At 47.0% G+C, this 288,358-nt stretch overlaps 1 protein-coding gene across 2 annotated transcripts; it reads right to left on the bottom strand.

Moving 5' to 3' along the window:
• Positions 1–65,931: 65,931 nt before the first annotated feature.
• On the bottom strand, positions 65,932–268,795 carry MED27 (mediator complex subunit 27). 2 transcript variants are annotated; one of them, XM_035015557.1, is made up of 8 exons: positions 268,544–268,795; positions 266,154–266,298; positions 204,847–204,977; positions 130,863–130,956; positions 96,388–96,495; positions 86,052–86,093; positions 68,730–68,807; positions 65,933–66,512 (listed from the first exon to the last, which is right to left on the bottom strand). In XM_035015557.1, the coding sequence occupies exons 1-8, from the start codon at positions 268,744–268,746 to the stop codon at positions 66,378–66,380; spliced, it is 936 nt and encodes a 311-aa protein (XP_034871448.1). In that variant the 5' UTR covers positions 268,747–268,795; the 3' UTR covers positions 65,933–66,377. The 2 variants fall into 2 exon arrangements, with proteins under 2 accessions (XP_034871449.1, XP_034871448.1); XM_035015558.1 differs by lacking the exon at positions 96,388–96,495 and having other exon boundaries at positions 65,932–66,512; positions 268,544–268,783.
• Between the last annotated feature and the right edge of the window lie 19,563 nt (positions 268,796–288,358).

Genomic DNA, 288,358 nt, shown 5'->3' with positions numbered 1-288,358 from the left:
ATAACTCTGGGGTGCAGTGGTGTTGTGTGGGAGCCCAGCCTCATGGGTCAGCACTCCCACCATGCTGAGGTCCGCTGGGCCATCTGTGATGGCTCAGGAGACTCCCAGCAGCAGACAGAGCTCACTGTCCCGGGCTTCTCGCCCAGGGCCCAGGCTGTCTGCTTTGTCACCGTGGCCACCCCAGTTTCTCCTGGAGAGAGATGACAGAAAGAATGACAGCCAGGAGAAGGCCGGCCGGCCAGCTGGGCCCCGGGGACCGGCCAGGGAGGCCTCCAGCCCTCTCTGAATTCAGTCATCTTTCCAGGAGGCCGACCCCTCCCAAGTGTCAGGGCTTGGTCACCAGACCACAGATCTAGGCAGCTGGGCCTCTTGCCCAAGCATGTCCTTTTGTGGCCCTTTTGTGAGGCCTCTTCCTTCCTCTCAGCCTGAATATCTGTTGGAGCAAACATCTTTCAAAGGACGATCAATGCAGGCAGAGGGATTTTTTTTTTTTTTTCAAAAGTAACAATGAGGTTCTCTAATTAAACCCTCCATAAGCTCTTAAATCCAGGGAGCTTTTCTGGCTTATCTGAACGTTGGGCCCAGACGTTCAGAGGAATGACCGCTGGCCTGGGGGCAAGAATCACCTCTGTTCTGGGACCTGCCCTCACTGTGGTGGCACTGGCCGTCTCTCCTGTCCCAGCCAAGCCTCGCTCACCTCCCCACCTGCAGCTGCACCTGCTTCTGCCCACCGGTCCGTACAGGGGCGGACTGTTGGCTGGGCAGGGGGGCAGGATGGTCCCACCTTCCAGAAGGCCACAATCTAGCACCACAAAGAGAAGGGACGGGAGAGTACCTGCTAGCACAGACCACCGAACTCAGAGGAACTCGAGAGACCCTTGGGACCGCTGCCCCTCCCTCTTCTTAAGGGAGAGGGCCTACCCCAAGGCTGCCAGTGAGTTCCTAGTGCCAACCTTGACTAGGAGACTGACTGGTCAATTTAATCATTTCATTAAGCACCATTTATTTACCAAGCACTTACAACACGCCAAACACACTGCCAGATGTGGTGATCTCATTTAGCCTCACAGTGACCCTGGGTGGTGGGTGCCCCCTTCATGCAGATGAGAAAAACGGAGTCTGTAGCTCATGCCACTCACCCAAGGTCGCTGGCTAGCAAGCCAGAGAGTAGGACTTGAACCCAGAGCTGTTAGGTTCCCAGGTGCACGCTTTGAAGGTTGCCCCACTCAGCTCGCTCTCCAGGGGGATGAGAACCCCGTAGGAACTCAGCGAGCACACCCTGGGAGTCCCCCACCGGCCTCTGCTCTTGCCTGGCCCTGGACAAGGACAGAGTGTCCGCACTTCCCCCACAGAGTGGCAGGATGGCGCATCCCCACGGGGTGCCTGCAGCCTTGGGCCACAGCCACGGGGTTGGTGCCAGCCTTACTGCGAGCATCATTTGAGAACGTCGGTGAGGCCTGCGCTCCCTGCGGCAGCTCGAGGGCTGTTCATGCCAGTATTCCTGTGGGGCATCCGCTCTGAGCCCAGAGTGCCAGCAATCCGGTCCAGGAAGACAGTGTGAGAACCACGAGACCCCTTTAAGAAATCAAGGAAGAGCCCTACAAGGCAGAGTGGCGAGGGGCCTTAGACACAGTCTGATCCGTTCTGCTCCTTTCCAGATGGAGAGCCCAGGGCTCAGACATGGGGTGGGGCTTGCCCAGGGCCACTGTCCACCATCAGGTACGGGACATGGGTCTCAGGTTTCAAAGGGTGCGGCCCGGGATAACTTCCAGGACCCTGGGCTCCCCTGCTCTCCCCTAGCCTGGAGGGACTCACCTGGAGGTTCCCCCCCACCTCCTGGGCATCAGCCCCAGATGTACAGCAAAGCAGGGGGGTGGGTGCTGCTCCAGGAGCCAGGCCCTCTCCCCCGGGGAGAAGCAGTACCCATGGTCAGGTGGAGGGGAAAGAGATGTGGAACCCAAAACCCGGAGAGAACCCAAAACAAAAGAAGGGAGTCTGCAACAGCCCAGGGGCATCAGAGGTCAAAGGTTGGACCACAGTGCTGACAGGTGTACTGGGGGGGGGGACGTCACTTCTCCTTCTCCCTCTCCCCTTCCTCCTCCACCTCCTTAGAGCATCCCTTCAAGGAGGAACCTTCAGTTCTCCAGAAAATGCACCCTACGAGGCCTCTCATTTCTCAAATAGTCCATGTCCCCAAAGCACTTTTTCATATCTGCAATCAAATGATTATGTGCTTCATCCCCATCTCTCCTGCCAAACCACCAGCTCTCCCCTGGGCGTGGGCCCCATCTGCCAGGCTTACAGCTGTGCCCTGGGGCATGGCGTGGGGCCTGGCCCAGAGCGGGACTTGATCAATATGTCTTGAAGGAAGCAGGGAATGGTACTCCACCATTGACGCACGGGCTGGGGGGCAGATGCGTGCCCCCTGCCCAACCCCAGAGTCCTCGGCACTGTCGGGGGCCAGTGAGTCAGACTCAGATGAGGTCTCCAGCCCAGGGGTGGGGGGTGTAGGGACAGGGAGTGCCGGGTTCCAGGCCCCAGCCCCTCTCCCAGGAAGTGAACCCTCAGGGTTGGCAGGGGGTATGTAGTCGATAAAGGCCTGGCCCTGACACCGGAGAACTATCATTCCAACCTCGGAGGTGGGGTCAGCAGGATGCGGGGTACCAGCTCCCCATCCAGCTTTTCCTGAGCTGCTCCTAGAGGTCTTCAGCAATTGGCTTCCTGCACAGGCTTTTCCAGCCTCTCAGTGGGACCTGCCTGCCCTCAACCTGAAGTCAGTGCTCTCTAAAGAACCCTCTGCTGTTGATCTCCTCGCCACCCCTCCACTTGGTGAGGACAAATGGCCTTTGCAGTGTGGACCGCTATGGGGGATAGAACAGTGCTCCCTGAAGATGCCCATGTCTGGGTCCCTGCGACCTGGGAGTACGTGACTTGATATGGCAAAGGGACACCGCAGATGAGATGAATTTATAGACGACCCTGGGTTACCTGGGTGGGCCCAGTGTAATCACAAAGATCCTTATAAGAGGGAGGCGGGAGGGCCAGGAGGTGAGGTCAGAGCCCCAGCAGAGGTCAGAGATGGGGGAAATGGCTCTGAAGACAGAGGGAGGGGCCGGGAGCCAAGGTGGGCAGATGGCCTCCAGGAGCTGGAGGAGGCCAGGAACAGATTCTCTCCCGGAGCCTCTGGAAGGAGCCAGCCCTGCTGACACCGGATTTTAGGACTTCTGACCTCCAGAACTGTGAGATAACAAATGTGGCTGTTCTAAGCCCCCAGGTTTGGGGTAATTTGTTAGAGCAGCATCAGGAAACGGATATGATAACTCTCCCGCTTTGTACTTGCCCCCCCCCTTAATTTCCCTTTTATGGTCGAGTCCTAGGATGGATCTCCCCACCTTCACATCGGAACCCTGGGTCATCTCATCTTAAAATTCTATTTCTGCCTTCTCTTGAAAAGTGGGCCCACTTCCTCTGTTGCCAGGGGGCCAGAGCATCCTTTGCAGACTCAGGCTGTGGTCTCCTGTTTGCCACAGTGACCGCACCCCCTCCTGTGTCTCTCATTTATATGGCCCGGCTGCTCCCATGAAAACATTCAAGTATGTGACCCTCTGGCTGCTATGTTCTCGGATTCTCGATCTTTGCCCACTGTGATCGTCCATGAACACAGCAAGGAGCGTGTGATCTTGCATTTCTCAGAGATGCCATTTCCCTGAAGCGCTTTTTAGAACTGCTTTAAATGTAAGCAAGTTAGACTCCTGTCTAACTCGTTGCCGAACTGGAAGCCCCACAAGGGCACTTGCCCCCACACTAAATGGCCCCAGATGGCTCTGCTTCTTCACTTCTTGCCTCTTCACGTTCCACCCCATTCACCCCCCCCTTCCTGTCTGGCTACCTGCTGCCCAGTGGTGCTTTGACAAAGTCTTACCTCCCCTTCACCCTCTCCAAGTATCACCATTTCACACCTGCCTGAGGAAGAGAAAAGAACAGCCTGTGCTGATTAGAAACCTTCTCGAACAAGAGTCATGGGACCCGAGGACTCCCCTGTGGGTCAAGTGCATGAACTTCGATGCTTGGGTTTTGCAAGCTTGAAATGACTCCTTCTGAAAATTTTTTAGCTTGCATTTTTTTTTTCTTCTTGTCAATATTCTGGATGACTCAAGTTGTTCATCAAGTGATTTCTAGATGACTGAGGTATTTCCAGTATTAATAATTTAAAATCACCAGCTTTGAACTCGCTCCGTTTTGCAGAATGGATCTTAGGGTCCTGGCGTGGTGAGAGATTGCTTCAAGGTGGATGGCCCCCTGCCTCAGGCATGCCTCTCCTCCACCGCCCGAGGCACGAGTCTGAGCTCTCTGGCTTCCTATCATCCTCCCCGCCCTGCCCTGCCTTCCCCAAGCCATGCCATAATTGCTGGCCTGGAAAATGCACACAAAGGGAAACTGAGGCACCCCCCGGGGCAAGTTGGTGAGATGCACCAGCCCCTCCCGACCTCTAGCTCTCCAGGTCTCTATCCTCCTTTCCCCGCACGGCTAGGGTAGGGGGGCAGATGGAGGGGCTGTGGTTTGCAGGTGCTCCTCTGGCTGCAGCCCCAGGGAGGGGGGATTGAGAATCTATCCCTTTAAACACAGATTAGCAGCTCTCTCCCCTGTTCACCTTCCTTAAAAAGAGAACTTGTCAAGGTTTACATCAATAATAGATAATGGTGCATCGCTGTGGCAGGTTCCAGCCGGAGGCTGTTTTGATATTTTCTGGAGAATTTGTCAGCAATCGTGGAGTCAAGGAAGAGTGGGGGCTGGGGGGAGTGGGGGCAGAGGGAGCCCCTTCATTAATTTTTCCTCATCTGCATTCTTGCTGTTAAATAATGTATTGATCCCGCTGTGTCTGCTGTTCTCCCTCCTCCCTGAGCCACCAGGGTCCTCCCCTCAAGAGGAGATGAGCTCGTCACGGGCCTTTGATGGCCAGGGGCAGGGGGGCAGGGCTGGGGTGTCTTGGTGAGACCTCCACAGCCCCGCTGAGCCTGTCCTCCAGGATCCTCCCAGATAGGGATTCCGGGCCACGGAGAATATCAGCATCTAGCATTTATCTAGTCCTTACCAGGCACTGGCCCTGAACTAAGTGGTTTATAGGGACAGCCCCCGGAAATGCTCGCCGTGGCCCGAGGCCCATATTGTTACTAAACTCATTTCACAGAAGGGGAAAGTGAGGCTCACACAGGTCAGTGCCTTCCCCATGTCGGTGTGGGGTGCTGGGACTTGGAGTGGTTTTTCTCCTTTCTTTGTGTTTTCCTAATTTCTTCTGAACATGTATTTCTTGTGCGATTAATAGGCGAGTAAACTGACTTGCATGTGAAGAAGCTTTGGAGGGTCCACAGGACAGAGAGGACTAATGCCCACAGGGTCCCTGCCTCGAGCATGTGGGGTGAAATCTAGCATTGCGTCTCCGTGTCCCTCTTATGACCGGAGTCACCGTCAGCACTTCTGTGCCTCAGTTTCCCCACTCTGTCAGCACAGAACACAGTCCAGCTGGGACTGTCCTTCTTTTGCTTTTGCAAAGTTCTCATTTCTTCCTTTTTCCTGCAGTCAGGGCAGTTTCTGTAATCTCTAATCTGCTTTTCTTTTTGAAACGTAAATTGCTTTTTAAAATTTAAATAACTGCCTTTCATTAAAAACTATGCCCTTCTAAGGGGCACCTGGGTGCTCAGATGGTTAAGCATCTGCCTTCGGCTTAGGTCATGATCCCGGGGTCCTGGAATCGAGACCCACATTAGGCTCTTGGCTCAGCAGGGAGCCTACTTCTCCCTCTCCTTCTGCCTCTCCCCCTGCTCATGTTCTCCCTCTCTGTATATCTCTCTCAAGTGAATAAAATAAAATAAATCTTTAAAAAAATTATGCCCTTCTAATTTTTTGTACTAAAATGTTTTTTTCCACTTCAGCTTTATTGAAATATGATTAACATGTATCATTGTGTAAGTTTAGGGTCTACAACTTGGTGGCCTGAGAAACTTCTATGTTGCAAAATGCTCCCCACCACACAGTTGGTAAACACCTCCATCACATCACAGCTACCATTTCTTTTCCTTGGTGAGGATGTTTAAGACTATTCTCTTAGCAACTTCCAGGTATATAATACAGGCAATCATAAACTATAGTCACCATGCTGTACATTGGATTTCCCAGACTATATTTGTCTCCTAACTGGAAATGTGTGCCCTTGACTAACATCTCCCCACTCACCCCTCTCCTCTGTGGCTGGCATCTGCCCTGCCTCGCCTCCCCTCCCTGGTATTTGGGGTTCCACCAAGAATCTCATTTTTAAATTAGCCTAGGGCTATTTGGTCTGAGCTGAAAATGCCATTTAAAAAATGTTAATTATTTATTTATTTTAAGTAATCTCCATGCCCAACGTGGGGCTCGAACTCACAACCCTGAGATCAAGAGCCGCATGCTCTTCTGACTGAGCCAGCCAGACACCCCTGAGCTGAAAATGCCCTTTGAGCTGAGAAGGCCCACTGGAGGCCGCCCGGGTGCAGGGATGGTAGGATTGGAATCACTCGGTCTTTGGCTGGGTGACCCACTCACCTTGCACAGCCCTGGGGGACACAAGGGGCTGCCTGGCTGCCCAGTTCCCTCAAGCACCCAGCTAGTGCTTTATACACAAAACCTCACCGGGTCCCCCTGACAGTCCTACGAAGCAGGCGCTAATATTATCCCATTTCACAGATGAGTTAACCAAGGCTGGAGAGAAGTGACTTGCTCAAGGTCGCAGAGCAGTACCAGAAACCAAACCCAGCTGTGTCCAGATCAGAGCCTGACCTTGGACTCCCTGAGCTCTCTGCAGTCTTTCAGAATAGAAGCAGAGCACACACTGGGAAAGGAAAGCTGGGCCAGAAGGACGAGGCCGCAGAGGGTCTCTGGGAGCAGGCAAGCTTTCGGGGAGGCACTGGCAGAGGCGGCCGAGCTGTCAGCCTGCGGGGGCCCCTGCTTACACCTCCCCAGGAGCTCGGGAGGTTCATAGAGAGAGTTAGTGATACAGACGCACTAGAAATTGAGTTTATGGATCGATATGGGTTTAATGGAGATCGATGTACAGAGGAGGTAGAAGTGGGGTTTGTGGATGCAAACCTGGGTCTAGACTGTAGCTACAACCATAAACAAAGACCCAGTGATCATTTCCTCATTTGTTCAGCACACATCTGTAAATACCCCAGAGGCATGAGGAGCGATGCTGGGCTCAGGGAGACACACACAGGAGTAAAGGATCCACAGGGGCGCCCTGAAGGCCGGGGGGTGCCGAGCAACCGGATAGGTGGTTGCCCTGCAGCAAATGCGGGGCAGAGATGCCGACTGGACTGGGAGGAAGGTGCTCCTGGCTCCGCTGGGCTGAGTGTGGGTGGACCTGGGGAAGGGGTCCTGGCGGGGGGGAAGGCCGGGGTACATGCACGCACACGTAGACACATATACACACGTATGTAATTGAGGTATATTCAAGGTACAATCAAGTGTCCAGATCTTATATATTCACTTCAATATGTTTTACTCACCCACGTAACCACCATCCAGAATACGCTAGAAACTGTTCCCAATACCCCTTCTAGCCAACTGCCCTCCTCTGCTGTTCTGATTTTTAAACACCTAGATCTATTTTTGCTGGTTCTAGGATTTCATTTAAACGAACCACGGACACTCACTGAGCCCATCTCTGGAGTCCTCCATGCTGCTTTGTGAGGCAGCGGGTCATTCCATGGCTCGGCAGCATCTCACCAGGATGGACTGTAATTTGCCTAAACATGCACCTACGGGTGGACAGTTGGGGTTGCTTCCTGTTTCTGTCCACTATAACTAAAGCTGCTATGAACATTTCTCAGCAAGTCTTTCCGTGAACATGTTTTCATTTCTCTTGGGTAAAGACCCAGGAGCGGAATTACGGGCCAGAGGGCAGGTGGATGGCGAACCTGACAGAAAACGCCCAGTCAGTCCTCCAAGTGGTTTTCCATCTTACACCCCGTCGAGAACATAAGCCAAGTTCCTGTTGCTCCATCTCCCTGCCAACATTTGGTGTTGTCAACCTTTGGGATTTGGGCCACCCAGTGGGTGCTGAACAGAGTCATAAAGCATGACTTGGAGTTACCTGGGAGATACAGAGAGGCTGGGAAGAGGGCATTCCAGGCATGGGGGGCAAGAAACACGGGATGGGCACTGGATGCGGGGAGTGGTGGGTGGTCGGGACATGTGGTCAGCACCCAGGAGGGCCTTGTGGCCAGCCAGGCCACAGGCTGTGACCTGGGGGGGGGGTCCTCAGGGTGCACCTTATGTGTCTCCCTCCCACATGGAGGACCCCAATGCAGCCCAGTGGTTTGGGCTCATTTGGCTTTGCCAGGGGAGGGAGAGGCAAGGCAGAGACAGGAACCCCATTTATAAAAGAGGCAGTGACGGGGGTGGGGAGCTCTGCAGCACCCACTCCGGCATCTCCTGTCCCATGTGGTGCTGCTCTCAGGCTAATAGGCTCGAGCTCTTTGGACCCTGCACTGTCTTGGGCCCCCTGGGAGACCACAGAGGTTAGAATCAGGGCCCTGCTCTCAAGGTGCTCACAATCCGGGCAGTCCCGTGAAAGCACTGTAGGGAATAATGAATGTTTCCGAGGGCCCAGAATGTTTAAGAATACAATAAAGGTTTCTGGGCCCTGGGACTCAGGGGAGAACAATTCAGATCCCTTCCGTCATGGTGCCCAGGAACTAAAACACATATGGATGAAACAGAACCAGAGCTGATAATAACAGTAACCACGGCTTCCCTGCACCTCCTGCCTCCTTTGCACCAGGCATGGGGTCAGGGAGAGGGAGGCTGGGGTCTGCTGAGCTCTATAGATCCAGGAACAGGGTTACTGGGGGGCACCCATGCTCTGCCTCCCCCTGAGTGAGTCCATGTGGGCAGCTTTGCACAGGGCCTGGCCCAGAGAGAGGGGGCTGGGAACGGGGACTTGGTTATCCTCATCAGTGCCTCATAACCGGAAGGGTGACCAGCTTGCCCAAGGCCAGTCTCAGGCTGAAGCCACATTCAAGAAAACCAAAGTGCTGTGGGTTAACTGTCACCCCTCTGCCCCGAGTGTATGTTTAGGTTGTAACTCCCGAGAACTTGTGGATGTGATCTTATTTGGAAATAGGGCCTTTGCAGATATAATTAGCTTAGGAGAGGTCACGCTGGATCTGGGTGGGCCCTAAATCCAGTGACTGGTGTCCTTATATGAAGAAGCAAAGACACAGGAACACACAGAAGGCCACGTGGCGTGGAGGCAGCATTGGGAGTGATGTGTCCACAGACCAGAGCGTCTGGAGCTGCCAGAAACCAGGAGGGAGGCCCAGATCAGATCGTTCTTCAGGTCCTCCTGGACGAACTGATCCTGTCTACACCTTGGTTTTGGGCTCTGGCCCTCTGGACTGGGAATCATTTTCTGTTGTATCAAGCTACCCCATTTGTGGAGCCTACCAGCCCACTCCCTTGCCTCCTTTGAGACTTTGCTAGAATCTCAACACCACAAAACCCCACACTCCTGACCTCCCCCTGGCCCTTCTTTAGTCTTCTCCCTGGGGCGAATCACCTTCTGAGGTTCACTGACTTATTGATGCCTTCCTCCCCAACTAGAAGTGAGCCCTTGAGGCGGGGCTGTGTCCCCCACGCCCGGTACAGAAGAGCCCTCATCTGCATTTGCTGGCTGGCCAGCTGGCTGGATGCTTGCTTGCCCTCTGCAGCAATACCACGACCCCTGTGAAGTTCAGCTGCCTGTGTTTCTGCACGAGCGTGTGAGCTGGATTTGGGGTGACAGCTCCCCTCTCCACGATGGAGCACAGAGATATTTTTGCTTCAATCGACCCTGGTTCTGCTCTCCCCTGTGTAGGTGATTAGCACGCAGTTTAATTGGCCTTGAAGAGCCCTGAGCTAAGTGAGGGGAGGACAAGCTTGCTCATTACTTCCCTGATCTGCGGGGACACAACCAAAACACAAGAAGAACAACCATCTCTCCAGGGAGAGGCAAGGAGGCTGCAGGGATGCTGGGAGGGGGGCGGTGCCCACTCTCAGGAAATGAGTGTCGGGGAAGCTGTGAGTCCAGGCTGAGTCCCGGCTCAGTCTCTGTCCCGGCTCTCCTACCTCCTTCCTGCACACAGCCTCAGCTTTCCATGAGTCAGGGGCTGGTCTGCCCTGCGCCCAGCCAGCACAGCCCGGGGCGGGGGGGTGTGACACAACCCCAGGGAGCGCGCTTCCCCTCTGCAGCCCTGGTCTCCGGACGCAGCAGGAACTCAACAAATGCATAACAGAGGAGGGAACACTCAGGCCGCCATGCTCAGACCTGCCAACCCTACCCAACTGATCTGTGAGCTTGGGACACAAATGCTTCTCACCTGATGGAAGCTTCCAGGCCCTCAGAAGCTCAGCTCAAATGCCAGTCAGAAAGTTACCTCCCCTTCATGTCCACAGCTACCCCCACTTCGCACGTATACCACTGTGACGGCGGGTAATAATAGCACCCACCCCATTGTTGGAAGAATGAAGTGAGAGGACTCATTCAGGACCCCCATTTTACAGATGACAAAACTGAGGTCCCAAGTGTGGAGCGATTTGCCTGAGGTCACAAGCCTGTAAATGGCAGAAACAAGCTGTGAACCCGGGCCTTTTTGACCCAGACCCACTGTTCTATCACGCTAAACTTCAAGTGCAGGTGGCCTTTGGGGCAGGCTGCACTCCAGCCACGCTGCTGTGGGGTCAGGGGACACTAGGATCATCTTGTGCTCTGGGGGACGGGAGATCTGGAAGTCCCCAGGAGTGGCCCCCCCACCCCTTGGCAGGAACCCTGCTGTTCTTCCAGGCGAGGCTGCAAGGCTGAGGGGTTTCCAGGCAGGTGTGTGGGCAGGGGACGTAGATAAGCAGAAGCCGGGACAGCTGGGGTGGGGGGGCGGCACAAGATGCCCCGTGGTGGCCACAGCTAACAGACAGGTGTAGAGCACGCGTGATGCCCACTTCAGCAACTCCCAGAGACGTGGGGAGCCAGGTAGGCTGGGCTGGCGTCCTGACACTGTGCGGAGGAAGGGGTGGAGAGACAGGAGGCGCCTCTGGCTAATGAGTGGAGAGGCAGAGAATCACAGGTGAAGGGGCAGAGGGGGAAGAAAGGCAGAGATGGAACATGTTAGAAGCACCAAGTTAATGGAACTACTAAGTGGTTCATATTTCCCAGCTAATGAGGACCTCTCTGCAGGGGTGGGGTGGGGCGCTCAGGACCAGAAAGCACCGTGGTCAAATGACTCAAGGCGCTGGAGCTAATGAAGTCACCGGAGACTCGGAATTCCTTGGGCACATCAGACATGGCTCCGTGGTAATGCTATTTTAGTTCAGGCTGAGGGTGACCAAAGGAGAGAAAGTGCCCTGTTAACATGACGAGCGTGGCAGACAGGCATTTGCGGGGGGGCGGGTGACGGGAACCTGGGGGGTTGTCTCACATGGACAAAGGACCCAGGATGCAGGCAGGGATGGGGAGGGGGCTTCCAGACAACGTGTCTGGAAGGGCAAAATAAAGCAGCAGCCTGCAGGGAGAAGCAAGGGCTTGGGAGCGGGTGCAACATGCTGTCCCGGGAGGCGGCATGTATACGACAGACGCACTCATGGCCAACTGCACTCCCCAAACACACACACACACACCCCAGAACCCATGAACTAATATCCCCCCAGCACCTCCTGTGTTGCAGGGCGGAGACCAGCACAGCTCGGATGCCATAGGGCTGAGGTCTGTTGGGCTCCCAGCCGGAAGCAGCACCCTGCTTCTCTCAGCAAGAAGTCCACACTCCACTGGGGTTTCCTCTGCCCACTTCTCCAGACACACCTGGCATCACCTCCTCTCTTCCCAGAGCACCAGCCCTCTCGGTCCTTTCTCGGGTCCTCCTTCCTGGCTCAGGGCTTTGTACCTGTTGGTCCTTCCGCCTGGAACACACTCTCCCACCAACTCCTATACACCTTTCAGGTCTCTGATCAAATGTCACTTCCTCAAGGGACGGTCCTTGACTCCCTAGATCAGAACAGAGCCTCAGACATTGTCTTAGTTTCCTTAGGCTGCCATGACAGACTGCCACAAACTGGGTGGTTTAAAACAACAGAAATGTATTCTCTCCCGGTTCTGGAGGCCAGCAATCCGAAATCAAGGTGTTGGCAGGGCTGGGCTGCAGACTCAGAGCTAATCCATTCTGTGCTGTTCTCCCAGCTTCTGGTGGCTACTAGTAATGCCTTCCCTCCAGCCTTTGCCTCCGTCCTCTATCACCTTCTCCTCTGTGTGTGTCTCTCTCCTTCTCAGTCCCCTCCAGACACTGTCATTGGATTTAGGGCCCACCCTGGTCCAGGATGCTCTCATCTCAAGACGCTTACCCTAATTACATCTTCAAAGACGCTGATGCCCAAAAAGGTTGCATTCTGAGGTTCCAGGTAGACACAAACTTTGGGGGATGCTACTCAACCCATAGCCGGTCTGCAAAGAATCCATCAAAATTGGAAATGAGCAGTTATTGGTTGTCATGATCTGTCGGGTGTCTGTGTTTTTGGTCAGACTTTCAGGTCTGTGAGAGCAAGGACTGGATCAGGCTATTCCTGCTGCCTCCACGGTGTTCAGCCAGGGCAGGCACTCCCACGTCCTTAGCCATCAGAGGTTTCCTCTTGGTGTCTTCAAAGACCTTCAGTTTTCCTTTAAATTTTTCACTTTGCTTAATGATCCTCCAGCCTCACAGCAAGTGAGAGGACACGAAAGATTAAGGAGGGCCAAGAGGACCTTGCATCAAGGCTTTGAGCTTGGAGAGGTGAGGATGTGGGGATGTGGAGGCCGAGGGAACTGGAGTCTGGGCAAAGTTGTTTCCTTAGAGAAACAGAAGTGGCTAAGAGAGTGAGCTCTGAACTCAGACTGGCCTGGGTTTGAAACCCAGATCACCACCCACTGACTCAGGGACTTTGGGTGAATTCTGTATCCCCTCTGAGCCTCATCCCCCATCTGTAATACCAGAAAATAGCACCCATTTCCACAACGTACCGTCAGGATTTTTTTTTTTAAAGATTTCATTTATTTATTTGACAGAGAGAGACACAGCGAGAGAAGGAACACAAGCAGGGGGAGTGGGAGAGGGAGAAGCAGGCCTCCCACGGAGCAGGGAGCCCGATGCGGGGCTCGATCCCAGGACCCCGGGATCATGACCCGAGCCGAAGGCAGATGCTTAACGACTGAGCCACCCGGGCGCCCCACATACCGTCGGGATTTTTTGAGAGCATAGCATTGTGCCTGGCACATGACAAAGGCTCAGTATTAATGATCTTACACAATAGAGGTCAGAAGAGTGGGGGGAACTCTGGAAATAAGTGCAGAACCCCTAATTCTGAATGTCTCTGCAAGTCCGTGAAGGCAGGGCCACATCTGTCCTGTCACTATAGTACCAGTCCCAGCCCACAGCACAGGTTGCCAGCACACGGAGGACCTCTGTGAATACAGACTGATTGAACAAAAGGTTGAATGAATGAACAAATGCCACCAATCCTTTTTTTCTCCAGCTGCAAAGGCAGATAGGTGATTTCTCATTCATGCAATTCTCTCTCAGCCTGGCTTTTCCTGCTTTCTGGTGTCCTCGCCCAGCCTCCAGACTGTGTTTGGACCATTGATATTCACAGAACTTTTTCCAGCATTGATTGCTGGCATGAAATATCCTCCGTACCCCCAAACCCTACCACCTTCCTCACCCCTTCCCACCTCCGGCGATGCCACTGAGCTTCATGATTAATTCCCCTCCAGAAACGTTCTGATGAAGCTGCGTGCTCACACCAAGCAGCCTCCCAGATCAAGGATTATTTCACAAAGCTGCTTTTCTCTTTGTGACCTGTGTTCATTAGCTGCTGCAAGGGTCATGCAGTCTGGCTGGTTCAGTGGGGCCACCTCTGAGCAGAGAGTTGCCCTGGAGGAAAAGCTCTACCCAGCCTGCCCACAGAGGGGAAGTGTGCTGCTGGGAGGAAGCAGACACTTGGCAGGGGGAGGGATGTCCTCAATGGGAAAAAATTAAGGTGATATTTCTGATATTCAGCCATTTCTTGACCCATAAGAATGAATGATGGGCATTTCAACTCAATAGGACCATCTGAAGTTGCTCCTATAGAGAGGGAAGAGAGGAAAGAGCCAAACTTTGGAGCCGGAAACTGGTGTCCCATCCTGCTCTGCCCCTTGTTAGCTGTGTGGCATGGGGAGAGTGACCCAACTTTCTGGGTACACTTGTCAAGTGTAGGTAATCAGGATGCCACCTTGCAGGGAGGGCATATGGTTTCTATGCAGCTGTGCCTACCTTAGTGGCCAGGGCAGTAACAGTGCACTCTCAACAGCAGCTGCTTCCACATTGACTAATAACTCATGGGGCACTGGGAGGGTGCAACTGTCCTCTGACTGGTGCCCAGCATTCACTTCTTTGAAGTTGTGCCTCTGGCGAAGGTACTCAGGGGCCTCAGGAGATCTTAGGGAAGTGCACATTAGTTGATAGCAGAGAGGCCCTCACCGGCCCCCACTCCCATCGGAGATGAGCCTAGATGTTATGTCAGTACAGAGACTGGCCCAGACAGGACACTGGGAAAGGCTTATGGGATGAATGAGGCACATGTATCAGCTGACCTCTTGGAAGATAGAACTAGGCTTTAAGAATATGAGGTACAGGGCACCTGGGTGGCTCAGTTGGTTAAGCGACTGCCTTCGGCTCAGGTCATGATCCTGGAGTCCCTGGATCGAGTCCCGCATCGGGCTCCCTGCTCGGCAGGGTGCCTGCTCCTGCCTCTGACCCTCCCCCCTCTCATGTGCTCTCTCTCTCTCATTCTCTCTGTCTCAAATAAATAAATAAAATCTTAAAAAAAAAAAAAAAAGAATATGAGGTACAAAAAAAAAAAATAGGCAGGAGTGGAGATCTGAGAATGGGCACAGCAGAAGAGCAGTAATTGCTACCCAGAGGAGAGGAGGGTTTTTATGGGAACATGGAAAATCACAGGCCTTTTGAGGCTGAAGGTGCGGCGGCGGCCCGTGGCGCCGTCCATGGTGCTGAATCAACCATTGCTGGCTGGGAGCCCAGCCGTCTCACTTCTGCCTGCGCTCAGTGAATCCTGGCCATCTTCTTTCAGGGATTCTGAGCCAGGGAAGAAAAGAAGCAGTGGAGATGGGGCAGAGAGTGTGAAGTGACACCAAACAAAGGCTTCTGGTCAGACACAACCATTGCCAGACTACTGGAAGGAGAGACTTTTGTTTTCACATTATTGCAGTCACCAGGCAATAACTCCCCCAGTGGGAAGCATGGGCACCTCTCCCACACAAACTGTGCTGCTGATGCCACTTTTATGGTGAAAGCCAAACTCACCACATGTCTCCAGACCTATGATCTGTGCTCACACCCCTTCCTCTTGTCCAGCAGCTCTTTGCAGGCATTGCACACATTCCCTTCCTTTTAGCCCCAGGCCTTTTGCCCCTCTCCCCATCAGCTCATCATCTGATCCACCCCTCACATGCTTCAAGGCTCATCCCCATATCTTCTCCTCCAGGAAGCCTCTCTTGACCATTTCCGCCCACTCTTCCCTCTCACTCCTCCGACCTCCTACCAAACTTAGAGCCAAGTTTAGCAAGCAATGCTTCTCTAGTTCTTCACACGCTTTCTCTGTCTCCCCACCCAACTGTGGGCCCACAGGGGACATGGCTCTTGCTTTTTCTCATCTCTATTCAGCAGAGCCAAGCCTGGACTATGCATGAACATCGACATCAGCATTAGCACCACCACCATGAAGAAGCACTAATGCTGTGCTAGAGCTGTGTTGATCCTTTTCATGCTTTGTCTCACTGAGAACACAATAAATCTTTGAAGCAGGTCATATTATTATTATCATTTATAATAGGAGGCTCAGTGGGATTGAGTAGCCTGCCTGAAGCCATACATACGCCAGAGCCAGGGTTCAAGCAAAGGTCTGTCTGGCCTCAGAGTCCAGCTCTTAACTGCCAGTCTAACTGATTCATAGCAATGACCCGTAACTGAAACAAGCCCAGCTCTGCTGCTTGCTATGGTGAAACTTCCAAAAGAACCAGTACTAGAAGAGTCAGAGACGGCAAGGTGTTTTTGTTTTTTTTTTGTTTTTTTTAATGGAGTGGAGCAGAGAGCACTGCAATCTTCCTCCTTATTCTAAGAACATTCTCATCACTTAGAAATGACATTCATTTCTACAAACATTTATTGAGCACCCACTGCATGCCATGCAGCATGCATTACAATGAGCACCGGGATAGACAGTCATAATATAATGCAAGCTGACACTGTCACCCTGTGATTAAAACTTTTAGAGAAAGAATTAGAAAAGGATACAGTGGCCCAGCCCTGTCTCTCTTCTGGGGGCCCAATCAATAGGTGACACCAGCTTCTATGCTTTTAAAAAGACCCTGTCATAGTCTGAAAATTGCATGGGCTCCAAGGGAGAAAAGAAGGACATTTGAGGCTGGATCTCTAGAGTTTTCAAGAGACAGCGAACCAAAGACATGCCTTATCTGGTGGCTGCTTTGCTTTGTCAGGCTATTGGATAACATCAGACCATCCAGAGAGCCAAGCTGGTCCACGAGGATGATTTTCTGTGTGTGCATGTATGTGTTTGTGTGGTGATGGGTGCACATGCATGCCTATGCACTCCTGCATTTTTATTTTCAATTAGAGACATATCAATGCTGACAAACAACAGGAGCAGGAACAGGATGAACTCATAAGGTTATTGGAGCATGGGTGCACGATGGGGGAAATAAGATAAGTGAAAATCGATTTTCCTGTGTGTGTGTGTGTGTATGCGTGTGTGTGTGTTAAACCCCAGCCAGTGAAAAAAAACTGTTGCTTCCCTTGCCCTCAGAGCTGATGGTGGGCAGAGTAGGGGCTCTCTGGGGAGCTCCTGGAGTTGCAAGGCTGGGGTGCACAGGGGCAAGTAGGATGCTTGTGAAGGGGCCTGATCAAGACTCTCTTCCCCACCATCCCCCAAGATGTTCCTCTGGGCACTGCCTTGGCCTCAATTTGTCACATCCTGGCTTGTACCAAGCAGCAACTTCCCTGCTCCGAGCCTACCCCTCGAGCTACATCCTGCACCCTCTTCCCTACCTCTTTCCCAAAGGGGCTCTCATCATGTCAAAAGCCCAGTGCTTTTTAAAGAACCTTTCTCTCCTTACCTTTTGATTCTGCCCTGGTTTCCTGGGCCTTCTAGAGAACAAAGTGCATGATTGAGTGGTAACGTATCCCTAGTGTTGGCCTTGATTTCAGGCTCCTGTTGATGGAAGATTTTGATTGCTGGTTCAATGGCTTCCTTCTCTCCCTGCTGTAGAAGAGTCAATGCCCTCATGTGTTTCCTGAGAACAAGAAGGGCCTCTCGGTTGCTCCCACTCAAAAGAATTTGTTCACTCACTGGACAAATCTTGGCACCTACTATGTGCCAGACACCATTATCGTTGAGAGGATCAAGCAGTTGTTAAATCTTTAGACAAAAGCCTTGGCTTTCATGGAGCTATTTGCTCTAGCAGCAAGAGCAATGGTTAGACAGATACAGGGGCAAACCCAGGCTCTGCCACTTACCAAATGCTGAACCTTGAGAAAATTACCTAACATCTCCTAGCCTCAGTTTTCCATCTTCAGAATGGAAGGAACAAGAGTGTATCCGTTATCTACTGCTGCAGTGATGCCCCACAACAAATAACCCCCAAATCTCAGTGGCATGCAACAATAAGCACTTATTTCTCACACCCCTGGAGTCAGCTGGTGGGCCACAGGTCTTGCAGCTCTGCAGGCTTCAGCTGGGCTCACTCTCATGTCTGGGGCTCAGGGGACTGGCAGCTGGGGTGGTTCGGGAGGCTTGGCTCTGTCTTATGTGGCTTTCATTCTCCACCAGGCTAGCCCATGCATGTTCAGAGTGCAATGGCAGAGTGCCAGAGTGAGTGCAGACCCCGTTACATGAGAGATTTTGGAGCTCTGCTTGCATCAGTTTGCTAAAATCCCTTTGGGCAAGAGACAGCCTCTTGGAGATTTCAGGGTGAGTGTGGAGAACTGCCAGGTTGCATGGCAAAAGATGTGGATGCAGGGAGAGGGGGAAGCCTTAGCTCCATTTTTATGATCTATCACAGACTTCCTCCCAGGAGATAATCTACGAAGGACGTGAGGCCCTTAGCCCAGCTCCTACTTCATGTGAGGGGCAATAAAGGAGCTTAAAAAGCAAAAAAAACCACACAGGTTTTGGGATGGCAGAATCGAGTAGCTGCCACTGCATGGCCTACGATGTTAAAATATTTACTATTTAGCCCTTTACAGATAGAAGCTTGCTGGCCCCTGCTCTGGGGGATGGTGGAGCCACTAGTTGGAGGGAGCCTGGGTCCCTGGATGACTCCATGGAGCACAGTCTCCCCCTTTGCAATAAGCTCCACTGGACTGTGACATGAGCGGACACCTTCATTCTGTTGAGTCACTCAGACCTGGGGGCTATTTGCTATTGCAGTCTATCTGCCCTGAGTATACACTGCACAAGGAGCTATGATTCTGGGACCAGCAGAAACATGGCTGCCAGTCCATTTCCTCACTCTGTGCCCTGCACACCCCAGGAAGCAGGCCTGTCTCCCGGGCAGGGTCCATGCGGGACCACAGTCACTCAGACCCTGTGACCTCCAGCAGTGATCTGGGTGTTACTTTTACGGAGCGGTGGGGGCCCTTCTCTCCTGAGGGGGTGATGAAGGAGTAGGGGAGCTGGTGGTAGGGAAAGGGGAGCCCACGGGTGGCCCACACTGGTGCCAGCCTGCTGGCCTTGGAGAGACAGCCTTGCTCTCAGGATAGTCATCTTAGGAAACTTGATCTTGAGGGTTTGTCAATCACTGGCTGCACAATCCTAGATAAGTTACTTGACCCTCTCTCCAAGCTTCAGTAGTCTTATCTATAGAACAGAACCTCCAGCCTAGGGTTGCTGGCGACAGGAAGGCTCCAGCAGAGAGGCACTTACATAATGTTACCTCTCTCTGGCTCTCATTGTCCCGGCTCTGGCTCCTGGAAACATGTCCCCTCCGAGGAAACCCCCAGCCCACAGCCCCGATGCCCTGGGCACAGCTGCACAAGGGACCCAGGGCTCATCTGCAGACTGGGCTGAGCCCCCTGTGGCTGCTCTCTCGGGATTCTGCGAGGACGGAAATGCTGTGGGTGGCCGCGCTGGGCCACGCACCAGAGGCGCAGACGGGAGGATCCAACCCACGGAAAGGAAAACCCAATGTCCCTGGAAGACACCTGTGAAGTTGAACCTTCTGAGGTTCTGCGTCTGTACCTGCCTGCTGGGGCGGACGGCAGGTCCCTGGGCTGCAGCCTTGGTTCCCAACAGGTGGCTACTGAGCCCTTCAAGGGCGATGGAGGATCGGGATTTTGCACTTCAGTTACTTGACATGGGTTTAAATTTGATTCACATGTATTTCATTACTTTTAATTCAAATATGGCCAGTGGCCCTTGTCTTGGCAGTTCTAGAGCTTTGCCGCCAACCCCTCCAGGCCTCGGCTGCAGGGGGGCTCTCTCACCTTTCCTAGCCCACGCCCTCTGATGGAAGCCACCCCAAGTGGGGTTTCTCCAGAAACCTGGAGCTTCAGGGCCCAGGTCCCGCCCAGCTTGGCGTCCGGGGCTGCACCTGCGGTGGGACCCAGCGCCAAGCCGGAAGGCAGGCCATGCGGGAGAAGCAGATGAGGCCCCTGTTTTCTCCTCCGTGGGTGTGGCCTTGAACCTCAGTTTCCGCCCACAGTTCCCACCACACAGAGCTCCTAACAGCAGAACTTCCAAAACGAGCTGTTCTGGGAATATGCTTCCCAGGCCATGAATTCCTTAACCAGAATCATTTACCCTGTTCCTCCTCAGAACAGCCCTTCATTCTGCTTCTCCATCGGGATTCTTTGGAGGTGGCAAAGAGCGAGGGGGAGCGGAGGGGGGCTCTCAGGGTTTGCAGGGTGCGGGGCATGCTGGGGCAGAGCCATGTGCTCAAGTGCTCTGCCATGTTTGCTGGGTGACCTGGGCAAGTGAGTTAACCCCTCTGGGCCTCAGTTGACTCATCTGTCGAGAAAGGCACGTGAGCCACAGGAAGGGCCTTACAGGGGGCGAGGGGAGAGTAGCTGGGTCATGCCACACATGGCCTGGGTCATGCCACACATGGCCAGAGACAGCCAACAATTCACTTAGCATTACACAGCCAGTAAGGGACAAAAGGCTAAATTCCAACCTGCCATAACCTGGCGCCTTCACACTCTGAAAACAGGATCTGGATCCAAAGCTGACCTGTAACCGGGAAAAAGCTGCAGCGGGTGATGGGGGCTGAGGAGTTGCAGAGATAGGGGCAGCATCAGGGCACCCCAGAGCGGGAGGAGGGTGGGGAGGGGTAGGGACAGGGTGGGGATGGCCCTAACCAGGACCTTGAAGCAGGAACCACCGTGGGGTTCCCCAGAAGAGAGTTTGGAGGCCAAGAGGCTGTGTCTCCCCGCTCCCAACTTGGCTGAAATGTTGGCAGATTCCATGATCCTGACTGAGCCTTAGTTTTCTTGCCTATAAAATAGGCATAATCATAACAACTAAGGTGTTGTGAGAATCCAGGGCGCTACTGTATCTAAAGCTGGTGCACAATCGGGTAAAGAACGGTAGTTCCAGTGGGGGCACAGGAGGGCTGTTCAGAGAAAGGACCAGGAAACGGCCATGTGCATCTCTTATCAGAACAGCCCCTCCTAAACCAAGGCTGAGAGGGAGCCTGCATGGGAGCTGTAGTGGGCGTGAGGGCTGATGAAAAAGCCTCTGCCCTGCCTGTGACCTTGGCCGGCCTTTCCATCTCTAAAAGGCAGGACCAGAGACCTGAGGTCCTCCGGGGGGAAGGTTTAAAAGCCCTCCCTCCCAGCCTGACCCCAACCCTCGCCTCTGGGGACGGGGAGCTGCGAGGCGGGAGTGCAGGGGAGGGAGAAGTCGTTTGGCTTCTCTCCACCCAGACTTGCCCTGGGCTTCCCGACAGCCTTGAATTCATTAGTGGCTATAGCTCTGAGCCTTGATTAAAAAGATGCTGTCTTTTCCCCCCCTTTTTTCCTTCCCTCTTGGTTCCTACCCGAGCAGTGATTTCAATTTGCAGCTGGCTCTCCGGGGTGGGGAGGAGGCAGGGCCCCGAGCTCAGGGCCCCCACGTGCTGGGGTCAGGGCTGGGGCCTGGGCGCTGCCCCTCCCTCCCCTTCCTTTCTGGCTCCCCTCCCCTCTCCTCCTTTCCCTCCACTGGCGCTCCACCCCCCCACCCCCAGGCCAGGATCGGACACACCTGCAGTGCACATTGATTGCCTGATTAAGGGGGAGACTGATTGGTCCCTGCTGTCATTAGCCTATAGTTAGCGATGACCCCTCTGCTTGGCCTCTGCTCTGACCTGAATGGATCAGTGAGCAAGATGGGAAATGGGAACCCAGTGAGAGGAGGGGCTAGGTGAGGGGCAGGGGTGGGGAGGCTTCCCAATGTCAGGTAGGGGAGGGGGTGGCAGGAGGGAGAGTAGGGGCCCAGAGGCCCCCTCGCCTCACTTGGCCCAGAACCTTCCACTGGGACCAGCAGACCTGGGAGAAGAGTTTCCTCTCTTCTAAATGGGGAGACTGGATGCAATGCTTCCTAAGAAAGCTTTGCTGGAGTCAGAAGAGGGGGGGCCCTTGCCTCCCCAAAGCCTTCATCGTCTCCCCACCCTCTCAGCCCCTGTCTGCCTGGACTGGAAGCCCCCTTAAGCTGAGCTCTCTCCTTCCTGAGGACTCTCACTTCCAAAGTACTTTCGCCCTCATTGTCCCATAGAAGCAAGCAACCAGCTGCTCACCTCAGGACTTGGGACTAGGATGGCTGTCTCCTTTCTACATCGGAGGCTCGGCACAAGTGTGGAGTAGTGGGGTCGCAGCGAGGTAAGGGCTACATATCCACCCCCCAACCCTCAGAGGAAAGCGAATTTGAAACTGTCAAGAGTACATAAAACTAGCTCCATACACCATAAAATGAAGCCATAGTTCTACATGCTCGGCAGCAGTAAAAATCGCAACTTTTTCATAAAGCAAAACCCAGAAGCACTCTGTGCTCTGGGAGAGGTTGGGAGGGACACCCCCAGAGCCCCAGCCCCGTCCCGGGCAGGGGGGAGTCGCCCAGCCTGGACAGGGTCCCTGCTGGTCCTCAGAACAACCCTGTGCGGGGCGTGTGGGCTGGGTCTGGAGACAGAGTGTGCCTGGTGGTCTCAGCATCCTGCTTGGTCACTTAGCAGCTTTGTCACCCTCTGCAAGCTCACGCCCCCTCATCCCTGAAATGGGATGATGTGGTCTATCCTAAAAGGATCCTTGAAAGGCTCCCATGAGATCACTGGCCCAGGGGGCCTGGAGCAGGGAGCGGTGGGCCGCGCAGTTATATATGCTTCGTCCTGTGGTTTCCTTACCGAACTCCTGAAAGCACACGCTTTGAAAACCAGTGTAAAGGATTATTGAAAGCTCTGTAACCACAGGGAACACATCACCTGCATCCTGGGATCATCGATGGTGCGCACAAAGCCCAGGACATAGCAGGTATGCAGATGTTGGGCGAGGGGACGCATTCAGACTTGAGCTGCCCCTGGGCTCAGTCTAGGATGCTGACACTCCGTGACCAGCGTTCTCAGAAGATGACATGGCTGAACGAAATCAAGCCTTGACCACCCGCTCCAGCTCCTCGGAAGGGAGATCCGTGGAGCGGTGGATGGTCGTGGGGGCCACGGAGGGGGCCAGGCAGGACAGCAGGCCTGGTGAGCAGCAGGCTGGGCTGGGCAGATGTCCGTGCTCACTGCGGCATCGGCAGCCTCCGGGGTGAGGTCACGTAGAGTTTGCTGGGGCTGTTGTGACAAAGTACTACAAACCCAGTGGCCTAACCAATAGACGTTTATTGTCTCTCAGTTCTGGAGGCCAAGAGCTTGAGATCCAGGTGCTGGCAGGGCTGGCTCCTTCGGAGGGCAGTGAGGACCCGGTGCAGCCTCTCTCCTGAGCTTGCACACGGGCCCCTTCTCCTTGTGTCTCTTCCCTTTGCCTTCTCGTTGTGCGTATCTCTGTGTGCAAGTCTCCTCTTTTTGGAAGGACAACACGTTGAATTAGGGCCCACCCCAAAGACCCCACTATAATTCAGTTACCTTCGTCGAGACCCTGTCTCCAAATACGGTGACATTCTGAGGTGTTTGGGGTTAGAATGACAACATATGAATTTGGAGGGGCCACATTTCAACCCAGAACAGGTCACTCTGAGCTCAGAGCGGGGATGCGGCCGGTGCCCCTGGGAAAGGAAGCAGCAGCTCTGGGGATGAGAACAGGCTGGCGGGCGCCTGGCTTGGGGGGGGCCGGGGGCCTCCAGCGGGACCAGGCAAAGCCAGGGGTGCCAGTGAGGGAGGCCGCCCCAGCTGGGCTGGGCCAGAGAAGCTTCCTGTGAAACCACAGTCCTTTGAAACATTGACTAATAAGGTTTTCTTCTCTTTCGAAGTTGAATGAGTCAGTAGCTTCATATAGGATCCCATCTGTCCTCTCCATCCCTGCCAGTCGGATTCTAGGCCCCTGGCCAATTGAAAACACCAAACTAGCTTAGTATGAATCTGCTCAACGCTGAGTTTTGGTGAATGTTCTGTTTTCCCTCAGTGGAAGAGAGGCCTCTTGACTGCCCTTCTGGGTTGGGTCCTGCCTCCAGGATGAATCTAGAATCCTGCAGCCAAGGAGCCTGGATAGCGTCTGAATTAGTCATAGGAGGTGGCAAGTGACAAGGAGATGGAGGAGATGAGCTGAATGTACGGGAGGCGTTTTTCACCAAGGTGCTCAGGCAGGAAGGGAGGACCCGCAGCAGTCTTAGCCCTTGGCTCATTGTGGGGTGAGCCTTGCTTTGCCTGGACATCTCCCTGTGGGGACTCCGCCCCTCAAGGACAGTGCCAGACACAGGTCATTAATAACTGGAATGACCCAATAGTGCCCAGTGGGCCAGGGGTGCTGGGGCATTGGCAGAACGGGTCCCCCGTGGGTTTGCAGCCTCTCGGTGGGGCTCCGGGAGGGCGTCTGCCCCTCAGCTGACAGGCAGCACTGGACAGCGCCCCAGGCTTCACGCAGGCTGCTGCCGGAGGGGGTGCAGAGGGGCATGCTTGCTGCTGGCCGGACACCTCCCTCTCCGAGGGACGGGGTGTGTGTGAAGATGAGAAGTTCATGGGGGCGGGCACCCAGAGGCCAGACTTCAGCAAAGAGCAAGCAAAACCCCTCAGGGGGTCAGCAGAGCGGCCCCGAAGTCCGGGCGCTTTGCTCAGGTGGACTACTACAGCGATCAGCAGACATGCAGGGTCTGCGTCCTGCCCACAGTGGAGCAGAGGAGCTACTGAGAAGGCGTCGGCTCCTATTAGGTGCGGCCCCTGGGCACAGAGACAACAGCTGTTCACAAAGGAAGTGGGCAGAGGACCATTTGGGGGTCATTTATGCAGGGGAACCGCCTAGCAGACCGCTCAGTTGTCAACCAATGCCCTCGTCACGTTGTGCACCCCAACCTACTCTGACAAGCACCCACCACTGTTCTCAGGACCCTCACCGTTCTCGATCGATCAGAGACTGGCCCTACCCGTCTCCATCTCCCTCTGCCCCTGGCCACCCTGGCCTGTGGCTCCCCAACTCCTCCGTGCCCTGCCCCCATCACCACACACGGTTCCTTCTGCCCCAGGGCTCTCCCTGCTCTCCCCCCAGCTGCTGACCTCTCTCTTCTTATGCCCGCTGACCAGATGTCAACCCTAGGCTTCCTTTCCGGCCTTCCCTGACCCCCAGGCCGGCCCGAGGCCCCGTGTCCTGGTTCTCATCGACTCCCAGCTTGAACTGCCACATTAGTTCCTGGGACTGCCCCGCCTGACCGCAGGAGGCCCGGAAGCAGAGCTGTTGTCTTGCTTGGTCGCTGGTTCATCGCCAGACGCCGGCATGGGGCTTGGCTCATAGAGGTGCTCACGAACCCTCGCTCAAAGGAAAGAATGAGTCCAGATAGTTCAGGATGCTTATCAGAACAAGAACCAGGGCTATGTGGAGTGGCCAGAACGCCTGACAAGGGGATTCAATCATCTGGAGGGTTTCTAGATCCAGCCCTGGGTTCGAATTTCCATTCCGTCATTGAGTGGCTTAGTGGTGGCCTTGAGGAAGCGGACATACCCTCTCTGGGCAGGTGTTGTCACCTGTTCCTTGTACAGGGAGGAGTCAGCAAGAGGACATCGGGACAGGGAGCCCTAGGTGCAGAGGCCGGCACAGGGTGGGCTCGGTAGGCAGGGGGCCAGCCATCCTGCCAGTCCTGTGTTCTCCAGGCCGGGAGGCCACTCACCCTTGCCCCAGGACGGGGGCAGGGGGAATCTTCTCTGGCTGGCCCCGAGACGTCCAAAGCAGCAGTTGCCCTGAGCTGGCAGGGCTGACGGGGCCCTGCCAAGGTCTGGAAGGCATCGGGCTGCAGACATAGCTGGCGGCAGCGGCTCCACTCTGGCCCCGTGACTCTATGAGGCACTGCCATCACCCCCACGGCCAGCAGAGCCTTCAGGAGAAACCAGGGGGACTGGGCTTCTTGCAGGACACCAAGCCCTCCCTGTGCGCCGGCCGCCTACACCTGCCGGGAGCTCTTCCCGGGGACCCCGGGGCTTCCCCACAGGTGCTCTCCTCCCCTCATCCGACCCCATGAGACACCCGGCTGGCTCACCCACCAACAGCACAAACTCAAGTGGCTCACTTACTTGCTGGAGACTCAGTTTCCGCATCTGTAAACTGGGGTCGTGATCCCTACCGGGCACAATGAGATGTTCGTGAAACTGCCTGGCGTGAAATGGATCCCAAACAGTCCTAGCTCCCTTGTCTCTGCGCCCAGCATCCCTGCACTTTCCCCCTGGGGGGTTCCCACCCCATCACCCACATTCTAGCAGCCGAAGCCTCCTCTCCAGGCTTAGGAAAGAATTCCAGTCCCCTTGCGAGGGCAGAGCGAAGGCACAGAGGGAGCAGGCAGCATTGGTGAAAGAGAAGCCATCGGCCCAGGGAACTGAGGGACAATGGTGACATTTCAGGACTGGCATTTGTTGCAGGAGATTTTCAGGCTGAGGCTGCTCTGCCCGTGAGGCAAGGGCTTTGGTGAAGAACGAGTTGGTGGGAGGCAGGAGAGGAAGAGCCGCTGTCCCCTCAAGATGAGGCGCGAACTCCCAGCCTCTCCACTCTCGGGCTGCGTGACCTTGGACCAGTCTCTCGACCTCTCTGAGTCTCCTCCTCTGTAAGACGTGGGTGAGGAGGAGCGCGGACTCCCACCCCACAGGGGTGCGCCGAGGCCCGCGAGGGCTCTGCACGGGAAGGCTTTAGCGCAGTGCCCGGCACGTGGCATGAGCTCTGTTCCTCTTAGTCACCACCGCGATGTTCTTATTTTCATTACCAGGAGCCGGCCGTGTGTTCGACAAATTCATAAGCCTCAAGCCCTTGTCTCCCGAACAGCAAGGCTGAGGGAATACAGTTTGCAGCTTGGGGACCGGCAGGCATTTCCAGACTGCTACCAACCTGATTCCTTTGAAAACATACATAATTTTTTGCCCTTGGACTGGCTCACCATGTCCACAGATGGACTGGCTTCCAGACGGAGTGGAGGCCCGTGAGGCCAAGGGACTTGGGCAAGGTCACTGTGTTCCACAACCCCTGGTCCCCCCATAAGCCAAGCTGCCTCCTCCCAGGGCCGCCCTGGCATTCCCGAGGGCCCGGCCAGTGAAGACAATGTGAGCTGAGACTGCAGCAGGAAACAGGCCAGCCGGGGTGGAGAGTGGGGGTGGGAGGCCTCTCGGGATAGCTAGCACTTGAGGCCAGGGAGGGCTGGAATTTTCCAGGACCTCCCAGCAGGAGCGGCGACCCTGGCCAAACTGCCAGTCTGTGTGGAAGCTTCTGGCGCTGACCCAGAGGCAGCTTCCAAATGCTTTTAGACAGAGGGCACTGGAAGCCAGCCCAGGCTCCCCTGGTTCCTAGTCTGGGGGCAGCAGCGTTGGGGGCACTGGGCTGATATCCAGTGGGAGGGAGCCAGCCACTGCCCACAGGTGGAGGGGGCAGGCTGAGCAGGGCCTGGGCTGGAAGGGGACCACGAGAGCAGAGCTGGGTGAGAAAGTGTCTCTGCACCCCATCTCCCATGCCCACAGGCAAGCAGAACAAGACGAGGAGGGAAAGCAGCAGGGATGGAGAGGGGAAAGAAGGAAGGAGAGACAGGAGGTGGGGGGAACTCCACCGTGGCCATTAAGTATGAGTGAGGGAGGGGGCCTGGCTATGCCCCCATGGGTGGCATCCCATGCTGCCATGGCCAGGGAGCAGATCTTTTCCCATGAAATGGCCAATGTCTCCTCTCCCCTCCCTTGAAACCATTTCTTTCTGGGGTTTGCCATCATCCTGGTGGGAGAAGTAATGAGGTGAGCAACTGGCTACTGTCATGCTCCTCTGACCATGTTCCCCCATCCCCTGGCCATGTCTCTCCCTCCTCCTCCAGGAAGCCTTCCTGGATTTCTCCCAGCCCCAATGAGTGTGGTGGGTCATTTTACATCTACAGAACAGCCAGCCCTTCACAGTGAGCCAGGTCTGAGGGCCTGTGTTCGAGAAGCTTCCCAAGCTCCCGGTCAGCATCACTGATGGGACTAGCCTTTCTTCTGCACGCATCTGACATGTAGGGGGCAGGGAGGGGCTGGAGGGGAAGGCAGGGGCTTAGGGTCTTTGTTGTAGGCTGACTGAGCGACATGAATGAGAGAGAGCTTTTCTCTCCACCTCATAGGCCAGAAAATGGAGCCCAGTGAGCTCAACGACCACCTCAAGGTATCATGGTGACTGGGCAGAACTGGGGCTAGAGCCGGGGTTCCTTCCCACCAGCTGGGGATGGCAGACATTCCACTGGTTAGCTCCCATGAGTCTGTCTGGCAGACAGGGAGCCCTGCGCTAAGAAGAATTCAGAAGCCTTGCTTGGGCTCAGTGGAAAAGGGCACTGGGATCGATTAGCAATGTCTGCCATGGGTATGGGTGGGGGAGCAACAGCCTGCCTGCTACCTGTTGCCTCGTATGACTATGCCCTACTGGCCCTGAGCTGGTAGGTGCCTTCCTGCCCTAGAAGTTGAAAAGTCCATTTGATTTCCCTGAGGCCTTACAGGCTCATTGGTCCTAGAGCTGCAGTCTGGGGGCTTCACAGAGGGGCCCAAGGCACTGTGAGGACCTAGCTGGTACGTCCCCTGGGCATTCGCAGTGATGCCCCAATGCTCAAGGCTTTATGCATTTTGGATTTTGGATGGAGCCCACAACAGGGAGATTGCTGGGGTTTTTAATAAACCTTTCCAGAGAACACCTTTTGGAGCTGGTCTATATTATTGTAGAAGAACTCCCCTGGGATGTGGATATGAAGAGGGCCTTTGGAATGTGGTGCACCACTTTCATAAAAGCCAAATGAAATGCAAGCTCCAGCAGCCTTTGGCTCCCATGACCTTGGCTGCTTCTGCATCTCAAAGCTGCAAAAATAAATTTTCCTCCGCGGAGCCTGCAGAGGTGCTTCTCATCAACCTGCTGTGGGTGCTAGGAGCAGCCCAGGCCCTGGTAATAGTGAGTGTGGACTGGGTGTGTGCTGGAGAAAGAAAGGAGTGAGTGAGCAAAAAGCGTGTTGTACCCGGTTAGCTGTGTGGATCAGGTTGCTTAAAAATTAGTTCATCTGAGAAATTGGTTTTCTACCCTTGTTTGGTGAAACTTAATAAAGGAAAAGCTCACTAAAATGAAGTTAGGAGGCCAGAAAGGAGAGTTCTCATGCGGTATCACCAGATGTCAATTACAGGAAGAACCATCACTTAGAGACCCCAGCAGAGGCCCCCGCCACAGGAGGGAATCATGACTACAGACCCAACAGGGAAGGACGGACGCTGCTTCTCCAACGAGAAATCCACGACCCCAGCAACTCAGCCAGTGAGGACCCACCCTCGCCCTGAACTCCTGCCTTTCTCCAGTGGACTTCGGTTTGGGACAGCCCCTCTCAATGTCCTCTACCTTCTCCATAAAATCACTCTCCTCTCCTTTCTTTGTTGGACTTGCCTGTGGTTTTGCCGTAGCTTGCATGTCCCGAACTGCAATTCTCTGCTATTCCCAACTAAACCCATTTTATCGGTAAAGAAACTGGTGGTTTTATTTTGTAGGTTAACAGTTTGTATTACCTTCTGGGTCTGAGGGAAGGAAGGGGAGTGCACAGTCCTCATCCAGAATGATGACATCTAAAGTGGAAATGAACAGAAGAGTAAGAAAGACAACAACGATGGTTAACGACAGTAACAATGGCAGGTGCCACCTGCCAGGGGCTGGCCTTGTGCCAGGGTCTGTGCTAAGTGATTCCAATTAATTTCTGCAACAACCCCACCAAAGAGTGCTATTGGTCCCACACTGCAGATGAGGGAATGGAGGTCCAGAGAGGCTCATGCAGTCAGTAAGAGTCAGAGCTGGGATTAGTGCCGTTCTGCTTCCGACCCATCCGTGGTGGGATTGGGCTGCCATGGCTTTGGTGTGTGGAGGCCACAGTACCAGGCCCTGGTCAGGTCAGGAAGGGGGCTGGGGCACCTACCCCAGGGGAGACATGGGCATGGGCTTCCCAATCCCTTCCCTTGGTACTTCTTGGACTCCTGGTCTTGGACCTGGACCCTGAGCCAGGGCTGGGTCTCACCCAGGAGATTTTAGACTTTCTGAATTGCTAGAACCTTTATAATTTAGCAAATAACAATGGCACTTGGATCCACTGGTAACATGGTATTGACTGGCTTATTGGCATGATTCTGGGTTGCAGTTGAGAACAAATACACTCTATTGGAGGCCTCATGGGGCAGGGTAGAGGAACCTTAGAGGTCACCCAGGTTAGGGGTCACAATGCCAAATGAGGAAGAAGGGCCCTGGTGGGGTATGGTAAACCAGGGCCATGCCCCACCTTTTCTTTCCCCAAATTTTTGTTTACTCTTAAGGAGATCACACCTAATAAAGGGCCCATGAGGATACAGGAGTATATGAGTTAGTGCCCATAAGCATATGAATTTTCACAAACTGAACACCCATGTAACCAGCACCTCATGTCAATCCAAATTGAACAAAAGCATTAGAACCTTTTAGAATCTTTAAAAGAAAGTGAGAGAGTTTCATTCGAGCCCAAGTTGGGACAGCTGCCTGGGATATACAATCTTCACAAAAGATGCTCCAGAGAAGGAACTTTGGTGCAGGGTTGTATACATGCTTTATATAAAAAAGTTACAAATCAGAGGACATTTCAGAAAGTTGCCGATCTTAAGTTTCTAGTTCATGCAGGGCTGTATGACTTTAACCTTATGGGGATTAGGGAGGTTTCTTTCCTTTTTCTTATCTTTATGTTTGGAATGCTTTTTGGTTATTTTTTAAATGAAGCAGATGTACAATGTGTGCTCGGGGCAGAAATAGAGCCCATGCATTGAGGTTGTGCCAGATCATTTTGACCTTGGTAAATGTTCAAGTATAGCTTCCCTGGGAATCCAGGAGCTGTGCCCACAGACATTAAAAGTTGAACATTTCTTTGATTGTATCACTCAGAAGTCCCCTCACGTCTCTGGTTGCACTTTGTGTAAGTGGAATTACACAGCGCGTGGTCCCTGTGCCTGGTTTCCAGCCTGCGCCATCATGTTTGAGAGGACTCACCCATGTTGCCGCCCACAGTGGCAGATGGGTACGTCGCATTGCTGTATAGTATTCCTTTGGCTGGGAATCCCACACTTCACCCATTCTCCTGTCGTTGGGTTTCTGGGTAGGTATACACGGCGATGGAACGAACATGCTGGTGCATGTCATCTCCTGAGCGTGCTTGTACATTTCTGGTTGGGGCAGACTTGCTGGGCCATTGGGTATGTATATGTTATTAGAGATTGGCACACAGTCTCCCAAAGTGGTGTTGTGATCCCCATCCTGCTGCAGTGGAGGAGGGCTCGAGTTGCTCCACATCCTCGTCAACTCTTAGTATTCTCCACCTTTTTCATTTTGGCTGTTCTGGTGGGGGGGTGGGGTAGTGGCATCACATTGTGGCTTGCCCTTGCATTTCCCCAATGGCCAATGTTGAGCCTCTTGTTATATGCTTCTTGGCCATTTGAGAAGGCTGTTAACCCCTCTGTGAAGTAGCTGTTCAGGCCTATTTTTCTCCCAGGATGTCTGTCTTTTTCTTACTGGTTTGTAGGAGTGTTTTGAACACAAGTCCTTATATAGCAAATAACTTTGACTCTGTGGATTACCTTTTCCTTCTCTCAGTAGGCATCTCTGCTGAGTGGACATGCTTACGCTAGTCCAATCTATTAATTTTCTTCATGCACAGATAGTACATTTTGAACCCTATTTAAAACATCTTTGTCTCTTTGGGGGTCACAAAGATGTCTCCTCTAAACGTTTTACTGCTTTGCCTTTCACATGTAGATATGCAGTCCATCTGGAATGTAGTTTTTTTAATAAATTGTGAGGCATGTTTTTGAGAGGACCCTTCTATCCTCACTGTCCAGGGCTGGCCCTGTTGACTGTGTTGTGGGTAGGGGCTTCTGCTTCTGGAAACTCTGCTCCATGGGTCAGTTTGTCTATCTTTGTGCCAATCCTGTGGCGTCCTAATTACTGTGGCTTTATCATGGGTCTGATATCTGGTAGCACAAGTCTGCCAGCCTTGCTCTTTGTTTTTATGATCTTCTTGGCTATTCCTTGGCCCTTTGCCTTTTCATATAAATTTTATATCAGCTTCTCAGTTTCCACCAAAAATAAACCTACTGTGATTTTGACTGAGATTACACTGAGTTTAGATACTAATCAGGGGGAAAGAACATGGTTTACTGTATTATAGTTTTCCAACCCATGAACATGGTCTATTCTTCTATTTGTTTAGACCCTTGCTAATTTCTCTAATGTTTTGTAGTTTTCAGCATGGAGGTCCTGCATGTCTTCATCAGACTTCTTCCTACTCTGAAACCTACAGCTACTTTACAAGATTAGAACGATGACCAATTGTAGCCCCTACCTCTTGCCTTAAAGATGTGGCTGTTCTGCCCCAGCTGAGCAGGCCTGTGAATGAGAGGCCCATGGTGGCCAGATGTTTTGCATTTTTGTTTTAAATCTTGGGCCTTCAAAATCCTGGACTTTAGGGTGCCTGGGTGGCTCAGTCAGTTAAACATCTGCCTTCAGCTCAGGTCATGATCCCAGGGTCCTGGGATTGAGCCCCGAATTGGGCTCCCTGCTCAGTGGGGAGTCTGCTTCTCCCGCTCCCTCTGTTGCTCCCCCTGCTTGTGCTCTTTTGCTCTCTGTCAAATAAATAAATAAAATCTTAAAAAAAAAAAAAATCCTGGACTTTGGTGGTATACACCCAGAAAAGAGTTAACACAGGAGGCTTGAGACAGCTCTCCTTTGAAAGGCCTGCCTGCAAGGTGGGCTTTGGACTGGCATCTGGGAACCTGGATTTCGGGAGAGCTCCCACCATTCCCTAACTGCTAAGAATGGCTCTCTGTTGTTGGTGCAAACCTCGTGGTTTATGCCGAGCTCCTGCTTTCCTTCGAGGAGTCTGGATGTTTGGCATGTGTCAGGCAGAGGGTGCCTAGGTGACCAGCCTGTGATGAAGAGCTTCCCTGGCAGACAGCACCTCACATGTGTTGTCTCAACACGCTGGGGAGAAGGCTGAGCATGTCCTGTGTGACTGCATTGGGAGAGGACTCTGGGAAGCTCGTGCCTGGCTTCCTCTGGGATTCGTCCCAGTGCCTCTTCCCTTTGCTGATTTTGCCTCATATCCTTCTGCTGAGGTACAACTATACGTTGAGTCCTGTCATCCTTTCTAGTGAATCACCGATCCTGGGGGCGGTCTTGGGGACCCCTCCCAGCCCCCCACAGGGGCCCCAGGCTTCCTGCTCCCAACCCAAGGCTGCTTCCGGGAGGGTGTAACTGGTGGGAGAAGTGGAAGAAGCTATGTGTCAGTTTCTGATGGGAGAATGTTTTCAATCTAATGTTGTATGAAAAACTAGTGGGTGCAGAGCTGTCTGTACCACGTGGGATAATTTTAGTTCACACGCAGGGTATCTCTCTCGGCCTTGAAAAGGAAGGAGATTCTGTCACCTGCCACACCATGGATGAACCTGGAGGACATTATGCTACATGAGGACGAATTCCGTGTGATCCCACACATGGGAGGTACCTGGAGTAATCAAAGTCGTAGAGACAGAAAGTGGAACGGTGGTTGTCAGGGACCGGGGGGTGGGGGTGGGGGTGGGGGAGACAAATGGGGATCAGGGCTTAATGGGGACAGAGTTTCAGTCTGGGGAACATTACAAGGTTCTGGAGACGGATGACGGTGATGGAATGTACTTCATGCCACCGAACTGGGTACTTAAAAACGGCTAGAGTGGTAAACTTTGTGTTAATGTATATTTTAGCACAATAAAAAAAATTACAATAAAATAGGATGTCTCTGTGTTCACATCGGCAGAGTCCTGGGAAGGCCCAGACCAACACGCACAGTGTGGCCATCATCTCTGGAGGGAGGGATTGTGGGAGATTTTGATCTCTTCCTGCTTCTCTATTTTCCATGTCTTTTGGCATGAGATATATATTGCTTTTTTTCCACGCTAAAAAAGTTACAGAAAAGCATGAAAAAAAGAGAACAAACATCTACATAAGTATTACTTTTGCAATTGGACAAAAAAAAATCCATCAACAATAAATACTATGGGGGAGGGGGAAATCAATGTCCTCAACCAAACAGAAATATTGGGAAAACAAGGACAACCTAATTGTTTTGCAAAAACACCTCAAGCCATGCTCCAACTGGAAAATACTCTGCAGCGGTCCCAGGGCCTCTTCTGGGTGAGGATCCGGAGGACTGATGGACTCCTGGCCGCCTGCACCCCCGAGCTGGAGTCCCCGGGGAGGCCCAGGTGCTGCCCTGTTAAAGCCCTAGGTGGGTCTTGGGAGCCCATATCCCCGGGTTCTGAGAAACTGCGTTTGAAAAGCCTTTCTCCACCTGCTGCTGGCTTTCTTCCTGTTTTGTTGGGATCCTGCTCTGTATATCCAGTCCAAGTGTGAACCAGGTTCTGAGGGCCCGCCTGTGGCCACGCTCCGGGAAGTGGGGCCATCACCCCCAGGGAGGCCAGTGGAAGACCGGCACGATGTGCTAGAAGATTCGCCTCTACCAGTGACCACCCCACACGCTCTGATGCGGGGGGACAGCGCCTTTTGCCTACAGCATGTTATCACCGTGCCTCCACGGGGACGGGGCTTGGCCCGGGCAGGCTGAGTGACCCGCCCAAGGTCACCCAGCTAGTTGTGTCTGCAGGACGGTGGGCCCCTCAGGCGCTGCAGCCCCTACCCTGTAGGCCACCCGGATGGGTGTGCTCAGGCCACCACGGAGGGGAGCATGGGGCATGTGCCCCGAAGCCCTTGCTCCTGAGACGGCAGATCATGGACAGGTGGCTGTCACGTCCGAGGGGACTGCTTTCCCCCAGCCCCAGAGCATCCCTTTAGCTCTTCACCTCCTGATGAAGCTCCTCCTATGGCGACCCCACCCCCTGCGCCCCACTCCCCAGCCCTGCTCTCCGGCCGGCTCTGTCTGCACCGCGGAAAAGGCCTGCTCAGAATTCGCAGCTGCTCGGGGGCTCATGAATTATGTACGGGCGCCAGATCAATCTGTCAGCGCCCTGTCAGGGCGGAATCAAAGGCCCCGGCGGCCGGCGACAGCTCTGTCCGCGAGGAGACACGAGCTTCCAAGGCCCGCCGTGGGGCCGCCGCTGAGAGCCCTTTGCTGGCGAGCTGGCAGGGCCCCACGGGCGCCGAGCTCCCTGCCCCTCCCTGATGCCCCGGCTCTCTGTTTCGCTGCCAGGCGCGGATTTGACAAATGTCTTTAAAGCCGGGGGTGGGGGGAACCACAAAAAGCCCAGGCCCGTATGTTTGGAGCACCTTCTAAGATGCTCCACTGAATAATTGATTCCAGCGCCGGGTTTGTCGTGAGAAGGTCACCTTGGGTGGGGGCGGTCTCAGCCACAGCATCACAAGCTTCCCGTGGAGCTGACGAGCCGGCCCCTCCTTGCCCGGGCCACCATCCCGGTGCCAGGCAAGCTGGCGGTCTGGCTCAACCAGGATGCTCTGCTTCGCTCTGTCCAGGCCCCAACACTGATGGGTGGGGGGGACGGCAGGGCAGAGGAGGGGAGAGGGACCCGGGAGGTTGGTGGAGGAGGGTCCAGGGCTGTCCTGACAAATGACCACAAGCTGCATGGCTGAGGACAACAGAAACGTCTTCTCTCACAGTTCAGGAGGCCAGGGTCCCCAGTGTCGGCGGAGGGGTTCCTTCTGGAGGCTCTGAGGGAGAATCCGATCTGTGCCTCTCTCCTAGCTTCTGGAGGCTAGGCAATCCGAGGCATCCCTCGGTTTGTAGACGCATTGCTCTGGTCTCTTCCTCTGTCCTCGCTTGGTGTTCTGTCCTTGTGTTTCCGTATCTGTGGCTCCTCTCTTTTTATAAGGACACATGTCCTCGGATTTAGGGCCCGCCCTAATTCAAGGTGATCTCGAGAGCCTTATCTTAATTACATCTGCAAAGACCCTTGTTCCAAATAAGGTTGGTTCTGAGGTTCTGGGTGGCCACATCTTTTGGGGGTCACCGTTCAACTCACTTCAGCGCGAAACACAGCAGCACAAGGGACAATAGGGACAGGGCTGCCCAGCCTCATGGCTGCTGTGACCTCCTCCTTCCAGGGCACAGCTGGGTCCAAAGCCCCACTGGGGACAGAGTCCCAAGACCCCGAAAGGGAACCTCCAGGAACCACTACCTGCTTGGCTCCCTGATGCAGGCCACCGTCCCCAGGTTCCAGTTGCTCTGGGTTGGACGGGATGTTGTGGTCCCCAATGAGCAGATCGGGAATGTGAAATTCAGTGGGTCCCATGCCAGGGAGTGGCCGGCTGGGTGAAGATCAGCGAGCGTCGTTGTGACTCCGAGATCACCTTCTCTTGTGCCAGGCTCCCTGGCTGTGCTCTGGCCCCTCAGGAATCCGTCATGTGGTGGAGCACAGTCTGTGATGCTTTTAGCTGTCCCCACCCCCAGCCTCCTCCGTCGCTCCCTCGTGCACACCCTGCAGGCCAGCCATCCCCACCCCTTAGTCTACGGTTCTCAAGCCTGCTGTGCATTTGGATTCCCAACCCTGGAAATTCAGTTAATTTGAATGGGGGGGGATGTTGTAACTGTTAAAAGCTCCCTAAGTGACCCCAATGCATGCCTAGGGACTTCCCATGATTCCTCTGCATAGGCTGCTCCTTTTGCCTAAAATCTACTGGTTTTCATCTGGACCTCTGTTCAGTGGTCACTTCCTTGGGGAGGCTATCCTGACCTCTCTGACAGGGTCTTCACTTCCTATTAAATGCACCATGTACGGCTCCTTCAGTGGATGCAACTCAGCTAGAATTTTTCATTTGTATATATGACTCTTTGTTTTAGTCAGCCTCTTTGTATCAGATAGAATGCCCTGGGCCACAAGTAATAGAATATTCAGTGAGAAGTGGCTTTAACAATAGGGGCTTATTGTTCTCACACAATTAGAGAATTGACATTGGTTCAGGAGCTCAGTGATAGCAGCAAGGACCTAGCATCTTCCTATTTTCCCACTTTCCCAGCATGAGGACAGGACTTTACCTCATGGTGACAAGATAGCTGCTGCAGCTCCAAACATCACATCTTTCCACAATAAGGTCTGTAGGGAAGGAGAAAAAAATGCTCCCTACTATTCCTGTTAGGGATTCAAAACTTTCCCAGAGGCCCCCAACAGACCCCAGGTCCCAAATGACAGAACTGGGCCACCTGCCCATGCCTACATGTAAGGAAGTTTTGGGAGGCAGATATTTGGGCATTTTTAGCCTCTAGTTCGGGATGTAGGCTCTAATAACAAGGAAGGGCATGGGTGCTTGGATGGCTCAGTCCGTTAGGCACCTGCCTTCAGCTCAGGTCATGATCCTGGGGTCCTGGGATCGAGCACTGAGTCGGGCTCCCTGTTCAGCAGGGAGTCTTCTTCTCCCTCTCCCTCTCCCCCTGCTTGTGCTCTCTCTTTCTCTCAAATTAATAATATCTTTAAAAACAACAACAACAAGAAGGAAGTACAGGCAGGACAGTGTCTCGTGGGTGGGTCACCTCCTATACCACAGACCAGTTCTAAATTAGCACCCTTATAACCCAGTGCCTGGCAAGAACCCAGTGTTCACCAAATATGGGCTGAGTTACTTTCCTGGCACACAGCTGATCCTCCAAACAGTCTTGTGTTCCTTTGCAGCAGGGGCATCCTCTGCGCAAGCGCATGGCCCCTTCCCTTGCCCCCCCCCCGGGGCCCTGCACACAGCCGGGGCTACGCGTGCCAGGACAGTGCCCACTCCTGCGGACTCCCCACGGCCCTGTGGCTCTGACGCACGTGCAGTCTCCCCTCCTGGATCGGTCAGGTTCCAGAATGCAACTCTGGCTCATAGCAGGAAGAACACGGAAGGGTTTGCGAAAGGAATGGGGCTCACAGATTTAAAAGTGACAGTAGGCACCTCACACCCACTAGGAGGGTTATCATCAAAAAACCAGAAAGTAACCAGTGTCGGTGAGGACGTGGAGACGTTGGAGCCCTTGTGCTTTGCTGGTGAGCACGGAGGATGGTGCAGCCGCTGAGGAACACAGCACGACGGCTCCTCGAAAAGGAGACACAGACTTGCCATTGGACCCAGCAACCTTACTTTTGGGTGTTTACCGCAAAGTGTCGAAAGCAAGGATTTGGACAGCTAGGTATCTGTGCACCCATGTTCACAGCAGCACTATTCACAGCAGCCAAGAGGTGGAAACGACCCGAGCGTCCATCGGTGAGTGGATAAACATGATGGATAAACAAAAGGTGGTGTACCCGTACAATGGATTCAGTCTTCAAAATTCAGCCTTAACAAGGAAGGCGATTCTGAGATCCTGATGTGGGCTGCAACAGGGATGAGCCTGGAGGACATTAGGTAAGTAAGCTGAGCCAGACACCAAAGGGCAAATGCTGTATGACTCCTCTGATGTGAAGCACCCAGAGCATCATGGTGGGAGGGCGGTGGGCGCCAGGGGCTGGGGCGTCAGTGCACACTGGGGGCTGAGCTCCAGTTTGGGGAGATGAAGAGTTCTGGGGACAGATGGGGGTGAGCTTGCACAACAGTGTGAAGGTACGTAGTACCACTGAAGTGCATACTTAAAAATCGTTAAAATGGTGAATCTTACGTCTACATTGCCACATTAAAAAAAAAAAAAAAAGCCAAGGTGAAGAAGCCAGTGGTGGATGAGACAGGTTGCAGGCGGCTGTGGGGGCCTGGCGGGCCTGAGTGGGGGAGAAGCTGCTCCAGCTGTTCAGCCCTTGGGTCACTCAGCTCAGGGGTCGACATGCCAGGGAATAATGTCTGGCTGGCATGGCATGGATGAGATGGAATTCCAATCTCCTAGACCCAATCTGATCCAACTATTAAATAGCTGCTTTGGGCAAAGGATCTTTCCCATTCCCAGGCCATTCCCTTCCCCCCTGCTCCTCCCCAACATGGCAGCTTGCAGTGCAGGTGATGCGTGGTGGCTGAGGGGAAGGGTGTCTGCAGGCACATGGTGGCCTCATCCTGGCCGCTGTCTGCTGGCCGTGGCTGCCCAGGAGGCTCCAGGACTGAGACCCTACTGTTGGTGTGGCTGTAGGTAACATCCCAGTGGGTCCTCCTTGCCTGGGCCCTGGGATGCTCTTTGGCTGGCTCAGCCCTCCTTCCCCTCTGTGTCTCCCCCATGTCCTCCATGTGACCCCTGGTCTCTACCAACCAGCACAGCCTCCGCTGCAGGGTCCTCATCCCCTTTGTCAGCGTGTCCCACAGACTCTCCACTGCCTCCAGGCATGTGGGGGCCTCTGCAGCCCATTCAGGCCTTGGGGGAGCTTTAGGTGTCTGAGAAAGCTCACTGGACCCTTCACCATGCTGTTGAGTTTCCCCTGACTGGGTTTCTGGATTGGCGGGGTGCTGCCTGGGAGGTGATCTCCTTCCAGAGTTCCAAATGTGAATCTGAACAGAAAGCTTCCTGCTCCCAACTTTCCTTTTGACCTATCCAAAGCAGCATCCCTCCGGGCCAAAGTCTGGAGAGGAGGCATGGGGATACACATGCTCACCTCCTACCTCTCCTCTGTCTCTTTCCACCTTTTGCCCCTCCCTGTCCAGTTTGGAACGAGAACTTCGGCTACTTTGCATGGGCAGGGAAGGCTGAGCTTTGGGCTTCCTACTTCCTAGCACCAGGAGAACATGCAGGGATCGATTAGCAATGTCTGCCATGGACACAGCAGTGCGGAGAGAGGTCTGTGTGCTACTCACTTGTCACCTGGGGCTTATCCATGTCTGGCTCAGACATATCTGGCCACCTCCAGCAGACTTGTTGGGTGGGATTGAGGATCCCCTGGGTGAGAAGTCCTCTGGGAGGGGACATTAGGTGACTAGCCTGACTCAGCAAGTCTCAGTGGCCCGGGGCAAAGATACCATTCTGAATTGGACAGTTACTTGAGTTTACCGTAGGCCTAACTCCTCAAAGATTTACACCCACATCCAGAGGACAGGGAGGCTATGAATGAAAACTGTCAGAGCAGTTCCATTAGCTCAGAAAGATCCCAAGTGTTCGGATGAGATTTGGCTGGGATCTCTCTAACAGAATACAACAAAAAGGAGGGAGATCCTGCTGAGAACCTTGGGGGGGGGCGGGCAGAAAACATGGAGGGTCCCACCAAGAGGCTCACCCTGATGCTGATTCTCCACCAGGTCCCGAGACTATCTCCTGTTTGTCGGGAAGACCGATGCTCATTAATTTCTACTTGCTCCTTTCGATGGCCTCTCTGGGGATGTGAGTTTTGGCATTCTGGCTCCTCTAAGAGAGGCCTAAGCAGTGCTGATTTCCAGATATGGCGTACACTCCGGCCAGCAGAACCATCCATCATCTCGTGCAAAGGGACTGCCTCCTAAAGGCCACGTTATGAGATGCCAATAAGTGTATTTACATTTGCTGTGCTCCATCAGGGCGGCCACGCAGAAGCATCTGCTGAATCTGGACTTTCCTGCCACATCCCCATCTGCTCCTCAATCCCTCTTCATCGATTGTAGATTGAGTCCATCTTGTGTAACCAATCGCCAGAGGGTTGGTGGGCACTTTTTTTTCCCTTTTAATTTTCTGTATCAGGTTTAATTAAACCGAGGTGTGCCTGACCCTGTCAAATCCCCTCAAAATGGGTCTCCCTGCTGCATGAGGAGAAACATCAGCATAAATTATTGATTAATCTTCATTCAAACTAATCTATCAATGACTTTCTCTGGCTGGGTGGACTTGGGGAACCCATAGACATTTCAGTGCATACTGCATCTGGAAGCTTCATTTCAAAGAGATCTGAGACACTCAGTAGCAGTCAGTCATTTTGGTCGCTTTGGGATCTCGGGGGGCAGCTGCCCACTGTGGCCCCGGCTCAGCACTGTCTGTGATGTGTCTCTCTGGACAATGAGCTCCATCTGGTGACCGCTCAGGGATGCGGGAAGGGCGTGTGTGTGTGTGTGTGACCAAAACAGACACATGCACACAACATGCCGATGTAAGTCATCGAGTGCTATGATGGAGGTGTTCTGGAGTAATATTGGTAATCACACAGAAGTGTACCATAATAATATGGAGGTTTAACGTTTATGCTGCCTTGGAGAAGATATCAGGAACAGCTTTATGCTGATAAATTTGAAAATTAAATGTAGTAGAAAAAAATACTTTAAAAACAAATCTTATCAAAACTGCTGTAAGAAAAAAAAACCTTATCTATTAAAGAAATTGAATCCAAAATTAAAACTATCTGACAAAGAAATTTTCAGATGGCTTTACTGGTGAATTCTACTAAACATTTAAAAAAGAAATAACCCCCCAATCTTACACAAGATCTTCCGGAGAATACAGAAAGAAGAGTTACTTCCCAAGTCATTTTTATTAGGCTATCATAACCTTCGTGGTAAATCCCGATAAGGACATCACAACAAAGGAACACTATGGATCAACTGTCCTCGTGAAAACAGACATTAAAATACTTGACAAAATGTTAGCAAGTCAAATAAAACAATGTTACAACCAAGTGGGATTTGTTTCAGGAATGCAAGGCTGGCTTAACATTCAAAAACCAATCATAATAAAAACCAGAAGAAAAATAATCTCCATCGATGCAGAAAAATTATTTGATGAATCTCAGTACCATCCATGAAAAAGGAAGCTCTGAGAAACTAGAGCAGGGGGGAGCATCCATCACTTGACAAAATATAGATATGGAAATCTACAGCAGACATCACACTTGAGAGCCGGTTATAGAGCCTCCCCTCCCCCAGCCAAGACCAGAAGCGAACGAGATTTCCCACCATCATCGTTTTCATACCATGTCATCCTGGATTCCTCACCAATGCGATAAGCAAGGAAAGAAGTATAAGGATCGAAGGGAGAGCAACTGCCATTAGTTATAGACAGTATCATCACATACGTTAAGATTCCAGTAGAATCTACAGCGAACTACCAGGATTAATAAGCAAATTTAGCAAGATGGCAGAAGCAAGACCAATCATTCAGTTTCCTTCTTACAGGAACACAGGAAAAGGAAATGAAACAGAAAATAACATTTGCAATGGCATACAAAGATGAAAGGCTGGGGCATCAATCTATGGAAGAGTATACAGGACCACTAGATCGAATGGAGCTTGTGGACCATGCAACAGCTTCACATCAACGCCAATTTCCTGGTTTGGATCCTGTACTCTAGTTCCGTAAGATGTCCCCACAGGCTCTGTATCCTTTGTGCTACTTCCCGTGAGTCTATCATGATTTCAAAATACAAAGTCTTTAAAACATGTATACCCTTTGATTTCGTAATTGCTGTTTTGTGATTCTAGCCTCAGGAAAGGTACTCAAAGGCTGAATTAAAAGGACAGTGTATCTGTTTCCTAGGGTTCCATCACAAAGCACACAGTCTATGTGGCTTTAACAACAGAAATTTATTTTCTCACAGTCTCTGAGATCAAGGTGGAGGCAGGGTTGGTATCTTCTGAGGCCTCTTTCCTTGGCTTGCAGACGGCCACTTTCTTGCCGTGGCCTCCCACGGTCTCCCATCAGTCTGTGTCACGTGTGTCCCCATCTCCTCCTTATAAGGACACCTGTCATATTGGATGAGGGCCCATCCATATGGCTTCATTTTACCTTAATTACCTCTTTAGAGGCCCATCTCCAAATTGGCACATTCTGAGGTCCTGGGGGTTAGGATGTCACCATCTGAATTGGGAGGGAGGGGCGCACGGCAGTCCACGGCATTCTCCTATCCAAGCATTATCTCTAGCAATGAAACCTAGAAACAGCCCACGTGCCCACTAGTGGGGGACTGGTGGACACATCAGATACATGGATCTGATGGCGCATCAGGCAGTTATTTATAAAGAGATGGAAACGCATGCTTACTAGCAATTCTTGATGCTTACTAGCAATTCACGACTCTTCCAAGATGCCGGCGAGTGAAGAGGAAAATCTGGATCTCTATCTGCAAGGGTTTGCATCAAAGACTAATTGCGCTTCTTTCCATGTGTTGTGATCATGAGGAGTTTTTATTTCTCCTCTGTGGCATTTTTTATTTCTTCCCTTCTAAAATAATGAACATGTAGGGGCGCCTGGGTGGCTCAGTCGTTAAGCGTCTGCCTTCGGCTCAGGTCATGATCCCAGGGTCCTGGGATCGAGCCCCAAGTCGGGCTCCCTGCTCTGCGGGAAGCCTGCTTCTCCCTCTCCCACTCCCCCTGCTTGTGTTCCTGCTCTCGCTAGGTCTCTCTCTGTCAAATAAATAAATAAATAAAATACTAAAAAAAAAATGAACATGTAATGTTGATGTGATAACTTCTAAAAAATAACTTGTTAGAAAAGATCTTTACAGCACATTTTACCGTCCTGGGACCTCACCAGAGAAAACCATGATGAGAAATTCCCACAACCACTGGGGTTCTTATTCGTCAGCAAAGGGAGTAGCTGCTAGCTGATTTAAGTAGATTCATCTACTGGATTCATCACAAGGGCGCTGGGGCTCACGGCCTCGCCGGATAGGGCCTGAGGACCTGGCTCGGAGCCCGGAGAACTGAAGCCAGCAGGACCAGTTCATTGACAAGGTCACCAGTGCCACTGGGGTGAGATGCTGTGGGTGACTCACAGGCACTGCCACGCCTGCTTTGGAAGGTCACTGCCCGTCACCAGGACCCATCTTTGGAAGGTCACTGCCCGTCACCGGGACCCATCTTTGGAAGGTCACTGCCCGTCCCTGGGACCCATCTTTGGAAGGTCACTGCACGTCACCAGGACCCATCTTTGGAAGGTCACTGCCCGTCCCCGGGACCCATCCTGCAAGGTCTCTCCTTCTCACCACTCGCCTCTGATGGAGGTCGGGGCAGATGGGTAGGGTTGGGTCTGGGGCACCTCTGTGTGTTCAGCTCTGACAGTAGAAGGTGGGCTCTGCCTCATTAGGGGAAGCTGTCTGCTGACCCAGAAAGGGGGTTTGGGTGCTGGTGACCAAACAAAATGGCACCCTTCAGCTCTTATGAACTAAGAGCAGGAGTCAGAAAGCTATGGCCCATGGGCTAAATTTCACCAAATGCCTGTTTTTGTACCGTCCATGAGCTAAGAATGCTTTTACATTTTTAAATACAGTAAAAAAAAAAAAAAAAAAAACAACCAAAAGATTAAAACTATTTCTGGATATGTGAAAATTTTATGAAATGAAAATTTGTGTCCATATAGTTTTTTTTTTTTTTAAAGATTTTATTTATTTATTTGAGAGAGAGAATGAGATAGAGAGCATGAGAGGGGGGAGGGTCAGAGGGAGAGGCAGACTCCCCGCCGAGCAGGGAGCCTGATGCGGGACTCGATCCCGGGACTCCAGGATCATGACCTGAGCCGAAGGCAGTTGCCTAACCAACTGAGCCACCCAGGCGCCCTGTGTCCATATAGTTTTATTGGTACACAGCCATGTTCATTTGTTTGCATATCATTGCTTTTGCACGACGATGGCAGAGTTGAGCAATTTCGACAGAAATGTGCAGAGCTGTAAATACCGACAATCCAGCTCTTTACAGGAAGTTTGCTGACCCCTGACCAAGACATCTTGTGGGGCTTGTGCCCAGGGCAGGATGTAAGACGGCTTCGCAGAGACAGAGCCAGGTCTTCGTGTTTCTGGAGCTGCCATGAGCACGCCTCAGCTGTCTTTCGTCTCCGCTTCTCACTCTGCATCTTGTCAAAACTCCTGCTACCAACCCACCTCTTTACCTTCTTCTCTAGAGCTTTCCTCTGTAGCTCTCAGTCTCTGCTTCCTCACAGTTTCTGGTTCCGCATCACTCTAGCCACTCCTGGCCCTTCGCACCCCACACTCCACCTCATGACCTTCTCTCTGCTTCTTTTCAGCTCATGTCTGTCGGGTTGGTCCAGCCTATCCAGGCAAAGCTTCTTACACCAGGGCCCTCTGTGGGCCAGTGACCAGCGAGGGCCTGGCCACTCTTGGTCCCCTCAGCTGTGGCCAAGGCGGGAGCCATGAGATACTCGGTATGGACACCCATGGCTGTCCACCCACAGGGACATGCTTCCCTTTGAAGATGCTGGGGTGTTGGCAGGTACCAACACGTTCAAGCAAACCGTGAAGTGATGCAGATGTGTGATGCATGCCTGAACACATCCAGATGCACTCGGAAGAGGGGAGGAGGGCTACGCAGGGCTGCTGATGGCGTGCCAGCCATCCTTTCCACGTACTGAGCCATTTACTCCTCACATACCTCAAGAGGGGAAATGGGTGGACGGGCCGAGCCTGTCTCCCTTTCCTCCCGGCTTGTGGCCAGACACATTTCCCAGTCTGCCTTGCAGTCTGGTGAGACCATGCGCTGAGTTCTGGCCACAGAATGTGTGTGCAAGTGATAAACGCCTCTTCCAGGCCTGGCTCACAGACCGCCCTGTGGGAATGCTTGCTTTCTCTTTCCCAGTATCTGCCAGCTGGATGCCGACACCAGGACAAGCTTGGAAGCGACACGCAGAAAACGTCAGAGTGCCTGTTTGCCTGGGTCTCTGAGTCACCGTGTGGAGCAGAGCCCCTCTGGGGTGCTGACTGTACTTTTCATGTGTGTGGTAGATTAAAGATGGGTCACAAAATCTGTGACTTCTCCCTCTGAAAGGAGGGGTCTAAATTCCCTCCCCTCCAATGGCCTTGTTACTGCTTCGACCAATAGAATACGGTGGAAATGACACTGTCCATTTCTGGGCCCACTAAACTTCCCATCTCTTGGGACTGAGCTGTCCTGTGCAGAGTGTCCACCCTGCTGGAGAGACCACAGAGACAGGCCATACAACTACAAGGAGAGACCCTGTGAGCACAAAGAGAGGCCCAGAGACCTCCGAGAGGGAGAGGGCGAGCAGAGGCCGGCCCTCCGGGCAGCTATGCCAAGGCACCAGGCTGGCGAGTAAAGCCGTCTTGAATCCTCCAGACAAGTTCAGCCACCAGCTGAATACCGTGAATGGTCTCAGCCAAAGCCACACGGAACACAAGATCATCCAGCCAAGCTCTGCCTGAATCCCTCATCTACAAAATTGTGAGATTTAATAAAACGGTTGTTGTTTTAAGTTGGTTTTCAAAGTAGCTTAAAAAAAAAAAAATCAGTAGATAACCAGAACGTGAATGAGAAATACATTTCTATTGTATTATGGCATGAATATTTTGGAGTTTGGTTACCTTAGGTAATTTGGGAGATGCTGATTAGGCCCGTATTACAGGTGAGGTACAGGATGTCCAAGTAGCTCCCCCAAGCTGACAGATAGGTGGTAAGTGGCACAGTGAGGAATCTATTCCAGGAGGTCTGATGGGGCTGGCTCAGCGGCCGAGTGCTCCTGTTCATCTGGCTGGGCCTGACTGCTGGGTAGATCCAGGTCTGATCTGTGTTCTGGGGCAGCTCCTTTCAAGGTGGATCACCTGAGTGCAGAAGGCAAGCCCCGCTGTGCAAACACACTTCAAGCCGGTGCTCAGGGTCCTCTAACATCCCCCAGCCCAAGCCAGTCCCGCGGCCACGCCCGAATCAAAGGGCGGAGAAGTTGGGCGCCTGGGTGGCTCAGTTGGTTAAGCGACTGCCTTCGGCTCAGGTCATGATCCCGGAGTCCCGGGATCGAGTCCCGCATCGGGCTCCCTGCTCGGCAGGGAGTCTGCTTCTCCCTCTGACCCTCCCCGCTCTCATGTGCTCTCTCTCTCTCTCATTCTCGCTCTCTCAAATGAATAAATAAAAAAATAAAATCTTAACAAAAACAAAAACAAAAAACAAAGGGCGGAGAAGTGGACTGTGCCCACTGTGTGGCAGGCGAGGGTGAGGACACACAGCACCGTCATGGGGAGGGGAGGAATCAGGACCTGCTTTTTTTTTTTTTTAAAGATTTATTAATTTATTGGAGAGAGAGAGAGTGGGGGGAGGGGTAGAGGGAGAGAATCTTTCAAGCAGAATTCCCGCTGAGCGTGGAGCCCGACGCAGGGCTCAATCCCATGACTGATGAGATCATGACCTGAGCCGAAACCAAGAGTTGGACGCTTAACCGACTAAGCCACCCAGATGCCTCAGGACCTGCTCTTAACACTCTAGTCCTTGTGTGACAAGGATCTCCCATCTTGGGTATTTTGTTTGTTGTCCATTCTTCTACATTGTGAGTTCTCGTCCCACTGGGGAGGTGAGCTGTGGGTCCTCTGCCTGGGCCCTGGGTGCAGCTCCCAGCTCCCCAGGCCCCTGGGCCTGGCAGCTCACCTCTCCCCCTGGGCTCCTGCTGGCCACCACCTCACTGTCCCCCTCACAGGCATGAGCAGCCTTTGGCCACCTAAAGATGTGCAGGGGTCCTGGGGGGCAGACAGAAGGTGTCACCGTTGACAGGAAGGTCGGCACAGCCACGGGCCTCTCGGAGGAAGCTCTGGAGAGCAACTCCGGCTCTGGGGGGAGAGGCAGGAAAACCGAAGCTATTTTTAGCTGCAAACTTTATCAGAAGAGAGGCTGTGTCAGGCCTGAGAGGCCCATCATTGATCACGGCCGAGGCCCCTCCGGAAAGAGGGGAAGGAACCCCAGAAAGGCTGGAAAAGCCATCGTCTGGCTGGGGGCGGCTCCCCTCCCAGAGCTTCTGAAGAAGCGAGAATGTGCGGTGGTGAGATTCCCGACCTTCAGCGGCTCGAAGTATAGAACCCTTCTCCCCTTAGTCACAGCCCATCGTGTCTGGACCCTTCTCTCACCCCGGGGCTGTGGAAACTGCTGGGCCGTGGATCCCTTCGATGCAGGCTGCAGACCCTCCCCCACATCTCACAGATTTGTCGATGATGCCAGATTGCCTGCCACAGAGCCCCGGAGCTGGAGGAGACCCTTGGGGCCCAGGGCCCCAGTTCGGATGGCCTCCCTACTCTGAGGGGCGCCAGACACAGGGCTTCTTTGCTACCCTGCCTCCTCTCCATCCTAGACACCCTGGCCTCTGCTGGGAGGTGGGGGGTGTGCCAGGCATGAAGGGCAGGGCACTCAGCCCTGGCCGCTCTCTTCACAGCTTCCTGGACCAGCCTGCGGGTTTCCCACGGATGCTCATATCCCCCAGCTCTCTTGCTCAAACCCCATCTGTCCTTCCAGGCTCATTTCAAATGCCATCACCTCCAGGAAGCCCTCCTTGAGGGCTGCTATCTGTTCCTCTCTGGGGGCCTTGTGACCCCACTGGACCAGATGCATCCTGAAGAAGGCCCCACGCCAGAAGCAGCATAGCTTTGGGGGCACATGGCCCTGTGGTGGAACCCCACCTTCTCTACTTTGTAGCTTGTGACCTGAGGCAAGTTCTTTGTCTGTGGGAGGGTAGGCTCCATAGCTCAGTGGTTAGAGCACTGGTCTTGTATCTGTCTGTGGGCCGTGAGACTGTGGGCAAGGGGAAGGTTTCCCTAGAGATGCAGAGGGAAAGCCGGCCGACCCTGCTGGGCTGCAGGCCAGAAGGACCCGGATTCAGGGAGGGCTGTGGGTACCAGGGTGGGGGTGGAGGACATGCCAGGACTGGGTGGGAGGGAGGAAGGAGTCCAAGGTTCTGGCCTGTTCAGTAGCTTGCAGGCCCCAGGGGGCAGGCAGGCCTTAAGCTGGTGTCGGCCGAGCCCTGTGTCCTGCGCCGACCCAGGCCAGAGCCGAGCTTGGGGAGGAAGGCCTGGCACAGCTTTGGGGCGCCTGCTGCCTGCTTATAGTTCCCCATGAATGGTGCTTCCCAGTGATGAAACCTCCCTGGGAGTGGTCAGGCCCCCGTGTCTCTGTATCTTTTCCTCCTCCACGGCCTCAGGGAGACCCCCCAACCCTGCGCAGCTGAGAAACAGAAGGCAGTTTTGTTAAGAACACCGGCCTTGAAAGGGGAAAAACATTCACAATAGCTTCATGAAAAATTCTGGCTCTTATGACAACTGATTATCCGGTGGACAAAACAGAGATCTGGTATTTCACTTCCTATTTCCCCCCCCTTTCTCTTCGTGAAAAAACCAAAACATCCACATGTTTTGAAAGCCGGGCTCCTCTGGAGGTGGTTCGGGATGGAGCCAGCCCTGTGAGCATCATCCCACATCCCTGGGTAAAATGATGCTGATTTTGCCAAGGACAAACACACTCCTTTCCTTCCCTCTGAAGGACATTCCATTTCAGCCTGGAAACCAAACATGGGGCTGGGCTAACAAGGTGAGCGCTTTGCTGTAAACCAACACCAAAGTATTGTCACAAGCTACGGCCGGTTGGCGGTAGGGATAACAAAACAAGAACAGCTGGCAATCAGCTAACTTTTATCTAATGTGTTTGTTGACTCTGCTCAAAATCTAGGTATCGCTCTTTCTAGCCTGTGCTTGTTTGCCTCTCCAGACAGGGAACTTACTACCTCGAGCAGCTGATCTGTATAAAACTTTGCAGGTATAGGTGTCCAGTGTCTTCCCAGGGGTGCTGGCCATAGTCACACCTCTCTAGCTTTCAGATAGCTAGTGCTCCTAGTGGCAACAGCCTAAACAGACCCCAGCATCTTCTACAGGAAAAGGGGAACTGGAGGGACACCCGAAGCTCCCAGAATCGACGGGAGCAGCAGAGGAGCCAAGCATCTCAGGCTTCACTGTAGAATGAAGACGTGACATGGGAAGGAAGGTGGTATCACCGGCTGGCGTGACCTGCTTTGCGGAAACGGAAACTCAGAACTATAAAACTCTCCCAGAAGGGAGCCAGGAAGTTAGCAGAGCATAGTGTCTGCTCCTTAGGATAAGGGAGGGCCACTCATCTCCATTTCATCTTTAAAATCCCACTATTCGGCCTGAGAGGCAGCGTGGTGGTAGCTGTGAACTTGAACCTTGCAGCCAGGAAGATGTGCAATAGCACTTGAGCCGTGTGACCTCGGGTGAGTGACTTAAATTCTCTAAGCCTGCTCTTTTATTTGCAAAAGCACCTCAGGGCACTGCTGTGAGGTGCAAGCTGGACTGTGGAGATGAAAGGCTTGCCATGGACATGGAGAGGCTCTGTCCCCATCCCCTTCAGGAAGGACCTGCTACCCGGCTGCAGGAGGGCGGTCAGCAGAAGGGCTCCAGCTCTCAGCTCCTCCAGGGTGGGCCTGGGCTGTGGAGACCCACCTCAGCCAGTCCATGTCCTTCGAGGAGAGTTGGCATCCAGAGACTGAGATGTGGGGCATGGACCAATGTGGGACACTTGGACAGAGGGTGCTCACCCTGAGCTCCCGCGCGGGGCTGGCCTGCATCACGGGTCCCCCACCCCTCTGCCCAATCCTGCTTCCGCCCTCCCCTGTTCACGGGTGTTGCTGGCTAATAAACATCTTGCATCCCGTGTCAGCACCTGCTTCCAGAGATCCACCTGCAGTGGGGGCTTCTCACGGTGCCAGGCACGCGGCAGGCCCCCTGGGAGTATCCTGTTACTGCGTTATTACTACTATGACTATGTTATCATTACTATTACGAAGCCTATCCCAACTCAAATGTCAGGTTGGAAGACGAGGAGGTGAATTTGAAATTGGGTGGAAATGAAAAACCAGAGCCCCAAACAAGGTGAGATGTCCAAAGACCAGGTAAAAAGTCCTGTCTGGGCCGGGGGTGCTTAGGGGCATCTGCCCTTAAAAAAGGCGGAGACTCAGCCTGGGAGCCTGCCAGGCAGTTAGAAACACACATACATTGAGGTAAGAAAAAGATCAGAGAAAGAAGTGGTTTAAATGGGAGGTGACGTCATTGGTCACATGGGTGGCTTCCGAGGGTTTGAAGTTAGGGGCACTGGTGATGTCTGCAGAGCCAAGTTGTTCTGAGCTCAAATGCCAGCTTCTTTCCTGGTACTCCTGTGGTGTCACCCGCCCATCTGAGTTCACGGTGGCAGGGTGACAAGTCTCATACTCCCCAGCACATACAACTGCGTGAATCAGGGCTTGGGGGAGTGGGAACTCGGACCAGAATATCTCTTGGTATTTAGTAATGGTGGGAAAGGACACGGAGCGGGGCGGGGGGCGGGAAATCAAAGAACTTTGCCGCAAAATGCCTGGTGAAAGCATTTAGTGGAGTCGGTGCTGTAAGTAAATTCCACTCCGTCCTCCATTAACCCCTTGAAATTGGCCATAAAAGATCTTGCTTGCGCAGGTTCCTCAGGGAGCTGGAGGGCAGGATTGGCTCGGGGCTGCACTTGCGGGAGAGTGAGCTCCATACAGAAATGCAGTGATGGGGAGCCATCAGGGGGTTTGTGGGGAACCGCCTCGGGGGAGGAGGGGGTGGCTCCCCTGAGAACCTGGGAAACAGCTACTAATTATGGGCAAATCGATGGTGAGGCTCTTCTGCTTCTGTGTTTCCCTTTAGGAAAATGTGGGCGATCCAGAATATGCTGGGCTGCCCGGCAAAGCGCAGTGAGTGTGCCTAAGTGCAGTCCCAGCCCTCTCTGCGCCTCTATGTCCAGAAAAGGAGCTGCCTGCCTTAGCATGGACTTGCAGAAGAGTCTCAGAGAGGGAAGCGGGGAGCTGTGCTGGGCCGTCCCCGGGGTGTGGAGCCATAGAAACCCACCAAGACCAACCCTGCCGGCACCTCTTGCCTCCCTATTCCATCCTGAATCCAGGCAGACACTGGGCCCCCCTTCGGGCCCCTCCAGGGAGTTGGGGAGCACATTCAGGAATAAGCTCCTCGTCCTGGTGTCCAGATCCCTCCACACCAGCACCAGTTTCCGTCTCCTGCTCTACTAGGAGCAGATGAATACACATGTAGATTTTACAGGGTGCCCACGGAGGCCAGAGGAAGGCCTCCTTCAGTCAGTATGGACCCACCAGAGGCCAGCCCCAGAGGAGGTGTGGGGGACGCACGGATGACGGTCCCTGCCTTTCAGTATCTGGGGAACACCGGATTGTGCTACCAGGCACTGCCGCGGGCTGGGGAAGGCAGAGGGCAGGATGCACCCGCGGCTCAAGGCGGGGAAGGAGCAACCAGGCCGGGAGAGGGGGAGCCCAGGAGGGTCAGGCAGACGCCCAGAGCTGTGTGTTTGAAGGTGGAGGTGACTGGCAGGTGTCAGGCACACTAGGTGACACCAGGTCACCGTGGGGTCCTGCTTGTTCTCTCGGATCCCTCGCCCCAGGGGAGGCCCGCTGCCATGCCAGCAGGACATTCTAGAAGCTCAGTGGAGGTGCCCACTGGGGAGGAACTGGGGCCTCCTGCTGACAACCGCGTGGGTGAGGGTGGAGACGTATCTCCCAGCCCCAGTCAAGCTTTCCAGTGACTGCATCTGCCATTTTGATGGAAACTTCCAGGGACTCGGAGGCAGAACCATTTAGCAAAGATGCTCCTGAATCCCTGACCCACAGAAAATGTGACATATTCCGATATATTCCAGGTTTTTTCTTCAGCCACTAAATTTTGGGGCAATTTGTTACACAGCAATAGATAATGCTGAATTTTGTTTTAAAGAGGACCCCACAAGGGGATCTTCAGAGGCTTGGTTTAAAAATAAAGCCTCAAAATATTCTATTTACATGACAGGTGCCGAGGACCTGGTTTCTGGTAAGTTCATCTGCTGATTATCCCAACACCACAAAATAAGGGCGGGGGATGCAGATGTCATGGGTGGGTGGGCTGCAGAAGCATCTGCCTGTTGTAACGTGTGAGAGAGGTACACAGGGCAGGGGAGGAAGGAGTGGGGCCCTGGTGTTTGCTGTGCCTTGATGGCTTAATCAGCCGATCAATACTGTTCGCAGGGCAGAGGGAGTGGGGAGCCGAGATGAAAAATGCATGAGGGGCCGGGGCGCGGGGGGGCCTGGGAGGAGCACATGAAAAAGCCAGCTTGCTCTATTTGCCCAACGCTAGCCGAGAAATTAAATCGGCGAGGAAGAGATGGGCAGCTACGGGGCTGACTGCAGCTCAGAGCACACGCGTGCAGCCACTTTCTCTTCATGAGGCAGAAACATGCTCATCAAATCGCTTTTTTGACTAAAGATGGATTCAATAACCTTTAGGAGAGTTAAACACCAGCAGACACCGGAATTGTGCAGGTCTCAAAAGAGGCTGATGGAATCAGGGCGTTAATGATCTTGGGGACGGCAGCCAACAACACACCAGAGGAGGAGACCTCTCAACACGGGCATACAACAAACACCACATACAAGAACAAAACAATGGCAATTAACTGGAACTCTCAATTAGCTCCTCGGGAAGGTAAGAAAGAGACACAGGAAAACAAGCTCATACAGAGGACTGTTTAAAAAAGCCAACTTCCATCAGATATCCTTATATCAATTGGGATCAAATTCAGCTGTGACACAAGAGCCAGAACAATGGTGGCTTCATCAAGGTAGCCTACTTGTCTCTCACCCAAAAGACGACCAGGGATGGACGTCAGAGTTGCCAGACAGCCATCTTGCTGCTCTGCCATCCTCAGGATGTGGCTTCTACCTCATGGTCCATGATGGCTGCGTGCGTGCCAGCCATCATGCCCACACTTCAATCCTGGAGGGCAGGATTGGCTTGGGGCTGCACTTGGAAGGAAGGAAGGAAGGAAGGACGGGGCAGAAATGAGCTCCCTTCTCTCACCACCTCCTCAGGAATACTTCCCAGCAGTTGTACATAACTAGAGTCACATCTCAATGGCCACTCCTAATTGTAAAGGAGCTGGGACAGGAAGTCTTTGTCTCAGGTTCAAATGGGGAGCTCGGTTAGAAGGAAGAATGGAAGTGCGGCTATGGGGAAGGCAGATAGGGGACTCTGGCATGTCCTGAAGTCAGAATACAGTCAGTTCAAATCAAAGCGAGGGCTCAGGTCAGAACACACTACCCTGAGTGCAGCGCTGGGGAGACTGACAATCAGGGAGTGTGAACCACCCTGGAAGGGGCAAAATGTAACATGACAGAGTGTTAAAAGGACATGGAACGAGTCATGTAAATTGTGACATTTCAGTCATGGTGCTATTCACGCTACACAGTGTAAAAATGCTAACCTTTATCTAGACAGAAAACCAAAACCTACCCTGACTGATCCAAGTAATCTGCAGTCCAGTGCGCCCTCAGCACCCTAGTATTTCAGTCTCACTGCACCTAAGACTCTGCGAGGTCCTCAGTCTGGACCCTGGGCTCCACAGCATGGGAAGGATTTTCTATTACTCCTCTAACCCCCAGTTAACCATGAAACAAGCCATAAAAAAAAAAGCTTAGGTTCGTAACATACACCTACTATGTGCTTAGAACCTCCTGGGGTAGGTAGCAGAGTTAGACTCTGATCAAATACTCACAGGAATAGATACATGTCCAGTGTGGTAAGGGCCAAGAATGCCAGGAAGAAGGGTGTGTTAGTCAGGAGGGGGTTGGGCCAGGAGGGACAGAGACAAGGGAGCAGCGACTTACACAACAGACTTCCTCCTCTCGTTCATCTGAGCCTGGAGGTGGGCAGACAGGGCCGGCATGGAGCTCTGTGGGGCCATCAGACACCGAGTCTATTCTATCTTGTTCTGCATGTGTGGCCTCTATTCCCAAGACCACTTCTGTTCCAAGATGGGAGTTCCATATCCCACAGCATGAGGATGAAAAGAGAAGGGTGGGCCCGTCCCGGTTTTCAAACAAGGTCACACATTCTTGACACCCCTCTTAATGAGAGTGGGGGTCTGGGTCCCCTCCCTTGACTCTGGGCTGTTAGTGACTGGATGACTAACAGTGATGCTACGTAATTTCTGAGGCTAGGGTGTAGAAGATGATACGGTGTCTACCTGGTTTTCTTGGGATGCTAATACTCGGGACCCAGCTCCATGTGGTGGAGTCTTCCCAGCTGAGCCTGCCCCCACTGGAAATCAGTGAGTGATGTGGTGGTTGTGATTTTGAGCCACTCAATTCACACACACACACCTTTTTATTGATTTATTTTTAAAAGGACTTGCCGACTCTGTGCTGAGCGTGGAGCTACCACCATGAAATCATGACCTGAGCCGAAACCAAGAGCCGGATGCCTCACTGACTGAGCCACCCAGGCGCCCCCGCACCTTATTTAGAAATAGTTTTAGATTTACAGAAGAGTTGCAAAGACAGTAGACGGAGTTCCCATGTACCCTCCACCCAGCTCCCCGATATTAATGTCTTGCAATAACCACGTTCATCAAAAGTACGAAATTAACGTTGATGTACTGTTGTTAACCCTCAGATGTTATTAGGATTTCTCCTCTTTTCCTGCCAACGTTGGTTTTCTGTTCCAGGATGGGATCCAGGATACGGCCTTGTGTCCTTGGTCTCCTTCCATCTGGGACAGCTTCTCTGTCCTCCCTTGTTTTTCACGACCTTGACACTTTCTGAAGAGTAGAGGTCAAGTATTTTGTAGAATGCCCTTCAATTTGGGTCTGTTGAGTGTTTCCCCAGGATCAGATGGGGGTATAGATTTTGGGGAAGAACCCCACAGAGGTGGAGTGCCATTTCCATCCTGTCAGAGCCCAGCTACACCACAGCTGGTTCTGGTGACCTTGCTGATGGTTAGGGTGGCACCTGCTGGGTTTCTCCACCTTTCCATGTCTTCATTAGCAGCAGGTCACTAAGTTCAGCCCACACTCAAAATGGGGGGATGTACCACTAAATTGGAGGGGTTGTTGAGTGGCAGTAAGTGACAATTGAGATCGTGGTGTCCCAAAGTGGCCTGTTCTGGGAGACAGTGGGCTGGGGGCCATGTGGCAGAAGCCAGAGGGGGCTCGAGGGGGCCCCCGGAGGGACTCAGGAGCGAGGGGAAGGCCACTGGCAGGAGGAGAAAGGGGAGCCCTGCTGTGTATGTGGTGCTGGGAAGCTCAAGTGCTGGGCCTGGGATAACGCACAAACCTGGAAATCTGCCCAGGGGACTCAAATATGCTCTGAAGGAGACTCACAGGCACAGGGCTGAAGAAGCCGCTTCGTTTCTTCTGGCTGCTGACAGTAAAATGCACGAGGGAAGGACGGGTTAAAAAGGAAGCTTTTCAGTTGTTAAGTAAATTGAAAGGAAATGTAAAAGAGCCATATTGCCGGGTTTGAAAATCAAACTGTTTCTCATCCCCAGCCATCGAATCCAGGATAGGAATGGACGATCCTTGGTAATACCTCAGAGGTATCCAACACAGTGCCTCCTTCATCCAGCTGCCAACTGATGGCCTTTCGGTTCCAAATTCATCCGTCGCTGCCTGATCCAGAAGATGGATTGGGGCCCTTTAAATGTTTTTTTCTCTGCTCACTGGTGTGATGTTAAGCACTGACAACAGACGTTGCAAGAAAAGGCATGTTCCCCTTCTCCACCCTGGCTGGAGCCATGCAGGGGTGAGTTAGGTTCCTGCAGAGGGAGGCTACTCCAACTCTTATCTCAATTCCCTCCGCTCAAGCTCAGTGGAAATTAGTGGCCACTTTCCTCTTAGCTCCCCAGGAAGACATAATAGTGTGTCTGTGGCTTGGGTAGATAGCATGCTATCCCTGAACCAATCACGGCAAGTGTGTGTGTTTTTGCGCGCATGCGCATGTGTGTGGAGTGGGGTCTGGGACTGAGACTGGGATTTCCTTCCTCTGGAGTGAGGGGTGGAAAGGGGTGAGTGATGGAGCCAATCTAATGGAAGCACGTGGACTGATGAGGGGGCAAGGGGAGTTTCCCAAAGGCAAGGCGAGGTTTTATTTAATCCCAAGACGGGGTAACACCACCATGGGGTCTGGATTCTTGTAAATCATGTGCTCCCAGGGGGCAGGTGCCAGTCACAACCATGGCTCGTGGTAGGACGGCATCACTGACGTGCGCCTGGCGGCCTCGGGGCACAGAGTTGTCATCAGGCTGAGGCTCGAGAGGACCCATAGCCTTTATGCAGTGAGGTGCGGTTCACTTCGGACAAGTGCAAACTACTTTAACCTCACCCCACTTGCTTCAGGTCATCGGTATTAATATTCTGAGGAAGGAGGCAGCCTGGAGGACTGCTCTTGTTCCCCAGGGCCTTCAGCCCTTTTCCCCTGTAGACTGAGCAAGGTACCCTGGAGCCTGGGCAGATGGTCCAGGCTGTGATCCCTCACCAAGGACAAGTTACACGGCGTCGCACGCTCACCCACTTGAAGGTCGTCCAGGCCTCTGTGCATCAGACCCATGGCTAGGACTTGGCCACGCAGTGAACTGGTTTTCTCTTGCTGGTACGGTTTCCCAGCCCTCCCTTGGCTATAGCCCCTAAGTTTTTGAAAAAGTTTAGAATTACCTGCCTGCTTCCTAATTAGATCCCTACTCTTTTATGCTCAGGAGTTTTCTTAAACTTTGGTGGTTTGCAAACTAATGGAAAGAAACAGGAAGGACAGCAAATTAACTATGGCCTTTTGGCGATCATTAATTTGACCAACTACCCTTCGGAAATGAAAGGCCAGCGCCTATTAGCTTTAGGGGCATTGAGTGCAAAGTCAAATATCAAAAGGCCATGGCAAAAAAAGGGACCCTGTTCTAATCAAGGCAGGGAGGGATGGCACAGTCACAGAAATGCAGATAGGATTGGGAAGTGGGGTGGTGGCCTGGGATTCAGATATTCTCTTCCGAACACTTGCACTTTCTAAATGTGTCTTCAATCTCTTGTGCTTAAGAGATGGTCTCCATGCCCAGCTGAGGCTGCTCTGCCGTGTCTGCAGGGGGCAGGCTATCCCCTGGCACCGCCGTCCTACTTCTGGATTCTTCTCTGAGGCTTTTCTTTAATGGTAAGGAGATATGGGCGGGGTCACAAAGGCATGGCAGGAGACGGAACAGGCCCCGCATGGACGACTTCACCACAGCATCCGCGCTCATGCCTGCAAGGGATTCACTGACAAGGCCGCCTGCACCGTCTGGCCCTCTCCCAATTGACATGTAAACTATCCCTTGTACCCAGTAGGTACACCCAGTAGGCGCACAATACCCATCTGGTGCGGTCACTCGCAAGACTTCTGTACCTGCAAGGCCAAACTCACTGGCCCAATTCCCAGAGGAAGAATCCAGACTCGGAGGGATCAAGTGACTGGCCCAGGGTCACTTGTTTAGGAGCAGAGCAGACTCCTGGGCCTGGCTTTCTTCCTCTCGTCAGTGTCTGGCAGAGATTACCGAGCGCCCACGCTATGCCAGGGGACAGAGCAGTGCCCGAGACAGAACCAGTCCTCGCCCTCCTGACACTCTCGTGGGGGGGTGCGAATGACAAGATACACAGCTCACGTCCAAGGCCAGGGGTGCTCTGACGAACTGAGGGAGGGGACAGGAAGGGATGGGGACGCGCACACTTCCACAGCGAACGGTCAGGGCCTGTCTGATAGGGTGGCTCTTCCCAGCAGAGTGAGACTGCAAGGCTGAGGTGACATTTTAGGTGGTCCTCTTCTTTGCCAAGTGGAGAGGATTTGGACTCAAGCTAATAAATACAGTAGCAGTAGAAACAGTAACCTGTGCCATTGATCCAATACTTACTATCTACAGCCTGTTTCCAGTGTATTTAGATGGTGTTTGGGGTAAATAAAACTAGCAGTTACTAAAAAAAACCACCACCACCTTAAATCTCAGTGACTTAAACACAATGAAAGGTTTGAAAGTTAACTTCTCTCACACTAAATCCACCGCAGAAGCTCCTGGCGGGGAGGCTCACCTGAGCAGCTCTTCTCCAGGTAGGGACATGGGGATTCAGGATCTTTCCCTCATGTCCCACTGCTGTGTGCAGCTTCCAATACCGCCTCAGAAAAGGAAGAGAGAGCATAGGAAACGCGGGCCTTCTTTCGGCTCTGAAAGTGACACAAAACTGCTGCTCACATTCCAGAGCCCCATTAGATGCAAGGGACCTGGGAAATGCAGTTTTGTTGGGTGCTTTGGAGCAGGAGATGGTTTGGATGGGCATACGCTTAGTAACTGGGAAAGGAGAGAGAGTGCGCATGTGCAAGCACCATGTGGCTTTCTGGAGGAAGAATGGGCTGAGAACAAGCCAGTGGCTGGGGGTGGGGGTGGGGACACGACAAGCTGCTGCTCTCTGAAGTGAAAGGATTCTATACTGGAGGATCCTTCCACTCCCGGCCCAAGGCCCCCTGCCCCTTCCGTGTTTTAGGATGCTGTCCGCACAATGGAAGGTGACAGTAAGCTTGAGGCTCGGGTGACAGGTGAGGATGGCCCGTCTTGAGTGTGGGCTCCCAGCAGCCTGTGGGCTGGCACTCCACCCTTCCCTGGAGTCCTTGAGCAGGCTGAGTGCTGCCTGGAGGGCCACGTGCCGAGGGCAGAGGGGTGGGGGGTGGTCTGCCGGTGCAAACAGTTCCCACATCCAACATACTCCCACGCTCCCCTTTCCCCTTCCCAAGGCACAGCCGTCAGCGTGGGGTTTCCAGGTGGCCTGACAGTCCATGAGGCCAGGAACTGTGTGTGTGTGTGAGGCGGGGTGGGGGGGATCTTCCCCAGGAAGCCCTCCTTGTTTTGCCTCCAGCGACATCACACGTGCTTGCTTAAGTATCAGGACTTGGCAGGCAGCTGCCTATCCGACCACAGGCAGATGTCCCCCAGTGATCCCTAGCAGGATCTATTTCATCTTGACGCTGTAGGTCAAATGCTATCCCACGAAGTTTTGGGGAAGGGGAAAACATACAGACAGAGGGGAGTCTGGCTCTGGTCCTCACACTGTCGTTCACCTGCTGGGTGAGCGAGGGCGGGTCTCCAGGCCTTGGACAATCTGACTATCCATCCAGTGCATAGGCAGAAGGCAGCTAAGACCCCTGCCAAGAGATGGAGATGGAGATATAGACTGAGCTACAAATTAAGATGGGGCAAGAGAGAGAGAGAAGGAGGAGGAGGAGGCGGGAGGAAGGAGAGGAGGGGGGGAGGAGGGGGAGGCGGTGGCAACATTCCTAACATTCCCTGGTCACCTGAAACCCACCAGGTTAGACTCGACACAGAAGGCATGATCCACGAATGAAAGAACTGATAAACGGGACCTCGTAAGAACTGAATATATTCTGTGAAAGACCCCATTAAGAGGATGGAAAGGCAAGCTACAGACCGGGACACCACACGGGACATCACGTGACGGACAAAGAGTGTGTGAGGAACTCTCAACACTCAACATGGAAAGAACATCCAAACGGACAGTGGGCAAAGACCCGCGCAAACCTTTCACCTGAGCACACAGTAAGATCTTCAACAGCATTAGCTGTTGGGGAAACGCAGATACGAGCCACCTTTCAAGTGGCTCAAATAAGCAGCAGTGGCAACACCAAATGCTGGTGAAGATGTGGAGAAACTGGGTGAAAGGAAAGGGGCACAGCCACTCTGGAAAACAGCTCGGCAGTTCCTTAAAACTAAAAACGGACTTCCTATACAGCCCAGCAACTGTCCTCCTGGGCACCCACAGCAACAGAAACCGTCTTTCACGCAGGATCATGCATGTAGGTTCTCACGGCAGCTTCATTCCTAGGAGCTACGAGCTGGAAACTACCAAACGTCCTCCCGTGGATAAACGGCTCAAGGGTGGCGATGCACAGCACAGAATACTATTCAGCAACTAAGAGGAATGGTTTGCTGACACACACAACGACTTGGATGAACCTCAAGGAAACTGTGCCAAGTGAGAAAAGCCAACCTCAAGAGCATACACAGCACATGATTCCAGGTATATAATGCTACTGGAAAAGCTGCAGAGATGGAGAACAGATCGGAGGCTGCCAGAGGATGGGGATGGGGGGAGGAGGTGTATGTGGGTGGAATGGCGTAGAACGAGGGGTTCTTGTGGGGAGGATACAGTTAGCAATCTTGACTGTGGCGGGGAGGCGGCTGGCGAAGGGCAGGACCTCCCTATACAGGTCTTTGCAACCTCCTGGGAATGTACAATTATTGCAACATAAAAACAAAAAGCTTAAGAAGCCCAATAGGAGATTCACTGTCTACACTATGGTCGCCAGTGGAAGGAGATCATAACACAAAGGACAAAGCACAGAAACAAAGCCGAGAGGACAGGGTCACTGCTGCCCCACTCCCAAGGCGGGGGGAGGTTCGGGACAGCTTGCAGAGGCTGCAGGCCGTCCATCAGAACAGGCTCTCTTCTGTGTCAGAGAGTTTCTGCTGGACCCTCAGCCACCCCACACTTAAAAGTACGCATGTCCTAGCCGTCCCGGCAGCAAGGTCGGCCATGTGACTAAGTTCTTGCTAATGAAGTTCAAGTGGAACGGACGCGTGCTGGTGCTGGGTCTGGCTCTTAAAACACTGGGCACGTGTTCCTGTCTGTGCTTTCCTTTTAGTAAACTTGGAAGGGGCCTGTGGCCCAGCTTCCCCCATGCAGACCATGTCCTCGGTCGGGGGGGGGGCGGAGTGTAGCAGGAACAGGAGCCTCGAGATCTCTGCGTGGAGCAGAGCAGCCCTGGGGTCTGAACCAGGCCCTCTGGAGCTCCGCGCTGATACAGAAGTAAGTGTCTGCGTTCTTTAAGCCACTGTATTTTGGGGCCTCTGTGCTACAGCAACTTAGCCTTTGCTAAATGGGAAAAAGCAGGTTTCAAAACAGTACACAGTATGCTCATATTTTTGGCAAAAAATGGACACGCACAAACCTATCCATAGGAGGGTCTGGGAAGATAGACGGTAAAGTGCACTGCTCTGGCAATTATCTCTTACTAGTGGGAATTATGGTTATTTTCTCCTTTGCTCATCCACATTATCTAATTTCTATAAACGGAACACACGTACTCCTCTAATAATTAAGAAAGCAAGCTGATGAGAGAGAAGACAGCTAGGAATTGGAGAAATGGAGCAGCATGGTTAAGTAACAAGCCGCCCCACGGCGCAGGGGCTGACAAGGCTCGCTGGCGTCGGCTCCCAAGCTCATGGCCACTGTCCTCCTGGCCTCTCTCATTGCCCCCCTCTTTCTCCCCCCGCCCCCGCTTCCCAGGGACACGTGACTGTTTTGCCTCTGTCAGGCTTGGGCAAGCATGATGCCGATGAAGCCCCCTGCCGGCAGGACCTGCCTGTTCAGCTCGCATCAAACCAGAGATCATATGGTCCCAGAGGATAGCCAATCCCCAGTGGAAATTTCAAACTCAATTAGCACAGAGACAGGCTGGAGCTGTTCTTGAGTAACTAATCATCATAAAGCTGCCGAGACAGTGCTTTACCTGGATGTGCTCGTGAACTTTAAGGTTTATCTCTTCAAGCACTAATGACAGGGAGCAGCCAACCTGCAATTTAAAATTCAACTTGAAAGTGATTTCTGAGGTTCCTTTCCACTAGCTGAAGGAGCTGGGGTGGGGATGAGAGTGGGGGAAGGATGGCAGAGATGGGGAAAGAAACCCGCCTGTCCTAGAAAGTGAAGCCTAATTATTCCCCGAGCAGACACAGACGGACTGGAAGGACTGACGGCAGGCAGGCTGGTCCACAGCACTCTGCTCTGGCTCATCTTCCAGGCGCATTATCGTGCAGGCTTGAACAAGCTCTGAGCAGGTGCAATGGAATTGGCCCACCCTTTCCTGTCAAATGCAGGACAATTAAAGTTCACCGAGATCATCCTCAATAGAGATCATGCCAGCAGAGATGCAGAAGCTGGGAGGAGCTGACAGGCAAGGTGAGTCGTCCTGCTCTGTCCTCTCGTCCACAGACCTGATGGCCTGACGACGCCTCCCGTCAAGTTGGCCGCGGTTCCGGATCTCGTGAGAATCCTGGTGGTGAGGCTGATGTCCCTTCCCCTCCCAACTAGGGTGACCTTCCGAGGCTCTTGATTTAGCATCAGGCCCTCACTCTGACAGTCTGAATGCAATGGAAAGTTTGCACATTAACACTGAAAGTTCATCGTTTCGTGCCTGCGGCTCCCCGTCAGTGGTGTGAAGTAGAAAAATATCACTCGATACCAAAAGGCCAATTCCCAATTTAGTCCAGGAAAAAAATCTGGACAACTCTGCATCGATGTCCTCATTCCACTCTGTCTGTTCCTCGCGGCTGGCCCGCTCATCACTGGTAGCCAGGCCGGCGGAAAGTACAGGTAAATGCGTCACTGCTGATCACGGCAGGTAAGCACCTGCCGGACAGAGGTGTCCGAGCCCGGGCCAAGAGCACTTATCAGCTGACACACCCCAGCAGAGCGGGGACTGGTCCCTTTGCCTCTGTGGAGGAGGCTCTGCCGCTCAGCAGCCACAGGGCCCGATGACGTGGTCAGTCACATATCCAGCCCTCGGGCGTACTGCTGTGTGAGACCCTCTCCTGGTCTATACGACAAGGGGAAATGCCCCGTACCCACCTGGGACAGAGCACCTGGCACAGAGCAGGTGCTGAGCTGTCAGGCAACGATTAAGTCATGTACTTACCTCGTAGGTCTGGTCTATGGGTCATGGTGGACAGCCTAAGTCGTATCTGGGTGGCATACCCAGTGATGGCCACGCTCCTTTCCGTGAGAGGCACCAAAGGACAGTTTGGGGACCTGACGCCTCACTCCCAGTGGTGGCGGCAGGCCTTCCAGCTCCCCTCACGATTTGCCACCCTGGCACTGGTCCTGACCCACTGGCCTCTACTTTTGCTGACTTTGGGTCAACACGTTCTCTGGATTTTAATGGTTGACAAAAAGCCAGTCTCCCTCTTGTCTCTCTCTCTCTTTCTTAAAGATTTTATTTATTTATTTGTCAGAGAGAGAGAGAGAGAGCACAAGCAGGGGGAGAGGCAGGCAGAGGGAGAAGCAGGCTCCCCGCTGAGCAAGGAGCCCGATGCGGGGCTTGATCCCAGGACCCTGGGATCCTGACCTGAGACGAAGGCAGACGCTTAACCGACTGAGCCACCCGGGCGCCCCTCATGTCCTTGAAGCACCAAGCAGTCGTCCTTCCAGCCACGCTCACCTTTCCAGACCTCAGTACATTTTCTTTCAGCTTTTCCCTCTCAAGACTGAAGAACACGAGTGTTAGAGTCGGGAAGGCCTTAATGGTTGACTGGCCCAACCCTTGTATTTTTCCTCCTGCTTTTAATTAGGGAAAGATTTTTAAAAAGTATATAAAATATAGAAAAAAGTATACAGGGGCACCTGAGTGGCTCAGTCAGTTAAGTGTCTGCTTGAGTCTCAGGTCATGATCCCAGGGTCCTGGGATCGAGCCCCGCATCGGGCTCCCTGCTCGGCGGGAAGCCTGCTTCTCCCTCTCCCACTCCCCCTGCTTGTGTTCCTTCTCTCGCTGTGTCTCTGTCAAATAAATAAATAAAATCTTAAAAAGAAAAGAAAGGACAAAAGTATATAAAACATAGAGAACAAAACAACAAGCATCACCTACATACACAATGCCCAGCCGCAGTGAATGATCAACTCGTGGCCAATCTTGTTTCATCTATAAAACCTCACCCTCCCAGCTTGCCTCTCTCATGGTCACTGTCAGCCTTCATCTTACAGAAGCTCAAACAGGGTGATACCAAGGAACGGTGACGTGTCTCGGCCCCCACCACTGGGAGCAGGGGCCCAGAATTCAGACCCTGGCCGTGTGTGTCCCCAGCCACAGGCCCACCCCCCAGCCACTGCTATAGCCATACTCCACCTGTGGTTGTATTAATTTAATATTTTTCTCTAATGGTCCCACTTTTCTGCCTAAATACATTTGTTTAGAATGGAAACTTTATAGCTTCCTGAAATGGGAAACAATCATCATTTGTCACGAATGGAAAGTATCACTAAACATGACACAGAGAAAACAATGTCATTAAGTAGAAACTCCCGCCTGCCCAAGGCTCTGAACTCAAGGCCGGCTCCCTCTCTCCTGAACACGGAGGTTGGGAGGTTGGCAGGAGTCAGACCCCCAGTACCAGTGGGGACCTTCTCAGATCTGGTGCAATCAGGAGGATTCAAACAATTAAAAATCCACATAGCCTTCTCCCAAGGTGATCTACCGTTACCATAATTTCATCAGTGGCCCACCCCCCACCCCCCATTTCAACACCTCTGACAGGTGCTGTCAGCCAGCTGGCAGTCACGATATACTTGTCATTTCCACATGCTCCAACCTGGTCATAGCTGGTCATACTGTCCTCACTGCACACGACAATGCACCCTGGAGTCCCGCGGGGGTCAGTCTATGTACCATTTAAATGTCTTAGAAAAGATGGGCAGCAAGCGGACAAGATGTTGCTACAGACCCTACATCCTCAATTCTGGATGTTCTCACAAAGCAACAAACAAGTGTCTCACGAGACCAAAGAAGGGAAGAGACACGCAAGCCAGTGAAGCCGTGTTCCGGTCTGTTCCCAGGGACCGTCTGTCCCCTGCTTGACAAGGAGACTCCGGCAGGAGAAGTTGCCAGCCTCCTTGGAATAGATGAAAGATGTTTCAGAGCAATGAAAGGCTGGTGTGACCGACTCCCGTGTTACACAGGATTCTCATGAAGGTCTGTGCCGTGGTTTAATGGGCAGCATGTTTTTCTTTCTTAGTGGTTCATGAAATAATGGTGCCTCTCATGAGTGATAATAGCTTGAATGTGACGACTGTGGTATTTAGTCTGGAATCACTGGCTGTACGGAAACATTCTCGCTGCTTCTCATCACACCTCCCCAGACCGGGCACTGGAAGCATGCCCATCTCCTGGAACAGGGGTTCTCACACTGGGGCCCACAGCAGAGTCCCTGGGGGGCTGGACCCCACTTTGAGGGCATCTTTATTGGTTGGTTTTTAATCAGCCCCCATGATGCTCCTGCTGCTGGACCACACCTCAAGAGGCACGGTCCTATCCTTTAAGCCTGGTGGAGGTAGGTGGGGAGGGCCCAAGCCATACCAGAACCCAGGTAGGAACCACCCATTCTTTTGGACATCTCAAGAAGGCAGAGTCTCTCTGGCATCTTCATTGCAAAGAGAATATCTGAAGTGTAGGCTGGGCTGGGAAAGCTCTAGGAAACTCCCCCTTCCTTCAAGACCTTCACCAGGTCAATGCTTCTTCACATAAACAGGTTATGGCTTTCAGTGTTGGGGTCAAGGCTCTGCATGAACTCAGCAGACTGGGCTAGCATCTGTTCACAGTGATATTTAGGACAAAACATGGGACAAACAAGCCAGGTGTCCCTCTCATGCCTGCTTACATGTGTTTTAGCTGGTAACACAGGCAGATTCCTTTCCCTTTGGTACGTATGTGTGTTACTGCTTTAGCAGAAAGCAACATCTGTGTGCTTTTTTCCTCAAAAAGAACAATCCATTTTTCAAACTGCAAAAACGTCTTTGAAATGGAGTATTTGCCAACACTGGCCTCTCTCCTAAAAGCAAGAAGCAAGGAAATGTGTCCCCAGAAAGAACAATGTTTTAAACGCAGACATTACTAAGTGGTTTTTTTCTTCAAAAGGCCCAGACCTGCTCACATGTTCACTCAACTGAATGTAGAAGGTGCTTTAAAAAACAGGAGACAAAGCCTTGTCCGGGGTACAAAAGGTTTACTGCTTATATAAAAAAAAATATATAAGTTACAAAACGAAACAAAACACCCAGCGTGACAATATATATGAACATGGGCTCATTCAAATGATAATGGCTCGTGAAAATGACTTAGAACACAGACCCAGGAGGATCAATTCACCAGCGTTGCTAACATACAAAGAAGAACATGCTGCTTAACTTTCTGAGTTCTAAAAAGGTCTTCTCTGCCTTCCATAAACCAGTTACAGTGTAGAATTAGTCCCATCAACACAAGATGGAATCTGCTCTGCAAGAGGCTCAGCCTTAACGTATGATATGCTTTAGGAATGGGCCGAGTGGCAGTATTGTGTCTGGGGGGGGGGAGGATAGGTCTGAGCCATCTGACTGAGGGCTTGTCTGGGAAGGTGCTGGACGGGGCCCGCAGGCCGGGCTGGGGCTGGGGCTGGGTCACTGACGGCAGGTGTCGTGGAAGGCTTCGAGGGTTCGGAAATCCCTCCACGTCGGGGGAAGGCCATCTTGTAGAAACTTCCCACAGCGCTGGCACGGGGCCTGGAACAGCTTTATGTAACTTCTTAACCAGGTCTAAAAAGAGAAGTGAGGAGAGAAATAAAAGAAATGGGATCCGGGTGCTTCCAATGTCATCCTTCCTGTCAAGCCTAATGATCTCGAGGCCAGAGAACTCAAGTTGGCTGTGACCCAAAAGATGGCCTGTGATTTCACCAGAGTGCTGCATGCAGAATCCACAAGGTCACAACGCTGCTGATTTTCACTTCTGGTGCTCCCCCAGCACCGCCCCCCCCGCCCCCCCCAAACTGAGGGAGTTTTAGATAGAATTCTGGTTCTCAGGGGCAGGAAGTGCTCCCAAAGGAGTGGCCATGCACAGTGTACAGCCTGGGGCTCAGGGCCACACAGAACCAAGTTTCACTCCTGTGTCCCGTGTCTCCTGAAGATGCACAGTGATTCTCGCCTTGTTCGCTACCGAGGAGCGGGCACGGACACGTGTGGAGGAAGACTTTGCATCGATGACAATGTTCAAACTCTCCACTGAGGTCAACATGCCTTCTTTCTAATTTGATTTCAGAGGTCATCATTCACTGTCAAAATGTGGCCCAACGCGCACCTGGGGGAGGGCGGGGACAACCTGGTGCCACCAAATAACATAATAAGCGGCAAATACACACTTGAGTGGTTCAGAGTGCAGAGTTCTCTTGGGCATCATACATAAGGATGAGACTCCCATAACTCAATTCTCAAACTCAAGGAGATTCGCTACCAAAAAAAAAAAAAAAAAAAAAACCCCAACAAAAAACCAACTCAAACCCCACAACGATAGGCAAGCAAGTTAAGCAAGTTCTCACTGTGACAGGGGCACTGAATCTCATCATTTAATGTCCTCCTGCATTACGTCGATAAGAGAAAATTGTTCCTTGAAGAGTAGGTTGAGTTTATTGATACAAATCCTTCTATCACATCACAGCTGCCTTCGTGGTGGCAGATTGTGGCCCATCGATACTGTCCCCCTTCCAAAGGCCAGGTGTTTGAGGCTTTGGCAATAAACTCGAGGAGGTTGATGGATCATTCAGCTAAACTATTTATCCTCCAGTGCTGATCAAATTCAGATCCTCCCCAAATCCCAGAGTCAGTTACCAAAGGGAAACTGGGCATGACAACATGTTAGGTTAAAAAGCAAGACTCTATATCTGTCCAAAAAGGAAGAGCTTGCCGAAGACTGTCAGCTGACTCGTCCTCTCGACACAGGAGACAGACCCTCACGTGCGGCTCTGCCGAGTGCCCGAGTTTGCTAGCTCGCCCTCCCCAGCATGGTGAAGTGGATCAATAAGTCGGGTTTGCGTCTTCCAAGAAATGAACTGCAGGTTTTCTAAGAAGCTCACTTGCTGAGGCAAACCGTGACGGGACGAAGCGGATAAGCACTACTCCGCCTGGCTGTCAACACTGATTTGGACTTGCCAACAGGTAGGTCTTCTGAGTAGGTCTCTAACTGGCAGCCTTCCTAGCATGCACTGAAGAGGGAGTTTTAGCTGCCGTGAAAGATGGCGCCTACCGAGGGGAGAGCATGAAGCCATGTCCGCATGACGTTGAACACACAGCTGCCAGTTCTGCCCGGCAGCATCTAGCAGAGCTGGCCGATGGCCCTGCTTAGGCCAAACGCTGGTCACGTGACAGACTTGGGCAGAGGCGTGCAGAGGAATCAGCCCTAGGGGCGGGCGGCAAGTCCTGACTTGCAGCGTTTGCTGATTTCCGTGGTGCAAATATTCTGGTTCAATTTCAAGCTACCAATGGTTGAACAACCAGGTCGCAAAATTCTCAACATGTAACAAGAGTTGGCAGGAGCGGACTCCAACACACCAGGGCACTGGCTGTCTGGCTGTTTTGGGGTCACTCCCCATCCCGAGCTCCAGCTCTGACAATGTACGCCTTGGGGGGGCACTGCAAGATCTGTCTTAGTCATTGCTACCTGCTCAGCGCCAAGCACAGGGCCTGGCATAGACTAGGAGCTCAATAAATATCTATTGACTAAATCAATGTGGGAAACTGTGTTGGGAGATCACTCCTGAAACCACCATTTGTTCAGCCTGACAGAAAACACCAGTTAATTAAGTGGGAAACGGTTTCTCATAAATCCCTTCCCGGTTTAAAGAAAGCATCAGTTCTACACTGGCCCATCCCCCACTGTGAGGCCCTGGCGGTCCAGAGATGGAACAGCAACCTTCTGAGCTGCCTGCTCACTTGGAGGGAGCCAAGGTTCCCGAAGGAGACTTGACTCTTAAGTCCACTTACCATGAAGGATCTGACCACGACGTCAGGCATCTGGGGCAGCTGATAGTGGAGCAGGGCAGTGGTGGCGTGGTCCGTCACCTGGAACCAAGGATAATGACTGGAGTTAGAGGCCAGTCCAAACCAGCACAGAGAAAACTCAACCAATGCATTCCCTTTCTATGATAAACCAATGTGCTTCTGAATGCCTCTTGGGGGAAAGGGCATCTAAAATAAAATCTCAAGTACGAAAATTAGTTAGCAAAGTTGGGGAACAGGGACAGGGGAAGAGGACTGTTGTAGGCAGAGAGGACGCCAAGTATTCAGGCCTGGAGGTAGGAGGGGTGAGTTCCAGCAACTGGAAACCCAGGCCAGGGGCAGCACCTGAGAGGAGGGGCATGGCCCGAGGCTGGCGGAGAGGGAAAGACCGGCAGACCACAGATGTTTTTTAGCCAAGTCACCGCAGGATAACATTGCATGGATGCAAAGAAGCTTTTCCACCTGTCCACATTCGACTTCCATCTTCACATTGGAACAATGTCCCTGGCAGGGGAACTGATCTTCCTGCTTCCTGTAATTCTCATTCTATCTCACAATTTGTAGTCGTACGAGATTTTATGATTCTGTCACCCAGGATCTGGTCATTTCTGATGATCTTTCCCTTGGGTCTCACAGTTCCTATTACCCTTCAGAGAAGCCTTGCCACTCAAAGTGTGGTCTTCTCTCCCAAAGTTGTGGCCTATTTTCGGCATCCTGGTGGGCCACACCCACTGTCCCCAAACTCCAAGCAGAGGCTTCATCAGCGGGGCTGAGGGCACAGCTGCTTTAGGCCCTACTAGAGGCAACCGGTGACCAGACAGAATGCACACTGGCCTTAAGCCCCCAACTACTTAATCTCTCTAGGTCTCAATGTCCCTTCTGAAAAACAAGGGAGTAATCTAAGATCCCTTGTAGTTCTGAAATTTGACACCTCAAATTGCTAATGCCTGCCATCAATTAGCAAATTAATAGATGATACCTAATTTGACAGCTATGTTCAAACTCGTGGTTTAGCTGACTGTCTTTACTAGAGATTCTTGTCATTATAAATGTGGTCAAAAAACAAAATGAAACAAACAAAAAAAACCCAGGTAAAATGATCAACTTGAGCAGGAGTAAACATGGGTCTACCTCCCCAGTTTTTAGCTGTCCCCACACACCATGTGCGCCAATGGAGAGGTGAAGCAGTCAGGTGGAAGGAACCTGGAGGGGCTGCTCCAGGCTCCACATGGTAAGTTGCAAAGGATCCAGAAGTCAGTCTAGCTGTGCCCACACCCAAGGTCAGAGAGGCCACACCCCCAGAGAGTGAGGACACAGGCTCCCTAGCTTACAGAACCTGAGCCTCACTTTCCCTAAATAAATGGCTGTGCATGTGAAGCACCTTCCTTCCAGCCAGGCTGCAGCCCTGCCTGTCTCCTCTCCCTTCTGTTCCTCTCGCCTCTGGACGAGCACTCTCCCTGTTGGACTTCTGTGGCCTGCCTGGTGCTGGTGAACCCACAAGATGATTAGCTCTGTTGGGACAGGGATCAGGCCCATCTCGTTCATGCTACGTCCCTAAGGCCTAGAACATCACCCGGCGTTTAGCAGGTGCTCAACACATATTTGTTGAATCAAGAAATAAACTTAAAAATGCCCACTCACTAAAGGCCACATACCAGGAACATCCGTACCGGCTTTCTTGAAAACACAGCTACAGGTGTTTTCCAACATTCCAGGTGCATATCCAACATTGCTGAGAAACTGTTACCCAAGTGACTTTCAAGATAAGTGGTACTTATCCTTTCAAGTGCAGACTGTTTTTATTTTAAGCATTTCTGACAGACAGCTTTCTAAAATGAGCAACGCTTTTTTTTTTTAAACAGTAGTAATGATAACTTGGCAAGACAGTGGGTGGTGATCGGTGGGGTGAAATTATGGCTACAAGAACACAGCAAAGCAACCTGGGCCCCACGGCCCCTGAGCTTGGAGGCTGCTTCCTGCCCACCCAGACCCCCTGCTAAATAAAACCACCAGTGTAAGTGCCATTTCATGGGAAGTTTACAAAAGAAAGAGTTTCTGGAGAATTCTTTCTCCAGCCCCTGCTATTTATTTTGCAATGCTTCTAACAGGCCCTGCCCCACACATGAATGCTGTCATAGTGGGGAAGCCAGGCTAGCTGCTTGCCGGTGGCCTGCTGTCCCCTAGCTGCGGGTGTGCTCCTTTCCCCAGATGTGGACAGCTCATCACTAGTCCCAGGAGTCCCCTGGGACGGGCCTAGATCCGCCCACTTCAGCAGCCTGAGCACTGTCCTGGGGCTGGATTCCCCGGTCACACTGGCCGCCCAGAGGCCACGGCCCAGGCTGGCCTGCTTTGTTTGGCTGTGTGTTTTCTTTGTAGAATTTTTAACAGGAAGCATTTTATGTGACCAACATGTAAAAGCAGGCAGTAAACTGAAAGTTAAGCGAGGTGGGTGTTCTCTCCTTTTCATTTTATAGAAGAGGAGATGGAGACTTCCAGAGGTTGGGGAGGTGGCTAGGTCACACAGCTGGGGAGGGGCAGTGGGTGTTTGAGCCCAGAGGCTGCAAGGCCCAAGCCGGGGACACCCCTCCCAACAGGAACCCCGGGCCGGCAACACAGGTTCTGAAAAAGGCACAGGCCCAAGGGGCCCGGGTATCGTCTGCCACACGTCCCAGCCCAGTGAAGTCCTTCGTGCACCAGAGGCCCGACGAGAAGCCCAGGTCAGGAGATGTGCAATGTGGCTGCTGGACAGCTGTTCGCTCGAGAGCATAACAACTGAATGAACCAGAAAATGTCCTCCAGGTCCTCCAGATCCACCACAGCGCTGTTTTGGCCTCGGGCTCCCGGACAGGGCAGCTAATTAGTTTCTCTATTATTAGGTTGGCAATCTGGCCAAATTTAGCCACTTTTTCACAAGGTCCAGTATAAACTACTCCCTTCACTTGCCAAATGGTGGCAGTTTTTTCTCGTGCTGATATGATCATTTAATTTCTCCACTTTTCCATCACTAATGACAGACATCTTAATAGAAGGAAACAAAGCTGACAGATTTGTTACATTTTCTCTCCCTTCCTCACAAACTCCTCCACTCCTGGTTCCGGGGTTCCTGTGGCCAAACTCCAAAGCACCAGGCTTAGGCATGGCTGTAGAGTGTGGGGAAAATTCACCTACAATGATCTTCCCTTCTGTCAAAGCATTCTACCTTTGCTGTTTCCTTGTTTTACACTTTTCAATAACAAAGTTGCTTTTTTGTTTTGTTTTTTGCTCAGCATCTAAAAAAACAGGCCCGGGGCAACAAAAACATTTTGCTATTAACTAATTTAAATCTACTCTGTGCCAGCCCAGCCGAGGCTTGGGCCCCAATGTAATGGCCCCACCATAAGGTACAGCTCCTAAGACTCCCCTGGCAGATCAGAGCCACCCTGCCTGGCGGGGGAGGCTGAGGAAGGGCACTAATGCTCCTGGGAGGGGAGGCCATTCATCCCTCCAGTGAGTGAGTTAGGAGAGACCCTAAGAACAGATCAAAGTAGACCTAGAGCAAGGGAGGGAGGAGCAGACGAAGCAGACAAAGTAACAACACACCAGCGAGACAGGGGACCCCGCAAAGAAGAGCAGAGGGCAAGTGACACCAGGCAAGCAGCGAGGGTGGGAGAGTTCAGGCACAGAGGGACAAGGCCACTCAGAAAGCAGTGGGCAGGGGTGCCTGGCAGCCTCAGTCGGGAGAGCGTGCAACTCTTGATCTTGGGGTCGTGAGTTCGAGCCCCACACTGGGGGCAGAGCTTACTTAAAAACAAAAAAAACAAAAGCAGTGAATAGACAGCCACACAGGGGCTTTTCACCTCCAGGCAAGGAACACTGCGGACGCTCTGGCTCAGTCTGGGCTGCACACCCCCTCCCAGCTCATGGCTGGAGGGTGACATTCCCATGGCCCATCACACATCTGAGGGACTTCATCAGTCTCACTTTCAGCTTCCTCTTCCTCCTCTGCCAGCCAGGGTTTACCGAAATTCTGTCCCCAGCTCAAACCAGCAGAGAAGGTCTTCATGCACCCAAACTGGCGGGGAGCTAAGCTCTGAGGGAGAAAGGAATCTTTCAAGAGCCCTTGAAACAGCTGCCAGTCCACACACTGGTGAAGGAGACGCCAGTCAAAACAAGTCTCCCAAAGCTCCTCCACCATACTGTGTGCAAGGAGCTTCTGACGTCTTCAATCCGAGAGTGAGAGGGTGCTTGGGCGATCACGAGTTCTGTTGGCCAAAGCCAAAGCAGAGCTGCCTGCGTAGGAGCTGAAGCCCCGCATGAGGTGGTCTACACCACAAGGCTTGGCAGGAGTCGGGGCTTGTGAGCCAGACGGCAGGGGTCTGAGCGCTGTCTGTTACTTACGAGCCGCATGACCTTGGACAAGGATTCGATGTGCCAGTGCAGGGAAAGCACTTGAACGGCAGCACCCACCCCACTGTGGGTCTTCCGATCTTTCTCTCGCCTGATCCTTACGACCGCAGCGGGAGGGCGCTGTGATGAGCCCGTTTCCAAGAGAGGAAGGGGTCACGGGAGGTTAAGTGACTGGCCCACTCAAGCAGCTCCAGAGCAGCACAGCAGGAGCCTGGGCCTGGACACAGGCCGCACACCCAGGCCACCCCCTCCCCAGAAGGGCATGGCCCCCGGGACTCTTAGGGAGGCAGGACTTGGGGCTGGTGTCTTCACTTATGCCCCAGCTCTTGCCACTCACACAGCTCTCCCTCTGCCTCTTGCTCGCTATCACATCCCAGGTGCCCAACCCAACGGGGCCTGACACAGGTGGGCCCTCAAGAGGGTCTCTGGGTGGAGTCTCCCTGCCATGGAGAATGAAGGGGGAGACGGGGCAAACAAGAGCCGGCAGCCTTCGGTCAGGGTGCACATATGTTAATTAAGGGAAACCCGAAGTACACTGCTTAAGAATAAAGGGGGCTGCAAAAGAGAGGGGGAATCCTCCGTTACATTTTGGCATGTCAAGTCCAAATTCTTTTTCCCACTGGTGGCCTCTGGCCAGCCGCGGGGCAGAGAGAACGGGGGCAGAGCCGGCAAGGCTACTTTGTGCTGAAGGTCAGCCCCACAGGGCCCGGGTTTCATGGCGACCACAAAGACTTTGTTCTTTATCTGTTGGGGAAGAACAAAGGACGGAGTGGTGACAAACGGAAAGGGTCAGCGAGACACAGGGAGGGGGCAAAAACTCTCGATATGCTATCATTCCCCAGCAGTTTACTCTTCTAAAAAGACAGAGTCTGTGGTCCAGATCTTCCTCGACTTACAACGGAGTTACATCCTGATAAATCCACCGTTAAGCTGAAAATGCATTTAACCTGGCCTACCTTACACGTGTTCTGAACACTTAACTCACCTACAGCTGGGCAGAACCTCTTATGCAAGATGACATAAAATGCAGAGCATCTTATGTAATGTACTGAATACTGTACCGAAAGTGACACGCCCAATGGTTGTCGGCGGAAGGGTTGGTCACCCTCATGAAGGGGGGGCTGACCGAGGGCCGCAGCTGCCGCCCAGCCTCACGAGAGAGCATCACACCACTCGCTCAGCGCTAGCTTGAGATAAATTCAAACTTCCAAGTACTGTTTCTACTGCATGTGTGTTGCTTTCGCAGCATCCGAAGGTCGAAAAATCCCAAGTTGAAAGACGGTAAGTCAGGGACCGGCTGTTCTGCATTACTTGGTGGCCCAGGGCTTGTCCTCAGGGGTTCCTGGGCTCGCCCAGACTGTAGGCATCGCCCTGCCGATGCGTGGGCCTCCAGGCCAGGGCGGAGAGCTGGCCGAGCAGCAGAGGCGAGGCGCACAGAGGTAAGGTGGTGACGGAGGCACCGTCCCTCAGCTTCTAAAAGGGAGTCCAGGCTGGGAGCCGGGATGTGTGTGGTCACAAAGCTCCCCAAGGTGACTTGACGTCAGCAGCACTAGGGGCCACAGAGGAATGGGCCGCTGTGGGCCACTGCCTGCTTCCCACCAGCAAGGCGAGGGCTGTGGCCAGGGGGCGCTGAGCCGGCCCTGGGCTCTGGCGGTCACACCACGCTTCCTGCTGCGATGGGCTGATGGCACGGAGCCAAGTGTTTGCCAGCACACAGCCCGTGAGGCCCGCGGCCGCCCCCACTAAGCCAGCAGAGCTGAGGCTTCTATTAAAAGTGTGTCCCACAAGATTAATAGGGAAAGTTAAGTACCCAAGTGTTTAGGAGTTGCTTATTTAAAAGAGAAGCCTGGTAGAGACCCAGATTCTGGCTTCCCTCCAGCCAATACCTGCTTCTACATACTCCAGAGAGAACATTCTCTCTGGCCCACATTAACATAACCAAAGGCAGCGTGCGGGGAAGGGTGATGTGGAGCTGTCAGGAGACAGGGTTCAGTCCAGGATTCATCGCTAATTAGCTGGGTGACCTTGGCCGCATCACTCTCCCGGCTGGCCCTGGTAAAGGAGCATGAGGCTGGGATCACTGGCACCCCTGGGTTTAGGTTCTCAGTGGATGCTGCTGCAGGGCCTGGCTGCACACCCTGAGGGTACATCTGTGCAGAGCTCCACCCTCAGGCCAACCAGCCGTGACATTAAAGCCCTTCGTTCTAACAAAAAGGATGAGCCGATCTGCCCCACTCCAGGAACCCCCCGCTGCTCTGATGTGACCTTCTATCGCCCCACCTAGTTCTCAGCTTCTGGGCCAGTTACAAAGAGCTTGGAGAACCCAGCTCAGAACCAGGGAGACTGTCAGAGCAGCGCGGCTCTTGGTGCTAGAAGCCTCTTCCCATCGTGATGGGCTTCAGACTCTGGAGCACAAACCAAACATTTGCCACTTGGTCGTACACATGCTGCAAGTCAAAGAATAAAAATGAACTTTCATTCACTGGATATACTTGAGTGCTCCATAAGGAGATGAGCCCAAGAGTTTGGGGTCTCTACTCAGGGTTCTGCCAAGGACAGACCCACCCTTAAGGAGAGGGGCACTGGGAACGTCTCAGAATGAGAACATTCTGTGTGGGTCCAGGAGTCAAAGATGTGAACCTCATGTGTTAAATGTTTAAAGAGACCGTAATCCCTGCCAGCAACACTGCTCGGAGGAGAAGCACTTGCTTTACGAAGAATATTTAAAACAGTCCCAGGAGTACTCATTCCATGAAAAGAGAAGCCATCAGTATTTCAAGATGGGAATGCTATGAAGTCACTCCTGAAAGTGCTGGGGGCGATGGGGAATGGAGCAGGGACGCGCTTCTAAAACCGGCAGAAAAGTACAGTAGAGCGGAGGCAGGTGGTTTCATTTTTATTATGCGGCCCAAGTCTCTAATCTGCACCCTGGATTTGTATGCTGCGGGTTCACCAGGCCTGGAGGCCTGAGGAAGAAGCACTGCAGTCCGGGGGGACTGGGGATTACTTAGACAAGATCAATACTTCTCTCTCTGCTCGAAGGAGGGGCCATCGGCATGGGCTTCGAAGGGCTTCTAACTGTCCCCTGGAGCCTGGGCACTGCCGGGGGTGAGAGCAGAGGCAGGGCTGTCCGGGTGGGAACTGGACAGATGAAGATGGACCCTGCTGCTCCATCTTGCTGGAAAAGTGGCCACAGTTTTGAGATCAAGCTCTGGGAAGGGTGAGATCTTGTCTATAAAGTACTGAACACAGGCTGTGGCACGTGCCAGGGCTGCCATAAAGGAGTTTCTGGTTTGGTTTGGGGGTTTCACTCCAATCTCTTTAAAGTTGCAGCCAAGATACCACGGACACCCTGAAGGGAAGCCCCCGAACTCCCCGGATCTGAGTGCAGGCTGGTGGCTGATGGCCTCCAGAGGCAAAACAACGACAACCCGCCCTGCCACCCCACCCCCTGGAATCTGAAAACACCATGGAAAAGGGTGTGAGGGACTCAATGAGCTGGGTCCCAGCTCTGTCTCCCCCCCAGCCCCATGACACGCTCCCACACAGCCAGCTGCTCCGAGCGTTCCTCCTCCCAAACCTGCCTTCCCGACTACTCTGAGCTCAAGCTTGGGATGCTCCTCCCCTGAAGCCCTCCTGCCCCTTGGCCTGTAGCCCCAGCAGCACCTGTGGACAGCCCAGCCCTGTGCTTGCCTGACCGTGACCGGGAGCCCGGCCTCGCCCCAGGCTGTGCCCTCTATGAGGACGAGGCCACGCTGGGCTCGTGTACCCTCCGGGGGCCCAGCTCAGGGCATCCACAGGAGGAAAGTGCTCAAAAAGGTGGCGCTGCACTGTGCCACGCACCTGACGGGGCCCTGAGTGAACGCGAGAGAAGGCGGGACTCTACTGATTTACCTTTGGCCAGGGGCGTTAGGGGAGCAGATCGAAAGGGGGTTGGGGAGTGGGAAAAGCTGAGGTCGTGGGGCACGGCGGGAAGGAGGGCCTGGGTGAACAGGGAAACCCCTGAGTGGCCACAAGGGAACTCTCCAGAGTCCCGACCAGCCTCATTCTGCCAAAGCCCTTGTGCGGGGCTGAGAAGAACTGCACACAAAAGGTCCTTGACATTTCCCAGGATTAAGGAATTAAAGCTCTTCATTTAGATGAACGAAAAAAAGTTCAACACTTTCCAGATGGTAAAATGCCAGATTCTGTTGCTGGCTGCCAGCAAAGTCCAAGCCCCAAAGATACCTGCACTGTTCTGTACCCGCTTGGTGTGATGTTATTTTCTGCAGCAACAGCCTTGCAGTTAGAGAAACACATCGGGAGACATCTGGGCTCCCAAGAAAATCCAGACCATCCCACCTACTTCCCCAAAGCCGAGGCAGCTGCAGGGGAGAGAACCCGGTGTGCAGAGCCGGGAGGGCACCCCGCCCGTGAGGCGGCCTTGTGCGCGGGCACTGCCGTGCGGGGCGAACACGGCGTCAGGGCGAACACATCGCTCTCGGGCGCCTTCTGGGGATCACCGGAGGTGCCACGGGCCCTCTCGGGACACGAGGGAACGTTCTGGGTCCTGAGACTGTGATTCCGTGTCAGCACATTAGGGCACTGCTGGGGGGTTGTCATTCCAGGTGCCTTGTTCCCTGTGTAGCTCACTTTCTGACCAGGACGGGAGATCCTCTGCCTGGAAAAAGAGGAACACGGTGGTTGCTTCGGTGGAAGTGTGTGGGGCTGTCACGGCAGATCCCCTTGCGTAAAGCGGGCCGTGGATTCTGAGTTCCGTGGCCTTCCCCTGACCCCGGAACAGCGGCTGTCATGCACTGAGCACTTCCTCTGGACACAACCACAGCGCCCAGCACTCCACACGGAATCCTCACAGCACACACCTCACAAGGTAGGTTCTACTACTGCCCCTTTTTGTGGCCAAGGGACCTGAAGCCCGGAGAGAGGCTACATCCCCAGCTGGCCAGTCCACACACAGCAGAGCTGGATGCACATCCAGGCCCGTCTGACTCCAGAACCCGAGGCCTCACATCTGTGTCCACTGTGAAGAGACCATGAAGAGGCGACAGTGAAGACATGAGAAGATGTGAGCAGTGGTCATCAAGGCGAGAGACTGGAGGGAGGAGGACAGCTTCCTAGAGAGGAGAGTGCTCACTGCCAACAAGCACTTGAGAGAAACTGGGTGTGCCACGGACTGGAATGCCTGTGGACTCAACCTCACCCCATTTCTGTGAGGCAGGGACTCATATGATGTCCATTTTACATATGGGGAGACTGAGGCAAGTTAGACCACACAGGGAGCAGTGGTCAGTCAGGGACTGAACACACGGCAGAATGGCTCTCAGCCACTGCCTCTCCCAGGAAAGGTCACCGTGGGCAAGTGGGCCAGGGCCTGAGAAAGGGGGGCAGGCTCGGTGCCGGAAAGCCGCCTTGCAGCGTGAGGTAGTCTGCTGGGCTGTGGAAACGGGGACTGGGCAATGGTGGGCGGCCAGGCTTCCCAGAAGCCGTTGCTGGATTCTGACCTGGGGTATCCAAAGGCTCATGTGATCCCTCAGGAAGAAACGAGCTCCAGAATCGAGACCGACTCCTCTGGGACTCTTCTAATGGCACAGAGCCATGAACCAGCAGGATGGGCCCGGGCTTTCCTGCTCCACTCTAACCGTGAAACTGGGTACCTGTGAGGACCTGAACAAGGCTCTTGGTCATTACCATGCTCAGGGGTGTTGGAGGGAGCCTTGCGGATGGAAGGTATTGGAGTATCATACGGGTAAAATCCATGATCCAATCTATTCTGGGTTTAGAAGCTTGTGAATATTCAAGCCTGCCCCTGAAGAGAAAAGGTGGTGATAAAAAGCAGTAGGGGGAGTGGAATGATCCCTCCCAGCCATTCTCAGCACCCACGGCCCCTGGGGCTGACACTCCACAACATCCACTCCCATTTTCCTTCTGTTTATCCAACCTGGTCAATCCAGCCCAGCTGTCAGCTTAGGAAAAGCCGCCCCTGGAGATGACCCTGGGATTGTCTGCCACCTCTCCTTCCCTGAAGTGCGTCGACAGCTTGATGATACTGGGTTCCAGCGGGCCTTGCTCCCTCACTGTCCCTTGTCTGGAGTCTGCCCACTTGCCCTCACACTGGTGAGAGGGGTGCCCGCGGTTTTCTCTGTCTGGGAGCACCAAGACACACTTACGAGGCAGCCATGGGGTGCACGGAAACACAGCGCCAAGTGCCACCATATCTGGTCTAAAAAGGTAAGGTCTCCTCCTTGAGAAAAGTTAATCAGGATTTAAGAGAAAAGGGCACTGTCAGAGTGACGGGATCCGGAAAAAGCAGAGGTCCCTTCTACAACTCGGAAGAGACCCCTTTTCAGAGGCTGCAGAACGCTTGTAGGCGTGGGGGCCTCTGCCGACGGCCTCACCTAATCAGGACGCCGAGCGAAGGCAAGGATGGAGACATGGCACCAGGGCTTCGAGATCTGGCCACAGCTGTAGGCGCTTCCAGGTCTTCGTGGCATTTCAAGGGGGCTTTCGGAAAGGAATGTAAATGAGCTGGTAGGAAGAAATTTTAGATATTACAGAGAAGGAGACTGAAAATGACTGTTTATTGAGCTTCTTTGGTGACTTGCAATGCTGCAGCAGGTACACACGCTCCAGTGAGACAGGCCACACGGCCTCCTTCAGAAGAGCTAGTCTCGTCCTCTGGGAGCCATCCGTCCTTGGGATGGCTCCTCTTCCTGGGACCTGGGATTAGTGACAAGTGAGGTTTATCACGTACCACTTGGGCAGGCACTCAACTTGTGGGAGGTATTCAATGGATCCCAAATTTCAGAGCAGTGACTCTTCTCCGGACGACTCTGTCTCTTGTGTGGAAAAGGCCCGGGTGGCCACTCAGTTGACACCCCCTAACAAAGTCTGTGCGAGGCCGAGGCCGGGTCTTTGTGTCTGAGTATGAATGAGTGAGGGGATGTCTGAGGAAGCGGATACTCTCCGCCACTGGACAACCCACCCGTCCACAGCGAAGTTCTGATGGCACAGCCCCGAGAGAACCGCTCTTCCCTCTGGAGCCTCTGGAACAACTGTGGGCTCCGAGCTGGACGTGCATGGGCGACGACTCTTTTGCTTCCCTCCAAGTGGCAACGCTCTGGAGAATGGGCCGGTCCCTCTGGTACTGCCTCTCCCATCACACCTGCCCGTCTGCGGCCGCACACACGTCCCACCTCTTTCCTCAGCCTCCCTGCCAAGACTTAACGCAGTAAGTAGCTGCAGATTTGCTCTCACTCTCCCTAAGTTGCTGGATGAAAATGCACAGTGTTTTGAAATGAGGAGGTTAAAGATCAAAACAGCGACTGCCCCTGCAGAGTTTAAATGTCAGAAAAATATGAACACGCCTGAAACCCTTCCTGGCCCTTTGTGCTTCTGCCCTTTCAGATGGCCCCCCTATTTCTAAGTCCCATTCTCTGAGCCTGCTCTGCTAGAGACACGCTGGCTATAAAAAGCCTCTTCGCCCTAGGACGAAGTGCACCGAGCCTCCAGGGCACCACAGTAAATGACGGGAACCTGTCGGCAGCCACGGCCCCACAGCAAGCTGTCCCCGGCCCTCCGCCGCTTCCCTGCGCCAGGGTAAGGGGTCTAATGAGGAAGCGGGAAAGGGCTTACTGACAGTCCCCGCTGCAGACAAAAGGCAGGCCACATTTCGTTTCATGGGGTAGGATCTGCGACAGGACCTCGTGAGCTTGTCTTTTAACCCAGGGAGTCCCGCATGCACGGCCTGAGGAGAATGTGACAGGTGTGCGCTTCCATTCTCTTAGCTCCTGACATTCTTTTCCAGGAATGAAAAGGCAAGCAGAAGCTCGGGTGGGCTCTGTGAGGCAGCCCTCCTCCCACCAGCTTGCTTTGTCACAGTGAGGGAAAAGAGCTGGGAGGGGTCCCACCTTCCCAGCAGGCCTCTCTCCGCGGCTGCTACCGCTGTGCTTGTGGGCAGGGAAACACACACAGTCCGCAGTAACTGCGACCACATAATGAACGCCAAAGAAAGCAAGTCCTGGGGTTCTACACCAGAGCAATGCCGGGAGAGCGTTCCTCCAACCGTACGGGGAGGGCTGGTGCCGGCAGCCCAGGACTCACGTCTCTGATTGCCATGGTGAGCACATTCGGGAACTGTGTTCGGCTGGAGAGATCCCTTCTTACCGATGACCAAGGATCCTCCCTGACCATGTCACTGTGGTCTGAAAATGCACTTCCCTCCTGTTTCAGGTTGAACCTTTCAGACGATGCAGACAACGAGGCCTTCCCTTCCCAGTCTCCGTGCACGGGGTGTGAGCAGACCGACAGGCAGGAGGGAATGTTTACCACAGTGCTCTCAGTGTCTTTGTGGGAAATGCTACCAGTAACATCCATCAGGACACCCAAAATTTAAGTGGGTGGACAAGAAGCAAATAGGATTCTGAGAAAAAGCTGAGACTAAAAAGCAGAGTTTAGAAATGCTGCCCTCTAATCCTTCTCTTTTGGCATTTTGAGTTGGAGATGCTGCCCACCGTCCCATAAATCGTACCAGGCTTCCGGAGTCTGCAATAGATAAGTGGTCCCAGCTTTGTTTTCATTGTGCGGTCTGTCCTCTGTCCACCAATGCGGCCTGAGACTAACAGAAAAATAAGCACCAGACCATCCTGCCTCTTTGTGAGGCCACCCTACGTGTCCTCCATCCTGCCCACCTGCGTCTTCTGCAAGCACATGACTTTTTCTTTAAACAAAATACCCAACCCCTTCTGTGTGATGATTAGCTAAAAGCTTTACTGATAAAAGATGGAAGTTTAATTCTGTACTACATTATTTTCCAATATATTCTTTACTTTGGCAGCAAAAAGACAATGTTTTAGTAGGGAAGACAGAAGTCTCCTTAATCCACTGACTCTTACCTGCCCCTGGAACAGGAAAAGGACTTCATTACGTGTAGTTAGTTGTAATCAGAGAGCACTTCTCCTGTCCCCAAACTGTGGTTCTTTAATTGAGTATAGGTCAGTATCAGGTCAAGTCCATTTAGTTAAAAATAGGTGGAGGTGGGGATGATGAAGGGTTTCCAGAAAGGGCTCTGCCCACACACCGACAACATGCCATTCAGCAGGTGAGGTAAAATCTCCATCCCTACAAACGCACTCGCTCTCACTGCTTCAGACCCACCACACAGACTGCGAGGGAGGAACTGGCCGGTGCGCCCACGTCTCTCTGACTAGACTAATGTCAGATTTTAAACGCTGCTTCAGCGTCTGTTTGTAGTTTTAAACAAATACAAAGAGCGCTTGGCAGGTTATTTTTAGGGGAGGTAGAATAAAAATATAGCGCTGTCTCTCCACATCTATGCTTCACCAAATCTGTGTTTCACACATTTTATGACTTCTCAATAAACTTTCTGCTTGCATTCAAAAATACTTAATACTACACAGAACATTAAAAAAAGTACCTATGCAAAGGCAAGCATGTGCAAGCCCCTCCCTCACAAAGGGTATTTGAATGGAAATCGGACCATTGTTAAAAGACCAGTGAGGGTCTGCAATGCTCACGGCTCCCCCGAAGCCACGGCCTTTGTGGGGCCGGAATGAGGTAGCTCATTGCACTACCACAGAGGACACAGAGATAAACCCGGCAAAAAACCCAAAACTGCTTTAATGTTTCTCACTATTAAAGTGAAATACGATACAGATAATGACCAGTGTTCTTTCTCTTAGAACGCTTTTCCACCAGCTGCTGGGGAAAAACACGACAAAAGCAGCCAGCATGGACAAAGCCATTAGCATTCAAGGCTGAGACTTTAGGCAAACGGAGCGAGTAAATGCCTCAGGTGTGGTCACTCAGATGAGAAGGCTAAGATTCAAATATAGCTGCCTGTCCTACAGCCTACCTATGACCACACATACCTTCCCTTCAGGCTCTGGACCGATTTTCTCTACTATGCTTCTCGCTAACTCAGCTGGGTAGAGGAGTGTTAGAAGAGTCAAGATGATGATTTTCTTTTTAAGGTAAACTTAACTTTGGACTAGAAAGGTTGCCAAGAGGGTACTCACAGCTCCCGTGTACCCCTTGCCCAGTTTCCCCCACTCTGCTGACACGTGTCATGACCCGGCTCCTTCAGCAAAGCTGAGAAACCAACACTGGTTACTTATTAGTGACTAAGCTCACTTTCTCATTAATCTCTCTGTCTGTTTCAGGATCGAACCCAGGATAGCATGTTGTATTTAACTGTGATCAGACTGTGGAATTTTAATGCTTTCACAGGCTCTCTAAATGTGTGGCATTGGGCCTCAGACTCCTCTCCTAGCCGTATGCACCTGCCGTCCTTGGCCTAGCCTTTCATGCAGAAGGTCCGGGGAACAATGTGAAGTGATGCAGTAAACACCATTAGAGAGCTGGTCCATTATGCTGCTTTGATACACAAGCCCTACGCTCACTGCTTAATGGGGACGGGGTTTCCTTTTGGGGTGATGAAAAGGTTTTGGAACTAGATGGGGGGATACTCCACAACACCATTAAAGTCACGGAATTGTGTTATATGAATTTGCCCTCAAAAAAAAAAAGTTCCATGCTTTCTCTCTCAGCTACCTGGCATCCCTCAGACATAACTATTACACAAGTGGAAACGATTTGGGCTCAGCTTTCGAAATCATATCCCTCCTCCGCACCAAATAAATCCGAATTCCGTCCCCGGACCTAGAGGCCCCTGCCCGCCGGCGGCTCTGCCCCCGTCCCCCACAGCACTCCCGCCCGGCCCACTGCACGCTCTGATCACACAGGCTTCCAACGGCTCTTAGGACGTGTGCTCCTCAGCACAAGCTTGGTGTGGGCTGCTGCCACTGCCTGGGAATCTCCTCCCGCGGCTTTTCAAGTGACCGGTTCCTTCTCATGAGCGGCCCGTCTCGGTTTAGGTCTTGCCCCACGAAGGCCTCCTGTGACTGCCCCAACGTGAGGGCCCCTCCTGATGTTCTTGACTGTAGCCCCCTGGTTAACACCCTGGAGTCACCTTCCTTCTTTCCTGTGCCTCCTTGTCTGTCTGGTTTTCCCTCGTATTCCCAGCACCTAGCAGAGTGCCTGGCTCATGCTATTGAGCTGGATGGGGCACCAAATGAAATTACAAGCAACTCCACCATGTTTGCTGCTGGACGAAAGCAGAGACAGAGGTGGGATGAGAGCCGACGAAAGCAGCTGGTGTCCTGCAGGGGAGCTGGCCTCCTGCAGGGGTTGCTACAGGGTGGTGGGAGCCCTCGTAAGCTCCAGGTGCTGAGCTGCTCTGGGGAACGGCCCCTTCTACCATCAGAAGCCGGGAAAGGATTTCCTCTAGTCACATTTCTTCTGACAGCTCCCAAAAATAGCATTTCACGAGGAAGCCTGACATCAGAAAAAGAGGTGACCAGACTGTAGAGTGGCGGGGGGGGGGGGGGGGGGAAGGGTGAGGACAGGGCCAGCCCGCCTCCCTCAGCCCATACTAGGCACCTGTGTAGACCATGGGGCTCTGAAAAACTGAGCTTAAAAACTGAGTGTGTGGAACAACTCAAAAGCCTCTGCTTTTTGTTTTTGTTTAAGGTATGATTTCCATACAGCAAAATTCACCCTTTGTAGGTGCGAGATAACAGAAAAAGAATATATATATTGCTTGATCTCTGCCCCTAGTTCCTGGCATAGAGTTCCTGAAACCCTCATAATTTCCTAAGTGATAAGAGCACTAGGGGCATCTCCTGGTCTAACAAGGCAACTCTGGGTGGGCACCTGGATGGGGGCTGGTCACCAGAAAGACCAAGCCATAATTAGGGTAATCAGAGACTTAGAATTTTCTGTCTCACCCCCCATCCTCCAGAGAAGGGGAGTGGGGCTGGAAACCGAATTACGATCGATTATGTCTACATGAGGAAGGCTCCATAAAATCCCAGCAATATGGGGTTCAGAGAGTTTCCAGTCTAGACGACACAATGCCGGAAGAGTGATGCACCCCAACTCCATGGGGACCAAAACCCCTGCGCTTGAGGCCCTCCCACATCTTGCTCGATGTATCTCTCCATCTGGCAGTTCATCTGTATCCTTTATCATGTCCTTTAATAAACCAGTAAACCTAAGTAAGCATTTCCCTGGGTTCTGGGAGCTGCTCTGGCAAACTGACAGAGCCTGAGAAGGGGGCATGGGAACCTCTGATCTATTGCCAGGAGGGCAGAAGCACAGATAACTGAACTTGTGACTGGGGTCTGTAGCTCTGGGGAGATCGTGTCAGGCTGAGTTAAACTGGAGGACACCCAGCTTGTGTCCTGTTACTGTGCGGCAAACCCCCATATTTTCGGTGACCAGGAGGAGCAGAAATGAATTGTTTTATGTGCACAGTAATGGAGATTCACTGGAGACAAACACAGGAGGGAAGAACTGGGGTCTTCCCTACACAGGAAGGAAAGCACAGTTTTCCCTCTACAGTAGGTATATTAGTTCCATGAGTTTGGGAACATAATACAATATGTAATCACCACCACAATTCAGATACAGAGTATTCCCACTACCCCGACACATTTCCTCTTGCCCCTTTGGGCACAATCTCCCCACTGACTCCCAGCCCCTGGACACCACTGATCTGATTTCTGTCCCTAAGGTTTTATCTTTCCAGAATGTCATATTAATGGAATCATACTGTGAGCAGCATTTTGTGTCTGGCTTTTTTCACATTTTTGGGGAGGGGTTAGCCTGGTGGTGGGTATATTGAAGAGGGCACGTACTGAATGGAGCACTGGGTGTTATACACAAACAATGAACCATGGAACACCACATCAAAAACTGATGATGTAATGTATGGTGATTAACATAACAATAAAATAAAAATTAAAAAAAAAAAAGGCTCTAACTTAAGACCGATGTTTATACCTTTGAGCATTTGTATTTCCCTTCCTGACTCTTGAGTAAGAAGCAAAAAGTAAAGCTTACCTTCTGGAATACTTGATAGTTGGATTTGGACCATATATCAAGCTGGGGGGAAAGAGATAAAGCATCATCAGCATCAATTTTAGAATTGTGGACTTTGAGGGCGCCTGGGTGGCTCAGTTGGTTAAGCGACTGCCTTCGGCTCAGGTCATGATCCTGGAGTCCCGGGATCGAGTCCCGCATCGGGCTCCCTGCTCAGCGAGGAGCCTGCTTCTCCCTCTGACCCTCCCCCCTCTCATGTACTCTCGCTCATTCTCGCTCTCTCAAATAAATAAATAAATCTTAAAAAAAAAAAAGAATTGTGGACTTTGAGAGATGACACTGTAACTACTGTTACACCCATCAGCTTGAAATAATAAACACAATTATGGAATAAACAGAATCGTGGCACTGCATGTGCATCTTAAATGTCCTGCTTGAATTTCTTCTCTCTCAACCTGTCAGTTATTTAAGGAAACCAACAGAAGGGATATAGGGAAGTGAGTGTGAGACACCTGTTGCATCCAAGGCCACATGAGCGGAGCCCCTGGCTCCCTTTTCTAACCTGACTCCTACCATGGTTCTCTTGCATGCCAACGTCAATCCTGCCTCAGGGCCTTTGCACGGATTTCTTTTTCCCCACAAACACATGGCTCCTCTTAATTTTCTTTAGTTCAAACATCACCTTATCAGAGAGTCATTTCCCAGTTACCCTGTCTAAAATATTATTTCCATACCTGTTGTCTTCTCATTATCTTTTCAAAAATTTGAGATTTTCATTGCACTTAAAACCACCTGGAACTTTATTTCTTTTGCTTATGCTGTCCTGGTGTGGGACCTAGCATGTCACAGGTATCAGTAGGTCCCTGCTGAGTGGAGAAAAACTAGCAGCTCCCAGCTGCTGAGCACCTGTTCCACGCCAGTTGCCACACGGGGCCCTCCACACGCACTCGCTCATTTAATCCCTAGAACAAACCAATGCGACTGGTCCCACTAACAACCTTACTTTCCAGGTGATGAGACAATGGTTCAGAGCCATTCAATTGCCCATGGCTTCTTATGGATGGTCTACGCTGATGATGGTCAAACTTGGCTGGCATCAGAAGCTGCTGGGGGAATTTTTTTGTATTTTGATATACAGATTCCCTGTCCTCCCCTGGAGTGTCTGAATTAGTAGGTTTACAGTGGGCCTGAGAATCTGTTCATCTGTTTGTTTGCTCCCCAAACAGTGGTGTAACTGTGATGGCTGGTCAGGCCAGGGACCCTTGATCGAGGGCACCCCTGCCTCACAAATGAGGAAACTAGAGATCGTGGCTAGGGCTTGGAGTCAACCAGGTTCATCCTCTTCGGGCTACACTGGGTCTTGCACAGAGCACGTCAGTGGCTTATTCTAACCAAAAGAATTTTTGTTTCACAATTTTGTACAGTAAGTCAATGCATTCTCATTGTTCTGTGAGTTTATACTTATAAATTAAGTACAGCAAAAACAGAATTACCCCCAATTCAGTGCTGGGAGATAGCTCAAGGATAGTGCAGATTAGAAGAGTCAGTACGCCCCACGGGTGCTAAAAAGTCAACTGTAATGTATGAATTCCAGAGCTGAACAAATTGAAACACCTGCTCGATGGGCCTCTTGGAACCTGCCTTTGGGGTTGGCCAGTGGTCAAGGTAGAAACCTGAGATACGACTGTATGGCCTATAGGTTGTGTTATTGATTTTGTAGCACCTGGGAACATGAGAAGCAATCACACGGGAAGATTCCTCTAAAGAGACAGGAAGTGAAGTGTTGTACTTGACACGGGGAGGTTCAGAGTTCTGTTTTTGTTCTGAGGAAAACACCAAAACCTGGTTTTCTGAAAATGGCCCTTGGAATGGAGAGGTGGTCTGTGCACAGGCACACAGTCACTTCTCCCTGGCTTCTTCCTGTTCAGAATGAGTTCCATGTACACTGCGCCGTGTTTGAGAACTTTCAGGCCATGGAGGAGGTTTAGAGGATTCTGAGAGGGTCCCCTGGACCTCTGCGGAGCTCCTGCTGGAGAGGGCCAGGGTTAGCAGATCCAAGCCCAGGAAAAGTACTGGAAGAACTCTGCCTGAACATTCACTCGAATGGGTCCACCTCTCCCTATCCCCTCTGGTGTTAGCATGTCCTTCCTGGATTTCCAGAGAAGCCCCTAACTGACCCCTCTCCTTCTACTCTGACTAAACTGCTCTTCAGAAAGGTGGTATCAATTTTCAGTCACTGTACTCCACCCCGCCTTCAGCCACTTGATTAAAAAAAAAATCTTTAGGCATTGGAATTTTAATTTGGTAGGCTAGCAATTTGTAGGGGGAAAAGTGACATGTTACCTCCAGATAACTCTGAAGGAAACCTCAAAAGAAGGTTTCCTTCATATGGAATGAATGCCCTACACTGTCAATTCTGTTGACGAAAACTGCTGGCCAGCCGGTAATCCCGGGGAGGAGAAGGCAGGTTCCTACTGCTCCTCAGTGCCGCAGTGGGGCCCAGGGCTTAAAAAATGCAGCACTTCAAGAGTATTCAGAGAGTGCAGAATGAATAAGAACGATTTTTTGTATCTCTTAGTTCTGCCAAATCACTGCCAAGATGACAGGGAGATGCCAAAGATTCTACACCTAAATTTTAGGGAGAGCAACATCAGTGTCTCAGCTTGGAACTAACACAGGTCCCCTTCCTTTTGAAGCCAGCAGCCGTTTCTTTTGAGGTTCTCCACTGTTTGTCCTTCCTGCCTGTTCCCAACATACTTAGGCAGACCAAGACATAAACACGGGGCCATGGAAAAAGAGGAAAGAAGAAGCTGCATATAAACCGAAAAGTTAGTCTTTATTTAAAAGAGAAAATTATTAAAAAAAAGAAAACAAACCCAACTCTTCAGCATCAGTGGAATGTTTTAATAGAGAAATCATCCAGGGAGAAATACGCACAAGTTTAATTAAGAGATGGACTCTCCAGCCTAATTGCGGCTTCTCATAGCACACCACGCTCATTCAAAGTGAGCGTGCTGCTCTTTTTGAAAGGCGGTTTAAATAGATAATACAGGACCCTAGGGAAGAGCTGCAGCCATCTGGGACAGAAGGATGTCGGACAATAAGCCCTATGTACCAGGTGCACACGGGTAAGAAAGGGAGCAATGGGTTCCCCTATTGCTGCGAACGCACAGCAGGCAGTTTGTACTTGATTTTCTGCTAGATTTATGCCAAAGAAAGCCATTTAAGGGGCGCCTGGGTGGCTCAGTTGGTTGGGCGACTGCCTTCGGCTCAGGTCATGATCCTGGAGTCCCTGGATCGAGTCCCGCATCGGGCTCCCTGCTCGGCAAGGAGTCTGCTTCTCCCTCTGACCCTCCTCCCTCTCCTGCTCTGTCTCTCTCATTCTCTCTCTCAAATAAATAAATAAAATCTTTAAAAAAAAAAAGAAAGCCATTTAAGTGAGCATTCTGGAGTCAGTGCCCTGCCTCTCCTCAGGGCCAGGAAGATTTCAGAAATTCATTTCAGGGAGCCTGGACTGATCCAAGTGAATATTTATTAGCTTTAGCTTATTTACTGCAAAGACGGGCATGGCTACCAATTTTTTTTTCTGGCTGTGATATTCAAAAAGGAGCATTCTGGAAGCTGTAAACTTTCAGCCTGATGAACGGGAAATTATTCTGAACTACAACGTCAAGGAAAGAAAGTAAAGCACCTCTCAGTATTCTGGGCAAGCGTTAGAAAGATCTTAAAATGGAAAAGCCAACCTTATGGTAATTGGTGGCTGAATCTGCAGTCTTAGGAGTAGCCTCTGGGACTCTAAGGACTGGAATGAGTATTTTAGGGGTAGGAATGTGCTCTGTTCTCGGGTAAAATGGAAACAAACCTCACAGATGACCAACTGCTCTAGCGCAGACATATCTGCTCTCAGGTTAAACATCAAGACGTCAAAGGTCCTCTCAACCAATAAGAATGGTGACGATCGGGGCACCTGGGTGGCTCAGTCGTTAAGCGTCTGCCTTCAGCTCAGGTCATGATCCCGGGGTCCTGGGATCGAGCCCCGCGTCGGGCTCCCTGCTCCGCGGGAAGCCTGCTTCTCCCTCTCCCACTCCCCCTGCTTGTGTTCCCTCTCTCTCTGTCTCTCTCTCTGTCAAAAAATAAATAAAATCTTTAAAAAAAAAAAAAGAATGGTGATGATCAAATTGACTTACTGAAAAGAAAAATCATAATGGCCCAATATCAGAAGGCAAGGGCTCACCAGCTAGGACAATGACCACTGCCATCGGCATGGCTGCACATCCAGCTAGGGCAGACACCATTCACCGAGGACCATGCATGTGGCCTGCACTACATCTGCATTTCCTTCCTTCCTCCCTCCCTCATTCCCTCCCTCCCTTTTAAAGATTTTATTTATTTGAGAGAGAGAGAGAATGAGCGGGGGGGTGGGGGGGGAGGGGTAGAGGGAGAAGGACAAGCAGCCTCCACTCTGAGCACAGAGCCCAAGGACACGGAGCTGTGTTAGCTTTCGGAATCCTCCCAGAGATCTGGACGAGGATGATGAAACCATCCCCACCTCCCAGAAGAGGACATCGAGGCTCAGAGAAGTTAAGTAACCTGTCCAACATCACACAATGAGCATGTGGTAGAAAATCCAAAACCAGCTCTGTCTCCAGAGGCCCAGCTCTCAACCTGGGAGGAAGACCGCCTTTCAGCTAGAATTCAGGAGGGCTGACTGCGAGCCCCCCGCAAGTGGCAGCAGCTGTTGCGGGGGGCAGCACTCTTGTAGAAGTTCAACATGACAAATCTGCTTTGAGGCCCGCTCATGTGACAATCATCACCACTGAAATTCGCTTAGCAGCCAGTGAAAATCCTGGCAGCTTCTCAGAAAGTTACGAATTCTTCATTTCAAAAAATAGTACAAGGTACCATAAATTATCTAAAATTGACAATTCCAAATAAAACTCATAAGCCTCACAAAGGGTCTTCAACTTTTAAAGCTTTGATTTATTAGCATCTTCACCTTGCAAGGTCAACATGTGATGCGTCAGCAGGGGCAGAGGGCCGTAAACCAGTAATGGTCGGACATTTCTCCATGATTCCCCAAGTTTTCAAAACCATAAACTTCTACCTGGTCACCTTAATGTGCCCAGTCCTCCCCAGAGAATCAGGAAGTGAACAAGTCTCACCAAAGAACTAGTGTTACGGGTCTGCTGTTCTTCAACTTTTCACTTTCGATCAGGACAGACATCTATTACTAGAAACTGCTGAAAAGCACAATTCCAGGCACCGTCCGCATGTGAATTTAACCGGAGGCCCCTTCCCCAGCTTTTCCCCCTTCCCCCATAAATAACAAGAGAACATTTTTCTGAAGGTCGTCTGAACAATTTCAAAGGCTATAACAAATCAAAATGTTCCCTGCATCTAATATCAAACGGGGCTGATGCCAACACTTATTAGAGAAATCAGATTCAAGCTTCCCCATCCCCCTCGACCCACACACACACACACATACATCCAACTTTGAAGTGGGAAGAATGCGGGGATCAGAAATTACCCTGGAGACAGCTCTGGCTGTCTTTGAAGGTTCCCTTTGATACCACTATTTCTTTTCCTCTCTTTCGCTAGGAGGCTAAAAGCTGCCTTTTTTATTGATATGGGGTAATTAATGAAGCTATAGCATTAACATAACCTAAATCCCTTAATAAGATAAATTCAACCGAGACACTTATATTTTTTCAGTTAAGTCTGGTGGGTATAAAATCAGGACAATGGCCAGGTATTCAACTTAAATCTGCCTTTTAACATGCTGAGTCATGGCTCTCTGCACCTCCCTGGTTACAGTGAATAGCGGGTTGGTAAGTTTTAAAAGCATTTTTACATTTTATTAGAGGAATTAGTCTACTGGAGCTTGGTCTCAAAAATATGCATCCCAGGGCGGCCTGGGTGGCTCAGTTGGCTAAGCAACTGCCTTCGGCTCAGGTCATGATCCTGGAGTCCCGGGATCGAGTCCCACATCGGGCTCCCTGCTCAGCAGGGAGTCGGCTTCTCCCTCTGACCCTCCTCCCTCTCATGCTCTCTGTCTCTCATTCTCTCTCTCGCAAATAAATTAAAAAAAAAAAAATCTTAAAAAAAAAAAATATGCATCCCAGGTAAAGAGGCAGACGATGAGCGTGGCAGTGGTGGCGGTTCCTGCAAAGTGCAAAGTGACAGCCTTGCTGGGATTCTGATGGGGGAAAAAACCTGCCAGGTCTGGAAATCAGGGTGCGGGGTGGTGGAGGGGGCGCCGGGCCACTACTGTAGCAACAGGGATAATTAAACCTTTCCGGAGGTGTTGGCTGCTTTGGGTTCAGCCCCCAGCAAGCTCAAGGCTTTCCAAGCCGCGCCCGCGGTATCGGTGGCTTGAGCTCTCAGACTGCAGCAAATCACCCCCAGGCAAGTGCTCAGGCACTGGCTCGGCCAATGCAGACCTGCATGTCCGGAACAGCAGAACTGCAAGCAGCAATCTGCTCTTGAGGACCACACCTCAAGCTCCAGTGCCTCCTTCCAAAGGTTCATTTTGTTTGGGATGTGCTAGACATTTCAGCACGTTAATTACACTAAGGCTTACGTGTGTATAACTATATATAAATTCACATATACCAGCATCGGTACTCAAAATAGAACACTAATAATGTCTGCATGGTTTTGTAAAGTGCTCTGAAAAAAAGAAGGTGCTAATCAAATTGGCTAGGATTCGATTCTGGGCAGAGCGGTCGTTTAGAGAGCTCCTCTGCCAAATGCGGTTCATGTGCCTTTAACACAACAAACGCCTTGGTCTCTCAGTCTTGCTCTTCCCTGTTTTACGGTCCCTGCTGACCACTTGGGCCAATGTGTGCAGCTGTAAAATGTAGCAAGAGGCCTCCTGTATCACATTTGTGATATGAATCATAGCAGAATTCAGGTTCCCAGACACACACTCATTTTCTTTCTGATGAACAGAGAGAGAACCCACGCTAATCTCTCATTAGGAAGATGCGCACCGTGTGCACATGAGTATGTGTCTCCTTCATTTTCTGCACTTATAACTACACTCTCGGCTGCTTCTTTTGGTCTTCGTCTCTGGTGTTTGGTTCTCCGCTTTTCCATTCCAGCTAAAGCACTGGCACATCCCAAGCAGGCTTCTCCACTGTCCCCTCCCACACAGCGCCGAGCTTCTCCAGCACTCCAGGCACCTGCGGCATCTCCTTGGGACAGCGTCACAGGACAGGGTCTGGGCCCTTGAGGTGCTCCTGGTAGATGGAGGTCTGAGGCCTAGTGGGGTGTGACTGCAGGCAAGTCACTGTACATTCTAGGTCTCAGTTGCCTTCTCTGGAGAACAATTCTAATTTAAGCAGAACCTAGGACCCGATGACCACTGTGGGCAAAGTTTGCTTAGCATGACGCCTACCAGGCCAACATACGGAGTACTCTTAGTGTTTTTATTAATTTCAAGATGGACATGTAAACAAATAACCATGACATACTAATTCTAGTTCTAGAAAAAGATGGGTCAAAATGCTATGGATGTATTCAGGAGGAGGCTAATTTGTGCCACAAACAGACGCAAACCCAGGCCTGCCAGCTCGAGTCCGTGCTCGTGTAAGAGACCCCTGGGGAACCGGGGACAGGATGAGAAAGAGGATGGCAGTAAGCCAGGATGAAGGGAAGAGTTGAGTGTGTCAGGTGGACGAGGAGGACAAAGCATCTCAGGCCGAGGGCACCGAGGGTGCAAGTGAGTGAGAGAGTTGTGGGAGCCACAAACAGCACAAAAGGCTGGAGAGTAAGACAAAACGTGCTCACAGAATGACGTCAGCTGAGGTCAGAAAGGAAGGCAGGGGCCAGATCACCTGCATTTCTATGTGCTGCTAAGGAGTCTGGATTTTATTTTAGAAGCCAGGGTTTTCAGAAGCATGTTCTGAGAAATGCCAGTGTCACAATATACTGAGAGGAAAGGAAGAAATAATGAATTTGGGGTTCAAATAAGTTAGGAAAATACCGCACACTATATGCTCCTCTTAGGAAATTCACAGGACACTAAGCAAACTAAAGTTTCCAAGAATTTCTATAGTAAAGAAACCTAATGAACCTTCTCTAATCCTGTGTTTCTCAGACATTTTGACCATGGACCACTTTGTGTCTAATACCTATTAATATTCTACTTTCTTGCATGTTTTGGGCAACAGGGGATGGTGAAAGCAGGAAATCAGACGCTTGCATGTGTATTTTGAGAAGACCGCTCTGGAAGCCAAGTGAAGGACAGACTGTGGGAGGGAAATAACACTGGAGACGAGGCATGAGGTGGCCAGTGCACTTGTCCATTGAGAAATAAGGAGAACCTGGAAGAAGGGGAGACGGACAGGAGGAGCCCAACTTGGGAGAGATGTAAGCGGGAGAATCACCAGAACCCGCTGACAGACTAGATTTGGGGGAGGGGAAGGACAGTTTGAGCAATTAGGTGGTAGTACAGTTACCCCAGATGAGGAACAGCGGAGGGAAACTGAGTTTCAGGAGGAAGACGGTGAGCGGAGTTTTGGGCGGGCTGAAGGTGAGGTGGAGCACCGGGGGAGGAGAGGTGCCACCTAGACACAGATCGGGAGTGATCTCTGTGGGCTGACACATGAAACCACGGTATGGGGTGGGGGCGTGGGGGTGGGGTTGGTTGGAAGCACCTGAGGGGGAGTAACCAGAGAGAAATCCTAGAAGCATACATATGTGACAATTTTCTAAATCCCTTGTTTTAAGTGCAGAATAAAAATAGTATTCGTTATTTACTGAGTGGGTAACTAGGTGGCAAAGTGCTAAGTGCTTTGCTTTACAGGTCTTAGGACACTTCCGTGTGGGGCAAATACAAAGTTAAAGAGATCATGCAAAGTAGGTAAACCCTCACTCCTTAGAATCTAACTTCAGAGAATGCTTCCTCCCTCTCCCAAGTTTGTACCTCTTGTCACACGGTCTCTACTGTTCCTTAGCTTTCTATGTTTCCAGCCTTCTCTCCCCAGTGCACCTGTGGGTCTCTGGAGGGCAAGGCCTGTGATTCATACCAGGTGTGACTGAGGAGTTGTGAACCTCGAACAAAGGCGACAAGAACCACACCTCTAAATGGCCGGGCCAGTGAGGCGTGAGCTCCTGGCTGGGGGTGTTTCTGCTGTTGCTCACTTGTCTGGAGCTGCTCATGAGAGGGGCCGCCAGGGTTCACAAATCATTCACACGAAGACCAGCCTGCCCCGGTGACGTGCTTTATTCTCCACAGCTGCTCTAAAGACACTTTGGTTTTTCCAAAAAGAAAACAGAAATCTCCCCTTGAGGAACACTCTGCTTTCAATGGGGAGATCTACGAAAACTTGGCAGAGTCCCTGAAGTAAGAGTAGCTTCCCTCGTTGACCACACTTGTGTGGGATGTGGAGATGCTGGGTTACTTGTTCAAAACACAAATCTCATCACTTTGTGGGTCACAGCTCTTACGTAGCACACTGTTATGTGCTAGGCTACATCTGTCACCTTTTTTTGAAGAATGTTCTATCCTCATTATAATGTGGCTTTTGGGTGGTGAGTGCTAGAACTATAGCAAACTTTAAAAATTGTAATGGGCTTCATGAAGAGAAGGGAAAGCTCAGGAGAGAGGGGCAGACAGAGGCTTGGTGCACGAAGTGGCCGGGGTGCATCCAGGTGGGTATCTCAGGCGGAGCGCTCATTACACTCTGGAAGCCAACAAATATGAAGGCTGTCAGCTCCCATTCACATCCTCTGATGCTCTCCATAGAGCCATATGGACAGTGTGCAGTCAAGAGAAATTAGGGGTTCACACGGGTGAACTTTCTATGAGACAAATCACCATGGAAAGAACTTCTCTTTTTTCAACTGCAGTGTTCAGTATGTACTCCTGAGGATAAGCCACTTCCCCAGGGCTCCTTGTTAGTTTCACAGGAAAAGATCCCGAGCAGGTTGTGTGTCAAAGTAACTCGAATTTTCCTCATGGTTCTAGGAAAAGCAAAATGCTGAAAATGCCAAACCCTGGGCTATTGATGTGCTATACTACTGGGCGGGAAAAAAAAAAGAAAGAACGAAACCCATTTCCTCAGAAGACACATTTAATGAGGCAACTGAGGTCTAAGGTGATAAATTAGAAATTCAACTAAGGGCATCAGGCTTAAAGGAAAAAGCAGAAGCTTGATGAAAAATGCAAGGGGAGAGAGAGAGAAATGTTCTTCTGTAAAACGTTCATCTTCATACTGATAAACCATGCCTGTTGATCATTTCAGCTACGACTGCTAGTGTTTAATGTCATTCAACTGGGACTCCACTACGTTTGTTCTGGGACACAGAAAATAAAGGAAAACGAAACAAAAGACTCCAGAATGCTTACCTTGCCATCTTCTGTGTAGACATTTTCACTATATCCCCTTACTATTGTTCGATCAATGAATAGGCTCCGCATGACGACAATCACTTTCAACACCTTTCCCAAGGTCACCTGTCAAAACACATGCATGCAAACATGAAAGCTTACACTCGAACATACAAATGCATGAGGCTGGGCAAGACTCTGTGAAGAAGAAAGGATTGCCTCTCCCTCTTGTTGCTGAGAGATGCATGGGAGGGCCCTCCGAGGGAAGGCATCCTAAAGTGTTCAGGAACAAGCTCTAAACAAGGCCCTCCTGCAATCTACACTGAATTTATTTATATTTTTGGCTCATAAATCTCAGGATAAGTTCCATATGTTTAATATCTGCTGGATAAAGTAAAATTTCCTTTTATTTTTTTTTAAGATTTTATTTATTTATTAGAGAGACAGCGAGAGCAGGAACACAAGCAGGGGGAGTGGGAGAGGGAGAAGCAGGCTCCCGCCGAACAGGGAGCCCGATGTGGGACTCGATCCCAGGACCCTGGGATCATGACCTGAGCTGAAGGCAGACGCTTAACGACTGAGCCACCCAGGCGCCCTATTTTTTCTGTCTTAAGATGATCAAAGGCTATCCTAGGATTCTGGCATCCTAGGATTTGGTAAGCACATTTGTTTTCCTATTATTTCATGGCCCTACGTACACCCATGGAATATGTAGAAGAATACAGCAGAGAGATTAAAGGCAGGCACCAAACACCCACCCGGCTGAACTATCTATTTATAATAGCTCAGTGTAAGTAGAGAAGCAATACCAAGTAAGTTCTGAAGGTAAATGGAAAGTAGCTGAATTTTATCTCCAAAAAGGAACATGATCCTGGAAATACATTAAGTGCTTTCACTCTCTTAGAACCTAAGCATGTATTATTGGATTAAAAACAAAAACAAAAACAAAAAACACAAAAAACAAAAACCCACACACCTAAAAAAAAAAAAGTGCAGCTTCATATAATGCCCGGGAAAAAGTAACCTGCTGTGCTTGCTGGAACAGGCTCAGCACTAAGAATAGAAACAGCACCTTCCTTTCTTTTAGGGGCTCATGTAACTCCTGATACTTTGCTACACCTCTTCTGTTCATTTCCCAGATGAGACTCTGGAGGCAGACTCGGAACAGGACCCAGGCAGGGCCCAGAGTCCGGCTTGTTTGACAAGGCTCCAATATCAAAGAATGGGCTGAAAAGAGCCCCTGCCCCAATCCTAATCCTGTGATCCAATATATACTCTGTTGCTGTTGATGCCACCTTCAAGCACCCTCTCCTCACTTCGCCGTTCTCTGCTGTCCGACTGTCCCCAGCAACAACCCTCCTCTTTCCTTGATTAGTCCTGGATATGAGCAAACATTCCTAGTATCTGGTTCCTTCAATAACTTTTTTTTTTTTTTAAAGATTTTATTTATTTGACAGAGAGACACAGCGAGAGGGGGAACACAAGAAGGGGGAGTGGGAGAGGGAGAAGCAGGCTTCCCGCAGAACAGGGAGCCCGATGTGGGGCTTGATCCCAGGACCCTGGATCATGACCTGAGCTGAAGGCAGACGCTTAATGACTGAGCCACCCAGGCGTCCCTGGTTCCTTCAATAACTTCTAAGTGCTGAGAGGATCTCTCTTTTTGCATGCCTAAAATGGTCCAAAATTATAAACAGGGTAAGAAAAAGAGATGATACTATTATTTACATTTAAGAGAATGTTAATAAAAACATCTCATTTCTGTATAGTACTTTCAAATATTGCTACACCATGTAACATTTAATGGGCCACCTCTTGGATTACTGGAAATCACTAGATAAGGATGTCAATAAACCACCGAGGTAGGAGCCCCAACTCTCTCTAGTTCACATGCAGTCTATGGGGAGGAAGGGAGAGAGAGAGAAAAAGAATCAAGTTCACAGTTTTGTAATTATAAATACTGAAATTAATATAGCCTCTCATTGGGCTGCAGTGGAGGTCCAACATGCCGTCTTCAAAAGGGCCACCATTTTCAACTGCCCATTTTAACTCTCTTTGCTAATAAGCAGAGATAACTAAGCTATTATTTCCTTAAAAAACCAAAGTCTAGCTGACTTGAACCAATAAATTGCCTTTGTCATTTCTCAAGTATTTTAAGATGGAATTCAGAAAGATACTAGAAATTTTATATTTAATCTTTGTTCTTTTTAAAAGTGAATTTTGGTATTTTAAAGCTAACAAATACTAAAAACTTAGCTAATAAATATGCTTGTTACAGAAAAACCTAAAATTAGGGTAAAAAGGGAGGAAATTATCACAGTCTGCCCTTTGAAAACATTAATATTTAATATTTCAGGGGGATTTCCTTTCAATCTTTTTACTATCAAAGATTTATGGATTTCATAGAAAAAGAGGTCAGACTTTGCGTTACCAGAGGCGGAGGGTAGGGCAGGAAGAAGGGGGCCAAAAGGCCCAAATGTCGTTACGAGAGAAATGCGTCCTGGGGATTTGATGCGCAGAAGCTGACCACAGCTCTGCTGCAGGTGTGAGGAAAGTTGTGTGCAGAGTAAATCCTACAAGTTCCCGTGACAAGAAGGAATTTTTTTTTCCTTTTCTCTTCTTCCTACAGAATCTATAGGAGAAGATGGATGTTGGCTGAATCTACTGTGGTCATCATTTCACAACAAACCACTGTGCTCTTCACCTTAAACCTATACAGTGGTGTAAATCAATTACTCTGTAATAAAACTGGGGGGAAAAAGATCTACTGTTTCTGAATTTTTAACATGGTTACAACCGAAACCATATACTTAATTTCAAATCAAATTTTTATTTAAAATTATGATGTAAGCATTGTTCTTTATTGCTGTGCAGTCTTCAAAAGTGGCAGTATGTGCTGCCTGGCACTCTACTGAGTGAATATATTTATAATTTCTTTAACTATTCTCCTATTGCTGGACATGAGTTGCTTCCAAGTTTTCCCTAATATAAATAATGCCTACAATGTGCACTTCTGTTCACCAAGCTTTTGCTGTGCTTGGGATTATTTCCTGAAGATAGATTTGTACAACTGTAATTACTGGGGCCAACAGTACAAATATTTAAAGTCTTCTGATGCAATCTGCCAGCGCAAGCCATAAGGGTTATTTATGCCAGCTACAAAGGTACAAACGTACCTATTTCATTTCTCTCTTGTCAGTAACAGGTAGTACATTAAATCGAAACAAAGTAAAATCCATCCCCCTCCCGGAAGGAGTGATTTAGTTAATTTCTTTAACCCATTTATTTATCTATAAAATTTTTAAAAAGATTTATTTATTCTAGAGAGAGACAGTGTGTGCGTTTGAGTGGGGGGCAGCAGCAGAGGAAGAGAATCTTCAAGCAGACTCTCCGCTGAGCGTGGAGCCGAATGCGGGCTTGATCCCACATCCCTGAGATCATGACTTGAGTGGAAATCAGGAGTTGGACACTTAACCGACTGAGCCACCCAGGTGCCCCTAACCTACTGATCATGAAATATTTAAACACATACACAAAAGTAAGCGAAACCGGAGCCTCCACAGACCCCCGCCCCAAACTTCAACAACTACAGCTCTTAGCAAATCCTGTTTCACCTCCACCCCCACCTCCTTTTCCCTTCCTGTGTTACGTCGAAACAAGTAACAGCCATAGTACCATCATTTCATCTGTAAACATATCCTCCTGTGTCTCTAAAAGGACTCTCAAAACAAAAAAATGCAAGACTACGATGCCATCCCACATCTCAAGCAACAAGAATTCTTCAGTGTTATCAAAACTCAAGTGGTCAGGGTTCTAATTTCCAACAGTTTCGTAAATGCCACTTTTAAAAAAGTCTGCTTGTGCCAAGATTCGAATCTAGCCCACACAATGTGATTGGCTGACATGTCTCGTGAGGCTCTCCTAAACTAAAGGCGCCCCATCTCTACTCCCACCCCCCATTTTTTTGTTGAAGAAACTGGGTCATTTTTTTCTACAGCGTTTTCTGCAGTCTGGATTTCGCTGATGGCATCCCCATGGTGTACTTCACATGTTCCTCCTTACTTTGTACTTCCTGTAGGTTGGCATGAGAGGAGATTCAGGCTTGAGGTGTTTTGGCACGATGAGTTCACGGGTGGTGTTATGGTCTACCAACGGGAGGTGAGCGAGCCTGGGTGTCTCAGCAGGTGGCGCTGGCAGCTGCTGACCCACTAATTCACCAGGGGCTTCAGCCGGCCACATGCCAATGTGATCGTTCCATCTCTGTTTATTAGCTGGGGCACTTTTATAAAAAAAAAACTTACCCCCATCTACTATTTGGCTACTCAGTGACTGAGGTTATCACACAGGAGAGGCAGGATAAATGCTCCATTCTTTCCCTTTATTCACCAGTCTTCAAAACAATGCATCGGTTCACTAGTTTCCTTCCAATGCAGACGGCTTAGTTTTCTACCCACCATTATTATAAACGCATGGATTTCAACACATTTGATGTATTTGTACCTGATATAATTATTAGTCTTATGTTCTTCCTGATGCTCACATTGCCCTGTGGCCCGTGGGCATCTCCTTGGTTGGGTCCTTTTGACACAGTCTAGTCTCTGTGACGGCTCCCTTGCTATCTGGTACAGGACAGTCCAGGTCGTCTGGTACAATTCCTGTCCAAGGTCACGAGTCAGCCATCTCCTCCACAGCCTTGGCTCTTTTCAGTGGGAAACGGCATTTTAGGACAATGGCCAGGGCAAGAGGGGCAAAGACTTTTGAAGGGTTAAAATTTTTGTTTTTCATTTTATGAATATGAATTAGGTCTGTATCCTCCTTTCCACCTTCCCCCTCAGTGAGCATCCCCACGGCTTGTGCCCCTACTAGCCTGCAGCAGTTTCTGGACAACTCCATTATCTCTCAAATTGGGAAACTCTATGAAGTTTGTTCATTTTTTTTTTTTTTTTAAAGATTTTATTTATTTATTTGACAGAGAGAGACAGCGAGCGCACTCAGCAGGCAGAGGGAGGGGGGAGGGAGAAGCAGGCTCCTTGCTGAAGGGAAGCCCAATGCGGGGCTTGATCCCAGGATCCTGGGATCATGACCTGAGCTAAAGGCAGACATTTAACTGACTGAGCCTGACCCAGGTGCCCCAAGTTTGTCCATTCTTATTTTTTAGAAACCCAGAAAGGACCCTGGTGCTCATTTAGGTGGAATACGCATAGGCTTATGGCTTTCTGAATTTTTAACACCGTTACAACAGAACTACGTACACAACTTTGAAGCCTGACACCATGAGGCTCTGGAATCAGATGCACTTGGAGTCAGGTCTCAGCTCTGCTGCTGGAAAGCTTGACTGGTCATCTACCGTCTCTGAACGTCGGCTTCCTCTCACCCAGCGGAGATCACAATAGCTCCACCTCAGAGTGACTGTGAGGGGTCAGCAAGACAATGCACCGAGCAAGGGTGAGGGACAGGCCCGGCGTGGGATACGTTCCCAGCGGTAACTGCTGCTCTTCGGCCCAAGCCCAGGCTGGATTTGGCGGAAGTGAAATCATTTGAAGTCACTTAACATCAAAGCTGGAACCAGTTCAGTGAACTTGCCACTGAAGTTAATCTTCCCTTCTGTTGTGGTATCTGGGGCTAAAGGGAGTTGTAGAGAGTGGATGACAGTGGTGCTGGGCCCTGAGGTATGAACAAAAATGTGCCTTCCATGACCGACTGCTGAGTAGGAAGTCTGCAAGCCTGAAAGTCGGGGCAGTTCAGGGGAAGACATGAATGAAGCCGTCCTGTGGGCTGATCTAGACACACTTTGCTGACACACAAAAGAGGCCAATTTAGTGTGCAGGTCAACTGCACTGGGCTTCAGTCCCACATCTGCCACTGGGCCGTGTGACCGAGGGCAAGTCAAACCACCTCTCACGCCTGTTTACTCAGCTGCAAAATGTGGAGGGGCCCGTGAGGAAATCAGTCGAGTTGATCCATGTGAAACGTGGCTGTGACAAAACACAAGGCTGCTAGCCTGTTCCTCTTGAGCATGGCGTGGTGGAAAGGGCCACACGAGCCTTTCAAGCTTCATCGAGATGGAGCTTAATGCACATTCTCTAATGTTCTTTCCAGCCCTCCCGTCACTCTACAAGGATTCAGATTCTCATATATCCAGATTGCACTAGTTTCGAACATAACTGGATGCAGCAGGTTGTAATGACCTTGGAGTTTTGGTAGCCTGACATGGCAATGCCTCATAAACTGGCCAGTGGACATCGTTCCATAAAGTAGCCAGTGCCGGCCATAGTCCCGGGCGAAACGCCCAGTGACAGGGGCTACAGGCTGGTTCTTGGCAACTGCTTGGGATACCACAAATAAAGCTAATGCCATCTGGTAATGAAGCGGGCTTGCTGTTACCAAGGTAACACTTCTATTACTGAGCAGCACATTTCCGAAGAGCTCACTCACTACTCCTCCTGTGTCTGTCCCCATGAGTGCTCAAATGTCAAGCTGTGAAGAGTCCGAGGAAGCCAGCGGGGCTCCCCGCCGGTCGTCACCCTTGCAGGGAGGTGCCCCCTGCCGTGCCGTCATTGCCGCGTCGCCTGTGAGGCTAGCTGGGCTCTGGGCAGCTGGGGCTGCGTCGGTGGTCTCTGTCGGGTCTCACAACGGCCGCCTGCCAAGCTGTGTCCCAGTAAGAGAATTTCCAGTTCACGATGGCAAGGCAAGTCACAAGATAAGAAGGGAAAGTGGGAGGAAAGTTGAGGATAATAGCAAAAATATTTAGTTTCGCTCTGCCACCAACTGTTGTCTAACACAAACTTAACAAATCTGGTAGCTGAGATCTAGCTATGCTGGCAGAGACCACATGAGCTTCCAAGGTGAGGGAAACGGATCACTTAAAAGCTTATTCCCTCGGGGCCGGTGCAGGGAGAAAGGCACTTGGCAACTGAGCAGTATCTGTGTCCTGGAGACACGGGAGGGGAGTGGACCAGAAGCTCTTTTGCACGTGGAAGCCAGTCCTAGACATGGCATCCCTGACCAGGCATAAAGCACAGATGTGGGAAGTGAAGGGGGTAGCATGGTATCTGTCATTCAGACAAAAGCTGCATGGCTGAGCTCTGCTCCAGGGGAGGGGAATGTTAAAAAAGGAGGGGGGGAAAGAAGCCAATCATTTGGCCATTTACGAATGTTATTTTCCAATGGTAAAGTAAATAAACAAGGTAAAGTGTAATATGTAGGCATCCTTAAGGGATTTTAAGTGATGTTCCTCAAAGTGTATTTGGAGGGTGAGGAATAGGGAGGGAGGGAGGGGCAGAGAGGCATCTCTACAGAGGCTCAGAAACAATTTTTCTTCAGTACAGTGTATTAAGAGTCTTCTTCGTACTAATTCCAAATAAAGAGGAGGATAAAGTGAATGGTTTCAGTAAGCATTTACTGATACCTGTGTCTGTGCCACGTGAAGCCCTGTGAGGATGTGGATTCAGAGAATCATACAACCTTCGATCTGGAAAGGACTTTAAAAATCATTTTCCCCAACTCCCCCATTTTTGAAGCCTGAGGAGGTTAAGAAGTGTCAGATACGGCACCTGCCTGAACTAACTGCAGGGCATGTAAGTGCTACACCAATGTGGGGCTCACGGCGTATGAAGAATTTTGGGGAGGGCAGTGTTCTCCTTCACTGAGCCGTCTGGCATCATCAGAAAATGCTTGGTTTGTCACCTGTCCAATTTAGCAGAAAGGCAGAGCTGCCTGTACGGACGAGCACTCCACAAATGGTATTTCATGGAACATTCCTTCAAGAGATGTTCTTAGATGTGGCCTAGAAAAAAATGTCCAGTGCCCACCCAGGCTTCTCCCTGACTCCTGGGAGTCTTCCCCCACACACTGCAGCCTCACCTCTTGACTTAGGACAAGGACAGGGGCATGCCCAGAAGGCTGCAGCTTCCCCCTCTAAGAACCCGGGGAGACGCAGCCCAGCCGGCTGTCTTACTGTCATTCTCAATAGAAGGCAGCTGAGGTTTCAAAAGATTTGAGTCCAAGTTCACTGTTTTTCTGTGCAGGGCCAGAAGCATGCCTCTCGCTGTTCTCCCTTCCCACACTGAGCCCATGACCCCATACAGTATCTCTGAATCATAAACAATGGCGACCGCAGAGCCTTGCTTCATCTAATCCTCCAGCCACCCCGCCGTCTTCTCTGGGTCTCTGGTAAGTGGCTTGAAACCCTGCTTCACGAGGCCCTTGGTTTCCCTCACAAATGGCTTTAAACTCACACTCCGGATCCCATCTATACGAACGACCCTATTAAAGCACTTGTTTCATCTAATTTTAACGTTTTTTTAATTTTTATTTTTTAAAAGATTTCATTTATTTATTCATGATAGACAGAGAGAGAGAGAGGCAGAGGCAGAGGGAGAGGCAGGCTCCCCGCTGAGCAGGGAGCCCGATGCGGGACTCGATCCCAGGACCCCGGGATCATGACCTGAGCTGAAGGCAGAGGCTTAACCAGCTGAGCCACCCAGGCGCCCTTTAACGTTTTTTTAAACAAAACTTAGCACTCTGACTTCTGCATAGCTGCTAGGTATGCGTAGTCCCGAAACTCATGGTGGGCGAACTGTTCTCTCAACAGCAGGCTTCCAGAAGCCGCAGCAGTGAGGGGGACTGGCAACTAAGAGGAACAGAGGGAAATGGGCTGTTGTTTCCTTCTAGGAAAACGCTAAAACTGGATATAGCTACAAGGAAACGGACACAGACCCACCCCGAGAAGCTGAAACTCTGGCAAGGCTGAGGCTTAGATCCATTATCTTTCAGTGGCCTGCAAGAGGAGGCAAAGAGCTGGCCGGCAACAGAATTGTAAAAGGGAAATGGGTGATGTGACTTGGAAACCAAGGGGTCTAAGCAAGGGTTTGTGTCAGAGATAAGACGATGTTCTTGCATGCCAAAGGTCACTCGTTTTATTCAACGGGATGGACCTCCGATGATAAATGCAATGCAATGAAATGCAATATAAGGAAAAATGAAACCAGAAAGCAACCCCAATGTATGGACTAGACTTGCGATACAGAGTCCTCACAGCCCCAAGACGGGAATTCTATTTTTCCTTTTGACAAACGCCCGGGAAAAATGAAGCAGGTAAGCCGACTTTAGATTCTGTCTACCAACAAGTCAGAAAATCAACTTGCCAGCAAGGCAAGAAGGCATGGGAATTAGGTTTATGAACTTTGGGAGAAACAGAGACCTGAGCTAAGGTCTTCACTCTGCCCCTTCCTGGCCGCGTGACCTGGGACAAGTTACCTGGCCTGTTAAGAACCCAATTTCTTGCCTGTAAACCCAGGATAAGGCTGTTGTGAGAGGAAATGATACCAGACATGTGATAATAGACAGTGCTCAGCACTGTGATTAAAACACAGCAGGTACTCCAGCAGAGGTCAAGCTGGGTTCCTCCCACTGGTCTCCTTGTCACGGGGAAAAAGCAGCATGGAGCCCAGAGACCCAAGTTCAAATTCTGCCCCTGCCAAATACAGAGAGCAGGGTGGCCCTGGGAAAAGCAACCCACGGGGAATTCTGGCTTTCTCATCTCTGAAACGGAACCTTTATGTGAACTGGAAAGCTGGTGTTATCAGGTGCCTGGGGTGACGGGTGGTCACTACTGGCCCTTGCTACATGGTAGCAATTGTTTTTAATAATTATTAAACATTCTAAGAAGATGAGGTTTATTTTGCATTCGGTGGCTTATTCTGTTGATGAATGAATTGGACTCATTTGCGAAGGAGTGCCCATGTTAACCATTTGGGCACCTGCTCCTCCTGAACCCATCCATCCCTCTCTTCTAAAGTCAAACCTAACCTGGCTGGAGGGGAACATCAGAGAAGACTGACTCATTTGCCAAGTCTCGCCGAAAGGTTTCATGAGAAGGATGGCCTGAGAAATAACTTCTTATTTCACATGCTAAACATAAATTTCCTCATAATCTTCTTACCCCAGCTCCCTTCAGGTCCCCCTCAGAACAGTAACAAAAATTCACACACGAGGTAAAAAAACCAGAGTGAACAGAGAAGGGCTGTCTGTCCTGACCTGGGTCTCCAGCTACCTCTGGGCTTCTCTTGCCGTTAGGAAAAATCCTCCAAATTGTCAAAATAAAACTTAGCTCACTTTAATTTATAAAACATATCTTCCAACTATGTAATAACAGCTTGTCTGGGAAAGAGGAGAGTGCGGAACTGACGCATGCCCTGCATGAAAACAGGGTGTCCCAGTTCTGGAAAGATTTATGTGACTGCAGGGGGGGTTCAGGTTAGCTGACGAAAGGAGAAGCTGACTGCTGTGTTCTCGAACACAGTGAAAATGGCGAGTTTCTCCTACCAGATCTGAAGAAGGATCCTCAATGGCAGGCACGCTTTACTCACCCCCTGTACTGAACACACAGGTAAGGAAGCCACCATGTGCAATGGTCCTACCTCACCGAGCCTACCTGCACCAGGGAAGCAGCTGTCCCCTGCACTGGGGGAGACCCGGGGGTGGTACCGGTCCGAGGGCGACCCTATTCGGTGGCCTCGAACAGAAGGCTCTGCCCACATTGCTGGGCCAATTAAACCGCCTCCTTCCAGAATTCGGTCTGCAGAGGACAGAGAAAGGTGGGAAGAAGGCACAACACCCCCATGAGGAGGAGGCCATGGAGGAAGAGAGGGAAGGAATGAACGGGTGGGGAAGGAGGAATGCAGAAGGACAGACAGATGCACCCTGCAACCCAGAGCTGCCTTGGACCACAAACGGTGTGCACTTTCGTTCCTCCTCTCCCTCCTTCTACCCAACAATATCTGCTCAGTATGTAGTAATGTGCAGGCTAGGCATCAGGTACACGGAGATGGAGAAACACACATTCACAGAGCTAACAGGCAACAATCTCATATATAAAGAAACATGATTTGCAAGAAATTCTGAAGGAAACGAAGAAAAGGGGGATGGCTTAAAGAGATATTACTATGGGTGAAAAAAGTGACATTTAGATCAGATCATTCAGTTCACTCAAATATTTATTCGACACTCACCCACCATGTGCCAGGATTAGAGAGAGAGTGAATGACACAATGTCTCATGAGTGGACATTCTTCAGGGGGCAGGTCTGGGCGGACAGCAAACAAACATAAGACCATTTCACTGCATGGGGCTGTGAAGACAATACAGCTGGACGGGGGATGGTTTGAATTGGGCTGAAGCCAAGCCAGTCTGTGGACAGTGCTGGGGCACAGCAGCCTGGGCTGGGGAGAAGCCTGTGTGAAGGCCTGAGGGGGAGAAGAGCCGGTGTCCCAGGAGCGGAAGGCCAGTGGGGCGGGTGAGAAGGTGGCATGTGCTGGCTTGGCTGGTGGCAGGCCAGGTTGGCCATCAGGAGCCTCTGAAGCTCTGATAAGGAGTTTACCACTTTGAGTCTGGGAGAAATGGGAAGCCACTGTAGGGTTTTTAGCAGAGGAATGACATGTTTGCTGTGTGCTTTTACAACACATGCCCCTGGCTGCTTCATGGAAGGAGTAAGAGGAGAAATGGGGGGACCCTGAGCAGGGGTGAAGCCAGTAGAAATGGTGAGAAGCTGATGGATTTAGGATATAAATGACACGAACTGCTAGAGACTGGATGTGAGGCGAGAGAGAGGGAGCTAGAAGCTAAGGAATCTTCTAGGTTTCTGGCGGGAGCACCAGGTCGACAGTTTTGCTATTTATAGAGATGAGAAGAGGAAGAAGAGGGGGAAACCAGGGAGTGGGGAAAACCACTTCCTTTTTCGTCAAGCTGAAGGTACTTTTGAACTATCTAAATGGAGAGATGTCAGACGGGCAGTCTGGAGACTAGGATTCACAATTCAAGCTTATGAGTGAGGGTAACAGCCGCTGGTTTTCGAGGCAGCCTGCGTAAATGCGCAGGAGCTGAAACCTCATCTTAACCCACACCCCTGCGCGGCACGATCCGGGCTCTGAAGTGCTCAGAGACGCTCTTCGCTGGAGAGGCAGGTCCGACTGAAACAGGAACTATCCCTTTGATGAGGCAGATTCCAGTCCAGGAAGATGGTCCCAGAGCAGATCTGCCGCTTGCCACGAGCATTGGAATGGTACCCACAGAGCCCTGTGTGGCACATGGGCTCCGCTACATTGCCACTTCTTCCATCAATACCCCGTTAGGCAGCACTTGGCTTTTTAATATTTCAACTATAGGATGTGTGCCAACTTGACCTTGATGTAGAAAATTTTAATTCAAATCAATACAGGGACAAGGTCACTTTAAAATCCAATTAATATGAATGGGAAAATATGTCCCACAGTTCTGAGAGCTGAAAATGGAACAGTTGCAAGTTAACAACAGCAAAAGAGACATCCACACAAGCCCGCTGGTCCTTCTGTGTTTGATAACGCAGCTAGCCGTGTCCTTAAATACATGCAGGAGTTAGAAGACAAACTTTTTTGGGGGGGGGGGTGGGGGCCTCTATTTAGGGTAGCTTAAAATTAAACTGTAGTTTGTTTGAACAAAGTCATAAAATGTACTGAAAACTGTGAATTCCTATAACCCAATTTTAAAAAAATTAAGCCCTGGACTTCTCCTCACCCAGAATCCCTGGAGAAATCTAAGGTGTTAATACAGTTTGAATAGTAGCAATTTGCATTTATATAGAACACGTTCACAAAACTGTTCGCAACGATAACCGTAACATAAGGGGAAACTGAGGCACTGCTGTTTAGAAGTCTTATTCTCCCACAAGCATTAGGCGACCAGGACGCCATGCCTCAGATTTATGCCTCTATGTCTACACTTTGTTTCTTAGTAATGAGAAACATTTCTTTTATGCCCCGAATCAGAGTCTTGCAAGAAACGACGAAACGTCTTGTTTTTACTGGACTCCTTCTGCCGCACTGCTGTCCCGTCTGGAATCTCAGGTTTTCTACCCTTCAGCCAGGCTGGGAGAGAATATAAATGATCACGCATCCACCTAACGAAGGGAAGATTGCTCTGGGGCTTCAAGGAACGACTGTAAATTACTTAAAACTGGATGAGATACTGGGGTGCGCCAGTGAAGGAGAAACCGATTTCTCAACTGATCTTATGTTTGGACATTAGGGAAAAAAAAAAAGGCTACTAAGGGACTGGCGCTGAGCTCCATGTGGAACGTCCCATGCTTGGGGTGGCTTTCTGGGTATCCTCGGGAGCCCTCGCGGACGTGAGGTGCAGGTGTCCTGCACAGCGGGGCACTGAAGGAAGCTTCCATCTGAGCGCCGCCAGCCGAGGTCACAAGATGACTGTGAGTCTGGGCTCGCCCATACAGATGACACTGCAGCAACAAATCAAAAGCGGCCCAACTCTCTGCAGCCAGGGGACAAGCTGCTCCCTTGCATAATGTCTGCTCTGTCCTCCCCGTGAGGACTGCTTCAGAGTGTCATTCTGCACTCTCCTTCCTGGAAATAATGCAAACCAGCAGACTTCCCATCCGTCCCTTCCTCTCCCCACCAACCTCCAGTTACCTCATCTGCTGCTAGTATTAATGCTCTTCACACGCTCATTATTCTTTAATGATGCCTGTTTGTAAATAGCAAGATGGGATGCAATTAAGCCATGAGAGGCTAAATAGACACACATACTAATTAGGATCTCTACAAGAGATTTTTTTTCATGTATGGACTGGAATTTACCTTTCATTAATCTAACTTAATTGCAATAGTGCACCAATAAAGAGTCAACACAAATTAAGTGCTCTAAATGATTTCCCCATATTAAGGGTGAGCAAGTGATCCTTCCTTTGGGTAACAAGCCCTATTCGGCAGTCGGCAGGGACTGAACGGGAAAACATCACAGCTGAGCAGCAGGAAAAGGATTTGGATAGCCATGATCATGATGTTGGTGCTTCAGATGCCTGACGTGAATGAGGTCTAGGCCATGGGTTCAAATTGCAGCCTCACCCCTCTCGTGGGTCAACTAGCTTTGCTCGGGTCCATGGTAGCAGACGACAGCTCTTAACATTTGTCAGCTTTCTGTCACTGGTTCCAAGAGAGATGAAGTAAAGGTTCTGGATCAATCGGTTAAAACCCATTCCCACTCCCAGAATGATAACGCCCAGGAACATCTGCTCTGTGGCAAGGCAGTACATAGATCTTTCTGTATGAAAAGGACATCTGTTATTTGCAGAAATAATTGTTTTAACAGGGGCACACTGTTCTAGATGGTATACATTTGGCAGCTAACCTAAAACAGAATATGATGGTACATCAACATTAGATCTTTTCTGCAAAAGCCTCAAGGCACCTAACAATTTATTCGTTCAACAAATACTGACTTGGGCCCCTCTACATAACAGGCACTGGATCAGGGTCAGGAAACTACTTTAGGAAAAATGTCACTTGTTCTAGAACTCTTTTTATCTTTTACCTATTTTACTTGTCCTTTCCCAATCACTGATGCTAACGCACCTATCACCTTCTTCTCCTTGTCAGATGTGGACATGCATGGGTACACAGAGACCCCAACTCCCTCCTGCCCCCCAACTAGGCCAGTGGCACCACTGGCTTGGGACCTGCAACTCTGAAGAAAGCCAGGCCCTGAAAGGTCCAGGGTGGCAACATGGCTGCGGCAACCTCCCTGAGGAACTGAGACGGGACAGTATGCTATATGACTAAGACTGCATCAACAGGATTCTTCAGTTCCTAAGTTAAAAAGAAGTCCTAGGGGATTTCACCAAGACAACATTTCCCAATGTGTATTCCATGAAAAGGAGGCCGTGGTCAACCACGCTGGGAAAACTCCATATAGCCTGTCCTCCTCTCAAAGATACATGGTGCATGCAGGCATATTCAATGTTCTGAAGAGGACCGCGAGAAAGTGAAAGGAGCCAAGGGAAACCCCGCTAAAGTAGAGGCGGGAGGCCAGAAGGGGGACATACCACTCGACAGTAGTCGCAGAAGAACCATCACTTAGAGACCCCAGCAGAGGCCCCCGCCACAGGAGGGAATCATGACTACAGACTGAACAGGGAAGGACGCACGCCGCTTCTCCGATGAGAAATCCACGACCCCAGCAACTCAGCCAGTGAGGAACCACCCTCACCTTGAACTCCTGCCTTTCTCCAGTGGACTTCGGTTCAGGACATCCCTTCCCAATGTCCTCTTCCTTCTCCATAAAGTCATGCTCCTCTCCTTTCTTTGTTGGACTTGCCTGTGGTTTTGCCGTAGCTTGCATGTCCAGAATTGCAATTCTCTGCTATTCCCGACTAAACCCGTTTGTGCTGGTAAAATAACTTTTATTATTTATTTATTTATTTATTTATTTATTTAAAGATTTTTTATTTATTTATCTGAGAGAGAGAATGGGAGACAGAGAGCATGAGAGGGCGGAGGGTCAGAGGGAGAAGCAGACTCCCTGCCGAGCAGGGAGCCCGATGCAGGACTCAATCCCGGGACTCCAGGATCATGACCTGAGCCGAAGGCAGTTGCTTAACCAACTGAGCCACCCAGGCGCCCCAAAATAACTTTTATTTTTAAAGTTAACAAAAAGAACCTTATTTCTACCTTTATTTAACCAGTTAGTACTTCCTAAATCTATGGCACATACAAATTTCCTTAAGAGTTAGTGTTCCAAGAAATCCACTGTTATATTACTAGCAGGGAACAAGTAACTTGCCTAATTCAACCAGCCTCCAGCAGCCTGGAGCCTTAGACACACACCTTTCCTTGTTCGCTCCCTGCAGACAGACACAAGACCGCAATTCTGCTCCTCTCTCCCGTACCCCAGAGCCTGGAACCCACTGGAGTTGGACCCCCGTGCACAAGACCCACAGAGGCTCCAAGCATTGAAAACGGCTCCTGGATAGACTGTGGATAAAAATCTATCAACTCTAACCCATTTAATTACTCCCAGTTCAAGAACTGGGATTAAATTTATTTTTATGGCTACACTGTAAGTCTCTGAAAATCCTAGTCTTGAAAGAGCATCACCGACAACCCTCACTTAATCGTTCTGGTAGATCATACGTAAAAACAAAAGAGAGCTAAAAAAAAATCATTCCGTGTTAGTGAGCAGATGTCTAGCCCATTTGCAATTAATACGACCCACTTCCATACAATCAGGCTGCTTAAAATTCCTGGAACAAGATGTAAAAGTTAAGATGCAAATGTTCTGATTTTAATGAGAATGAATGGAAACTATAAAATCCTCTCTCCCTTTGAGGGTAGGTACAATCTACATATAAGTCCCAACTGCACACTAAATTTATCAACAAAACAATCATTTGATAGAGGCTGTGTGAAAGAAGAAAATAGAATCGGGAAAGTCAGGAGTATATTCAGAAAGCACTGCCTACCAAAATTAAATGTTATCAAAACCATCATTCTTTAAGAAGCTTTAAAGAAAACTGGAAGCATTTCAATGCATTTCCCCCAGTTACCTGCCTGTACTGGGAGCTTCCTGTATTTCTTTGAATCCATGGGACCTCTTCATGGACAGTAAGAGAGTGACAGAAAGACCAGGACTGTGGCGCTTCTTGGATCTTGGTTCAAACCCCAGCTCTACCACTTAATGTGACCTTGAACACATTATCTAACCTTCTGGGTCTCAGTGTTCTTGTCTATAAAATGGCAGTAACATCTTGCATTGAGGGGCTGGTTGGGAAAATCAAATCACTAAGCATTCAGAGATGCAGGGCCAAATAGAGGAGCACACAGCGGGTACATCACGTGGTAGCAGTGATTAGAATTATATTCACGATGGTGGCAAGGGCACGCTGTTCTAGGGTCACAAGTCTCACGTGTGAGTTTTATTTCTCCCTGTATAGAAAGCTTTTCTGTCAGCTCACCAAAATCTCACCCCTTCCTTGATGGTCCAGTTGTGATGTCTCTCCTGCAGTCTGTATTTTCACTGGGCAGCAGGGAGTGGGTTTCTCAAGGCGTGAGTCCCACCCAACTCCTTCGGAATCAGATGCCCAACCCTGCTTCACCCTGTGAGCACCGGGATGAAACTGATGTTTCCAACAAGCACCGGGGACTCCAGCGATTCTCTGAACACTGGTGAGGTGCTTACCAAGGGCAGTATTCAAGTCAGTCTTTGCTGAATTAAAACAAACAAACACAGAACTTGAACTCTCCTAGCAGCTATTTGTGCTCCTTGTGTTCATCCGTTAGTTCAACAGCTATTAACAGGTGCCTCCTCGGGGCTGGGCACAGCTCTGAGCCTGCGAAATAGAGGAGTGTTTCTGTAACATTATTGTTTTCCTGGAAGACCTCCCCGTCTAGTGGGGGATTTGTTCAAGGCTGAGAGAGGACAGGCAGGCACCAGGCACTGAGCCCCGCCTTTCATCTTTTATGACTGGTGCAAGCTCTGTGGAAACCAGGCACTCAAGAAGTTTTCGGTGACAATGGTGAACAAAATCAAGATGCGGAGGCTTCAAAAGCACAGTAACATTCTAGAGATTCGGTGGCAGCTCAGAAGCACCCAGAAACGAGAAGCTATGTAGGATAGCACTTTGGAGTCAAACCGATAGAGGTTAAACCTCAGCTTTGCCACTTATTTGCTACATGCCTCTAGCAACTTACGTTGCTTTTCGGTGCAGTACCTACCTCCGAGGGCTGGTGTGGGTTACACTGCAAACAGCACGTTCATGTACTTCAAAATGCTTACTTAGGGCACTCAGCATGTGCTAGGCACTGTTCTAGGCACTGGGGATACAGCAGTGGCCAAAACAAGGTCTCTGCCTTCACAGAGCTCATATTCCAGTGGGTGGAGATCGACAAGAAGTTAATACCATGCCATATGGTGAAAATGCTATGGAGAATAATAGAGCAGAGGCAGAGACAGAGTGGCTGTGGGTGGGTAGGGTGCTATTTTAAAACAGTGTGTTCACGCAAGACCCAGGAACCTTCAGGAAGTGAAGGAGAGAGCCAGGGGCAGAGGGCATAGTTGGTGCAAAGGCCCTGAGGCAGTGGCAGCCCTGATGTACTCTAGAAGCCACAAGAAGGCCAGTGTATCTGTCGTGGAGTGAGCCAGGGGCAGGTGGTAGGAGATGGGGCCTGACGTAACATGGGAGAAAGGGGCGGTACGCGGTGGACCTTAGAGATCATGCGAAAAGGTCTCTAAGTGTGATGGGAAGCTGGCAGAGTCTTCTGGGCAGTCTCCAGCTGCACGGTGTAGAGATGACAGAGATGCCAGGGCAGAAGCAGACAGGCCAGTTGGGAGGGTGCTGCAATAATCCAGGTGAGAAAGAAGAGGCAGGGGAACTCTGAGGATTCCGGTCTGGGCAACAGGTAGAAGGGAGATGTCACTGACTGACGCAGGGGCCACTGCTCACGTATCAAGTGCGGAAATCAAGTGTAGACGTCAGCAGATGTGGGGATTTGAGGCTGAAGCCCAGGGGAAGACCTGGACTAAGGGTGTCAAGTTGGGGATCATCTGCTAACAGAACATCTTTAAAACCATGGGGTATCTGAGGTCATCTAGGGAATATGAGTAGACAGAGGAGGGATCAGGTCCAAGAACTGAGTCCCGGGACACAGTGACGCTTTGGGAAGAGGAAGAGGAATCCGCAAAGACTGAGAACCAATACGCAGGGAAAGGAGGGGAGATCCTAAAGGAACAGGAGTGGCTATGATGAAAGGCGAAACCCAACCAAGCCCCCACGTGGGTAAACCTCCCACTTAACGAACCGGAGAGATAGGGTATTTTATGTCCTGTAAAATAAACAAGCAGCCACCTTAAAAAAAAGCTGACACAAAGACCATCACCGTATAATTTTAGCTAGAATTATAAGGCAAGAATGAGGGGCAAAAACAGAAGTATTTTCATGTTTAAAAAAGGTCCCACATGATCACAAAGGATTTCTGAACAGAAACAAAGAAATTTTCTTATTCACAATGTTTGTGATCGATGGTCATCACGGTAACTACGTCATGAACATCTATGAAATGCCATGATCTTCACCAAAGGTCCAGCAGAAATCACTGCATGCTACCTGGATTAACAGTAGTAGTGGAGGCAGAGGTGGTAGAAGAGGTAGAGCTCACAACAACCCCACAAGAGAGGACTCTGAGCGGCTCCGGGTGGCAAGGTAAATGACGGCACGGAGTCCAGGGGACGCTCAGTGTCACGTGGCCAGCAGCAGTCCAGCCAGGAACTGGACCCCTGTGCGGGCTCCAGAGCCACATCCTCACTGGTGTTTGCTGAGGGGCTGGGTTAGTGATGGTGATGACCACCACTGCTCTGATAAGTGCACATAGCACAGTTCATTCAATTAACTGTAATTAAAATGAAACATAATATAGTTTATGTAATTAATAATACTGTAGACCATATTAGTGTAGACTCATATTCATCTTTTAATCCAATTGCCAATGGAAATGGATTTTGTATGTCACTTTTATTAGAATCGAGCAACTGTTTTATCTCAACGCCCAGACAAAAGGAAAAGATTAACTGGAGGAAAAATCAACTGTGTAGATTGAGATTAGAGAATAAAGTAAAATGCCAAGATAAACTGCTTTTAAAATCAGTTGAAGATTTAATATAGCTCTGGAAGGTTTCAATTATTTACATGCCTGGTCTATGCAGTGTATATCTGGGCTAATGAGATTCAATTGCTGTGTATAAATCTGAAACAGGACAACCCAATTGTCTAAAGGAAATAGCAGCTTGGGCTCCTGTGTTAATAACTCTTCAAAACAAAGATTATGACTCGGGAAGAGTAACATCATTTTTGCTTCACATTACTGATTGCAGTGGGCACTGAGAGGAATGGCTCCATTTGGTCAAATACAAACTCTGAGACAAGGTGCAAGGGATTCAGAGAATCTATTTATCAGTACTGTTGTTCTTCTAGTAACAAGACCAACAATAATAATTTACATTGTCTCTTTGTCCTATGGTGATTACGAAGCCCCAAGGGAATCCTCCTTCTTTGTAAAGTTCCCCAAGTCTAGTATCGAGAGCCATGTAATGTCACATAATGACGTGGACACACAGATGCTCACAGGTAATTGGCCAGATCACAGCACTTCCCCTTTAGGGTTTTCAGGAGGGCTTTGTGCATGTACCAGATGATACTGTAGGTACTGTCATGTGCATTTTAAAGCAAAGCGACCCATTTCAGATCGATCCATGGCATCTCTGTACACAGTATATTCCTTTAATATAGGCATAAACAGGGCGTGGGAGCACAAAGGAAGAAACCATCTCAGCCTGAAGTAAGGGTGGACTTCTTGAAAGGTAACATTAGAGTTACCAATCTTAAAGACCATATAGCAGTTTTGCCAGAAAGGGCAGGAGGTGGACAAGAACACCACAGGCAGAAGGAAGGACAGGCACAAAACACAGAAGCAAATGGGCATGGAGTATCTGGAGGCTCTGTGGTTCCCAAGGAGTCTCTGGAAATGAGAAGGTATTTGCACTTGTCACAGTAAGTGGAGGACAGCTACTGGCATTTAACAGCTTGGGGCCAGGGACACTAAAACTTCTGCCATACATGGGCCAGTTCCATACCCCGAGGAACCATTCCATCTAAAATGCCAATGGTGCCTCCACTGGGAGCACTAGAGAGCACTGAGAATGCCCAGGCAGAGGGGAGAGAGGTGGGGGGAGGAGGGGCGGAAAGGTAAACTGAGGCCAGGTTATAGAGACCACACAGGCTTCCCTACAGAGGAGGGCTTATATATCCTGCAAGCGATAAGAAGCCAACAGAGTAGGACATGGGCATGGTGAGACCTGCCCTTTGGGATGATCAGTCAGATGTGGAAGATGGAGAGGAGGCAGAATGTCCAGAAACAAGGAGACTGGGAGACCAACTGGATGGCTATGGCAAGAGTTCCGGCAACAGAGTGGAGAGCAGGGGGGATGGGTGGAGGGGCTGGCTGGAAGACGCCAGACAGGACTGACAAACAGCGCATCAGGAATGTGCATGCGGCATTCTGCATGTATGGGGATGGCTCGCTGCTTGACATGACAGTTCGGAGTTATCTTTTCCATGGTATTTGATCAGTTAAGTATTTGTTACAAGAATGAAGTAAGTATTGGAACAGAGAGCTGTCACACTGGGGGCAGGGTGTAAGACGAGGAGTCTGGAAATCGGGTACCCTGAACTAAGACCCACCACTTAGCATTGAATCCGACTGAATTAGACAATTAAAAAAAAAGTTACAGTAGTTGTGGTATAGTGCATTCCCTCAACCCACCGTTCACCCTGCCTCACAAAGGTAGGTGCCACCTGTTTCTACCAGACATTCATTTCATATAATGCATTCAAAATATTTTTAAAGTAAAACCCAACTCCAAATAGCTTTCTCCAACATTTATATTCACTATTGTAAATGCCAGCTTAATGAAATATACCTGTTAAGGTTGATGGAATATGCTTCCTAATATTTGGGGGGGCAAATGCAATTGACATGTGTTGAGGGAAGTTGTAGATGTGAGTTCTGGGCTTTAAAGGGTATCCTTAGAAATGGCAGAACCTGATGACTACTGGCATACTGGTATTTTGGGGTGTGGTTCTGGGGTGCCTCACTGGGCTTCCGTTAATTTAGACTATTTTTAGGGAATCAGGGAAACTATCAAACTAAACACACACTCAGATGACAGATATAAGTGCACCACTGCCACTGGGAATGACTATGCTGAATTAATAGCTACAGAAACTAAAGACGAAACATATACTAGGAAATGGTATTTGAAAACAAGAAGGAAGGAAGGAAAGAAACAGTATAAACTGCTCTTTGAAATTAGTTCTAAGAAAAAAAATGCTTGTGGGACGCCTGGGTGGCTCAGTTGGTTGGGCGACTGCCTTCGGCTCAGGTCATGATCCTGGGGTCCTGGGATCGAGCCCCACGTCGGGCTCCCTGCTCCGCGGGAAGCCTGCTTCTCCCTCTCCCGCTCCCCCTGCTTGTGTTCCCTCTCTCGCTGTGTCTCTGTCAAATAAATAAAAATCTTAAAAAAAGAAAAAAAGAAAAAAAGCTTCTGTCAGAAAATTATATCACTAAAAAAAATGTTTTTAAAGGCTTAGTTGTCAGAAAACTGAAAACCGGATTTAATGCCCAAGCATTTTTTTAAGCTTCTCCGCTCTGGTGCCTGAAAGTATCAAACCCGTCTGCTTCCTATGCATGGCCCGCATGGCTAACTGCAGTACTTCTGGCGCTGCGCTATTATAACCTGGAAGCCACCCGAAACTCACCCGGAAGCGAGTACAAGTGTAAGATGTACTCAGTATAAAACGAGAGGACGCAGAGTAGAAGCTGCATCAGCAGATGACCGACCAGGTAACCTAAAGAGACAGGACTGGGAGCTCTAGCTGGGGTTTAAGACCAGTGTAATTAGCCTTTTCCGGGCACCAGGCGCCTTTTCTAATGGAAGCCACAGCCTCTGTCCCTCAGGAAGAGGCACAGAGGTAAGTGCATCTACACACACAAAAACTGCAGAGATTTCTGGAAGCCTATCCATCACCTCCCAGGGGGTCATGGACCAAGGTCAGGATCCCTGCCATTACAGCACCAGCTAATTTTAGAAGATTAAGTAGAAACAGGATAGGGAGCGCCCACAAAACGACATCTGTATGTTTTAACAGAATACTGAATCTACACAGAACTTAAAATCACATGCTTTCAAAGCTGAAGCCAAGTATATTTAGCAGAAGCACACACATACTTTGCCTAAGAAACCTCAAATCAAGTGGGTCCAGAAAAATTACTGAGGCCACGACCCCTTCCCTATTATGTCCCTAGCGTAGTTTCCCATTCCTGCGGTGCTGAGTCCCAAGTTCATCTCTGGCAATAGGGAGGCTGGATACTCCAAGTGGCACCCCGAGCACGCAGGAGCTTCAGGTGATCTCTCACAAATGAATGAAAGTTTGAACTCTTGAGTCAGACAGATTAGAGTCCGACCTGTCACACTGTCACTAACGATTGGTGATTATCTTTCAGTTGTGTGCCTTGAGCCACCCAGCACCTGGGGTCCCAACTGGGGGTGAGGTGGCAACGTGTAAAGAAAGGAACTCAGGCCCGGCACAGAGAACATGCTTAGCACATGAGGAAATTTATGGAAGAAATATCTAGTATTAGGACAGCCTCTCTGTGCCCAATGAATTCTATACCAAAAAGGACAGTGTTTCTTTTACAAGTTTTAATCCTAGAATCATGCATGATTACATAAATGCTTATTTATTATATGAAACATTAACATGGTTCTGAAAGTCAAAACTATACAAAAGGTACATTCAGAGCCGTATCACCTCTCCCCACACACATCCGACCTACTCTCTGCCCACGCAACTCTCTCCCTGATTTCTCTGTGTGTTTCCCCTTAGAGATGAGCAGATGATGGTTATTTGATATCCTCTTTCTTACCAAGAAGGAAGCATATTAAAGAACACTCTTGCACTTTGCTTTTTTGCTCCCAACAATAGATCCTGGAAATCACTTCATAGGAGTCAGAGGTCTTTTGCGTTCTTTTTTAAAGATGAAAACAGGAATGGCGTGGCCCCTCAGTGTGGTTGTGTCCTAATTTATGCAGCCCCTCTCCTTTGCTAGGGCACGGAGGTCATTTCCAGGGTTTTGCAATTACAAACGAGCTGCGATTCATAAGCCTGTGGACGTGCATGTTCGTACTATAGGAGGTACGTGAGCGGTGTAACTTCCTGGAGTAGCGCTGCTGGGTGAAAATACAATGCACGCACAGTTGTGTTAGACGTTGCCAAAGTCCCCCCAAAGGGGCTGCACTGCTCTGCGTTCCCACCAGCAATGTACGGTGGTGTGTGTTTCCTTGGGGGCTTACCAAGAGAATGTGTTGTGATCCTTTTTTAATTTTTGCCAGTCTGGTAGTGAGAAGTGGCACCTCAGTGAGGTTTTAATTTGCATTTCTCTACTGATGGGTAAGGGTATCTTTTCCTGTGTAAGTACCATTTTTATGTCTTTTGGGGGGGCATGAATTGTCTACCCCCCCACTTTCTACCCCATTTTGGGTCTTTTCCTCTTTATTTTTTAAGATTTAAAAAATGATCTTAGGGATGTTAGCTCCGTATCTATAATACATGTTGCAAATACTTCCTCCCCAACTGCCGGTTGCCTTGACTTTACTATGATGTTTTTGGCCACCTAAAAGCTTTTTCCTTTCTATGACTGAAGCCCTGTCAATTTGAGATGCTACCCTTATCTTACGCTAAAGTTTCATATGTAGTTGAGTCTACCTCTTGCCTATTTTATTCTACTAGCCTGTTTGTCTACGGATAAGCCAATACCACACAGTTTTAATTAGAGAAGCTTTAGAGTATGTTTCAATGCCCAAGAGACAAGTTCTTTTTTGGTGTCTTCCTATCCTCTCTTCCATGTGAACTTTAATTAATCAACCGAAAAAAATCTTTTAATGACTGCATTAAATTCATTCATATTTACTGATATATATGGTCTCAACTTAGTTACATAATCACATAGTTATCATGTGTACTATCTTTCCAATGCTTCCTTCTCTGAGTGATGTTGTCTTTGCTTGCTCACTCAGTTACTGATTGATGGATTGTATTCAGGAAGGCTTATATTTTTGTTCTCATGCTGACCCAGTCTGCTTACTTTGTACCTATACATTTTAATGCCTGTAGACTCCCATTTTTCTTAGATAGCATCTCGTTTATCAATTTTTAATGGTGTCCTTCCATGCTCATCTATCACACACACAAATAGTCTTGCATCAACAACTGAACACATCGCATGCTCACTGTCAGTCCTTAGGCTTGGGCTCCCCAATCAGCTCTTGGGTGGATGTAGCTCATTCTCTGGCAGATTCCACAAGATGGGCTGACAGGCAGAGAATTCTTGTATGTTAAAAATGGTTTTTCCGGGCCTTGCTACTTGAAAGACACATATATCCTTGATTCATGCTTTCTTTGAAAATGCCACTCCATCACTGCTTTGCTTTATGTATTGTTTTTGAGACACCTGATGCCAGTCTAATTCTTTTGCCTTGTAAGTTATTGGATTTTTTTTTTTTTTTGCTTAGAAGCTTTGAGGATTTTTTCCCTCTATCTTTGAAGTCTGCCAGCATTACTAGAATGTATCTTAGACTTGATTGTTGCTGGTCAATTTTCCTAAGCATCCGGTGAGCCCTTTCGATGTGCAGATTCAGCCCTTTTTTAGCTTAGAAATTTTCTTACAGTCTTACATATTGAGACCGTTTGTTCTATTCTTTCATTTTTCTTCTCCACAGACTGATTATATACATGTTGTATCTTCTTTGCCTGCCTCTCACTTCACCACTTCCCTCTGACCCAGTCTGCTTATTTGTTTTGGTGTCTGTCATTCTCCCGGTTGTTTCCCTGCCTTTCCTCCATGTTCTCTATTAAACTTCATGTGATTATCTTCTTCCTCGAACATCTTGAAATTTAGTCTTAATTTCTGAGACAGTTTTATCATTTTCTCCCAAGTATACTAAATCCTTTCCATTTCATTTCTGTTCTTAATTTCTGATTCAAGGGCATTTTAAAAAGTCTTTTTCCCCAAATGCTTGAGGATATTAAAACCAGTTCGGAGTGCCATATTGCATAGTTTTCTTCTGCTTTGTGGTGTTTGTTTCCTTGGGGGTGTGGCATGTCTTCAGTTGAGGTGTTTATTTGCTCAACATTTCATTATGAAAAATTTCAAATATCTAAAAAGTCAGAAGAATTGTAGAGTGAACATCCATATTCCCATGAGCTAGATTCTGTAATTGTCATTTCATTCTCCTAGCTGTATCACAGATTCATCCATCTATCTATTCATCTTTCAACCCATCTTATTTCTTTGATGCATCCAAAAGTTGCAGTCATTAGTATACTTCATCCCTAAACACTTAGGCAAGCACATCTTTAAGTAGAGTTTAACATTTATTTAAAATTTGAGGTAAAATTTGCCTACAATGAAGTGTATATAACTTTAGTGTACCATTCTCTGAATTCTGAAAAGTGCATACAGCCATAGAAATCACATCTCTATGAAGATACAGAACACTTGCCCCACCACAGAAAGTTCCTTCATGCCCTTCCCAGTTGATGCCTGCCCCATCCCTCCCAGGGGAATACTGTTCTGCTTCTATCCACCTTAGTCTTGGCCTGTTCTAGAACTTCATGTGATGCAACTACACAGTGTGTCCTGTTCCATGAGGCATTTTCCCCTCAGCAAAGCTTAACAGCGAGTACACGGTGATATAGCGCCCTAGGATTTGTTTGCATTTTCTTTTCTTTCTTTCTTTTTTCTTTTAATCACACATAGTTTGGAGTGTGGACATTCTTGGTCTTCTAGTTGTGCTTACTGTGTGGTTTCTGTATTTGTATTTGTTTTGTTTTTCTGTACTGTTTGGAGAATTTGTGGAGAGACTTGCATTTGGACGGCCATCCACAGTGTTTCTGATTGTGAACATGCTCAGACACAAAGGAAGAGAGACTGCTTAATAACTACCCAGATTAAGAAATGAAAGATTTTGCCACACCTGCTTTACCTATCCCTCCCCTTCTTCTGTTGCAATGTTTTAAAGCATAGCTCTTATATCAAGCTGTGTCAGCTCTACAAACTGCAGTGCTCACCTCTAAAACACAGACCTTTTGTTTCACGACTATGAGGTCATTATCACCCCTAACAAAATTACCCCAAGTTCCTTGGTATCAGTTGAAATGGAGACCATGTGCAGATCACTTGGATTGCTTACGAAAATCTTCTCTTACAGCTGGTTTGTTGAATCAGGACCCAAACAAGGTCCACACCGCACATGCTGCTGTTGAGCCTCTTCAGCATTCTGTCCTCCCTGTTTTCTCCGTCACTGACTCTGTTGAAGAAACAGAACTGTCCTGTATAATGTCTCCCATCCCTTTGCCTTATACTTTGACTTTTTTTTTAAACCTCAAAGTTTTTTATCACTAATAAATTTCCATTCATATCATTGCCATTGCAACAAACATTTCTGGAACCACCTTTTTGAAATTTAGTTTGATATACTGCTTTGAATATGCTTAATAGTTGAATATACTTCTCCCTGAAGTAGCAGTTCTCAAACATTTTGGTCTTGGGACCTCTCTACACTCTTGAAAATTACTGAGGACCCCAAGTAACTTCTGTTTCTGTGGGATACAGCTACCAATATTTACCATTTTAAAAATAAAACAGAAATGTTTGAAGACTACTGGAGCCAATCAATAGGTGTCAGTGTGATGACATCATCTTATATGTGTAGAGGTTCTGGAAAACTCCACTGTGAATGTGTGAGTAAACAAGAGTAAGAAAGGAGAGCGATGTTTTAGTATTGCCATAAAAATCGTTCTGACTTTAGACTTCCTGAAAGGGTCTCTGACCCCTTGTTGCCCAACCATTATCGGGAGCTGCTGCCACAAAGAATGGATTTGATCTTTGGAAACGTCTTTTGGAACCAGGTTTGGTAAAGCAATTTTGATGTGTCCAAAATGAAGGAGAACTATAAAAATGGATTTAGAAATTTTTTTAAATTTAATTAACATATAGTGTATTATTAGTTTCAGAGGTAGAATTTAGTGATTCATCAGTCTTATATAACATCCAGTGCTCATAATATCAAGTGCCCTCCTTAATGCCCGTCACTCAGTTACCCCTCCCCCCCCCACCTCTCCTCCAGCAACCCTCAGTTTCTTTCCTAGGGTTAAGAGTCTCTTACAGTTTGCCTCCCTCTCTGTTTTTATCTTATTTTATTTTTCCTTCCCTTCCCCCACCATGTTCATCTGTTTTGTTTCTTAAGTTCCACATATGAGTGAAATCATATGGTATCTGTCTTTCTCTGACTGGCTTATTTTGCTTAGCATAATACCCTCTATTCCGTCCACGTCATTGCAAATGGTAAGATTTCATTCTTTCTGATGGCTGAGTAATATTCCATATACACACACACACACATATATATACACATACCACATCTTCTTTATCCATTCATCTGTTGATGGACATCTGGGTTCTTAACATAGTTTGGCTATTGTGGACATTGCTGCTATAAACATTGGGGCGTATGTGCCCCTTCAAATTACTGTTTGCATCCTTTGGATAAATACCTAGTAGTGCAATTGCTGGGTCGTAGGGTAGTTCTATTTTTAACTTTTGGAGGAAACTCCATGCTGTTTTCCAGAGTGGATGTACCAGCTTGCATTCCCACCAACAGTGTAGGAGGGTTCCCCTTTCTCCACATCCTCACCAATGTCTGTCATTTCCTGACTTGTTCATTTTAGCCATTCTGACTGGTGTGAGGTGGTATCTCATTGTGGTTTTGATTTGTATTTCCCTGATGCCGAGTGACGCTGAGCATATTTTCATGTGTCTCTTAGCCATTTGTACGTCTTCTTTGGGAAAATGTCTTTTCATGTCTTCTGCCCATTTCTTGACTGGATTTTTAAATAAATCTTATAAAACGGCATTAAAAAAAAAAGCGCATTTAACAAAGAATTCCAATAATGTTCTGTGCTGTGACAAAAAAGCTGACACACGGGTGGAGTTTCCAAAAGCGACTGCTGGGAGTCACAGAACTTCAGCACCGGATGATCTTCAGAAATCTGAAGTTCAACCAAAGTCACTACCTGAATCTTTGTATGTCTGGGTAAGACATGTTTTGCTACTTTGGGGTTGTTGGTGGGGTGTAAATGAGTGCAACCACCTAGGAAAACCCTTTGGCGTTTTCATGGGCAGTCTGGGTGCCCTAACTCAGGCTTTCTCTGCTTTGGCACTTTGATTTTGGGCTGGATGACCCTTTGAGGTGGGGGGCTGCCCTGCTCACTGTAAGATGGCTAGCAGTGGTACTGGGCTCTACCTCCTAGATGCCAGCAGCACCCCTCCCCCCGAGTTGTGACAAGTAAAAATGTTTCTAGACTTTACCAAATATCCCTTGGGAGGCAAAAATCACCCCAGCTGAGAACCACCACCCTAAACTGAGCACTCTGCTCCTAGGAAAAGCTCCAGGAAAAACTTGAGCCCAGGGTCCCAAGGATATGAACAAGAATGTTCAAAGCAGACTGTTTATAGTATAAAAACCAAAACCAGGAACAAATCAATGACCACTAATAGAAAAAAGGATAACTAAATTAGCATATATTCATATAATGGAGTATTTCATATTAGCAAAATGAGTAAGCTATAGCTAAACCAACTATTTGAATGATATCAAGGAAAAAAAATGTTGAGTGAAAAAATTAAGTCCCTGAAGACAACGTATGATATCTTTTAAAAATAATTAATTACAACAGGTAAAATTAAAGAATATATTATTTAAGAATAGATACATACGTGTTAAAGCTTCCCTCGTAACAGGGCCGGGAAGAGAATGAAACACGAAGGGAGGGCTGACAGCTCCCTACGGGGCAGAGGCAGGGGACAGGAGGGGCTGCTCGCTGGGTGTACACGTTGCAGATAAATTCTAGCTCTGGGGTTGGGTGGTAGGTTCACAAATGTTCACTATATTATTAAAGAAATATGAATGCCTAGATGCCTAGATCAATGACGACAAGTGTGTCATGAATCAAGGATCATGATCAATTCAATTCTACACCTAAGGTTAAGATAAAATTTAAAAAATCCCAGCCCTCCACATTGTCTGTGAGTCTGGTCCACCGCGGTGTGGCTTCTGCGGTCTCATCTCCTCCCCTGGCTCCCAGCACTCCAGCCATCCTTGCCTCCTTGGTTTTATCCGAACACACACACACTGTCATCCCGCTAGGGTCTTTTGTACCTGTGCTGCCCCTCCTGGACCCATCAGCACCTCGGCCCACTTCCGGCAGGTGCCTACTCATAGAGGGCTTCCCTGACCCCCAGCCCCACTCCCACGGCACCCCTCTCTCTCTCCAGCCCCTGCCCTGCTTCCTTCCCCCTTAGCCTTATCACCATCTACCATCATATGATGCAACAACTGGCTGGTGTCCCGTCCATTTCCCATTCCACAACACAGCCTCCACGAGTGCATGGACCTCAGTCAATGCTGAGCAGCACCCACGACCATGCTTTTCTCTCCTGGTGCCCAGAGTATTTACTGAGGGAGTGAATAAATGCTTTAGGAACCTAGCTCATAAAACAGTCTGACGCCAGGGCTGGGACTTCTCAAACAGACTGGCCTTCGCTGGAACTTCAAGGGTACAAAGGGTTGGAATACTGGTTCTCAAAACTTGCTGCACAGATTACCTGAGGCTTCGGTGGGGCACCTGTGAGCTGTGCCTCTTGGGCTCTATCCTGGACCTACAGAATCGGAATTTCTGTGTTGTCTGCCAGGGATGTGCATTTCCCACACACTAGACTGGTGATTCTTGGGTCTACTATAGTTTGAGAACTATGGAACCCAGTGGAGAAATTGAAGTCCAGAATAGTTAAGCAGGTTAGCTGTTCAACAGTCTTTCCCACTGCGAGAGCTTCTGACCGCGAGAGATAATGTGTCTGAACGGTTTAAAAAAGATGTGTCATTCAAAAGCAAGGCATGAATATGTTAAAGAAATTAAAGCTTAGTTAAAATGTGTATTTAGAAAGATTGATAAATGAGTTTTCTCTCTTATAAATCATATAACATAAAGATTAATTTATAAAATACCAAGGTATATTTCAAATATCATGGTTGAGGCGTCATCTTTTCTTCTTTTCTATGTTCGTATACCTAGTGAATCAGTCAAAACTTGTAGATTAATATTTTAAATGCCAAAAGAAGCCAGCTGCTTGTTCTAGTCTCTGACTCAGTTAAACTCTTACAATATTTTGACTGTTTGAAGAAAATTAATAATGGGATGTTAGGTGGTAGATTAACTGAAACTAAATATCAACATAGCTAGATTTATTTTTGGATGGCTGAGCTCATCCCTTCAAAGAACGGAAACAGGATTTATTATATCATGAGTTATTAACTTACACAACACCAAAACAGCCCCCACCACCCCCCAACAGAGCAGAGAGCCAGCCACAGTGTATTTAAAGATTATGTAAGAGGCTGAAACTTTATATTTCCTATCAGCTAGGACGTGGTGTTTAGAGGATACAGCCAGTTACCTAAGGCTCACAAAGATGCCAGAAGAAGTTAAGGCGATAACTGTTCTGACAGCTCTGGCATCAGACTAGTACCAATGCTGACTGCCTCTTCCCTGAGCAGCAGGTCCCACTGCAGCCAAGATGGACAAACTGATACCTATGGAAGAGAAAGATGCTTTTGTCTGTCATCCGCGTATCTATGCAGCAAACCCTCCCTGAGCACCTACTGGTCCTCCCTTCCCTCCTCTAGCTCCCCCTCCCACGCATGCACTATCTGGGGGTCCGCACATGTGAAAGGGATACGTGTATATGCTTCAAGTCAAACGCAGTGCCCAGGCCGGAAGCTGGGCACTCCTAATGGTTCTGATGGGTTCTGAAGCCCTGATGCCTCCAGCCAACAAAGAAAGGTTGGTTTTGCTTTCGATGAGCCAAGCTGGCCCCAACCCCCTAGAAAAGTACCAAATTACAGCCTCCCTTTTCCCCTTCTACACTGATGTTAGACTGTGGCTCCCAATGACAGATCTTCGTACATCTGAGGCATTCTGCTGCTGCTTCTTGGCGTGGTGGGAGTGGGCGGGGGATCAGAACGGATCGCCACGCCTGCCTTTTGTTCATAGTACGCTCTGGAGTTCGATGACTTTACGCGGTTTTACTACGTATGTGCACAAAGATATCCGCCCCCCCCCCCCAAGCTGGTATTCATACACCCAAACTGGAAGAGATCTATAACAAGTCAGCAGAATGTGCTGATCGCAGTAGATCATGCTGCACAGATTAACTGGAGCCGTTTCTGGGCCCCCAGAGTGTCCCCAAAGGACCGTCATCCTGCTCTGGACGCCCCTGGAGCTATCCTGGTTTTTGTCCCTCCTGGCAGATCAGCTCTACCTTCCAGTCTCTGAGCATCCAGCATCATTAGAAAGCAAAACAAAGACAAAAACCGAACCCTTTTCTTGCTTGAGTTAATCAGAGCAGGCTTCTGTTGACTGCACTCAAGAAAGCCTGGCTGACTCAGGAGGAGATGTCATTTTATTAAAAAGCACAGGTGCAATCTGCGCCTCGGTCAAGGCAGGTAAAAGGAGATGTCGGCAGAGACTACTCGTGTGTGTCCTGCTTCACCAGCCTTATCGGTCTGTCCTGGCCAGTCTCGCTCGTCTCCCGAGGCTTTCCAGAATACACTGTACTCCAGACGCATCTCCAGAAACCACTTCCAACTCTTGCCTACACCTCCCGCGGGGGTGCCCTCACTGCCTACAGTGCAGGTCCCAAACATTCTCCACTGAGGTCACGGGGAGCAGCTGCTGAGCAAGGGCAGGAGGGGAGGTGCTGATCCTGCTCCTCCGCCAGGTGAGCATTCCTTTCAGCCTCAGAGAAGGTGTCTGGGCGGCAGCAGAAATGGGCCAGGGGTCTGCAACCTAATAAAATGCCATCTTGCGAAAGTAAAAGCCAAATCAAGCAGTTTTGTTAAAAGTATGATTACCCACCCAGCAATCTGATTCTGAATCAGATCTCCCACTGCTATTCCTATAAATATGCACCACCTTATGTGAATTCCTATGTCACCTAAGGAAGGTAACAACTGCTGGCTAGATGCATATAGTGTTCTGAATTAGCCACGCATGGGGGTAAAAATGCATATATAAAATGGGGTTCTTCCCTGAATTGAGCCCCTAAATTCCCTCATCGGTCTGTTAAAACAGCAGCTCCATGGGAAAGCAGACAGGGCTGACAGGTCCTTGTGAAATAAAAGCCCGCTTCCTCAAGTGGAAGTAACTCTAATATCTTAGACCTGTTTACCTATGATCCTGTTCCCTCTGCTCATTCCCTTCAATGCCAAATCCCTACCTCCATCATGAAATGGAAGCTCAATGACCCAGAAATAATTTGAACAAACCTATTTCACTGAGGATGCTCTCATTTTTATCTTCATTAACTCCTTGGTCCCTGTCAAGTATGCTGAAAGCAGGATTTATGTTTTAGCTGCTGGGCCTGGAGGATCTTAAAATTTAGACAATTTGTACATTTAACTGAGGCAAAAGATAGTGCATGTTTTGTAGACAGATACAAATTGTTTTCTTTTTCTATTAAAGAACACTGTATTAACTCATTCACTGTACTTTTTAACTGAAAGAATTTAAAGTAGCACGATACCCAATGTTCACTAATTTTTTCTCACAAAAGAAATAACACCCATTTGATAAGCCCACATCTCTTCCTTTCTTAAGAGAAAACCACACCCGCGCACACAGTAAGCCCGTTCTCCTCAGGTGAACAGCCGGAGGGATCGTGGCTCATCCTGGGTGACTGGCTCTTCATAAGATTCTGCAAAAGTAAAACGCTGAAGTATAGGGAGTTCACAAGAGGCCCCAAAGCAGCAGCAACTGACAAGACACAAAAAACACTCAGTCCTGAAGCTCACCTCCCTGATGCCCATGAAAAACCATCACTCTTGATTCGATTAATTCTGCTTTTTGTAAAATGTGGTGGCTCCTCAAAATCTGTGTTCAGAGAAGTATTCTTCAAGCACACATTATCAGAGTGCTAGAAAAGCTTCACATCCCTGAGGTGTCTATGCCTTTCTAATTAGTAATAAAACTTAGCATTTCTGTTCCACTATATTTCCCAATCACACCTGCCTTTGGTGAATTCATGCAAATGCAAACATCAGTGGTGCGGGTGTGAGGCCAACTTGCTCAGAGCAACTCAAAATCAAAACAACAAAATTGGAAATCATCAATGATAAGGTCTCAGAATACTTTCTTCAAATACATGATGGATTTTATAAGCGATTTTCCACAGAACCTGGTTCTATTTTTTTTTTTTTAGATTTTATTTATTTATTTATGGGGGGGGCGCGAGTGAGCAGGGGAGGGGCAGAGGGAGAGAGAGAATCTCAAGCAGACTCTGTGCTGAGTGTGGAACCCGACACAGGGCTCCATCTCACGACCCATGAGATCATGACCTGAGCCGAAATCAAGAGTCGGACTCTCAACCGACTAAACCACTCAGGCACCCTGAACCTGGTTCTATTTTAAGATGGTGTTTTTCTTAGCAGGATCCAATAGTTGGGCATTTCTTTTTTTTTGAGTTTTTTTTTTATTTATTCATGAGAGTCAGAGAGAGAGAGAGAGGCAGAGGCAGAGGGAGAAGCAGGATCCCCGCCTAGCAGGAAGCCCGATGCGGGACTCGATCCCAGGACCCTGGGATCGTGACCTGAGCCGAAGGCAGACGCTTAACCATCTGAGCCACCCAGGTGCCCCTAGTTGGGCATTTCTTTGAGACAATATAAAAGATTCACCAAAACATCCTGAACTGACTTACAGGTGGAATGGTCTTACAGTGTATTTCCTCTCTAGGTCATTCTTACATGGCTCTGCAATTTCATTCAAAAGCCAAGTTTCAATGTGCAGAATTTTGAAACTACAGGATACCAGTGAAAAGAAATATGCTATTCACCATCAAACCGGGATTTAGTCTCCGTTCTCTAGATCCTACGACAGAGCCAGAGACAATGTTGAGGCTAGTCTTCTTCCACATGACCCTACAGACAGGTCAAGCAGAACTTACCAGAAGCATTGCTGATGTGCCATTGGGCCTGGATAAGTGGATGGACATTTCAGGAAACATCCTGTCAATGCGGCTGATCACATCATCAACATATCTAAGTGGGAAAAAGAAATGCACACAAATGAACTGGAACCTTAGTCAAAGAAACACAAATCTACAGTGTACTAAAGACTTCTCTCTTCAGCTGTTTATCAATGCAATATAGTCAAGAAGGCAAATGGGATTTATAAGTCTTTTTACAAAAAATACTACTCCCTTGTTCCTCCTTTTGCCTCTCATGGCCAACCAGTTTTTAGTGCTTTCTTCTGGTATTTACCTCCATATTTCTACATGATATGTTTTTAATGCTAGTTCTTGCTTTTTTATTTCATTTTTTAAGCTTTTATTTAAATTCTGGTTAGTTAACATACAGTGTAATATCACTTTCAGTTGTACAATATAGTGATTCAACAATTCTGTACAACATCCAGTGCTCCTCACAACAAGAACATTCCTGAATCTCCATCACCTATTTCACCCATCCCCCCACCCACCTCCCCTCTGGTGACCAGCAGACCAGTGTATTCTCTATAGTTAGCAGTCTTTTTTTTTTTTTTTTGGTTTGTTCTCCTCTCTCCCCCCTCCCCCCTTTGCTCATTTATTTCTTAAATTCCACGTATAAGTGAAATCATATGGTATTTGTCTTTCTCTGGCTTACTTCACTTGGCATAATACTCTCTAGCTTCATCCATGTAGCTGCAAATGGCAAGATTTCATTCTTTTTTACATCTGAATAATATTCCTGTGTGTGTGTGTGCACATGCATATTTTTTCTTTTATCCATTCTTTATCTGTTCATCAACTTTTGGATACTTGGGTTGCTTCCGTAATTTGGCTATTGTAAATAATGCTGCTACAAACATTGGGGTGCATGTATTCCTTTGAATTAGTATTTTTATATTCTTTGGGTAAATATTTAGTAGTGAGATTACTGGATTGTAGGATAGTTCCTTTTTTTAACTTTTTGAGGAACCTCCATACTGTTTTCCAAAGTGGCTACACCAGTTTACATTCCCACCAACAGTGCAAGAGGGTTCCCCTTTCTCCACATCCTCACCAACACCTGTGTTATTGATTTTGGCCATTCTGACAGATGTGAGATGATATCTCATTGTAGTTTTGATTTGTATTTCCCTGATGATCAGTGATGTTGAACATCTTTTTATGTCTGTTGGCCACCTGTATGTCTTCTTTGGGAAAATGTCTATTAATGTCTTCTGCCCATTTTTAAATTGGATTATTTCTTCTCTGGGTGTTGAGTTTATAAGTTCTTTATATATTTTGGTTACTTACCCTTTATTGGATGTCATTTGCAAATATCTTCTTCCATTCCATAGGTTACCTTTTAGTTTCGTTGACTATTTCTTTTGATTATGCAGAAGCTTTTTATTTTGATGTAGTCCCAGTAGTTTATTTTTGCTTTGGTCTCCCTTGCTTCAGGAGACCTATCTAGAAAAAAGACAGCCGATGTCAGAGAAATTACTGTTTATGCTTTCTTTGAGGCCTTTTATGGTTTCAGGTCTCACATTTAGGTCTTTAATACATTTTGAATTTACTTTTGTGTATGGTGAGGAGAATGGTCCAGTTTCATTCTTTTGCATGTCGCTGTCCAGTTTTCCCAAGACCATTTGTTGAAGAGACAGTCTTTTCCTCATTGGATATTCTTTCCTGCTTTGTCGAAGATTAATTGACCATTATAATTGTGGGTTCATTTCTGAATTTTCTATTCTGTTTCATTGATCTTCGGGTCTATTTTTGTGCCAATACCATACTGTTCCGATTACTGTGGCTTTGGAATAGAACCTGAAGTCTGGAATCGTGATGCCTCCAGCTTTGCTCTTCTTTTTCAAGATTGCTTTGGCTCTTTGGGGTCTTTTGTGGTTCCATATACATTTTAGAATTGTTTGTTCTAGTTCAGTGAAAAATGCTGTTGGTATTTTGATAGGGATTGCATTAAATGTGTAGATTGCTTCAGGTAGTATAGACGTTTTAACAATATTTGTTCTTCTAATCCATGAACATGGAATGTCTTTCCACCTCTTGGTGTCATCTTCAATTTCTTTCATCAGCGTTTTATAGCTTTCAGAGTACAAAGGCTTTCCCCTCTTTGGCTAGGCTTATTCCGAGGTATCTTACTGTTTTTGGTGCAACTGTAAATGGGACTGATGCCTTCATTTCTTTTTCTGCTGCTCCGTTCCTGGTATATTGAAATGCAACAGACTTCTGTACGTTGATTTTGTGTCCTGCCAACTTTACTGAATTTGTGTGTCAGTCCTAGCAGTTTTTGGTGGAGTCTTTCAGGTTCTCTATATGTAGTACCATGTCATCTGCCAATAGTGACAGTGTTACTTCTTCCTTACTGATCTGGGTGCCTTTTCTTTTTGTTGTCTTATTGCTGTGGTTAGGATGCTTTTTCATTTTAAGCATGACCTAGTGACTTTCTTCTATAGGAGATCAGAATTTAGCTGCCACCATCCTGGCCACTGGGCTCCGATACAGAGGCTCCTCCCTCTGCCTTTCTGGTCTAGGGATGGCAACAGCTTCCTGTTGCTGCTCATCTCTGGTAGCCTCGCTGTCTCCTGTTTGGCTTCTCACCTCAATCACCTACATAACCAATTCCCTGGATTAAATTCTCTTGGTTTTAAAGACCTGAATTCCTATTTTCCTGGCTGGACTCCAATTCAAGTTATATCATAATTTTTGCTTAAGTCAGTATTTGGTGTGTACATTCTAAAATCTCCGCATATATATTTAAAAAAAAAAATTTTTTTTGAGAGAGAGAAAGAATCCGGAGCAGGCTCCATGCCCAGCATGAAGCTGAACGCAGGGTTTAATCGTATGACCCTGAGATCATGACCCGAGCCGAAATCAAGAGTTGGACACTCAAGTGACTGTGCCCCAAATCTCTGTGTATATTTTAAGTAGCTGAGCCACACAGGAGCTCATGAGTACATACATTTATTTGTAGAGCTTTGTTTTGCCTTGATTTTCACTTGGTTAGTTTTCTTTTTTTTTTTTTTAAAGATTTTATTTATTTATTTGACAGAGAAAGACACAGTGAGAGAGGGAACACAAGCAGGGGGAGCGGGAGAGGGAGAAGCAGGCTTTCCTGCTGAGTAGGGAGCCTGATGCGGGACTCGATCCCAGGACCCTAGAATCATGACCTGAGCCAAAGGCAGATGCTTAACGACTGAGCCACCCCGGTGCCCGCCCCCTTTTTAAAAAGATTTTATTTATTTATCTGACAGAGAAAGACACAGTGAGAGAGGGAACACAAGCAGGGGGAGTGGGAGAGGGAGAACACTTGGTTAGTTTTCTATGTGCCTACTACAGTGCTATCCCTGAACTCTCTACCCGACTCTAAAACTTCTCTCACTACAGTCAGACATACCAGGCAATCTGTCAGTTCCATTTTTTCCTGGACACATTCCTGCAAAAGAGATTCTTCTCTTTTTCTGGCCCAAATGGAACTTAACTCTCTTAAGGTTTAATAATCACCGACATTAAGTACTTAGCATGGTGTCTGGCACATACTAAGGACCGGAAAATTACAAATACTCTCTCTGGGACATCATGGGCCTGCTCTGCAGAAATGTCCTCTCTTAGCAGGATGAATTCTCCCCACCAGTGGAGGCTCACTGTGATGATGCCAATCCACAGCACCAACATAGCTGCGTCTGGCTCACATCCTTTGAGAATAAAATCATACCAGCATTTTGCTTACCACCCAATCACACTGGGGATGTATAATTCAATAGCTGAGATGCAAAACTATCTATTAAGGGTTTTGTATTGGATTTCGTATCCACTGGATATGATAAATTAAATTACATATCCATTAGATCAGGGACATATAAAAGCTATGTTCTCTTGGGGGTAGAGGGAGAGTAACTCCCTACTCACAGCATGAAGATTTCAGTTCAAAACCAGGGGCTCACAAGAGATAGCAGACAACACAATGCCATTTGTTAAAAAGTGAACACCAGTGTGTCAGTCCTGAAAGTCAGGGAGTAATTGTACTGATGAACCGGTCAGGTTTTCCTTAGAGAATGTCCTGTACAGTTTCAGACTTGGAGCTGAAGGGAGGGAGAACCACAAGGGGCCCAGTCGTAAGTAACAAGGACAGTAAGCAGACTGGAGCAGCGGTGTGTGAGAAGAGGGGGTGTGGAAGGCCACTTGCTCCTGGGAAAGGGGGTTGACGGGAGACTGACATCTTTCAAGGGTGTGAGCGGCTTTTAGGAATTCAGTACCAAACAGCTCCCTCCCACCTCTAGAAAGGACTGTAAGATAAGGGCAAGGCCTTAAAAAGTGAACTAGCTCAGAAAGAATGAGAGGCATTTCTTAAAAGCAAGGCCCAAATGCTATTGATTTTTTTTTTTTAAGATTTTATTTTTTTAAGTAATCTCTACATAGACCCAATGTGGGGCTCAAACCCACAACCCCAGGATCAAGAGTCATGTGCTGCACTGACTGAGCCAGCCAGGTGCTCCCCCCACACCATTCTGTTGATCTTGTTTAAAAAAGATTTTATTTATTTATGAGAGAGAGAGAGAGAGAATGCCTGTGCGCAAACCGGGGGAGGAGCAGAGGGAGAGGGACAGCAGGCTCTATACTCAACACAGACCCCCACGCGGGGCTCAATCCCACCACCCTGAGATCATGACCAGAGCTGAAATCAAGAGTCAGACACTCAACCGACTGAGCCACCCAGGCGCCCCCTCCCATTCTGTTGCTTTTTAAAATGGCTGAGGAAACAACCTTTCCTGGATGGTAAGGAACAGACCAAGACACCGCACATCATCTCGCACAGTCCCCTTCTAGATTTATAGCTTCATGACACAACCTTGGCTTTAGGCGTAAACGCTACAAACGGGTAAAAAGATGAAGGAAGGAGGAAGCGAACTCATGTTTCATCACTGCCTGATGTTTTTTTAAGTGGTGGAAGACACATGGCAAACTTCATGTCAAAAGTTTACACCAAGTCACTGGAAACATTTCTGCATTTACATACTTATTTTCTAAATCTGTGTGTATGGTTGAAACCCAGTTACTCCAGACTCAGCAGGAAGCAAAAATCCACTGTCCTGTGTGATTGGAGGTCACTGCTAAGTATATGCTAATGAGGAGGGGGTGGGCAATGTCTTCGGAACCAATCCTCAATCAATAATCATCGTAACTCTGGACAGAAGAATGCAAATGAATAAGCGGGACTTCAGTACAAAGGTAACATCATAATTTGCTCTCCCTTGTACCTTTCACCTTGAAGGTTTCAAAATGCTTTCTGGAAAACCTGTCTCTTTAGGAGGCTAGGGAAATAGGGGAATGAGTAGGTTACCCGATGATTCCAGAAACCAAGCTCTGCGTGTGGATTTCTAGGATTCCACACCAACTACCTGACTTTGCTGGCTTTTTAGTGAGGGCCAGAGTTCTAAACAGGCAGACGGCAAATGTCCCCTGCTGCTTCTGGATTCCTTTATTTATGAGATCTGTCAACACAGGACAGTGGAGAGGTCTGGGGTGGCACATATGGTTTCCTCCCCCATCAGGGATCTCAGATGAGGCTCAGCAAACTCAATCCAAAGATTTTATGAAGCAAAAATGAATCTCAAGGAGACGGTTTTTCATTCACACGCCTAACATAAAGGAGATGCAAATTTTCTTTTTACAGGTGACATTATGTATTTGCCAAAAAGAGAAAGAGAGAAAGTCAGCTGCGTTTTTAACTGAGGAAAACAATGTCTAAATCCTAGAAGCAAAAATCAAAACATTTCATTTTCAGATACACCCAACCTTTAAAACGCAAATCCACCACTAGTTACTTGACAGAAATAAGGAAAGCTAGGAACGTCAAATTATAAAGCCGGATGGCAGGGGAGGTGGTCTTCGCCGTACCACCTCCTTGGCAGCACTTCTAGGGATGCTGCCTCCCGAGCCTGCGAGCTCGCCAGCGTCTGCACAGAACTCGGCAACATGTCACGTCCCACTTTGAGTGCAGGGCTGGGGACAGGTAGGAACAGCATGCTCTCCTCCTACACGTCCACCATATGCTCCACTCCATTCTGTGGCAGGATCAAATTCCTTTAATTTTTACCTTTGGAATACAGGCAAACAAGCAGTAACACAGCAGTGGTGACTAGTTTACACTTGAGCAGATGCGGCACGGAAAGACATTAATTTAGTGCCAAATTGAGCAGTGAGTCACAATTTGCACATATCTGTCAACCTGTTAACAGGGTAATAACTTGGAAAGATTGCTGTTCCTATTTACATTACGGAGGCCTTTCGCAACGGTGAGCTGCTGGAAGCTCTCCTCCCAGAGCACTCAGCCGAGATGGGGCTCATGGTCCAAGAATCGGACTAGAAACACTAACTCCTAGAAATCACAGGTTCAGATCAAGGTGTGGTTCAGAACTTCAATATTTTCAGGCAGAAAGTTAACTTTAAGCAATGAGAGAATCCAATTTCCCTGTTCTGCTCCCCAGTTGCAGTCAGACTCTCCAATTTTTCCCAGTGCAATCCCACCAATTTCAAGGTTTGTAAAGGCTTCCTTAGGACTAAGCTTCCATCGCCACAACTTCAACATCTTGGCAGCATCAGAAATGATCACGCCCTTCTCAGATTTCTAACATCAATTTTTGAAGCCTTATAAGTCTTGTTCTTTCTGATTGTCTTCAAGTAGCTTGGCCTGCTCCTTTCAATGTCCTTATTCAGAGAATTAAGAAACACCAGGCACTCAGAGGTCCTCTTATCAGAGGACCCGTCAATCCAGGAATGAGCAGCATCTCCAAGAGGCGGCTCCCCCTACCACATCTCACCAGGCAGCCCCTGGACTGCTGGACCGCCACCCCAGCATCTCCACCCCATCACCCCACTGCAGCCTCATGGAATGACACACAAACACTGCCTCCAAAACCTCAAGGCTTTCTGCAAACACATAAAAGACTATCAGGCTTTCCAATTTCTTTTATCGGCATGTTTTAATCTTCCTGGGTCACAGAACTCTCTAGGAAGGTACTGAAAACTAAAATGCACATCTGTATAGCATTTTACATATAGCTGTTTGCAGTTCATAGGCCCCTTTAAGTCCATTCCTGAACCCCAAGTTCAGAATAACTGCTCTAGACCTGTTTTGGAATGGAGGTATCTGGTTTTCTTCTTTGTTCTTTTCTGAATGGTAAGTTTTATTTCTCAACAAAGCTGCCTTCATTTGAGAAATAAGTTTGTACTTGCTGCAGCCTAGAAGTGAACACCCTGAAGTAATATAGGGGTACGATGACTGGATCAGTTCTTGTAATCTTAAAATCATGCTTCCATGATGGAGTCCAAGGTTAGTTTTTGTTTGTTTGCTTATGTTTAAACACCTGCCTCTCACTGACTCCAATGAAGTCAAGGACCTGCTTCTGTGACCTTAGAGGTCACCCAAGAGCAAGTAACCATCTCTGCCCTCCAAAGTGCATCACCTGTGCTTTCTAGAAGCTCCTTGCTTGCATCAAGAAAGAGGTCCCTGCTTTTTGCATCACTGCTTAAGACACGGCTCGGTGGTGAGCTTAAGTCTCGAGTCCTGAGGGGGCTGAGGAGGCTCCTGTCGCTCCAGCCTCAGCTGGCCTCCTTCCATGACCCCGAGCAGGCTTGCACTACCTTGCACGCTGTGCACAACCTGCATTCTCTGCCTGGAAGAGTCTTCCCACAACCATTTCTGCTTCCGTGCCCAGATCAGTCCAGCTCACGCTTCAAGTCTTTGGTTCCCAGCTTAAAAGACACTTTGTCAGGGAGCCTTCCCGGACCCTCTCCCTTAGCCCCCATCAGTCAGTGTGCCCTACACCTCACTTCTATGGCACTTCTAATTCTCTTTGTGACTCCCATCCCAGTTTAATTAAGCAGTTTTTCTAGTGATTATTTGCTTAGTGCCTGTCTGCCTGAAAGGATTCTCTGTGGGCTGGGATGGCTGCTTTATTCAATGCTGAAGCCCAGCACCTTTGCCGGGGTGCCTGGTACCCACTAGATGCTCCTTAAATATTTGCTGAATGAGTAGACAGGACATTAAAAGTAAGCCAAGACCCAGGCCAGGCAGGGAGGACACAAGTAAAATGCAAAGTTGTCTGTCGCGGACGAAGATCGGAGGTGCTGGAAAGGGCATTACATTCGCCACCAAAAGGCAAAACAACAGCAACCGGAGAGCGCCACAGACAAACCTCAAAGAAAGCAGGAGAGATTCTTCAAAGTCTTACAGCTTCATATGCAGCTACAAAATCCCTGCATCTGTTTTAGTAGAAGCTCAATGCCTCTTAGAAACAAGAGCCTTCTAGGGGCGCCTGGGTGGCTCAGGTGGTTAAGCGACTGCCTTCGGCTCAGGTCATGATCCTGGAGTCCCGGGATCGAGTCCCGCATCGGGCTCCCTGCTCGGTGGGGGGTCTGCTTCTCCCTCTGACCCTCCTCCCTCTCATGCTCTCTGTCTCTCATTCTCTCTCTCTCAAATAAACAAATAAAATCTTAAAAAAAAAAAAAAAGAAGCAAGAGCCTTCTAAAGGAGTGCGCTGTGTTACTGACGTACCGGTTTTAAAATGTTGCTTTTAATGAACTAATTCTGCAAAACATTAGTATAAAGATACGTGCTACCAAACTGGGATTACAATACCAAAATGATAACAAAACTGAATGTGGAAGACATTTCTGAAGATATCAGTTTTGCAAAACATTAATTTTCTACTCCACACGTTAAAATATATTGCAAACTATTTGTTATTAAAAGCCTTAAAATAATTTGCTGGACAGATGGCTTGGTTCTCTAAAGTCTGACCCCTCCTCAAAAGAAAAAAAAAACAACACAAACCCAACCAACAAACCTGGACTCCAGCCAGCGATCCCATGTTAGTGAGATGTTTAGCAGCTCACCAGATTTAAATAGCATCTACCCCACACACTGTGTATGACACATGCTGTTCATTTCCCCCACCCGTACAAAATCTGAAAGTTATAGGTGCATGTATTAATAAACTACCTTTTTGGGGAGAGGGTAATGCCCAGCAGCTATCAAAAAAAGACAATCATTTGCACGCTCTGAAAATGATTCAAGATTTTCCTCCACACCTGTCCAGAATGATGAGTCCAAGAGGACTGCCAGTGGGTGGGAACAGAAGGGGGTTTGTTTAATTCCTCCACGAGAACGAGACTGCCTGAGACTCAACAATCGGTCTCAATATATGCTGAAGAAAGAAGACGGGAAACCTAGGTCCAACTTCTCAGATTTGTTAAGATATTTGTATCATGTCTGTGAAAGCCTTCCAGTTATTCTCTCGAGAAAATGAAAAGTATTTTCTCAACTGTACATGAAAAGGCAAGACTAGATGTATCACAGATGGGAACAAGAGCATTTGCTTAGGTTTCTGCTCCATCTTTTAGTACACTGCTTTGCTCTCCCTGCCCACAATACTAATTGTGCTATTACTCTCTTCTAAGGAAAGACACTCAAAACTTCACAATCTCTTTATGGAAACTCAACACCTAAGTAGAGAGGGCTGTCAAGATTAGGAAGAGCTACTTTCTCGGAGTGAAATGGTGGCCAGGTCAGAGAAGTGGAAGGGAGCTTTCCCCTGTTCTCTCCTTAGAAGCTTATTCAACTATGTGAATACGTTACCTGAACAAATGCAGGAGAACCACCAGGGCAAGCAAACAAAAGCTATCCTACATTTCCTCAAGCTGAAACAAATGCACAAAGACCCATCACATACAGAAATACAGAAACGAACCTGCCTGCCTTTCTTCTTCCAGGGCTGGGGCCACACAGCCTAGTAAATTCACAGGTGTGCATGAACTAGAACACAAGGCAAATACCATCTAAACTAGAACTCTTCTTCCACATGATTTAGAGAGGTCATGCATTGTAAACTATCCCTATTAGATCTATTAATACATATTTACTGGGTGCCCATAGTGCTCGACAAACAATAACTGTGTTCAGGAAATGCTATTAAACCCTTAGGACAGGAAACGGTGGAATGAGCTGCCCAAGAAGGCTTTCTGTGAGCGCCGGCTGGCTGCAGGGATGGCTGGCTCTGGCCTGTGCTTTCTGCTGCAGAGTCAGGATGAGCAGGAAAGCAAGTATTGCTTTCCAGGTTTCAAAGCACTTCTGCATTCCTTATCTCATTTGTTCACTCAGCAACTCTGGGAAGTAAGAAGGGCGAGTCCAAAATTCCCGTTTTATAAATGACAGAAGAAAGAAAGTTAAGCGACTTGCCCAAGGGAGCAGCACAGCTGAGCATCAGAGCTGAGCCCAGAACCCACGTCTGATTCCCCACTTTAGGGGTTCCTTGCACACCACAGTGCTCTCGTTAGGCCTGTAAGGATTCCATAGAAAAAGTAGATTTCATTTTTGTCATTCCCCAGACTTTTTATATAACAACAGACAAATTTTAGGAGCATATTAACAAAATGAAATCAATTTATGATTTCCTTTCTTCCCAGTCACTCAGGAAATATTCATTCAGTGCCTAAGTGAGCCAGGGACACAACACTGAGTAAGGTGGACTCCATCCTCACGGGGCTTACACTTCACTTGCTGACAAGCCATCTTCCGTCAAGGCCACAGGCTGATTTCCAGAAAAACAGGACAACTAAGTTAAATTTCCTTCCATTCTCCTGTTGGGTTTTTGACATGGCAACCCTCAATTAATGTGCAAAATTGTCAGGTAACAGGAAGGGGCGAAATACTCGTGCATTTTATATTAACGATTAAACATTCAGATTATCTGTGGGCCCCAGTGTTTCCTAAAACATTTAAACAATGTATTAAGCTTAGGAAAGAATTATAATTTCACTCAACATCTACCTCCTCTACAAGCCCTTACATGTTAGAGAGAGAGAGAGAGAGAGAACCCAAACAAGAAAAAAACCCATATTGAGCTTTCCAGCAACACCAATTAGCAATAGTTACTAAATCAGTCCTCTCCAGTCAGATCTGGTGAAATGACACTCGGAGCTCAGATGGGCAGTGAGGCATGTGTGAACAACTCACACTGTGAGAAAGCACCCCGGGGCCTCTGACTTTCAACCAGGGAGCTGGTCAGGACAGACGATGCCTGCTGGAAAGCTATACCCCTTCCCAAATTCCCACGGCTTTCTTTCCCAGCCTCGGTTACAGCTGAGGCCTGGTTTACTAAATGCAGACTGGCCTGTTCACATTTGGCACTTAACGGCAATGCTTTCACGTGGTGACCGCGTTCCGCTAATTCAGAATTTGCTGCTCACGAGTAGGACCAGATTTTGTTCCTATCTGACTTTTAGTGTCCCTGAGAACATACATGGTAGATTTCACAAAGAGAAATGCCAAAGACAATGCAAATAATCGCTGACCACCTAACTTGTTCCAACCGTAACAATACATTAGGCAAATGCAGAAATGGCCAGAAACAGCCAACACATTTCAGGAAAACACAAAACTCTTCCCCAACCCCCTCCTGGGACAAATATGCTTGTATGACACAAGTTTTATTTTCACTCATCAGGCCATCACTCCTTGAGGAGAGAGGCCCACCTGTCTCCAGTCCCTGGATGATTCTGCACTTAATACACATTTCATAAGCATTCCGCAGACGGGACTGGGTTAACCAGACTGGATCAAGACTAAATAAAAAATAAAGAGTCAGCAAAACCGTGTTTTGTAATTGTTCCTTTTATAAAAAGTAACAAATTCTAAACCAGAAAATACCACCCACCAGTTTGTAGACACAGTGAGGTTGTCTCTTTCTGCTCCCTTTCTGCCAGCAGCTGGGTTAGAAGGCCGACTTGATGACAACAAATGGAAAGTAATGGAACTCGAAGCACATCTTCCTGGGTAGGGTCTCTTGATGGGCACTCAGGGGGCTTTCCCAAACACGGCTGCCTGGAGCACTCACTGCCTGACTCCTCGTCCCTAATGTGACCCCCTCTGTTTCTCTACTGGCCCAAACCTTCAGCAGAAGACCCCCCCTATGAACGATGGCCTTTATAGTACATTCCACAGTCTCTTGCACACATCTGGTACACTGACTGTTTCAGGTTTACCTTTCCTACCAGACGGAAAACTCTACAAAGGGGAGGCACAGTCCGTTTTGTTCCTTGCCGCCAGCCCCCAGCACACTGTCCAGCGCACACAGCAAGCTCTCCATGGACACCTGCCTGCATGGAGACTCCTCGCAAGTGTCCGCAGCAGAGCAGAGCCTGAGGCCGGGGCTTAGGAATCCCATGGACCCTGACACTCTCCATCTCATTCTGCCCTCATCCCAAATTCCTTAAGGCTCTCCAAGCTTCGGTTTCCTCCTCTGTAACATAAAGATAAAAGCACCACCTTCTCCATGCGGTCACTGTGGGAATTAAATGAGAACGGAGCACATACAGCACAGCACTTGGCAGAAAATAAGCAGTTAGCAACATCAGCTGTTCCTTTTATATGTACAAATACTGCCTTTTTCTCCAGAAACTTTTGCTTGAGTCTGGAGGAATAAAAGCCCCAGCCAAGTCAACCACAGACTAAAAACTGCTTGAAGAATAAGCATTAAAGGTAGGGAATGCTCTTCCTGGTGTCCTGCCCATTTTTAAACACATGACTGCATTGTAGTTAGTAAGGAGAGTTCTTTTCATTATTTTCGAAGGAAGGCAGACAGGAGAGAGGGAAAACTGTTGCTGATCCGGGAACAGGGCTTAGTATGGAAGTGGGATGGACTGCCTAGATCTGGCTTCAAGAACGGGATCGAGACTGGATTCCTTTCCTGCCCCTCCACATCACCCTTCCCCCTTCCTCCACTCTGTGCTGTGTGCTGGAGATTCAGGGGGCGGAAGTCTGAAGGCTTGGGTCATGGAGGGCAGCTGTGACAACTCAGTACTGACAAATACCAAGGACCCCCAACCTACAGCGATGAAGGTCTGGTTCACCCCCCATCCGGCACAAGTATGAGCAGCAGAGGGTAATGAGGACTTAGCCTGGGTGGTGGCACAAGTTGGCTAGGCCGACTCACTTAAGATTTTGTTTCCAGCTGCAGGGGGGGCGGTAATAGCTACGTTTTGTGTTCCCTGTTTCTCCAACCCCCCTGCCCTCCTACCTTACATAAATATAAAGAGCATGGGGTGGGGAGTAAGACCAAAGAGACACGCTCCCTTCCAGACCAACCTTCTCCTCCAGTGTTCCCTGCCCCGACCAGCTGAGCCATGTAGACTTCCACAACGGGCTCCTTTCCTGCTGGCTTCTAGATGGGTTTGGTGGAAGGAAGGCACGGACAGGCGATGTGGGAGGTAGAAGGTGGGAAGGTGAGGGCAGATACTCTGCGGCACACTCACCAGGAGCGGGCAGCATTCCTCATCACCGCTCTAACTCAGGCTTCCTGTAAGCACACCCTTCGGGGAAGAGCTAGCTGGAGGGACTGCACCGCTCCCTGAGGTTCCCCGACACCCGCCTGCACCTTTGGTAACAGTCTTCTATAAAGTCTCCTCAAACTGGAAATAGTCCCCTTGTTGGAGTTTCCTCCCAGGACAGTAGAAGACTCTTCTCAAGTAAAACGTACGACATTAAAACCAGCCCGGCAATTTCCTCACTAGAATAAGAAAAATGGTAAATTGAAAAACAGTCAAACTAATTGAGGGTAATGGTGATATGAAAAGTCTAAACTGGTAATAAAATAAAACTTTACAGAGCCTCTGCTTACTACTTAATTCAACATCATTCATTCAACAAATATTTCCTGGAATGTTTTAACAGTGGCTATGGGTAGTTTCGAAATGCATGGCATTCAGACAGAATAAAGGAATCACAATGAAAGGACTGCCCCCCTGAGAAACGGTGATCCCAGTCTCATCTTCTGCCCCTCCCCTCGTTCCCTCTTTCTTCGTAAAGGGACGAGTGCCTCTAAGCCACAGGCAGAGAGCATTCCTTCTAGGACCACCGCAAGTACTAGTTTGCTTTCTCTCTCTCTAAGGCCACTGTCAAATTCACATTTACCCCAGATTAACAATCCCCATAGTGTGACGTGTATATTCACAAAGTGGTACATGAGGTGATGTTAGGTGATACAGATGGACATTTTTCATTTGAATATATATGTATATAAAAAAATACATAGCTAGCAAATAACACCTATGATTCCATTCCTAGAATGAGGCTAAATTTTAATAATGAGTTTATTTAAAGAAAAATATTATGCAAATAATAAAAGAGCCAAACAAGATTATGGCAAAAATCCTAAAGGTGGCTTGTAAATGACTGAGTAGAGAAACCCCCTTCAAGTAAGGCAGGTAATTAAACCGCTTGGTTCAAAAAGATTTTGCTTGTCTTTGTAAATTGTGTTTTTTTCCATTCTAAATAAATCTTGATTTTCACATACATCTGGAGATACTGAAGAGAGAGAAATGGATACGCATCCTAGGAGGGGCCAGGCTGTTTAGGTCAGCAATACTGCGAAGCAAGGGCTGTGGATGATCAGTCACCCCAGGAGCTGACTACACTGGAACGTGTGTCTGGGAATGTGCAATTTGAGCATGGGAAGCGGGTCTTCATAATAGAAAATAAAATGACTTTCACATAGGCAGCAGCATGAATGGCCACTGACCCCAAAATTCCTTTTGTCATCTAAGAGGAATCAAAAATTATGCCATGACACATTTCTCCCAGTGGAGCCAAAGCTAGGATTCTACCTGAGACAGGTAGGTGATGCTTGCAGGCTCTGAACAAACTCTCAGAGGGCGCCCTCTACAGGTGTATAGCGGCTTCACCAAACTACAAACACAACGAACGCTTCTCTTTACTTCCCTAAACTGAGAAATCTTGTGGCTGTCTTTTCAAATCCTGCACAAACTCTTATACAGTGCAAATCAGAGGAGAAAGACAGTTAATCAGTTTGACCTCCTGCTTACCCACACCATCACTCCTCCTCTGAGCCCTACCTGTAAGTTCAGTCCCCGCAGCACCCTATCCCAAGGAAACTTTCCTCTGCCCAGGGAGAGGGGAAAACTTCAGGGGAATAAAGCCCATCATTTACAAACAAAGAAGGTCATAAGAATGATTTAAAAAACAAAGAAAAGAATAAAAGCTCAGAAGGGTGACTTCATCCAGAAGATATAACAAATCCTAAATGCTCCTAAACGGAGTCAATGACAGGACTTTCTTAGTATTATTTTTTATTTTTTTTTAAAGATTTTATTTATTTATTTGACAGAGAGAGACACAGCGAGAGAGGGAACACAAGCAGGGGGAGGGGGAGAGGGAGAAGCAGGCTTCCCGCGGAGCAGGGAGCCCGATGTGGGGCTCGATCCCAGGACCCTGAGATCATGACCTGAGCCGAAGGCAGACGCTTAACGACTGAGCCACCCTGGCGCCCCAGGACTTTCTTAGTATTATTAAAATAAGCAGATAGAAAATCAGTAAGATAGAACATTTGAACAACGCTCTCAACTAACTTGGCCTGAATGACATCTATATCCTACATCCCCAAACAGGAGAACATACAAACTTTTCAAGTCTCAGACCATAAGCTAGGTCTTAAAACAAGTCTAAAAATCATGCAGAATGTGTTGTTCTCTGACCACAGCTGAAGTTAAAAATCAATAACAAAAATATATCAGGAATTGGGGCATCTGGGTGGCTCAGGTGGTTAAGCGTCTGCCTTTGGCTCAGGTCATGATCCCAGGGTCCTGGGATTGAGACCCGCATTCTTCTCCCTCTCCCTCTGCCTGTCACTCCCCCTGCTTGTGCTCTCTGTCAAATAAATAAAATCTTAAAAAAAAAATATATATATATATATATATACACACACACACATACATATATGTATATATCAGGAAAGCCCCCCCAGATATTTAGAAATTGAACAACATACTTCCTAATAATTCATGAGACAAAGAATGAATCACAAAGAAAATTAGAAAATATCTTGAACTGAATGATAATAAAAATATATGAAAATGTGTAGAATGCAGCCAAAGCCATGCTTTGAGGGAAGTTCATAGTTCAAAAGAGCTTACACAAAAAATGAAAAATGAGTGAAAGATCAAAGATCTACACTTCCATTTTAAGCAGTTAGAAAAAGAAAAGCAAATTAAACCCAAAGTAAGGAGAAGGAAGGCAATAATGTATGTAAATAAATGAAATAGAAAACAGACAAAAAGTAGAGAAAAATCATTGAGATAAAAAACAGATAATTTGAAAGAAAATAAGTAAAACTGAGAAATCTCTAGCTAGACTGATCAAGGAAGAAAAAAGAGCAAAGACACAATTCACCAATATCAGGAATGAATGAGGAGATACCACTCAGACTTCAGAGACATTAGAAAGGTAGTAAGGGAATATCATGAATGACATAATGCCAATGTACTCAATGACTCTGATGACATGGATAGCCCCTGCGACATAAATCAGACAACTGATTAAGAAGAAATAAAAACCTTAGGAGCTCCTACGGAATTGAATTTGTTATCTTCTTAAAAACTGATTTTGTTATCAAAAACTTCCTCAATAAAGAAAGTTCCAGGCCCACATGGGTTCACTGGTTAATTCTACCAAAAATTTAGGGAAGCAACAACATGAATTGTACAGAAACTTTCAGAAAAAAGAAGAGGGAACGTTTCTCAATTCATTTAATGGGGCGAGTATCCTCCCTGATACTGAAACGAGACAAAGCCACTACAATAATGTATTCCTCATAAACAAAGGCACAAAATTCCTTAACAAAATATTAACAAATAGAATCTAGCAATACACAGAAAAGATAATATATCATGACCAAATGTATTCCAGAAAAGTAACCCTGGATTAACATTCCAAATCAATCCATGCTGTAGTGTATACATAAAATGGAGTATTATTCAGCACAAAATAGTTGCACTTTATGTAAATTATACCTCAATAAATTCAATAAAGTTGATTTTTTAAAAAAGTTTTTTTAGATTTTATTTATTTATTTATCTGACCGAGGGGTAGGGGAGAACAAGCAGGGAGAGCTGGGGAGGGAGAAGCAGGCTCCCCGTTGAGCAAGGAGCCCAATGCGGGGCTCAATCCCAGGACACCAGGATCATGACCTGAGCCCAAGGCAGATGTTTAACCGACTGAGCCACCCAGGCGCTCCAATAAAGTTTTTTTTTTTTTTTTTAAGATTTTATTTATTTATTTGAGAGAGAGAGACAGTGAGAGAGGGAACACAAGAGTCTGATGCTTCACCAACTGTGCCACCAGGCACCCCTCAATGAAGGTGATTTTTAATAAAAACATTTAGAATATGTGTTGAATTCTCTAAACTAATCTTAAATATTAAATATGGGATGAGAGTCAAATGAAATGGTTTTCAGTAAGTCTGGGGAGACAGGCAAGAGAGTGGATCCTTCGGGGACTCAGCGGGTCTGGTCCCACGGCTGCACCCGTGTCGGGGAGACCAGGAGCTGCACTGTAGCTCTCATCACGTGAGAGCCAGCACCTTGGAATCACAGGCCCAAGGCTCAGGCACAAAGGCTGGGTTTCATCACCACTTCTGCCTTCTCATTGGGAGCCTGGGCCCGATCTTTATGGTTGGTGAAAATGGACACGAATCCATCCCAAGGAGATGCAGCCCCCACCTGCCGAGCGCGCCCCACAGCGGTCGACTTTCAGCAGGGCGACCTCATACAGCGAAGCCCTTCTGGCCTCCATATTTGCCCATCTGGACTATTAAGCATTTCACATGCTTTTGAATATAAAAAATACTTTGGTTTTATTTAGATCTGTATATCACTACCAAAAATAAGATATTTCCCTCAAAATAATTTTTGGATAGAAAATATTTTCTTTTCCTGTTGAGAGGGAACAATGAATAAACCAGGAAGGCACTCGATCTGGAGTCCCACTGGGTGGGTTCAAGTCCTGGCTCCCCTAAGTGAGGCAAATTACTGGGCTTCAACTCTCCTCTTGAGACGAAGATAACAAGAGTATCTTTCAGGGGGTGGTTGTGACGACTACAGGAGATAATGCATGGGAAGAATTAGCACATTTCCTAGTATCTCTCTCACACATACAGTAATACTAGGTTCTATAATGATGATGGTATGTGAGTACATCAAACTCTCACCCAGGATCCGATACCTGGGTCCTTTCACCAATGTGCCCTCCATCACTTCTCCTTTACCCATGGTGTGTGGGGCAGGTGGTATAGAAAGGCCCAGGCTCTTCCCTGGCCCTCCTACTCACTTGTGGGCTGCGGTGGACAGCTCTTCTAGCCCGTCTGGCTTTAGTTTCCTCTTCTTCGGAAAAGGAAGGTCTCTGACGGTCCTTCTAGTTCTAGTCAGTTCAATATACATTTCCTCAGAGTGTACTATATACACAAACAATACACAGTTCTAAAGACTCTCCATCTTTGAATGGTACATATGGTAATTATTCTAGAAAACTCCTTAGCCTTTGTGAATGATTGTAGTAACTGCAATCTACTGTACTTGAGAGATTTTAGTAAGATCCATCACCTCCCCCTGCTTGCCCGAGAGAGCACGTGCGCACAAGTGGGCAGGGGGGTGTGGCAGAGGGAGTGGGAGAGAAAGCATCCCGAGCAGGCTCCATGCCCAGTGCAGAGCCTGACACGGGGCTCAATCCCATGACCCTGAGATTATAACCTGAGCTGAAATCAAGAGTCAGATGCTCAACGGACTGAGCCACCCAGGTGCACCCACTCCCATCAGCAGTTTAACAGCAGAACTATTCCAAGTACAGTTCTGCATAAAACACATTGCCTTTGTCACTGTCTGGGGGAACCCATTACTAGATACTTCCAAAGAAACCTGTAACCAGAAAAGACCACTGCAACTAACTCTTAGGACTAAAGAGGAGTATCTTAACGAGAGCCCCAGGAAACAACAATTTTGTAATCAAGGAAATTTACAGGAAGGACTCTGCCCACTACAGTTCACAAATGAATGCTGACTGTGGCTGAGTGGGCTGCCCTAATGTGGCCGAGTACGATGTTCAGAGAACATGTATAATTTAAAGGGCCTATCTAATATGCCTTTCACTTGAGGATCTCAGAATAAAATAGATAAAAACAATTATTTATTTAAATGTTAACTGCTTTAGAAATACAAGGAGTATAAGCAGAAGTATAACCATCCAGGTCCTTAAGTTCTTATATTTCAGACACTCACTCCTGTAAACAGATCTGCCGCGAGAACAGATGCAGACATAACTCAGATTCAGTTGTGTCGTATCAATCATTCCATTTAATCCTCCAAATAGCACCATATGCACCTACCCATGAAGGTGTAACTCGAGCTCTGACCTGTGAAGGGGTGGGTGTGCGTGTGTGCGTGCGTGTGTGCGTGCAGGCACACGCACATGCGTGCAGTATTTCAGTGGGCAGAGCAGATTATTCAAGTTAGGAACACAGCTCATAACGATAAAACAATGTCAGTTTCTCTTGCTCAGATCCCACAGTTGTCTTCGACAAGGAGGACTGCAGTGAATCACCCTGTGAATGAGTCAACAACACAATGGTGTTAAAGTCAACTGCTTGGAATTATGTTAATATGGAGGATTACGTGTAAAAAGGACACATAATCATTCCATTTGGGTAAAAACAGGTGCAGTATCAATGTGAATAATAATAAAGGGATGACAAATCACAGAGTATGCATGGAAGATGAACACAACCAGTAATCCTTTTTGGAAACAAGGTGTATACAGATGTAACAATAAGGGCAGAGAGTTTGTCCTTAGCCTAGATGAGAGAGATGACACAGTTACTCCTAAAACATGCAAATGGAAGTTGCCGAGTGAAGACAGATCAATTATTCTCGGTCGATGAGAATAATAAGAGAGAGTTCCAGCAGGGAACACTGAGGTTAAATATTAGGCAAAAGTTTACAACTGGAATGATTGCTAGCAGAGTAGAGAGGCTGCCGGGAGAGGCAAGGAAATGACCGCCTGTAGAGGCATTCGGGGTTAAAACTCGACACCTGCCTAATTACAGTGGAATTACTCCTGCCACAGTTGAGAAGAACGAGACAAATGTGCTATCAGAGAGGTCTATTTGGATCTAAATGAGAATGAAAACAAGGAGGTTAAACTCCAGCTTTGCAACATTCTTAATCCTCTGGTATAAGTGAGGGTTTTGCCCACTGGGCAAAAATCTTGACATTTAAACCCATCACATGCCCATTACGATGGCCTTGCATATGCTGCAACTGGCAAGAAATCAACACAATGGTGACTCCTTTCAAAGGAAAGAAAGGCAAGCTGTCTGGAAGGTGGCTCTCAGTAATGCACATCACAACCACTGAACAGTATTTCTTCCCTGCCTGAAATGCTCTCTGACATTTTTCAGCCTTAATTCAAAGGTTTCTTTCTTTGTTGAATTCAAAACAGTAGCGTATTATTTGTTAAACAATGTAAAGCATTTAAGCTTGATTAGCATGACTCTAAAACTTTTCATCATTTTCAGGAAGGTTCCAAAGGCCTGTTGACAGCTCTGGGAAATAGGGCTTTTTCTAGATATCCACGATAAATAATGATCCACCACTGGCCTCTGCATTCCCAGTCCTAATGAAGGCAGCAGGGTGTGTGAACTTTTGCCTTCATTAACTAGCTAAGGAGTCTTGGGGAAACTCAGCTTTCTACATCCCTTCACACTCCAAACAGCAGGGTCCATTCATGACCACTGGGACGGTACCTCCCGAAGGCTACGAGGCCTTCTGCTTGCTCTCTGCAGAGGACGTGTAGACTGCCATGTCTAGCACCACTTCCTATGAGGACTGAAGGCACTTTAGAGAATCAATTCATGCTTGGAAATATATTCCACAAGTTGACAGATTTGAGAATTATAATAATAGCCCCCAAAGGAATCACATAATTGTGGAGCTGGGCAGCAACTGAGAGGTATCTACTCCAAATTCTTTACAGAGAGTGAAACAAGGCACCCAAGGGCTGGCTGACTTATTTAAAGCCTTCTGGCTGGCTGTAGGCAAGGCTGGGGGATGCGAACTCAAACCTTCTGAATCTGTCCTGGATATAGACCTTTCAGATGTGGCTACTAATAAAGATTATGAACCAGTAAACTCTTCTAAAAGACAGACTTAAGAGCCTCTTTTAGCCACATGTAAAACAGTTTTCAGTATATTTTCCCACTGCATTTCTTTTTTTTATAATATTCATATCTACTCTTGCTTTTCCAATAGTAAATTCTAGTCACAGTTTAAGTGTATTGAAATTATGCCACAAGGTTTTAGGAAATCTTCTTGATCTCTTTTCAAGCACAGATTTGGGAGAAATAATGAGTCTGTGTTTAAATATGTGCTTGGATGTACTCAAATCAGTCCATGCTGGGAGCTACCCCACGCTCAATTAATAGCTGCTTTGGTATTTTCTGAAAAACTTTTGGAATAAAATAATAACCAGCCTTTGTAAAGATTCTGAGCATTCTTCAGCAAAGAGGAGAAGCTGGATGGCATACACAGGAAGATAATTTCATCTCATGTGGATTTCAAGTAACTGGCTAATGATTTTCATTCCACAGATGTGGATGACATTTCAGCATTGATTCAAGCATACTTGGTTCATCTATTTTGGTTTGCGAGAAAGTTTCCAATCCCAAAATAAAACTTTAAAAAAAACCGAACATGTATTTCTAAAACCTGTGCCGCAATGACCAGTAAAATACTGGAGCTATAATGTTCAACTAAACCATTTTCAAGCCATACGTCACTTTCCGTTTGGGTCCTACCCAACTGTTTCAAAGTTCATTTTTACGGTGTTCAGGGATAATAGCAACCACATCATTCACAGAAGCCATGTCCAGTCAATTTCTATAGAGAACAAAGACCCCCTGAGGTTAGTATTTCTGAAACAAAATGGCCAGAAATTAAGTTTAGATCATCTCAAGGGATATTTTTCAAGTGTGACTGGCTCCAAGTGGGAGGCCCACCATCTTAAACATGAACTTGTTTAAAGCCCCCAGAAGCAGCAAGCAGGGGGAAAAAAAAAGAAAAAAAGATGGGAACAGTCAAGATTCCTCTATCATGGTGAAAGTATTTCTAATACCAGTGGCTGTAAGGTGCAGGACTCAACCCTTACAAGCTGCCCCCATTGGCCCACTGCTACTGGAGAAAGTGCTTTCTCATTAGCAAAGGTTTCGGATTCCTCACGCCTGTCTCTTTGGATGCCTAAAATTAATGTCATCTGTTTTTATGAATGTCTTTTAAAAATAAAGATCTACTTACACCTAACAAGAAAACAATTTAATTTTTCATTAATTAGTTAGGAGTACCAACCAAAGCCTTGTGCTTTATATTTATAGTTGTTTTTTTTTTCTGTTTCTCCTCCTGTTATATAAGCATTGGCTCCTAGCTGTTGTTACTATGTGTGCTGCCTGTTTCCAAATGCGTTACCCTGACAACCTGAAGACAAGGGCTCTGTGAGAGGGTCTTCCACCACAATGCCAGTTAGGCCAACTGTCATACTTCCTGGTTCCGGACTATGTTCCAATCTGCAACAGGGTCAGACATCGAGCAGGGACCACGCGAGTGTGCCAACTGCCCGCCCAGTGTGAGCACCTCTGGTCTGATCGTGAGGTTGTGCAGGGGGCTCTGGTAAGCTTGGGCAAGTGATCGTTACAGTTGCACCTAGCTCAGAAGGTTGCTAGGATTCAATAAGGGGTCAAATGCTTAGAACAGGCCTGAGGCCAAGTAATCACTCAATAAATCTCAGCTGTCGGTGGCGCCGGGGATGGTGGTGGTGGAGGTGGCTGTGATGACTCTGATGGTGGCAGAGGAGGTGGTGACGGTACTAATGGTGTTGGAGAAGGTGGCATGACGACTGTGAGGCAACATCTGGGCTCGTCTGCACCTTGATTAATTTCTTCAAGGTCAGGATGGTCAAGGAAAATTTCATCCACTGAGGCAAATCACTCCGGCCACATATCAGGCCCACAAATATAAAACCATGGGAGTTTTTAATGGCATAAGAACAAGAGGAAGAAGAGGTGGTGGTGGGGGTTTTGGCATCGTGACATTGGTACCTAATTCCCACCCCAAACTCCCTTATTTAAACCTGAACCAAGGATGTGCAATTCTTTTAAGATGGTGGTCTGTTTTAGAAAGTGGAAAGCAGAATGTTTAAGCACAAGGGATCAAACTGGTCTGCTTTGATGGAGTCCTTTCCGATACAAGGACATATTAACCATATTTCAAGCTTTCCCATGGCACTATGCTAATGCATGTTCAATGTTACATCTGAAATCCTGCAACCCTTCCAGCAATTCCATACCCACTTCTTATTTTAAACTCACTATATTTTCACGCATGCACCTTTCCCGATAAAGGTTTTTTAGAAGTGAAAGTATATAAATTTACACCGTGTATATGATGAGTTGTTTATCTGGATCTGTATCATTTGCAGGTATTTTCAACTTCAGTAAAAAGGTTTGGGAAGGTGAAAAAGTTGAGATCCCTTAATCTTTTCTTTTGAAAATAAATTATTCATGAAGCTCTCTCCCTCATTCCCAAATGGTTAGGTTTAAACAATTGCTTAAAGTGCTGTTTTTAACTGAAGAACACATTATTCATAAAGCCTACAGCCCAAGAAACACTTACTTGCTAACTGGTCATTTTCATCTGATCAATGACTTCGCAGTGTTGAAACATACCACAGTGGAATGTGCTTCCAGCATGGGGCCAGTGGCATTAAGTGCCTGCCTCTCATAAACAAAGCAAGTTGGTTAATGGTCATTTTATGGCCCACATATTACCCTGAAAATCTATTACAGTGTGGCTTGGTCAACCCTATCTGAGATGATTTGGGGGAACTAAGCACAGTGGGAACCTTCCTGTAACAGGTTAATGGATCAATTTATTTATTTCAAATTTGTCCTTTTCAAGTTGAAAAACCACTAAAGACTTTCCAAGCAATCAGCTCAATAACCATGAGGTGAGGCAATCATGCCGATCTGCTGATCTTGGCCCTTCTCTGTCATTTATGGCTCCTGGGTCAGTGCTGCTGGCTCACTGTTGGCACAGGGGCCAGCCAAGATGCAGAGCTCACATCTGTCTCCTGGGAGTCTCCATGCTGATGAGACTCTCAGACTACCTTATGTTCAAAGGCATCACTGGGCTTCTCTTGATCCTGAAGTTAAGAAACAGTTCAAGTAACAAAAAAACACAGGATTCCATTTAAACGACAAAGCCTAGGCCACTCCCATTTGTTAAAAAGTACTCTCTCCAATTTCTCACAAAAATATGCCACTAATTTTAGTCCTCCTCCTCCCCGCCCCCATCTGAGAATTCTCTTTTTAAGTTAATATCTTTCAAACACTGAAGTTCCAGTGACTGTAACCAAGCATCAGCAAGACAGCAGGTGACAAATCACAGATTCAGAGTCTCGAATGTTTCTCGGTAACCATGGGTACCTAGAGAGGCCATCCACTTTACAATATGGTTCTGACCCCTGAGATGAAGAGTGCATTCCTGCTAATAATGGTCCCTAACTTGAGATTTCAACACCAGGCAAGAGGAAGTTTTATTTTTGCTGATTTCAGGTCACAAGCAGTAAGGTAACAAACTCACTGTTGCCCCTAACAGAAGGAAGAACAAGTTTAAAATTTCTTAGGATTCCTTTTGCTCTTTTAGCACACTTCTAATGACACGGTTAAAAGGAATGAACTTTGGAGTCTTTCTCTCACTCACCATGTTGCTGCTGGGCATCAAGACATAGTAGCGAAGTACCTGGACTCTGGACCCTGACTGCCCAAGTTCTGATCTTTGCTCTGACACTAACTAGCTATGCAACCTTGGCCAGGTCACTCACCCTCTCTGTGCCTCAGCTTCATCCTTTCTAAAAGATGCACAATACATCAGTCCCCCCTTATCTGCAGTTTCAGTTACCCACGGTTAACTGTGGTCCGGACGCAGATGACCCTCCTTCTGATGTGTCATCAGAAGGTCAACAGCAGCCTAACGCTCTGTCCCCACGCCCACGTCATGCCCCCACTTCATCCCATCACACAGGCATTTTACCATCTCACAGTCTCACAAGAAGAAGGGTGAACACAGTACAGTATTTTGAGAGAAATCACATTCACACAACTTTTTTTTAAATTAAAGATTTATATATTTATTTAACAGAGAGAGAGAGAGATAGTGAGAGAGGGAACAAAAGCAGGGGGAGTGTGAGAGGGAGAAGCAGGCTGATCAGGGAGCCCAACTTGGGGCTCGATCCCAGGACCCTGGGATCATGACCTGAGCCAAAGGCAGACACTTAACGACTGAACCACTCAGGCGCCCCTGCATTCACATGACTTTATTACAATATATTGTTATACTTGTTCTATTTTGTTATCAGTTACTGTTGTTAATCTCTTGTGGTACCTAATTTAGAAATTAAACTCTATCACAGGTATGTACGCATAGGAAAAAGCATAGTCAATACAGGGTTCAGTACCAACTGCAGTTTCAGGCACCCACTGGGGGTCTTGGGATGTATCTCCCACAGATAAGGGGGGAGACTACTGTAGTACTCACCTCAAGGGGATATTTAAGGACTGACTGGACTAATAAATGCAGAGTACTCAGGACAGAGCACAGCACCTACTAAGTACTATCTGCACACTCACCAGAACTATTCTTCATTAGCTGTGCAGCACTGTTCCATGTTCTCTGATCTCAGTTTCCTCCTCCGTAAAACAGGAAGAATAGTAGTATTTTTCTCACAACTTGGCTAAGTTATAATGTATGTGATGTGCTGTACATATGTGCTCGACATGATACGCAGTAGCAATCACTGTGATTCTATCAGTAACGGAATGCTTTCTCACACTGTTCTCTACTCTGAGCAAGAATCTTTGTGCTTGAATAAACAATGTGCCACAAGCTTATTCAAAATGCAACCCAGGGCCATTCCAATTTGTGAGTGTTAATTCAAAAGTATCAGGAATGCATAGTACTATTTTCAGAACTGGACTGCACCAAGAAATCTCCCTTAAATGTATCCCCCATGAAACCATGACTGTGAATCAACAAAAATGCTCAATGGCTACTTGCAAATGGATAGCTGTAAAATTAAACTCAAGTGTATGATTTGTTTAAGGTATGACTTCTGCTTCTGTAATACAGGTTGGATTTACAGCAGAAACTACAACTCAGAACACACACTTGTATGTGGGGTTAGAGTCTGTCTTAAGCTACCAGATACTGATGCTTACAAGAATTCTAGTATTCAGGGGCGCCTGGGTGGCTCAGTCGGTTAAGCGACTGCCTTCGGCTCAGGTCATGATCCTGGAGTCCCCGGATCGAGTCCCGCATCGGGCTCCCTGCTCGGCGGGGAGTCTGCTTCTCCCCCTCCCGCTCCCCCCTCTTGTGCTCTTTCTCTCACTCTCTCTCTCAAATAAATAAATAAAATCTTTAAAATTCTTTGATATTTAATTCAGTGCATATTTCATTACTATTCTAGTATCTTCTTTTTTTTTTTAAGTAGGCTCCACGTCCAGCATGAAGCCCAACTGTAGCACGACCCTGAGATCAAGACCTGAGCTGAGATCGAGAGTCAGATGCCTAACCAACTGAGCTACCCAGGTGGCCCTCTAATATCTTAAATGGAATTAATTCTTCTTGTATTTATTTTTTAGAGAGGGAGACCGCTCTCTAAAGACCGTGTGGGGGGGCAGGGAGAGGCAGAGGGAGAGATAGAACCTTAAGCAGACTCCACGCCCAGTGCAGAATCCAACATGGGGCTCGATCCCATCACGCCCCGAGCCGAAATCAAGAGTTGGATGCTTAACCAACTGAACCACCCAGGCGCCCCTCTTCTTGCATTTTTTTTTTAAGCTTATGTGCCCTCAAAACATTTTGGAAAAAGATTTTACTTTTACTTATTTTTCAGGGTAATATAAATCATGGTTAAAAGGGGCAGAGTTTTTGGGAAAAGCTTCACAATGTCTGGGCTGGCCAGGGAGGGACAAGGCCTTTTATGCCCGTGACCCTCCTACCTGCTATTACAGGGCCACCCCTATTCTAGCCTAGTGGGGGTTCAGGAGTGAGTGAGATGTCCCCGACAAGGAACTAGAGAATGAAGAGAAGTTTCTGCTCAGGTGGCAATGCCTATCAGGCACACAGCTTGGAGGGGGGGAGCAAGAAGGCAGCATGTGGGGGTGGCTACTTCAATGGTGGTCAGGGAGGCCTCTGAGGCAGCAATGAATCTGATGAGCCAGCATAATTTTGGAATCTCTAAATCTCCTCCTAGAAACAAGACAGAGAAACTAGAAGAGTGAGAGATGGATGAATCTTCAGTAAAACTTGATTTTAAAAATTCTCCACAAACCACAATATACAAATGGGTAGGACCGCCAGGGTCAGCAGCTATAAGGCTGGGTGGTGCGATGGTAAAAGGAACAAGTGATTGGCCCACGGGCCACAAAGCCTCCAAGCCACCAGGCAATCCCCTCCTCCATAAAGAGCCCGCCCCCCTGCTGTGAGCGGGTGCCCTGCAGCAGGTGTAGGAACAGTGGGCACACTTAGAGCCGCCTCTTGGGGTCTGAGCATAAATGACACACACACCCGAGACGGGGCTCATCGAGGGCTGCCTGGGCCGTGGAACCATCCAGCAACACTCGACTCAGAAAGGCAGATCCTCCTCCTGACTCACATGTTAGGAGCAGCAATCAAATGGAACAGGGTAGGAAACCCCAAAAGGCAGGAGGACAGGCTGTCCAGAGCAAGGGCAGAGTAGCAAACACAGCACCTAAAGGCTGGGCACCCGGCACCATTAATGCCTGGGGCCATGGAGCTCTGAGAAGCAAACCAGTGCTAATGTCTTTTGTGAGCTAGGAAGGCCACTCTGGCCACCATGCTCCATCCACGGACCCGCCCTCCGTCACACGGGGACACAACACAAATTATCTTGCCCTACTCAGTAGTGTAAGACAAAAAAAAAGGTGCAACTGAACTAACAGTCCACGCCATGAAAAAGTGACTGCAAGCAGATAAAAACTGTGACCAATTATTTCAAACCCAGCTTAAAAACATCACAAAAACTAACTGGTTTGAAAACTAGCACAAGTCAGAAACATAAGTTCTCAGAAGTGAGATGGCCAGACAACAGGAGCGTATGAAAGAGAACTAAGAAAACTGTAAAGTATGAGGGGGAAAAAGCTTTGGGAACAAAAACCGAATTAAAAGAAACATAAGAGGGGTGCCTGGGTGGCTCAGTCATTAAGTGTCTGCCTTCGGCTCAGGTCATGATCCCAGGGTCCTGGGATCGAGCCCAGGCACTGAGCTCCCTTCTCCACGGGAAGCCTGCTTCTCCCTCTCTCACTCCCCCTACTTGTGTTCCCTCTCTCTCTGTGTCTCTGTCAAATAAATAAATAAAATCTTAAAAAAACAAAACAAAACATAAGAACAAAGAGACACCCCCAGAAAGCACAGAGGAGAAATGGAGGAGAGGGAGAAACAAGTGAAGGATACAAAACTTGGAGACATTGTGTGGAGTCTGTCTGGATCCTGACGAAAAAAATACATCAACTGTGAAGGGACATTTTCGAGACAACTGGGGAGCCATGAGTACAGACTGAGTAGACGATACAAGGGAATTATTGTTAATTTTGTTAAGTGTGGTAATGACATTGTGATTGTAAAAGAGAATGCCCTTATGTGGTAGAAATAAGTAATCAGGAATAAAATGACATGATGTCAGAGATTTGCTTTAAAATATTATAGCAGTGGGGCGCCTGGCTGGCTCAGTTGGTAGAATATGCAACTCTTGATCTCGGGGTGGTGAGTTAGAGCCCTAAAAAGGGTGGAGCGAGTACTTAAAAACAAAAATTAAAAAAAAAAAAAAATTACAGGGGCGCCTGGGTGGCTCAGTCAGTGAAGCGTCTGCCTTTGGCTCAGGTCATGATCCCAGGGTCCTGGGATTGAGACCCGTGTCTGGCACCCCCCTCCCCCAGCCATGGCTCACACTCTCGCTCTCTCTGAAATAAATAAAATCTTAAAAAAAATATTACAGCAATAACAATTTTAAAAAGCAAAAACAAAACAAAACAAAAAACCCCAAAAAACAAACCAAAAAAAAAAAAAGAAAAAAGGATACAGAAAACATGCCCAAATGACAATGATTTAGGATGCAGGAGGCTGTCCCATGGGAGTTCATCCTACTTTCTCTTCTTTTATGCATGTTTGAAACTTGAATGAAGGGCAGGGCGCTACACAGGGATCAGCGGAGAGTACGGCAGGCAGAAGGAACAGATAGTGCTGAGGCAGGAGGGGGAAACAAGACTTCCAGAACAGGGCAGAGACTGTGGCTAGGACGGGCCAGGGGGCGACAGGGGAAGTGGACGGCGAGGAGGCTGTAGAACCAGGCAGGAGCCAGATTACGTAGGCCTTTGTGGACCACTAGAAGGAGTTTGGAATATTTTCTGGGTGCGCTGGAAAGCCCCTGGAGGGTTTAATCATGATCTGACGTTGTGAAAAGACTGTTCTGGCTGTTGTGTAGGGGCAAGAATCGAAGCAGGGAGACCAGTGTGAGGGGTTTGCAGGACTCCCGGTGCGAGATGAGGCCACATGAGTGATGACGGAGAGGAGGGTAGGGCTGGAGATACTGCTCCTGGACTAGACTGGCAAGGAGGGAGGCCAGGAGAGAACTCTTGGATGCTGGTCTTGTCATAATTATCTCTGGGATCCTAACTTTCCCACCAGAAACGAGAAGAAAACTTTGCATCCTCTATGGTCATCTCTAAAAGGTGCTCTATGCAAAGGAGCCTGTATCTCTAAAAGGAAATTTCAAAAGCACTGTCAGATTTAAATCACCATGGGAAGTCTGATTTACATGTACCCTGGCTGAGGCCACTCCCGACACATAAAGCCATAAATGCGCAGCCTTTGCAAGTAACTCACAGAAGAGATTTTACTGCAAGGCCAACTGAACTCCCTCGCCTTAAAAACCCCATCCATGCTGGCAACTGCTGTCTCCCTCCCAACCCTCTTAGTTCTAGTATAGACATCTTCTAATTGGATTTGTTCCATCATGAACCTAAAGGTTTCAAATATGAGAGGTCTGAACCAATGAATATTTATTTCAGATCCTTCTGGAGGAATGAATATTAAAATGATCTGTCCCTTCTCCCTACATGGGAAGTGAGGTCAAATTTCGTATTCCAATTTCCAATTGGAGCGAGTCCTCAATACAAAATAGTGTGTTTAGATTTACTGGGGAATGGCAGCTTTAGCTGTCATGTTGCTGTTATTCCCATACGAAATGCTGATTTTCAGAGATGTTGCACTGTAAACAGAGTCAAGGAGATCCCGATGTAGTTGAGGGACAAAGCACAGAAATACCTCCAAGGCAGCAAAGAACAAATGTTACCTCCAGCAATAAATTCCTCAAAAGCCAGATCCTCCTCCTGAGGGCACTAAAGTCCAAGGTGATATGCCCACGTAATGTCTGTGGTGGGTCGTCCTCAGCACACAACACCGGGCCTCGCAGCCGAGGGGGCTTATTAGTAAACATCCGCTGAACGAACGAACGAGTGTTGACTTTGACTCTAACCGTCCTTCTCCCCTGAACTCTCCAAGTCCCTGGGCTGAGTGAAGAGAGCCTCAAGTAGGGATAATGCTCCTGGGGGAACACGGTCCAGAATACCGTGGCTGACATCCACAAAAGGAGCTATTACACCACAAAAGTTACTGTCTGGACACTGAGCCGCCTACAGTCTGCTCCATCAGTCCTGTCCAGAAAATGAGGAACAAATTAGGTACCAACCCATGGGGGGAGAAGCAGAAAATAACTAAGTCAGCTCTTAGGCCCTGTGGGCACGCAGGTGAAGGCGAGAGGGGGAGCCAGGTAACGTGCTCCCTTACCAAGCAGCAAGTGGGCTACAATGTTGACATTTTCCCAGACCTCTATCAGAAGAAGAGTAAGCAGCTACACTGTTCCAAATAAAAAAGTAGGAACATCGGGGGCCCCTGGGTGGCTCAGTCGGTTAAGCATCCAAGTCTTGGTTTCGGCTCAGGTCCTGGTCTCGCAGTAGGGGAATTGAGCCCCACATTGGGCTCTGCGCTCAGCTCCAAGTCTGCTTCAGATTCTCCCCCTCTGTTCCTCCCCCTGCTCACTAGTGTGTGTGTGCGTGCTCTCTCTCCCTCTAAAATAAATAATAAAATCTTAAAAAAAAAAAAAAAAAGGCAGGAGCATTGAGAACACCTACTTCCTTTGTTTAAAGCATTTTAAAAATAAAAATTAAGCCTAAATATGTATGCAGGGAGAAAGATAAGAAATGTTCAAATACCGTTAATCTAGTATCCCCCCTTTTAAAGGAATTTTAAGGGCATCATGTCATAATATAATCAGTCACTAAACATTTAGAAATAAACTTCATGGCTTAAAAAAGTTGGTAATTTTTCCAAAACTGATTATGTACTTTACCACTGAATGTAAAGAAAGTAATTACCATAGCAGAATTCATAAACAATTTAATATAGCAATAAAATTTCAAACACTCATGCTCAGAGCAAGAAGATCACTGACATTAATCACAAACCATCTTCCTGTCGCCAATTTCTATCTGGAAAAAGTCTAAATTCTCATCCGGATACTTGCTTCAACAGTTACCTATGTTTCCCTCTTTCCTCCTTGTGAATCAAACCCTGACTATGACAGATATCACCCTTGGAAGGTGACCTAGTCCCCACGTGGAGGGTAAATCCTGAGTAGTCTGACTCTAACCACAACTAGGGTAACTCCGGGTCCCTGGCAATGACTAGGATGCCAATGGGCATGTGGGGAAATCAGCTGTGGGGCTCCCAGGGAAGGTTTCCTTTGTCTTAACGGGGGCACAAGAAGAGGCAGAACCACCTAAGTCCTTTACCCCGTCATGACTGGATGGGCTGCAGCCATCTTGCAACTGCTGAGGGAGGAGCTAGCCTGACAAGGCCCACATGTTGAGGACAGCAGTCTGGAAAGATGATATCCATGAGCTACTCAATTACTGTATTTCCCTGGATTCTAAGATACATCCCCCCCCCCATTTAATCATCTCTGAAATCAAATCAGATGTGTTTTGTAATCAACAGTACGTCACAGTTTGACAGATTTTTCTTTCTTAGTGGAATGAAAAAGAAGGGTGCATCTTAGAACTGGAGACATCTTAGATTTGACTAAATATGATGCAACAGAAGTACACTACCCCCAGAGCTACCCCACTTTGGAAATTACTATATAACAAACTGTCTTACTATAAATAAATTGTCCTACTGTTTAAATTACATTGGGGTTTCTGATACCTGTGAAGGAAGGTATCAGGCTTAACGGACATACAGATTCGGAAATAACCTGGGTTCCATGTCATACTGGGCCCACATCCTGATTTCCATTCTTTATCACCTGTACGACTACTAGGCTGAGATCTTAATGACCCTGGACACTCAGGATGTGTGCTTATATCTAACTACAAAGATAGGTTTTTATAGTGTGATGGGCCCTTGGAGATTGCCAAGCTTAATTCTCTCAATAAATGAGAAAACTCAGGCCCAGAGAGAAGTGACCAGCTGGTAAGTGACAGAGCTCAACACAGAATCCAGGAGTCCTGACTGTGTGGTCTGGGCTATACAGCACCTCCCCTCCCCGGGGCTCCCCTGCCTGTCTATCCAGAAGTGTAGCACAGGAGAGAAGCATGGGTAACAGAGGGTTACGCTCAACCAACATCTTCTGTCTCCTCTGATTTCGGCTCCCAGACCTTATTTCCGCCCTGGGGGCTCTCCCACCATCTCTGCTGTGTTCCAGTGGGCATCCTCCACTTGTCCCTTCACTAGCGGCTACATTTGTGACCACTTCCTCAGTGCTGGTTTTCTAGATCTCTCCTCCATTTCTCATCAGTTCAGAAGGGCATCCACATTTTTTAAGACCAGCAAAGCCCAGAAGTGCCAGGGAGAACTGTGTGATTCAGGTGTGAAAAGCTTGGGTGGGAGTGGGTGGTCGACGGAGCCTAAGTGACGCTGTCTGTGTGCTCGGTTCCAAGTTTAACTCTCCTATACTTTCATGCTGACCTTTAAGCCAATGTAAAACACCAGAAAAAGAAACTTAATTACTTTGCAGTCACTTGTAAAACTTGTTTGGTTACTGTTATATGTGATTTGGAGAAGGTCTGCTGAATACTTAAGTAAGTTTTTAGAATATCCTAGAGCCAATATTTTTTAAAAGGAATCTATCTCCAATTTTATCACCAAATAAATGGTAGCTTAGCATTACATCTTTATTGAGAAGTTCACCTGACTTTTAATATTGCAAATAGTCATCCCTCTGTGTTACAAAGAACATGTAGGGATGCGGTTGGTGGCCATCCAGACCATGGTACTCTTCCTTTAATCTTGCTGGCCAACCCCACTGCTATTAACACCTCCAAGAGACAATGGGCAGAAACAAAGAGAGTAGTTTTGCTCCATGCTAGAACACCAAGGAATGAACTGACAGAGAAGAAAGGGCTCTAAAACCAACAGCTATAGAGAAGCACAGTTTGGTAAGAGTCCCAAATTCTGATCTAGTTTCTGCTTCTCAATAAACAAGCTTCATAAAGTCTAAGCAAATAGCATCTCTCTGGGTTTCAGTTGTCCAGTTCAAAAAAAAAAAAAAAAAAGTACTGTGGTCTAGAGCCATTCATTTTTTTTTTACATGATTCTAATCAATTTATTTATAAAAAATACAAAATAGCTAGAGCCATTCATTCTTTTAACCAACATTTACCACATCCTATACTGTCATCAGGGCTGAAGAACAAAGACGAGCAAGACACAATCCCTGCCCTCAAAGAGTCCACAGCCTAGAGGGGCAAAAAGAAACATGAACACCTCACCTGCAACGAGGTAAGGAATGACACAGAGAGAGAAATATAAGGAAATGAGGAGGATACAGATGTCACTAGGATCAACTGAGTGCAAGGAACAGGAATCCAATAAAACCAAATGCAGGAAAAAGGGGAAGTCCACTGGCAGGACACCCAGATGTCTCTCGCAGACCCAAATAACAGGAAAGCTGCCCGCTTCGAGGGACACAGCCTAGGAACTGAGGGGGTGGGGGTCTAGGCAGCATCTGTCTGTCTCTCTCAGGGCTAGCTCTACCTGATTCTCTGGGGACTTGGTGGCCAAGAGCCATTCCACTCAGCAGGGTCTGTGAGGGAAGACTGTGGGGTGTGGGGTAGGCAGGTCCTCCAAGACAGCAGAGGTAAGGACAGGGGTAACAACTGGTAGAGGCAACGACCATCTAATTGGAGAAAGGAGTTCTGTAAGGACCAGAGTGAGGTTACAGAGAGGAGTTAAAAGAGACGTTAGAACCCTAGTGGTCCAATTTCTCATGGTTAGAAGCAAAGTAACTGAGGTGAACTAAAGTCAGGTGAGCCTGAGGTCACTTGGCCAAACTGAGAAAGCCCTGGAAGGGCCGAGCCTCTTGTCATTCCCTCTGTCCCGGAATCTAACCACACTCAAGCTCTAAAATGCTTTCATGCTAGAGATTCAATTATCCTCTCCATTATCCTCATCAGTTGATGATAAGTTATGCTCTTAAAATCAAAGGCCAAGAAAAAAAAAGGAAAATGAGAACAGATACTGGGCAGTGCGTACATTAGGTTATTTTGTTACTGAGATGAGTGATGGGGTTATTCCCAGGTCCCTGAGGACCAGTCCTGCAACCAAACAGGAACGGATGCTGTCACCGATCCAACTGTCCAGTAGTGTGAGGCCTTACCGATGACTTAAAACCAATCCTGTTGCGGGGGCCGGGCGGGGGGGAGGGGGGGGGACGCCTGGGTGGCTCAGTCAGTTAAGCGTCTGCCTTTGGCTCAGATCATGGTCTCTGAATCCTGGGATCAAATCCCACGTCAGGCTCTCTGCTCAGTGGGGAATCTGCTTCTTCCTCTCCCTCTGCCTGCCCGCCCTCCACTCGTGTGCTCGCTCTTTCTGTCTCAGATAAATAAAATCTTTAAAAAAAAAACTCAAAAAAACCCAATCCTACTGGGAAAAACAAGGCAATCTAGGAAAGTGAGGGAAGAAATATCTTCAAAGTCCCTTTTCTTCTTTGACACACTAAACTTCTGACCAATTTGCTTCCTTGCTTGCTTTTTAAAAAACCTGTAAATATAAACTACTTATAGTGATTATGGAAATAACTACCCAAAGACATGCAACCAAATAACAAATGAGCACAGCAATAAACTGAGCAGGTTCTGCATCTAAGCTACAATGCTATTATCTAATCAGGAAAGACTGAAAAACAGATCATTATGCTTTAAGAACATTGTAATTATAAGAGGCCTTCCCCATATCTGCTCTCCCAACCCTGATCACAACACAGTTATTTCAAGATTCGACTTGCAAGAGCCCCACTTAAACAGGAAAAGCACTAATTGGGACTCCAGTAGCAGCTGTACTACTCTGATGTCAGTGACAAGGCTGAATTTGAGCAGAATTCTTGACGGCCTCGCCAAGCCCGTAAGTCAGGAAGGTTAACCCTTAGGCCGCCTGTTATTCCAGTCATGGTTTCTGGCAGTTGAAGTTGCTTCTGTAGGAACCCTCCACATGTGACACATCCTCTGACGGGGGTCTCTGCTCTGTGACTGTCACAGAGCAGTCAAGTGGCAACTGAGTAAGCCAGATCAGGAAGTGGCAGCTCTAGAACCCAGGGCAGTTAGGTCAAAGTCTGTTTGCTGGAAATAGTACTATTATACTGTCAAAAATTCAAAAATTGGCTTCTAGTGACCATTTTGTCACTATGGCTGTAGCCTTAGGCAATCTTTCTGGGCCTCATTTTTCTCATCTGTAAAAGTAAGTTGGTCTAGTTGATTGCTAAAGAGGGTTCCCAACTCCCAAAGTTAGTGCAACCTGATTTATCCAACCCAGTCCCTGACCCTCTGGGCTCTCTGAGTGGTGGGGACCAATGTGCTCTGCTGGCTGGCCCCTGAAGAAGGCTTCCCTCCCTTTGAAATCGGTGTACTGATCTCTCTTGGGAAGGTTCTGGAACCCAGCTCCAATCAGCTTTCCAATAGCCTGGGGATGCTCTGAGTCTATGGAAAAGACCATCTAAGCCATCTCAAAATTGAGTGCTCCTAACCAAAAAAAATTTTTTAAACTTTAATTTTAAAATAATTAGAAAAAAAGTGAATTGGTTATTACTGAAGGATGCTAGAGAACCAACTCTATTTTGAAAACTGGTAAATAAAGAGACAAAATCCAGCATTTACTCTGCCTGTCCTGTTGGGTAATCAAATAGGTGATAAGGGAAAGTTTCTCTTTATAGAAGCAACAGATGAACAAAGAATGAGAGCATTAATACATCACCACCCCGTACCCTAATGAATCTAGACACTGAGCATATACGACTGCTAATATCATCAGGAAGAGGGGCACGGAGACATTCTTTGCCTCCTGACAGAGGACATTACCATCGATGAAGCAGCCTTGCCGAAACAAACCAGCAAAGCAAACAGGACTCTGACCAACCTCTTGGTCCAGCTAGCGATTTCTAGTACCTAAAGAGGACAGAGAAACATGCTCAACAACTTCATAGGGATGCAATCAGCAAAATCCAGGCTATGGAAAACTCTAAAGAACAAACAACCTGGTCTCTTCAAAGCAGGAACAAAAGTGTGTGTGTGTGTGTGTGGGTGTGTGTGTGTGTGTGAGAGAGAGAGAGAGTGAGGAAAAGAAATGTTGTGGGTAAGAACAATAGAATAAAAGACACAAAAGGCACATCAACCAAGATGTGGACTTTACTAGGATCCCAATTCAAACAAAGTGTTTTTAAAAATAAAAAACGAGGGGGCGGAGCAAGATGGCGGAGGAGTAGGAGACCTGGATTTCGTCTCCTCTCAGGAATTCAGCTGGATAGGAATCAAACCTTTCTGAACACCTACGAACTCAACAAGAGATTGAAGAAAAGAATAGCAACAACTCTCTGAACAGAAAAGCGACCACTTCCTGGAAGGTAGGATGTGCGGAGAAGTGAATCCGAGGCGATATTCGGGAGGACAGATGGCAGGGGAGGGGGTCTCTGTCGGCCGCTTCTGGCAAGTGATAGAGCCGAGGAGCACAAAATTGGAACTTGTAGAAGTCGGCTCTGCTGAGGGATGTCGCTCCAGTAGCTAAGCGGGGGGTGGAACCCCGTGGGACAGTGTGGTCTCAGGACCCTCGGGGTCACAGAAAGACCGGGGGTGCCTGAGTGTGGCAGAGCTCCCAGGTATCGGAGCGGGGAAGCCGGCTGCAGAGACGGAGCCCAGGCGCGGGCTCTCAGCTCGGGGTTGCCATAAACCGTGATCCGCGGCACAGTCGGGCCACTGCTCCTCCAGCAGGGACCCAACAAGCAGCAGATCCGGGGAGACTCCCCTTCCTCCCCCAGGAGGAGAGGCGCGGGAGCGCACTGCAGGGATCTGCTGGGTTTGGAGACTCCACCCGGGGTTGGGGCCAGAGATAGAAATGCGCGGTCACAGGCCAGGTGAGCACGGAGTGCGGCCGGAGACCGGGGAGACGGGAGTGATTGACTGCTTTTCTCTGGGGGTGCACTGAGGAGCAGGGCCCGAGTTCTCGGCTCCTCTGAGGGAGAGACTGGGAGGCCGCCATTTTCACTCTCCACCTCCAAAGTTGTACGGAAAGCTTGCAGGGAACAAAAGCTCTGGAGAGCAAACCCGAGCAGATTACTTAGCCCAGACTGGGCAAGGGCGGGGCAATTCCACCTCCGGCAAAGACTTTTGGGAACCACGGCAACAGGCCCCTCCCCCAGAAGATCAGCAAGAACAGCCAGCCAAGACCAAGTCTACCGATCAATGAGAAAGGCAGAACTCCAGCGCTAGGGGAATAATGCACATAGAATTCATGGCTTTTTTACCATGATTCTTTAGTCTTTCAAAGTTAATTTTTTTTAACTGTCTTTTTTTTGAATTTTTCTTTTTCCCTTTTTTCAGCCAACAACTTATCAATCCCTTTTTTAAAAAAAAATTTTTATTTTTCATTTTTAGAGTCATATTCTATCCCTTCATAGTAGTTACCCGTATTTTTGGCATATATATATATGTTGTTCTCTCTTTAAAATTTTGAGATAGTTTCTTCTAACAGATCAAAATATACCCTAAATCTCTAGTGTATGGTTTTTTTCTACTCCCCTGCCTGATCACATTCTCTCCCTTTTTTTTTCTCTTTTTTTTAAAAAATCCTCTTCTTTCTTTTTTCAAACTTCTTATCAATTCCTTTATAAAATTTTTTATAATTTCCATCTTTACAGTCATATTCCATCTCTTCATCATATCAACCCTTATTTTTGTACATATATAAATTTTTCTTTAAAATTTTGGGAGGCACTTTCTTCTAACAGGCCAAAATACACCCAAAATCTAGTGTGTGGCACTGATCTATATACCAGCCTGATCATATTTGATCACATTCTGTTTTTTGTTTTGTTTTGTTCTGTTTTTATCTTTATCTTTTTCTTTTTTCTCTTTCCCTTTCTTTTCCCACTGCTTCAGGTCTTTTCTGACTTGTTTAGAGTATATTTTCTGGGGACGTTGTTACCCTGTTAGCATTTTGTTCTCTCATTAATCTATTCTGCTCTGCACAAAATGACAAGACGGAAAAAATCACCTCAACAAAAAGAACAAGAGGTAGTACCGACTGCCAGGGACCTACTCAATATGGACATTAGTATGATGTCAGACCTAGAGTTCAGAATCATCACTTTAAAGATACTAGCTGGGCTTGAAAAAAGCATGGCAGTTATTAGAGAAACCCTTTCTGGAGAAGTAAAAGAACTAAAATCTAACCAAGTCGAAATCAAAAAGGCTATTAATGAGGTGCAATCAAATATGGGGGTGCTAACTGCTAGGATAAATGAGGCAGAAGAGAGAATCAGTGATATAGAAGACCAAATGATGGAAAATAAAGAAGCTGAGAAAAAGAGAGATAAACAACTACTGGATCACGAGGGCAGAATTCGAGAGATAAGCGATACCATAAGACGAAACAACATTAGAATAACTGGGATCCCAGAAGAAGAAGAAAGAGAGAGAGGGGCAGAAGGTATAATGGAGCAAATTATAGCAGAGAACTTCCCTAATTTGGGGAAGGAAACAGGCATCAAAATCCAGGAAGCACAGAGAAACCCCTCTCAAAATCAATAAAAAGAGGTCAACACCCCGACATCTAATAGTAAAACTTACCAGTCTCAGAGACAAAGAGAAAATCCTGGAAGCAGCTCGGGAGAAGAGATATGTAACCTACAATGGTAGAAACATTAGATTGGCAACAGACCTATCCACAGAGACCTGGCAGGCCAGAAAGGACTGGCAGGATATATTCAGAGCACTAAATGAGAAAAATATGCAGCCAAGAATACTATATCCAGCTAGGCTGTCATTGAAAATAGGAGAGATAAAAAGCTTCCAGGACAAACAAAAACTAAAGGAATTTGCAAACACGAAACCAGCCCTACAGGAAATCTTGAAAGGGGTCCTCTAAGCAAAGAGAGAGCCTAAAAGTAACATAGACCAGAAAGGAACACAGACAATATACAGTAACAGTCACCTTACAGGCAATACAATGGCACTAAATTCCTATCTTTCAATAGTTACCCTGAATGTAAATGGGCTAAATGCCCCAATCAAAAGACACAGGCTATCAGAATGGATTAAAAAACAAGACCCATCGATATGCTGTCTGCAAGAGACTCATTTTAGACCCAAAGACACCCCCAGGTTGAAAGTGAGGGGGTGGAAAACCATTTATCATGCTAATGGACACCAAAAGAAAGCTGGGTGGCAATCCTTATATCAGACAAATTAGATTTTAAACCAAAGACTGTAATAAGAGATGAGGAAGGACACTATATCCTACTTAAAGGGTCTATCCAACAAGAAGATCTAACAATTGTAAATATCTATGCCCCTAACATGGGAGCAGCCAATTATATAAGGCAATTAATAACAAAAGCAAAGAAACATACCGACAACAATACAATAATAGTGGGGGACTTTAACACCCCCCTCACTGAAATGGACAGATCGTCTAGGCAAAAGATCAACAAGGAAATAAACACTTTAAATGACACACTGGACCAAATGGACTTCACAGACATATTCAGAACATTCCATCCCAAAGCAACGGAATACACATTCTTCTCTAGTGCCCATGGAACATTCTCCAGAATCAATCACATCCTAGGTCATAAATCAGGTCTCAACTGGTACCAAAAGATTGGGATCATTCCCTGCCTATTTTCAGACCACAATGCTTTGAAACTAGAACTCAATCACAAGAGGAAAGTCGGAAAGAACTCAAATACATGGAGGCTCAAGAGCATCCTACTAAAGAATGAATGGGTCACCCAGGAAATTAAAGAAGAATTTAAAAAATTCATGGAAACCAATGAAAATGAAAACACAACTATTCAAAATCTTTGGGATGCAGCAAAGGCAGTCCTAAGAGGAAAGTATATAGCAATACAAGCCTTTCTCAAGAAACAAGAAAGGTCTCAAGTACACAACCTAACCCTACACCTAAAGGAGCTGGAGAAAGAACAGCAAATAAAGCCTAAACCCATCAGGAGAAGAGAAATAATAAAGATCAGAGCAGAAATCAATGAAATAGAAACTAAAAGAACAGTAGAACAGATCAACGAAACTAGGAACTGGCTCTCTGAAAGAATTAACAAGATTGATAAACCCCTGGCCAGACTCACCAAGAAGAAAAGAGAAATGACCCAAATCAACAAAATCATGAATGAAAGAGGAGAGATCACAACCAACACCAAAGAAATACAAACAATTATAAGAACATATTATGAGCAACTCTATGCCAGCAAATTAGATAACCTGGAAGAAATGGATGCATTCCTAGAGATGTATCAACTACCAAAACTGAACCAGGAAGAAATAGAAAACCTGAACAGACCTATAACCACTAAGGAAATTGAAGCAGTCATCAAAAATCTCCCAAAAAACAAAAGCCCAGGGCCAGATGGCTTCTCAGGGGAATTCTACCAAACATTTAAAGAAGAATTAATACCTATTCTTCTGAAACTGTTCCAAAAAATAGAAATGGAAGGAAAACTTCCAAACTCATTTTATGAGGCCACCATTACCTTGATCCCAAAACCAGACAAAGACCCCATCAAAAGGGAGAACTACAGACTAATATCCCTGATGAACATGGATGCAAAAATTCTCACCAAAATACTAGCCAATAGGATCCAACAGTACATTAAAAGGATTATTCACCACGACCAAGTGGGATTTATCCCTGGGCTTCAAGGTTGGTTCAACATCCGCAAATTAATCAACGTGATACAATACGTTAACAAAAGAAAGAACAAGAATCATATGATCCTCTCAATAGATGCAGAAAAAGCATTTGATAAAGTACAGCATCCTTTCTTGATCAAAACTCTTCCAAGTATAGGCATAGAGGGTACATACCTCAATATCATAAAAGCCATCTATGAAAAACCCACAGCGAATATCATTCTCAATGGGGAAAAACTGAGAGCTTTCCCCCTACCGTCAGGAACGCGGCAGGGATGTCCACTATCACCACTGCTATTCAACATAGTATTAGAAGTCCTAGCCACAGCAATCAGACAAGAAAAAGAAATAAAAGGCATCCAAATCGGCAAAGAAGAAGTCAAACTCTCATTCTTTGCAGATGATATGATACTTTATGTGGAAAACCCAAAAGACTCCACCCCAAAACTGCTAGAACTCATACAGGAATTCAGTAAAGTGGCAGGATATAAAATCAATGCACAGAAGTCAGTGGCATTCCTATACACCAACAACAAGACAGAAGAAAGAGAAATTAAGGAGTCGATCCCATTTACAATTGCACCCAAAACCATAAGATACCTAGGCATAAATCTAACCAAAGAGGCAAAGGATCTGTACTCAGAAAACGATAAAATACTCATGAAAGAAACTGAGGAAGACACAAAGAAATGGAAAAACATTCCATGCTCATGGATTGGAAGAACAAATATTGTGAAGATGTCAATGCTACCTAGAGCAATCTACACATTCAATGCAATCCCCATCAAAATACCACCAACTTTTTTCAAAGAAATGGAACAAATCATCCTAAAATTTGTATGGAACCAGAAAAGACCCCGAATAGCCAGAGGAATGTTGAAAAAGAAAAGCAAAGCTGGTGGCATCACAATTCCGGACTTCCAGCTCTATTACAAAGCTGTCATCATCAAGGCAGTATGGTACCGGCACAAAAACAGACACATAGATCAATGGAACAGAATAGAGAGCCCAGAAATGGACCCTCAACTCTATGGTCAACTAATCTTCGACAAAGCAGGAAAGAATGTCCAATGGAACAAAGACAGTCTCTTCAACAAATGGTGTTGGGAAAATTGGATAGCCACATGCAGAAGAATGAAACTGGACCATTTCCTTACACCACACACAAAAATAGACTCCAAATGGTTGAAAGACCTCAATGTGAGACAGGAGTCCATTAAAATCCTAAAGGAGAACACAGGCAGCAACCTCTTCGACCTCAGCCGAAGCAACTTCTTCCTAGAAACATCGCCAAAGGCAAGGGAAGCAAGGGCAAAAATGAACTATTGGGACTTCATCAAGATAAAAAGCTTTTGCAAAGCAAAGGAAACAGTCAACAAAACCAAAAGACAACCGACAGAATGGGAGAAGATATTTGCAAATGACATATCAGATAAAGGGCTAGTATCCAAAATCTATAAAGAACTTATCAAACTCAACACCCAAAGAACAAAGAATCCAATCAAGAAATGGGCAGAAGACATGAACAAACATTTTTTCTTTTAAAAAAAATTTTTTTTTTTTAAGATTTTATTTATTTGCGAGAGAGAGAATGAGAAACAGAGAGCATGAGAGGGAGGAGGGTCAGAGGGAGAAGCAGACTTCCTGCCGAGCAGGGAGCCCGATGCGGGACTCGATCCAGGGACTCCAGGATCACGACCTGAGCCAAAGGCAGTCGCTTAACCAACTGAGCCACCCAGGCACCCCAACAAACATTTTTTCAAAGAAGACATCCAAATAGCCAACAGACACATGAAAAAGTGCTCAATATCGCTCGGCATCAGGGAAATCCAAATCAAAACCTCAATGAGATATATCCCACCTCACACCAGTCAGAATGGCTAAAATTAACAAGTCAGGAAATGACAGATGTTGGCGGGGATGCGGAGAAAGCGGAACCCTCCTACACTGTTGGTGGGAATGCAAGCTGGTGCAGCCACTCTGGAAAACAGTATGGAAGTTCCTCAAAAAGTTGAAAATAGAGTTATCATATGATCCAGCAATTGCACTACTGGGTATTTACCCCAAAGATACAAAAGTAGGGATCCGAAAGGGTACGTGCACCCCGATGTTTATAGCAGCAATGTCCACAATAGCCAAACTGTGGAAAGAGCCAAGATGTCCATCGACAGATGAATGGATAAAGAAGATGTGGTATATATATATACAATGGAATATTATGCAGCCATCAAAAGGAATGAGATCTTGCCATTTGCAACGACGTGGATGGAACTGGAGGGTATTATGCTGAGCGAAATAAGTCAAACAGAGAAAGACATGTATCATATGACCTCACTGATATGAGGAATTCTTAATCTCAGGAAACAAACTGAGGGTTGCTGGAGTAGGGGGTGGGGTGGGAGGGATGGGGTGGCTGGGTGATAGACACTGGGCAGGGTATGTGCTCTGGTAAGCACTGTGAATTGTGCAAGACTGTTGAATCTCAGATCTGTACCTCTGAAACAAATAATGCAATATATGTTAAGAAAAAAAAAAAGAAGAAGAAGATAGCAGGAGGGGAAGAATGAAGGGGGGGAAATCGGAGGGGTAGACGAACCATGAGAGACAATGGACTCTGAAAAACAAACTGAGGGTTCGGGGGGGGGGGGAGGATGGGTTAGCCTGGTGATGGGTATTGAGGAGGGCATGTTCTGCATGGAGCACTGGGTGTTATGCACAAACAATGAATCATGGAACACTACATCTAAAACTAATGAAGTAATGTATGGGGATTAACATAACAATAAAAAATTAAAAAAAAATAATAAAAAACTGAGACCAGTGGAACTCTAAGAACTGACTGGACATCTGATATTATGGAACTCTTGTTAGTTCTAAGTGAGATACCAGTCTCAGGACTATGTATTTTAAAGTCCTTATACTTCATGTATATATACACACTGAAATACGGATAAAACAATAGGTCTTAGGTTTGCTTCAAAATAATGTGAGAGGCTGGTGGCTACCAGGGTACATGGTGCATTCATCACAATAGTCTATCTACTTCTGTGTATATCTAAAGTTCTCCATCAAAAACTTTTAAAAAATAAAACATTTAAAAGAATCATTGGGGAAGAACAGGCAGAGCCCAGGGGATTTTAGGGCAGTGGAACTATTCTGAATGATAATGGTGCATCTAGGTCATGACACATTTGTCAAACACAGAGAATGTATACCACGAAGAGTGTATAGACTTTGGGTGATAACGATGTGGTGTCAATGGAGGTTCTTCAATAGTAACAGATGTACCAGTCTGGTGGGGGACTGTGCACGTGAGGAGACAGGGGGGTGTGGGGGAACTCCCTGCACCTTTTCCTCCGTTTTGCTGTGAACCTAAAGCTGCTCTAAAGTCTATTATGTTAAAATAAGAGCCGACTGTCCCAGGCACCCTCCCACAACGTAGAACCTTGTGCCATATTGCACTGGAGTTCAAGGTCTCACTGGTGGAGACATACTGCAGCTCATCAACACAACTGCAAACCTGGATACACCATCTCAGAGGGGATCTCTCATTCAGTTTTACCGTTACATATATAAAGAACTTCCAGCAAAGAAAATTTCATTACTGTTTGTAATATGGCTAGGTCATCTCCACTCCTCCCACAACCCTTGCCCTTTGTTTAATAACACAAAACCCTAAAAATTATGCCAAAAAAGAGTCCTTCGTATACACAAATGAGTTACGGTCCTAAACTTCACGTGCATTGGCTGATCTGGCTACAAATATCTGGAGACAATGTGGTGCACAAGTTGGAACAGGCAGGTGATACATACAGAGATGATGGTGGTCACATGCCTTTCCCTGGTTCCCTCCAAACGAGGCCGTGGGCCTTGGGAGCTCCCTTAGGTATTGTCTGGCTCTCTGGAGGCAGAGGGCTGGAGGCACCCAATCTAGGTCAAACATGGGAACTACCACTTTCCTTTTGGCCTCACCATTTTAAAGAACAACATCAGGCCAACCAATGAACTGAAACAGATAAGATCCAGAGTATCTTTGCAATAATCTCTTGTTTTATGCAGATTCAGAAATTTAACCTATATATGTTTATCTTTCTTTCTGTATTAGAAGCATATGATATAAATGAGCAAATATTCGGTTTTTCCAACTAAGTTACATTACTTGCCTGCTACTGAGTAGTTTTTAAAAATCCCCGGATTTTATGACTAAAAGAAGATCACTTAGGGAATCCTGGGCTTAGTGCTATTTACTATGCCCCTGGCACAGTGTCTGGCACCTAGCAGGTGTTCAATGAAATATCTGCTCAATGAAAAAATGAATGGAGCTCTCGATTTATTTTTTTTTAAAGACTTTATTTATTTGACAGAGAGAGACAGCGAGAGAGGGAACACAAGCAGGGGGAGTGGGAGAGGGAGAAGCAGGCTCCCCGCCGAGCAGGGAGCCCGATGTGAGGCTCGATCCCAGGACCCTAGGATCATGACCTGAGCCGAAGGCAGATGCTTAACGACTGAGCCACCCAGGCGCCCCATGGAGCTCTCGATTTAACCTAATCCCCCATTTTGGAGATAGAGAGGTCATGTGACATCCCCATGGAAATACATGCGCTCAGTGGCAGAGCCACTTACCCTGAATATTCCCTCCCTTGGAATAGGGTTGTTTCCACTAGACAATGCTACCTCCTTACAGAGTAACACCTGGCACCAGGAAGAAAGATGGATGGATGGATGGATGGATGGATGGATGGATGGAGAGATATTTAATAAAATCCCCCCCCCACAGGATTCAATAGGGTCTCCTTTCTTCCTCAAAACCTTGAGCTACATGGTCTGACCAAACTGACATTTCCACTTTTCATTTAAAACATAATAAAAGTATACAAATCTCCAATTCAGAATCTCAGCTCAAACTGTAACCGCTTCTTTAAATGTTTACTGGTCTGAAACTGACAAAAGTACAAATATATCACTAACAAGAAAGTCGCTGTTTCTGGGGGGGGAATGGAGACATAAGCACATACGGACATGTATATCTATAAGCTACAATGTGCAAACGGCCTTTAAAAAGGGAGGTGGGTGGAGGGGAGAGGAGAGCGAGCGAGCCGCCATTCACGAGAGCAGCAGCTCTAAACTGCTTTAGAAAGGAACCAGCCACTCGGTTCATTAGGTATCAAATGCCGGACCAGGCAAAAATTTCCTCACATTCACAGCGCACCTGATTTTGACCCCAAGCCATGGACTACTGCAATCAGCAGAAGGCTGCAACAATTAAGAGATTCCAGTATTCAGGAAACCCAAAAACAGACTGGCAGGCACCAGCTCACGTCCACAGTGAGCTATTTCATGTGTCTGCACTTTGTCTTTCCATAAAACAAATGGGACCTTAGGGCAAATAGGTAAGGGGTACAAAATCACTCTTCACTTATCAGGAAGAATCTGACAGTAGACAGTTAGGCTTCCCAATTAGTTCCTAAAAATCAGTGCACGTGCTATTCAATCATTTTGTGAATTCTGCTCTTCTTGGAAACGATCTCTTTAAAATGGGTTTTGACTGTTCTGTGGAAAAGCTGTAGTGAAACATTAGCCTGCCTAGTCCCATTTAAGAAAAAAAAAAAAGGTACCAGAAATGTCGAGCTTTTTAACTACTTCACTGCTATAGTCTCTTTAGTTCAATGAATTCTGACACCTCTCAAAGTAGACAGCAGTCAGCAAAGACACAATTTAATTCCTTGTCAGTGGAAGAAACAGTTCAATGGAGCAGATTAGGAACTAAAACCCTGGAGGAAGAGTTTCAGTCGCCCCAAATTTTTGACATAATTTTTACATTTTAAAAGCAAGGATTAAACCGCAGATTTTTCACCAGAAATCAACACAGCTTTCTTTATCAAGAGCTAAATCTGGAGGAGAGTATCATTTCTCGAAGCAGCAGGGCTCCTAATTGCAACAAAGAACACCAATGACATTGTTTCTAAATATATAAGTATAATTTCAGAGATGCTGGCTAGGATTCACATTTTGCAACTATATGAGACTTAATTTCACACCTTGTATAAACATTTGTTCATTCACAGCAATTGTTGCAAGTTTTAAGGAAGCCACTATTTGTTTTGGATCAATTACAACAAATCACATGCTTCTGATTTTTGCACAGGGGTGATGGCTGAGGACGTTTTCCCTCAAAACTGTCACATGACATGCATAAAGCTCCATGGGGTCTGGGCTCCCATGCTGAAATGTAACTAAGATGTCATCTCTGGTAATGAAGAAGTCAAATGCATAAGAAAAAGCATAGATGATCCAAAATTCCTTTCTCCCTCAGTTTGTTTATTTTAAACTGTGGCCATTTGTGAGAAACAGTCCTAACTGATGCAAGCTATAGAGTTCTTCCCTCATCAGCTATTCCAAGGACAAGGAATTACTAGATCAGAGGGGGCTCACGGAATTTATAACCACCTGGGTGGCTGAAACTGGTCTGCACCCACAAGAGCAGGAAGGCAATTTCTCACACTGAATCACAGAGCAATGCTGCAAAGCCAGGAAGGAGGGCTCTGGTCAGCTGTGCGGGCCCAGAATCATCTTCCTACCACCCAAAGGGAGCAAGAGGGCTTCAGGGAGAAGGGCACATTGCCAGGCGAGGAATTACCACGCTTTCTAACAAAAACGGTCCTCAGATTTCCAAACAAATTTGACCGACTTGTTCTCTTCCCACTTTATTATGAAGCAACAGGGAAGGTGAGAAACAGGATTCCAATCAGGAGAAAAGGCATCTGGGGAAAGGACCTTTCTACCCTTAGAGCCCCCCCCCCCCCCCCCGCCCACATATACACGTGTGTATCAGCAGCAGTGGCAATGGTGGCCGCAGACCCATTCATTAGGCACTTCACACGCCCTTCCACGCAGTCGCCACTCTACCGATGGCCCCCAGTGGAACACTTCCCGCTATTTATGCCCTTGTGTAGTGCCGCCCCATCCCCCTTGAGTCTGCGATGATCTTGGGACTTGCTTTAGCTAATAAAATGTGGCTGTACTTTCACTGAACTCACCCTGAGTCTCCTCTTAATGCCTCAAGAATGGCGCACTTAAGAAGGAAGATTTTAAGACATGGACGCAACACCAAAAGAGTAAGAACCAAGCTGCCACGCAAACTTTCTCATTTCCCAGTAATTCCGCAAACTTTCCCCTCACTAAAGAGGTACTGCTAATTGCCTGGGAAAACTGTCCTTTTATTTCAGCAGTATTCTTATTTCAAAGGCTGCTTGGAATACTTTACAAAATTGGCTTTGACTTTTGTGTGAGACAAATATATGGAAGTTTATTACTACATTAAACCTAGATTTGCCTTCCAGTCATTAACAATGAATATTTTTAGCATCTAAAAATGTGCATCTCAGACAGATATGTAAATATTTAGCACCATCCTTTTGAGACTGTTAAGCTTTCATTTTCGATCATGCAGAGGTATGCAAGTGTTTTCATTAATAGTCTAATTATATCATATATTTTCATTCCACAAAATATTTTGCTTCTATATTTGAAATAACTGAATTCATTTGTGCTAATAAATGTTCTAAATGGACAATTTAATAATTGAAATGAACACATATTATACCCCTCAAAACAATTTATAAAACAAGAACGAATGTTTCTATTACACCAAGGCAAAACTGCCCATGATCAGTGCTTGGCTCAAGGTCACTTATCAGTTTATCATGTGTTGCCCGGAACACATTTTCCCCAGAGACCTCCACGTATCAGTGTTGCACCAATGGATTCAACTATACCTGATAAGGGCCAGTCTTTGACCTCTAGTGTCAAGAACAAGTCCAGGCACGCTCACTTGGTGTTCAAGGCCTCATCAGCCTGTCTTGACAACCTAAGGGTAATGCTCCCCCTTCTTTTGTGTTCCTCTGCCTGGAACACATTTTCCCCAGAGACCTCCACGGATAACCTTTGCCCTGTCACACTTCTCTAATGTCCCCATCTAAAGCTAAGTCTCCCCTCACCATTCTTTTTAAAATGGGAACCCACCTCCCCTTGTTCTTCCTATCCTGCTCCACTCCCTGCCCACAGTGCCCATCACCTCTAACGTTCTCTAGGCTTCTCATTTGTTATGCTTGTCTTCCACACACTCACTCACTGACAGAATGTAAGCACCACAAGGGCAGGGGGCTTTGTTTTGTTCACTGAAATATTCTGAGCACCGAGAACAGTGGATATTTGCTAAATTAAGAATGACTCATCTGCCAGGCACTGTCCTAGGCACTAGGGTTATATCAGTAAACAAGACAAACAGGGTCTCTCCTTCTTGCAGACATTTTGGCCAAATAATTAAAACAACAACAACAACAAACCAAGGTAATACACCAATAATGAGTGAAGAGCACTACAAAGATAATAAAAATGGGGAGTGACAGAGCATGACTCGGGAGCTACTTTAGATTGGGTGGTCAGGGAAGGCCTCCTGGAGGTGGTGATACTTCAGCTACAACTAGAATAAGGGGATATCCAACCCCTGCACATGCCTGTTTGACTTTCTGTCTCCCTGATCTGTTAAGGGTTCCTAGGAGGTCCCCACCTAGCAGTCCCCACCTACTGTTCCGTCTGTTTCTCCAGGCACTTCTTGTTCTTGCCAGGGTCAGCTATTTATACCCGTGCCTTGAACTCAACTTCTCTAGTATTTATTGCAAGCCCAGTTTTCTCTTGGTTAGAAATGTAAGATCTGCCTTTGTCCAATATCCCTTGAATGAGACACATAGTAGGGTTTTGTTTTTTGGGACAATCTGAATCTTTTTACTTTAATTGGTATTTATTCCATTGGTGTTCACTGAAAATACAATATGTAGTATAAATCTGGTCATCTTATTTTAGGTTTTCAGCTATTACTGCATTGTGTTTTTATCTCCTGCTATAGGGACTGTTTTTCTTGTTGCCTTGGGGGCATTGTGCCGCATCTTTTTTGTTTGTTTGTTTGTTTGTCCTTCTAGGGGTTTTCTAATTTTACATCATGAACATAAGCCTCTATTTCTCAATGTTTAGACATATCTCTGGCTCCCAAATAAGATAAGAAAATTGGCCTACCTGAACTCAATTCTATGTGCTCTGTGAATATTTTTGTACTCCCATGATTTTCAACCTTTACCTTCTGATATACTATTATTTCTGGCAATTATTTGACCTTGACTATATATTTAAAATGACCGATGGCTGGGGTGCCTGGGTGGCTCAGTCATTAAGCGTCTGCCTTCGGCTCAGGTCATGATCCCAGGGTCCTGAGATCGAGCCCCGTACTGGGCTCCCTGCTTGGTGAGCCTGCTTCTCCCTCTCCCTCCACTGCTCCCCCTGCTTGTGCTCTCTCTCTCTGTCAAATAAATAAATAAAATCTTTAAAAAATAAATAAATACAAATTAAAAATAAAATGACCGATGGCTCTGCCAATTATTCACCATAATGTAAACTGGTATATTCCCTGTGCCTAGAACAGAGCTTGGTAACTAACAGGTATATTTGCTGAATGACCAAATGGACCCCTTGACTCACTGGATTTTTGTCACTGAGTAGATTTTTAAAGAAAAGCTTTAAACCACCCCCCACCCTCTTTTATTAAGAACTGCTGTCTTTCTGTATAACAAAACCTGGCTGAATATAAAAGTCTTGGGTCAAACTTTCCACCCAAATTTCGTGGCACTGCTCCACCATCTCCTGGCACTGAATGAGTGCCACGGCAAAACCATGAGGGAATGATCCCTGGAACCTTCTGCAACACTTTCCCTGGCCACCAGTTTCCAAAGAAGTTATGCTCCTTCCTTTGACCGGTGCATCTTTTGCTGGTTTTAACCCCACCCCAACTCCCCAGTTAGGTGTATGAGTAGAGGCCTGGCACAGACCAAAGTTTCAGGAAGTTTTGGGAACAGGGAATAAAGGCATGGAGATAAGAATGAGCAGAAAGTTGTGGGAATGAGCAAGAGTCAGTCAGAAGTCTGACGTGATGCGATGTGTCCCGAAACTAGCTCAGTGGAACAATTTACTGAGTGGGTAAGGGAGACAGGTGGGAAGGTGGCCAGGCGGGAGCTTGAGCTCTCTCCACAAGCTGTGTTAAACTTCATGCCAAACAGGTTCTGTCTTAAAGAAATCACTACCTCCCCCAAATATCACACCTGACAATGCATGAGATCAAAATGTTTTCCTGATGATATTAAATCAGTCTTCTAGGTATTTCAAAGGCATTCTTATTTTCTTGAAAATTTACTCAATTTTCTATCTCCTCTTGCTTTCTGTTTACATTATCTCAAACTGCCAGGAGGACAATATTTTGACACAATAGCAAGCAATTAAAATGCTATGGGCAGTCCTGAAGAATTACAAGTGAAATTGGTCCACTCCCTACTGGAACAAGTTCCAGAACACCTCATTAATCTAGATTCTACCGAGGCAGTGGTGGAAGTAGTCTACTAGGAATCAGGATACGGGGGATTAAGTCAGGCTTGGGTCCTGGCTGTGAGTTAGTGGCTGTCTGAGCCGTGGCCTCAGAGATCCCTATTACACAAGGAGAAGACACACCGAGCTTCCGTGCAGCAAAAAGCTGCTATAAAAGGTCAGTTTGTGTCTGCAGGTCACAATTTTTAAAAAAAATACGAGTTAGGAAAGTTTACTTTCATAAATACAACAGTAACAAAGTAAAATGAAATTATGATACTAAAGGGGCCAAATTATAAGCTCTTTTTCCCTTTTCCAAAATTTTCTCTAGCACAGTGATAATTCACATTTTTTAATTTTAAAAAATGACAGAGTTAAATACTGAGAAAATATTCCTTGTTAGCCACTTAGATATGCTTGTTTACACAGGAATAGTTATTAATGCGGCAACTGTTACTGTCCATTAAAGAAACCATCAACTTAGCAAGCCTAGTCCTGGATGGAGATGTGCAGAGTTGTGGGGAGATGGAATGGTGCTGGGTTTCTTTATATTCATCACCTTATTTAAACTTTATAACAACTACAAAGTGTAAATACTAGTGCCCCTATTTTGTGGGTGAAGAAACCAAGGCCTACGGCGATTATATAAGAAGCTGATAAAAATTACAAAAGAACACACATTTATAACACTTTGAAAATACCTCATTATTCAGCCTGAGCTTTCCCTTAGCAACGCCATGAAGAGAGGAAGCTTCTCTGCTTCTGATATTTTGCCTGGAACTTCTGGTCTCAGACAACAGCAGGAGCCCAAGATTTCCCTTGACCTTTCATCCCCTAAAACTGTGTCTTAAGAGGCCTCGGCAGTGGGTCTGTGGCTGCCAATCACTCTCTGATATTACCCCTTTGTAGGTAAGATATGTACTATTTTTTAAACGTGGTAAAATACATGTAACATAAAATTGACCACCTTAATCATTTTCAAGTGTACAGTTCGGTGGCATTAAGTACATTCACGTCGTGCCACAAGCTATATTATTTTTAACTTTTTACTATGAAAATGTTTGAACAAACCCAAAGGTAGAGAGAGAACTGTCTCACAAACTCCCACATCAGCCATGCTTTGCCATCTTGTTTTCTTTATCCACCCCCCACATACACATACTTTTTCAAAAATTGAAATAGAATAACACAAATTCATGGGGCGCCTGGGTGGCTCAGTCTGTTGAGTGTCCGACTTGATTTTGGCTGAGGTCATGATCTCAGGGTCCTGAGATCAAGCCCCAAGTCAGGCTCCACGCTGAGTGTGGAGCCTGCTTGGGATTCTCGCTCCCTTTCCCTCCCCTTCTGTACCCCCCCCAACTCTCTCTCTCTAAAAAAAACGAACAACACAAATTCGTTATCAATTCACCTATAATCCACTTCAGTATGCTATAGTTCTATCTTAACACCCGCCTTTAGGAAGCAGTATCTTCACCTGTAAAGAACTGAACCAGCAGCACCTGGCTCCAAGTACTTCGTCATTGACTCCCTACTATTTAGACTCTAACTTGAGCCAGAAGCCTCCCATGCTCCTGCTTACACAACCTGTGCAGCAGACTCTCCTACTCCCACAGGACCAGCCCCGTCTCTGGTCTTCCTCACTGTCCTGCCCCAGGCCACCCAACATTTCCTCCCCACACCTTCTCTGTTTAAGAAAGGCTCTGCTTCCTTCAAAGTCCAGATCCAACATTGTCTGCGAAGGGTCAGGGCCCTTAACAGTGCTCTCCCTTCCCATGGTTGAGCCCCTGGATACCTTGTAATAAATACCTACGGCTCATCTCCAACAACTCTGGTTCTCCAAGGAGTCAACTCCTTTGGAAACTTCCTGCTCTGATGGCCATCTTCTGTTTTGTCCAGGGGCCTCCACCTGGATTCCCTCTTTCGGACCAACCCTGAGGTTCCTGACCCGGGGTCCTGAAACACGACTATTATCTCCATGAGACCAGGGATCTTGTCTGGTTAGGCATCCCAGGTCTCTAATATATGAAATAGTATCTAGTATGCTGATTCCACAAATGTTTAGAGCATCCTACACATTTCCCAAAGGCAAGGAGCGTCTGTGATTCCAAAAATGGTTCAGAACCATGGACTTAGTCCTTTTGGATCCACTCTTTGTTCATACAGCCCACCTGGCCATTGATTTCAGTGTCGCTCTGAGAGGGTGTGGTCTCTTGGTTCACCCTGAATTCCATGCTCTGCAGTTCTGCCCCGGGGCCCTTGGTTCTGACCCAATCTGGGATTTCCATTAGAGCAGGAGATCTGGCCAAATCTTACTTTCCAGAGGACTTCAGCTCACAAGAGTCTCATGAAGGACTGACTATACAAATCATCAGGAACTCACAGTCTCTGATCTGCCTCTGAACAGAGTTTCAACCTCCAATTGGACTGCAAGCTCCTCATAGTCAAGGGCACATAACACTGTGCACTAATCAGACGTGGGGTGGGAAATCCATAAACATTTGTGGTCAGTTCATTAATCAATGTCATTGGCATTACAGGGGCAGAGAACAATGAGAAATTTGGAGGTGTGCTAAAGAGCAGAGCACAGTAAATCCTGTCTCTTAAATCATAACCCAGAAGCACTGAAAGAGCCTGTTTTCCCTTCCAAGACAAATTCTGACAGTTTTTCATAACTGCTACTTGTACCCAAATATCTTTAAGGCAGCCATACAAAACAACAGACGCTTGCTACGTTAAAGTACAGCTGCATTTCAAAAATTGCAGGTGTCATCAGAGACCTGAGTCTGCACCTGTTGAGAGAGAAATACCCTCAGACACCACCATTCAGAACTTTTTTTGTCTTTCTTGTTTTTTCAAGGTAGGCTCCACGCCACTGTGCAGCCCAATGCGGGGCTCAAACTCACTGAGATCAAGACCTGAGCTGAGATCAAAAGTGGGACTCTTAACCGGCTAAGCTACCCAGGTGCTCCCAGTTAACGTTTTAAAGCAGAGCTGCTATTTCCACATTCTCTAACTCAGCCAGGAACAAGTTAAGAACATCCCAATTGTATTAGGTGCTGTGGGAATCCAAAGCAGCCTATTTTTCTAACTCACTATTAAAAGCAATAAAAACACTTTTGATACTTATCCCTGCCCACACCTCTCAAAGATCTTAATCAAATTCAGTAAGGGTAGCAGGCAAATGTGAGCCCTGTTAACTCATCCGGCCTCTCACCGAAAGCCAGGGTACTCACAACCTAACTTCCTGTTTTAAGGCACCACACTTAACACATATAAATTAATAATTTTCAAAATTAAAATACAATAAAACACACAACACAAAATACATAAAATGGAATTTAATTTTCCTTGAAGGTTCAGGAAGGAACTCAGATTTTTCAGTGTCTTGGATTCATTATTACTAACCAAGACACTTACCAAAAATGCCTGTTAGTAGAGCTTTTAGAAGTTCATTTGGCGACCTCTGTTACATTTTATTATTCTTCATTGCCCAATTCCTATGACATTATCTGGAAAGAATACAATGTCCTCCCATGCATACTGGGCATGTGTGTGCGTGCATATGTACACAGTAGAAAATATACATGCCAATGGGAGACATAATTTTATCTGAGCCTAAAACTGATAAGAAGAAAAAGAAGGCCTCATTACTGTTTCCACCACCATTAACAGGAATCTTTCTACCTCACACAACACAGACATGATAGACCGTGGCATGCAAACAGGGACAAAAATCTGTAACATTCTAATCTATCAATACTGCATCTCTTTGGTGCCCACTCTTAAAAGGAACACACATATTCAAACAAGGATAATTCTGCAGAGCCCGCCTCCACCACAGAGCCTCTCACTGCCCCTCCCTGGAAGCCCGGTGGAACTCACTGCGCACAATATTCATTTCACGAGTCCCACTACTATTACTATAAATAACAACAATCATAATAAATGAGCAGCCAGCATTTAACAAGTGGTCACCATATGGTGGATATTGCACTCCCGCCCATTATCCCTCCTTTACCAATGAGAAAATGAGGGGTGAGGGAAGTCAAGTCACACGCCCTGAGGCACACGGAGAGTGAATGGGAGACCTGGGTTCAAACCCAGTCAACTCAGGAACCTGCTTTTTTAGTCTACTTCCTTGTTTATTTTCATACATGCTATGTTCTAAATCCCCAGCTGGACTGTAAATTTCTAAGAACAAGGGCTCTCTGTATTCCTTCCGTAAGTCTGCTGATAATAAATAACACAGTAGTTTAACATCAGTCGGTATTCATTAAAAAAAAAAAGCAGAAGCTTCTTCCTTGCAAACCCTTACTTACCATGTTGAACGGTTTTACCAAAAAAAGATTAGTACGAAGCGGGAAGAGGTAAGACTGAAGACCAGTACTGTGGACCTTAGCCACACAGCAAGTCTCATCGAGGAGGAGGACATGGCAGACATGGAGACCACCACTCAGATCCCCTTCAGGAAGGCCTGGCTGCCCAGCTGTGGGGAGTACAGTCGGCATACAACCCCCAGCTGTCAGCTCATTCAGGCTCAGCGTCAGGGGCAGAGAGCCCTTTCTCTGCACGGACACTAGTTGCCACACCCCTGCAGCTGTGTCACATCCCCCGACAGTTGAAAGCGGGGCACGTGGGGGCCAGGTAATAGATGGGGAGTCCTGGCTAAGGTCTGGCTTATAGCGGTTCCACTCACTGGGTCCGCAGACCCAGCTGGGGTACATAACTGAGATCGACATACCTGGCATTCGGCACGATCACCACATTAGGTCCTTGGTCTGTGGGGTAAGACCTACCAGAGTGGGGAAGGGCCAAGTAGAAGTCTGATGCTCCCCTGGCCTGTCCCACTCCTATCCCCCAGCCAAGACAGTAAATCAGAAACAGTACTGCGTCCCAGGGCAATGGCAGAGGTTAAGTGCCATCACGAAAGAGCCATGGGAGGCAGGGGCATGGTCTCCATCACATCTGCTTAATTTGCCAGTCTGACCCCTGCAGAAACCAGATGGATCCCGGAGGAAGACTGCAGACCATGGAGAGCTCAATCAGAGAGGTAGCCCTGATCCTGGCCACTGTGTCAAATGTGCCATCTCTTTAGAACAGAATAATACAGCCTCTGGTCCTACAAAGCCACTGATTTAGTGAATGCGTTTTTTTCTATTCCAATCAAAAAAGAGATCAGAAACAGATCGTGTTCCATGGAACACAGGACAGTATACGTTTACCAGTTCTGCCTGAAAGCAAACTTCTGCCCTCCTGGATGTCCGGACATCCCTCAGATCATCACAGTGATCCCCGACATCAGTGACATAATGTGGATCAGGTTGGAGGTGCAAGAGGCACCCCAGTCATCAGAGGCCTTGGTAAACACAGCTCTGTCTTCCACATCCATCGAATGTTTAGAGATCCAGGGGCCAGGCACATGCCAGGACATCTCATTACTGAGAGACCGATTTCTCACACACCCCCACATCTGCTGGGTATGCTGAAGCCCCAACCACTCTTTATCTGGAACGTTTCTCAAGGCTGTGTTTGCAGTGAGCAGCCTTGAGGGATGAGGTAATATCTCCGTAAATAAAGAACAGGCTTGCTTATAGGCTGCTATAATGCAGTGGGTTCCCCAGGCTCAGAGTTCCCTCCTGTGATGTAACCCACTGAGAGTGCAGGCATCGCTCTAGGGCTCCCTGCATCAACCCATGGGAATGGGGCTCAAGGAGCCAACAGAGACCCCGCCGACGCTCTGACTACTCATTTTGCTGGGACTTCTGTCAGCATCCATGTCACTGTGATAAGCTAATATTTTAGCTTAAGGGGGGGGCGGTAAAAGTCTCAGACCTTTCACAGTTTTTAATACCTATCCCAAAGTAAAATACGAATTATTGCATTTTGCACCTCTTAACACAAGGAAAGAAGCCCAATGTCTGGTGGGCCTCTCTGGGTGCTATCCTAAGGTTGAGCAGGCCCAGTAACAATCAACTCTAAGACAGAAGCAGCACATGTGGGGCCGAGCACAAGCAGAACCAGAGGCTTCAGACCCCAAGGCACCCACCAGGTTTGGCCCAGCATTCCTCTCACAGCCCGTACCTATGGTTGTGTAGGGAACCCCATCTGATCAACTGGAAGGAAAAGCCCAGGCTCGTGTTATAGATAAGCCACCTTGGTATGTGGGTACAAGGCAACAATGGATGGCAGCTATATTGCAGACTCACTTGGGATGGTCAGGAAAGATAGCGGGCGGCAGGCGGGGTGTGTGTGTGTGTTTGTGTGTGTGTGTGTGTGTCCCAAAGACAGCGGGCGGCAGGCGGGTGTGTGTGTGTGTGTGTGTGTGTGTGTGTCTCCCAACAGGTAGTGCTTTAAGCAGTGCACTGAATGGAAAAACAAGTGACAGAGTTCGATGACATATAGACTCATGGGCGGTAGTGAGTGGTCGGACTGTCAAGGGTCTAGAAGAAAAGACTGGAAGGCTCTCACAGGTCAGGTCCACTCCAGAGATCTCTCGGGTAGAAAAGGCTTTGTCAGGCCTGCATCACGGCTGACAGCCACCCCCTGTCCAAGCCTGCTTTCTCCTTCCTTTCACAGGTGTTGATCCCTACTAAATATACTGCACCCCCAATTCCATCTCAGCATCTGCTTGAGGAAACCCTGACCTAGGACAGGCGTGCACAACCCTGCCCTGTATAGCTCAGATGCTGTGGCTCCTGGAATCCCAGTGCCCACCCAGTGCCCCTACTTCCCAGCTAGGAGGCTGCACAGGTTCTGAGCCTCAGTGTCAGCCAGGAGAGTACCAGTACCTCTGAGAGGACAAACGAAAATGAGTGCCTTTCGTAGCTGCTTTCATTATTAACCAGTCCTATGGTGGTTCTTCCCTCACTGTAGATCCAGCTCTGGTTGGTGATCTCTCATCTCATTTCTTTGAACTCTGAGTCTATAAATCTGGGCTCATTTGTAGAACAGAAATATCTGTTCCTACTGGCTGATAAAGTATTGCTTTTCTGCCAAAAAGCAGCGCTAACAGGGCAGAGCTCCAGGGCCACAAGGAGCACTGAAGCAGAAAGCTGGAATTCTTAGCATGCAAATGCTGAAACCATCCCCTTCCACCTGCAAAGAACCAGAAACAACGGGCCGTGTGGCTTCTGCCAGGTTCACAAGCAAGACTCAAGGAAAAATCAGTAAAATATCCCACTTGGAGAAATCTCAGAATAGCAAAACAGGGATAGCGATTCTATGATTCTACTCAGAACCCCCCCCAAAAAAGACACAACGTTTTAATATCCTGTTTTTTTTTTCTCTCTCTCTCTTCCTTCCCTATCACTCCCACCCACCCAAGAGTGGGATGCTGTGGTAGAGTATCAGCCAGAGCATTACAGGAACAAAACAGTCAAGAGGTTCCCGTCCTGGCTCTGCTATTAATAAATCTCTGTGACTTCTCTGAGAAAAATGCTTCACTACCTGAAGTGAAGTTTCCTTCACGCTGAAATGAGGGCAGAGAAGTAGCTGCCTCCTGGCTCTTCCAGGTCTGGGTTTTCATGACACTCCAGGCATGTCCCTCAACAGTATCAGAGGTTCCTCAGCTGGGAGGACAATGCCACATACTGTCTAAATGTCTGCTGAATGAACTGCATTGAATTAATTGATCTTAGGAGATCTTTAAATGATAAGTACCCTTTGTTAAAAATAAAGTACCAAAAACTGGGGAGAGGGGAAGTTATTTGTAACAACCCAGCCCAGTTCCCCACCTGACGTGTAAAGTCAAGTTTGGTGCATGCCACACCGTGGGGGTGGGGGGCTGGGGGGTGCAATCTGATGAACAAGAAAAGCTGGGATTTCTGGTGAAGAAAAGGAAAAGGATTTTGGAGGCTCTGTTTACTTATTTCAATTATTTTACGTTTCCCAAGGTGCCCAAGCCCACCAAAAAAAAAAAAAAACAAAAAACCAATCAAACAACAGCTCAATCAATTTTGTTATATGTTGGATAGGAAAAGAACATCTTTCTAGAGCTACTGTGCTTGGCATTCATGTTGGCTTAATGATATGACAAAAATGAAGTGCAACTATTTAAGATTGTGAGGAAGTCACAAGCATATTGTCTTTGGGGCACTTAGATATAAGTGTAGGAGTAGGTGAGGGGGGCTAGGGTTGGAGAGGGGACCAGTTACTGAATTTTTAGCTAAGGACCCTTAAGTTTCTCCTCTGAGGACATTAAGCCCCAGCAAGTCTAACTCCTTGTGTGGGGAGTCGGGGCAGCTACACAGACGGAAAGCCCCTGGAGCCAAGAGCTTTTTGGAAGAACTGTGAGAGATCTATGTAGGAATACCTCTGCCTGAGCCCCAGATACAGCAGAGTAAGAGAGGTAGAGGGGCATGAGAAGCTTCAGCTCAGGAATGCACAAGGGAGTTCATCTGTGGGCAGGGCACACAAGGGAATCCCAAAAGGCTGTCCTATCCTATTTTCATGTGTCCACCATGATTAGAGACTGCGGTCTTCTACAAGTTTGATCTGAGACTCAAGCCTGATAAAGTTTCTCATGGGTAAGGGAGAACAACTGTGAGCGGGGGCCTGCCTTAAAAGGAAGCCAGAGAAGCGGCCTGCGTCTCAGGCTCACTTTCACAGCAGTTTCCCAGTCTTCCAATCACATCATAGCACCTGTGGAAGATAGCATTGATAGGACCCTGTGGGGATAAGCAGCTGCTTGGGTCCCAGCAAGTCTCCTTAGGAGTGGCGGGGGTGGCATCTCTTCACCTCTCTGGGAGGTGGGCTCCAGGAGAAGACATGGATAGAAGAGTGAGGGTGCAGGGGTGGTCTTACTCAGCAGGTCCCACTCCTGTCTTCATGGCTTCTTGCCTCTGCCCCTTCCTGTTGTCTCTTTTTTCGGGGTACCAGATATTGGGCCTGTTGTAGGCCATTCTAATATGAAACACCAGCACTGTATTTAAGTCCATTTATGGAAATTTCAAATTTTCCAAGTCCAATCCTCCAGGGAGCCTTTCCTGGTTCCCTAGGGTCAATTTCATGTCCTTCTTTTGGGTCCGAATGGCCTCTTCACTTGTCTCTCCAGGACACTCTAAGTTCCTTAAAAGTAAGGTGTATTCATCCCTGACCTTATCCACTACCTTGCATTATGGATATCAGATTTTATCTGTTGAATTTTAAAAGTTAATAAAAGGTAGAGCAGGCTGCAAATAAATACCAATTAAATATAAAGAACAGCAAGAGGCTAGACTCCAGTGGTTGGAAGACAAGTCCCCCTACCAGAAAAATCAGGACAAACTAAATTAAAAGCCTGTCCCCAGCACCAGTCAACTCTAGACTCACAGCTGTGACACAGGTATAAGAAAGAAGATGAGGGCGCCTGGGTGGCTCAGTTGGTTAAGCGACTGCCTTCAGCTCAGGTCATGATCCTGGAGTCCTGGGATCGAGTCCCGCATCGGGTTCCCTGCTTAGCAGGGAGTCTGCTTCTCCCTCTGACCCTCCCTCCTCCCTCTCATGCTCTCTCTATCTCATTCTCTCTCTCAAATAAATAAATAAAAAATAAAAAATAAAAAAATAAAAAGAAAGAAGATGAACAAGGTGGAGAAACACCATGAAACATTCAAGCAAAACCGGGAGGGTTTGGACTCCTAGGTGCTCCAGTCTTTGACTACTATTTCCTCTGAATTCCCCACAGCAATTGGTGGAATGATGCGCACACAGGAGATATTTTACAGATACTCACCAATCAATTAGTATGTAATAACTTATCTATGATAGGATCTATATTAATACCTTTTCAAAGCTATCAAAGGACCTTTCTCAAAAGTACCTTCTCACGTAGTAGGCTTCACCATTTTTTCTGCACTTCGCCAAAGAAGATATACAGATGGTAAATAAGCATGTAAAAAGAAGTTCAACATCATTAATCATTACAGAAATGCATGTTAAAACCATAATGCAATACCACTACATACTTCTTAGAATGCCTAACATTAAAAGACTGACCACACCAAATGTTGGTGAGGATATGGAGTAACTAGAACTACAATCACTTTGAAAAACAATTTGGCAATTTCTTAAAGTGTTAAGCATACACTTACCACATGGCCTAGATATTGTATTCCTAAGTGTTTACCCAAGAGAAATGAAATCATATGTCCATACAAAGATTTGTACCTGAATATATTTTATTTGCAGTAGTAAAAAAAAATTAAAAACCACCCAAATATCCAGCAACAGATGAATGGATAAACAAACTGTGGTCATGTCCATTCAATGGAATGCAATACAGCAGTAAAAAGAAATGATCTACTGATACATGCAACAATAGAGAAGAACCTCAAAATAATTATGCTGAGTAAAAAAGTCCCATTAAAAAAAGTATACACTGTATTATCCCACTTATATAAACTTCTCGAAAATGTAAATTAATCTACAGTGACAAAAAAGCAGCCCAGTAGTTACCTGGGGATAGAGGTGCCTAGTGAGCAGAATCATAGAGGGGCATGAGGAAACTTTCAGGGTGAAGAATATGTTCATTATCTTATAATGGTAAGTAAGGCAATGATTTCACAGGTATATACATATGTCAAATTTTATACACTTTAAGCAGGTACAATAAAGCTATTAAAAATGTAAAGACAAAAAAACTACACATCAAATTTGCAACAAACTGAATTGTATAGTTCTGATTTACATAAAAAATTTAAAAGTGTTTTTAATGACAATGCAACATGCTTAGAGATACTAATTTAACTAGAGGAACCAAACCACAATATAAAATAAAATATCTATCAAAAGGAAAAAAGCAAAACATTACCAGACTGTCTTTTCTGTGGACCCAAGGGTCACAAGCTAAAACTGGTCAGGGAAACATACTGGCAGCACTGGGCCCATCTGCGAGCTGATGGAGGAAGCAACCAAGTTAGGATCCACCTTCTTCTGAGTTTTAAATTCTAACAGGTTCCCAACTGTGGCATTAAGCCATAAGCAATAAGCTCTGCCAAGTCTCCCCACAACAGTCATTCCCCCTGATCTAGAGATGTTCTGATGATGGTTTTCCCAGATCCCCCCAACCCTGGAGTGCTCCTTACACCCCCTCCTGAAGCAGTGTTTCTGAATCTCAGATGTAAACAGGAATCTTCCTGGGAGCTGTTTAAATGTATCGATGATGGGGCTTTGGCCCTCGGAGAGCTCCTCATATGATTCTAATGTGCAGCCAGGGCTGGGAAGCACTGCTTAAAAGGCCCCCTCATCTCCGGGGAAGGGTGGGGTACCCACATGTGGCTGGCTGGTCCCTCCGCCTGGGAGCCCACTGAGTCCACTACAGGCCTACCTCGTTTGACTGCCTCTCTATTGTACTTTTTCCAAATTGAAGGTTGGTGGCAACCCTGCATCAAGCAAGTTTATCAGTGCCATTTTTCTAACAGCATTTACTCACTTCATGTTTCTGTATCACATTTTGGTAACTCTTGCAATATTTCAAGCTTTTTCATTAGCATTATATTCATTACGGTGATCTGTGATCAGTGATTACGACTTGCTGAAAGCTCAGATAATAGTTAGCATTCTTTAGCAATAAAGCATTTTTCAGTTAAGGTATGTGCGCTGTTCTTAGATAATGTTATTGTACACTTAATAGAACTACAGTATAGTGTAAACATAATTTTTATATGAACTGGGAAACCAGAATTTTCATTTGATTCACTTTAGCACAATATTCACCTTATTGCGGTGGTCGAGAACCAAACCTGCAATACCCCTGAGGTATGCCTGTACTACCCAGCTAGCAGAATGTCCCCAGAGTGAGAACTGACCTTGACAGCTCATCCCAAGGACCAGCAGGCCTGAGCTCAGAGCTTAATCTAGGCTGAGAAACTGCTTCTGAAGAGAAAGACAATGACACAACTACACAGACTTGGGGAGATGATCTACCTAGCGTCTCAGGAAGTACAGTCTCCGCTGAAACGGGTTTTTTCACATTTTCTTATTAAAAATTCCTGAATGAGGACTATCAGAGTGACTAGTATCACCCGATCAAAATCATTAAAATTCACCCTGCCCTAAAAGCCTCAAGCTAAGAGACAAAGCCATTTCCTACTCATGCCTATTCTCATGTTACTGAGGTCACTGTACTTGTTAGAGGTTATAGAACAGTTTTTGGCACAAGTGGACAGAGAAACTGGCTCACTGCTTCTTGATCACTTATAACCCTAAATAGGGACTTTCTGGGCCAAAATCTATGGGTTACTGATAGCCTACATGACAGAGAGAGAGAAAGAAAAAGAGATACATATCAAGAGACCACCAAAATTACTTTCCATTAAGAAAGAACAGAAAGACTTAAAAAAAAAAAAAAAGTTTCAGTTCCCAACAGCGTTAGATGGGAATGATATAGTGTGAAATATTAACAATCCTGAGACTCCGGCTCTTTGCTATGCAAAAATGGATTAAAAAAATCCAAAGAGGGGAAAAAAAGATCCAGCTTCTATCTGATGAGCTGTACTACACAACCACCCATTTCTTCTCTTCCTTCGCCAGTAATGGCCAGAGTGATGTCATAACCACACTAGACAGCTGTCTTCCTGGACAAAATCACCTTGTAAAGGAGAAATGCAATTAGCGGATACAATGAAATACAATTTTTAAACTGATTCTGCAGGCTGCCACATTTGACTTGGTGCTTAATGGCCAAGTTCTTTATTATAGTTTCCTATTTTATGCAATTTCTCTTTGATTCAGTATCTGTGGAAGACATGAGACTTAAATTCTCGTCTATGTCATACCAGGTCTGAGATAAACATGGGACAGATGAGCTGAGAACGAGGCCAGGACCAGAACCAGGCAGTAAGGGGCTCAAGTGCCACCAAGATGGGCAGGGAGCGTGGGGTGGCAGGACTCCTCCCCGACTCCTCCTGCCGGCCTCCTCTGGTCTCCCTCCTCGACCCCTGGCAGATTCTATCTACTCTTGAGACTTCCCCTACCACCCCTAAGGAGCTGATTACCAAAACTATTTCTTCAACAACAATCCAAGTTCCAGACCTACATTTTAAATGTGAAAATGTTCAAATACACATAAAAGTAGATAAAACAGTATAATGAGCTCATCAACAGTATCGTGCTCTCTTCCCCCAGTTTCAACAGTTAGTAGCTAAGTTTTATCACATTCTCCCCACCCCCATCCCTGCCCCAACACACACACTTCTGAGAAAGGGGAGGATGGAATATCTTAACACAGGTCCATCATATCATTTCACTCAAGACCTATGAGCTCCTCCAACTTAACATGCTTCAAGTAGAACTCATTTTATTTCTCCTCTGTTTATAGACAGCATGACTTCTGCACTTTTAGAGTTCCAGCCTGATCAAGCAAACACCTAGCCTGTAGAAAGTGCTTGGTCAATGCTTACAGAGTGACAAGTATAAACACACACACATGCACACGCCCGCACATATGTGCACACACACACACAGTAGGGGACCAGACAGCAGGAAGCAAAGGTCCAGACGGAGGGTCTAGCTAATAAGACAGGATCCAGGACTTCCTACTGGCTTCCTGCCAGGGGCCAGCACTTCTGAGTACGGAAACCCTCTGGCTGAAGCAGGAGAGCAGAGTAGTTCTGTCCATCGAAAGTATGACAATCCTGACAAGCTACAGATTTCAGCGTGCGGCTATTAGTAAAACTAAATATGGTTCTCTCGAGGGGAGAAAAGGATCTTTTACAACATATATGCTAATGAAGCACAACGACATAGAGCATTTAAAACAAAATGTCCCTATATTTATTCTCCATAGACAGATTTTTACATTAATATTTATGAGGGATTCCTCGTTTATTTCTCCCAGAGATTTTTCTCCTGCCCAAAGAGAGGGTTTTAGATAAGTAACATGAACCAATTATCTTTTAAACAGCTACAAATTTATCTGCATTCTGCTACTTGATTAATCTTCCTAATATACCCCTTTCCACACATCGGCCCCTGCTCATGAGCCCCCAGGGCCTGCTGTTCCCTGTGGGAGCGCACTACAAGGCCTCAGCCTGGCTTGCAGGTCCTGCTTGCTACCCAAGCCTCCAGATCCAATCCTATCCATCCTCACTCAGCAGGGCCAGACCAGCACCTCCAAATCCTCCCCCGGAGATATTTCTGTCGGTCCAAATGGCACCTGGTTCCCAGCCATCTAAATACCCAATGCTTATACTTTCAATTTACTAAGAGCCATGAGCAGTAAACATCTGGTAGAAAGATGTTCTCAGCCTTACTGGCCAGTGGGCAGGGGCTGGAGGGTAGCATAGAGGGGAACTAGCCCAGAGGACATGCTCGTTCAGCCCTCAGCACCTGAGACAAGCCCAGGCAGGAAAGGAGAGGCAAGGAGCCCTAGTTCCCAAGGAGTTTCCAGTCTAACCAAAACACAAGGCAGACAGTGAGTGGCAAATGCCACGGAAGAGCCACAAAGTCAAGCGTCACAGCGGTTACAAGTTGAAGGTTTCTTCCTGCCCAGTCACTGGACCACATTTTTCTTTCCCCAGTCAGTGACAGACTGAGAGACACGCTTCCCTTCTCTGCCTGCCAATAACACGAGCACATAAAACACACGAGAAAGGACACTGCAAGAACCATCACGGAGTGTGTCTCCTCCGAACCCCCCAACGAGGGACTCTGAAGAAGGAGGAGAGCGAGGCAATAGTGTGGACTGGACACGCAGGAAGACTATTCTGCACCGTTGGCCTGAAAATGCCTTTGGATTCTATTTCCAGGCAAATAGAAAACAAAGTGAGCAGCAACAAAAAAGCAGAGGGAGCAGATGAAATGATGCTTGGGCAGTTAAAGTTTTACAATGCAATCGGGCAAGGCCCGGACTCTTCCCGGCCCCGCTGCACGGAGCTCTGACTACGGAGGGTTTCTTTCTGCCGCTGGCATGCTGGCCTGACAGGATTCTCCCCACTTTCCTAGTCACAATCATAAAACCTTACAAGAGCCAGGCACACTAGCTTTCTCCCAACCTTTTAACCTTCATAGGGAAAACTAGCTGAAAATTTTGTTGACGAAACAGAGGGAGACAACGAATTACAGGATTGAAGACCCGCGTGCAGGTAAGGTAACCCTTGCTGTGTGCACATTCCTATGCAAACTCAGGACCCTGAAGAGATGTCGATACGTTTTTCTGAGATGGGGCCGGTACCTCTCACTGTTCTTAGAGGCAGCGCCAGTCTTGTAGGGAAAAGGCAAGAGTGGCACTGAGTCAGACAGCTTAAACACGACTGATGTGAATAAAATGAGTTTCTGCCGTGCTTGTTATTGGAAACTGATCTCTTCCTTATTAATATGGTCCCGCAATGGAGACAAAGATTTCTCCATGTTCTAGAATGCAAACAATGTTTTAATCTTTAATTATATTCTCAATTTCAACTCTTCTGGAGAGTTACAGCCACCAAGGCCTGGGATTATTTCTTTATTACACAGCCTCTCAGTGGTATTTAATGAATATTGTTACTTAGTACTTGCCAGTAGGGGAAAGAAGGATTTAGTGAGTTCCTACTCAAGTTTTGATGACTTTTCCAAAACTCACAGCTGCAAAATCCTCTACCTCCTCTTGGGGACATGCCATACAGGCAGCCTGCTCTGCTCAGCAGCCCAAGCTCGGGAAGAGTCAGCCCGTGGAATGAGCATCCCCGCAGAAAGGGATTCAGGATACAACGCTCTGTGTTTCTAAAGCTCGTGGCAATGAACCAGGGTGCTCCTCGTTCATGGTTTAGTCACTGTTGGTCCGCTCAGAGGCAAGCTAAACTCCAGCAAAAAGAGATGTCGAATATTCTTGTTCAGGGCTCCCATCATCATCTACGTTGAAGAATTTAATATAAACTTATCAGCATAGAGCCAAATTCTGCCCTCAACCAAATATCAAGATCCTCATAAGGCAAAACAAGCTCAAGTAATCAGGAAGAAAATTAGGTCCCTGCAAGGAAGTGCATCTGCAGTCACTACTCAAACATCTGTACCAAGGTTTCTGTAATGGGATAGCAACTATAGAACCCTGGAGGTTGATATCTGTGTGGTCGAAAGAAAAAAACACGTAAAAAAAAAAAATGTCTTGAAAATCAGCAACAGAAAAGATAATGATGTAATGGCCAGGAAGCTACAGGAAGAGGCTCTGGGCTTACTGCACTTTGTCCTGGCAAACATTCGCCTTGCTCGGTTTCAACATCAATGACCCCAAGAAGCTCCCACCCTCATTCATCACTATTGCCAAGGACAGATTTATGCCACTGCTTTGCTCTCCGTGATTCCTGTTGGTTTCACATTAAGCAAAAGACAACAGCCTCTGCCTTTCAAGAACAGAAGCGGCATTTACCACACATCTTGGAAAGAATCCAATCATGTGTATAAGCACCATGTGTAATTTCAAGTCGATGATCTTCCTGGGAATTAGTGTGCAAGGCGCTGGCAGAAAATGAGCCTCTGTCAGTTAAACTCCCATAGCCAAATTAGAGGTCCTACCGAAGGCAATCTGTTGTTCAAACACTGGAACCCCGAGGTGCACACGCCGTGTCATTATCCCTGCTACCTCCCGAACTGGTGGCATTTCTTTCCAGCAACGCTTGTCCTGCATGCTGTTTTGGTGGTGGTGTTTTTGTTACTCAAACCTGAGGTAGGTCATTCAAGAACAGGAGCATGAAGACTCCCTGCACTCTGAAAGGTGGTAGATAATACTGAAACAGATGCAAAATGTTGAGGAAATGGTACTGGAAGACTCCAAAGAACATCAAGGAATACCACTCAGTGATAAAATGGAACGAGCCACTGACATATACAACATAAATGAATCTCCAAAATATCATGTGGAGCAAAAGAAACCGGAAAGAAAATATGTTCCGCAGGACTCCATTTATGTGGAGTTCTAAAAGAGGCAAGACTAGGGTATAGGGATAGAAATTAGAACAGTGGTGGCCTGATCGAGAAACTGGAGAGAAGTCAACTCTTTCCAGGAGTCCTGCTGTCGAGAGAGAGGAGCTGGGAGCTGGAAGAAGTGGGATTATGAGCCGGGTGTTCCCACGGGAGGAGGGTGTGGGTAAGCGTGTTTGCGTACTACCAGGAATGAGCCAGGAGAAAGGGGAATCCTGATGGTGTGGGAGAGAGAGAAGACCAGCAGACGAATGGCCTGGAGTAGCTAAGAGCGAGCGTGGACCTACTAGGGGAGAGGAAGGGCTGTCCCTGGCTGGGAGCATGGACAGTGCCTCCCGAGTGTCCAGAGGACAGGTAGCCTATGAAAGGAAAAGTGCCCTTAATTGAGCCGGCAGGACCTTTTCACGAAGGATAACTCGACACAGAAGAAACTGCCTGTCCCCACAACTTCCAGGGGCTGGATGGGGTAATACTTTTAAAAATAACCTTTCTGTAGAACAATTTTTCCCCTCGAATCTAAATGAGATCTATGTGTGCGAAGTAAGAACCTCGCTGCCACCGAGAGTCAGCACTTCATCAGGCCACCGCCAGGTGTCCCAGGCCATTCGGCTTGACGATATGGATCAAAACCCGTATCGATGTTAACAGAAAAGCAGGCTGAACAATGTGTCGTGAATGTAAGATTGTTATCTAAGAAAGCACAAGTAAACATGGGCACATCTGACATGTATTAAATACACAGATATCTCAATAGGCAACTTGCAGATCAATCAAGTAAGACAGCCACTCTTAGCTGATCTCATTCCTACAAGGGGCAAGACCTGATAATGTTTACCCAGGAACAGGGGACACAGCTCCTTTCTGAAAACGACCGGGCCCTTTTCGCAACAGACTCAACACAGCCATTCGGGAATCACAGAAGTGAGGTGGCTTCGTCAGTGCGCTCTGAATGCTAACACGTGATAAAAGATCTTTCATTACGAACAGCATCTTTGTCTTCTTACAAGCTTCTTTGGGGGAGGAGAAAGATATGAATCATTAATCCCATGAATCACTAATCCTATGGGAATTCAGGGGAGAATCAGAGTCAATTCAAAGACTACTGCTGTTCAAGCCAACTGCATTTTAAAAACAAACACCTGCACAAATCTCCTGCATTCTCGCCATGCCTGTGGTCTCAGCACACTTAGGCAGAGCCAGGGGTTTTGCTGTGGCAGACTTACTGCCATCCAGATGCTGACATGAGCCAATGCAGAAACCCGTCTGTCACTGCATCAACAGAGGTCCAGAGGAGGGTGAGTATGGGGCCCAGCACTGGTCCTCCACTGGTTTCCTCCACGGAGAAATAAACCCTTTCCTTAGAATCCTGTAAGCCAATGTGAGAAAGCATGAAGCTCTCTTAATAAAGTCAGGCTTCCGTCTTTCACCTGGCAGTGGAGAAATTCAGTGAAGTTTGGCTAGGCCTCCCTAAGCGTGGATCTCTCTCAGCGCCCTGCCTGTGGCCTTCTTGAGCATTCTGGGATCATGTCATTAGGACTTGGCACACATTACTAGGATTCCCTGCTACTTGTTTGTTCCTCTGTTTCTGCTCAGAGCTTCGTGAAAGCCAAATTCTATCTTATGCATCTCCAAATCCCCAGCACAGAGCATAGGACCAAACACCTGTAGGCCCTGAGTAAATAATTTGCCGAATAAATAAGTGAATGGGGCTTACAGGCTCAACCCTTCTTCCCTCTGTGCAATGACTCTCCTCATTGGCAACTGCGGTGGTTTTAAAAAACATCCACAAATTTTTTGATAATCCTCCTTTCAAAAGGGAGAGCCTCATCCCTTCCCCTTAAACATCAGTCAGACTTAGTGACTCATTTCTAACTAACAGAATGGGGTGGAATGGATGCTGTGCCTTTGGAGGCTAGGTCATAAAAAGGATCGACTCTGCCTGGCTCTCATTCTCTGAGATGGCTTGCTCTGGGAGAAGTCACCCGCAAGTCATGAGGGTACTCAAGCCTCCTGTGGAGAGGGACTGAGGTCTCTTGTCAACAGCCAGCACCAACTTGCCTGCCATGTGAGCGAGTTACCCTGGACAAGACCTCCAAACCTCAGTCCAACCTTCAGATGATTGCATTTCTGGCTGATATCTGATTGCAATCTTCTGAGAGACTGAGCCAGAACCATGCAGCCAAGCCACTCTCAGATTCCTGAGCCACAAAAAATGTGAGAGATCATGTTTACTGTTGTCAAATCACCATGTTTTGGGGCGATCTGTTATGCAGCAATAGATGACTAATGCACCAGTCCTGGAGGGTTTGGGTGTTGTTTTATAAGGGATTTCCTTAATGACAAAGTTTTTATGGTCATGTCACGCTTGTAATACAAATTTTGTAATTAGCACTGTTCTACAGAATACAGCCACAACATGGCTGATTAATATGCAAATTTAAATGCTCCATAGATAAAATTACATGACCTTCAAGTCTAACAACTACATTCAATAAATGTTGAGATGTCATACAGAACATTACAATATAATCCCTTTTGGAGGTTGTTTCTTGTTTTTAAACATTATATATGCATAGAAAAAGTTGAGGACAATATCCATCAAAACCTTAGCAATAACTTTCTCTGTGTGACAGTATTATTATGTTTTCCTTTCGTGTCATCTTTGGTTTGTTCAAGGTCTACAATATGTATATATTACTAGTGGCCTATGTTTTAATTTAAAAATTTTTGGATTCAATTAGTCCAGCAGCTTTGTCTTGCTGGTATTTCTATTCCTGACTCTACCACAATAAGAAGCACATAGTAGGTGCTCAATAAAAGTGCACTGAAGGTCCTTTAGCTATAGATCCTGCCTACTGGACAGGTCTTTGAAGGGATCCACAATAGCATGAGCCCCAAAAGCTCAATGATGTGAAAAGGCAGCAGTCAATTTTCACAGGAGACAGGCTACTAAGTATAGGAAATCATTCCGACGTTGTATTCTTAGGACACAGTAACCACTTTTCTCTTTGAAACTAAGTATTTTGAGTGATTTATTATAAATTTATAATGACAGTTGTGAACACCTTTTTTTTTTTTTTTTGGCATGAGAACAGAGTCTGTTGATTGCCTTGGTGCTTAAAATAGTTTCTAAGTGTCCTCATAATAGCATGTCACCTGTAAACAGGTTTCAAGCCAATGCAAATGAACAAATGGTGAACAGATGGACTAAGAGCTGTCTTTTGTCAAGAGAGAGTTAGCAACAAACACTTTTTGGCTCCAGTCTAATGGGACCATTAGAAAGTCTTTCACTTCTCACCAAACATCTTGCCTCGGTAGACAATCCATGCAGGGAAAATGACAAGTTACAAGGCCCATTAGACTTTGGAGAGCTGAAAGTTGGAGATTTGCAGAATCACCAAATCAACATATGAGAAACAACAGATAATGTTCCTTCAGAAGCCTTCTACCAAACAGTGAAAATTCTCCGCTTTGCATCACTCCAAGTGTCTGAAAACCGTGCACCTGTGCATGCGGCAGGCAAAAAATAACTTGTTGGAGGCTGGTTGGTTATGCTCCTCTTCTCCTGGAAGCAAATGTTAATTGTGAAGAAAGCCTGAAAAATCACAGAAATGGTGGTGCGAGTGTCCAGTGATGAGGGAAAAGATCTTGAGGCATCCTCCGTGACCTCCCAGCTCTCTGCTGGCCTCTCTCCACCTAACGTCTTCTCCTTGGAGAGGCCTCTGACCACACGGTCTAAGCAGTTTCCCCAATCCCATCCCTCACTACCCTATGTGTTCCTTTCTAAGCACCAATCACAACCGGAAATTATTAATTTGTTAATTTGTTTAGGGCTTTTTGGGTTTTTTTTTTTTTTGGTCTTCTTTCCCCAGCAAAAAAAAGCTTCAGGAAGGTGGGACCACATCTGTGTTGCTCACAATTGTATCCTCCACAGCCTAGGACAGTGCCTGCAGATAGCAGGTACAATATTTGCTAATCAAACAGAAAATAAGTGAAATCTTGCATAAAGGCAAACAACTGAGTCTCACCTGGAAACATTCCTCTGGACTGGAAATTTTAAAATGTACAGCTGATCCCTGAACAGGCTGGAAATGCACGGGTCCACTTTATATATGATATTTTTGTCAATACAGTACTATAAATGTATTTTCTCTTCCTTTTAATTTTCCTAATAACATTTTCTTTTTTCTAGCTTATTTTATTCTAAGAATAGAGTATATAATACACTTAACATACAAAATACCTGTTAATCGACTGTTTATGTTATCTGTAGGCTTCTAGTCACTATTAGGCTATCAGTAGTTAAGTTTGGGGGGAACCAAAAGTAATACACAGATACACAGATCTTCGACTGTGCCCATGACCCCTGCATTGTTCAAGGTGTCAGCTGTAGTTTGTAACTGAGCATGTAACCAAAAGAGGGTACAATAGGAGGGCAGGACAGGCTAGGGAACATGTCTAAAGTCCCAGCCAAGCCGTTTGGGAGTATGGCCTTGCTCAGGGGAGTGTGCATGCTCACAGGGAAGCTATCAGCAAAGACTGGTGTGTTCACATCTCTGATTCCACACAGAGTGAGCCCTGGCCTTCATCTACCAGGGCTTCTAGCACAAAATAACCCAACAGGTAAATGGATGAATCCCTTGTGGCATAATCGAAAGAATATTACATAGCAACAAAAAAGAACAAACAACCTGGACAAATATAATAGACATTATGCTGGGTGAAAAAGAGCTGATAATAAAAGATTACATATTGTGTGATTCCAATGATATGAAGTTCAAGAACAGGTAAAAATCAATCGTTCAAAGAAGGTGGAACAGTGCTAAACCTGGGTAGGGAGGCAGCAAGTGTACAGACTGGGAACATGGGGAGGAGCCCTCTAGGGCTTCTGGAAGCGGTGGCCACGTGGCCTGATCTGGGTGGAGCTACGTGGAGGTGTGCACATGTGAAAACAATCACCATGCTGTACATTTCTGAACCTCACAGTATCTCTTCTCTCTCCTACTAGGAAAAAGAAGGGCTCACATTTTACGAGTTTAAAAGAGAACAAGTGAGCCTAGCACGACTTGAATCCCAGCTCCCCCAGATTCTCTAGGCGGCCTGCAGCTTATCAAAATGTGCTCCTCAGCTGTCTCATCGGTGAAATAAGGACAACCGTACTTAGGCTCTGCCAACTTTGCGACTATGACAAGGAAATAAAGAAAAGGCTAGGAGGTAGCTTTAAATCCTAGGTGGAAAAGTTACACAAAGTATGTCAATTACAAAGCTCATCATCACTGCTTCACTTAAGATCTATGCAAAAAGATGTTACCTGTGTGCTGGGTTTCTAATCTTAGCAGGTACCTTGGCAAAAGGAAGAACAATTTCACAAAAAATAACTTTCCATTCACCAAAAACAAGCACCAAGGAGAGTTCACCCAGGACAAAAGAACTGTTTCAAACCCATTACTTACTGAGGTGGTAAGACAAGAGTCGTGGGCTGAGCCTTTGGTCTCCGTTTAGCAGATACTCCCATCTGGTTAGCAGAGCGTTTCAAGGACTGTTGATTCAAAAGGCCAGACGCCAGACCTGCATGGTACTGCAACTGCACAAACAAAACAAAAGGGGAAGAAAAATACCGTTTGATAAACGGAGGCCAATACTTGATGTATCTTACCCCCTTAGAACATTCTAAATCACGGCAAATGCAGCGGCTAACATTTTGCTTCAAGGAATGTATTTGTAAGGAGCTACTGAGACAAACGGAAAGAAGCATAGACAAGGTTGTTCATCACAGCATTACCTAATGATGGAGAACCAGCGACCACCTGAATGCCCAACAATAACTGGGAACTTGGTTAAGATATGGAAAGCAATTTACGACATCATTTTGTTGAATAAAAAACAAAAACAGGTTACATTGTAAACGGAGAGACACTTAAAAAGATGGTCTCTCAAATATTAACAGTAATAGGGGCACCTGGGTGGCTAAGTGGGTTAAGTATCCGATTCTTGGTTCTGGCTCAGGTCGTGATCTCAGGGTTGTGAGATAGAGCCCCTCATTGACTCCACATTCAGCGGGGAGCCTGCTTGGGATTCTCCCCCCCGCCACCGCTCCCCTCACCTGCACAGCCTGTGTGTGCGTCTCTCTCTCAAATAAATAGAATAAAATCTTAAAAAAAAAAACCGTTAACGGTCTATTCCTAAGTAGCAGAACTTAAGTAATTTTTTCTTTCTTCTTTATTTTTCACTACTATTTCATATATGCTTTATATCAATGGTTTTTTAAAGCCTATGTCATTCTTTATAAGATGATCCACAGGAATTCCTTAAAGACAAATTAGTTCTGGGAACTCTTGCTTATAATAAAAACCACATAACTGGGTAGCCTACTGCATTAACTGGGAGCACAACATGGCCTATCATAAACATATATGAAACACACCGTGTGGTCAGCCTCAACATTCGGAACCACAGGGCCACTGTCTTCAGTGCTGAAGATACAAGTATCAGTCATAAGAATAAGCTCCTGAGCATATCTTACAACAAAGCATACAAATGGATACAGGCTCACCGAAGAGAACGGGATGGAGAAGTTCGTTTCACTCTGTGTACATGTAACTGGAACAACACAGTGCCGCTAAGGACACAAAATACTTTCAGTGAGCTCCAGGCCTGCATCCTTTGCTTTGTTCTGGACAAACTGCTGAGCTTCGAAGTTACTCAGGACACGTCATTTTACTTCTCTAGACCTCCATTTCGCTATTGGAAAGGAGAAGTAACACTGCCTAATTCTAAACCCAACAGGACTTTAAAAAAAAATCCACCTTACTGAGTTACAATTTACATAAATAAAATGCACACATTTTAAGTGTATAGTTTGATGATTTATGATAATGTCTATACCTGTGAAACCGCCATCCCAATCCAGGTACAGATAATGTCCATCACTGCAAAAGTTCCCTTGTGCCCCAATGCAGTCAGTCTCCCCGCCCCCCCACCCTCATCTCCTACCACCAGGATCTTTTGTTTTAAAATACAACTCATCATTCTCACTCTTTGCCAAGTGAAGCTTATATCCAATCTGACATGTGACAGTGATTGCTATCTTCCTTTTTTAATCCCATACTTTTGTAATGTAGATCTTAAGAGTTGTCATCAATCTCTCAATAATAAAATTATCCTTGAAAGGTATTCCAATTTTGAACAGATGTAAATAAAACATTCAAATGTGAAAATGCCAAGCTAAGAATTTGGATTGAGCAGGAAACAAACTGAGTGTTGTTGGAGTGGGGGGTGGGATGGGAGGGATGGGGGGACTGGGTGATAGACAATGGGGAGTGTATGTGCTCTGGTAAGCGCTGTGAATTGTGCAAGACTGTTGAATCTCAGATCTGTACCTCTGAAACAAATAATGCAATATATGTTAAGAAAAAAAAAAAAAAGAAGAAGAAGAAGAAGGTAGCGGGAGGGGAAGAATGAAGTGGGGGAAATCGGAGGGGTAGACGAACCATGAGAGATGATGGACTCTGAAAAACAAACAGGGTTCTAGAGGGGAGGGGGGTGGGAGGATGGGTTAGCCTGGTGGTGGGTATTTAGGAGGGCACATTCTGCATGGAGCACTGGGTGTTGTGCACAAACAATGAATCATGGAACACTTCATCTAAAACTAATGTTGTAATGTAAGGGGATTAACATAAGAATAAAAAAAAAATTAAAAAAAAAAAAAAAAAAGAATTTGGATTGAGACCATTTATAACATCCAGTATGTTTCTTCTTCCCTTCTCAAATTAAGCAAGGTCCTTCAAACATTTATTTAGAATTAACTAAACATACAAATAGTAATTCACTCTGAAGCTCTGAATCAATTTCTTTTCAAAATGCTCCTTCAAGGCATAGATTTCCTTTGCAGAGTCAGCTACATTACAGTTCCTGGTAATGACACTGGTGACCACCATATCAAAGGGGCTGGGCCCTGCATGCAAAGGGTAATAACGTTCTGAAAAATAAATGGCTCACCTAAAGCCAGTGGGGCTGCGTACAAATAGAGAGAGCAAGAAAACAGAACCAACTGAAATGATCTGCTTCTTGAAAGTGGCCATAAAAATGAAGATATCCAGTGACCCAGTAAGACCGAAGTGTCTGTGTTTGGAGCATCCATATTGCTTTTTAACAGGCTCTTGATTTACTTGGTCGATTTGCTGTGAGAGCCTTATGGCTGCACAGTACAAGACAAAGATGTATCACATTCATAATAAAAATGGAGCTCTTCTCAGGGTGGAAAGGGGGGGTGCATAATTTGGCTCTAACAACTCAGACCAATGAATTTTGCTCAAATTTGTTTTTCTCCTACAGATTTCTTAAATGGGAAATCAATGGAAGCAAGGGACAGTACAAGTTTGAAAGACAATGTTTCAAAATGTCAGCTACTTGGGTTTCGATCTTCCCCACCAGAATTTGCAATGAGTGCAATATGCATGGGGTTTTATGGAATTAAAGGAAAAGACAGCTTGGCAGGGGTCCCCTCCTGGCTCAAGGAATCATCTCTCCTTTTGGCTCTCCTCCTTCTTTGTATCTTATTAGGGTCCATGCAAGCTCAGCCGTTCTGGCCCTGCTGACTCTTTGAGTGGAAGAGTCCTGCTAACTATGCAGAGTGGCAGGGTGATTTTGCCCACCTAGCATCATTTTGATCATTTGCTCAAACAAACAAAAAACCCCAAAACAGCAGAAATGCATGCTAGCTGCTGTCTTTTAAAGGGTTTAAAATGTCTACCATCTTGGGCGCTCTCAACATAGACTGCACCTCTAAGAGCACACGGAGAGGGAAGGACTCCTCTTTCCAAAAAAACAAAACCTGCCCTTCAAAGCTGACTCATAGTGATTAAGCGACATTTGTTAATCATATATACGCATCCCAGTTTCCAGGAACACAGCTCTGACTGTCAAGATAGGCCCATTAAATATTTACTGAACCATCTTTATAATGGGAGAAAAGGTCAAAGTTAATAAAACTGACAGGCAGATCCTGTCCAACTGGATTTATACATTATTTAAGCACCAAATACTCCATTCCATGAAACACAGTTTAGATCTGAAAAGACTCTTGGAATACGTTCACTCAGCCAATGGTTCTAAAACAGCAGAAGGGAGTTCGGAGCGAATCCACAAATTAACATTAAGAACATATCACTCCCCAAAATGCTGCCATAAGTTTTCAATTACAGGTTCTGTAATATTTTCTATAAAAATATATTTCAATAAACATACTTCACTCCAAATGTCTGTGGCATGGAAACAACTCTATTTCAAAAAGCAACTTATCAAAGTTCTAATGAGATTTTTCTATCCAAGATCATTTCTCCACTAACCAGCAAGAATAAAATGAAAGAGGGTGAGAAAGAAAACAATCTATTCTTTTAACTTCCACCTCACACAGATGTGGGGAATGGGAATGTTGATGTGGCGAGCATTTTTTTTTACTGGTAAACTGCCTTTCCATGCTAACAGCTATTTCAATGTTCTTTGGATTTAGAGAGCATTTCTCTCAGCTGCAATTTTGCTATTATTGTCAACTTCCTAATTTCTATGATTGACCTAGGACTTTTCGGTCAGTTCGCAACCTGTAGCCCTTTCTAATCAATTACGTCTACAAATTACCTCTAAACCTGGGAAAATCTCAACAACTTATAATGAGCTCTTAGACCTCTTAGAATTAGGAAAACCTTGATTTACTGGATATTTTCTTTAAAGTAACACTGTTTGGGGGCACCAGGTGGCTCAGTCAGTTAAGCGTCTGCCTTCGGCTCGGGTCATGATCCCGGGGCCCTGGGATCGAGCCCGGCGTCAGGCTCCCTGCTCAGCGGGGAGTCTGCCTCTCCCTCTCCCTCTCCCCCTCCCCCTGCTCATGCTCATTCTCTCTCTTAAATAAATAAAATCTTAAAAAAAATAAAAATAAGGTAACACTGTTTTAGTAATATTAAACATGCGTAAGTGCCAAGGGTTACAAGGTAAGGTCCTTGTAAACTTTCCTGTGCAGACCGACAACCTCTGTAACCAGCATCCTCTTTGAAGATGTGCAACCAGACTCTGCTAATAATGACAGCTGTGTGATCTTACACATCTCACTTCCCTCTTGACAAAACATGCATTCTATCTTCTCCTCGAGCTCCGAAGTTTCATTCCTTTGGGTTTCTGAAGGAGTTACATGGGTATCTGGTTTCATCATAAAATGGTGAAACAATGTCCCCACAATTTCACGCAATAACCCTTTTCACCCTGATAGGCTTGTTCTTTATAGAATCTGCTTTTAAAGAAGTCCAAATTTCTGAGGCCTAATTCAGTTAGCTTTAATATGTTTCAAATTACAAATAACAACACATACTGGAAGGAAATATTATTAAAGTAAATTGTAAAAAACAGGATTCAAATGCAAAGTTTCTGCCTTATATCTTGGGTTCAGAGAATCAGATGAGCAACCATGTCCTTTGGTTGGCTCTCCACTTGGCTGTCTTCCACATTGTTCTGAATGTTTCTATCTGCTCCAAGACAGAGAGAGGATCTGTTGTGCAACGGACAGAAGTTTGAGGAGCAAATAGAAGGAAAGTCACCATACCTATCACATTCAATATACTAATTAAGCCAGTGGCATTCAATCAGGTCTAGCACATAAAAGCTGAAACGTTTGCTAAAACCTCCCTGGGGTCCATGGTACAGCATCTATTCACTCCCAACATTATCCTATCCATGCCATATGGCCTGAATCCCACTTTAAGAAAACAGGACATTCAAAATTCTCAACATTTATAAGCCAGGTCAACCAAGGTTTGATTCTCCCCACTGTGAAAATCATGATCTCCTTTTCAAAGATTCACCGAAGGCTTCTTTTGGTGGGGAGGGGGTTGTAAAAAAAAAAAAAAAAAAAGTTCTCCTCACCTTAAGACATAGCTTGCTTTATTTTTAAAAACTTTAAGTACAATTTCATGTAAGTTTCTAAGAATACTAGCAAGACAGACTGGTACTTCCGGTAACTAAACCGTTTGGGTGAGGAGTGAGACAGAACTAAGTTAAACAAATTCTGGCTGGCTTAGACAAAGGGCCCACGGGAGGGGAGGAAGAGATCAAGAGGCTATGGAGCCCTGCCACCTCCTCCCCCAGTCCCTCCAGGACAGTTTCCCTTCTCTGAGCACAGAGCTTCTGCCCATCACTGGGACTTGGCAGCCAGGAAAGGCAGCCTTGTGTTATTTCTTGGTCCGGGAATGAAGCTAAGCTGGCCACCTGGGGAGACATTTCTTGAGGGTGCAGACCTTGTTACTGATTACTCTGCATTCACAACAGTATCGAGGAGAGTGTACTGCATACAGGTGTAGCTAATGAATTTGTCAACGGGTAAGTTGACTGGCAGATTAGTAAAACTGCTATGGCCTGGCCTGGCCTGGCCTGTCACTGTAGCCAATACAGAGAACAGAATGGCCCTATCAGACAGTCCTCTTAAGGCTGGGCACTTACAGAAGCAAACACACTGCTTTGCAGGGGCTCACGTCACAGCAGAACCACAAGGAACCCCTCTTTCCTCTAACTGCCCCAAATAATGGGTATGTCTAAACCTCCATTCAGGCTTGAGTTCAGGATAAGGCATCTATAGGGACTGCACTCGGATGACTTCAAATCATAGAACTCTAATGTCAAAGAAGGGCCTTGGAGACACCAACCTCCACCTGCCCCCCACCCCCATTTTATAGGAGAGGAGACTCGGGCCTTAGAGAAGTCATTGGCCCAAGGTCACACATGCCCAGAGGGGGAGGGTGCAGGGGGGCAGGGGCTAAGTGTGCTGCATCTTTCTACCTGGAGGACCTGACATTTGTGATCTCTGCCAGCAGGAGAGCACAGTGACTCCTCCCAGACAGGGAACTGAGACTGTGCTCAAGGAACACGATGTTAGCTAGCATCACTGGGATCTGTTCCTTCGTTTGCTCCCTTCACTCGGACCTCTTTTAGGTACCGAGATGTCACATGTTCCTCCCTTCTACTGAGTCTAGTCATGTCTCATGTGGGTTGTTTGGGAAAGTTCTAAATTCTATCATTTTAAGGCTTTAATATCATTCACGGTTAAAAACCATGGAGAAAAGAAATTAAGAAATCAGAGAAACCTCAATATTGTCCAAAAATCTAAATTTTAGACTCGGCAATAACGCATTTAACCTTCCTGGCATCTCTGCTATTTACCGTTCTCTGATGGGGCAATTGTGCTACTGCCTAATAGGTTTTTATAAATTCTCTTACTGTCTGGGAGAGTCCACACATAGAATCTGCTTTTACTTAGGGACTCTCTTTAAGAATGTGTGTAATACATCATGAGAGCAGTAAGCAAGGACATTAGTCGTGTAGTATCACTTCCCCTGCAGATCCCAGGCCAAAACAGCCAGTGCTGGTTGGCATGAGTGTGTTGAAAATCCTTCCCAGGTGCAACGGAACACACCAAAGCTCACAGCCTTGATCTGAGGATAGTATGACACCTGGATCAAGTCATACCCCATACAGCTGGGATATGTGGATGTGGCTGGGTGGGGTGGGGGCGGGGGCCAATCTGAGATTCTCATGCAATCCCTATTTCCCCTAAACCATTAAACTAGACCTAATATTTGTGCAAAAACAGGGACACTTCATCACCACTTTGAGTTACAAGACCTTTGCCCCTCATTATTGAAATATATTTTGTTTCCAGCTAATGAGAAAAAAACCATGTATTACTATAAAGCTCTGATTCTTCTTTTGAACATAATCCTAAGGAGAGAAACAAGCAAGCCTGTTATTATCTGTGCTAAGGAAAACAGCTACAGAAAAATACCATAAATCTAATTGTTTTGCTTGGGTTTTTATCTAAATATTAGCTAATGGTATTAGCTTCTTTCCTCCTTTTATCTCCTAACGCTTCTTTCAAATAGCCAATATTAAAAAAAAAAAGAAAAAAGAAAGAAAAGAAAGAAAGAAAAACAACCTTAGATTTGAGCCTTTATGGGTAAATGATCTTTTTAACTTGGTCAAAACAGCATCAATAAACCATAAGAAGGAAGCCTCCAATTTATTTGCCTATTTGTTCTCTACTGGGAAGCTGGGTTTCAGGCCTTTCAATTACTAGGACAGCAGGACCCAAGTCAGGGCGGTGTTGCTGCCTGACTGGGGCATCATTTACATGCTAAATGCCATTTGGGTTTCTTTCCTCCTGCACATGAACCCTCAACTGTCCCAACTTCACAAACTGTCAAAGAAGCAAATAGAGAGGATGGGTGGCAGCCTTTTACTTTCTTTAAATCTCTGTAATGTGGGGAGCCTGGGTGGCTCAGTTGGTTAAGCGACTGCCTTTGGCTCAGGTCATGATCCCGGAGTCTGGGGATCGAGTCCCACATCGGGCTCCCTGCTCGGCAGGGAGTCTGCTTCTCCCTCTGACCCTCCTCCCTCTCATGCTCTCTGTGTCTCATTCTCTCTCTCTCAAATAAATAAATAAAATCTTAAAAAAAAAAAAAAAAAAAAGAATGGTGCTTCTGGTACGTCCCAGATCTCGCACCTTTATTAATAGGCCTTTCTCCACAACTGCTCCTATTTACGCTACAGCTGTACATATGTTATCATACTTCAGAGATGCCAATCAGCTGGAAAAGATATCACTTATCCATCTGAGCAGATTCACTAACGAAGCAAACTGTGAACGTGGCTAAAAATGGAGGAAACCACCAGCAAGGAGACTACTGGGAAAGGAAGAGAGTAAAAGACAAAAGAAAGCCATGAAGGGACGAGGACAGACAAGGGCATACTAGAATCCGTGTCTTCCTGTCTCTGTTACTCACCTCGCACCTCAGACCAGGCCCTCAACCTGTTTGCCTGGCGTGTTCTTAGAGAGCAATGCACGGTCATAAAGGAAGATCATGTTGGAGGCTCACCTGACCACTTAAGATGCAGGCAGGAAATAGAAATAGGATCCAAGCAAATGTGACAGTGTGTCAACGAGAGAATGCTAACAGATCATAAAAGCATGGTGACAATGAGTGAGAACATGCCCTGAGAACACAACATGGTGCCATCTTGTTCACCTATCCTCCTGTTAGAGGAAAAAGTCCACAGCGGATGGGTCATTTGTCCTTGTCTCCCAGCTAAGCTTGAACCAGCCCAGAATAATTACCCCTTTACACACTATATACTCAACAAAAACAGAATGTGTGCTTGACTCTGTTATGACTAAAGACAGAAGTAGCAGGGAAGAATGACACATCCCGGAATTATCTTTATGCTTCCACCAGAAATGCTGAATACTAGTCTCTAAATGCACACATAAGGCCTAGAACGAAAGTCTAAAAAAGGAGGCTGGATTATATCTAAGACCCCTTCTAACACTGAAATCCTATGATGTTATATATAAATACTTCTCTTAAGAAAATGCAGTTCTGAACTTGACTTCCTAATATAAAAATCAACACTGGTGAAATTTAAATATACTTACGAAGTGCAAACATTTCCCTAGTCACCAAAAGTCTCCAATGGAGGCAGTTACTGAGGGGGTGGGGAAAAGGCCCTCTGTGGTATCAGTTGAAACCAAGTGCAGGGCAGGGGCCTAATGGGCATGGAATGCTTACGGACATACCAAAATACCTTGTTTGTTCTTCTTCCCAAAGCATTCATAGCGGAGGCATGGGGGAAGAACTGAATATTCCCATATAACACGTATATCCCTGGGCATTTCTCTTCCTTGCCCCCCTCCAAAAAAGGGGGATGGTTTCAACTGAGAAATGAATAAAATGAAAACCACCGGACACTTGTAAATCACAAATCTAGACAATGAATGCTAAGTATTCGTCATCTGCCCAGTTATTACTGCATAGATTTCAGTCAAGAAACCAGTAAAGATGATTTTTTAAAATGGCCAATCCGATAAATATAAAATTATGATTAGATTATTATCAACCTCTCTTCTGGGCAATAAAAATGATTCCTATGTGCCTTCCAGTCAGTTCAGGTTTAGCTGGAGCTTAATTCTACCATCTGCCAATGTCACTAAATGTCCATTTCTGCTCCCAGCACCGTTTTCTTTACTGTCACATGCAGCGCCCATCAGCCTCCTCTGCTGTCAGCCGGGGAGGGATCTGGTCAGACTTCCCTCCAACCCTGATTTACCTGGGATATGAAGTAGAGAGGTGGGGCAGAGGGAAAGGTAGTGCGGAGGAAGTGCAGAGAAAACTCGGAAGGAGAAGGGAAACAGGGAGCCATGTGATCATGATCTTTAAGATCTAGAACTATGATGTCAGACAAAGTGAAACAAGCAGGAGTGGAAGAGATGGAGGAACAGCTGTAGGAATGAGACAGGATATATCCAAAAGCCTTAAGCACAGTGCCCAGCAAAGACAGAGCCGTTCTTGTGATGATCAGATGTGACTACACCCAGAAATTCGCCACCTCCAACAATGCCAGATGACTGAATTTTCACAAAACGGAGCAGAATCATCATCTTTTAATCAAATACTGTCACCCCAAACATCTCAGATAATAAACTGGTAAGTATAATGGAAAAAAGTGGGGAAATGTACCCTACAGGCTGTTCTGAATGAGCAGCTGTGTAGAGAAGGAATCCCAACTCAATTCTTGTACAATCAAGGAGAACCCGTCACACTGATGGTGCTTCTAGGCCGACTCTGAGTAAAACTCTCAATACAACCAGGACAATCGTATGAGGCCTGTGGAAACACCGGAAGCACTCTAAATGAAAAGCAACCCAGAGGATTAGTTGGGAAGCTCCTTCTAATATACTGGGGAAACTGTTCTTTTTAATCTACACACAACCCAAATGCCCAGAAAGTTGGCTCAACCTTGATGTATTCAACAATCAAGTTATGGAGTATTTCTCACACAACCCACAAAGTACTCAGCACTGGAAGATCAAAGTCTCTTCTCAGACTCCTAGGACTTGATTCCTTCTTTAGAGGAATGTTGAAGGTTTTTTTGTTGGTTTAAGTTCCGGCTGTGATTGTCTACAAGTACTTGAAAGTATGAGAAGTATGAGAAAAGGCAAGGCAGATGTCAGCCTAAGTGGTAGGATTTTCCTATGATAAATATAGGGCTATGATTTTTTTGTTTGGAATTTTAAAAACCCTAAACCATACCTACTAACAGGGGGTATATTTTTGGTTTACAATGAACAACAGGTCAGAGTGAATTTTCTACTGATCAATGTGACCGAGGCATGATTTCTACTATTGTTAATCTAATGAAGAATGCAGGTATGTGGTCAATTGTCTGGATATAAATCACAGGCCCTGCACTTAAGCGTGTGGCTAGGGGTGAGTTGTTCAACTTTCTGGAGCTTCTGTTCTTTCCTTCTATTACTGGGGATGATGATGCTATGCAATACTACTTGATTACTCTAGAAGCAGTCCGGGGTTTCACTGAGCAAAACCACACTCAGGGTCTTGAAGTTAGTGAGGGTTAAATACATGAAAGTGCTGAGCAAAATGACTGGCACAAAATACACAATAAAGGTTAATTGTGAATATTATTAACAGGCTGAGATTGCTGAGCCATTAACAATTAGACTGAGTATCAAGGGTGATTGAGCCAATGACTGGAAGGCCTTGCTTCTGACCAAAAAAAAAACCTTCAAGGAGCTGGACCAGCGAAAAACAGGCCTATTTTCTGGGAGGATCTGGGGAAGCGGAGTGTACAGGGTTTGCTGGACCATAAGGCTGGAGCCCCTGCTCTGATGTGCAAGTTACTTACTCCCATGATGTTTGAAGCCCTACTCAAACTTGCCAAATTCTGCTGTGAAGAACAAAGCAAGCAACCAAAATGAGGATCAGCAGCACCCAGCTGGGAATGTCCAAGAAGGAATATTCACGACACATCACTAACCACATCCATCCAGAAGATCTCGGATGTGGGAAGGAGCCTTCTTTGGGGCCAGGGGTAGGAACATAAGAACAGGCAACTGATGCCACATCCAGTGTTTTGTTTTCACCCATGAAACTCAAATAAATAGGCTGCCTTTCCCTTAAGGACCTGGCATGCAGGGAGCTGAGAAGAGTTGGAGCTTGTTCGAGCCAGTCCAGAAGCCTTCCTGAACCACCTTTTATAGGGCCGATCGCTGTACATTACAGTATTTTTGTGCATGTATCTATCTCTACTCTTTTTCTCAACTGTAAGCCTCAAGAGAGCCGGAACTGTCTCATCAGCAACCAGTAAGAGGCAGGGTCAGGATCGGAATCCAGACAGCCTGGCTGGAGGGTCCGTGCTCTGTCACTACTACACCATTTGGCCTCTCCAGAATTTTACATGTTCTCAATAAGTATTTTTTAAACAAATGAATACATAATTAGCATGAGAAGAGATCTGAACTCAATGTCAAAGTACGGTAGGAATTTGGATTCTGAATCCTGCACAAGGTCCCCATAAAGGGGGGAAGATGATGGGGTTCTCCTGCCTCCCCTATTGCCCAGCTCAGCCTTCTCAGGCTGCAACGAGCAGCCCCGGGGAAGTGGCAGAGACTGGAGATGTGTCCCGGACAGCAGGAAGAGCTCCGACAGTCCCCTGCCCTTCTCCTCCTGCAGCTCGGGCCTTCTGAGCCCCCGGCCACTTGCTGCCACTTCCATCTCTACTGCAGACCATCGCTCTACTCGCCCTTGCTCACAGCCAGGCCTGCTGCTGTGTGAGTGAGTGTGCAAACCCGGGTGCACACACCTTTTCATGCCCTCAGTGCCTGCTGGTGTCTCACACAGGAGAAACAGAGGATGGGACAAGAATCTGCCGGTACACAGCAACATTTTCCCCCACAATACAAAAATGTATAGGAAGTTCTTAAAGTCAAAAGCTTTCTCACCAACGAGGCACCAAAACCCCTGTGACAGCAAAAACTGACATGAACTGATGTGAGTCTATTGAAATCTTAATTTATCTCACTTAGCACGAATAGTCTAACATTTTGCTACACAGTATTTGATTACAGGGTGCTGCCCCAGACCCTGCTGGAGAAATTAATGTAATATGTGGTATACGAACCATACTGTCTTTGAGTAATCCAAAATATTCTAAAATCCAAAATACATTCAGATCCCAAGAGCTCTGGAACAGGAGCTGGGAGCCCGTGCAGCGGAGTGTGGGGTACCGGGCACAGCGCCCTTGCCAGTCTGTATTTCATAAACTGCTGGCGGCCTTTGACTTAGGCACCCATCTCTGATCCAAGTGGCCACAGCCGGTCTACAGAGGCACAGGGCCCAGGGCCCAGAGTGTGACAGCCTGCCATACTGGAATTCCACTGCTCCATCCCAGCTCTCTGTCCCCTGCCACTCCGGCCCGCTTCCCCTCCGAGAACACCCAAGCTCACTCCTGTCTTAGGGCCCCTTTCACTAGCTGTCCCCTCTACCTGGGACACTCTTTTCCCTGATCTTTGCATGCCTGACTTCTCATGCAGGTCTCAACCTGCACCTCACCTTCTCAGAGAGCCTTCTCTTGCCCCCTAAACGACAGGAGCCTCCAGGTACTCTCTCGCGCACCATGGTGTTTTATCTTAATCATAGCAGTAAACCCAACTAGGTATTTTATACATATTGTTTGTTTCTTTGTTTAGTGTATATCTCCCCGACCTCACCGCCACCCTTACCCCCATCCCTACACCAGAATATAATAAGCTCCATTAGGACAGAGACTGTGGCTATCTTAGTCACTACTACAGCTCCAACACCTAGAACAGTGCTTGGCACCGAGTTGTAAATAAATTCTTGCTGAATAAATAAGAAAGCATTCAGACAATGCCTATCGGCACTGCAGGGACTCTGCACAGCCAGACCCATACACCCTGCCTAAACAAATTAAAAATCCCTATTACTCCCAAATGGTATGAATCTTTTACATCTTCTGTGGACTTTATTTGGTAGACTCTTGGGGGAGGGGTGTCGCTGAAGGTTCTAAGCAGGGAGTGGTACAATCAAAGGGCACTACAGCCTTCAAGTCATTTTTCAAAGCACAGCCAGAGATCATCTGCATCAGAATCATCTGTAGCGAGCTCAGACTGACTGCAGGCTCCCGCCTCAAATCTGCTGGATCTGAATCTCTGCAGAGGAACCCTGGAATCAGCACTGTAAGAAGCAAGGCAGGCAGCCTTACAACGTGTCTTACAATCATAGCACAATCTCAGAAATACTTGTGACTCACTGATTGATTTGAGAAGTCTTCTCTACCTGGGACCCAGCGAGAATATGCTACAGACGGAAACCTCAGGCGGGTCACAGCTGGCTACCGTGCGGACGCAGCCCTAGCCGGCCCACCACGCGGACCCAGGGTTGCGACACAGAAGCAGTGTGCTTCCAACATTCGAGAGGCCCCCACCTTTGCAGCTCCTGTGGGAAGTCTGGCTGTTTCATGCATAGATCGCTGAGGAGCGGTGAAGAGCAACATAGGGACAAACAGTAGCCACCGAGAGCTTTGGAATTCTGATGTCCTATTCTAGCGCTCAACTACACCTGATTAAGTAAATACAGAACATGCATCGCAGGAGTCTTCGAATAGTTAAATTTTCAATCTTTACAAAAAAGAAAATCCATCAGGTTTGATTGATAAGTGTACTTTTTAAAACTAAGAGTAAAAAAGTGAAGATTGGCAACATTTTTTGCCATATAATTTGCTTTCTTTGCCTTTTCCACAGCACTGCACATAAATCAAAGAAATGTTAAAGAGGCCCATATATCACCAACTGGCATTTCAAAACTATTTACCGAGTCTTTAACAGACACAGGCCAGAGTATGGAAAACCATGACCAGGGAGGCAGAAATTAAAGGGAGAAAATTAACTCAAGCACTGACAGAGAGTTAATTAAGTTTACAAATAACTCTCCAATGAGCAAATTATGATATTTAATAAGAACAAGGTTACAAAACATGGAGGGTTGTGGGAAGGAAGACAAGCCAACAGAGTTTTCTAAACAAGAATAATGTACATTTGAACAAGCTGCCTTTCTATGATTAAGCACAGAAATCTGGAAACAAGGCAGGGGAAATGATGTTTTAATAAGGTATGAAATAGACTTGTGAGCTGCATTTTGCATTAGCCTTGCAAAAGAAAAAGAAAAGAAAAGAAAGAAAAGAAGATGGGGAGGCTTGGTCTAAAAGTTGCAGATCAAGGTATATAGGCTACCCTGTATGAGCTGCTGCTGAAGGTGACACAGAGGTCAGGAGAGGTGGATTCCAATGGGCTGCATTTCCCACAGAGAAAATACAAGGATCCCTTAAAGGCAGAATACTTAAATCGGTAGCTTAGGTCCTAGTTTTCAAGGACAGGAAGAGATGTGAAAAGGCTTTATCTGTCTGCCTTCATCAGCTCAGGTTGCCAGAACAAAATACTGTACAGTTCACGTGCCTTAATCAACAAACATTTATTTCTCACGCTTCTGGAAGTCCAAGATCCGGGTGCCAACAGATTCTTGGTAAGGGCTCTTTTGCTGGCTTACACATGGCCCCCACCTCGCTGGGTGCCCACACGACCTGTTCTTTCCAGGCCCACAGAGAGAAAGAATGCTGGTCTCTCTTCCTCTTCTTACAAGGATACTAATCTTATTATGGGAAATTTACCCTCAGGACCTCAGCTAACCTAATTACCTCCCAAAGACACCCACCTCCTGACAGAATCACACTGGGTTAGGACTACAACACAGCAATTTTCGGGGGACACAAACGTTCAGTGTGTTAAGACCGTGCATCTGTTCAAGCGACACAAGGCTGGCGAGTGTCTGGCCAGCCACTCACCACGGCTCCCGGAGGTAGGGCGTCTGCAATGGCTCCAGAGCCACCCTCCCTCCCTGCCGTCCAGGACAGCATCTCTGCTCCCTCACCAGAGCCCCGGCTGCTGGGCTCTCCCCTGTCCCAGCACAAGGGTAATGGCTCTAATTCTAATGGAGTGGCTGCTTCTTTGAAAAGTTCAGCTTTTAACACTGCCATCTCCCACCAGGTCCTCCTGCCCTCAACTGTACACTCCAGAAAAGCTAACTGCTAACAGCCATAATAATAAGAGAGCTCCACTGAGAAAGAGGTTTCAAAGCCAGCTTGTACGTAAAAGAGGGAAAAAAAGGTCAGTCTTTTCTTCTCAAGAACTCGGCATTTTATCATCTCTTCCCTCCTGCTACATAATGAAATATTAGCATCAGATGGATCTTCTTAGAAAGCATACTAGGGACCGAGAGACACATTACTCTATTTCAAACCAGCAACGTGCAAATGTCTGCACAAATCTCTTAAAGTCATACCGTGAAAAGGAGACCTTCATGGAAAATACAAGCCCATTATATCAAAATGTACTTTTCTAAAATACAAAGTTAAGATGTTATAAAAGTAAAGCAAAAATGTATCTAAAACAGGAGCTAGGGATGCCTGGGTGGTTCAGTCGGTTAAGTGTCTGCCTTTGGCTCAGGTCATGATCCCAGGGTCCTGGGCTCGAGTCCTGCATCCGGCTCCCTGCTCAGCGGGGAGCCTGCTTCTCCCTCTGTCTGCTGGTCCCCCTGCTTGTGCAAACTCTCTATCTCTGACAAGTAAATAAAATCGAAAGAAAGAAAGAGAGAGAGAGAGAGAAAGAAAGAAAGAAAGAAAGAGAAAGGAAGAAAAGAAAAGAAAAGAAAAGAAAAGAAAGAAAGAAAAAGAAAAGAAAACAGGAGCCAGAGGTCTTCATGTTGAACATGGTTGAATGAAGTCATGTTCACCCTCACTCCCTCCCCAAACCACTAAAATGACAGCACAGGAATAAACATGGGGTGTCGGCCCACAAGCACAAAGTAAGCAAGGAGGAGATAGGAGCAGAAAGAGAGGCCGACCCCATTTCAGAAGACAAGAAGCAAATGGGCCAGCGCTACTTCAGCAGAGAGAAGGATGCTGAAAACTCACCCTGCACGGGGAGGGAGTAGCAGGAGGGTCGAAGAAGTCCGTAAAGAACAAGCTGAACTGGACTGCAGAATCCCCAAAGGCCGAGCAAGCGGAGGCACCCAGTATGGTGGAGGGCCCGTGTGGGGTGAGAATAAAAGCAGGTGGATTGGTTGAGTCTCTTCTAAACACCCAAATGGCTGCTCCCATCAGAAGTCAGGAGGGGTACTCTCTGGAAAGGCCGACCTAGAGAGGCTCAGGGCTCACGGACAGCCGCAAACCGGGGGGCAAACCTACACTCTGAATGGTAAGACAGCGCCCCACCCCAAGCCCTCACAAAAAGGAACGACAATCCTAGTACACTACATGGCTCAGCTGTGAGCACTTCAGAGTCACAATAATATAAAAACTGAGTATCAGTTAAAGCAAACTGACGGAGAGAAGGTGGGAAATGAGAGTTAAATCATTATCTTCCATAGTGGAGTGGACAGATAATGTCTAAAATAGCAGTCTAGGCAACTTATTTAGAACAATGTCGGCGAGCATCCAAAGAAAGAGCTACAAGAGTTGAAAGGAGTTCCCCCAGGGAATGGCATGTGGAACAGTCAGGCTAATGCTTTTGTTATCAATCTTACAGGATTACGTATTCGTCTTTTTGTATTCCTTTGATGAACATAAAAATTAAACTGGAAAAAAAATAGAGCCTCCCAGTTAAGCAGGTCCTGAAAATGTGAGCCCCTCCACACTACAAAAGGTGTGTCACTGCCTGGGGACTATTAGTTTCCTATAGTAACACTTAATTTTATTACAAGTTTTACTGCGCCAGTTAAAGGTTTTTACAATAGCAGATGCCATCCCTCCCACACATCAATTAATTTGCAAATTCACTCAGGTTGTAGAAATAATGAGGTGTGGAAAGCATTTTCCACTGGTGAGCGCTGCCATCAGAAGGTGGATGCGGTGGGCGAGGTGCTAATCCGTGGCTGCGCGCCCAAGTAGCCTGCACTCGGGCCACGGTCGTCTGCCCTGAGCCTGAAGGGCCCACCCCTGGCTTCAAACCCAGATCAAGAACAGCATGGCAACCACCTGGAAAAATGGAAAACAACGGAAAGATTCTAGAGACACGCGAGGGAGTGAGAGACCATCTATGCCTCACGAAATAAAATCATGGTTTTTATTTTTTTTATTTTTTTAAAGATTTTATTTATTTATTTGACAGAGAGAGACACAGCGAGAGAGGGAACACAAGCAGGGGGAGTGGGAGAGGGAGAAGCAGGCTCCCCTCAGAGCAGGGAGCCCGATACGGGGGTCGATCCCAGGACCCTGGGATCATGACCTGAGCCGAAGGCAGACGCTTAACCAACTGAGCCACCCAGGCGCCCAAAAATCATGGTTTTTAGGCTCCTTTTTCTAGGTTCTTGTTCGGTGTTTACCAAGAAAGTAAACTTTTTGAAAAGCTATCATGTGGCACTCTGAATTCAACATTGGACTGTAAATTTGGCAAAACCACCTATCAAGCCCACACATTTGATTTTTTCCTACTTTCTGAAAGAGCTGAACCGAAGTAACCAATGTTGTTTCAAAACACAGGGGTTGAAAATAGTTACGCCGCTTCTGGCTCTGCCAAAGAACTGTCTCTCTTCTCATTTTCACTTAAACCCTTTTTTTTAATGACCTAAACGATAAGATGAACAAGAAGACACTTTTCCATTTTCACCTATGCAAATAACATTTGGTACAGAACAAGTTATCAGCTGCAGATCTGAACTACTTGAGGAGCTGCTAGGTCCCCTGAGGCAGAGCTCACCCAGGAGGGGCGCCACCCCCCATCACTGCGCTCCCCCCATCATTGCACTCACTCAGTTCTCCTGCTTCCACTCACTCTAGGAGCCAGCCCTTTTCCACCCAGCCTCCCTCCTGGCCTCCCTCCTCCCCTGTCCCTAAGCCTTGTGGCAAGGCCACTCTCTTCCACCACTCTCTTCCCGGGCACAGACTGGCACTGCACCCCACGCTGAGCCTTCTTTCTAGTCTGTGATAAATTGTCTGAGTGTGAATAAGCATTTCAAAAGGCTTCCTGCTTTGAGCATTCGCCTTTCCAACAAATGAAATAGGCATCTCCAGCAGCCTGACAGGTAGCAACAAGAACACATTTTCTTCCTCACAACCGGTCCAGACTAGAAGTAGACTATCACTCAAATACTGTTCCTTCCCCACCAGCCAAAAGCAGTCTCCTACATGGTGTGTGTCTCTCTAAACATGTCACTCTATTAAGAATGCCCGTCATAGCCTCTGGATTTTGAGGACAATAATTTTCTTCACACGCTTAGGAAAGCAATCCAAAGTTCCCCTGACATTTTCTGACCCAGCTTTGTCTGTAAAGGGCACAGGTTAACAATGTTTAAGAAAAGAGCACATACAATATATAAATCATGAAGACTCCTGGGACATTGTTTGGTCCGGGGCTTCAGATTCAATACCATATTACCAAGAAAAGAAACCGCTTTCCTTTTCACTTGCACACCATACTGGGCTCAAAAAGCACCATTAAAATGCCAACAAAGGCATTTTTGGATCTACAATCATTTGACATTTTTTCTAAGAAAATTTAAATTTGAAAAACTTTGGTAAATTTAGAGTCTTATGAAGTACCACCCACCTCCCCTTCCACTCCCCTAAAAAGGGCAAAAAAATTCATCATCAAAGGTTACCCTCCGTCGAATGTCATCAGAGCGTGGTATTTCAGCACATACATTTGTGTACATAAATACCCAACTGTTCCGAGAGCTTTGCCATCACTGGCGAGACCAGATGAGTTAATAACAGAACGGCGGCCTTCCTAAGTTCCTTCCTATTTCCCCTTCATTCTTGTTAGTGGAACTCAGATCCTTAGTATTCTGCCTAAGTCTCTGGATCCTATTTGGCAAAAAGGCAAGAGGAAGACAACTTCCGTCCTTCCCCACCAACCCCCCTTCCCCCTCAAGAATCCAAGGACATTCATAGCTTGGCGATTAAAAATACACTATTTTTATTTCAAAAGTTCAACCATAACACATTCCATTCTTTAAAAATTTTATAGCATCTACACTTTCAATTTGAGATTTTTCATTCATGCTAGGTAAGCCTCTTACGTTCTATATTAAATGCAAGGCATGTGTGATCAACACTATTAATAATGTAACAGTGCCAATCTCAGAAGTAGCAACACAGTAGCGATGCACAGCCCTGCATGAATAGATGTGGAACCATGAGTACCACCGCAATCTTTACTAAATATACGGGAATAAAGAGTGTGACTTCCTGCTCGGCCCCTCCCTCAAGAATCAGGAGGTATTTTTCCCTTCTTCCCCAAAGGCATAACATATCATTAGCTCTCATAAACATAAACAGACCCGAAACAGAAAACAAGTGATTACCTTTATTAGATACCAGGGCGAAAGGGAATGGGAGTTTAAAAGTATACACGGACAAATCAAGATGATAAATTCATCAAAACGCTATCAGACTCAAGGACTTTTAAGGTCACTAAAGTCACCTATTCTGATTAGAACAGTAAAACAAACTCTGGTTCTCACTCCCCCAAGAACGGGTTTCCTGACAAAGCCTGCCTTTTGCTTTGATGCCATCACAGTGCTCTGTCCAAGCGCGAAACTTGAGAAATGTTCTCTAGAGATGTCTGCAGAAGAACCACAAGGTACACCTTGCTTCCAGGTCCAAAACATGGCTAAAAATGAGCATGGGATAAGCACTGAATCTCCAAATGACAGCTTGGGTTCTTGCCATGTTACCAAAGACACTTAACTGCATGCCCTCCTTGCCTCCTCACTCTCACGTACTAGTTACCTTAGGGATGGCTGGTTCCTCCTTCCGCACGCAGTGGATTCAGGCGCAGTACCTAAGGAGGCCCTGACTGTGGCCAGCACCCTTCTCCTGTCTTCACAGGTCAGTGAGAAAGAGGCCCCAGGCAGGAGGATGTTAAACGTACATGTTTATTATAAACCATCAAATTGTCACTTGTAAAAAGTGGGGACTGTTGGTGCTAAGACTTCAGCTCTTAAAACGACCTGTGAAAGTAGCCTAGTTCGTTCACAGTGTAATAAATCCACCAGAGCACATGCACACACGTGCAGACATACACACTCACCTCAAAAGAGCATGTGTAAACAGAAAAGACGAAGACTCTGAGTCGAAATAACTTCAAAAACAGTAACAGCAGCCCCTAAGTGTCCCCTGTGTGCCAGGCACTTAATCCTCACAACACAATAAAGCTGAAATGAACCCCACTTCACCCTTAAAGAAGCGTAGAGAAGTGAGGTTACCTGCCCAGTCACACAGCTGATCTCAGATCCAAATGAGCCCAGACTGTAAGTTTCATTACTAAGCTGCACTGCCTTGCCAAAGAGAATTTCACTTACTCAATAATGAATGATAATAATAAGTAATAATAAATATATACTGTGAATCTAATATGCCTGACACTGCTCTAAGGACACTATTGGAAACAAAGCAACGAACAAAGCAGAAACTCCCACCCTTGTGCAGAGTACATTCCAGAGGGGGGATGGGAAAGATAATCAACAGAAGGAATAAGTAAAACATGCAAGGTGATGTAAGTCATAATAATAAGCATGGAGAGAAAGGCAGGGGGAGGCGGGGGGGAGTAGCAGCAAGAGGTTAGCAATATTCAACGGGGTGGTCAAGGAAGGCCTCCTGAGAAGGTACCACCTGAGCCAACATCTGAAGGACGCAACACCTCTTTGAGGCAACCGAGGAAACTTCTGGCAGAGGAGACGCGACCACAGTCTGTCTAGCACACGTCCACAGCACAGACCCCAGAGAGGGGAGCCTCCGCTCATGACAGCTACGTGTCATCCCCACCCTGCTTCACTTCCTTTGGGCACGTGCGGGTGGTGAGCAGGTCTTTGGACTCACCATTACTACACAATGGCTGACTGTGGTGGGTCCTAAGCCTGGACCTCTTCTCTTTGCAGTTCAGTTTGCCAAAATTCATTCCACACAAGGAGTGCTCCTTTTGACACTTCTCATTCCACACACTTCCTCCGGCACTTGGTTATGTGCTTTTGATCACCCGTGGGATGAGCGAAGACCTAGAAACTAGATAATATAGAGCACGAGGCACTTGGTCTCTGCTGGTGGGGAGGGTACAATTACTCTGAAGGCAAGGGCACAATATCTGCCAAAATGGTAAATGCAGCTGCTCCTGGGACAGCAATTCTTACTCTAAAAACTAACCATATATCCGGACAAATACTTACATACCAGGGTATTTGGTGTAGCACTGTTTGTAATAATAAACCAGAATAAACCAGAAACCACCTAAATTCCCTCTATGGAGAAATGGTTACGGTACATCCATAAAGTAGACTCCAACAAACTGTTCAAAAAAGAATGTGTTGGGGCGCCTGGGTGGCTCAGTCGTTAAGCGTCTGCCTTCGGCTCAGGTCATGATCCCAGGGGCCTGGGATCGAGCCCCGCATTGGGCTCCTGCTTGGCGGGAGGCCTGCTTCTCCCTCTCCCACTCCCCCTGCTTGTGTTCCCTCTCTCGCTGTGCCTCTCTCTGTCAAATAAATAAATAAAATCTTCAAAAAAAAAAAAAAAGAATGTGTTAAGGGTAACAAGGATGGAACAGTGGCCTTTCAAAAGAACATGTCTGATAATTGTACTGTGGCCGGGGTGAGGATGCCTCCATCCTCAGGAATAAAGGGTCAGGATGCAGCCTATTTATCCTCCAATGCTTTGGTAAAACTTTTAAGACTGCTAGTATGTACAACACCAACCGTGGAGCATGTGTGGTGCATCTAGGTAAAAAGTACAGAGTTCAATGTACTATTCCTGTCACTTTTCTGAAAGCTGGAAGTATTTTCAAAATAAAGAGTTTAAGAGAAGTGTTAAGATCATGGCCAAATCTCACTTAGGGGAAGCTCTGCAACACCCAGACCACTAGAGCCCCTTCAAAGGGGAACAGGTGTCTGAGTTCATTCCCGAAAAAGGTTGAGTAGGGACGGGGGCAGAAGCCTTCTCTTCATATGTGGGCAGCAACCAGGCGAAAGCTTCAGTCAGCCAGAACTCAACTAGCATATTGTCCCCTGACCCAGCCAGAGAGGCAATAAAGCAAGCTCCAACAAGGGTCCTCAGTCAGGGGCTGTGCGGCCCACCTTCCCAGTCCAACCCAGTGTGAGCTGACGTCCTGAGTGATAGCTCTGAAAGACCTGCAGACTCCTCAAAAGGGGGGGTTGGGGGGAGGAGACAAAATTACATTCATGTGCTGGATTGTTTAAAGCAGAAAAAGAGATATTTTGGAAACATTTGAAAAAAGCTGCAGAACAAAAATATTCTCTGGCTAACATTTAATAAACAGGACCACTTCATTTTCCTAAGCATTTGGGTACACTCAGAACACAGGTCTTTCGGTTTCTGTGTTACTGTGTTTTAGCTGTACTAGTAATTACCATGTCCCCAGTGCCAGCATCCCCGGCTTACTGAGACAGAGCACGTGGAAACGATCTGGGGTTTGCATCCCGGCTCTGCCACTGACCGCCTGGGTGGTGCTGGGCCAGCGCTTTCACCTCCTTACCCCAGTCTGCTCGTCCGCAGAACACAAACAACACGCACTCGGCTTCACGGGGCTGTCGGTGAAAACTCAAGCACGTCAAGCACTGCAGAAACAGTCCCGATTCTATTTCCAGCTCCAGAGCCAGGTGCCAGGGATAACCTCGTGGAGCTTACAGCCTGGGAGCATAGACAGACTTGAAACAGATAACCCCCTAAACTACAAGTGAATGACCTTTGCGACAAATGCCTCAAAGGAAAGGCACAGGTGCTAAAAGCCCTATGCCAGAAGGCCATTTCCAGCAGAAGGAAGAGCCCGTGAAAAAGCAGAGGCAAGGGAGCCTGGCATGTTAAAGAAAGCGGAAGAAGAAAGCGTGTGTTTCATCACGGCGCCAGGAACAGGTTTAGCACCCAACAAAGGCTGGTAGTAATAACAGACTCTGCTAGGCAGGTAATAAGCACACCCCTTACCGTCGTACTCACATAGTACTCCACTTACCATGGAGAACGGTCAGCTCAAGTTATAATGCACATAAGCAAATTCGAAATAAGTGCAATCTTAATTTATGGGCTCACTATATCTGGGGTTATGGTAACCTTCTGAAACGACTTTTTGATTTCGTGTCACCTACTGGAATGGCAGCATCAACAGCCACAGCTGGGCGAGAAGTTCTTCAAACTCACGGTTCAGTTAGGTACCTAGATACGACCTCATTCAGCCCTAGGCGCCTGCACGAAACACGAGTAAGCTAGGCTTTTAGAACAGTGGCTCTAGCAGTTGAAAGACTAGTTACTGGCAAACAAAACAAACAGCAAGCAACTGAAATCCACGGAGTGGCTGGTAATTCCTATTTCAAAATCTCAAGCTTGGCTGGCACAGAGAACAGATGGCTGTGTAATATGCAAACACATCGACGGCAACCATGGGCTCGGGCTGGCTTTGGTGGCACTGAGAGCAAGCTGGAGCTGCCGCGCCGGTGTGGAGAGGTGAGAACAGCCTAGCAAAGAATTTCTGGGGAACATCACGAAATGAAAAAAAGGCAGAAGAGGCAGGGCACCCCCCCCCCCCCAAAAGCAGTTGTGGTCCGGGCAGAAGTGGCATGCCTCCTATGCATACGCTTTGGCTGACACAGAGTGTGTTCCCTTACCGGAAATGAGATGAGAATGCAGATTTCTAGAGCCGGCAAAGACCCGCCACCTGCCTCCTCAACACCAGCTAATTCCTGCCTGCCCCACAAACACAACACCCTGGGCAGGGTGAGGACCGATGAGGGCCACATCAACACAAGTAAAATGCAAAGAATCAATAGCAGTTACAGTTGGGAGAATATGCCGGTTCATCCAGTACAAGCTGCTATTTGATTTAAAAGAGAAAACAAAGGCCCAAAGAGAAAGTGGCTTTACCAAAGCTACACTTTCATCCGTTTCTTTCATTCAGTCATTCACTCCTTCATTCAACAACTACTTATGGGCTGCTCCCTAAAATGTGCCAAGCATTGTCTAAACACTTGGGAAACATCCATGAAATACACAAAGAACACCTCCTAGTAGAGGAAGCCAGGCAAACAAAAAGCTCTTTTTCTACATACCTAAAATATATGAATGTCAGAAGATGAAACGTGTTCGTGTTTAAAATGTGCACGGTAGGGGCCTGGGGGAGGTGCTGCAAATGGTACTTATGGCACTTTAGAGGATAACTGTTGAGCAAAGATCTGAGAACGAGGATACGGATACCGGGGTATCTGGAGGAAGAACGGCCGGCTCTGAGGCCCTGACGTGACATGGGAGCATACACGGCACCTAGCACAGTGCCTGGCATGTGGCAAGTGCTCAATAAACACTGGCCATTGTCATTATCAGGTGCCCCAGAGCAGTCCTTGTACTGGCTCCGCGACAGACTCTCACAGCGGTGGACAGGGAGCTGAATTCTCGTCCAGGCTGTCTGATGTCAAAGGCCACACTGCGTACACTTAAGGAGGGAGAGCCCTACTTCAAGTAAGCCCACGTGGAGAATGACAGATAGAGGAAGAGGAGCCAGGAGATGCATTCCCTTGCACAAGAATCACTCCTCAAGCAGCCACCATATGCCATGTCAGGGTGGGGCCTGGGGAGACAAAGACACTAAGACTGGATCCTGCCTCCAGGAGCTTTCAGGGGGACACCCTTCACCTCTGAGTACAGATCCCTCCCTTTTATTTTTTTTTTAAGATTTTATTTATTTATTTGAGAGAGAGAGAGAGAGAGGGAGAAGCAGACTCCCCACTGAGCAGAGAGCCCGACAGACGTGGGGCTCAATCCCAAGACCCGGAGATCATGACCTGAGCCGAGGGCAAATGCCCAACCAACTGAGCTACCCAGGCGCCCCAGTCCCTCTCTTTTAAAAGAGGGACCTCTATGGCCTCTTTAGCCTCTCCAGCTCTGAAATTTCATGATTCTGTGTTTTGTTCTTGTTCTGTGTCATAAGACCACAGTAGGAGGGAAATTTCGTATCAATAAAAAAGTAGGACAGTTTGCTAAACAGAAAATAGACCACATATATTCCCCCTCACATATACTCTGATATGATAAATTTCACTCATACTACTACACCAGTATCAATCACTTACATATCGCTTTTTAAAACGTTGTCAGATACAAATTGATTACTTGTGAGACTTCATCTTGTCGTGCTCAGTGCCAGTCCCCACGCATGGGACAATCAACACTAAACAAACTTGGGCCTTTCAAGCCACCGGAGCCTCATTCTCTTCCCTCCGGCAGGGAAATGAATTATTAAAAGATGAAAAAGCAAGTGCCGTCACCTTTTTGCTTTATTTCCCTATGGGAGAATGGTTTAACCCGAACTAGGTAAGAGGCTGCATGGCGGGTTACTCAAGAAGAGCCGTTTATCAGGAGCGCGTCTATGATGGTGGATGTGGAGGGGTGGGGCCCACGAATGGGGCTGGCCGAGCCGAGGCGGTCCCACACTCAGAGAGGGTGTCACCTGACGGCAGCCTGCCCACGCAAATGTCATGAGAAAGCTATAAATAGGGTTTGAAATCCACATGTTGGGCAAAAGTGAGATGCGGCAAACAAACAGCAAGGCAGCACGTTTACTTTTAGCCCTGCCCTGACGGGAACAGACGGCAGAGCTTAACGACACCCAGACCTTGAGGCCCATCGAGGCTTGAATCTGGATCAAGGACACGAGGGTCCCAATAAGTATTAAAATTGACAAAGCGTGACACTCACTCAGCGGACCGCTTCTTCCCGCCGCTCGCGCTGCACGTGCACTCCCCAGCAGCCTGCGCGGCACGTTTACGCTCCCCGTTTGGCTAAGTTCTAAGTTCAGAGACGACGGATGCTTACCTTAGCCTTTCACCTCATGCTGAGATGGGGCGGGGGAAGGGGCCAGCAGCCTTGCTCCAAAGAGCGAAGGGTCGGGACGCCGGGGCTGCAGCTCACAATCTACCTGCGGAGCAGGGCAAAGCGGCCACCCGGCCGGCATTAGTCACAAGACCAAACCATGAGCAGCAGAGAATAAAAGGGAGGACCAGAAACGAGCAAATCAAGTAGAAGAAGAGGGGCAGAGAAGGGGAGAACAAAGGAACAAAGGCAGGTTGAAAGAGGGCGGCCAACAGCTTGGGGCACCCATCAGGGCCTAACCTGGTGGCGGCAGGGGTGAAAGGGAAGAGCCGCCAGCAGGGAGCCCAAGGCGGCGCGCAGGTGGGGAGCCCAGGCTCAAGAGGGGCTAAGGGGCATGGACATTACTATAGCGTGTGCGTGTCTTCCCAGCTCTTACACCCACTGTCCTTCACCATCAGCTCTGTGGTCTGGCCGCAGGAGCCCTTCTGTGGACTCCAAGCTTTGGAAAGAATAAGGTTTGGTATGCATGCGGCGGCATTACATGTGCGTTTACCTTGGGGAACTGGGCTCTGTGCAGAAGTGACTGTTCTGCCCAGAGCGCATCTGGACCCTCCTGCCCGGGCCTGCCGCACAGCCCCACACCAGTCAGCCAGCCTCTGGGGCTCACCTGCATGGGACAAAGCTCTAGTTGAGAGCTAACCCCTGCTACCGAAAAACGTGCAGCCACAGGATCTGCGGACCAAAAAAAAAGATCATCTTTCACAATTTTTAAATATTCAGTGTGGCTTCAGACCTCAGGACCGAAGCCCAAATTAGCACTGCATGGCAAAGAAGAAAGGGGGACAATTCTGTCTGAAGCCATCACGTGCAAGCACATTCAGGGGTCTGGCCTACGGTGGCAGCTGTCGCCGACTTCCCTCTTCTCAAGAATGCAAATGATTAAGATGGATAAAAAATACCTACTTTGTTTAAATACTCTTGATAATGAGTTTCTTTCCTTCTTTTAAGGGTGTTTGATGTTGGCAGTTGATGGATCTTGAGTTAAATTGTTTTAATTCAAAACAGCACCATCTGTTGTTAGAATCTGCCGGCTCAAGAGAGGAGGCAAGAAACAGCACTGCTGAAAGCCAGAGAAGGTGACAAGTAAATGACGGAGAGATGTGTGGAAGAAGGCAGGTGGTGGGGTGGAAAGAGCCTTGCACATGGGGGCGTTCAGAGACCGGGGTTCCTGTCCCAGCTCAGCCTCTGAGTGGCCATAAGATCTGAGCCTCCGTGTCTTCCTTTACAAAATGGTGACGTTGGGGACACCGGCAATCCCTACTGGCAGCTACAATTACTAGTGCATTCTGTGTGCCAGCTACTGAGATGTGGGCTGCACTTAAACCATCTCAGTTATACCCATTCTACACCTTGTTTAGACTCCTGATGCCCAAGAGTATGTGTACTAATGTCCCCACTTCATAGCAGAGAAACCTGAACTCAAGAGAGGTGAGGTCACTTGTCCAAGCTCACACAGCTAGGGGTGGGATGGCAAGGTATGTGTGTCTCCAGAGACTGCACGGGCGCCACACTGCCCAGCGGCCTCCAGGATGGAAGAGCCCTACGATCCCCACCCCTCCAGCACCCAGAGGCTAGTGGCCACGATCTGAATTCGCTCCGAGGTGTTGCTGAAGCAAAACCCCGATGAGGGTGATGCACTTTGGAAGCTGGACTCTCAGTCGGTGAGCGGGCTGCAGCACCTGGCACTAGCGGCTAGACAGGTCTGATGTACTAGGCTCCACCTGCAATGCACACCTGTGATCCGAATGTTGATGTGAGTGGTAAAAATTAACAAACACCGGACGAGGTCCAGTGGAAAATCCCCAGCATTTGATTTTCTGAAAGGCTAGCTAAGTATCTTCCGAGACACGGTGACTTATTTGGAACCATGACACTGTATAAAAGGAGTGCTCGTGTTCCCGTGAATCAGGTGTACCCCACCCTGCCAACTCCAGATATGGAAAAAAATTAGGGAGGTCAACACAGACATTCCACAGACCGCCAGTCTACTTTTGGAGGGGCAAGGTACGTTTTCTCATAACATCTGAAGTAGGCAAATGTAAAACTCTCAGTAATAAAAGCACTACTTCCAAACAACCTGAATTTACTCTTCAGAAATTTGTGCAGTCAAATTTAGGCGCGTGAGGGAGAAAAGGAAAACACACCAGCATCAAGGTGGAGAGGTAGGACAGTGTTTCAGAAGGAAAAAGAAAAAAATATCAATCATAGGAGAAGCCCCAGATTTAGGGGCTAGTATCACAGTTATTTTTACTGCTGGACCCGGGGCAACTCATTTCACCTTTTGAGGCTCAATTTTCCCATCTACCATGTTAAGAAAAAAAAAGGAATAAAAATGTCCACCTTCAAGAAATAATAAGCGCACGGCTGAGAGTCCTGGATGGTGGCTATCCTGGAGGAACTGGGGGAGAGGGGTTTAGTGAGGAGGGGCTTACAAGTGCCCTGCTCTGCTTCTTAAGTTAGGGGTGGGTACACAGGTGTTCACTTTATTATTATTTATACACTTCCTATATTGATATTTCATATACAAAGACTCATTTTTTATATACGAAATGTTTCATAATTTAAAAAAAAAAGAGAAGAAAAAAAACTCTTCTGATTCCCTTATAGTGGAGAGCAAATGAAAACGTATGCTTTTGGAAAAGAGTAAACCGGAAGAAATGACTTTCATTAGAATTTAAGTTAAAAGATTTAAAAAGGAATTCCAACAGTCAGAAACTTATTTATAAAGTCAGGACAAAGATTCTCCAGGCAAGAGATGCAACACTGAACAGCAGGGCACCCAGAGCGTGTGTCCCGGTAAGGACAATAAATGACCACCCGGGCAACTGTAAAGGGGCAAAACACAAAGCAGTGACAAGCAAATGAAGACCCGCCGGGAGCTGGTGAAGATTTCTCAGGCTGATACCCAGTGTTGACAACACGCGAGGAGAGTGGCAGTCACATCCACTGGGGTCAAGGGAGTCAACCGGCAGAGTTCTTTTCTTCTTCATATTGGCTGTTTTCCAAATTTCAATAATTAAGCTGTTACTTTCATAATTAAAAATGCAATCTTTAAAGTGACTCATGAGATACTGAAAGGAAAAGAAAAAGGGAGAGAAGGACAAGAGATGAATGGGACAGACAAAAGGAGAAGAAGGAAAGGTGAGCACAATTCAAGGTTTGGAATCGGGCAAAACCTAAGCTCCAGCACTTGGCAGCTGTGGGACCTGGGGTGGGTCATGGACTCCCCAGGTTCAGTCTGTCCTCGGTGAAAGAGGGACAGCATTTGCTACAGAGTTGCTTCTCGGCTCGGGAACGACACAAAGCACCCTGCACAGTGTGTGACGTGTTGTGAACGCACTCTGTCAACACTTTCTAAACATATTCTTCTTACTTCTCACCGCCACCTTTCTCAGTGGTCTTTCATCAGAAACGCCCAGCAGGGGAGGGGGGATGGGAGGGAGGAGGGGGAGAGGGCGCCCAGGCCTGTCCTGAGGGGGAGGGACGATGGGAGGACGGGGAGGACCACGCAGGCTTCACCTCTCCCCACGAGCGCTCCTGGCAGCCTGACTGCCCACTGCACCACAATTTTCAGTCTACAAGCTAACTTTGTTTCTAATTATCGGCTTTGCAGTTGGATCTGCTGACCTCACATCTGAAGGACAGCCCTGTATCTGCTTAAATGATAAAAAACAGGGCACATTTATTTTACCCACAAATCCCATGGTTGGAAAATTACCTGTAGAACGGAATCAAATGAAGACCCTCACTTCATTTTTTTTCACTTCTGATCAGTTTTCATTTAACGAGAAGCATGCCATTAACAAGGCAAAAATAAAATTATTTAATTCAGAAACGCATTAAAAACAGGAAAAAAGCTTGATTCAGAGTGTTACCCCACGCCATCCACCAGAAGTAATTTTACATCAATTCGAGTTAAATGTATGACATAAAGTCACAGACAAGCATGGCAGGGAAAAGATGTGAACATCTCACAGCTACTTTCTTAGTTTAAAGGGACAGAAGACAAAAAGAAAAGGACCAACAGATTTGACTAAACACTTAAAAATTTGGTATGTTAAAAAATATACAGAACAGGGGCACCTGGGTTGCTCAGTCGGTTATGCGTCTGCCTTCAGCTCAGGTCATGATCCCAGGGTCCTGGGATTGAGCCCTGCCTGCATCGAGCCCCGCATCAGGCTCCCTGCTCAGCAGAAAGCCTGCTTCCCCCTCTCCCACTCCCCCTGCTTGTAGTCCCTCTCTCGCTCTCTGTCAAATAAATAAATAAAATCTTAAAAAATATATATATACAGAACAAAATCTAAGGCAAACAACAAATTGGGAAGAGATCTGCAAACCAAAAAACTTAATATTACTAGTTTTACAGAGCAACAAAGAAAAATATTTGTACCAAATATGCCAAGACGTGTGTTCAATACTCCATGCAGCCTATTTAAGTTGTGAAATAAGTTGGCAACCTGTCTACCAATAGGAGCCGAGTACACACGCTCCACACTATATCCCCAGGATGGAATAAAGCACTCTGGGGGTACGTGAGGATAATCTCTCGATTACTGAATGAAAGGCAATGGTGAGGTGGTATGTTCTGTAGGATCCCACATTTGTTTTTGGTAATCTCACGCAAGCACTCATCCACACAGAGCTCCTAAAGGACCATCCATTAAGCTGTTAAGTAGTTCTATCTGTGTGACAAAGGGAGCAGGGAGGGAGGGAATCCCACCCCAACTATTCATTTTTTACTTTCTAGACCTCTATGTTTGTTTGCTTGTTTTACAACAGATATTATCTTATAATTCCAAGAAAACCAATACTGTGGCAGCCACTTCTAACTGCCTGTCGACAGAATGGATATTCTCCTTTACTTCCTCAGAGACAGAACGCCAAATCTTTAAACAGGACCCGATGCTATCCAACCAAAAGAATACATTTCTCAGCAAACCTTGCAGCTAAGTACAGTCAAGTATCTGTTCTGGCCAATAAGATGTAAGCAAAATGTTCTGGCAGGTTTGGAGAAAACGCCTTAAAAGCTCATGATGAGTGCTCTTTGCCCTTTTCTTCTTCACTCTTCGTCCTATGTTGCTGCTAGGGATGAGAATGAGGCAGCTGGAGCTCCAGCAGCCATACTGGGCAACTTGGGAATGAAAGCCAGGCATAGCAAAGCAACAAGATAAATGGAACCTTGGTCCCTGGCAATATGGAGCTCCCATACCAGCCCTGGAATTATTTTGAGAGGACCATGTTATTTACAACCAAACTTGATTCTGATAAAAATAAATTTCTATGTCTAAATTTAGCAACTTAAAAGACGATAGATCAGAAATGACAAATGAAGAGAAGAAAAGAAGTACATCTAGGTAATAAATATAAAAGTGGAAGTTCAACCTCAATACCAATTAAGGAAACAAACTAACACAGTAAGCTGCTGGGGTTCACCTATCAACTAAATACAGATGAAGTATTCTTGTTTTATTTTGAAATTTTTTCCAATGCTCATGAAAGTGCACTGAAATAGACCAACTGATATTGCTAAGGATTGTAAATCGTCATTTTGAAATAGTCATTTTGGAAAAGCAATCTGGTAATACATACCAAGGGTCTTTAAAAAAAAAAAAAAAAAAAACCCATCCCTCATTCCAGGTCCAGGTAAGAAAGAGCAAGCTCCTTCCTCCTGCCTCTCCAATGACTGCAGCTATCAAACCTGGCTTGAATGTATGGAGCAGTTATTGGAGGATTTTGAGGAATAAATAGCAACAGGTGAATTAAAAGAAGAAGACCAGAATTTGAAGTACCACTAAGCCAGAGATGAGTTTATCCACCAGGATCCTCAGCCTGGATTCAATGCTGCCCCAAACTGGAAGTTACATCATTGCAAACGGAGACACTCCAGGACAAGTTCTCTAGTTCTGGCTCAAATAGTGGGAAAGGGTCACTTAGTTCAGAGAAAGTGGGCAAAATCACCTGTTGGGTTTTGTCCTTTTTCCATTCTCTAATGTCCCAGCCCCTCAGCAATGATAGCAGCGGTGGCGACAACAGCATTAGCAGCTAACAGGGCCTAAAATCTTGAGATTTTCATTCTCTCTACCCTCCTATTACTTTGTCCCAAATGGAACAGGGAGAAGCACATAGCATAGAAGGGCAAATAAAACCCCCGTTTTTTGGCCAAGAACCAGAAAGGAGAGACCTACAGAATCAGAAATTACAAGACAGATTGCAGAAAAAGAAGTACTTGGGGAAGCAAACTCATGAAGTTGTTTATGAACTCCCGTCTTCATCCCTAAATGATACAAGCATGGATTTGATCCTAGAGAGCATAAAATAGACTCTAACAACTCAACTATGGGATAGATGAACAACACCAAGTCACAGACACTAAGTGGCACACACATGAGACAGATTGGAATAGCCACACAAAATCTTTGAAAACAAAACTAACATTGAAACCACCACCCATAGAAGGTGAATCTGAACTTGCAACCCAAACCCAACAGGGTCAAACTGCCTCCTAAAACAAAACTATCCATATTCCCTACCCCCTGCAATCTATATTCCCAGAAGAATTTAAATAGACTCTCCTAAGACACTATTAAAATGTCTAAAATACAATCCAAAATTATTTGGCATATAAATGGTAAGGAAAATCTCAATACATGTATGTAAAAATACCACTACGAGATGACAGAGATGTTGGAATTTTCTTTTTTATTTAAATTCAATTAATTAATATATAGTATATTATTAGTTTCAGAGGGAGAGTTCAATGATTCATCAGTTGCATATAACACACAGTGCTCATTACATCACGTGCCTTCCTTAATGCCCATCACTCAGTTATTCCAGCACTCCAACCCTCCCCTCCAGTAACCCTCAGTTCGTTTCCTACGGTTAAGAGTCTCTTACGGTTTGTCTCCCTCTCTGATTTTGTCTTGTTTTATTTTTCCCTCCCTTCCCCTATGCTCCTCTGTTTTTTCTTAAATTCCACATATGAATGAAACCATATAATTGTCTTTCTTTGACTGAATTCTTTCACTTAGCATAATACCCTCTAGTTCCATCCCCGTTGTTGCAAATGGCAAGATTTCATTTTATGTCTGAATAATATTCTATTGTGTATATATAAGAGACGTTGGAATTTTCTGACAAAGACATTAAATGGTTACTATAAAAATGCTCCAACAAGTAAGGGCAAACATTCTTGAAATGAATAGAAAAAACAAAGTCTCAGCAAGAAAACAGAAGATACAGAGAACTAAATGGAATTTTTAGAAGTAAAGAATGAATACACACACACTCATACACCCTAGTCCACTTGGCACCTTTGTAGTGGTTCAACTGATGATCCATGGTTTTATAATAAAGTTTGTCCAAATCTTGAAGAATAAAAAAATCCATACCCTTTCACCCAATAATTCTACTTCTGGGACTCTATCCTCCAAGGGCCACCTTCTGTCCTCTAAGAACTTCCTAAAGTTCTTCTAAACAAGGATGAAACGTTGTGCACAAAGATGTTTATTCCATCAATATTTGTAACAGCGGTAGACTCAATGTCCAACCTAATAGGGAAATGGTATGGGAAACTATGGGAGAACATTATACAGCTTTTAAAATTTAAATTTTCTGAACACTATATAATATTACCATATAATATCATCAAAAAATTCTTAGGGTATAATGGGAAATGGGTGGGGGTAGTTTTCATTGTATATGAAGAATAAACACAACAAAGCGAAACACAGAAACATTTAACCTAGGAAAAAAGACTAGAAGGAAAGAATATTAAAGTGTTAACAGCACTAAACTCAAAGTAGAAGGATTATAGATGACTTTTTTCTTCAGTTTCTCTGTTTTTCAGATCGGGATACTGAGCACATATTACTTTGAAAACAATAATTAGCTGCTTCCCACACACGCACAAAAATTCTCCTATCTTGCAAGTATTCTCAACATTATCTCTCTAGACACTAAGTCATGTTATAGATTTTCCAACCAAAATTTCCCTCTCAAGAATGAAAAAAAAAAAATGTTTCTTGAATGCAAGAATCTCAATCACTCTTGTTTCTAGTCGTCTGTCAACTACTATGGCAAGGGAAAACATTCCCCCTGCTGACAGTTAATAAATAATGTGAAATTATGCAGAGCTATTCAAATCAGAACAGTCCTCCTTATTAGGAAAAAAAAAAATTTAATATGACACATTTGCAAGAACACCATTCCAAAGTAGCTTCGTCTCTGTGGACAATTACAGAACATCAAGCTGTCACACAGAACACCACTAATAACTAAACTGTTCTTTTGATTCCCCATAACTTAAAGGTCCCCACCCTCCCAAACTGTCAAGGAGGCCCCTTCCCCTCCATCTGTTCTACAGTACCGGGCTTCACATGAAAGGCCAACAGCAGAAGCCCTCTGGACCCATCAGCCTGGCTCATCAACCACACGGAGGAGCCAACCCATTCTGTGGCCACGGTCTGTCCTTCATCCGACACCCCGGTAATGGGGCAGAGAGCAGAGCTTTGGAAGCACGCTGGGGTGTCATCCGTGCACATTAGGATTTCTGTGAACAAAACAGACCATTTCGAAGCCACGGTGGAGTAGCTGTGACTAATTTTCAGGATAAAAAACGCACCCTGGGTTTCTGCCCTTTAAGCACTAGGGTGGCCACCTAGTAAATTAGCGCTGTGCTGTTAAAAGCAAACGGTGCCGAAGGAGAGCAAAAAGTCAACTATGGCACCTGGGCAATTTGGTATCTTCTTCAATCTTCCTGAAATGTGATTAAGCATGACCTTTAAGAGTAGTGGATCGACCAATCAATTTTGGTGAAACAACCTTGCTGGTGACACAGGAGTGTGCCCTGTAGAGGGAGGAGCCTACCATGGCAGCAGGGCCTAACCATCTAATTGTACAGGAAAAGTTACCGAGATTTATCTCAATTGATTTTACTTGCAAGAAAAACACATCATAAAACTGCACCCTCAGCAGGACACCAAAGGTCGGTCTTGGCTTCTTGAGGGATGAACTTGATATCAATAGTTATTAGGACACATTCATACAAGATACACAAGAGAGACGGAGAGAAGATGCAGGTAATCTTACTTAATCCTGATGCAGCCCTAAATCAGGCTCTGCAGACTGTGGGAAAAATCAAGGAAAAACTTCAATATTCCTGAGATGAGATTCTGTATGCATGTGTTTGCATCTGGAGCCAGAAGAACAATGGCAAGCTAGTGATTCCAGAGGGCTGTGTGGGGAGGAATCGTGCAAGGAGCTGGAAGGTCACCCGTCCATGCTTCTCGGCTCCTCCCAGTTCTCGGTCACAAATCGGTAAGATCTGTTGAAGGTCCAGCAGAGTGCTGCTGGGTGGGCCTAAGCTAGGCAACACATGTGGGATCACAGAGTGCTTGGACTGGGACAGGCCCCTACAGTCAGGCAGGGCTGAGAAAGAAACAAAGCATTTCGGGCACTATGCAGCCCCATGAGTCCTCTCTGGTCCGCCAACTGTTGGCAACACTGGTTCCCAGAGCCCCGTGTTACCCTAACCACACACTCAATCCTCGGTAAAAAGTAGCAAATGGAAAACACTGCCAGAAAGAAACAGAGGAAATCCAAAAAGAACAAAAAAAGGTAAAATTTCTTCAAAAGAATCCAGAATTGGGAGATATATTTGTGTATACACACACACACACACACACACAGATAGATATTGCATGATCCTAAAATAAAGTCATTCCTTTTTCTTAAATCTAATACCACGAAGAGTCCTTGAGTTCAAGCCTAAGATTGGAGAAATAAATCATTCCCTAGACTGTGGGATGGGTCTGATCATATGTATTACCAACTTACCAAACATTAGAGCATTACTTGTAATATAAACGGCACTTAATTACAAATCAGGAAACGAGTTCTAGTCACAACGAGGTGATCCTGGAAACATCCCAGAAGTGAGAGTAGATGGACCTTCAGGGATGGGGAGGACCTGGGAGGGAGAGGGGAGAAAAGGGTGTTTCGGAAGAGACATAACATCAGCAAAAGGGAAATCTGGAAAGTACAAGGTATGTTCCAAGGACAGAAAGTTGAACCGTCTGCCTAAAGGAAGATGCATGTGAGGCATCAGATGGGAGATGACAGGCAGTCAGGGTGGGCTAGGTCAGAATGCCAGGCTCAGTGGGTAGCTGCCAGGGGGATGACCACTGGAGACGCTGACATATTTGGGGGAATGACGTCCAACAAGGGAAGTCACCATAAGAGACAGGGTCCAGGCCCTCCTATATTCACAGGGAAAAGAACACTAGGAAATCAATATAAATCACAGATGTGGAGTATCTTTTTTGACAGTGAAAGATACTAACAGCAACAACTATAGCAGAATGCCTTCGGAAGACTCCAAGGCTGGATTTCTTGCTGCTTCCTCTGGAGGGAAGGCTCCCCCCACAGACAGCAGCATGCTGGCCCCCATACCTGCGAGCCCCTGCTCCTCACACAGGCCTTGCCCCCATCCCATCTGAAGGAGCTCTGCTTGTCTCTCCAGCCTTTCATCCTACGTTATTTTGCCTCTAAAGCACTTATTACTGCCCGATTTTATTTATATATTTCTATTTGTCTCCTTTGCCAGAATGTAAGCTCCATAAGAGCAATGACCTTGAGATTTTTTTTTCATGATGTATTTTCAGCATCTGAGCATATGGTAGGCACTCAATAATACTGGATGAATGACTGAAAAGACTCAGCAGCGGCCTCAATGTTTCTCAACCAGGACTTGTCCAGGGGACCCCAGGCTTGACACACACATATACATATATAAATACACCCCCCACATACACATACACACTGCTGCAAATACTCTAAGCAACGAATCCTTTCTCAAGTGTCAAGACAGGAGCTTTTCTAATCAATTGTGAGGTGCATCCCAAATAATGTGCTCCCAATATCAGCTACAGTACATGAGACTGCCAATTATTTACTGATAACCTGGATCAGATTCAAGGTTATTGCTGCAACATGTCTGCCATTCATCTGCATTTCAGCAAGCTTTCTTGAGCGCGAAAGGAAGGACTAGAACTACAGCTAGCTGGCACATGGACTTCTGGAAGGATTAACCCAAATGCCACATGTACTTTGTTGTAAATTCTGACAATGTTGGGGAGAAAAGAAGACTTGTCTTGGCCACAGATGGATTCATTTAGCTGAGGGTCCGCTTTCTTTCCCATCCCATCATTACAGCCAATACTTTTCAAAGACCTATCCTACCTGCTGCCCACATCCCTGAACCAGACTTCAGGATTGTAGAAATATGTACAGTTAAATAAATAAGGGGGGCAGGACTGAGCTATATAGCCCAAGGTTTTTTCCAGCCTTGAGATCTGCCCGTCATCCGATACAGTGGCTACAGGCCACATGTGGCTATTTAATTTAAACTTATTTATTTTTAAAAGACTTTATTTATTTGCGAGAGAGAGCACACGAGCAGGGGCAGAGGCAGAGGGAGAGGGAGAAGCAGGCTCCCCGCTGAGCAGGGAGCCCGACACAGGGCCTGATCCCAGGACCCCGAGATCACAACCTGAGCTGAAGGCGGACACTTCACCGAATGAGCCACCCAGGTGCCCCTATTTAAGTTAAATGTAATTAAAATTTAATAAAACTTAAAAGTGAGTTCCTCCACTACACAGCCATATTTCAAGTGCTCAGTAGTTACATGTGACAAATGGCTATCACATGGAATAACCTAGATATAGGACATGTCCATCACCACAGAAGATTCTGTTGGCAAGCACTGCTCTGGATTCCAGAAAATGAGTATGTCACGTGCCACACTATGACCAGAAGAGTTCCCATGGAGAAGACTAAGGTGCCAAAGCAGGCCCCTTCCCTTGCCATCTTATCTATGACAGGGACATTCAGCTTATGATCAACCGTACAAAAGATGAACAAATAGAACAAAACTGTGGTCCAGGAAAACGGGCAATAGGAGAAACAACATGGCTGCCACTCACTTTCTGACTAACCGCATCCAGCCCACGCATTAGCTTTTGCATGATATGGGCAAACTGCATGTAGCTCTTACAAGCAGACATGGAGGGCCACACGGAGATGGCGCAGGAGGGAGACAACAGCATCAGCAAGTACCCCGATCTCTTGGCTCTCAGAAGTAGTCACCTTAAGACAATCTTATTCTTTTACATTTCCTTTACAAGGGGTCAGCTATTTGTCTACAAACTTCTGCTTCACAAGCAAAAACAAAACACCTTGGAGAGGAGCTGACATTTAATCTGTAAACAGTCCCTATTTCGAGGTTTAATAATAAAAGATTAATCCAGCACAGTGGCTATTTTATAGTGATGTAATATGTGTGTTTTTGAAGTATATAATGGCTATCAGGAATAAAGCCTAGTAACTCTTTGTAGAAGAAACATTTCAAAGACAAGACTTAAATACACAGAGAGGAAAAAAAAAAATCTCCTGTAACAAAGCCCTGTCAAACTCAGGGCAGTAAGATGCTCCCCACACCACACTCCAGGTCAACTGAAATTACTGCTCTGTTCAGGGGTTATAAGTATGTCCCTTAATGATTCCATGAAAAGGCTGCTCATAAACCTGTTAGCTTGGCTATAAAGAAAAACATGGTAAGAAGAAAGAAAGTAATGGAAAGGGGGGTACGAATTTCTTTAGGATAAGCACCAAAGATCTGAAGTGGGGGGGGAGTGGGAGAGAGAAGGGGGGGAAGTGGGAGAGGGAAAGGGAGACGGCAGAAAAGGGTGAGGGAGAGTGGGAGAGAGAGATGTGTGTAGATATTAAGAGAAAATGCTTACCTCTGAAAATACACACACACACACACACACACGGACATTGTAGTGAGTGCTTACTACGTGTCAAACCTTATAGGGAGTAATTTATAGATATTATGTCAACCCTCACAATAACCCAGGCACTATTACTGGCCCCATTTACATGTGAAAACTGGGGCACAGAGACATTAAGCAACATGCCTGAAACCACACAGCTAGGAAATGACAAAAGCAGGCAATGAACCCAGGCAGGAACTTCTAGAACACAGGTTTGTAATTCCTGTACGATACTCCCTATTACTGCTCTGCCTCTCCTACTGTTCTCTTCACATACCTTAAGTTCCAGGCAAAAGAGCCAAGTCTCATTAGCCAAATACAGAGTTGACCAACGTGTGGAAGGTGTATCACGGGCACCTACCAGGTGACTCCTGTGTCGTTCCCAGGTGAGTGTGGTTTTTCACTTTAGTACCTATGGATTATAATGTCTATTAGAAAACACATATATAATGAATAATTGAATAAGTCACAGAGTTTCCTTTTTAAAGCAAATGTATGAAAAAAAAGGTCATCTATTTAAAAAAATATCAAGTAATCAAAAGTAAAAATTATATGGGAATATGGCCAACACACACACACACACACACACAAATCAAGATGGTGGCATGGGAATCTAATTTTTTTTTTAAGATTGGAAAGGTTCAGAAAGTCTAGGTTTATGATTTTAATTTTTCTACATTTGCTCAAACTGTCCTCTCTACCTAGAATGGAAGATTCTCATCCTCTTCCCAACCCTCCCTGCCTGCCTGTCAAAAGCAAAGACATCTTTCTGAGACAGGTCAACAGCCCCTCTACTAGTCTTCTTTAGGGTATACTCACCACAGTGGTCTCCTCTGTAAGACCTTCAGAGCCCTCTGTGCCTGCCAGGTGATTACGACCTTCTGCTCTGGGCCACATGGATCTGTGTCCCACCTCACCTCTCACTGAGCTGGAAGCTTGTGAAAGCAGGGTCCTGTCTTCTCTAAGGCCCCCACAGAGTCAAGCACACAACCTTGCACACAGTAGGCCCTCAAGAAACATTTCCCAAATGACCATGCTGGGACTCCCCCTGAGCATTCTCAGGAGACAAGATTAGGTATTCCTCACTTCTGTCAACAAATAGCAAACAGTACAAAATTGTCATGCCCTAAATATTTCTTGAAACAGAAGACTCCAGTAGGAATGTCGTAAGCCAAATCGATAAGGAACTGGAAATTATTTTCTTACTAATGCTCATCAAGTCTCATTGCAAGTCTGCAGGCCACAACTGGGACTGAGCTTCTGTAAGGTCTCTGCCATGCGCCTATCCTTCTATGACTACTTTATAAACAAAATACAGTAATTAACCTCGGGACCATTGAAAATCACATACACAACCAGACAAAATTAATATTTACAAGATCAAACAGGACAGCAAAGACGATTAAATCAAGAAGGATTTAGATGTGGGTCAACTCATCCTCCAAACCACAAATGAAATCTGCTATTAAGATGCCTTAAGCTCACTCCTAGCACTGACAAGCTGCTTCCAAGACAAAACATTAGGAAGGGTAAAGCATTTGCACTGAAGTCAGTGCAGAGAGGACTCCCCATTATCCATCCGTTCACGAGAGTCAAGAGCAGCCAGGACCATTACATCCACAGGGAATGCAAACATCTCATTTCAGTTCAACCTCCACCCACCACCGCACAATTGTAATGATTAATAATGCTAAGAAAAATGGCTATTTATTGAGCCCTTATTATATGCCAGACATCATTCTAAATGCTTTAGGTATATCAATTCACTGAACCCCAACAACAACCCAGGGAGGTAGCTGCTGTGAGTAAGGCCCATTCCGCAGATGAGGAGGCACAAAGGGGATTTTCCCCCAGGACACCGATGGAGGAAGTGGTCGAGGCAAAGTTTGACCAGGCCTCAGAGAGAGCCCAAGGGCTTAACCATCACATCATACTACTGTGGAGCGAATGTTGCAACTTGACCCTCACACGTGAACAGGCAGAACCCTTGCTCCCACTTCCAGCACAACAACCACGGCACGCTGTTTATATCCTGCCTGCATCATGGACACCTCGTTATGCAGGACCAATGCTGGTGGTTTCTGCAGCTCACTGTTAGTCCTACAACATACCCCGCTCCCGTGAGGGATTCAGATTAATCTTCCTGCATCTGAACGGACTCCTAGTGCTGCGGTCATGACAGGGAAGAGGAAGAATGAAACTCAAACTCCTGCAGCAGACTCCCTGGTGAACAGTCAGGCGCAGACCATCTCCCGTCCCAGCATTGACACAAGCACCACTAGGGGAAAGTATCCCCAGCTTCCTAGCAGGTAAGTGCTGCTTCAGAAAAGCAACTTTCCAACTTTCAGAGTCAAGCAGAGGAAGGGACAGACAGGGAACCCAAGGGCGTGACCTTGCAGAAGAAGCTTCTGGACCAGGGGCACCTGGGTGGCTCAGTCGTTAAGCGTCTGCCTTCGGCTCAGGTCATGATCCCAAAGTCCTAGGATCGAGCCCCGCATCGGGCTCCCTGCTCAGCTGGGAGTCTGCTTCTCCCTCTCCCTCTCCCCCTGCTTGTGTTCCCTCTCTCGCTGTGTCTCCCTCTGTCAAATAAATAAATAAAAATTAAAAAAAAAAAAAAAAAAAAAAGAAGCTTCTGGACCAGCTCCACATGACCTCTTGCTCCAAGAGCGGCCCATCTCCATGGACATAGTCATTAGACCATAAAAAACGGCGGACTCCAGATTCCCTCTTAGAGAGTGGAACTGAGAGATTCTTCATTCAGCCCACACTGTTCACCTAAACTGAGGTCACGTAAAGTCAGAGGCCATGAGGCTGTCCTACCCCAAGTGCACCGTCTACACCTGCCTGCACTGGAAATCCTGATGGAGACACACAAAGCAGCAAGGACAAGGAACCATGGGTCAGTCCTCCTGGCAGAGGAGTTGCTCTGGTTCCCGATATCCTCTGGTTTTTGGTGCCGGCCTCTTCGGAAGGCCTAGCTCTATTTCCCCCCCACTGGCTCCATAAGACACCCAATAAATGCCCCCCTTTTGCTTACATGAACTCAAGTGAATCTCTTCCTTGCAACCAAAGGAGCCTAGACAAAGGCAAAAGTAAGCCTGCATCAACTGAGATGATCCTCAGCCAACTCCATTAAGCAGGATTATTTAAAGTGTTATGGCTTGTTTGAATCTCCTCAAACTCTAAAGGAAGAGAGAGTGGGGTCAGGGAAAAAGCCCAGGCCATGGCCATTTCAAAGCTGTCTGGTTTCAGGCAAAGCACCTGCCCTCCATGAGCCTTGGGGTCTTCAGCCAACCAGCAGGGACCTCCATGTTCAACTGGCCCGATTCATAAGTCACTAGGAGGACCAAGTGAGATCATGCTTGGGAGTCTGGGCTATGGCGTGCTGTGACAATCATTTCTACAGGGGAACCACACATGGGCACAGCCCCAGAGAAGGTATGAAAGTGCTCAGTATGCCCTAAAGAGGGAACACAGAGTTGGGCTACATGAACCACAGGTCACACTCAGTAAGGCATTTAAATGTTCTCTTGCATCTGTGGCCGGTTTCCTTCTGCCTGAAATAATCAGGAATAATTTAGGTGGGACCTCAGTAAACCTGAATTACTCTAGGATAAATATGAGCACATATCAAAGCCAATGAGAAGCCAGAAACTTAAATTTCCAGATACAAAATTAGCTGGCAACAAGAAAATTCTGCCTACACCGGGGGTTTTCTAGCAGGTGACCCCAAACATTACTGATCAAAATGAAAAGACTCCCTGATTTTAGTACTGGTAAGCCCTCTGAGGGCAGAAAACCAAGTTTATCTTTCTTCGAGATGCCAGAATCATCAGTGCACCCCCTCGAATTCCTCAGCCCCTCCTTGATGACCCTGATGGAGATGTCATGACTGTGCCTCCCCGTGAGTGAAACAAACAATGGAATGTTCTGTGCTCAAGGGAAAAAAAATATCAAAAGTACCAATCTTATCTTTTTTAACACTAAGAATTACATGAGACTTGGCCACCAATTATGAAAGTAAAATCTTTATATTAGGCTGAGTGAAAATATGTTGAACGTGAGCATTTGAGAGCCATACATAAAAAGCGTGATATGACACATACTATATAGGGATTCTAGTCCCTTCTCCCTACGCACAGAGGCAAAGTACATACTATTTTTAGCAACTGGAAGGTCATGTGAAGGGCACTGGATGACAATGTACGTCTGGGCCCTCCAAATGCACATCTCTACAACTTCAGTGAAAAGTTAAAGGATTTTATAACCAGACCTGTTATCAGTATAGCACATTTCACTTATTCTAAAACCTTCTGAAATCACGATGCATCTTACAATCAATGGCACGTTACATTCAGTAAAACAGAAGCGATTTTGGGCTTGTGCCGCCCCTCAGCGTCCACACCTCCCTCCCATCCCTGAGAAGAACTAGTAAACCCACTCTGGCCCCATCCTGGAAATCCCACCATATCTGAAAGAAGGAAGTAGCAGCAGTGGACGGACGACGAATCCTCACTACACTGGAGAAACTAAGATGAGCTCACATGCAAAGATAAAAGAGAACAGTTCTCCACAGTGAGACGTGACCTACAGGATCAGAATCCAAACAAGTGCTTTCCTTCTCTTAAAAGCTTCTAACTCAAACTAGAGTATTCACTTCGGATAGAGGCTGGTATCTCAGGGAGGGCAAGAGGAGACAGAATCACCCTCAGAATGACTTCAGTGAAGAGCTATAGACCAGCATGGGGCTTAGTTAAAGGGAGACAAGCTTCAAGTTTAAACAGTAATTTGTGCATAATTATCCTCTCAGGTTGATACAAGATAGTTAGATTAAATAAATTAATCAATTACAAACTGCGCTGGCAAGCTCCAGTGCCTAGCTTCTCCTAAGGCCAACCTGCCGAACCGCTCCAAGACTGCGCGTCACAGCCCCCAAATCGGAGCTGGCAGGTGACGGGGGCAGATGAGGTGCAGTCACGCGCCGAGCCCTCTGAGGGGCGGGCGCAGGGAGGGCTCTGCTGAGCCGTGACAATGGAAACCTTAAACACAAGATCCATTACAGCCTGAACACCCACAGCCATTTACACATCACGTTTGGAAATAAATCCTCAGGAAAGCCAAAATCGGCAGCGGGGGGAGGGGTAGCAGCCATTAATATGCCTTGCCCAAAACACAGCTCAAGATCTCTGTCTGCTGAGATGTGTGACTGGGCCTCATGCCCTCTCTCACCAACCTCCTTAGTGGGAATTGTTAGGGGGAGGTCAGGTTAGTATCACTTTATTAGTATCACTCTTCACTAATATATTTCATTAGCAAGCTCCTGGGCGCTTACATTTATTGAGCTCTGAGCTAAGTTCTTTACCTAATGCTGATCACCCAAGAAGGTAAGAACTATTATCATTCCCACTTAAAGATGTGGAAACTGAGCTCAAGAGACACCCAGGGGCCTCCCCAAGGTCACACGGTAAATAAACTGCAGAGCCTGGATTCAGCCTACACACCTACACTGCCAGGGAGGGAGGGGCGGTCCAAGGTAGAAAAAATATTAACCAATTAACGAAAATTCAGTCTCCATTTCTTCTGTGAAAGCACAACTGAGTAGCAGAAATGTGCTCCCATGTGTAGAGATGAGTGGCAGAATTAGCGAGTCCCTGCTACGGGGTGAAGAATCAGTGACACAATCCTGTAGAACTGCAAACACATGGCCACCAGCAGAGAGACACGGCCAGAAGCTGGGCCAAAGGAACAAGTGACAAGACTGGACAAAAAGGTTCTACAGCAGCACCTTGGGCTTTCTGGCTGCTGGTTCCCTCCATACCCGTGGGACATGGGCGTGCTGTAAAGCAGATTCTGTGCAGGCCGATTCTTTTCCACCAGTCAGGGGAATGAACACATGGGGAACTGTTACTGGGACCACCACACAATCCCCCTCTATGATCCTCTTTCTCTGGATCCCTCGTTAGAGAGTCACCCTCTCTGAGCTCCTGCAGGAAGCCCTTTAGACTCTCCACCAATCTTACTCCGTGGCTCAGCTTCAAAATTCAACTTTCAAACACAGTTTCAAAACATTTTCCTCCTTTCTTTCAGAGGAAGGTATCCACAAGTCTTACCTTTGTCCCCCCATCACCCTAAAGCAGCCTCAGGTAATAGCCTTCTTGATCAACTAAAGGACTGATGCAAGCCTCCTCCTGTGTTTCCAAGCATTTGTGCAACACTGAAGGACGCTTTAGGAAAGAAAAGAAAGGGTGGAGGGGAGGGACCATCCGAAGGAGGGACAAGGAATGGGTGAAGCCATGAGGATGGAGGCTGAACCACATCTCTGGAAACAAGTTCTCGGATCAGACAGTAAGCCAGAGCTATGGAGACTGAAGGCACCCCATTCACACACCCACCTGCAGGTCCTGGCCCTCGAGGCTCTGGGGCCACAGTCTTGGCAGGATCAGTCCAGCCCGGGTCAGGGAGAGTTGGAGGTGATGTGGTATAAAAATAACAATACTCCTAGACCTTCTGATTTTTGTTGTAAGATTTTCCTTTTTATACTTATGCTGGTAGGAGATCGTTTTTGCAAATGAAGGTTGCTTTGGCATATTTTAGAATTATACTGTTTCAGCTTCAGTATTCTGTAATAACTTTCAGAGTATAACACACTCAATCACTAGAAAACTTGCACTGTAAGAAGGGTGTAAATATTTTATTACTAAAATGCTTTGTTTACAAGTTAAATAAAAGAACAAACAATACTCTTCCTCCATAGTGGTGGCTCTTAAACTTGCTGGAGCCACAGACCTCTGAAAGAAACTTGATGAAAGCTAAGGATTAATCTCCTGGAAAGTATGCCCACATACATCCATGGACCCAACAGAGGCTGGACCACAGACCCCAAATTGAGAACTCCTGCCTTTTGTGAAGGGCCTTTTCTATAATACATACTTTATCAAGCAAAAACAGGCAAGCACCAGTCAGGGTGGGAGAGAGTAGAAAACTAACAGGCACAGAATATAATACAGTTCCACCCCCCAAGTCCAAAGCTTAAACTCTGTCCCTGCGTCTCTGCCTCATGCCAGGAGAAGCCACAGGAACCGATGAGCTGTGATAACCAAGATCACAGATCATGCCTGTGGTCCTAAAGGTTTCTGGGGCTAAGTTATACTGTAGCCAGTCAAATTTAAAGACAACACCATCGAAAAATTAAAGAAAAATTTAAACCTGCACATATAACGTAATACAGGTAAATTAGGGAGTTACTATTCATGTAAGAGATTCTCCTTTGCCAACCCATTCATGTATTTAAAATAAATTATTGACAATGAGCTTTGTGATTTATATAAATGCTCAGCCGCATAGACTCCATAATGGTTAGTAAACCTTTGGGAGTTTCTATCCCAAGATTTTACCTTGTTGAGACAGCAAAGGCAGACTACAGAATAAAGAGGTCTGGGAATCAGATAACGTATGAATCTTCTTGGTCACCTACACCTGGCAGTTGGGGGCAGGTCACTGATCTTTTAGGAGTGTGAGTTCCCTCTTTAGTGAAATAAGGCAAAGATGCAGGGTTACTAGAGAGAACTTTGGCAATGAGGGAGCGCCTGCGACAGCTAACCAGCCATGCTTCTGATCCTCCCATAGCCTGGGCTTTTGATCTTCACAACAACCCTGAGGGAGATACTGTTATCAACCTAATTTTACAGATCGGGAACAGGAAGAAGTTGCCCAAGGTCACACGCAGTAAAGGGAAGAAGCAGGACTTGAACCCAGGTAATATGGCCCCAGAGCTCATGTTTTAAGGCCACGCTATGCTGCCTCTCCCCGGTCTGATGATAGCAGTGACACTTCCACACTTTAGAGGCAGCAGGTGTTAGGTTAAACATAAGGGGCTCTATAACTTTCACTGTATGCTTTATTTGCCCTTTTCATAACTGCCTCAAAATAATCAAGATAATTTGCCTTCTGTTTGTATGCTCAAACTAGTTTAAAAAGAAAAAAAAAAAACTTAATATGCATTATCCTTCAGCAAGCCAAGCTGTGAGTGGAATGCATAAACCGAACAAAGACACCTCAGCAGCTGTGTGCTCAGGGGACCCAGGGGTTAAAAGTCATCTCTGCCCAGCCCTAAAGAAAAGTGGGACCAAAATCCTACCTAGGCCCCTACCTCCTCCCCTCAAAAACACATTCATTTAAAAATTACAATATTGATTTCAAAGATAATTAAGCGATTGATTTAACTGGAAGTGTCTTGTTGCCTTGTTTTCTTCTGAGGGGCCTTGCTGGCCACTGGAAATACAATGGTGAACAGGCAGACATGTCCCTGTCCCCAGTCCGAGCAATCAGTACTTACAGCTCAATGGGAGTCAGGCCATGACGTGGGCAATGGTGTGGGCTGCAGAAGTACACAGCAGGGGACCCTGACTTGGGGACCTAAAGACACTCCCGGGTATGTGACTATAAAGATGTGAAAAAATAAAATGAGAAAGTATGAGCCCAACAAAAAAGAGGGGTGGAGCCCATCCACAGGCTGACTGAAGGGAGGAAGGCAGGCAGGGTAAGTATGGTGCTTCCAGGGGGCTAGGTGCCAGGGCACAGGGGTCAGACTCAGACCGTTACTAACTACACTATGGAGTATGTCTTAATCCTGAGCACAGGCATCATCAACTCATTTTAAGCAGGAGACTTATGTGATCAAACTTGCATTTTTAAAGGTCATTCTGACACAGCGCGGGGAAAGCCAAGCCAGTTAGGAGACTACTGCAAACGACCCGGCCGGCCATAGAAGATGGCCTAGAGTAGGCTGGGGACACTCCCTCATCCACTTAGCAACACGCACTCACTAAGCAAGGATGCAGCTCCGTGCTAAGTGCCAGAGACCACGCGGTGTAAGCGCAGTGCCGAACACGTGAGGGCTCAGTGTGGTGGGTGTGTAGACTCGGTGAAACCACCAGAAGGCAGGGAGGTTTGCCTGGTTCAACTTCGGTTTTCCTTTCCCTGCCCTGGAGTCTGGCATTTCCAGCTGTCCACCGGACATCAGCTCTCTACGTGTCACCCCTGGCCAGGCTGGCCTGTTACCCGCAGTGGGAGGAGGACACAGGAGGTGCGGTGGTTGGGGACTGCCCACCAGCCCACGCCAGGCCCAGGGACTGTCAATGTTCCGTCAGGAACAAAAGCAAACTGGAGGCTTTCGAGAGGCCTTTCCCATTTTGTGACTCATCAGAATAAAAGCAACTCCCCCGAGACACCCTCTGTTAACCAAAAGCTTTGAAAACCTTCCTCGAAAACAGTCCCTGCCCATCACTACAGCACAGAGGAGGACAACACTTCACTGTTTGGAGGAAGTCTCAACAGGAAAAGCAACGTTCCCCGCAAGACATCCTGCTGGGAAATTACCACATCCTGGGTTTATAAGCAGAGGTCCCCAAGTACAGCATTTTGGCCGAGAATTCCAATGAACTGCCAGCAGAATAATGTGGTTACGCTGTCTGAGCTACTGTGAAAATGCATTAAAATCTCAATGTTTGAGCTCATCCAAGCAATTAAAATTAACACGGACTGCTCTGTTTTAGACTGGGAAAACAAGGAATAGGAGAGTGTTGGCTTCCATAATCCTCTGTGGTTTCTTTTAACATTTAAAATCAGAGCTAGCATCTCTGCTATCCACACCAAGCGTGGGGCTGACCTAGCCAAGCAGCAATGTCTCCGCTGGTGCGAGTTACACGTTTAGGGGCAGAGGGCATGCTGGATGGGAACACACAGTGACCAAAGGAAAACTAACACCCTCTGTGTGCCTACTACATCCTGGCCCCGTGCTAAGTGCATTCACCACAACCACCACCCTTCCCCACCCTCCACCCCCTGGCAGAAAAGGGTCTTCAAACTCATTTTGCAGGTGAAGGAGGAGAAACGTAGACAGGAGCTATAACACAGAGACTACCGCAGTGATTTTAACAGGAAAATGCACTTCTACCAAATCACCAAACAAAACTCTTCAACGGTCACTTAATCGTTCTCTGCTCACTAGGAAGAAGTCGAGAATATGGTCTATCTTGAAACTCAGGTGATTCTAACTCTCATCACAGACACCATGGATGATGCAGGATTTGGAATCAATGCATTCAACTCCAGGAAGCATACTGAATCATAAAGTGTGGCTTTAAATGGTGAGATGGAGAAATAAATGGATGGACAACCAGGTGGGCAGTCAGGCAATCAGAGAGAGCACAGTGCGCTCAGTGAGCCCAGCTTGACCCTGGGTGAGGTGCGGAAGGCAGTGCATCAGGCCAATGTCACCCATGGGCAAAATCGTCCCTCAGGGCTTCAGGTATTTAAATGAAACTTAAACAGACCCAGGTGCAAATGCAGGGAATAAGAGTCACCAATGCACATCACAAAGAACACACGGAGAATTCTCTTACAATAGTAACAGACCAACTGGGTCAGGTCTGAGGTCAACAGCCTCAAGGAAGTTGGTACCCTGAAGCTGACTGAGTGATGGTTTTTCTCCTCTGGACACAAATGTAAGATACATATTTAGTGTCCTCTTGAAATTAATAAGAACCCCTTAATGCAAGCACAGCCTTAGACTGGACCAGGGTAAGGACAAACAGGTGACATGCCAAGGATAAATAAACCAGAAAACTGTGTATTACTAGCAATAAATCTGCATCTGCATTAAGCATATGACAGAATTAAAATGCATCAAGCTATAAAAACAGGATGATATTTAAGATATCAAGACTCTAAGACACAATTTCCTCTATGTTCAGACACTGTTCTAGATCAGTTACATATGCCAATTAAGTCACCCAGCACACCATGAGTTATGTTCCTTTCTGATGGTAAGGACTGGTAAACTGAGACATATAAAGGCCACGAATTAAGGGGTGGGGGCAAGACCACCATTAATACTATTATTATAAAACCAGGTGCTTTGGGCACTTAACTCCTCTGATCAAGTTAGAGATTTGGATATAAGCTAAGTTCCAGGGAGACGGGAATTTATCAGTTTCATGTGCCGTGTCCAAAACAGTGCCTAGAACATAGCAGGTGCTCAATAAGTAGGCACTGAATGGATGAATTTGAGACTTCCTAGCAAAGAGCACACTACCCAAAAGCACAGTTTGGGAATTATTAAGATTGAACATTTTATAACAAGTCCAACCGTTTTGAATGCATATATGCACTTAAAACCTGTAGACTCCCACCCTTCAAAATCTACCTTGTACAGAGTCATCAGGAGATAGCCGAGCTGGAATGCTTAGTGTGGCAACTACTAACAAGTGATCAATAATCATCAAAGAAGCCACTGTTATTTTGACCGACAATAACTAGGGCACACCGTAAGTCTCCTACCCTAAAACAGGTAGACACACACTAACAGGGAGAAGATAAGAGCAACTGGCATCTCATGAACCCAGTGGAGGGCAACTCCTGCTGAAAAGGGAGAAAAAACAGTGGCGACTGGCCCCTATCTTTACACAACCATACTTGCACAGACACCCAGGCCAGCAAGGACAGTAAGGGGCGCAAAGGCAGTCCCGGCAAAGATGCCGCTTAGTTACTAAGATCCCAACTTACTGGATCCTAAGCTTCAAGTGGACAAAGGTGCCTGCCTCTCAGGATCTCAGGGTCTGGGGCTGCTTTGCACATGGCGGTCTAGGCAATTCCTCTGAGCCACGCCCACGGCCAGGCTGGGTCCTGCGCAGCCTCACTGCATCACATCCGTCCCCACGGTTCCCTTCCAGGCGTCATGTGGACTGGCCACTGTTCCTGCTCCACTGACGGGGAGTCAGCGGCCACAAAACCACAGGTAAAAGGTAGTATTTTGATGGGTCTAAACAGCAGAAGGAACCTCTCTGGTGCTCTGGACATTCAGCTGACATTCCTTTTCTAAGCTGCCAGTACTGTGGGTCCCAATTAGAGGGCCAGCAGGATAGCCTTGGAGAAGTCTCCCTCTCGAAAATGAGGGGCAAAGACCTACCGGGGCACTGAGGTCCCTTTGAGATTGAACACTTAGTCGAAAGAGGTATAGTCCCTAGAGTTTGTTTGGGAATGTGGCAGGGTGGGGCAGGGGAGGGAGGGAAGGCTCGATTACTAGGTGCCTATGATGTGCCAGACGCCAGGTATTCAAAGATGACACCACAGCCCCAACCTTGCAGAAAAGGGGATAGACCTGGACAGCAAGCGGCCGTGGCATGGTGTGATCAGTACAGCTGCTGAGAGGCTGGGGGACAAAACCAGACAAGGTCAGCTCTGCCTGGTTATTCCAGAGGCTTCTCTGAAGCCACACTTTAATAGGGCCGGAGGAGGAAGCAGTAGAAAATGCGCTCAAGAAGGTGCCAGGTGCTCTAGGCTGAGGGCAGGGCAAGCAGCAGGCTCACGGGGCAGCCGTGATGAAGCCAGAGGGTTCAGAGAGAGGCTCCAACTCACAGGGTCGTGGTAAGTGTGCCAGGGCAACAGAGGGAGGGGGAAACAGGAGATACTGCCCTGCCTAACTCACCAGATGAGTAAACTGTTCCTGGGGGCAGTTCTATTCACTTTGTCAAGTCAGCAAGCAAAAGCAGAAGGCGAAGCCCAGGGCCAAGCCCAGGAGGCTGCAAGAGCTGAGCCTCCCAAAACAAGTCAGTGACTGCAGCAAGAGCACGCCAAGTAAAGGGGATGTGGGAAGCAGCTTGAGAGCCAAAGGCCAGGTAGACCCGCAGCCTCCTCCCCGTCGCCCCCGCCAATCGGGGACTCCTGGCCCCAGCCCAAAGATTCCTCAGATGGGGTCTGGCGGCCAGGGGACTCAGGGGACAGCCTCTGGCATTGACCCTCTCCCTCTCCTGCAACAACAATCTGAAAAAGTCAAACAGAAGCAAACAGAAGGGAAAACATATACATAATCTAAAAAGGAAAAGAGAAAGAGATTTAGAGGCTTCAATCTACCCATTCAAATATGGTTTTATGACACCTTTAGCAATAGCTACTGTCAACAACTACTATTTATTAAATGCCACTATGTATCCTACCCTGAACTAGAAACTGTACACACATTTTCTAGATACTCACATCAGCACCGAGATTGGTATTATGCCCACTTACAGTCCAGCAGATGGAGGCTCAAAGTCTAAATCCTAGCATGGGATGAGGCTTAATCTTGTGGGGGTCATAAAGAGCCAGAGTGGGAAAAAAAGCAGTAAGAGGTGTAAACACTGGGACCTAATTTGGGTACAACTCAGAAGACTTCCTAGAGAAGGTAACAACTCAGCTGAGACCAAGATGAGTAAGCGCTTTCCAAAGGAATAAAGGAGAAGGAAGAATAACATGTGCAAAGGCCCTGAGACAAAAAGATCATGGCCCCATGGGGATCTGTGATTTTATAACTGAAAATTGGCAGAGTGGCAAGAAAGGAAGCTGAACACTGAAGTTTTCGTGATGAAATGACCCATCTGGTATTTGCTTTAAAGTACTCAGCTCCCCACCCTCCACTGAAAAAAGACTGTACTTACTTTTGTGTATATTTGAAATTTTCCACAATCAAAAGTTTTGGGTTCTTTTTTTCTCAGAAGGAAGGGCAGGAGGACGGAAGCTAGAGAAGTAAGCTGGTGCCAGATCATGAAAGTCCTTTACCCAGACTGTTGATGGTAAATGGGTAACATGTCAGACTCTGTGCTAAACCACAAGAGCAGGATTCATGTACTCCTACAGCTGCCCTAGGAGGCAGGACTGTCCGTGCCGTTTACAGATCAGGAAACTGAGGCTAAGGCATCTGGCCAAAGGGCTGTCTGCTTTTGGACTCAAGCCCCTCAGCATGATGACTAGAATGCCTCCAAACGCCAGCTGGGGAGTTGGCACTGATCCTAAGAGAGATGGAAGAAACTGCTGAGGAGCAACCAATCAGATGTCTACATTCTCAAGATCCCGGGGGAGCTGTAGAGAGGAAAATAGATTCAAAGGGGTAGGAATGGGCAGGAAATTATCTGGGAGGCTACAGCATCGTCCCAAGCAATCACGGGGGCCTGGGCTCAGGCAAGAGCAGCCAAAATGGAGAGGAGAGAGTAAGAGGTTTTCAAGAGGTAGAATCGGTCAGATCTCGGTCAGCAGGTGTGCGGGTTGGGCACCTGGCTGGGGCCCAGCACAAGAAGCAGGTTGGGGGTGGGGGTCAGGGGGCAGGATTTTAGTTCTGGACTCCAGTCTCACAGGCCCCAGAGTCTCCGAGTGCAGATGCCTGGCAGGCCCTTTGCTACGTGGGTCTGATCTCAGGAGAGAGACCCAGGCTGGTGACGGAGTGAGGTGGCATCGGTGTGTGGCTGCCACTTGAAGCTGCCGAAAAGATGAGGCAGGCCAGAGAAGGCTCGGACAACAGGAGAGAGCACCAATTCTCTAGCCGCTCTGCCCCGGGCTCACACCGCCACAAAGAAGGGCAGACAAGAAGACAGGGAGGGGTAACATCAGATTCTTTCTGTACTTGTAATGATATGCTTCTGTCCCACCATCAATGTACATCTCGCCATGAAGAAAAAGGATATGGGACAATTTCCTTTCTACTAAACATTCCTGGAAGAGAAGAGAAGAGAAAGTGCCCTTTTCAGGCTCTGGTCACAATCCACAGAAGGCTTTGGACAAACCACACCAACCTAATCAGCCCAGAAGAGGCTAATGTAAGCCAGCCAAGAAGGGAATCAAGATGAGTCGCCCACAGACAGAGTGACTCCTGGGGCAGGCGTGACACACATCCAGCAGCCTCTGCACCCTCCCAGGGCAGCTTCTAGAGAGAGTTCCTGTTCTTTTAGAGAAAAAAATGAGAGAATCACAAATCTGATTCCAGGCAACAATAAAATGGCAATTTTCAGAAACCACAACTAGTAAGCAGAACATGAAGATGTGGAATTAGGCCAAAGCCTTGGGATAGAAACCATTTAGAATTACAGAGGCATCACTTGATTTTCATTAACATTTACGCTTTGGTGTGTTACAAGAGGCCACTGCTGTCTAGAGAACCTCTGGAAGGTAATTTTCCACAAGTCCTCCAGGCTGCTGCTCTGTTCTGGCATATCCTGAGATGCACACACAATCGTTGTACTTAAGAAACATTACTGGACAAGAACTGCTCTTTTCCACTCCCCAGGTTATGCTTTCATTTCCAAAACCACAGAAAAGCACAACTCCACTGACTCTTCAAGCTAAAGCTGAAAAGGACCCGAGAGATCATCCCACCCAAGTCTTCATTCTCGCAGTGAGGAAGCTAGAACCCAAAGGAGTAAAGCCCCTGGCATAAGGTCACACAGAGAGCCAGTGGGCAGCCAGAACTAAATACTGGTCTCTCAAAACCTCTGTCCCATGCTGCCAAAACTACACGCTGCCTTTCAAACACTTTACCAAAAATATGAAAAGGAGGGCGCCTGGGTGGCTCAGTCGGTTAAGCGGCTGCCTTCGGCTCAGGTCATGATCCCAGGGTCCTGGGATCAAATCCCACATCGGGCTCCCTGCTCCACGGGAAGCCTGCTCTCCCTCTCCCACTCCTGCTGCTTGTGTTCCTGCTCTCGCTATCTCTGTCTCTGTCAAATAAATAAATAAAATCTTTAAAAAAAATTAAAAAAAAATATGAAAAGGAGTAGGACTAGCTAACCCCAGTGAATGCCCCCAATACACACTGGGCACTGTTCTAGGTGCTGGGGTGGGGGGAGGGGCCCACGTGCGCATAAATAAACGCATCAATCCTCACCGCAGCCCCGACATAGAAGCTGTTATAAACCACTCTGACTGAGGAGGAGGCTAAGACAGAGACAGGTTCTGTAACTTGCCCCAAATCATAAAGCTGACAGAGAAGGCTGGGGATTCAAACCCGACAAGAGTCTAACCCCAGAGCCCGGCTAGTAATGAGCACCCAATTAACAAAGTGGGTAGAATCCAAATGTTTCTTTTTATACCAGCCTTTGTGTGCAAGCATTTTCCTAAAGAAACAACACAAGAAATCCCTGACTAGGCCACAAGAGTTTTCCCACCAGGTTAAGAGGCCTACAGACCAACCCGAACGCTGAGCTCTGGGAGCACAGCCTTACAGAGTGCCCACGTGAGAAGGCTCCTCCCCTCTTTGTACAAATGGGCTGCCCTGAGCAATATACCACCCTTCTTGACCCATTCTCTGCAGTCCCCTCACTCCCTGTGGTTTCTCCCCAGGACCCTCACCCTGCCTTTGCTGCCTCTCAACTCCCACATGCCATCCTACCCTGTCCAAAACCCAGGGCTCCACACCAAGAGGTCAGCTACCCTCCTCCCAATCCCTTACCCAAGCTCCAGGTTCTATGAGGAAAGATCCCCCTCCCACTAGATCATATTAACGTGTGAACTATCGCCATCTACACTCAGGCTTCCACAGGGCAGAAAGGTGCTGACTACCTAAAAGAATCTCTGATTCGTAGAATTTCAGAAGAATATATCAAAATCAAGTCTGGGAAGCTGTGCAATAGAGCAGAAATCACTGTAAGATAGGCCAGCGCTGCCTGGAAGTCTGTCCTCGTCACTGTTTGTTAAGCTAACCCCAACTCTGTGCCAGGAAAGTGCTCACTTGTATTACCTCATTTAGCCTCACGAGATCTTTCCGAAGTGGGTACAGTGATCATCCCCATTTTAGTGAAGAAAAAATAGGCCCAGAGAGGTGAGCCTCACAGCTGTCAGACAGCAAAGCCAGGATGTAAACTGGAGCGGTCCAGCCCTGGAGCCCACGCTCTTAACTGCTGAGCAATACAGTCGCTCCGTAAATAAATACACACATCCACTGTTACCATGCCTGGGAATTACAACTACCATTTATAGGACACGCACTGTATGTGAGGTATCCTAAGGCATTTTATGTGCATTGCTTCATGTTACCTTCAATACTAGGATACAAATACTAGTGCTATCCCCATTTCACAGAGGAGGAAACTGAGGTCTTAAAAGTTTCTTTCTCACCTGCTTAAGGCACAGAGTAAGTGCAGCCTAACTGCAGAACTTACATGGAAGCCCAGGTATTTCTCGCTATCCTTTTACTTCTGATTCCAACAGTTACCTAAAAATCCAGGAGATTGGTTTTGTTTTGTTGTCTTTTTCTGTTTGTGTTATTCTTTGTTCTTTTCATAACGGCTCCCACAGTATCAAGGTTTGGGGGTGGAGAGGGAGGAGAAGGGTATGGGGTTCAAGGCTAACCAGGGAAGAAACCCCCTAGAGTCAAACTCGCTGCGGAAGAAGCCCGTTCTGAATGACCAGGGGCTATGAAGGTTAGATGTTGGTGCAAGAACAGCCCTAAGAATGGCACCTTTGCAAAAATAAGGACCATCCCAAACCGGGCCTGGTCCTAGGTCATGATGACTAAGGTTTGGGGCGGGGGGGGCGGCATTTAAGTGATTGTCTCTCCTCACTATTTGCTTAATGAATCTGTAGTTCCCAAATGTGTAACAGAGAGAGGAACGAGGCAGGGGTAGGCCTGGTGGGAAGGAAAACGCTAGGAACAGAAATCGGGGATTGACAATACAAAGAAGGATAACCCCTGAGAGGCTGATAGGGTTGACTCTCCACTTTCCGGTTTTCTCAGTACTGCCAAAACGACAGCTGCCACACAGCACCTGACACCAGATGCCGTAGCTCAAATTAGCCTGACTCAGTTGACTCCAGAAGGCTTCTATCAAGTCCCATCCCCTCCTAAGCACCGGCTGTCAACCCAGCTCTCTTAGAAAGGGCACATGGGTGACAAGTGTCGTAGATAAAACTGCTAACCTCAGCCCTCAAGAAGCTTATCATCAGTTCACCAACTGACTTCACCTGTCCTTCCAAATTACCCTTCTGGAATCCAGACCTGGCCTCCATCACAGCATCTCAGAACTATTTCTCATCTCCAAGGAGTGCAACTGGATTTCTCAGTAATGGCCAAAAATGGAAATGTCCTCATCATACTTCACTAGAAACACAAGCAAGCAAACCACAAAAGGGGTTGTAAATTAAAAATTCAACAGAAAAGGCTTTTATTTATTCTTCCATTCATTCAGTGATCCTAAAGGAATGCCTACTGCATACCAGGTGCCTCGCTAGGTGCTGGGGACTCCCAGCAGGGACCAAGACAGACACAGTACCTCTCCTCAGGGACGTAAAAGAGGACAGGGTCCCTAAAGGAAAAGGCTCCATTTCAAACAACCCCACCCGTGTTAGCTCCAAGACGCAGAAACACAAGGAGCACCTTCCAGGATGGATCTGAGCAAGACGAAGGTCACAGTAACTTAAGGCCATTTAAATTCTGGGAAGAACAGTTAGAGAGTTGGACTGGAGGAAATGCCTTCACACTTGCCAAGTGAATGTTCTCGGAATAGAAAGCAGCTCTTTCTCTAATAAAACTGAAAAACTGAGCACGTAAAAACAAATCAGAGGCGGCGGCGGGGGCGGCGGCACCTTCCTCTGGGCCCATATCCCAGCCCCCAAAGAAAGGGACACTTTGGGGTCTTCTCTGCCTCAGAGGTCACCTGGGCAAGGCTGCAGTCCCAGCCGGCTATTCGGGCAAATGCACAAGCAGCCTCTACCACAAACAAGTGAAAAAGTCAGAAATAAAAGTCGAAGTCAGAAATAAGAGCCTGGTGACAGGACACCGGAAACCTTCAGCAAGGATCTTCGGAAGAAATTTTGCCTGGCCCTCAGCATACCGGAACATAAGAAGCCAGAGAATCTCAGACTGTCTCACAGCAAGGACAGCACTGATGCCAATGATTTCTGTCCTCGTCAAGAGAGCTTGTCATCCCTCTACAGAACAATTATCTACAGGTGCATAATAGTGAAAAGCTAAATTCTTCCCCCAATTCAGTGTGGAGAAAGTGCTGCTCACAGCAATTTGCCATCATTTCGTTAGACTAGATTAATTTTTAAATGTGTTATCCTAAGAATTATGCCAACTACCATGTAATTAATATTCCGACTGACTTTACAAAAATTACAAAATCCCCTAAAGAAAATAATTAGTCATTAAGCATGAATGAGACTTTTCTATGGCCAATAGCACATAAAACAGAAAGTTCATCACATAATGGGTGGTATCAAAGCCTTTCCCACACTTCCTTCAATTCTTAGCCAACAGTGCGTGAAGCTGACATTGGCAAGTTACCCCAAACTTCACTTAACATATTAATGCACTTACTGGTTTAAACTCTGTGAGGGTAAAATGATGAATGATGAAAGCTTTAGCAATTAAAAAGCTCTTTTCATTTGTAGGAGAGGCAAAATAAACACATAAAATTGCTTGCTGCTTCTATAACCCCAGCTGGAAATTAGAATACTGGCTTATTTCTTGGGGCTACTTCTCCAGTTTATTAAAGAAATGTACATAAGGCATCCTCACCATTGTTTCCCTCTTTCCTTTCAAGTTTTTTATGTATTCTTGTAATCGACCTTAAATCCTTTCAAGAGTAAGGAAGGGTATAAATAAGTCAGTCAAACAGGACATTATCTATCATAATGGAAATAAAAAACATGTTTTCCCTGCAGCCCATCTTCGAATAATTGGCAGGGGCCGCCTAGCCCCAGATCAGAGCTGTGAGCCCCTGCATGACCTCAGCAGGAAGGAATGCAGAAAGGTGATTAGTGGTGTCTGCCCTGGACAAGAGCAATAGTTTGGGGACCCACGTACCACGCATTTGTCATCTCCATCTTTCAATAAACCATTACAAATTAGCAAAATGCATACAGATTCATGAATAAAAGATAACGTAGCAATTGCTTCTAGGATGAATGTGGGAGGGGAAAAATGTTTTCTATAGTTGAAAACCTTAAGCCAAAATGGATTAAAGCATCAAGTTTAGAGGAAAGAACACTGACCTAAGTCAGGAAATGCAAATTCTAGTCTAGCTGTGAAGCTGTGGGCAGGTCAGTTCACTGGGCCTTAGTCTGCTCAGCTGCAAAATAAGAGCTAAACTAAACACTTAATCGTTCTCTTTGTTTCTACTGATCAAGGGTTCAAAGCAGCTCCCAATGAACGGGCAGCTACTGTGCAGGAGCTCACCAGGCCAGGGACGTGACTTAACCCCTCCCACCCCCCCACCCTGGAGCTTTCACACTGCTCTTACAGGATATACAAACTACTTTAATCTGTAGCATCTCCAGGACAAGAAGTTCCATAGAACACAGTATTTCTTTTCCTTAATACAACCTCTTTTCCACCTTGGAGCAAGGGTAAGGGTCAGTAGAAGGAACTTTTATTTTAATACGTTAACTATTAAATTTGGCAAACAATTAAACTACCTTCATTCAACCTGAAACAGTCACTTCCAGTAGAAGTCCCAGTCACTCATGGTTTCTCAACTGGCCGAAGTCTTCCCTCCATTGAAAAGTCTCCATAGCTCTAGGCTATTCCAAAAACAACACTGCCCACGTGATACACCAACACAGTTTCTGTGTCCAAACACCAAAAAGCAAGACTTTCTACCAAGAGTCCAACCGGAAGTAAGTTGCACCATGCACCTACTGATCAGATCCGACCCAACCCCTACATAAACTCATGTAAGGATGATCAACAGTGTCCCTGGGAAAACAAGGAGGCTCAAACAGGACAGCCAGATAGGGCAGTGTTATCTGTATAGGGCTGGAAGAATCTCATGTCTGGCTGTGGTAATGAAATAATTTTTATCTGCCCTACATCCCCACCTTTTGGGAACTGCCTCTCCAACTCCAAGGAGCCCCACTTCCTGTGCTTCAGGTGATCTGCATCAGCCAATCAGAGAATCCCAGCCCTGGATTGAACGCGAACTGTTCAGTTAGATAAGGGCCACCTACCAAGCAGGGCTAAAATCCTCTTTCAGAGTCTGGCATGACATCAGGAGATCACCTGGTAAATAAGAGCCATGCAAACCTACAACTGCCAGACCATCTTTTCCACCACTTACAACATCAGGCCAACCAAGGAAAGCAGACCTACAGAGAACAAGAGAGTGACAGATCCCCATACCAACTGGGCATCCTGATCCTCAAGACCAAATTGGTTTTCTGTCAACGGCAGCCCAGAGTTCGGGGGACAACCCTTACAGGCTAAATGTTTGTATCAGAGGTTCAATCACTTCTTCCTGAATCTCAGACATAGCTTCCAGGGTTCCACTTCAAACCAAAGTATACTAAATACTACTGAGAAGCTCAAAGAAAAAAATCTGCACACCAGAAAAACTCAATGCTCATCTCTCATCCAAAATAGAGGGGGAAAAGGACCAGAGAGAAGAGGGAAAAGACAATGAATAACTGGAGGGGAAGAGCAATTCACAACCAATAACTGTGAGAACAATGGTCTCCAGAGAGGCAGCACAGTCTAATGAAAAAAGCTTCCCAAATCATTCCAAACACATATTCTAGTTCTTTATCAGCAGGAAAAAAAAAAAATACACAACAATCCACAGCAGCAAAACAAAATGAACTTGTCAGTAAACAAACTAACTGTTTCTAGGCTTATGAGCCTATTACCCTTATTTTTAGACTACAGTTTAGTTTTCCCACTACAGCTATCCCAGGGTCTATGCCACAGGCCTGCTTGCTGAAGGAAACCATGAATAGCAAATTCCACAGAGCACATTTAGAACAATCTCCCCCAGATGTAGTTAGAGAGTAAAGAGTAATCGAACAAACAGTACTCTCATGATGTTCTTCCAGGGAGGACAGGGGAAGACAGTACAAGCAACATAAACAGTGTGAGTGGCTGAACATTTAGACCACCAGTCCTTAACCTTCTGGGGGTCATGGACTCCTCCGAATCTGATGAAAGCTAGGAAGTCTTCCCCAAGGGAAAAAAAAATGCACATACCACAACATTTTTTCATACGATTTCAAGGGGTTCATAAAAGCTGCCTCCCTAAACATGGTCTCTAGGTTAAATACACCTGATTTAGGACTTTTAAAAAAAATTAATTACCTGAGCATCATGACTAATCCTCAAAGACTTCAAAGGACTACAAAAATAGCTCACAGAGAAATTATAAAACTTCCAACTCTGTAACCCCACCAAGAACAAAATCTGAATTTTGAATCAAGAACCAAAAAAAAGAAACAAAAACTTACCCTCACCTTCTGCATTTATGAAATGTTAAGAAAACTTGGATTTTTCTATTTCAGCTCCATTTCTGACATGTCTCCCTTACCTTGTTTGACCATTTATATGCTTGAAGGAGTTGACTATAAAGAGGAGTTTTGTCCTGCACAGGATCCAGGCTTAACAACCCACTGTTATGGAGAGGATGGTTCTCGGATGGCTTGCCTACCAAATTGCTCAGACGTTCCAGCTCACTGAAAAATAAATAGATAAAGCAAATAAACCTGAGTCCACTGAAACTCCAGGTTTTAGCCAACCACATTGGTCAAAAGCTGTTCTTCAAACTGTCCATCAGAAGTCTCTTAAGAAGAACTACTTTGAAAGGTTAAGATCACAGACAATCAAGAAAACCCTTAAGTGGGAGCTTATCTTATTTTATTATTTTTTTAAAAGATTTTATTTATTTTTTTGACAGAGAGAGACATAGCGAGAGAGGGAATACAAGCAGGGGGAGTGGGAGAGGGAGAAGCAGGCTTCCCGCGGAGCAGGGAGCCCGATGCGGGGCTCGATCCCAGGACCCCGGGATCATGACCTGAGCTGAAGGCAGACACCCAACAACTAGCCACCACCCAGGCGCCCCCGGAGCTTATCTTATTTTAAAACCCAGCTCTATGGTGCCCTTCTAAGGGAGGAAAAAAGTTAAGAGCATGGGAACCAGTAAGACTCCTCAAGTCAGGATTTAACAACTCAAATTATTCTCGGGGTAGGGAGGGCGACTTTCTGGAATTTTGAAATGTGGCATAACATTGCTTCTCGCTAAGAGTCTTCAGACCCACGTACACATCATTACATTTGGCAGAACAGCAAGTACCTGAATAGATGATGATTATTTATCACTCACACAGGGATAGACTAGTACATGGTACTTCACAGATGGTAAAACTTAACAAAACAAAGAAGAGATAAAATAAACAAATGGAATGGGAAGACACCACCGAGGGGGCTGTGTCAAACATACTTCAGTCTAGCAGGAAAACTCTAGAGAAGCCTGGGAAAGTGAGCCAACAGCAAAAGCACATTCCAGGAGCATGTTCTGTGAGGCCAGTCTCAAACTGTCAACAAAAGGCTCTCTAGGAACAGCTTCTCATGCCACGCTCATTTTGGAATCTTCAGCCACCTTCTTCTTGGCCCTACTGCATAAAGATTTAAAAAGGCGACAGGGTAATATAAACTTTCTAGAATGGAGGAGGGTTATAAGATCCTGAACATCACCAAAGGGAGGAAACGGAAGAGAGCAACGAACAGCCAGTGCATCTCCTCGGGCAGGCAAAGTATTAACTGGCACCGCACCAGAGAACAGCAAGTGAATGTGGGAGTTGAGGAGGGGTGTGTGATTTCCTGGCTTTCCACCAAAAAAGAATGGCAACTACTTAGGGAAAAAAAATCAAAAGAGGCACCACCCATCATTTGGTCACCACCTCCTCCTCCATTCTACCTCCTCCTTCCATCTGGTTACGAAGGAGACCAAGTTGGGGGGGTGGGGGTGGGGAATCCATCCATTCCAGGAATTACAGGATGACGATCTTACCAAATGCCTTTCCCTGCTGAGGTCAGTTCTGAGAAGCAAAAGGCAAAAATCCCGGAATTCCAACCTTCCTGAGAAGGACTGACTCTCTTAAGGAAGGGAAGACAAGTTCAGAACCTAACCAATTAAAAAGTTGCCTGCGCTGGGCATTTCACAAACATCCTCTCACTTATTTCTTACACAACGCTTAGAAAATAGAAGTAAAGAAAGTGACTTGTAAGAAAGAGAAAGAAATATACAATCCTTAACCCTAAAGGACCGCAAATTAATATGGGGGGGGGGCGCTAAACGTAAGTGGTTAAGATGGTTAAGCCCGAGCTTAGGTCTCTCTAGAGGAAGCCACTGAACAGGAGCAGAGTGGGCGTGAAGTTCTGATCAGGTGGTTGGGGGGGCGGGGGGGGGGGCAGGGAAGAGGGAAAGATCAAGTCCTGTTCTACCGCGTTTGGAGTTGGAGTAGTGTGAAAACGACGACTTCCAGGTTCAGGGGCGAGGAACTGGTGCTAAAGAGGCCAAGTGCTCTTGGGTCTGGGGCAGCGCTGAGCTGGTCCTGTTTGGGACTATCCGACCAGACACGGTGGGGCACAAAGCGCCTACAGGTGAGAAACCTGCCAAGCGGACATGAGAAGTGGAAGCTCACGGGAAGGGCTCGTCTCCTCGTCAGGAATGGAGCGACCACACAGGAGGTTCGGGGCGGCGGGAGACAACCAGGACTAGGAGGCCAGCAGAAGGGAGACGAGAAAGCGGGGGTGGGAGACGAGGTGGCCCTAGGAACGGGCATGGGCTTGGAGGGGAGGGAAAGAGAGCAAGCGGGCAAGGAACTGACAGCAGCCCCCGGCTAGGAAGACTCGCGCGGGGTCGGGACAGGGCGGGCGCCGGACGGGTCCCCGGCGGCGGCCCCCTCAGCCGGTACCTACTTGAGGTCCCGGTTGACCGAATGCAAGTTGTCCTGGAAGTGCGCAATGAAGGCCTTCTCCCGGCCCTCCAGCGTCTCCTTGTTCCGCATGCCATCCTTCAGGCAGTCGAACACCCTGCTCACGCTGGAGCGCAGCGCCTGGATGGCACTGATGGCCTGAGCAAAGGCCTCCAGGTTCACTCCGACACTTAGCACGTCCGCCATGTTGCCGCCGCCACAGCGGGTTCTCCAGAGCCGCCTTCGCTGGCTAAAGGCCGCGCTCGCTGATGACGCAGGGCCCCGGAGGCCGCTGGGAAATGTAGTTCTCGCGGGGCCGGGCTGCCCAGGGGGTCCGTGCCCACGCTGTCCGCTGTCCGAAAGAGGGTTTCCATTGAACTAAACGAATGAGCGGGCGGGAAAGCCATCTCCTAGATTTGGGGAGGTCAGGCTGCACTCTCGGTTTTCTTAATGGTGACAAAGAACTACAGAAAGTTCCCGCGTTTCCCCAACCTTGAGTGAGATCTTGGAAATACTAGGGAGAAGAATTACTCAGAGCAGAAAAGTGTCCGTGGAGCAAAGGATTGGATAAAATGAGTCCATATTGTTTAGTAAATGAGAGGGAAGGAAAAATTCTTCCCTACAGTAGAATGCCAACTGATAGAAGTAGAAGAAATGATAGGGGGAAATTACCATTTGGCAACCATTAGAATGATAATTGATTCAGGTAGGAATCAAGGAATGCTAAAACTGGTGGGTGAAGGTGTGAGGAGTAACTGGATATTTGCATAGTCTCCACGTATCATCCCACAAGACACTTATTAATTAAGAAGGGAAAAATAATGATCCAGCCACTTCACGTCTGGTTATATACTCAAAAGAAGGGAAAGCAGGGACTGGAACACAGACTTGCGCCCTCAAGTTCATAGCAGCATTATTCACAATAGCCAAAAGGCTGAAGCAACCCATGTCCATCGTGGGATAAATTCGTAAGCAACGTGTGGTATATAAATACAAGGGAATATCTGTTCAGCATTCAAAAGGAAGGAAATTCTGACACCTGTTACAACATGGTGAACCTTGAGGACATGATGCTAAGTGAAATAGGCAGTCAGAAAAAGACAAATACTGTAGATTCCACTTATGAGATACCTAGAATAGGCAAACCCATAGAGACAGAGAGTAGAATGGTTGGTGCCAGGGGCTGGGAGAAGGGGAGAATGAGGGGTTAGTGTTCAATCAGCAGAGAGTTTCAGTTCAAGAAGATGAAAAAGTTCAGTGGATGGTGGTGATGCATAACACTGTGCATAACACTGAATGCACTTAATGCTGCAGGACTGGACACTTAAAAATGGTTAAATGGTAAGTTTTATGTTGTGTATATTTTACCATAATTCCTGTTTTTTAATTCAGTAGTGTAAAAGAAGGGTCATATTGACTTTGCCATGGAGCAACCTGGCAGACACCACCCCAACAAGAGACCAAGGTTGACATTACTGCTGTAGGACAAACCATCTCCCAACACAAAGCAGAGAGAAAAGTGCAACATGACTTCTGTGATATTCTGCCAAAAAGGCAAAACGAGAATCTGATCAGGACATCGGACAAACGCAAAGACAGTTGACAAAATGACCGACCTATACTTTTCCGCAAAACATCCATGTCATGGAAGATGAAGAAGCATGTGATCTGGGACTCTTTGCTCACATCATGGAGACAATTGGTGAGATCTGAATAAGGCCTACGGATTAGTTCATAGTATTTTATTGGTGATGATTTCATGATTTTGATCACTCAACTGTGGTTATGAGACAGGACATCCTTGTTTGGAGGGAATATAGCTTGAAGGGATAAAAGAGCGTCATTTATGAAAGAGTGTCTCTATGAAAAAGAAAATAGTATGAAACTATTTAGAGAGAGAAGTATAGAACAAATGTGGTAACATATTAACAGTTATGAATCTGGGTGAAGGGCATACAGGAATTGTTTGTACCATTCTTGCAACTACCAAGTCTGAAATTACGTCAAGGTAAGTTGTTTTAAACAGACATCAATAAAAGGCATGGAAAGTGTAAACACGGTCTAAGTGGTAAGAAAAATTTTCAGTTCTGCCAGGCTGTGCTGACCAGCAATGTGAAATTGTGGAGTTCACCTCAAACCCACTTCCTCAATAGTTCTCCCACTCTTTCTTCTCCATGCTCACTCCTCCCTGCCCCCCACACCACCTCAATTCAAATCCTCTAGTTGTGGAGCAGTAAAGATAAACTCTGCTCAAAAACTGGACTCTGATGTTGCTCTCCATGAGTGTTTTAGACACTATTTAGATAAATGAATAGTCCCTTGAGAAAAAAAGGGGTTTCGTTGTCTTGGGTTTACGTAATAGCTTTCATTTCCTGACATCTACACCACCTTCATAGCGTTGCCATTGGCAGTTTTTCCTACAGCAAAGGGGTAAGAGATAGGAGAAACTTCCAGCTGCAGAACTCTAAACAAGTTGCAGATCTCCCTGATCCTCAATTTTCTCATCTGTAAAATAGAACTAGTAATAACACCTATCTTTATTAAATAGCTGTGAGGTTTAATAACACCTTGAAGGCAAATCTTTTAGAAATAATGCCTGGAGAATAATAAATACTGAGAAAATCTTAGCTGTCAGGAGAATGTGCGGGCAAAGTTTCCCATGGGCCTGTGATCTGTGCTTCTATCTCCACTTGAGGACTCTGCACAGAATCAAGCAAGGATGAACAATGGGTCTATTAGGTCAAATAATCTCTAGTGGCATGACCAAGTTGCTAAGAGCCTGTCATTTAACTGTGTCCTATAATTCACTATTTCTTGGTGACCTTTTTTTTTTTTTTAATCTCCTTTGGAGTGTAGGGTTTTGGGTTTTGTTTTTTAAGATTTTTGGAGAAAATCCTTTTTTAGCTTCATAAAAACGAAGGAAAATATCTGTTTGTTGGCTTGTTTTGGTTTTGGCTCCACTTCTCGTTCGTTCATCCCTTCTAGGGCAAGATTAGAGAAGGCAAGCTCTATTATTGTGGTTACTCACCTCACTGGGGATCCCTGAAGGCTTAGAGAATGTGACCCTGGCTGCATACTTTGTCCCCAAGAAAAAAATGTACCGGTCTATTTCTGCCTGCACCTATATGTACCTACAAACCTGAGATTTTGCATACAATTTCCAGGGGTTCATAGCCCCCCTAAAACCCAAACATGAACCTCTGGTTAGAATCATGCTCTAAGGCAAGCACCATGGGGGGATGGCCCACAGCTAGCCTATAACCACCCAGTCTTCAGTGTCTGGGGCACAATAGATGCTCAGTGTAAGTTTGTGGAAGGAATGAGTTAACACGATATATTATGTTTGTCTTCTTGGATCCTCCCTCCAAATTACTTAATCTCTCTGTATACTCAGGTATCTCTCCCTCCTACTCAGCGCACCTCCCCCGCCCACCCTCTCCCTCCCCATCCCCCACACAATAAGATTTTCCTTTGTCTTACTCTCTGATTCAGTGGTTTAGATACTGATTGGAGCTATAAAATACAAATAGGCTCCGCTCCCACAGTCATTAGTTTTCAGGATTTCTCTCTGGTTCCCCTCTTCTGGGAAACTCAAATTGATCAGTGGAAATGCACATTTCCCCTGAACCTAGTAAGGAGTCTTTCATCCCAGCAACAGAAAACTTTTCATGTTGGAAGGGAATGGACAGAGTTTCTCTAAGGTGCCATAAATTCTCAAGAATGTTGGCACATATATGCTTGCATCTGTGTGTGTTTGTAGGATATAAATTAGTTTAAAAGGAGTTCATTTCGAGCAATATCAGATTTTAATTATTGTGATCTTATGTTTGGGTAAAAGGCAGCACCCTGCTGCTAATATCTTCCAAAATGAACAAGCCATTAGCTTGGTGCTGTCAGCTCAAGAGTATTAAAATGAGCAATCAGAATTAAAGTTGTCAGTATTTAATTAAAATATGCTGCAACTCCCATCATATTCAGAGAGCATGTGGTTTAAGCATTCAGACTGAGAAAGCACCCTCATCAATTAATAATTATTAAGGATTTACTAGATGCAGAACACTGCATTGGACGGTTCGGCAGAATGTCACCAGATAGATTTAAACCCAAATCTGCCTTGGATAAGCCAAACGTAACTAAGCCACCTCTCGTAATCAGTGTGGCATAATGCTTAAGACCTTGGGGGTTGCTCCGAGGATTAAATTGAGACAGCATACAGTTCTGGGGACATAGTAGGCATGCGAGTTAGTCATTCAACAAATACAGATATTGGATGTGCTCACCATTTTGTTAAACAGCTGGGGAGCCAGTGGTAAAACCAGGCACAGTCTAGCCATAATAAATGTCACTGAAGATATCTGAAGTGGATTATGCGTTCCTTCACCTTCACCTGAAGGCTCACTGCATCAGTGAGTTTTAAAGTGTTTAAAATCAGGTTTATTAAAATTAATCTAAAGCAAGTATGATCAAGAAACTTCCTTTGGTCTCTTCTGAACCTAACCCCTCCCCCCCGCCCACACACACTCCTGTTTTCCTCCTATTTTGCCTGTCGTGATTTTGACATGATGAAAATGATGACCAAAGGATCCCGAAGACAGAGGACCCTGGAGAGCAGGAAATCAGCCTAGACTGGTGTCTCTCAGGCAAATGAGTTAACCCTTCTTAACCTCAGATCTTGCATTTAGAGAACAAGGAAGTGGGATCACCTCCAGAACTAACAACTAACAATCCAGGAGCGTAAGATCAGGAGGAACATGTTAGTAATTCAAGAAGGAGGAAAGGGAGAGGATCACTCCTTGTTAATGCTGATCACAACACACTGCACCAGGATTCCTGCACTCCGACTCATTCGTTTACCCAGCGACGCTCACCGAATAAAAGGATTAAATAAGGATCCCTATGGAACCTGTTCCTGTTTTCATGGCACTCGCTCACAGCCTAGCAAGGGAGACAGACACAAATGGAATGTGAAACAGTGAGGTTCAACTGCAAGATAAGAGACCTGCACACAGAATTTTGAAGTTCTTAGAGAAGGTGGTTACGGCATCCTTCTGCACAGGGGAAGCCTGGCTCAAGGCTTCCGAGGAGACTAGGGGCTAAGCAGGTGCGGTGAGGGGTAGAGGTAAGGTAGTGCAATGGACAGTTTGAAGGGGTGTGCTGTGATTAGATCTGTGTTTGTGAAAGTACACCCTCTAGCTATGAAGAAAATGGGGAGAAGTGTCCAGGCTTAGAGGCAGAGACACCAGAAAGGCGAGGGATACCTTCACCTGCAGAGAAGTCAACAACGGACCACACATGAGCCATATTCTTCCCATCACAGGAAGCCAGGAGGTATTTTAAATATTTTAGTAAATTATTGATTGCCCATTTGGATGCTCACTTAATCAACCACCAAGCATGTTGTTAGGGACCTCCGCTTTCTCCTGTGTTCATACGTAATTAAGTACAAAACATCTCAGGAATGGACCCTTTTACCAACACATTAGGCTAAATCAAAGTGGAACAAAAAGCAAGTTGTTTGTTCAGCCTCTCCCGCAGCCCATTTGAGGGAGGGATTGCCTTCTAATTCTATTACTGTGTTATGTGGATGGTGTGTTTTAATCAAGACTGACAATGGACCACTAGCGTCAGAAGCTACTAAGCATGTAACCCTCACACAGAACATGGGAGCAGAGGGCAGATGCCAGGCTTTCAGGTTCCCAAGGGGTGGCCAAGGCAGATGCGCAGCTACGGCAACACAGGGATCCTTGTCTGGGGGGCTCTCATTAGCACCCCCCCTACTCTTCCCAACACTCCCCTCCAGCTCCGCACCCCCTCCTCCAAACCTCAGGTCAGACAACAAAAGAAGGCACATCAGATTCCTGACAAAGAGACAGTCCATTCACCTTGACGCTGGAGTCTTAATCTTTTTCATGTGTTGCTTTATTTTACCTCATCACAAACACACGTTTTGAAATGTTGGAAACTATAGAAAAAACCTACATAAGAAAATAAGGTTATGCATAATTCCACCTCTCAACATTTTGGTTATTCACACATACGCATTATTTTGCAGAATTGGAACTCTACTGTATTGTGACCGCTTTTGTTCATAGTATAGCCTACATACCTTTTCCTCTCATCAAATAGTCTTCTAAAACATTTTAATGTCTGCCAAAGATTCCATTCGATGGCTTTTCATAATTTCCTGAATTCCCTTTTGCTGACCGCCCAGTTTTTCCACCTTAAACTATATGGCTATAGACACAGTAACCGCAAATCTTTGTGTGCGAACACATTCCCTGCAGGTGATGTCTGTTCCCCGTTTGGTTGCAAATCACTTTGCCTGTTTGGAGAGAGTAGGTGTGGAGGACAGCCTCACTAGTTCTCACCGTCCTAGAAACACCAGTCCATTCTTGGAAGGCTGTGGGGGGTAGAGGTGGAAAGAGCACAAGCTTTGAAGGACAGACATGTGTGTTCCAATCCCAGCTGTCCCACTTCTGAGGGATGCCAGGGGAGAAGCGTTTGGCTGAAACTAACAATCGCAAACAACATAGAGGTAGTTTAAAGAGAGAGGGCTTCGGGTCTCACATGAGAAGTGGTCGGAGGGTACATAACATGGGGCTGCTACAATGGCTCATCAGGGACCCACACCTTTTCATCAGTCTGCCCGAGTGCCCTTAGTTCCAGACTCATTTCTGTCACTTCATGGTTGCAGGGTGGCTGGGTCCCAGCTCTGCATTTCAGGCAGGAAGAAGGAGGAAAGAGCAGAGGTGGCGCCAGCAGACTTCTGCCCACACCTCATTGGCCGGAACAATGTCACATGGCCACCTCTAACTGTGAAGGAGTCTGGGAACCTGAATTCTACCTCTTTCCCAGACTCTTTATTAGCATGGCTGTCCAACAGAGATGTAATATGAGCCACAAATGTGAGCCTCATATTTTCTAATAGTTGCATTAAAAAAGGTAAAGAGCCTCACACCTATTAGAATGACTACCATTTTATTTTTTTAAGATTTTATTTATTTATTTATTTGAGAGAGAGAGAGAGGACAAGCAGAGGGGAGGGGCATAGGGAGAGGGAGAAGCAGACTCCCTGCTAAGCAGGAAGCCCACCTCAGGGCTCCATCCCAGGACCCTGAGATCATGACCTGAGACAAACTCAGACACTTAACAGACTGAGCCACCCAGGTGCCCCAGAATGGCTACTATTTTAAAAAGAAGGAAAGAAAATACATTTTGGTGGGGATGTGGAGAAACTGGAGTCCTGGTACCCTGATGGTGGGAAGGTAAAATGGCGCAACCACTGTGGGAAACAGTATGGTGTTGCCTCAAAAATTTAAAAATAGAAGCGCTACATTATTTAGCAATTCCACTCTTGGGTATACACTCAAAAGAATCAAAAACAGGGTCTTGAAAAGGTATTTGTACACCCATGTTCATAGCAGCTTTATTCACAATAGCCGAATGGTAGAAACAACCATCAACGGGTAAATGGTTAAGCAAGTGTTGTCTATCCATACAATAGAATATTATTCAGGCTCGGGACACCTGGGTGGCTCACTCGGTTAAGCGTCTGCCTTTGGCTCAGGTCATGATCCCAGGGTCCTGGGGTCGAGTCCCGCATCGGGCTCCTTGCTCAGCAGGGAGCCTGCTTCTCCCTCTACCTGCTCCTCCCCCTGCTTGTGCTCTCTCTCTCTCTCTCTGACAGATTAAAAAAAAGAAGAATATTATTCAGGCTCAAAAAAGGACACTCTGATACATACTACAACATAAGTGAAACTTGAAGGCATTATGCTCAGTGAAATAAGCTAAGCCAGTCACAAAAAAGACAAACACCGTATAATTCCACTTACATGGGGTACCTACAGTCATCAAATCCAGAGTAGGCGGTAGTTGCCAGGGGCTGAAGGAAGTGGAATGAGCAATTAGTGTTTAATGGACAGAGTTTCAGTTTGGGAAGATCATAAAGTTCTGGAGATGGATGATGGTTACACAACACGGTGAATGTACTTGATAATGTCACTGAATTTGTACACTAAAAAATGACCAAGACGGTCAATTTTGTTGTGTGTATTTTGCCATAACTGGAAGGAAAAAGGTAAAGAGAAACAGGTCAAATTAATTTTAATAATATATTTTATTTAATATATATCCAAACCATGACGCTTCAATATGAAAATTACTGAGATAATTTTCATTCTTTTTTTGCCTGCTAAACCTTTGGAACTCTTCATGTATCTTACACCTACAGTACATTTTGAATTGGACTAGGCACATTAGCTACCTTTTAGCCCAGTAGCCACATGTGGCTAGCGGCTACACTCTTGATCAGCACAGTCCTAAAATAGAGGCAGGCAAGGGAGAAGCATGAGTAGGAGCTAGAGGTTGGGTCAGCCAGCCTGACCCTTGGCTGAGTCAGTTAACCTCCCTGAGCTGGGGAACGGGGCATGGACAGTGATAACGGCTAACTCCTTGTGATTGATGCAAGAATGGTATTAGATAATATGTGGAAAGCTCCCAGTCAACTATCAGGCACACAATAGCTGCTCCTGTAAATAGTAGTGATTGCTATTCATGTTTCCATGTTTCCATGGAGAATGAAGGTAACAATAAAAAAGGACATTATACAAACTGTTTCTTCAAAAGTTTGTAAGACAATAAGAGAAATTTGAATATATTTTGTGGGTTTTTTTTAAGATGTATTTATTTTAGAGAGAGAGAGAGAGAGCGCGCAATCCCAAGAATGGGGGGAGGGGCAGAGGAAGAAGAGAAGCAGACTCTTGGGGCGGGGCTCAATCTCACAACCCTGAGATCAGGACCTGAGTCAAAATCAAGAGTTGGACACCCAACAGACTGACCCAACCAGGCGCCTCTATTTTGTGTGGGTTTTTTTTTTTAAGAGTCATCTTTAAGAGGTACATATTTATGGATAAAATAATGTGATATGTGAGCTTTGCTTCAAAATAATATGGGGGCACAGAGACAGATGGGGAACGGATGAAAGAAGACTGGCAGTCAGGGGTACCTGGGTGGCTGGGTCGGTTGAATGTCCAACTCAATTTCAGATGGGGTCATGATCTCGGGATCATGAGATCGAGCCCCACATCAGACTCCGCTCTGGGCACAGAGTCTGCTTGGGATTCTCTCTCTCCCTCTCCCTCTGCCCTTCCCCACAACCTCAATAAGTAAATAAATAAAATCTTTTTTTAAAAAAAAAGAAGATAACTGTTGAAACTGGTGATGAGTGTAGGTTTCATTGTATTGCTTGATGTTCTCCATCGTGAAATTTGTTTTGTTTTGTTTTTTTAAGGGTATTATGTGGGTATTGAATATGCCTTAAGTTTTTCAGATTCTAGGCTTTTTTTTTTTTTTTTAAGAATTTATTGGTTCTGGTGACAGCCTGGCTGAAATAAATAGTCCAAGTGGCTTTTTGAGCACATTGTCCACTGTGATAGTCATTGCTGGAAAGGAAGAAGGTAACGTGGTATTGCCAACAGTCACTTTATTCTCCTGCATAATTTCCCCAAGAAAGGGACTTCTGTTTTATCTCCACCCAAAAGGTGATGTCTTGAGTCATCAGCACTGGAGGGGGTGGGGGGCTAGGGGGAGGTTTGAAGTCTGTCAACATGGTAATTGACTGTATTCCGCTGCTCGGTTTGCAGGTGGGTTTTTGTTTTGTTTTGTTTTGTTTTCCACACTGGATTGAATATGTAAGAGCTATATGCTAATCACTTTTAGTAAGTGTTCAATTACTGAAAGGTGAGGACCTCTTTTTTTTGTATTAAAATAACAGCTTCATAGTCACATAATTCACATACCTTAATATTCACCTTTTAAAAAACTGTTTTTAATATATCCACAAAGTGGTGCAACCATCACCACTATCTAATTCCAGAATATTTTCCACTCCCCTCAGTCCCTGGAGACCACTAATGACTCTCTGTCTCTATGGGTTTGCCGAGCCTGCAAATCTCATATAAATGGAATCATATGATAAGTGGTCTTTTGTGTCTGGCTTCTTTCACTGAGCATAATGTTTTCAAGGCTCATCCATGTTATAGCATGGATTAGTACTTCATTTCTCTTTATAGCCAAAGAGAATGGATATACCCCATTTTGTTCATCCATTCAACAGTTGATGGACATTTGGGTAGCTTTCACTTTTTTGGTTACTATGAATAATGCTGCTATAAATATATGTGTACAAGTTACTGGGTGGACATATGTTTTCAATTCTCTTGGTTATTTATCTAGGAGTGGAATTGCTGGGTCATGTGGTAACTTTAAATTTTTGAGAAATTGCCAAGGTTTTCCACAGTGGCTACGCCATTTCATATCCCCACCAGCAATGTATGAGAGTCATGCTTTGTCCACATCCTCACCAATGCTTTTTATTGTCTGTTTTTTGGATTATAGCCATCCTAGTGTGAACTGGACTCCCGTGGTTTTGACTAGCATTTCCCTTATGACTAAAGATGTTGAGCATTTTTTCTTGTGCCTATTCATTTGAATATCTTCTTTGGACAAATGTCTATTCAATTCTTTGTTCATTTTTAAGTTGGGTCATTTGTCTTTTTATTGTTAAGTTGTAAGAGGACTTTTAAAATAAATTCTAAATGATACCTAACATTATAGTGAATGTAACTGAGCAAACAGTAAAAGTTCTTTGAGATATTCATCATACTATGCCTCACCCAAACTGCTAACCAGCACCCCAAATTGTTCTGGATATGACAGGTTTTCATCACAAATAGCTACCATAAGCCAAAGTATCTCCAAAACCTTTCTATTAAAGAGAACAGAGGGAGGAGGAGGACGTCATTCCTTTTTATACCTGTGTTTTCTGAGCACCTGCTGGCATCTGGCTGAGTGATTGCTCTCCGGGAACTGCTCCTAACAAGAGAGATAAGAATGCAAGTCAACTAAACCTCAAACTGCTATAAGATCAAGGCCATCTGAAAGATAAACACTGAGTTTGAAAAGAACTTAGAGAAGGGAGAGTCACTTTATCTGGGAGTCAGAAAGGGCTCATGAAGGATGTAGCATTAAAGTTAAACCAGTCATTCTCAAGTCTGTCTGAAGGATATTCTGAGACTGATATCCACCAATTGATCCTCAAACATTTATCCAATAAATATTGATGAATTGAACATGCTCAAGGGATTCACCAGGGTCCATAGCTAAAGTCCCTGCCTTGCAGAGCCTACATTCTAGGGAAGAGAGGCAGGTGATAAAAAGAATAGCTTTATCTCGAGCATGTCATGTAGTGAGAACAGTTAAGAAGGAAAATACAGCAGGAGGAATGAACAGAGTGATAGGGAGGCGACCATTCCGATAAATCGGTCTGATAAGGAGATCTTTGGGTGGTGACCTGTGTGAACTCAGGGACTAGCTGGGAGGCTATCCACAGGTAGAACCTTCTCGCAGAAGAGAAGGGAAAGGAGAAGTCATGGGAGGTGCAAACATCTACTGTAGAACAAAACAGCCCTTGGGCCACACATTGATGATGTGCCAAATCATTTCATCAAGTCTCTGTTGGAGTCACCTTACATTAATTCTGACAAGTTTGTTGGCATTTTTTTTTTCTCATAGTAAAAGAGAGGGAACAGGAAGGACCTGAGGGGACTTTTGACTGGGTAATGTGGTCATTAGGCCTTTCCCTTTGAGAACCTCTGTGCCAATCAGAATCTAGTCTTCAGGACAGTCCACACCACTGAAGAGAAGATACATACACAGAGGTTCTGGAGGGAATAGAGGGTTTGGGTTTCAAACAAAATAGACAAAATACCTGGCTTTGCAGAGGTTGGAGACATCTCCTTTGTCCTCTCCACTATGGACAGTTTCCCAAAATATTACCATCTTTACTGGAGAGAGAACCTGCTTAAGTCATCACATTCTTTCCTTAGAAGAGCCGGGCATGCTTAGCTTGGAGCAGAGAAGATGGAGGGCAGGAGGAAGCTCATGATGGTGACCTTCAAATCACCTTCGTGTCAACCATAGGGAAGACTCCTTCTGTGGCATCTGGTGGCAATTACGAGAACCACTCGTGAGGAAGCTGTGGGAAGGTTTCACCGTAATATTGCAAAAGGACGTCCTACAATGGAAAAGGCAGTGAGTTCCATGACTAACGGTATCCAGATAGAAAGTAAACGGATATTTATCTGAGATTCCGCGCAGGGGATTCTGGCATCAGTTGGTAGGTTGGAGCAGAACCCACCCCCCTTGGAGCTAAAATTCTATAATCAACTGCACTCTCTTCTAGGTGAAAATCAAGACCATTCATAAACGAGAAGCCTGTGGAACAATGTGAAGGTCACATACAGTGTGCCCTGAGTCTTCTTCCTCCAGTTGCATGCTGTTAAGGGGGCTTTAATTAAGCTTTCCCCTCCGGGCACAACCAGCCTGTTTGTGGTGAGTACAATATGCCGTCCCAGAATATGTCAAACTTCATTTGCAAAATATCAGACTGCTGTTTTTTTCCCAGAGCCAATCTGCAGAGTAATACGTTCAATAACTTTTGCTCTTTTTGCTCTCAAAGATAGGTCTCTTTTTGGAGCCGATAGCGCAATAAATGCGGAATCTGGTGCAAATTCCAATGGAAAGAAAAGACATTGTTATTTAAAGGCCAAATAACGGCTTAAAATTAGAGTTGCGAAGGATTGAGAAACAGCAGACTGCCCAGATGGCATGCAGATAATTCACTTTGCACTCAGTCCGTTCACTCGCTAAAAAAAAATACTTTTGACTCTGTTTCTCCTCAGATTGAAAGTTGGTGCCTGCTTTAAACATATGTGCTTCTCTCTTTAAATTTAGCTCTGAGTCATGTTGTATTACATTAGGAATTCAGCAAGCAGGCACTTGGAAAATGTACATCAATGCGTTTATTTTTAAATTATATAAAAATAAAAATATATATGTTTAAATATATTAGGCTGTATTTTTGCCCAATTTCAAAATGGTTGTTCTCAAGAACAGATTAGATAAAACAATAATAACGATGACACTGTAATTCTGGAGTGCTGCCCATTCCCGAGGATCCCAGAGCAACCTGACAAATCCTGGAGCGCCTCGCCCCCGCCCAGCCAAGCGCGGGATGCAGGATTCGTTGCTGAAAACCTCCGCTTCCACAGGGGACCAGGCAGCTCCCTTCACAGCTGCAGGCCCACCTGATTAAGATGCTCTGTCCTCCGTAGGGACGACGGTCAGAGGAGGAGAGCCTGGAGGGACAGTTTTATCTTCAGTGGCTGAGCTTGTGGGCTTTAGGGCCCAGACACCCAGAGCTGGGCTCAAAACCTGTCCCTGCCCCTTCTAATCCATGCATCTTTGGAAAAGCGACAGGGCCTCCTCTGTGCCTCAGTTTCCTTACCTGTGAAACGGATACTAGTTCCCACTTCACAGGATGGTTGTGAGGATGACCGAGATCATTCATCTGAGACACCTAGTCATTCACTCAGCACATGTTTATTAACATGCACAGGACAAAGTGCCAAATAAAATGAAGAGATCCACAATCCAAGCCCTCGTGACATGTACCGTCTAGTGCGTAGAGTGACAACAAAGGAATAATCACAGCCTCTGCTATTTGATCAGAATTATGATGAACGCCATGAGGAAGAGTTTGAACGGGAGACCCACTCTGATCTGAAGGCTGAGGAGAGCTTCGGCAAAGAAGTTAATGAACATGAACTGCTGGGCAGTGCCTGGGCACATAGTGGCTACCCATTCATCTTTGTGTGCCTTTCTTGTGGCATATCTTTATTGTCTTACAGGTCTGGAGGCCATGTATCTGAGAACGGCTAAGATTACGGTGTCAGCAGGGCTCATGTAGTTTTTGGAGGCTCGAGGTAAAAATGCATTCCCTGGCGTCTTCCAGCTTCTAGAGGGCACCTGCATCCCTTGGTTCGTGGCCCCTTCTCCACCTTCAAAGCTCATCACATCACCTTTTTGGACTTTGACCTTCCTTTCTCACATCCCTCTTATAAGGATCCTTGTGATTATGCTGGACCCACCTGGATAGTCCAGGATATTCTCCCTGTCTCAAGTTCCTTAACTTACTCCTTACGTAAGGTAGCACACTTAAGGTTCTAAGGATTAGGGCAGGACATCTTGGGGGGGGTGCATTATTCTGTCTACCATTGTCCAGGAAGTTCAATATCCAAAATTAGGAGTTTCAGACCAAAAGTAGCTACCAGATTTAAAGGGCCTTCAGAGTGCCTGACATAGAAGCATAGCACAAGCTTCCAAAGAGGGGCACCTGGATAGCTCTGTTGGTTGAGCGTCCGACTCTTGGTTTTTGCTCAGGTCATGATCTCGTGGTCATGAGATCAAGCCCCAAGTCAGCCTCTGTGTTCAGTGTGGAGTTTGCTTCAGATTCTCTCTCCCTCCTGCTCTCTCTCTCTCTAAAATAAATAAAGAAATAAAGTCTTCAAAAAAGCAAAGCTTGCAAAGAAAGAATGCTGTACACAAAGGATGAGGCATCAGGCACTGGTCTTTTTAACATTATCTCTGGAAATTGGAGAAAAGGAGAAAAGATCCCAACCTAGAATTTATTGATAATTTTATCAATCAAGTGTCAGTGTGGATTAATTATATTTCTGACACCTAGGTCTCACCAAAGTTTCCATACGTGTACCTTTCTCAAGAAGCTACTGGAGGATGTGCTTCATCAAATGAGAGAGTAAACCATGGAAGCGGAAGACAGAAAATTCAGGACACAGCAGAAGGAACGCAGGAGAGAGGCAGTTACCCTGAAGATGCCGGCCGCAGGTGTGCGGGGGGCTCAGCACAGCCATCAGCCTCGACAGAGAGCCCAGGACGCAGGGTTCAAAGCAAAACACGCAACTGACAGGTTCCAGAGGTTTTTATTATATTAACCAAAACTTTATAGTTAGGATGGAGAGTTTGGAGATGACTTACCGACAGTCGAGTAGAAAACTAAACGACCAAAAAGTTTGCCAACTCTGAGAAATGTAAACTTGTACCGAAAGTGTGATCACAGGGCATTGGGTGGTTGGGGCAAATGGTTTACAGAGATCATTGGACAGTAAACACTGACTATTGATAAAACGAGGGTCTATGGTATTGAAGTGTGTGTGTGTGTGTGTGTGCGCACGCGTAGGAGAGCTAAACCCTCATTTTCTCCAGCAGGAAGTCAATTAGATGAAAAATCAGGATAAAGCCAAAAGAGTTGAAGGTGGCTGCTTCTGGGGCAAAAGATCAGGGGTGGCATGTGGGGCTATTTTTAAATATAAGCCTTACAGTCTATTTGACTGCTTAAACTATGTATCACTGTAATAAAAAAAATTTTTTTAATTTAAAGGGGAAAGAAGGAAAGGATGTCATTACCACTCGAACAAGGAGGCAGGTGTTGGGTTCCAGGACACGCAGCCCCTCTGGCAGATCCGGGTTTTCTCTGACTCCAGCCTCATTAAGTCGCAGGAGGGAGATGATCTCAGCAAAGGACATCAAATCCGTAGGAGGTCCAGCAAGGCCAGAAGCCCTCTGCCTCCCCGCGATCGCAGTGACTGCTGCAATGAGAGCAAGAGCAGTGGTGGACAGGGTCCTGTGAGCTGCGGGCGCCTGTCACTGCCCACAGTGTTCCCAGCAGGACTGGCGGCGCCGGGGCCAGGGTCAGCTTGAGAGTGACATCGCTTTCCAGGGACAGACCTGGGCGGCGGACAGAGAGGGAGAGCTGGAGGCATCCGGGGAAGCTAGTGGTAGGGGGATGGGGCTCTGCCTTGTATCCCTCCCCTGACACTCCCTGGGAATGTGAATGCAGTCTGGTTTGCTCCCCCAGCCAGAGACACTCTCTTGTCTTCACTTCTCTGCTCCAGTCTCCAAATCAGGGAAGATCTCCAGGGAGGGAGGCAGCCCTGGAAGGAGGACTTGGGGAGCAAAAGGAAATGTTGCCCTCCATCAGCAGCGAAGTGCCTTGGGACGCCTGGGTGGCTCAGTTGGTTAAGCGTCTGTCTTCGGCTCAGGTCATGATCCCAGGGTCCTGGGATAGAGCCCTGCATCGGGCTCCCCGCTCAGCGGGGAGTCTGCTTCTCCCTCTCCCTCTTGCTCTCTCCCTCTCTCTCAAATAAATAAATAAATAAATAAAAATCTTAAAAACAAAACAATGAAGTGCCTGGCTCCTAAGAGGGCTACTCCAGGGATTCAAGAAAGACCCCAGGCAGAACAGGCTCTGTTCAGAACCCCCAGGTTGCACAGGCTCTGACACCCTGGAGCTCAGCACAGTCCCTCAGAAAAGTGGTGAGGGGTTTAAAGAATGTGGTCACTTCTGGTCTGGGGACAGGAGAATGGCAGGTGATGTTCACTGGTTTCCTCTGTCCCTCTTTTATAATGTGTTGATGGTCACCACCAAATTATGCTGGGCTTTCACAAGTAAAACACGTTTGAGAGGTGCTGTCAGAACAGCAGAGCCCAACCTTCCCGTACCTGCTGTTTGCAAAGGGAGAGATGGAAGAGCAGTCTGGAGGCCCTTGAACCCGAGAAGGAATAAGCTTATTCCCCAAATTACTCACAGAATTGAAACCCATGTTCTGTGGAACTAACTGGCCTTGCTGGTTAGTAACAGAAGTTATAAAGGTGTGTGGGGGGAGAGGAGGAGTTGTCTGGGGTCAAATGAGTTTGGAAAAGTCTGGATTCCAATTTTTAAAAATGGGCAGGAATGCTCAAAATTTTAACATGCCTTGCAAATATCCGAAAGAGGCTTATACCTATTGACAATTGTACCTGTTTTCAAGAAGCATCTCATGGGGTTAGAGTTCCATGGAACATACAAGCATCTCAAGCACCTGGGGGCTTGGGAACCCCAAATACCTGTCTGCGATATGTTTGGTCAGAACACACATCTGTGCTTTGTTCCCCAATCCCCCATCTAGTGAGGCTACCTCAAAATGTTTAAGGAGGGACTTTATCTTTTTCTCCTCCACCGACCATGTGGTTTCTGGTAGGCACAGAAGGTGTCATTGTCTTTAATTGACCTCCTTAGACATGGAGAAGAGCCTTGGGAAATAGGACCTTAGTGGACCTGATTCTCTGGTTTTCTTGATTTCTTGGGTCTCTCTTTAATCCCTCACAAAATCATCATGAGAATTTTTAGTCCACACCTCCCTGAGAATTGTTTAGTTCCATGCCTTAGTTCCAAAGAGCCAAGATTTACATATCCATGAAGAAGTGTCTTCAGGCAACAATTTCAGAAGGGCCCCTTTGCCTTTCTCAAAGGCAGAGTACCATAGACCCATTTCCAACAGAGGCTTCTCATGCAATAGTTGTGCCTTCAAGGGCGTGGAAAGCTACAGATGACTAAAGTGATCTCATGAGTGTCCCCCGGCCCATGTTCTCTAGCACCATTGACTTTCCCATCAGATCCTGATGAGTCATTAATCCCATTTCCCTTCATTTATTCATCCGTCTGTCCAATATATATTTAATTAAGTACCAACTCTGGGTCAGGCATTGAACTAGATACTTGGATACAGTGAACAGACAGATGTTGTCTCCACCCTGCTAGAGCTGACAATCCAATCTCATAACTGATCTTAAATGACTGCTTCTGGCAGGGCTGCCCTATGTGGTTGTGCAGGGTGTTCACTGCACAAGGGCACCAGGCCAAGGGGGAAGTGGGAACTGAAATCTATCTCACAGTCCATTCACCAAGTCAACACAGTTTGGGGCTCCATCTAGCTGGAGGAGCATGTTTTTCTAACTTGCACAAAGGTGCTGCTCTGTGGGTTAATAGCAACTCTGACTTCCTGTAAGGTTATAGGGCTTAGAGACGTGTGAGTAGCCTCATGTCAGTGATTTCCAGGCCTATTATTAGGGTCTTTAAACCCCAAAGTGGATTAAAAAAATTAAACCCCAGGGGCGCCTGGGTGGCTCATTTGGTTAAATGTCTGCCTTCAGCTCAGGTCATGATCCTGGGGTCCTGGGATCAAGCCCAATGTTGTGCTCCCTGCTCAGCAGGGAGTCAGCTTTCCCTCTCTCTCTCTCTCTCTCTGCCTCTGCCCCTCCTACCCCACTTGTGCTCTCTCTCTCTCAAATAAATAAATAAAATCTTTTTTAAAAAATTGAGATATATGGTTGCTAGCCCCACATGAAGGGCAGCAGGTCTGCACTAGCTCATCTGAGAAATGAGAAATGGTAAAGTGAGTTTCACCAATCATATTAGAACAGGGGCCAATTATTTCCTAAAAACAAGGTCCATGTCCTCTAGCCTTCCTTTGTGGAACTGGGGCATTCAGGCTTAGCCACCCAGCTTTGTAAATAAAACTGTCCCCTTCCCCCTGCACACTCCCTCCTAACCTTGAACCCATCCTGAGTACCACATGAGGATACCATAGGGTGCATCAGCAGGATACAATAGCCATCTGGCAATTTTGACCACTTAACTCCAGTGTTTCTCCCTCTGGCTTGGGGGAATACCCTTTAAGTCTGTATTGTAGCATTCGAGAAACTGAAGATAGAATGGGGAAATGTAATGAATCCTTTTGATTTCCAAAGTGTGTACCGTGTTTGAGAGTGAGATTGTTTTTGTGTGTGAATTTCCTGGCTCAGTGCTTCTCAAATTTTAATGTGTAAATGAATCACCTCGATACTTATTAACATGCGAATCATGATTCAGCAGGTGCCTTTCTAACGAGAGCCCAAGCGATGTTGACGCAGCCAGTCCACATTAGTTGCAAGGCTGCGGTGCACGTGCTTTGGCATCAGAGACACCTGAGTTAAAATCCTGCTTCTGTCATTGACTCACTGTGTGACCTGAGGGGGTGATTTACCTTCACTGAGCCTTAGCTTTTCTCCTCTGTGAAATGGGCAGGTAAATACTCACTTCTTCACCTTCTAGTTGGGATTACATGATGATGCACACACAGCACCATGATGCCTGCCACACTGGAGGCAGTCAATCAACGTGGGCGTTAATATCTGTCCTCTGCCTTTTAAAAAGGTAGTATCAGAAGAAGGGAGAAAGTGTAGTTAAACAAAACCTCAGTTGTCACGTTTACCTGGTCTTTGTCACGGAGTCTAAATCACAGAGGCTCAGCCCTTTTTTCTAGTCCCAATCCACCCGAGGGCTATGACTGCCTGGCACGTGGCAGGTGCTCAGCAAGTACTTGCTGAATGAGTGACTAACGCGCTTCCGTCAGTAACAGTAGCCTTGGCTGGCAGTGGGGCCCACTTCTCCCCACGGCAGCAAAATCAGACTGTGTGGGAGGTGGAGGTAGAAAGCAGATGAGAGAAGCTCCCTCTAGGACTCTGATACCGCGCCCAACGGGGCATCCCTTCCTCCCATTTAGGAATCAATCGTCCAAGGTTAACTTTGTCTTCTCTAAAACCATACAGTTTAGCTCTGTTCATTCATGGGAGCCCCCCAGAGAGGAAAAGAACTCCGAGGGCAGCTTGGGATCCCGTGCGAGCTGTGCTAGGAAGAAGGGTCACCCTCCCGGGGTCCCCAGCCTTAGAGGGTCCCCTCCCCTAGAGGCCTCACGGTTCCTTAATCTCCCCACCGGGGCTTAGTGAGGCACTCTCTGGAAGGTTGGCAGATCTTTGGTGAAAGATTCATCCATTGTCAGCTTTGCAACCTGCTCTTGCTGGCATATTTCTCAGCCTCTCTCCTGCCCAGCCGGAGAGGTCTGGGCGTCCTTCTGCCCAGGCATGAAAGCTCCAACTAAGCCTTTGCCCCACTCTCCAAGCCAAATTGAGCTGTCTCCGCCTTGCCTTTCATTTTCTTCCTCTGTGGGTATAATTGTGTTGACAGCTACGAGAAACCAAATGTTTCCCTACATCATTTAGAATTGTGTGGCCCATGAGGTTCCTTTTCATTTTGTTGTTTTCA

Source organism: Mirounga leonina, unplaced genomic scaffold (genome assembly GCF_011800145.1).
Source record: "Mirounga leonina isolate KUSES-001 unplaced genomic scaffold, KU_Mleo_1.0 Mir_170, whole genome shotgun sequence".
In the NCBI taxonomy this organism is placed as follows: Eukaryota; Metazoa; Chordata; class Mammalia; order Carnivora; family Phocidae; genus Mirounga; species Mirounga leonina.
The sequence above is the reverse complement of the archived record's forward strand: the minus strand, read 5'-3'. Positions and strand labels throughout refer to the sequence as shown.

Bases quoted from the DNA above. Each gene is read 5' to 3' on its own strand.
- MED27 (XM_035015557.1), bottom strand. From the start codon at position 268,746: ATGGCGGACGTGCTAAGTGTCGGAGTGAACCTGGAGGCCTTTGCTCAG. The intron at 130,957-204,846 runs GTAAGTAATGGG...TTTCCCACTTAG, and splicing joins ACTCTTGTCTTACCACCTCA to ATATGTTGATGATGTGATCA. The intron at 96,496-130,862 runs GTAAGTTCTGCT...GTGTTTTGACAG, and splicing joins GCACATCAGCAATGCTTCTG to GTGACCTTGGGAAAGGTGTT.